This window comes from Calonectris borealis, chromosome 1 (assembly GCF_964195595.1).
Source record: "Calonectris borealis chromosome 1, bCalBor7.hap1.2, whole genome shotgun sequence".
Classification (NCBI taxonomy): domain Eukaryota; kingdom Metazoa; phylum Chordata; class Aves; order Procellariiformes; family Procellariidae; genus Calonectris; species Calonectris borealis.
This window is the reverse complement of record NC_134312.1, coordinates 20,787,881-21,076,238: the sequence shown is the minus strand read 5'-3', so window position 1 is coordinate 21,076,238 and position 288,358 is coordinate 20,787,881. Positions and strand designations below refer to the sequence as shown.

Sequence of the window (288,358 nt, the reverse complement as noted above, 5' to 3'; positions counted from 1 at the left end):
AACCCGAACCTGTTGTGAGGCAAAGATTTGAATTTACAGGGAAGCCTCTCCTCCCCTGCAAGGGAGCGTAATTCTTCTCTTACTCTTCAGCATCCCAACACATAGGAGCACTTAGCTCTGCTGCCTCATGTTGTTTCTCTTGCTAGAAGAAATAAACACCTTTAGTTAGAATGTCATAACAATTTTGCAACATAAAAAAAATACAAACCCCAAACCAAAATGATACACTAGACTGCCAGTAAAATTTGTAATCTTCCTAAGAAAAAAATATTAAATCTCCTAAAGGGAAATGTGTTTAAATAAAAGGTCTGACTTCCATGTTTTTGAAAACTGCTAAAGTAGAGGTGATGGGAAGAGGTTGTAATAGCTGTTAGGAGACTGAACTACACTAAAGACCCCCAGAGTGTATGAATTAGCAACAGACGCAGTCATAGCAAAGCTGACAGATACACGACACAAGCAATTTACTGATTATCCTGGAAAGATAAGAAAACACCTGCTGCTTGTTGAAGTCCACTATGTATCAGCTTTACAGAAAAAAATATGTAAAAATACTCTCCTCATCTGCCTGTATTTCTTTTATTTTATGATGCACATCCCCATCATTTTCACATAAGAAGCTCATAGCTTCTTCATAGAAGCACAAGGCAATTTGATACATACTTTTTTTGCATACAGAATAATACATTTAAAGATTACTTAAATTTACTATTCTGAAAAAAGGAGGCTTTTCAAATTCTGGTTTGAATAAGCTCCTCTATATGGAACCATTTTAACTCTCCCATCTCCCTGTTTTGGAGATAGCATGCTACTTTTAGCATAACTTGAATAAACAATGTGCTTATGGGTTGTTCTCTGAAATGGCAAAATTAGAAGAGAACAAAAAAAAAGAGGTTAAGGACAGTTGCAGGCTGGATTTTGATACCCACATTTATCTCAAGTCATGCTTTTGTTCATGCATCCCAGTACTGCTGGGAACTCTTTTAGAACATAGGTCTGTATCTCATGGGTAAATAAGGATATCGGCATCTGGTCAGTGTTCAACAAGTGTGAAAATATTTCACTTTAATATGCTCAAAGCAGAAAAATGTAGTAAAAAAAGATAAACTTGCTTCCATGAGTACACACTGCAAACTCTTTTTGAGCTTGGATACTATTAGCTTCTTCTAAGTGTCATTTTTAGGAACCTGTCTAGCCCAACCCTATGGGGCTGATTTTATATTTTGATTTCATATTCCTTTTTCTTTAACCTGATTGATAGTATGTGTGAATCGTGAGGTCTTTTTCTATTCTGATTGAGCCTCCTGAAAGCCAGCCAGATAAAGGTTCAGTGTTTTAGAGCCGGAGGGCTGTATTCTGCTCTGTTTGGGGAAGAAGGTATTTTCTGATTGTGTGCACCTGTGATAGCACAAGTCAGTAATTTGTGGCTCTTCCTCTGAAAACCGTTGTGAATGTTTGTGAGTTAGCTGTCATGTCCAAAACAGAACCACTATTATTACTCAAAAGAATTGCAGTATATGAGGTTGGATTAAATGTTTCCTTAAGAATCTCTTTTCCTCTATAAAATCACTTTTTAAAGTCTGTTCATTAAAGTGTTTCATAAAAAAAAAAAAACTTTTTGGCTTAATACTATTCATTACAATATTGTTGTAAACATGAATTCATATATGCACTGAGTTTTAGCTGTGCTCTTCAATTTTAGTTTGTATCCATGAAATTTAAAATTACACTCATTTTAAGAAAGGTGAAAAATTATCACTTAACTAGCAAACAATCTTGATTCACAGTGGTATTTAATAGTATTCTTGGCTTTTACTGTGTGAGTACTATGATGAAACCAAGGACTCCCAGTAGGTAAATTTACATAGAGAAGTGTACTGTGTTTCGGTGCCCAGGTGCTGGCAACGGGGCTGTGGGGTGGCCTCTGTGAAGAAAGATCAGGGCTGCCCCATGCCAGACACAGATGGTTCCAGCCGGCTCCAAAACAGACCTGCCACTGGCCAAAGCTGAGCCCATCAGTGATGCTGGTGGCACTCTGTGATAACGTGTTTAAGACAGGGTAAAAACAGCTGTGCAGCAGCTCTGAGAGGGGTGAGAAAATGTGAAACAGTCATGGAGATATCAAGGTCAGAAAAGGAAGGAGAGGAAGCGCTCCAGGCTCTAGAGTGGAGACTCCCCTGCAGCTGGTGGAGAGACCATGGTGGAGTAGGTTTATCCTGAAGAACTGCAGCTCGTGGAAGGACCCCATGCTGGAGTAGGGAAAAAGTGTGAGAGGGAAGAAGCAGCAAAGAAGAGCTGTTATGGACTGACCACAATCCCCCATCACCCATCCCTCTGCACCACTCAGGAGGGGAAGAGTTGAAGAGTCAGGAATGGAGGCGTGAAGTTGAGTTGGGATGGGGGAGAGAATCGGAAGGCTAAAAGTTTAATAGGTGAAGCAAAAGCGATGCATGCAAGCAAAGCAAAACAAGGAATTCATTCACTACTTCTCATCGGCAGGCAGGTGTCCAGCCATCTCCAGGAAAGCAGGGCTCCATCACACGTAACAGTTGCTTGGAAAGACAAACGCCATCACTCGAAACATCCACCCCTTCATTATTCTTCCCCCAGCTTTATATGCTGAGCATGACGTCATATGGTTTGGCATATCCCTTTGGTCAGTTGAGGTCAGCTGTCCCAGCTGTGTCCCTTCCCAACCCCTTGTGCACCCCCAGCCTACTCGTTGGTGGGGTGGTGTGAGAAGCAGAAACGATCTTGACTGTGTAAGCACTGCTCAGCAATAGCTAAAACATTGGTGTGTTGTCAACAGTGTTCTGCTCACAAATCCAAAACATAGCCCCATACTAGCTACTATAAAGAAAATTAACTCTATCTTCATCAAAATCAGTACGAGTGGGAATTCTTGCTTTGAAAATAGGTTCTGGCCAAAAAAAAAAATCTTTTTCTCCATAATTCAGTATATGATGAATTTGCTTTGTTTCAAGTAAGTTCAAAGTAACTTTTTTTAAACATTGTAAGAGGATAATGTTCTTCTAGTGAGCTCATCTTTAGAGAGTGTCAGAGTAAGACACACATGAAGACTTATCAGTATAATGCAAAGAATTGTAGGAACCCTGCAGTTTACTGGAAAGCAGGTTTTTGCATTGGATTCACCATGAATCAAAGTTTGGTGCCTAAAAATACACAGTACAACATAGCTAACCATTGTGAAATCCTGGGGAATGGCTGTGTGGTGTAAACGTCATCCCTCAGATATTTAGAAGCCTATCATCTTTGCTTTTTAATGACAAGCTCTTACCTGGAGGTACCCAATCTGATCTGCCCTTCCACAGAAAATGTACCTGACTCTTAAGTTCAGTCAACAGCATGGAGCACAGTCTTCTCACATTTGGAAGACCGAGGTTCAAATCACATTTATAAGTAGAGTGACTGAAGCCAGGTCTCTTTCTTCTGGCAGAGAAGTATACAAAGTGCCTTAATCATTCACCTATCATTACGGCTAGGCTTCCTTCACTGCTTGCTTGACTGTCATGGCAACTTTAGATGCATCAAGAATAGACGATTACCCTTAATTTACAATGAAAATAATACTCCTTTTTTTTTCATATGTGTTAATGGGATTTAATATATCTTCAGCTACAGTTGTAAGCAGAATCCCTTATAATGATTGACTCTGCAGCTGGGTTTCACATGCCCTGGATAGGTTAGTTCTTACAGAGTTACAATTAGTTTCTTTAAAGGTGACCATGCTTTTGGGCATACAGTTATGGTAAATGCAAGCTGGTTTTTAGGTGCCACTGTGGTTATGAGTAAATAGCTACTGTTGAATGCTTTTATATGCTGGCACAAAGTGCTTGCTGTAGTGCTATTGTACTTGATTATGTGTTATTCCTGCCTTGGTAGTGCCCCTGTTCCATCTGTTGTGGTTAAATCTTAGCCAGCACCTAAACACCACACAGCCGCTCGCTCACTCCCCCTGCTCCGGTGGGATGGGGGAGAGAATCGGGAGGGTAAAAGTGAGAAAACTCATGGGTTGAGATAAAGATAGTTTAATAATTGAAATAAAATAAAGTAAAATAGTAGTAATAATAATTATATTAGAATATACAAAGCAAGTGATGCACGATGCAATTGCTCACCACCAGCCAGGTCCTGAGCAGCGATTGTTGCTCCCCAGCCCCCTCCTCCAGTTTATATTCTGAGTATGTCGTCATATGATATGGAATACCCCATTGGTTGGGTTAGCTGTCCTGGCTATGCTCCCTCCCAGCTTCTGCACCTGGCAGAGCATGGGAAGCTGAAAAGTCCTTGACTACTAAGCACTACTTAGCAACAACTAAAACATCTGTGTGTTATTGACATTATTCTCATACTAAATCCAGAACACAGCACTATACCAGCTACTAGGAATAAAATTAACTCTATCCAGCCAAAACCAGGATACTGTCAAAACAGGCATACATTACACAATGCATTTTTTTTTCAATCAGATTTGTTCATTGACTTCAGTGAAAAGATTGGTTTAGATGATGTGGTCCTTATCTGACTTCCACAGGCACTAAATGCCTCTCCAGCACAGCTGATACCTAATTTGTAATATATTATTGCTATTATTTATGTTACAGTAATGCCTAGGAGCCAACAGAGAAGAGGCTTCTTTGTTCCAGTTGTTATACACAGAATAGCAGACATTCACTTGAGGAGCTTGTAGTAGGGATTGCAGAGGCCTAAGATATCATATAAAAGGTATGACAAACTATCTGAATCTGAGATGTACCAAGAGTCAACCCAATTATACGTCTCCTTATTTACAGTAAGTCCCCCGTTATACCATCTGACATTGGTGTAAATATTCAGAACAATTCCACAGCTGAGGTCAGGAAAAGACATAACACACAAACATGGTGGTGGCATTAGTAGATGATCTGTTCTGTACTCTTTATTGCTTTTTTCTTCTATTTTCATATAGAAATGAATACATATGTATAGATAGACACTTTAAACTGGGAATATGTTTAAAGCTCTTGAATTTCATTCTGTGTTCTGTTTTCTAGGGCACTGTAATCAACAGGAGTTCTGCCATTCATTGATTAATATTAGAGCACTATGAAGTCTATGATGATGTATTTCTGACGTGTTAGAATTAGAAATGACACAATATAACTTATAATTTTATCTTTGTCTTTGCCTCTTTAAGTAATAACAAGAACAGTTATTAATGTTCTGGAAAAATACACCTGTTCAAAGTTGGGCAAATATATAAAAGGGATTTAAAAGGCAAGAATTATTATCATCAATAAACAAATCCTTCATCAGTGTTACCTGACTACCTATAAATCTGGTTAATAATTTTAAAAAAGTGCTTTTCAAATAAACCAGCTAAATTTATAGGTGAATTCATTTTCACAGTGGAGATCGTTCACAACTTTACACAACTTTAATGATTATTTAATGGAGACTGCATGAGATTTGAAGCTTTTTTCTGCATTCTCTTGGACATATTGATAAATCACCCAAGCAGTTTTATTTCCTGTAATTTCCCACAATGCATGTAGAATGAGCCTCAGTTTAGACTTTTTTGGCAATTGAAAATTACACTTGTCCTCAAAGTATTTCTTTCTCCTTCCCCATGAGGTTATTGGAAGTAATGGTTAAATCTAAGAATAGGAGTCATCCATTCTAAGTTGAGGAGTTACTCCTAACAATGGATATTTTACAGGAAACTTTATCTTAATTTTCTTATTCATGCCAGCAAGCAGAATAATGAGAATAACAGAATCTTTTACTATAGACGTTATAAAAGCTGCTAGCTGTTAAATTAATCAAGGAGAAGATAGAGAACAATTCTAAACTACAAATGGTCCAAGTGCATGGAAAATGTGAAATATAGCTTTTTATCAATTTGGAAAACATATATTTACAAATGAAAGGTGGGGGATACAACACTTACAAGATTTCTCTGGAGTAGCTACCTGAAATGTTAATGGGTTGTTTTGTTTTTTTTTTTTTTTTTTCCAAAATAATGGTCTTCTGTATTTTTACTGTTTGTTACAAAAATATTTGATTGATTTATTCTTTTACATTTGTGAATCTCAGTAAGTGCCATTAAAGATTTTTTATGCATTTGATATCTCTGTTGATAGGCAATGCAATTCTTAAAGCAGTGACAGGTATCAATGCCCTAATAAGTTTAAATTAAAGCATTTAAGTGATGTTCTGCTTTTTATGTCTGTGTTGAACATGAGAGTAAAGGAACTATTCTCATTCCCTTCTTTCTTGTTTACAGGTTGGTTCAACTCTTACTGTATAAGAGGGGCAAATATTTTAGGATAAACCAGAAGTAAATGTCAGATAATGTGTTTGTGTCATGTAATGCTTCTCTATCAAGCTGTAGTTTTCTATAAGATTAAGGAGGATTCATGTATCACTGCTTCCTTACCTGCTAATTCACTGATATTGGTTAAAGAACACTATTTTATCTTTTCCATCACATAACTCATTGTTGAACAGTGATATGTTTTGTAAGCCATGGATTGTATTTGAATCAAAGCGCAAGGCACATTTTATATTTCCATGAGATATAAGCCAAGGCCCTGGGAGATCTCATTCTACATAAAGTCTGTCTGGTGCAACAAAAGTTTCCCTAATAATTAAATGCCAAAGATTTGTCTCTGAGTAAAAGTAGTTGGATTTTTCAGGCAATAGTGGTAAACCCCCAGGTTGAATAATGTTATGGTAGCAACAAAATGCTTATCTTTTACGGAGGTATTGAAACTTAATTAGATAAAAAGAAATCAAGGAACTCACTATCATTATAACATAAACATAAATGTTTTTTGATCATTTTGGGAAGGTTTTATTTTGTCTTTATCCGATCTGTTGCTGTAGGATGCTGAGGATAAAGAACTAACTCAGTATATGATATGCAGCATGCAAAAGCCTCATAAGCAGAACTTCATTGACCCTACCTGGAACTTTGTGAGAGTTTTCCGGTTTGTTTGTTTTAGGGAGCATGAAACCCAAATGCCTAGTTTGCTTGGGCTAATTTATTGGATTTTTTACTGAGGTCAGATGAAATTCATAATTTATCATCGTTTCAGGTTTAAGCAGGTAAAATTTAATGGATTTAGCTGAGTTTCTGTTTGAGGTTTGGCATTCTTTTCATTCAGAAGCTCCAACTTAAACTAGGAGATAGGAAAATATAAAATTATAGAAGCAAAGAACAACATGCAACCATACAGTCTTGGGGAGAAAAATCTAAATTGAAGACCACTTTCTTTAACAAGTTGGGTAAAACCCTGTAAGTGGTAGGCAATATCACGTGAAAGAATATGAATATTTTTATTAAAGCCAACCTTCAATACCTGTTTTATAATGGCATGATTAATTTGGATTTCTCTTTCTTCCAAAAAATGATATCTCAATGTCCATCTAGATGACACCAAGAAAGATAATTTAGCTCTCAATTTATCAAATATATGCCATTTTATTCAGTGATGATATATATATGTTTAAAATTAAGCCTGTACATTAACGCACTGCTTAAACCATCTATTAAACTGGATTTTTTTTTTACCAAACAACTGCATCTATCTCTGCTTCAGCTCCACATCTGTAAAAAAAGAACAATAGATCCTTTCCAGCAACGCTTTTCAGATACCAAATGGTTACAGTTAACTAATGAAGTATATGGAGTACATGAAGTATATTTTTGTGTGTTTTCAGTGTGTCTTGGTTTGCATTGAAGCTGTGCTAGTCATGTTTTGACTCCCACTGCAAACACACAATGGGCGGCATCTAGTCTATCTAAACCCCGACAAAATTTGATTGTAAGCAAATAAAAATTCTTTTAAGTGTAGGCAGCTCTCCAGTCTACTTGTCTGGCTCAGGAGGCATCGAACTCATCAGACATTAGCCATTTGTGATTGCTCCAGAGTGTCTCTTCTAAGGACATGAGTGTTTCTCTTTTACCACGAGGTCTGTTGCCAAGGAAGTTTAGAAGAATCCACCCCAGCGACTAAGAAGGGGCACTGTGGGGCCCTGAATGTACATTACGGAAAGCAAAAAGAACCGATGAACAAAAACTAGACTCTAGCCTAGTGATTAGGACACTGAAGAAGAAATAGTGCATGTATTGTGGGGTGACACACCAAATACTGATTTGATTTAAAAAAAATGACACAACGGTCACAACTGTTGATCCTCACATTTGAAACGTGGAGGAATTTCAGCTTCATTTAATTTTGGAGAATGTGGACTGTCACTGATGAACCATGTAGTCATGGTTGTTTTGTATTTGGATAGTGATGGAAAACCTTTTGAAAGTTATTTTGGATTATTTTAAAATAAAATATCACTGGGTATGTAATTTCTTAAAAATTAAGATACTGCATGTCTTAGGCTGGTGTCTGGTTTGTTTGAGGTGACTGATTTCTTTATTATGTAATATCTCAATATATGTCATCTTTGAAAAGCTAAATCAAATCTAACATCCCATTGGTAGTAAGCTTCAATATACTTGAAATTTCAGCTTCAGTCACTGACTATTGAACAATTCCTTACCTAATTACACTTTTTTCCAAAGAGGCGCCTTCCCCACACCTAAGAATATTTTGGATTTTTTCTACCCAGTCTTTTGATAATAATAAAATCATTATTCATGAGTTTATTTCTTTAGTAGTACCAAAGACAATTTTTCTGTGAACTAGCCAGGGATCCATGCTTTTATATGAATTGGAACAATTATAAGGGAAATTGGTGTATACAGAAATAATATATTAGGTGAGGTCTCTCCATTTCATCTGCAGATTAAGATTCAAGATGGCTTTCTGGTTCAGGCATGCTACAATGGCATGGAGGAGACTGGTATTTCTCATGAACTCCTTCAATCTTAGTGAAAGTCTGGCTTGCTGGTAATTAACTTGTGCCCCATCTTCTCATCTTCAACATAATATTCTCTTTTCCCATCTTCTACCTCTTTTTTGTTTATTGAATTTGTAAATGTTTTGCCTTAAGAATTAACATACTTATATACGGCAAAGCACAGTAAGGTCTTCAAGGAACTATTGTAATAATACTGACAGTGAGAGGGAAATGAGTCTTCAGTAGGCTACCTATATCATCTATGGTGGGTACTACTTTCTTCATCTCAGAAAGGAAGTTAGGACAGTGGAGAATCCTAGGAAATGGAACAAAATTAGGAATATACACACCTTTACTATAAAGTGTACTCCTTAAGGAGCATGGCTTTTTCTAACTTTCTGCTAAAAGAAATTGAGAAAATCCAGTGATACTGGTGTTCAACATTGTTTCTGTAACTTTCTAATATACAGGGAATTCCCATTCCAGTGGGTACAGAGGGCTGCTTGGAAATGTTATTCAAGTATAGTCTAAAGACTCAGAAACTATAATAAAACACACAGACTTAGAGAAAAAAATCCCTTGAATATAGTAAATAATGAAAAATTCTGCTTTCTTGGAATGCTCTAGTACTGGCATTGCTACAGCAGTGGTAGCAAGGATATTGGCACTGGTAAACTTGCAAAGAGAAAACGAGGAGTTGTGAAATTTTTTATAGGAAGGCCAAGAGAAAGTAAAACGCCTCTGTATAAGAGAAAATGGTTTCCTCTGCTTTTTTAAGGCAGTTGAAGAATGGTTGAAGAGCACATGGAGAAATCCAGTGGCAGTCAAAGTTTGGCTTCCCTGCACTCTCCAGCACTCTGTGCTCAACTATACTCAGGAATGAAGCACACTGCCCAGAAGAGAGAAATAAAAGCAACAATCACGTTTTACGCCACTTTGAAGCATGAATGTGTACTACTTAGATGTACAAAGAGTCTTTAAGGACTCTTTACTTGTTTGCCCAAAATGCAGAAGTTGAAGGAAAGGAGCATAGAGTACTAGCTTCCTTGAAGGAAAGAGTATGTCTATATTTTAGCCTGTGCAAGATGCCGACTAAAATTAGTGCAATGAAGAGGTCATTCTTTCAGCACGTCTTGCTTTCCTGGATGCTAAGAACACTGACTGATGAGGAGCCTGTTATCTTTGTGCTAAAGATGTACTGTCAAAGACATGGTTTCTCTCTTTATATACGCCTAGGAAATACATTATTAACATAATACATCTATAAGCTAACGTATTAATAAACTAATGAATACTTACAATACATGCCTCTCCTTCTGGAGTTTAGTTTCAACAGATGGTCACAATGGGCTTCAGAATATGTATTTAAAATAATATAGTGGCAGACTGCCCGAGTCTGTATCAAAGCGAAAAAAAGAAAGAATAATATTTTGTGCCAGTACATAACGTACTTCTAATAGTTGGCCAAGTATGTATATATCAGTAGAGTCCACATAATCCAACTTCTGCCTGTGTTCAGGCTAATTTTAGTACATTGGCGCATAGTTCTCCTAGTAGGGCATGAAAATGTTGTAAAGAATCCCTCTTTTTGGTGTACTTTTTGGAGGGGATTGCAAAAAGCACAGATTTTCTTCCAGTGCAATGTAAGATCCACACTTTTACTTTGTAAACCCTCTATCAGATCAAGTTTATAACAACATAAAGAGATTACAGAGTTTCTTTTCAATAGTTCAAAGCTTCAGACAGTTGGCTTTTCTAATAGGCTAAAGCTTCACTTCAAAAAAGGGTTTAAGCACATGAGAAATCCCAGCAAAGTCAGAGAGTTTATATATACAGCTGCAACTGCACCTTGTCAAAGATTTTAACCATGTAGGTCTGAAGTTGCAATCCAGTGATAAGTTGAAGATGCATAGTCAGAATTTAAATATATAAGCCTTGCAAATTTGAAACCAAACACCTATGAAAGTCTTATTTCCACAATTAACAATGTACACTAGGATAATTTTAACACAGCCTAATGACAGACAATGCCTGAGGTAAGTATTATTACCCCACTGGGTAAGAAGCTACAAATCACTGCTTTAACCAGGAACAGTACGTCCCTGCACAATGCTACTGCAAAGTCTCCAGCCAGGAGGAATTAAGATGTATTAGTTCTCACATAAACAAGATGTTGCTTAATCAGCCAGTTCCAACTTCTGCTGGAAATTTCTGTTGAGCTGCACGTGTTTTTTTTCTGTACAAGATGAATCCCAAGCTAGCCTGCTCCACCAAATCTGCTGGAAACTATGGAAGTAGGAGTCACCACCTTAGAAGACACAGCAGAATACCTGTATCACCTTGCGTTTGTGTCTAGCTGCAGCTTCCCCTGAGTTCCCAGTAGTGTTTGGGGTATGGATGTTTGTTGAACCATTCTGTTCAGAGCACCCGCATTAAGTTAACTGAGACAAGTTTGGAAATGAAGAGCTTAATCTTCTCCACTGGCTGCTGTTAAATTTCTTCCCCCCAAAATAGCTGCTGTATAAGGGTATAGTCCAAAGAGCATGGAGCCATAAATGAAGAGGCTATTGTCATTCAGGATGGAGATCCTGAATTAGCCAAACATGGAAGTTATTAGGAATAAGATGATTTCACCTGGAAAAGCCTGGAGCTGTTTCTATACTCTTTCTAAAGGAAAAAACTGGGAACTTTTGTAGGAAAAAGAAGTGATTAGTATTGGTCTTTGGGTTGGATGAAAGACAAAGGATGTGTGTGCAACCTACTGAGGCCTCAGTGTAAACACTGTTGCTTCAAGGCATGGGGACTGATGTCCTAAGTATATAAATGGAAATGGAAAATAGAAGAACTGTGTTCTAACAGGGTATGTACTGAAGACTGGGAGCCTAAGAAATGGCTTAGCTAAGAGGTATTATGAAGTTGTGGCTTCAACCTCGTCTAAGAATACTAAAAATAACCACCCCTAGTCAATCTAGTTTTCAATTTGCTATTACCAGTTTAATATCTGATAGTCCTTGGTTTGGGAACTTTATATTAGATTCTTGGGGCTGGGACTGGAAGCTAGCTCTGTATACTCTGTGTATTAGCTGGTATTGATTGCAGTGCTTCCAGAAATGGGGAAAAAAAAGTAGTAGCAACAAGACAAGCTATTTAGGAAGAGCACCAGCCTCACCAGTTTCTGTAGTCTGTTCTCCATGTAGGCATTTTGGCACCCAAAATGGATTTGCTGCCCATGAATTTTTTTAATCCATTTGTTTATGGATTTTCTGCCCATTAATTTTTTTAATCCCTTTCCTAACCTGCCGATGCTGTCTGCTTTCACAACCTCCTCTGGCAGCAGCAATTTACTACATTCTGTAAAGAAATATGACTTACATTCTTTGTAAAGAAATATTCTTTTATCTGTTTGAAATTGAACTCCTACTATTTTTGTCAAGCACCATCTATTCTTGTACTGAGGAATTTAGTGAATTTGGTTTGGTATTTGTCTTAGCCACTGTCACCTTGAGTTCTGTAAACTTGATCATATCTCTTATCCCTCTCCTCTCCAAACTGAAGACTCCCAGCCTTTTTAGTCTCTCCTTGTAAGGCAGTTGCTTTATTGCTTTTAACATTTCAGCTGATCTCTAACATTGCTGTGCCCTCCTTGACATGCAGACACTAGAGCAACACACACTGTTCAGTATATGGGCACTTCGCAGTTTTATATGACACTAAAATGATACATTTGTCTTGTTCTCAGTATTTTTCCCAATATCTTGTTGAATTTTTTGGCTGTTATTGCATGCAGAACTGATGATTTCAGTGAACTGTTCATGAACACATCTCTTTCGTGAATTACAACTGTTACTTCTGAGATCAGCACTGTGTATGTGTAGTTTAGATTTTTTTTCCCTCGATGTATTATTACTTTATATTCAACTACAGTGAAGATCATCTGATGTTACCTTTTGCTGCTCACTTTTATGATTTCCTTCTGGAGTGCCTTGTTACTGCCATCTGACAAAAATGAGCTTAGTATCATCTGCAAACTTGGAGATTTTGTTAAATCCTGCCTCAAGGAGCATGCAGCCCTATTCTGTGGTTACATTGTGCTTAACACAACAGGGAGTCTGATTCTTGGCTGGACTGCAGGCACTGTTTTAATGGTAATAAGTATTTAAGATGATGTCTTGAAGCATGAAAGTAAGGCCATAATTCTCAGGCTAGATGATCTCTTTGTTCACTTACAGCACAACTTTAATGTGTTTGTGTTTCAGTCTAGTGGCTTGACTGCACCACGTGTAAACATGCCAACTCTTTTAAAACGAGCTTGCCTGGGGACAGACAGCAATTTAGCCATGATAATTGGGGCTTTCTATGCTCAGCTGGCACCTTATATTTGCCTTTCATAACTGTTGCAGTTGAATTCTTTAGTACCTGATCTTATCTAGAGCAAAACTAGTCAGAAAAAATCTAGACAAAGTTGCAGAATATACAGAACCCCTGAAGAAATAAAATCTGGGTTTACAAGAATATGTTTTTGTCTGTTCTTTAACTCTGTGGAGGCTATTTCCATTCCTCAATTACATCTTGATAGGGCTTTTAAGATATGCTTGATACATACTGATAACACTAAAGGCAATGGCTGCAATGCATATAATAGATAATCTGGTATTATGTGTTACATGGGGCATTACTGTGCAAGAATATCTGGCAGTAACAGTTACAGAAGGCAAGTAGTCTGACTTTGTTTTAGATAAAAATTGCAGTAAAAGAATATAAGGGAAATGTTCCTGAAATAAAAGTTTTAATAGTTTTACCAACACTCCACATTTAAATACTGTAAGTGATAAATTTTAAAAAGAGCTAATGTTTTTCTATTAAACTGTCTGACTCCCCTCATCTTTTCACAATGTAACAGTTTGTGAACAGAATACTATAGACAACTGTGGATCATTGCTAATTCTGTTAACTGGGTGATTAAAATGACAAGAACATCTGCAAACAACTGTTGCTAGTATTACTGCTGTGCCTAGAAGCTCTGCTATAGTTAAGGATCTGACAGTGTTTCCATTATTAAATCTCATTTTAATCCTCATTGGGTTTAAACCTGGCATTCATATTCTCAGTCCAGAAGTCTGGTTTTGGACAACATTTTGAATTAGCTATGTTTTAGTTACAGAAAAGTGAGAGACCCACCAACATTTGCATTTTTTAAGGTGCATTTTATATTCTAAAGGATTTTTAACACTCCCCCTGAAATTATTCATATCATAAATTTATAATGATTACTATATATTCTTGGTTAATCTGACTAGCAGGAAAATGTGATGTGACCATTTGAAATGGCAGAATATGTGAAGCATGTGGACACAGATTCTGCAAATATTCACACCTGTACTTAACTTCACAAACGTGAGTACACCCTGCCCTCAGGTTTGGTGGAGCTGTTCAAGTGCAGAAAATTAAATGAACATGCAAATATTTTTTGGGTGGCCAATAAATTGTGCTGGTGCTCCAGCAGAACTTCATTCTGATCCCCCTGGAGGCCACACTGTCTGCTAATACGGCATCGTACTTAACTGAGGTTGATTGCACACATTGATTAACTTCAGTAAGACCCTGATTTCACTATCTAGATAAAACAAACAATATCACTAGTTTTACTTTCACAACCTGTGCACATAAGATGCAGAATTTCACTAGTCATTTGTCACCCAGCAAGGTGGAATGGAAGTGACACAGGGAAGACAGTCCCTGGTGGTCCCTCTGGGGTTTCCTCCATAAGTCGCATCAGTAGGGCTACAAGGAAGGTTCAGCAGTGAGAAATATGCACTGGGGCTACATGTAGGTTCAAATTCTCCCAAAGATAAATGTAAATCTTATACCTTCCTTCCTTTTCTAATTAGTACTTATTAGATGCTTATTAGCTATCTTGGATTCCTGATATTCCAGCTGGTAACTGTAGAATTGTGTAAGCACAGTAATTTCTTCACAGGAAAATGCAACTGAACATTTTGTAAGCTGTATCGTTGTAGAAGTTCAGAAGGAACATGTTTTATCAAATCATGGAATCTATTTAAAAATACATTTGTGAAGTGCAATTAGCTTTGAATGTCTCCATTTGTGAAAAGTGATCTTGCTGAGAAGAGATTTAGTTTATGATACTGCGTATGTCCTACAGAAAACCAGTGTCGAAGCCTGTAAACAAACTGGTGTACTTTTTTGAATTACAGATTTGTATTTAATGGACTTTTGAGCATAAAATCATATGAATCTTCTTTTGATACATGTCAAAACTGCCAGTTTCCCAAAGACATTTTTTTTGATATATATTGAAATATTAGGCTTCCTTTTTTCTTTGGAAAAAACAGGCCAAGAACATTCTCATCAGTTTTACTAAGCATAGTTGTGAAAATGTAGGTCATCTAAATAAAAAGACCATATTTTCAGAGATTCTTAGCACATGAGCCAAAATAAGGCTGGAAAAGAGAAAAAAACTAATAAATTTTCCATTTCATTATTGACACTGTGCAATAAAACATAGTTTTTCTTAATTGTTTTCAACTAAATTTTCACATTCTAATATAAAGTTTATCCTAATAAGTGACTTTTCTGACCCCAATATAAATGTATGAATTATACTATAAAGCACTTTGTATTAATAATAGGAGATATGAATCTCTGAACAGTTCAGATTTGTGTGCAATTCTGCTGCAGATTTATTTTAAAAGTGAGGATTCAAGTGGAGGATAATTTGCATCCATTTCAAAAGAAAACTGAGTACAGCTGATATGTACAGAATATATTTGAAAACTATTATTCTAGTCTCATCAACACAGTGACTTAATTCATAAGGGAGTGAAAAAAATGGATAATACGTGGTTTTGACTTGCTAATTAATTTTTTGCCATAGTTGCATTATTCAGACAAATGATCCTCACCCTTTTCTTAAATATAAGCAGCCACGAATGTTTTCTCATAGTGGGCTGTAGAGCTAATCCCTCTGCTTGCTGATATCATCTAATCCTGATTTTCCTCAAGCCTAGTATATTCTTCCTAGGAAGAGGCTGAGTTTAAGCCTTTCTGCCTTGAAGTATTAGCATGGCATCCAGCAACATCACATACTGAGGAATCTTGTCAAAATTGAAAATCATATCTTGTAATAGGCAGATTATTCAAATCAAGTTTATTCCAGATGTAATTAGAAAAAGTGTTCTTTGCAGCTCTAGATTTTTTGTCCCTCTACCTCTCTCCAACCACATGAATTTAGAGTCACACTTTACAGTGGTTGAACTGGATCAAATTTCTTGTATTTTATATTTCAATCAGTTTACCTCTTTTCCTTCATGGGATTAAGTTGTATTATAATTGTGGGATCATGAATACTTTTCTGTGCAATTTCTTGATCAAATGTTGATAATGAATATTTTTAAAGTTTCATTTTGGCTTACTTTTATTTCTTCAGCTGACATGGTTTTAGTCTAATTTAGTGAGGAAACATTCTAGAAGGAGAACCAATTTTTGACTCTTTTTAGTCACCACTGTTTTCTTTACTCTTTCCAAACTTGGCTTGCATTCCAATGTACTTCCCTATACATTGGTTGTAAAGCTTTGACCTTGGCTTCAGACTCTCCCACCAGACTTTGTGTAACTTGAAACAGGGATTACAAGCCTGTTACTAAAACTTGCATGGGAAAGCAGAAACACATTGATGATTTTGAAATCTAAGCACATAAATTTTAGGAATAATCTTCTGTACAATGACAGAGGTTCCAGAACTTTCTTTCTAATCTCTTTTCTTATTACTGGGACACATAGTAAGTAATGTTGTGCAAACAGAATGAAGGTACTTGAAGAAATATAGATTTAAATGATCTTATTTCATGTAAGTGGGTCACTAAGCTGCTTGGCCTTCATTTAGCTATCAGTCAGTAGTAACGAGATGACTGCACAGCAGCTTTCTCATTTAATGCAGGAATAGTTTTCTTCTTATTGTTCATATCACTGACTTTGCTCTTACAGGTGAAGAGCTCGGTGTGTATCTTGGCACAATCCAGATTTTCGTGTTGGTGGTTGTTCCTGAGTGGAGCAGGAGTAAATGACTCCTATACTTCCTGGTGCAAAGGAGAGGGTCGATGGGCTAGAAACAGGTAAAATCACTTTGAAGAATACTTTGAAGGATCCAGGATAAACCTGCTGTGTGACAATCTATACAGTCTGTGTACAATACTGAATTACTGTCAATAAAGTATATACAGAGAAGCATCTCAATTCTGTTTCAAGTAGTAATTTTCAAGCAAATGAATTTTTTCAGACATCTGTTTCCAAGTCACGACCTGGAAAACAGAGCTTTTATGAGCAGATTTTGTCTATGACAACTATACGAGAAGGATGCACTATACCTTGAATATCTAGCTTGATAACTCACTTCAGTTAACTAATCTCTTACTCTAGGTTTCAGTCCATTTTAGGAAAGTCTTGTTTTATTTGTATGCAATTTAATGAGTAGGAAACCTGCAAGGATAAAGTTTCCAACATGTACTTGGATTTGTCAAAAACAATTTGAGACAACTTTATTACAACTTTACTGCAACTTTACTACATTTTGAATATAGGCATGCTAGAAACTGTGCTTGATATCAAATAGCTTCTATGTGTTTTGTTGTTGTTGTTTGTTTGTTTGTTTTTTAAATCTGAAATATCCTAGTGGAAAAAATCTTAGATAAAGGTGCACATTCTTTCAGTCTGTGATCAGGATATATTTACCAGTGTCAAATACCGCTTTTAGGATTCTGGAGGGAAAAGTGCTTAAAACTTTTAACTTTAAAAAGTCTTTGTTTTCTTTGTAACTACTTTCCTCCACTGTGTAATTTTCTATAGTTTTTTTGTGAATCTGTGTGTTAGTGCCTCCTATAAATGAAAGTTTGTAGTTCAAGTCTGAGATCTAAACTATCAATACTCATATTGATAACAATATCATCTATATATAACATATAGTTATTACATATCTATAACAATATAATCAGATATTGTTATAGATACATACTGAAAGTTCACGCAATTGATAGTTGAAATTTTAAACATACAATCCTCAAGTGGAAAAAAAAGCAAATTTCAAGCACAGTATAAACATGTTAAATGTTTTATATATAACCTAACACACACAAAATGTTTTCAGTTTTAAACACATACAGAATTCTTTTTTGAAAAACAAATAGAAAATTATTTAATACATTGCATTACAGTGTAACTGGATGAACATACTGCCTCCCAATCTCAGCTAAGCAATGTTTCGCTGTCTTTGAATATGACGCTTGAAATAAGTGAAGGATGAAACCAACAAAGAAATTTAAGCTTAAACTCACACTGATCTATACAGAGAGTTAGGAGCCTGTATGCCTTTGATCTTACTGTAATCCACTTTTCTTTGGTTGTCAGGTATTAAACATCATGGGGCACATCATCAGCTCGTGTAATTTGTTGTAGTGCTATTGAAAGTTAATGGAGCTGAAATGCCAGCTGAAGGTCTGCCCCTGTAACACTTCAGCTAATGTACACAAATCTGTAGAGCTGAGGTATTACAAGTTTCTTCCTCAGGAATGCCTTTCTCAGACACTTTTCTGCTTGCATTTACTTTTGATATATTGCATCAGAATTGAGGAAAGAGGGCAGCATCTTCCTCTAATTGTAGCTACCATACAACCAAATCAAAACTGAGTTACAATGCATAAAAAGTGAACTTCTCCTATTCCTAATCCAACATTCATATTGCTCCTATTAATCTCATTTAGCAAACAGGAAGAAGCCAGTTTTAATTTACAGTGAAATTCTATAGTCTTAGCAAAGGGAGTTGGGCAGTACGTTGTAGTGAATCAGTACCTAATGCCTTACTACTGCCTTTTCATGAGCTGGTGATCACATCACTAGCCCCAGGATTTCGAAGGCAGCAGGAATACAAAACCCATTTTAAACCGGAATCATAAAGAGTCATATATGAGTTGACTTTCTGGAGGAAGCTGGTTTTGTATCTGATCATGTAACTAGGAGTCTTGTCTTTTTTCTAAAAATATACTTGCTGTACTACAAGAAAGCATCATTTTCTTGTATATCTTCATTATATATTTTATACTCATGAAAGTTAGATTAAAAATATGTCTGAATGGAAAAAATCCGTAGGCATATTATTTGCACCCCTTCCCTCCTGCTTTTCAGAATATTTAAGTAAACCACAAGCCAGAAGTATAGAATCATAGAATCATAGAATCATAGAATCATACAGGTTGGAAAAGACCTCTAAGATCATCGTGTCCAACCGTCAACCCAACACACCATGCCCACTAAACCATGTCCCTAAGGGCCTCATCTACAGGTCTTTTAAATACTTCCAGGGATGGAGACTCAACCACTTCCCTGGGCAGCCTGTTCCAAGGCCTGACCACTCTTTCAGTAAAGAAATTTCTCCTAATGTTCAATCTAAACCTCCCTTGGTGCAACTTGAGGCCATTTCCTCTTGTCCTATCGCTAGTTACTTGGCAGAAGAGACCAACACCCACCTCGCTACAACCTCCTTTCAGGTAGTTGTAGAGCGTGATGAGGTCTCCCCTCAGCCTCCTCTTCTCCAGGCTAAACAACCCCAGTTCCCTCAGCCGCTCCTCATAAGGCTTGTGCTCCAGGCCCTTCACCAGCTTCGTTGCCCTTCGCTGGACACGCTCCAGCACCTCCATGTCCTTCTAGTAGTGTGGTTTATGATGTCATCTTTAAAGTCCAGCTTCATCAATGTAAATACGTGTTTTCACTTTGACAGGAGCATCGTTCCTGAACTTCATATGTGGTCTTTAATGAAAAGGAATGTTTCCATTGAGATTATAACTTGATTTGGAAATAAATTTTTGATGAGATTATAACTAGTGAAAAAAAAAACAGGATTTTTTTTCTATAATATATCTGAAGACCATTAAAACTTTAATTACATAAATCTAACACGATTGAACAGAGATAGTAGCAAAGGGTTGAGTAAGCTTGTTTGGTTTGTGTCCCGTGTTCATTATCTTTAAATGCATGTGATGTTTATGAAGATGAAATAGGAAGGAAAGAACCAACCTCAAGTGTTGTGTCTGTCTTGCTTCTCAGCAACTCTCAATTTTTTACGGAGAGAATAACATCTTGATAATTAAATTGGTTCCATATCTGTGCAGTGGTGTCAGCAGGATGCTGCCATATTGCATATGTTTAACAAATCACACGTAATTTGTCTTTGTATTTTCATTATGGAAATTGCATTCATATTATTCAATAAGAAGTACCACTATGTAAGAATGAGACCAGAAAATGGAATAAAAAAACTGATTTTGAATATTTGCAAGGTAAATGCATTTTAACAAAGACAATAAAAATCCTGTTTTGGCAAGTTACAAGAGAAATAAACAAACCTAGTTGATATTCAGAGGAAACTGGTTAATGAACAAATTATTTACTTCTGTAGTGTTGGAAGTGTTTATAGAAAGATAGATACAAAAATGCAGTCCAAGGGGAATGCAAAACTCCAAAGTTTGATGAGGAATGAGACTTGATGGAGCAGCAGAGAACATGCCACAGAGCTTTGAGGCATAATTTGAGTTACTTCAAACTGCAGGTTAAATTTAATTGTGATTGTTATCAACTGTTTAGCGAAAACTGTTTTTTGATAAGTAAACCTCCATGGGTTTTTTGGATGGAGAAAAGAAGTAAACAAACTGTCTCAAGAATAATTTTAAACACTGGTTGGTTAAAAAAAAAATATGGAAAATAGGCTCTTCTCCTCTGAGTGTGGTGTAATAAAACTATTTTTCTTCCAGGCAGCTTTAGTCAATACCCTTTGTCTGTAACAAAGGGACAGATTTTTTTTTCTGTTGCTCAGACTTAACAAAGTACATAGAGCTGATATTTAGAGGTAAGAACTACAACACCTGAGAATAGAGTTCCTTATAGATTAAGGCAGGTTGCTCTGTTTAAATATTTGCATGACTGCATCCTCTTAATTCTTATTCTATCAATTTGCATCCAATTTAGAGTGGTGCCTCAGGTGCTCATTGATTTCTGTTCTCTGTTACCAGGCCCCTTCCTTTCTGGCACTAAATACAAACAGAACATTAAAAATGGAGTGTTCCCTGCAGCTTTTCCTGGTAAATAATTTTATTACTTGGCATTAATTTAGGCTTTTAATTAGTGAAGAAGTATACTGATGAAGGCATCTCTCTCTTGCTGAGGCAAAAGACAGGTAGATGCCATGGTGAGCACAAGCTAAATTTGGTGGAGAGAGAGGAATGTCTCTGATTTCTATGGATATTCACATTGCTATGCTGACAGGCTCAAGGCAGCAACACAGTTTGACAGGAAGTGAGGACAGGTTCTGGTCTGAACAAGGGCACCTGCTTAATGGTCAGTGGTAGCACTTAGTAAGGGAACATAATTGCAGGGCTCTTTGGAGAACTTAGGTTGGCATAAGATGGTATCTTAAGGAGTCATAATCTTTCGGAGCACGGTGTTTTGTGTCTTCTCAGGCACAGACAGTGATGTCATTGACACGAGCACTGAATAAAAAGAATAAGTAACATACGTTCCCACTCTTGCCATGTTATACTTGCACTTCATGCAACTGAAACGAATTCCTCCTTTCTCCTTGCTTTCACTCAAATAGGCAGAGCGAAATCTCTCCATTCAGTTAATCAACCTTTCCTTGAAATGCCATACATTCTGCACAGGGGAATTTGGAAGATTCCTAAAATCATAAACAAATTTTAATGATCTGTTTTAGAAAAGTTGTATGTTTGAAAATCTTCTCCTGGACCTTTAGTACTGACAGATGTTCCGAGGTATCTTCCTTGGGTGTATCTCCCAGCAGTTCGTCTGCCCCCATTGAGCCCCACACACCAATTTTATCACCATCAAGCCCTCGTGACACTTAGTGTCCTCTCAGTAATGCCTCTGCGCTTAGTCTCTTGCATTTGTCTCAAAGACATCCTTGCTCTCTCTTTTTTTAGCTCTTGCACCCCCTACATTTTTTTTCATATTGTCCTGGTTTCGGCTGGGATAGAATTAATTTTCTTCCCAGTATAGTGCTATGTTTTGGATTTAGTATGAGAATAATGATAACACACTGATGTTTTAGTTGTTGTTAAGTAGTGTTTACATAGTCAAGGACTTTTCAGCTTCCCATGCTCTGCCAGCTGCACAAGAAGCTGGGAGGGAGCATAGCCAGGACAGCTGACCCAACTGGCCAATGGGGTATTCCATACCATATGACGTCATGCTCAGTATATAAAGCTGGGGGAAAAAGTAGGAAGGGGTGGGACATTTGGAGTGATGGCATTTGTCTTCCCAAGTAACCGTTACACGTGATGGAGCCCTGTTTTCCTGGAGGTGGCTGAACACCTGCCTTTCGATGGGAAGGAGTGAATGAATTCCCTGTTTTGTTTTGCTTGTGTGCACGGCTTTTGCTTCACCTATTAAACTGTGTTTACCTCAACCCACAAGTTTTCTCACTTTTACCCTTCTGATTCTCTCCCCCATCCCACTGGTGGGGAGTGAGCAAGTGGCTGTGTGGTGCTTAGTTGCCAGCTGGGGTTAAACCACAACACATATGAACCCCAAATCCAGGACCCAAGCTTTAGCAGAACTGCATAATATATCCTGCCATGAATTTTGAGTAATAGAGGAGGTGATTATGAGTTTTATTAAAAAAAATGTTTTCTGTAGAAAATTATCTTTTTTTTTTCTTCATTGTATGAAATTTATTGATTTTTGGAAACCCCCAGGTAATTAACCTTTCTTAAATTTCGCATTTAGAAAAATTGTCCATGAACCACAAACGCGGTAGTCCGGTCTTAGCTGAGGGTGATGTCTTTTCCTGTTTTATGGCCCTGGGCCTAAACGTTGGGGAAGATCCTCCTTGATTTTGTTCTCCTTTGCTAATGCAAAGTTGCCATATCGCTGTTCTCTTTCATGAACATTGTTTTTTGCAACTTTCTGAGGGGAAAAAGTGCACATCCAGGTCATCCTACTCCAATGTGGAGTTAGTATGTCAGCGAGACAGGTAGTCAAAGCCTATACAGAATGATCGCTCATTTATTCAGCACTGGTGAGACCACATCTGGGGTGCTGTGTCCAGTTCTGGGCTCCCCCATACAAGATTGACATTGAAGCAGTTCCAATAGAGGGCCACCAAGATGCTTAGGTGACCATGTTATGCACAAAGAGAGCTTGAGAGGACTGATTCTTTTTAGTCTGAAAAAGACAAGGCTAAGGGAAGACCTGACTGCTGTCTTTAACTCTTGAAGGAGAGGTTATAGAGAAGATGGAGGCAGCCTTGACTCAGAGGTGTACAGTAAAGGGACAAGAGGCAGTGAGCACAAGCTGTAGCAAGACAAAATCCGACTCAAGGAAGGAAAAAAAAAATTCATTCAGAGAATGGTTAAGCTGTGGAAGAGGTTGCCCAAGGCTGTGGAGTTTCCATCTTTAAATATATCCAGAGATTAACCTGACAAAGTCCTTAGCAACCTGACTGAACTTTGAAGTAGACCCTGCTTTGAGCAGGGATTTGGTTGAGGTGACCTCCAGAGTTCCTCTCCAGCCTAAATTATTCTGCTGTGGTGTGACCGCTTTACCTCTTTCTTAGCTGTGTAAGGACAGAATAGGGGCCTTGGTGCCTACCTCAGAGTGAATTCTTCCTCTCCCCAAAGACTGATTAGTATCCCGCATAAAATTCCCAGTGGTACTTTGCCAAAAGTTGAATGACAGAGATATATGAAAGGTGATAAAGACCTAATTTTCAACAGATAGTCCTCGTTATTAATAAGCACAACCCAGGGAGGTGAAAAAAGAAAATTTAAATTCAAAGTAAAGTATAAAAACATTTTCATTGACTTTATTCTTTTTTCTTTTTTTGGAAAAAATGTGAAAAACATTACTATAGCTGTTTGTCCCTGCATATTTTATCCATCATTAGCTGCATATGAACTGTGCACAAATAGAGAAATATGGGACATGCAGCATGATTGTTAACATTTCAAAAAAGATTCTTCATCACTATGGGAAGCATCAATCATATTCTGCTCCTCCAAATCCTTGAGAGTGAAGATCTGCAGCTCAAAATTCAGCCAGTGGCTTTCAGCTTTTGACACAGACCGCCTTTATGAAGCAGAATTGAAGGAGTTTAAGTGCTTGTAATGGATCCCTCTGAGAAATGGTATAATTGGTATGGCACTGGTCTGGTCTCTTCCCTCTGCCTGTAGGGTAACTACTACATTCTCAGATTTCCCTCAAGATGAAAGGACTTTGGCTGACAGATGCCCTATACATGGAATGCATTGCTATAACCCAAACCTGTATGAAGAGGAAAATTTTTGATTCAAGAGTTTCAAGAACTGTGAATGGCATATCTGAAGAGAAACAAGAATACCTTTCTAGCTACTACTCTAACTTATTTCCTCTTTCCTTCAATTCACTACTGTTGAATCAGTCACAAAGCTGGTGAAAGGTCTGGAGAACAAGTCTTATGAGGAGTGGCTGAAGGAACTGGGACTGTTTAGTCTGGAAAGAGGAGGCTCAGGGGAGACCTGGAAGGAGATTGTAGCAAGGTGGGTGTTGGTCTCTTCTGCCAAGTAACTAGCGATAGGACAAGAGGAAATGGCCTCAAGTTGCGCCAAAGGAGGTTTAGATTGGACATAGGAAAAATTTCTTTACTGAAAGAGTGGTCAGGCCTTGGAACAGGCTGCCCAGGGAAGTGGTTGAGTCACCATCCCTGGAAATATTTAAAATATGTGTAGATATGGCGCTTAGGGACATGTTTTAGAGGGTATGGTGTGTTGGGTTGACGGTTGGACTCGATGATCTTAGAGGTCTTTTCCAACCTTAATGATTCTGAGATTCTATGATTCTATGAACAGCTGACAGAGGAGGAAATTGCCAAGTGCTACATTCCTCAGATGGATATTCATGTTCAGCACCTTTTGTTTCAATGGTTATTGGATGTTTAGCCCTAATTGTCTCCCACTTTAACAGAAAATACTGTTGCCTGAATATTGCTGCATTAGGTAGTAACAGTAGCTGGACAGCACATGGAATATTTAGCATCCCCTCACTTTGGTAAAAAGTATTTTCTTCTTTCCCATCCTTCTCTGTCTTTTTCTTAAGATCTATTTTTTTATCTAACTGTCCCATAAAACATATTATTCTTACTAGTTCTTATTTGGCCATTATTTTCTTTGTATCACTTCTATCTCCCAGTGAGCTTTTTGTCCTTGACCTTTGCATGTTGCAGTCTGATCTTCTCTATTTATTCATTCCTTCTTATTTAGTCCTTTGTTTCCAGTTTCCTCTTTTTATCTCAATCCATCTCTTTTCCCACCTCCTCTCTTTGCTGGTACTCTAATTATATTTTCCCTTGTTATTTCTAACCTCTCATCCTATGTGAAAAATTTCTATTTGGTATTTCTGTTTGGTGTACCAAGTGTATTTCATACTCTGCCGCCATTTCTGTTAGTTCACAGATCCTTTCTAGGGGGAATGAAACTATGTCAGTTTACTGCTTTCAGTTATATGTGCTCCATATGCATCTATTCATTTTCCATTTTCCTATTCCTTTACTATTGTTCTCTCAGTTTGTGTTCTACCCTGTGATTAGTGAAATTCCAAGGTACAGATCAGCTATCAATAGGAATAATATCCTGATGTTATCATCTTCTGTCTGATTTGATTCTATTATATGTGTACTTAAGTCAAAAAGGTCAGGTAGAAATGCTGAGACACTGCTCACAGATGAGCAGAATGCAGTACTCTGTTCTGTGCAGCAGTACAGACTGCATACTGGAATTATAGTATGGACAGGGTTTGAATGATGCAAAAAAGCAAGTTGTCCAACTAACTCAGCATCATTAGAAAGAAGCCTGAGAAATGCAAAAGGAAAACCAACTAAAGCAAAGAGGTGTACAAAGTTTGCCTTTTTGAAGATAATGTTTCCTTCCCTGAAACTTTGTTTTATGCAGTCAAGGTCTATGCTGGCTTATCTAAATGAAATAAGGTTTTGTCTGAATCTAGCTCAGATTAGATCACTCTGATACAGATGAGAAGGGTTTTTTTTTCACAAGTTCTAAAATGTACAGAGTATCAGAGTAGAAATAACAGTGATCTCTTTGTATCCTGGTATTTAATAGTGTTAAACAGCAGATCTAATGTTAGAAAACCAAATTCTAAATCCAGTCAAAAATATGTTTTAGCTGCACTTCATTGCTAATGATCGGATAATTACAGTGGAGATCAGAATGAATGTCAGAGAAAAAGAAAAATTTGTAGTGACAGTTCTTTAGTGGAAAAGAAAGAAAATAACATAGAGTGCATTTCTGTATCTTGGCAAGATTGTTCTTACTTTGCTGATTTGTTTTTCCTGAGATAGAAGTCATCTGTTTGTGATCTGAGTTTCTTTATTTTATCAGCAGCTTCCTGGAATGCGGAAAATGCCTTTTTTTTTTTGCCTGAAATACAGTGTACTTTAAGGAATGCCTTTCAGGGAAGATGGTGCAAGTCCATTACTAAAGCATTAGCTAGGACAAGTAACAAAGACGTGGCAGTGATGAAAGTTGCATCACTAGAGTAAAAGTTTCTTCTATCTGCTAAAATGTATAAGCTGCAGATTTTCTGCAAAAAGCTTCCTTCTCATAGTTTTATTGTTAATTATAAGGCAGGCATTGTTTTGATCTTCCATCCAACTACTGTGAACAGAGAATGAGAACACAAGTACACTCTTCTGTCTCTGTAGACGAAATGATGCCTGACATTAGGGCCTGAACTCCAGAAGGCCTATAATTCATTTTGTCTTAAAAGTTTCAAGGGTTTCTTCATAGCAGCTTGTATGGTGCTATGTTTTGGATTTGTGACCAAAGCATTGTTGGTAAGACACCAATGTTTTAACTATTGCTGAACAGTGCTTACACAGGCACAAGGCAAGGCCTTTTCTGCTTCTCACACCACCCCACCAGCGAGTAGGCTGGGAGTGCACAAGAAGTGGGAAGGGGACAGAGCTGGGACAGCTGACCTCAACTGACCAAAGGGATATTCCACACCATATGACGTCATGCTCAGCAATAAAAGTTGGAGGAAGAAGGAGGAAGGGGGGGTTGTTCGGAGTGATGGCATTTGTCTTCCCAAATTACGTGTGATGGAACCCTGCTTTCCTGGAGATGGCTGAACACCTGCCTGCTGATGGGAATTAGTGAATGAATTCCTTGGTTTGCTTTGCTTGTGCACAAAACATTGCTTTAAACGGTCTTTATCTCAACCCACGAGTTTTCTCACTTTTACTCTTCTGATTCTGTCCTCCATCCCACTGGGGGAGAGTGAGCGAATGGCTGTGTGGGGCTTAGCTGCCCACCAGGTTAAACCACAATAAGTACTTTAATCACAATGCACTTCAACTTAAAAATGTGGTTTCTTTATTGAGTGCAAGAGCTTGAAAAACAAAAATACGTGATCCTTTCACAATTTAATTATAGCAGCCTCTGTTAATTGTGGTAAATGGTTTCAATTACAACGAACAGTCAAGAGACAAAGGCAGATAAACAACACAGTAGAAAAAGAGAAAAGAAAAAAAATGATGAAATACCTCAGAAGATATTTCATTCTCCTTTCTCTTGTGCATTTGTTTTTCACTCCTTTCATTGTCTTTGGTCATTTGTCTAGATCATGGTTCTTAGAGGTGTTCAGAGAACTGGCAGGTCCAGTAGTTCCTTGAGTCCATTGATCCCCATTCTTTCTTTAAGGCCACTGTCAGGAAGGTATAAAAGATGGTAAGACTCTTTGGCTCCTGAAGTGCTGGTTTAATACATTCTTTCAGAAGACGTCCAATTAGATGCTTTAAATCTGCAGCTACAATACGATAGAAGAAATGTTTTAAACCTTGAGCTGGCTTTTTTACTTCTTCCTCCTTGAGTGGTAAACAAAAATAACTCTGCGAGAACTGAGAAAAGTACAGGCATATTGTGAAGAACAATACCACTGAAAACTCTCTCTTTGTGGAGTTTCAAAGGCCTGAGAGAGATTATTAGCATTTTTCCTCATTAGGAACAGCAGTAAATGTCTTTTCCATTTATTAATTTGTCAGGGGGTATAATCCTTGAAACCTCTATCCCATTGGTTAGATTTGAGCAATAAATTTCAAAGTTATTAAGAAAATAATAGCTACAGGACATTAATATGCAACCATGTGGTATGATCACTTAAAAAACTTGGAAAGCCAGTCTAAAGTAGACAACATTGCAAAGCTCACAGAAAGTATTTCAGACCTATCCAGCTATTTATTACAGGAATGCTTCATATTTGTTTTGGTACTTTATTCTAACAAGGTCAAGAGTGTGCTGTCCTTCCCGTATCACCCGGCTCAGTGGTGTTCACTCAAGGTCAGGAAACCAGCACAGTTTGTGCTTTCTAAAATGCAGGGAAAGGGATGGGGGGAAGGAAGAGGAATAGGGAGACAGACTTCCAAATTCAGTTTTAGATGGAGGTTCCTGTTACTAGGATGATTTTTGCCACAAATGTCCAGGCTTTGGGGAGAGAGAGAAGCAGCCCCTGGGAGGCGTGTAATTGGAGATAAGAAGTTGGTCAAATATGAACAGCCCCAGGCTCAGTCCTGTGGCAATTTGTTTGAAGATAACTTTTAATGTATACTTCATGTCAGTAAATTTCTGGAAAAAGATTTCTGTTTTTCTCTTTGTCAAATATTCAGTGTGCTTAGCAAGGTCTAATCTAGTCCTGATTCTTAAGCATGGGACCCTTCAATCATGTCCCAAAGCATTTTGTTGCACTTTTGATTCATCATATTGTATGCTTTTGAGATTGCATACAAAATATACAAATGTGAAAATGTTAGGGAAAGGACAGTTGTGTAGTTTAGGACTCTAATGATAGAATATTGCTGCCTCGTCTTCCATTTAAAACTAAAGTTACAAATGTCTTAGTTACAATGAAGTTTGCATTCAAGTGTCTAAAAAATTAATCCTAAAATAAAGAGCTAATCTAATAATTGATTACATGAGCACATGATCTGCTCCAGCACACTAGGAGAACAATATTTAATACACCCCTGATAAGTTTATGTAAAGTCTAGTCACACCCTTCATTAAGATATGTTGGCAGAGAAGTTCATTTACTTGGACAGCTACCAGGACTCAAAATCTAACTGTTAAAAATGTTGTATTATATGTGGTGAGTTAACAGTGAATAAGACTGTGGACAAATTGATTAACTGGAATTAAAATACTTGTGCATCTGTAAGACTATCCTACTTTTTGTCTGAAAATGAATACTGCTTTGATGTGCAGCAAAGCATTTACCTGTTAGGTAACTGTGTACACTGCACACTGTAATTAGCAAGATTCATGTTTTGTTTTAATTGCTTCAAACACTAGATCAAACTGAAAATAAAACTACCTGAATGATTGTAACAGGTTTACTTTTCTTGTCATAAGTTTTGGGTTGGAAAATAATATCTCATTGAAGAAACTGAAGACTGGAAAAGAAAACAAGGGCCACTTTCTCACTGTACACACTCACCTGAGATAATACCACAGAAAATATCATGACAGCAGCAGTTTTATTCTTAAGTTCTTATGCAAATGGTAATTTCCACAAAATGAAGTATTATTAAGCATGTCAAGTATATAAGTGAATTTTTTTTTAAAACATCTTCTAATTACACAGATTTATTTTCCTTTGGTAGTAAATAAACATTTGTATGACTGAAAACTGTAGTAAGTGTTTGGGGAGAGCTCAAGCGTTGCATGTGTGTATATATGTACGTGTGTGTCTCTGTGTGTGTGTGTGTACATGTACACTTTAGAAAAAACCCTCAGTAGTGCAGAAATGAGGCACTAACTGCAGCTTCACAATTCAAATAAATAACAGCTATTACTGTGTCTAACTCTTTTGGTAATGGCCATCAATTCCTTAGAAAAATTGGATATGACCAAAGTGAGTTAAAAGACTGCAATATAATTAAATGAAATTTACATAAGAGCATCATTCCTCTCATTTAACCTGCATGAAAATTAAAGAACAAGGAGGCAGACGAAAGCTCTAGGAATTTCCTCAGAAGACTTGTAGATACTCAGTTTTTCCAGACCTATGCATTTAAAATGAGGTGAATGGATAAAATCCCCTGACTAATACAAATTCACCCTGTCTGCTTGGGAGGGAGAAGCATCAGAGGCTTGCCATATCTATTGTGCATTCAGTGAAATATTTCATGTCTCATTTCTGGGTAATCAAAATAGCTTTACCCTAGTGTAACTTTGCTTCATTTATACTCTATCACTTTTATTCAAAGCAGTTCTTCTTTATCTTATTATCCTCTGTAATAGGAATAATACAAGAAAACATAATTTATGCAGGACTGTAACATTTACCAAACTTTTTAGATCAATAAATTTAGCTTTCATGACGCAATCTAAAAAGTATTTGCTATGTTGCATGCCTGAAAAATGCCTTGTTTAGTAATCATTCTGATATTACGTTGTTCCAAATGCAAAGCTTGATGTAACTGTGCTATTAAAATCTATTGCAAAGAATATCCCAGGGGTCTCTCTTTTCATTTTGACTCAAGCATGTGCATAAATTTCCAGCTGTAGAGAAATATTCTAAGTAGCCGTTGTCATGAAGCAGCTGAATGGTCCTCATAAGTCCTTCCACGATTTATAAAGATACAGTTTCAGAAAGAACTTTTCCTAGCAAGATGTGTATTATATGATTTCAAACACATAATTCTACCTATGGTTTAGTGAAGCTGTACTCACAAGTCCCAGACCCTATAGTATTTCAATGTAGACCTCATGGATCAGGAAGGAATCCTGAAAACACTAGAAATAGAACTGAATTAATTAATTCTGTTTGAATTTTTATTGTAATTCAAGTCGTATTCAACCTAATTAAATATCCCAAAGGAGATCCCTTTTTATGTACAAAACTGGACTTAGTCTAGCAAGACACACATCCTTATGAAGTCAAACAAGATCTCAACTGGCATAAATTTGGAATGCAAGTTCTGTCTTAGTATAGTTTTACACAGTTGAAACTGCCAAGAATTAACTGTTTATAATTACTTTGCTGCATTTTGTCTATAGGATGACACAAATAAGAAAAGTATGGTCATGTTAGGAGTCCTTCATCACCAGTGAAAAGCATCAAGCATCCATGTATTTTCACACACTTTTGACATCACGATGGTGAACAAGGAAACTGATACCAATTTATTTCACCAAATATCAGAGTGATTCTCTGGACCAATAGGCTTGGGGTTTGTCTGAAAGTGAGGACTGATCCTCTTCTCTGGAATTCTTCCTAGAGCAGAAAAATGGATGTGCATCTCTCCCTAGAAACAGGACATTTGGGCCAAATCTGCATAGTCTTAGTAAAGACTGAATATATTGGTTTCCTCAGATCCACAACTATTCTACGAATGCCTAGTTCAAGGAATAGGTGAGCCATTAGGAGTGACAGCTTATTAGTACTCCTTTTTTTCCCCCCTTTAAAAAAATCTTTTTTTATTATAGCACTGTTGTTTTCCCTTCCTGTTACAACCTTTCATTCATCTCATTTCCTTTTTCTCCACCTTCCCTCCTAGGCACACATATGCTACTTTCCTTCAATTCTCTCATTCACTCCCAGTGTCATTTTCCTCCCAGCTCTCACTCTAGCATGTATTATTTCCTTTTTCTTTAATCCTCACAGGCTGAGATGCAGTGCTTAGCAGTCTCAGTCAAGTTTGCATGGAAAGCCTCTGGTTAGCTGATGTGGATCACATGGCTGCCAGGCTAGTCTGACAGAAGCCATGCATGTTCGGTTTACTTATGTATATGGATGCACACTATATATCATGTTGCAGGGAAAAAACTGCTCAGTTCACATAGTCAAATCAAATGAGGATTAAAGCCATTTGATTTATTAATGACATAATTATGTGAGACTCAGAACTATACATTCAGGATCAACAAAAATATCCCCAGATAAATGGCAATACTAGACACACACAAAATATTAGTAAGCACCCACAAATTTCTGAACACCCTTCTATAGTTAATCCACCAAAGTTATAACTCCCCCCAGCTCACACCCACACAGTCACACGTGCCCCGCTCTCCCCATCCCTTCCACAGCACGCGGATGCCCCCTCGCACCCCTTGGGCAGACGTGGTCGCTCCGGCCCCAGGGGCGCACCCGCCGCCCCCAGACCCGCTGTCCCGGTGAGGCAGCCAGGGGACTGGCTTTTTCCCAGAAGTCCCTTGATAATCCCCTGGTAACTGCTTAATCCAGTTGATGGTCATCTCCCTCTTCAACATGACCAGTTTAGGGCAGATGCTGCCCCAGGCAGTTTGGTGTATTTGATTCACCCATAGTCTCTGCACCCATATTCTTAACAAATGTTATACAGGCCATCTGCTAACGGTAAGCCATGCAAGCACCCCCACAGGACATTATACAAGCCATGTTTTGTGTAAGGCTTGTCTTCAAGTGTAACTTTTAAATCTTTGACCATAATCTCCAGTGACAGTTTTCTCAGAGCCTGCAGGCTTTGCTGAACTCTTGCATACAAGCCTGGCCTCCCAGTGCTTACTCCCTAACCTTCCCACTCCAGAGTGCCTGGAGACTACAGACATAAAGAGTAGTCTTCAAGCACAAGAAATTGGTTAGCACAGATTTTTGTATGTTTTGAGTTACATTGCTTTGTGCCTCACTTTTTCTTTCTACTGCCTATGAACAGAAACAAATCTGGAGGATCATACAGACAAGTATTTTGTAGATTAATACCTGGAAAGCTCTGCAGGGAAACTTGAGACAGAACTCAGTCAGGCTCAAGAAATAAGAAGTCCATTTGGAGTGGATAAGGATGATAAGGTCAGTAAGGAAGTTGGTTTCAGTGGCTCAGGCTAGTTGACCACCTGAAGACTGAGCCTAAATATCACACGTCTACGTATATTTAGTTATAGAAAGATGGAGACATGATCTGTCTCAATACCACTGCTTAGACAAAGGTAATTCACAGTGACAATAATGTCTTAAACTGATTATAAATCAAAGAACCAGAAATCATTAAAAAAAGAAATCTATTAAAATGTTAAAAAGAAACACTTTAAGAAGGGGAAAAAATGACCATTTTAATGGAAAGAAAATTTGCACTACTCTTTGAGGGGATTTAGAAGTCATAACTGTCCATGCATGATTTTAATCAAAGGCATGTTTAATTTTCGTTAAAAATAGACAGTAGAAATTGAGTGATTTAATGATCATAAAAAGACTTAAAAGAACATAAAAAGAAGATAAAAAGAAATAGCCATACAGAAGTAAGGGGTAACAAAATGTGTTGTATGCAAACTGATTTAGAATTGGTAAATCTAACTTAAGTTTTTGAAGTTGTCAGCATTCTTTTAACACAATTTTAAAGAGATTTGGGGCTAAGCAATTCATTATGTTATCGTTTAAAACTGAATATAACTTTATTACATCTTTGCCCACTTTACATGGACTGCTCTTTGCACATATATGTAGTAGTTCTTTTTGAATTACTTCCTCTTCTTGAAAATTATGTTGGAAAATACCTATTGAGTTTGTGTTTTTGATCTACCTTCTGTGCACTTAGGGATATACAGTACATCTGTATTTAGAGAACAGTTGTATTTAGCTGAAAACAATTTGAAAAGGAACTGTGAAGCAACTTCAGGAGGAACTTTTTAAGATGAGAATAATATCCTAGAAGATGTATTGAATGGAGTCAGCATAAAATAACACTTGGCTAAGAAATGACATTGGAAAGCTTGTTAAGGCAAACCTATGTTTTAGAGCTTGGTTTGAAAAATGGTGAAAGCAAGAAGATTCAGACAAATGATATACTTTTGACTAGGCAAAAGATCAAGTCTGACCAGCCGGGACATGGATAGATGATGTTGTTGATCTCATGAAAGCAAGAAAAACTATTCCAAGTAAATCACAGAGATTGGTTTATCTTTCATACCTTAGCAACCCACAGCACAAAACTTATAAAATACAGTAGCAGAAGACTAACAGTATCTCTGGATTCTTTACATCAGGAATATTTTACTTTCATGGGACAGTCCCAAACTTCCGCATATTATAAAGCTCTCTTTTTTAAAAACAGCAGATTATTGTTCTAACAAAAAATTTCTTGGATAGAGCTGAAATGATATGTTTTAATAAACATGTTTTAAACCTTCATTTTTTTCTTTTGCTTCTCTTCGTATTTCAGTTTGTCTTTAAAAATGAATGGACTATCATATTATGTAGATTATTTCCTCCAATCTTTTTAAAAAAATCATTGAATACAAAGATACTGAAGATTAAAAAATTATTGCTGTGTTTGTTGTATTTTAAGAATTCACATAAAGAGAATAAACCAGTTAAGTGTAGCACCAAAGGCCAAATCCTCTGTGCATCAATTGCTGTCCACAGTGCACAGGATTTTCTATGGCACAAAGAATAGTTCATAGGGAAATTTACCATGTTAGTCCTAGCCTAACACAGGAATCTCTGCATTATATAACAAAACTCTTCCAAAGGTTAGTGCCTGAGAATGATGAAGTCGAGTCTTGCTAAGGATACCTAAGAATGTTCTTTGCTTTAGGTGACTCAATATCTCTCAGTACTCATATAGCCAATAAACAAGATATTTTCAACTGATGTCTGCATGTGAACAGTATGTGAACAGAGATCTAAAGTCCCAAAATTCCAGTGTTGATCATCTCCTGATGGTGGTTGCAATAGAATCAACGGAATGTAATAGAAAGTTTGGTGTTCCAGTTCAGAAATTAAGAAACAAACTGTTTATTTTCCATGCTACGCACACATAAGTTTAATACCAGTTATAGTCTGGGAATGAATCTTCAGTAATAAGTAAACAAGAATTTTCTACAAAAACTGTAAACTTGTTGAAACTGAAGTTATTCATAGAATCTGTTTCCCAGTTTTGACAGGTTGCTTTCTCAGCTGTAAATCTTAGTGAGAGACATCTGTTCCATATTACTCAGAAGTACAATAGCTTAATAGTGTCATCAATAATGAGTAACGTATGCAACGTTTGTGAGGAATTATAACCCTACTTTTCCTTATTCAATAGTCCATTGAATTTATTACCTGTGATTTGGAAAAGTCATACTCAGGCTTATGGCAGGGACTTGAGCTAAGCCTTGTATGGTCCAGTTGACTGTAATAATCACCAATGGGGAGTGATGGCTGTAACATCTGCATTTAATATGCATTTTACTTTGTATTTAGTGCGATAAGAGTCCATTTTTTTTTTAGAACAATGGAAAATATGTTTGGAAAAATCCCATTTCTTCCAGATATTAATTCTAAAGTACACAAGAGACAAAAGGTAGCAAAACAGGTAATTAATCCCACCAGTCACCCTAACATAATAAATTTCCAAGAAGGAAGATAGCTCTGAAGTTGTTGCTATGCAACCTCTTCCAAGTGTATATAAAGCTGATAGTTGCTGCTGTTTGTTTAATTTTGGAGACACCTTTCTCCAAAGGAAAAAGTGAAAAATGTAGGCCTGGAATGGGTAAGTCTAACCCACTGCTACCATTTGACATACATATCAATTTGACATTTGATACTGTGTAGGTGCTCTTTGAAGCTTAGCAAGCTCTGTGTTGAAATTATTTCTCTGGTCAGAAACTGCAGTCCCGTTCCAAGTTGTGGCATTGACTTATATGACCTTTGAGTGCAAAGCACAGTGATTTGAATTAATTTCACCACAGTTACCCTTTTCCAAAGTGTATATAGGCAAGCCAACTCAGTGTCCCCAAACGATTCATTCAAATGCCCTTTATCACTGAAAGGAAACACCTTAGGTTTTGTTTCCTTACTTAAAGGACTCCTCTGTGTCAACCTGACCTGCCTAGTCGAGTATAATAATACCCTTGAACTGTTGCTCACCCTCTTTCAACCCATGTCTTTTTCTCATTTCTGCAGCACGGTTGTATGGCTTGTGAATTCCCGTTGCTGTTCTTGGCTGAGACCTGCAGTTTCTCAGACACTGCAGAGGCAGGCATTCGGGAGCATCATACCAGAGTTAGTGGCACTTCGCTACTGGGAAAATGAAAGTATAGCTTTATTATTTGTTTTAATACTAATCCAGGGTGCACCAGGAGACCTCCCTTCCCTCATAGATGGGGGTTTTTGGCTGCTGGGACTTGGGGCCAGCTCGGAGCTGGTGCTGCTGAGGGCGGCCCCTTCCGTGCTGTGACCCTGGGGGAGACTCCTAGACGCCATGAGGTGGCCATGGTCAGGGCTGACCCCCAGCCCAGGGGAGCCGCTTTCAGCTGACTCTTGCCTGGGCCCTGCCTGAGCTACAGCTCCCACTGCCCCACAGCCATGGGCCCTGCTGAGCTATGGCCACCCCCAGGCTGACATCCCAGCATGGTCTCGGCCTGTCCCCCTCCCCAGGGAGGTGCCCAATGCCTGGAGCTGTGGCTTGGGCTGCCCCCTGCTGTCCCCGACTGCCCTGCCAGGGTGGGATGGGCCCTGTCTGCCAGGCCCTGCCCTGCCGCCCCCGGGAGCTCCATCGCTCCCAGCTCCCTGGCCTGGCGCTCACTATGCCGTAACAACAGGCATTATCTGAGATCACAGGATCACAGAATGGCTGATGTTGGCAGGGACCTCTGGAGGTCATCATGTCCAACCCTCCTGCTCAAGCAGGACAGCCTAAAGCAGGTTGCCCAGGGCTCTGTCCAGTGAGGTTTTCAATACCTCCAAGGACGGAGATGCCAGATGGTTTGACTACCCTTACTGTGGAACAATTGTGGTTTATACCTGGGGGTATTCAAACACCTCATAGTCCCAATGTATATCTGGATGCCGAATATGAAGATTAAACTTCTATCAGAATCAAGCTGAGGATTTGATTGTAAGAAGTGCCCCCTGGGTTATTTTTTTCCTGAAGATTTATCTGTATTTTTCTTAAAGAACAGTAGTAACAGTGTGGTCGTTTGGGTTTTTTTTTAAATTTCTTTTTAATTTCTGTTAATCTTCATAGTTCCTGATTGACCTTTGAAAGGGTCTTTCCATTGCCTCAGAGGCTTCTGAGTCTGTTCCTCTTTGCAGTCTCCTCAGATTTTCTTACGTTTCAGGCTTCTACTTGCTGTGACTTCTACTGCTTCACCTGCCTCCCTGATATTCCTTGTGGTCTAGAACCTTTTTCTTGCTTGGGAACAAAGAATCACTTTTCCCAAAGGGATCTTTTTGACCCTGATCTTAAAAGGACAATCTGCGAACAACAAAACAAAGCAGTTTCACCTTCATGGGATGATGACACCAACACAGCTTTTTGAACAAAAATTACCATTGTGGGTTTTTTTTAAGAATTTGGTGTTGTGGGCAAGAAACAGACATCTTTAAAGCACGTTTGCTGGATTGATCATTTCAGAATATACAGTGAAAAAGCAAACCTTAAAAACCCTAGCATGGATTAGGGCGTGAAATAGGTGTTAAGTTGCTGCAGAGCTACAAAACTACTTCTGTATATTTAGTGCACTTAAATAAATACTAAAATATCCAAAATCTGTATCCTACAGACTGTACAGATACAGATCCTGTATCTTTCAGACTTAAATTCTTTAATTCCACTTTAAAACTCGTGTCCCCTTGTGGATCTCTTCCCCTTCTCAAATATAATGCATTAATAATAATTCTGTGATTATATATATATTTTTTTTTCCTTGTTATTTCTAATTATACTGTAAACTTTTCAGGGCAAGTCTTAAGTATCCCTGAGATAGTAACATTACTTAGCAAGCACAGAAGTTTGGCAGAAACACTTCTTGTATGCTAGGAGGAGGTAGCTGTGAAAGTTAATCAAATGGAAAGGACTTTCCTAGTCTATCTTGGTTCTTAGGCTGTTGATGTCTTGGTGGTGTCTGTGAGTACCTTAAAATAGTAAATTAAATAACATCACTAGTTCCTATCATGTAAGATTTAATCTTTTCTTCTTTATTTCTCCATAAAAAAGAATTATGACTATGGGACAATATTTTGGTATTTGTTTTGATTTATATGTTCATGGAGAATTTGTTATGGATGAGACATCGAGTGTTTTTTATTAAAAGAAGCAAAATCACAGAAATTCACCTGATACTTGTCAGAGAATGTTGATGCTCACGTGGGCCTTTGAGCCTACTCTTAGCTCCACCTGAAAGATCCTGAGAGAATTGTCTTCTGTAGCAAAGGACTTTAATTTTTGTCCTTTGTTCATCATTAGAAAGATTACTGATCACAGATCTCATGCCAGAGCATTAGTGATCATCTAATCTTTTAGATTACTGAGTCCAGGCCAATGGGCACTTTGTAAAACAGACCTTTTCCATGGGAAACCAGTGAATAGAGTGGTAAGACACATATTTTTGCTGTAGTTTTGATAACTACAAGATACATTGTACTTCTGAAAAACATGCTGAATGATCCTAGTCATGGTCTGTCTTGATAAGTGTATCATGGATGTTGCTTGTTGCTATATAAGAACTTAATGTTGGTAGGAAACCCATTGAACAGACTAACTGTGGAGTAAACCCTCAGACCAAAGGACTGCATCCTGGCTAGGAGAATCTGCAAAGTTTTTTTATCAGTTAAGTAGTTAAACTTACAGATGTGCAAGGCAGTTAGCAATAAGCAAGAGTGAAGCTGTGAGATGTCTGGTCCCTCCTTGTTCTTAAGTCCACATTGTCTTCCCACTTTGCCAGCTTTGTTATCTAAACAAAACTACAAAAAAAACCCCACAAAACCCCACAGTGAGAAATGGAATAGCAGGAAATTTATATCTTAACACTAGTCCTTGCACCCCTCCAGAAAAGTTCTGGTTATTGAAGCCATAAGACCATAACACTTCTTTCTTACCTTTATTTTCAGATTTTATAAATATTGATTTCATATGAAGCTACAGTTTTGTAATAAACAAGTTACAATGAATCTTTTCTAGGTATTTCAAAAAGTAGCTCTTAGCAAAAAGAAGAGGCTGTGGACCCTGAACAAGTTCCATGTAGCCTGAAGCACCAAACATTGCTCTCTGATCTTCAGGGCTCTGGGAAAGGGGAAAGTATGCTTTTAGGTTACAGAGAAGCTGCTTCTTGTTTCTTCCTTACCCTCTCAATCCTCACCCAAAAGCCTCAAACAGCCCAAAACCTCAAGTGTATATCTTAAGCTCTACCTTATTCTTATCATGTGTGCTGCAGCCACAGGAAAGGAAGAGACTTTATCACTAAAGAGCCCTTGAAGATATCACTTATGTTTTTGATGTGCTTCCAGTAAAGTCAATGAGAAAGGTTTCCTCTACCTACGGGAAGAGTATTTCTTTGAATACTCTCATGGGGTTTCAACATGCGAACAGGTAGGTGAACAAGGTTTTTCACATGATTAACTTATGCCCTGTCTGTTCTTCCTGTGGAATTAATTTGTACAAGAAAAAAATATTTTTGTGTATTACTAAACTTTTGACTGTTTCTTATAATTAGCAAAACATGTAAAGAAAAATTCTTGTTTGTTATTTTAGCAGCTTCAAATAACACCATATAGAAAGTTTTCTTCAGATTACTGGATAATGGCTCATCCTGGAAGAGATCCAAGACGTTGTCTTTCAGGCTTTCTATTATTTCTTAAAAAGATGCTATCAAGATCTTAATTTTCTTACCAATGTCAAGATATTAATAATTCAACAGATTACAGGACCTTATTAGATTTTCAAATTATGCTCTTAAAATTGCCATTCTTTTCTTGCTGTGCAACTACTTCAGGTGTTTTTTGTATCTTTGCCATTAAGGATTATATTTAGGAAAATGTTTGGATCATATGATAGTAGGTTACTATTCACTGAGCCAGGAGGTTTCTCCATATCCTGTATTTCTCTGATTCTAATACTCTGGTCCAACAAGACATTTCTCTATCTGAATAGAGGTTTGGAATCTGTTCCTCAACCAGGGCCTGCAAGAAGCCCCATTTCTTAAACAAGCAAATCCTGAGATATTGCATAAGTCTATATAAAGTCATATAGCACTAAAGGCTGTGAATGTTCTCTTCTTTCTCTAAGGATACTAGGGCTTGTAAAAAATAGGTTTATATGTAACACCTTTGGAGTATTATACTATGCAGAGCATAACTGCATCAGTTTTGCCTGTGAGTGAAACTGGTGATAAAGAGCCTCAGACAAGAGGTAAATTGCTTCCTCCGTCCTACATAAGCTCCTCCCTTTGATGTTTTCTCTGAACTTCTTACATAGACTTCAATTGCAAATCTAGCTTATCGTGTGTTTTGAGCTATTCGTTTCAACAGAGCCTTTTCATTAACCAGTATCTAAGAATGTCACTCTCTCTAATTCATGGTAAGCATTAAGAATAATGTCACTGCTGTAAATGACAGAGGATCAGACAAAGCTTTTATATACATCACTTACCTACTATTGCAGGCCTTGTTTGAAATGCCTAGTGCTTAACAAAATTCTACCATGCAGGCCTGTGTCACACTGTAAAGGGAGTATCAGGATGGCTGCACAGATGTTACTGCAACCCCTACAAAACCCAGGCCTTTACCACTGAGACAAATCCTCCTTAATGGATTCTGTGCATAATAAATACAGATGTAATGATGAATATCTAAAATCACTTGGGGTGTTAAGGTTATTTTTCATCATCTGCATGTTATAAAGAGAGAAAATTGGGAGACACATGCCTTTAAACTACAGAGGGAAAACTGTTAAATTCCTGTGTGAGTAGAATATATCCATGGTTTGTTTGCTTTTATAAATATTTTTCAGCACCTAAACATGTTTGAAGGGTTGGACATTGGCAATTATTCTAAATAGCTAAGCCTATTTATGACACAAACAAGGACATAGTGAATGCCATTTGATTTTTCTGTCTTACTGTGTTACACTTACCATTGAAGTATTTAGTCATCTAAGCATTATAAAAATTAAGTGTGAGAAAAGTTTGAAAATTTGAAAATTCTATTCTGCTGGAAATGCTGAAATTTTTATTGTGACTGTAAGCAATTGATTAAATAGTTATATTCACAATTGGATTAGAAATTGCAATATTTCTATTGTGATAGAACAATTAAAATATTACTTCAAATTTATTTTATTTTAGGAATGTGATGCCAATAATAGAATATGTCAAAGCATGCCAGGAAATATTATGTTATGACAGAAAGTGTCATATTCTATTTCATTATATTACTTTGACTTGACATAATGCACTAATTGACATGGTTTAACTATTACAGTACATCAAATTAACATAAAAGTTGACATGTTTTGACTTCATTGAACTAAAAATGTTTCATAAGGTCAAAATAAAATATATTAACACTAGCAGAACATGCTACTTCTGTTATTTTTCATACCTTTAAAAAATTTAATTAATATACTCTGGTAAATACCTTCCATTTCATCAAATCATCATTTTCTACCAGACAGATCTTCCAGCAAAACTTTCTCTAGCAACAGTAATATACATGTGAGGACCCATAGGGATCCTCATCTCCTTTGGCTATATCCAAAAATACACTTATACAGCAGCCGAGTATCTATCCTAATGTTCCTCTTCATCTTTTGTCACTGGATGTTTTTCTTTTCATCATGATGTTGGGAAAGCTAGGTCAAACATCTGAGTTTTACATTTTGTTTGTGGTCGCTCGGATCTCTGTCACAGTGAATTTCTTAGTCACAAGCCAGCTGCTGAGAAAACTGTCTGCCACGCTCATGGGTCTTACTCTGATATTTGACATTTCCAGCTCCCCAGAGGAATGCAGTTGTCATGGGAGGTGGTCATCGGGGAGACTGAGACCTTCCTTTAGGTTGCCAAGCCCAGTCACATGCTGGCCTTTCAAGATCAGGACTGAAACACTGATCTTCAAATCATATTCAGCTGGGAGCCAGCACTGAAAGCAGAGATGGGAGTGATGCACTGTTGATAGTCAGGGCTGCCAAGCAGTTAGAGGTTGTTGCATTCTGGAAAACATGGAGATTTGGAAAGAGAAGATGAAGAAAGAATAAAGAAGGACCCGAAACTTTTGATTTTATTCTAGTGATCTAGTTGTACTGTCAGGATGCCCTGAGGGCTGGGGATGGGCACCAGGAACCACAGGGGTGGTGCATAGGGGCCAGTTGGTCAGGGGCTTCACCAGCCAGGGCCTGTCCCACCGCCAGTCAGGAGCAGGAAAGATGGGGGGCACTGGGGCAGCCCCAGCCCTGGGCATCAGAGATGGGCTGAAGTTGAGCTGGGGCATAAGCCCACGGGCGGGCCCAGCTCGGCGGGGCCCATGGGCTGGGCAGATCAGGGCAGGGCTGTGGGGAGTTGGAGACTAGCCCTGTTGCAGCATCTCTGGGGCAGGGACTGATGGCTCCAGAGGGCTGGAATGGGGTCCTGGGCCATGGCCAGGGTGGGGGGAGCCACAGGCAGAACTGAGCAGGGACAGCCAGGGCTGTTGGTGTTCTCAGAACCCTAACAGTACAGTATTGTGATATTCTGTTACTGCAGATATCTGTCTTATTAATTGTAAAGATGGAATCCCATCTTTATCAGCTGACTATTGGAGGAGAAACTGAAGCTTTCAGTCAATTGAAAATCTTTTTCTTTTCCTTGAAAACTGACCTGTGTGAGTGACTTTGACAAATAACAGTGATAAGGTAAAGAAGGCATTCATTAGTACCTTCTAGATGTCCTCAACTCACATACTCTGAGCAAAGCCCAAAGTTGGTCAAAAACCTCCATGCACCCACACATGCATTCTTCTCACAATTTTAATTGAAACACAATTTAAGACAGTGCATGAGAGAGCTACAAACTGTACCATCTGGCCCTGTGGATCACCTCTGGTTCAAAGATCACCCTCTGGAGCTCACTGCTTCAAAAGAGAAGGCGGTAGTCTAACTAAATAAGGGTTCCCAGGATGTGCGACAGACATAGATGAAGACATACAGAACTGGGTTTTTGTTCGGTTTTCTTTCTAATGAAATAGTTTGATTTAAATATAAGACATTATATCCAGAAGCATTTCATACAATCTATTAATTTCTTACAAAACAAAAGCCAGATTTCCAAGAAACCAGCCTAAAGTGTTTTCTAATTTCAATTGATGGTAGCTATATACAAATCATGTTCAGTGGAAATGAAGCTTTTTGTACTTATTTACAACAAGGGTAATTGGGCTTCATGCAAAATAAGACTAGGGAGGCTGGCAAGAACCTCTTCACAATGGTACTACACAAAAGACATACTTTTACATGTTGGATGCAGAATAGTTGTTACCTCTGTGGAAACAAATATGTGCTTTATTCTTGTAGGAGCTCTGGAGACTCATTTAAAGTTGTCCCTCTGTTTTAAAAAGGGAATATTTATCTATTTTAAACTTTCAAAATTAAGTTGACTTTAATGGCAGTGATTTTAGTGTCACATGGAAAAAAATTACTTTAAACAAGACTTGAATACCGTTTTGTTGTCAATAATTTATGGTTCATAACTGAAATTTGCTTCTATATTTAATGCTTAGAATAAATATGGAATCTTTAAAAAGAAAAAAGAACAAATTTGAGGAATGAATGGTGCACACTGTTAACATGATACAAAGAAACTTAGACCCTTGGGAACTATTTTTCAACCCTAAAAATAACAAAAAGGCGGTATGATCTAAAAGTTGTAAAAGCAAAATAAATCTAAGAGCTTGGAACTGACTTTCTAGTGTACAAGAATATAAATTGCTGCTCCTTCTTGAGTTGACATTTATTTACCATTTTGCAGTATGAGAAAGAGTCTCAAGATTAGAATGGAGAAAATTAAATTATGTTCCTGTTCCTTTGGTTACCGGGAGGATGGTGTTTTAGAGATTAAAGGTACTTTAAAGGTACATGGCCACTGATAAAGGCCAGTACCACAAGGTACTAAATGTACTTTAAAGGTACATGGCCACTGATAAAGGCCAGTACCCCACTAAATGTAGTTTATTTTTAAATGAACTGCCATGGAATCACTGAGCCATAACTAAAGAAATCAACCAATTTTGTTCTCTACTAATAATTACTTATTTTTAAGGAACATTTAGAAATGTAAATAGTATGTAGATAATGGCACTTTGGGGGCTGATAAGAAACTTCATATTAAAATCCAATGTCCAGCTGAGGATGCAGCTAAGAAATGCAGCAGTTCCATATCTGAAGCAACACTGTTTCAAATTAGGTGAGCTTTTCCACAAATAGTGCTTTAATGAAGCAAAGATAATTAACTGTGTTCTGGGCAGCCTGAGGTTCCTGACTACAAAGATTCATTGAAGCTATTTTTAGTGTTAATAGCTTTAAATGTTTTTTATTAATACTTCTTTAGGTAGATTTTCTATTTAATATTTAAGTAACTATTCTGACCAAGTAAATATCCTGGGTCTTTGTGAAAATAAGGGGATGAGACTGTAATAAAATGTATAAGGTTATTAAAAGGAGGGTTGCTGTATGGCTTTGATTTCATACTAAGCATTTGGGTATTGAAACACTTATACCCAGGTTTCTGTCAGACCTGTGAGAAATAACAATTTTCATAGTTGTTTAACTGACAGTGATTGACCCAAAATACACTTTTTACTTTTATCCCAATACAAAATATATTTTCCTTGTTACAAGTCTTGCTGAATTTATTAATAGCTTCTTTTTTTTTCTTTTCTGTCAAGTCCTTATAATCTAAATTGCCCTGACAGAAGACAGGGTGTGAGAGGAATATGTTAAAATTACCAAATAAAATGTGGAGGTGGAAAATATTAATTAAGTATAAGAGAACTGACATGTCATAGAATTAGCATGAAAAATGAATAATACAAAAAAGCTGTGCAATATATGAAGTAATTTGAATGTTTTGAACAGGGATCAGTGCCAGATAATTCTAATTTCTAATAATCTTATCAGGAAGATTTAGGAAAAAACGGTCACTGAAACTGGGAACTGCAGAAATTTCATCCATTATGCTACCACATGTTGAAAACTCTGGGAATTCTGGACTGGAAGACTGGTTTGATACTGAGATGTGGTGTCTTAATTTTGTAGCTGATTTTCCTGGGAAAGGCCAACCAGTCAGCAACTGCAACTCCTTCCTCCTCACTTGCACAAAGGGAAGTGCCTTTCTGTGCTGGCATGCAGGGACAGACACAGTTGCTGAGTCTCAGATGACTGACTGTGTAAGAAAAGCTTTTTTAGTGCCTCTCCTAGGCATCCTCTGGGAGAGTGCTTGCATTCACACTGAGACTCACTGAAATCACAGGAGCTTTCTACAAGTCCAAATCTGTTTCTGCTTAAAACAGTTTCCAGACCGTGTTTTATCTGAAGAGCACAACTTACACATATCTTTAGCACATCTTAGCGTAGTAGCTTTGCAATGAACTAGGAGAGAGCACAATTAGTTTTATTATCTGTGTATGAGAAAATATCTTGATTTTGTGCTTTACATTTCTGCCATACGTGGTGCTTATTTAATAGGAGATATAAAGCATAAGCAAAGACAAGTATAGGGCATTTTGGACAGATATCTTGTTTTGTTGATTGCTGAGGAGGGATTCTTGGATACAGTAGCTAAGTTAGTAGCTCTGGAAGAGCAATTTCCTTTGAGCTGCAGTCATTTAAATGGGTGTGTAGTGCTAGGTCACATAGGCAGTTTAGGAACAACAAGAAAAATTGCTATCTCTGGAACAGACTAAATGACCCTTCAACCCAGAATCATGTCTTTGATAGGAGCCATGTCTAGAAAAAGATGAAAATCCCCAGCTGGCAACTAAGCCCCACACAGCCGCTCACTCACTCTCCCTGGTGGGATGGGGGAGAGAATTGGAAGGGTAAAAGTGAGAAAACTCATGGGTTGAGATAAAGACAATTTAATAAGTAAAGCAAAAGCTGTGTGTGCAAGCAAAGCAAAACAAGGAATTCATTCACTACTTCCCACCGGCAGGCAGGTGTTCAGCCACCTCCAGGATAGCAGGATAGCAGCTCCATCATGCGTAACGGTTACTTGGGAAGACAAACGCCATCACTCCGAACATCCCTCCTTCCTTCTTCTTCCCCCAGCTTTATATACTGAGCATGATGTCATATGGTATGGAATATCCCTTTGGTCAGTTGGGGTCAGCTATCCTGGTTGTGTCCCCTCCCAACTTCCAATTTTTGTTTCAGGAAAAGAAATATTAAAGATAGTCGCTACAGTATTCCAAGAATACTATTGATAATAATTAACTGGAAGTGACACAAAACCCCAGTAATTAATCAACAAGTGAGTTTAAGTTTAATCTTAAACTCCTAAATTAAATGTAAATTCTTCAGTTGAAGAATAAAGCCCATGTTCTCTACTTCAGATTGTATAGCACTCTGGCATGACTTCTTTCAGTGTATGACCTGAGAGACTAACTAGTCTCACTTGACTAAATTGACTTCAATATAAATTTTATTTCTATGACTTAAGGGAAATGTGAATCATATGCAGTCATTTTCCCTTTGCAAGCTATCCTAATGGTTTAAAAGAGATCAAATATGGAGCAAAGTAGGCTTCTGAAACTTTATTTTTATAACAGCCATTTACAGTTGAGACTAGAGAAGGAGGTGACTTGCAGTTGAAGAGTAGTGTGGAGGCCTTGTTATTATTATTCCACGTTACACTTTATACCTGTCAGCTTCTCAGAAAACTAAGATTCCTATAGAATGTCTAAAAGCTTACTGTTGGGCAGAGAAACATTTGCCATCATTTTTTCACAACAAAAAAGGACATTTCCCAAGGCAGAAATTTGCCCCAGCTCCTTTGTCTTAGAAGGAGCTAATATATTGAATATATTCTTCATAGATTTATTAAATCCTAAATCCAATAAAACGGGCTCTATAATGGACTGATAGGGATTATGCTGCTGAATGGAGGAGGTAGGATAGGGGGTGGAGAGAAAAACAGGGTAGAAGAAACAGACACAGAAAAAGGGAGGGATGAAAAAATCCTAGTGTCTGAATTCTCTGAGAAAGAGGGATGGCTAAGGGGACATTTTTCCTGCTCATTAGAATTAGCCATGAGAGCACAGGTAGAAATGTCACATGATATAGATACAGTCACTCAACTTTGTACTCTTTCCCTATTCATTTCAGGTTAGCATCTGCCTCTGGTGTTGATACTTTCAAATTCTTTTAGCCCAGCACAGAATAAAGTTAGAAGGAGGAAAAAATAAAATAAAAGAAAAAAAAAAAGAAAGTAGGGAAAAAAAGAAAGAGTTTAGGGAGGAAAAAAAAAATCGGAAAAGGGAATTTAGACTGAGAAGAAGAGGGCCAGCTGGAAACATTAATGACTTTGCTGAGAAAGCTGAGGAAATAAAGAATCAGAGAAGAGGACTATGAAGAGGGGTTAGAAATACACAGGTAAGAAAAGAGGCAGAACGAAAAAAATCAGTTCTGGGAGGATTAAAAAGCAGGAGAATGTGAAAGTGGTGGTATATTCATGCTCAACTCAAGAGCGTCTCTGTATCTTCAGTGAAACTTCTGGGAAAGCTTGGATTTCTGAATTTCAGAAAAAAAATTGGATTTTCAATATGCTCCTGACAGGATACTTGCAACAGGAAACAAGTGGAAAAATGGGAAAAGGCAACCTATAAGTAGTTTTTTTGAGTCTGGTGTTGAATGTATGAAAGAATCATAGAATCATACAGGTTGGAAAAGACCTCTAAGATCATCGTGTCCAACCATCAACCCAACACACCATGTCCACTAAACCATGTCCCTAAGGGCCTCATCTACAGGTCTTTTAAATACTTCCAGGGATGGTGACTCCACCACTTCCCTGGGCAGCCTGTTCCAAGGCCTCACCACTCTTTCAGTAAAGAAATTTCTCCTAATGTCCAATCTAAACCTCCCTTGGTGCAACTTGAGGCCATTTCCTCTTGTCCTATCGCTAGTTACTTGGTAGAAGAGACCAACACCCACCTCGTTACAACCTCCTTTCAGGTAGTTGTAGAGCGCGATGAGGTCTCCCCTCAGCCTCCTCTTCTCCAGGCTAAACAACCCCAGTTCCCTCAGCCACTCCTCATAAGGCTTGTTCTCCAGGCCCTTCACCAGCTTCATTGCCCTCCTCTGGACACGCTCCAGCACCTCCATGTCCTTCTTGTAGTGAGGGGCCCAAAACTGAACACAGTAGTCGAGGTGCGGCCTCACCAGTGCCGAATACAGGGGCACGATCACCTCCCTGCTCCTGCTGGCCACACTATTTCTGATACAGGCCAGGATGCCGTTGCCCTTCTTGGCCACCTGAGCACACTGCCGGCTCATGTTCAGCCGGCTGTCAATCAGCACCCCCAGGTCCTTTTCCTCCGGGCAGCTTTCCAGCCACTCTTCCCCAAGCCTGTAGCGTTGCCTGGGGTTGTTGTGGCCGAAGTGCAGGACCCGGCACTTGGCCTTGTTGAATCTCATACAGTTGGCCTCGGCCCATCGATCCAGCCTGTCCAGGTCCCTCTGCAGAGCCTTCTTACCCTCGAGCAGGTCAACACTCCCGCCCAGCTTGGTGTCGTCTGCAAACTTACTGAGGGAGCACTCGATCCCCTAGGAATGAATTATTATGTCCTAAATGGTTGTGTACTGCAAGGTTTTAAAACATCTTCAGGCTTCCCTTGTGCATGTTTTAAGTCACTTGAACACCATTTGCTTTTGCTGGATTTAAAGATATTTATAAATAATGCTGTTTCTTTATGGAGCAGGTAGAAAGAGTAGGAGCACCACCCAAAATAACTAGCATATAGCAAGGCTTTAGCAGAGGTTGACCACAGGATTCCAGTAGGTTTTCCTGAGAACTGATAACAAGGGCAAGAGTGGAAAGACTAATTCAACTGGAATCATGTTTGTATAAGCCTTGCCCATTTCTGGGAAAGAAATGCACGCAAGACAAAAGAAGCTGAGAGAAGGTAGCAAGGAAGCACGAGAGGTGTGAATTTGTGTGAAGAGCTTAGCCTCCTCCCACTTTCCTGCTACTACATTTAAAGCAGAGTAGCTCTGTTATGAAGCTGAGTAGCTCTATACTATTGAGATTAGGGCAGTACCTGCTTCTGTATTAGCCTTCCTGTATTCAAGGAAACAGAATTTTCTGTGTTACTTGTAAATAAAGAGAATTTTATCAGAATAATTTTATCAAACGAAGTGGCAATATCACTACAGAAACAAAGAGAAGAGTTCCAAACTTCAGCTAATCATTTGAGTCAAAAGAAGACATAGTATTTCAAAACACCTGGACTTTCCTTCTTGGAGGTTTATTACGTTGTTTGCCCATTGTTATAGAAATAATTTTGTATTCATTTTTTTAAAAAGGGAAAGAGTGGAAGAAACTGTAACAATACTGGTGTGGAAGTGTGCTTTCATTCTCTTTGATAGCACAAATAAAGAGCAGTGCTAGCTACTTTCTGTTTAACTTGGCTTGAGTCAGTGCCATAACTCAGTAATAACAGCAGTCTTTTATATCCTAAGAGTAAGGATGTCTAGATTTAACTGCACACCATGAGGAATTTAAAGATAACATTGCATCCCATGGGTATGTCACATATATATTGAATAGCAAAGCTACAGTCCTGGGTTTTGAGGTGTCTGAACTGCTTTGTGATTATTCTGTATACTTTCAGCTCTACTATTTACCAGTTCAGATCTCTCAAGCATCTGTGCCATCTTAAACTTTATAGTCTTCAACTCCATTAAGCACCCAGTACTCTGGAACATTTTGGAAGAAATGTGAGCAGCTAAAACATGAAGTCTGAAAGTCAGAAATAAATATACAAGCATATCTACACCTGCTGCTAAAGAGTGGAGTGAGGTGAAGGGGTAAACTCCAGAAGTTGATTCCAGGCTATAAGGTGCTCTGCCGCTTTTGTCTGAAGTCCAGTGACTGATGGACTTTGTAGATCCACAGGCCAGCGCTTCCTCCAAAGTGAGGAGCATATGCCAATTGAGTCAGGGAGACAAAGTCATGTTCAGGAGTCTGCTCCTTAGTGTCTTGTTTCTTTTAGAGATTTTTCACACAGAAGTTGTTTACTTGAGCTGTGAGCCTGAGTTAATAGTTTGTTTCTATTGATATTTTGAGCACCAGCTTTTTGAAAGCTATTCAATGAACTCCATTAAAGTCAAGAAACTGCTCTTTCAGGAGCTTGACAGTATTACAATTCTTACACCTTAGGCCTAGGCTTTTAAATTTAAATGTTCTAGCTTTCTAATGGCACCAGTGATGAAGCAAATCTTGTGACAGAAGCACGAATTTATCCATTCCTTGGTGTGTGCTCACCGAGAATCTTCACATACATCAACTCACTGAGCTTCTTTGGGTTTGTATTTTCCAGGTGTTGGGGCAGTATAATGAAGAATCTTACCTGAACTGCATTAGTGAAGAATACATCAGTTACGTTTGTATTTTTATAGCAACTGTGGTGATTTTCAATGTGTAAAATATTTATAAAAATGTATATTTAAGTTACCAACTTTTTTCTATTAGGTCATTTCATTAATTTCCATAGGCACTTCAGGAAAAAACTGTGTAAGGAGGAGTAAAAAAGTGCTAGTTTTCAAATTTTAGTGAGGTTCTTACAAAGGCAAGTTATGGTTATGTCTCTAAAAGGAGAGGGACAGAAGGGAGAAAAGCTTAAAGGGAGTTTGCAAACACAAATTCTTCCCTTGTCTAAGCCTTTCCCTTTCTTTATCATATTTAATCTTAGTTTATTCCCTGAACACCTAGCGTGATACATCCTTTTTCCCTACGATGTACAATAAGGGTTATTATGCAAACAGATGCTACTTTAAGTGTAAATAACATTTATAAACTTAAACCCAAGGGGTTCTCACGTTTAAAGGTAGTGTGATTTTTCTGTCACATGCTAAGCACATCTAACATACTGTCTGTTAACATCTGAATTATCTGTATATACGGAGATTAGGAAAAAAGTTTCATTGCAATTATCAAAAGAATCTGACATCTTATTTGGTTTTGAATTTAAATATATTTTCTAATTTTTTTCAAATAAAATTCTGTGGAAAAAATATTGGTGCTGATGTTAACTAAAAAAAGAAAAAGAATATGACCGCCAAACACCTAAATCTCTTGTATGAACATGGTAATGAAAAGGTCTATTTTAATTATCCACTGCTACTACTAATTATCAATTGTAAAATAATTTTCATCTTCAAAACATACTATATTATGAGAGCCAATGTTTCGAAGCTTGTGTTAGTCAAATTCAGATTCCTTTTAATAATGAGGATCATTAACCAGCGGTAGAAATTACTTAGAGATATGGTGTATTCTCCATCACCTGCAATCTTTAAAACAACACTGGATAGCAGTTGAAGAGATGCATTGTGTCTTACGCAAAAATTATGAGCTTGGTGTAGAAATTAGTGCATGATTTGTCTTCTGTAGAGAAGGTTAGAATAGATTATCATAATATTTCCTTCTGGGTTTAAAATATATGATCTAAAAATAATTAGATGTATTTTAATCTTAATTTTTAATTAGGATACTCAGCAGGAGTTACTGAGCAGAAAGTCCAAGTCAGATTAGGTTTGAATAAAATTCAAGTTAGAGTACTGTTTTCAGATTTTAGGATTCTACCATATCATGGTTAAGGTCAATGCCTGAAAATATTTTGTTATAGTGAGTTTTTTTGTTCATTATGAAAGTATAATGCTTAATATGCTTGCCTATTATTTTGGAGTTATTTTATGTATTTCAAATTATTTTAGAAGTCTCCATCCCCACAACATATACATAGGAAAGACAATCTTTGTTGGTTCTAGTGAGTCTGATTGATAGCTTAATTTTAAGGACTTAATAAAACTGATCCAACAGATGGCCCAAATCCAGGAAATTTGCTTCTGACCTACCAGATGAAGGAAAATGGGAAACAATGGCACAAGGCTCCTAAATCCACAACACATGGTTCCAAATACAAGGCACACAGAAGCTGATCAGCTCTTTGCAAAAAATATTTTCTACTTTCAGAGAAAACAAGAGAATTCTGTTTATATAGTTGACACAATTAATATTCTTATCGTGATTTATGTTAAAAATGCCTTGTATTCTCATTTTTCAGAGACTATAAAAACACAGCTTTAGCAATTATTCATTCCAGAGACCTAAAAAATATTATTTCTAGCTGTATAGATCCCTTTTTACTTCTAAAAAGGAAAAAAAACCAATTATGCTCTACCTTGTCAGTGGTATCACACAAAAATTTATAGGTCAGGTCAGCTACCAGCTAAAACTAATTATACGTGACATTATTGGTATAATATTCAAAGTTATATAAATTACATTTCTATAGGAAAGCCAATGAGTCCCATAGGTATGAAAACAAACATTAAAATGTTTACAATGCCTATTGGAAAGAATGATGATAGGATAACATCCCTGCTCATGATATTGCAGTCATCTTTGCATAATCTCCAATATAAGACCTGTTTTTAAAGTTTTATCTTCTGACTGTTAAAACCAAGATAAAAGAGAGAAAGAAAGGCCTCAGACTAAAAAAATATTTTTTTGCTTTGGGCCTATGTGGAAAGAAGAAGGGAAGAAGAAACAAAATTATATGGGACAATTCTGAGTTATAAAAAAAGCACTTTACTTATTACGAAGCTGCTTCAAGTAGTTATCTGCTCCCTAATGGCAAGTGGAACTTTCTAAAATTACTCAAAAAATTATTTTTACTCTAAGATATTCTTCAAAGCAGTTACCTTCTTTCCCTTTGTACAAGTTTTAAAAGTTTTAAGAAATTACTTGTTAGAAATGATGACTTGCATTACTCCTAGCGTAGGTATATTTTTAAGGGTAGGTTAATTGTCTTTGCTTTACTTCACATAAATACGATGATAATGTCACCTGTATTCTCACTCCCATTTCTTAGTGGAGAGTCATACAGTAGCATATTGTGTTGGCTTAGGGAAAGTCATGATGATTTTAATTCAAATCCCTGCATAGTACAGACCAGAGAATTTTCTCATGTAAAGGTTCTTTGAAGTACAAGGGATTGAAAATTCACCACAACCAGTATTGAATTGTTCCCCTGCTTAATTACACTCAGTGATAAAAATTTACATTTTATTGCTACACTGAAATTTGTTTATCCTTGGATTTTATTATTCCTTTATGTGCTAGGCTAAAGAGCCCTCTATCATAAATTTTCTATTCCCTAAGTGAGTATTTATAAACTTTGATCAAGTCATGACTTAACTGTCTCTGTCAAGTGAAATATATTTAGATCTTATAATCTCTTGCTACATAGCTGGCATGTTTTCCAGTCTTCTGATCATTCATATGCAGTTGTTCAAAGAATATATTTCCTAGCTTATCAACATATTTCTAGAATTGGCGGTATTAGATCTGGACTTAAATTTTCAGAAAGCTCTAACTGGTATTTTTCTATTTATTCATCCAAGGGTTTTTTTGTCATTGATGAGTGTATAGAACACTGCAAAATTAGTTCCATTTCATCACTGGTGTCGTGGTTTAACCTGGCAGGTAGCAAAATACCACGCAGCCACTCACTCCCCCCACCCCCTCAGCGGGACGGGGAGAGAATCAGAAGGGTAAGAGTGAGAAAAACTCGTGGGTTGAGATAAAGACAGTTTAATAGAACAGAAAAGGGAGAATAATGATAATAAATAATGATAGAATATACAAAATGAGTGATGCACAATGCAATTGCTCACCACCCGCGCTGACCAATAACCAAGTAGCGATCGGCCCTTCCTGGATCACGCCTACCGTTCATATACTGAGCATGATGTCACATGGTATGGAATACCCCATTGGCCAGCTGGGCTGGCTGTCCTGATTATGTTCCCTCCCATCTTGTGTACCTAGCTCAGTCAGTAGGCACGGGAGCTGTCCTTGGACTAGGAGGGCACTTAGCAACAACTGAAAACATCACTGTGTTATCAACATTCTCCTCATACTAAATCCAAAACACAGCACTAGGAAGAAATTTAACCCTATCCCAGCCAAAACTAGGACAACTGGTTATGCTACACTACTCTTTACGACTACTTTTTTTACACCTACTAGTAAATTTTTACTCAGTGAAGTGTGCCAACTTTTTAATCAACTTATCACAATGTTTCAAATATGTTGTGTTGCATAGTTTTAAATAATTTACATTTAAAAAAATCCTTACTTTCAATCCAAATGTTCTTAAAATGTATTACAGTTTCATTAAAAACGTTCTTTGTTTAGGAGACTATTTTCTATACATATTGACTATTTAATTTCCTATTAAATTATTAATTGACTGTGGTTTTTTAAAAATGCATCTCCACCAAGTTTTTAGCAACTTCCTGTGCTACAAGACTTAAAGATATTAAATGTTAATGTGAAAGTGATTGTCCAGAGAACTTCTTGATCTCCTCTTTTGTGACTGTAGGATGAAGTTTATACTCCAGTCCCAGTAGCTGGAATTTAAGCTATATTTTGAATGATTGTTGTAATGGAAATTATCAGGGTAATAATCTGGTTTTTTTTACAAAAAAGTACAGAAATGTTTTTAAACATATCTTTTTTGATGTAATTACACACCTCCACTATTAAAGAAGTAAAGACTGAGGAAACACATGGTTAACTTTATTTTTTCTGTATAAATTATGTTAGACAAGGGTGACAAATGTAGATCAAGATGGAGAGTGTAAACACTTCTGGCTTGTTATAGTATTGACATCATCAGTGAAACCAGTGGACTGTTTGAAAATCCAGATCCTATTCACATAACCATATTGTAAGTAGCCAAGTCAGGGACATTTGGGGAAAATGTGGCAGAAACACTTTCCTTTTAGAGGGATCCATGCAAAGCCCAGGCATAGTTGAAAAGCTTGGACTCAAGAAAACGAGGCGACTTCATACCTTAAAGGAAACATGCTTTGATTGTACCATATTTGATTTGGTCAATGCCAGGACTGATATAAAGCCCAGTGTAACCTTAAGACTTGACTCTGGACATCCATGATGTCTGTGTAACAGGCAGCACCGGGAACCTTTTGAGAAGTATTTCCAAACCACTGCATTTACCTATTACAGCTCATGTCATAAGAGCAGATGGGATACATGGACACAATAGGTTGGACTTGGTTACACTGAAGGCAATATGTGTATGAAAGCTATTTAAAGCTGAATGGATTCTTGAGGTGTCCAGCTTTTGATCCCCTTTCAGGTGTTCTAGGTGATTTGCCCTATGTCCAGCTCTGAGTAGACTTGGAAAATCTGACATTGAGACTTCTCTTTATGACAATGTAGATGCAATTAGTGTGTCCTAAAGGAATAGATACAATAGAGAGATGACCACAATCTACTAGAAAGCTGGACTGTTGCACAGTAAAGCAAAAACAAGTGTGAGCATTGAAATGTACCACAGTGAATTAGCGAAATTCCATCAGTTTGAGTAGGTCCTGAAATAAAACTTCTCTTGGGATTTCTCCAGAGATAATGAGGTTCTGCACACCTTTTACATGACCTTGCACGGAAATAGTTAATTCCACCCTGATTCACTGTGGAGAAAGAACAATTCATTTACTGAATGTAAATTCTCTTTTTTGCTTGAAAAATATCTGTCGGTGTGTCACATTTTTGTGCTCTAGTTTAATATGTGTGCAAACTTATTTAGCCCCAAGCAATGTGAATGTAATTAAAATGAGTTTTCTATTAATATTTTCATCAGTCAGGCTTGATTAGTTCATGTTATTGGAAAGTGAATATGGATTAAGTCATTTAATAATCTGATCAATGAGTTGAGGGAAAGATTATTGATGTAAGTGGTATACAAATTTCCTTTTTAATACTAGGCAATATCCTTATGACTAAGGAACTCCATCGGAGCAAAGAAAGTAGGAGGAGGAGTTAGGTATGTTGCAAGCCAGGCAAACCAAAGCACCTTATCTGTTTGTTCATTTGTTAATCAGTGCCTGCCTCTGTTGCTTTACAAACACGCACACATAAATACGGGTATTTATAAAAAAGTGGGATAGAGATGCACTCCAGAGTGGGTTTATGGTCAAGACACTTTTGTTCTTGACTATTGCTTAGGAGAGAGACCCATAGACTACCCTTATATTCCTGAAAGACCAAGCAATAGAGAAAAAGACAGCCTGTAAAAAGCTTACCATCACAATTAATCCTAAAACTCTTCTTCCAAGTGTAAGTATATAAGTTTTGAATGACTTTTAAAGAATTATTTAATTTTTTTTTTATTTTCAAGGAAAAGAAAATTACCTTTTGCAATTCTTACCAATTTTTCTCAGCTAGACAAATTAACGTGCAAGGCGACTGTTTATTACATTTCAGGTAATAGTAAGTACTGCATGTAGTATAAGTGTGTAAAAAAAGTAGACAAATCAATGTCTTCAGTAGTATGTAAATATTTGGTTTGTATTATGTTAAACCTCTTATGTTTTTGATTAACTAACAAATCACAAAGTTTATATTTTGCAGTGTACTTCATGGGCTGCTTTAAAGAGATTGAATTCAGTTTTTCCAATAATTGCTATTTATATTTTACTATAGAAATATGAATCCAGTCTGTCATAAAGACCTTTAATTTTAAGGTCCCTGTCCTATGACTAGATTCATGCCAGCAAATTCATGTCCATCCCACCCAATTGCATGTATAGCATCAATGTCTAAATTAAGAAGCACCCAATACAGTAAGATCGCTAACTAGAAGGATGGAGGCAGAGAGATAAGGTGAGTTATGAGATCCAGTGGAATCAACAATAAAAATTCCAGTGCTGTTCTGTCATTCGGTATGACCATGCAATTCTTTTTGAAACGAAGTGTATGGTTTTGCTGAGCATTTTCAATGAAAGACTTCTTGTTTGCAAGCTTCAGTTAAGAAAGGAGAAATGATATAATATTTATTATGTTGATCAAAAACCTATTGTCATTAAAAGTATATTAATAAAAAAATGCATTATGTCACTTTTCTAATTATACACTTTAAGAAGGCAAGGATGCGATTTTTGTCAATTTAGCCCAAGGATACTTGAAAATTGCTACTGAATTCTCGTTCCTTTTTCTGAGCACTTTATGATGCTCCTTATTGCCAGCTAAATATGTAGTCCATACTAATAATAACAGTTTGTCTACCAGTTAGTTAAAATTCTACTGCTACTGGAACTTTCTCTAGGGAGCACACTGTTCAACAAAACCTGAAGCTAACTCATGTTAAAGAGATAACTCTACTCAATCTATTCACTTCAGTTCCCACAATAAAAAAGACAATATGCTAATAAGTATCACTTGAGAATAAAAATTGAAATAATCACTTACGAATTTATCCACAGCTGACAGCTTTATTAATCTCTGTAGCTGCTGTCATTTGATAAAGAACAACATATAATAAAAACTCTGCAAATTACCTAATTAGGCATTCTGCAGCAGAAGCTCTGCTATTATAACAACCAGTAATCAGGTAGAAAACCAAAACAATAACATTTGTCTTGGAAAGGAACAGCTCTTTGAGAATCTTCCTCATTTATGATGATCTAGCTACAAACCAATGAAAGAATAATGATTCATAGTTAACAGCAATATTCTGGCATGTAGCTATTATTACTAACAGATGAAGAAGAATCCTTATGCTTGACAGGAAGTCTCTCTTCCAAAAATACCCTGGTGCACATTTGTGACAGCATGCACAGAAATATATCCCAGAACCTGCAAGCACTCTTTATCAGGAGAGCAAGCAGGATTTGGAGGGGTTAGTTTATTTATAGATCTACATGGCTTTCTTCATTCCTTTGTCTTTCTAAGGAGACACCTAACTAATTTCAATAGAGCTGAATCTAGTGGAAAGCCTTCTGGTGCAATTCCTCCCACACAGTAATAACTCTTGAATCAGTCATGTATCTTGTATAATGGGGATGGTTTTTATTTGGTCATTGGTAGACATCTTAGTATGAGCGAGTCATGACAGGTTAGGACAAAATAGGACTTTGTTCACCTCATGCTGAAAAAAAATTAAAATCGATCTTGAGGAACTGTGACTGAAAATGTCTACTTCTTTCAGTTGACAATAAAGGGGGCCTAGGTTAAGTAGCTAACATTGCAAACACCTGAAGTCAAATGTGTTCTTCCATTGTGTTTACTGGTGGTATCTGTAGCTTTATCTCATCATCAGAGAGCCACAGATCCTATAGCCCTTCAGTTAATATATTAAATACTATGGGAATGAAATAAAGTAGCTACAAAGTTTTGAAACTTCAGTAAATCTGATTTTTCATACTGGCTCTTTAGTCTCGTCTCTTTTGCAGGTGGATCTCAAAACTCTTTTAATCTTTTTTGCTTCCTTTAAAAGACTTAAAAGGACATTAAAAGTGGCAAAAGAATCCCTGTACTGGGTCTGACTGGGATAGAGTTAACTTTCCTCACAGCAGCCCATATATTACTGTGCTTTGCATCTGTGGCTAGAAAAATGTTGATAAAGCACCAATACTTTGGCTGAGCAGTGCTTGCACAGCACCAAGACTGTCTTTCCAACCCTCACCCTGCAAAGGCCAGTAGGATGGAGGTGTGCAGGAGGTTGGGAGGGGACATAACCAGGACAGCTGACCCAAAATGACCCAAAGGGTTGTTCCATACTATATGACATCATGCTCAGCAATCAAAGGTGAGGGGAAGGGGGGCGGGGAGGACATTTGTGCTTACGGTGTTTGTTTTCCAAAGCAACAACTATGCATACTGAGGCTCTACATCCTAGAAAGTAGCTGGACATCTGCTTGCTGATGGAAACTAGTGAATAAATATCCTCTTTTTGTTTTGTTTCCATATATGGCCTTTGCTTTTCTTATTAAACTGCCTTTACCTCAACCCATGAGCTTTTTAATCTTATTTTCTCCTCTGTCGCAAATGAGTGGTTTTGAGGCCGCTTAAAGAATCATTGGCAAAGGTATCAGCAAAAAGTGATTTTAACAGAAATTTATAAAAGCACGACTTAACAGAATTTGATGGCAAGGTTCACTCTATTACCCTTTACATGGATTTAGTATACACAGGGAAAATCATGTCAGAATTGTGTTGGAATGATTTATAGAAAGACTGAGGAGAAAAAGGGTAAGGAAGTCCCTCCCGTTGAGTCACGAGGTTCAGAGTAGAGCCTCTTGCTTTCTAAACTCTTTCTCAGAGAGGAATCTAGGTGCGGCTGGATCTACCCCTAGTCTCAGACCTGGTCAACAGTTTATGCCTAAGGGATTATAAGTGTTTAGCAGCAATTTAAAGTTCATTTACAGTTCTAAGGTAGATTATAAGATTTTGACAGCACTTAATCATTGACTAATTTAACAGTTACAAAGTGAGCTAATCAAGTTTACTACAATTACTAAAGCGACTTGATTACAGATTATGTTTATTACTGGTTATCTAAATCAATACACACAAAAACACACACACACACACAAAAGATGTAGATCAATTCACTCATAAGGGCCCAAGGCTAGATAAATTTATAAAGGATAGATAAAGGTACCTGTTAAAAATTCTCCTCAGATCTGTGAAATACTCATGTTAAATGTCTTGGCATTTCTCAACGGGTGAAGGATTGAGCCCTAGGGAATGTCTTGGCCGAGGAGTGTTTCAGCCCAGGTCCCTGCAGTCCTCCGAATATCACAAACTTGAGAGTTTGCAAACTCTGAGAGGCGTCCCACTCAGAGGGAGATCCTGGGCACAGCCACTGTGGTCCAGGAGAGCTAAAAAAGGATCTCACTTGGGACTGCTCTTTATAGGTTTGCAAGGTGATTGGCTTTAGTCATCAGTAAATTTCCATCCTGGCCGCTATCCAGGGTGATCCGGGATAGTAAATATGGTATTGTTCCATCGTAACCATGGTATCGTTCCACTTGAGCTATGATCCAGGTAGAGAATGCTTCAGGGTGTCAGAGATGACAAATTATCCGCCGATCTTGTTCCTTACCTTGATCAGGTAGCTGGTGTTCCTGGTACGATCAGTGTCGCTCCCCACCTTAGCCATGCAAGAGTGCTTGGTACGGTCAAGCAACGCTCAACTGCCCTACTTGTTACACAATGGCTAAGGCCCAACAGGAGTTCCTGAGATTATAGAGTGGCCCAGGGGAAGGGGGGAAATGCACCACCACAATCCACCCCCTGACTAAAGTCAATCCATCTGTCTCTCGCAGAGTGGCAGTGTGGTCGCCTCTTGCCTCCATGCCTATAAACAGATCAATGCCATATTCCAATTGCAATTTGAGGGAAATTTTTTGGTTGGTTTACCTAATCATTATGTTTTTGTTAAATGTGATTAAGCAATGTTACATATGCGAGGAGGTTTTGGTAACAGTCCTACCTATCTAGCCATCCTCCACGCTCTGACATACAGAACAATGTTCAACAACAAGCATAATATAACAGAAATTAGTAAACTTACGATAGGGTGTAAAATTCGATTCAAAGTCCCTGTTGCTGTTGGTGACCATCCAAATAAGGTGTCCCACCAGTGATGTTCTCCATATTTCTTCAGTCTTTCTAGGACATGGTGTATCTTGATGGATGGTCATCAGAGTTCTTTGCCCGTTGTTTTGAATTCGTTATAGCACTTGACTGAGGTCATTATGTTGCAACAGTTTTCTTACCAATGTAAGGTTCATTCCAATGGGGGTAGGTAGTAAATCTTGATAGGATGTATAGTTCGATTGTAGCAATTGGTGGGTTGTGACAGGAGCTGAATAGTTAAAGTTGCATCCCATAATTTTGATGAAATTTCAAATACAGATCTTTGAATGATTATATGTCTCCACAGTGGCGTTGTCTGTAAGTATAGAATCACAAAGAGTTCTTATACAAACACACCCATTTCCAACATATATAAGTACAATTTCAGGAGTTTCATCAGGATGTATTTCAAAATGACAAATATTTTGTTTAGTGTCAAGACAAATGTCTTGGGCCTTGATGGTATTACTTTCACAAATAAATCCCCTTTGTTCCCATACAACACATGCATCCACATCAATAGTTTGCCATTTATCTCCATTTTGTTGGGCCCATACTCTATGTTCTAATGGATAGAGTACAGTTCCATTGTGATTTAATCCCAGCACAAGGATTGGGTATATGTTGTATACTGAAGCATGGTGTATTGTCAAGACAAAAGCTGTGACCTTGCTGTCAATGGGGTCGTAAGTAAAATTGACTAGACGTCACCGGGATTGGAATTACCTTTCAAATTTAGTTGCATTATCCCAAATTACCTTTCGAATTTCAGTGGGCAAGGTGCCCTCATCACCTTCCCTTATAATTGTTGTTATAGTAGATTGCACCCACAACTAAGAAGCATGTATGGTGCAGAATGTACTGTAGTTACCACATTGATTAACACGAACAAAGGAAGTGAGGGTCTCCACCCTGTGTGTTGGGTTTGTTGGTGTATAAGCCAAATTTGGTGTATGCTGACAATGATTGCTCCTGTGAAAAGGATAAGGAATCCTTCGATGGTTAACCCAATCTCCAGGGGAGGTGTGCTGGTATCATTCCTGGTGTCATTCCTGGAAAGGGAAAACAATACAAGTCTCAAAACCGCTCATTCGCAACATCTTCCTGTTCTGTTGAGGAGGGGGAGTGAGAAAGAGACAGAGTGGGGGATCTGGCAGCCAGCCAAGGTCAACCCACCACAAAATCAAAAACTGTACGAGGCAAGAGCAGTGGATATTGTCTATCTGGACTTCAGTAAGGCCTTTGACACTGTCATCCATAAGGTCTTCATAGAGAAGCTGTTGTGTGTACGGGCTGCATGAGCAGACAGTGAGGTGGATTGAAAACTGCTTGAATGGACAGGCCCAGAGGGTGGTGATCAGCAGCACAAAGTCTAGCTGGAGGCCAGTGACTAGCAGTGTACCCCAGGGATCAACACTGGGCCCAGTCCTGTTTAACGTCTTCATTAATGATCTGAATGATTAGGCAGAGTGTATCCTCAGCAAGTTTACTGATGACACCAAACTGGGAGGAGTGGCTGATATGCCAGAGGGTCATGCTGCTATGCAGAGGGACCTCAACAGGCTAGAGAAATGGGCTGACAGTAATACCTCATGAAGTTCAACAAGGAGAAGTACGAAGTCCTTCACCTGGGGAGGAACAACCCCATGCACCAATATATGTTGGGACGCCAGCAAACTGGAAAGCAGCTTGGCAGAGAAGGACCCTCAGGTCCTGGTGGACACATAGTTGAACATATGCCAGCAATGTGCCCTTGCTGCAAAGGCGGCTAACAGCATCCTGGGCTGCATGAGGAGGAGTGTTGCCAGTAGGTTGAGGGAGGTGTTCCTGCCCCTTTGTTCAGTACTGGCTAGGCCACACCTGGAGTACTGTGTCCAGTTCTGCACTCCCCAGTACAAGAGAGACACGGACATACTGGAGAGAGTCCAATGAAGGCCCACAAAGATGGTGAAAGGACTGGAGCATCTCTTCTTCTATAAAGAAAGGCTGAGAGAGGTAGGACTATTTCACCAAGAGAAGGCTCAGGGGGGATCTTGTTAATGCATATAAATTCCTGAATGGAGGGTGCAAAGAGGATGGAGCCAGGCTCTTCTCAGTGGTGCCTCGTGACAGGACCAGAGGCAATGGGCACAAACTATTCTATTCTATTCTATTCTATTCTATTCTATTCTATTCTATTCTATTCTATTCTATTCTATTCTATTCTAAACTGAAACACAGGAAATTCTGTCTGAACATCAGGAAACAGTTTTTCACTGTGAGGGTGACTGAGCACTGGAATAGATTGCCCAGGGAAGTTGTGTTACCTCCTTCCTTAGAGATTTTCAAAAACTGCCTAGACACTGTTCTGGGCAACTAGCTCTAGTTGGCCTTGCTTAAGCAGGGGGCTGGACCAGATGACCTTCAGAGATCCCTGCCAGCCTCAATCATTCTGTGATTCTGTGATTCCATGATTCTGTGAATCTCTGGATCCGTGAGTCTGTGATGAGAGTATTTTCTTTCTAGAGCTGCTTGTTTGTCTTCAAGGTGTGGTCAAATAATTTCTTTCCCTGTGGGTGTAATTAAAGAAGTTGCTAGAGAACTATGTAACAAGGGCTATTTATTTATTTATTTATTTTTGTCAATTTGAAATGCTCACATAAGAAAATATATACTCCCACCCTAATATCTTCAAGAAGTCTCAGCTCCATGTTTTATTTATTCTTTCTCTGCAGCATCTCCTGTAGCATAATATTGTGTAATTTTATCAGCTAACTGCTAGATATTATCATGGTGCTCCTCCCTGTCTTAAGGCTGATGGCAGCACTGAGTTTTTGTTGCATAGAGCATCCGGTGACTGATGAATGTATAAAATTTTCAAATTCAAAGTTGAGATGAAATTTAAGATTAATTTTTAAGGTAAGCAAGGAAAAGATAGAATGAATTTTAATTCAATACAAAGTTTTTAATATATGATTTATTCCCACTAATACAGTTTTTTTTGCTTCCAGTCTATATATTCAAGGCAGAGTTTAGCTTTTACTGTCAATAACATTCAAAGCACAAATGTGGATGCAGAATGAAATAGTTAATTATTCAAAAGGAAGCAAATTGTGTAACTTATTCTCCTCATAAAAACAAAACAAAAAACACTTCTTGGCAGTATACTAGTTAAGAAAATATTCTACAGATTTATGGCCCAACATACCTTATGGATTGGGCCATACCTCAAAAATATTTATTTTCATCTCCTGAGAGACTGACATGATTGATTCAAAAAACTAAGGGCAACTCTACCTACCTGATTTCTACTGAAATTACTGTCTGAAAAACATCTGTAACCATGTGAAAGACCTGCTATTTTTGGCCCAATCAGGTATCACTAAAGAGAAGTTGTCATTCAGAAGTGTATAATTTCCCATAGAAATGGCTTCTCAGTGGTACAGTTACTAGATATGCATATATTTATGCTTATTTCCAGGCACAAATCCAACCTTTTATTGCAGCACATACTTTTGTAATTGTGTGCATTGACAAAAAAAATTTGATATTTATTATCTGAGTCTGTTTGATATTTGGATACTCATTAGTCTTTCTGATGAGAAGTCTTTGGTTCTCCCTTTGTTCTCATTGATCTCATTAGATCTCTTTAAGCAGAAGACAAACAGAACTGCTTGAATATCTGGAATAATAGGATGGATTGGTTTTATGTTCTTTAACATCATTTTCAGATAATAAGGAATTTTTTCATTCTGCTTGAAATACTTTGTTCACTCTTGTTCATCTGACTAGAAAAGAACTTTCAGGACGTGAAGCTGAAATGACACAATTCAAAGACTCTTTTCTCCAACACACAAAAATGTTTTAACTTTTGTGTAGTATTCAGGACAAATTGTATGTGTTGATATCTTGGTATTGTATTTTGTCTCTAATTGTATTGATTTTTATTTATTTACTTATTTCCTTCTTAATTGTAATGCTGTGAATATTTCTATTTTGCTTTGTAATTTTGTTTAGAGTATATTGTGATCCTCTCTTTGTCTGAACTGTCTTTCTTCTCTGAAAGTGTCACTGAGACGCTTTGGTTTAAGTGCTACATCTGTCATCTGTGTATAATCTTAAAGCTTACTATAACAATCTACATTAAAGTTGTCCTTTTCCAGGACTTCCAGACTGTTCTCTGTTCATTCTATGAAAAACTAACAGATTTTATTCCAGATAGTAGATTATATTAATACCCCTATACAAGTATTGAAGAAGAGACAATTTATATTACTTATACAGTAATAACCTGGGAATTTTAATTTTTGCAGCTTAGGTTACTAAATACACGTACAGATATGAGTAATACCATGGAGTTAGGAATGAATACTAGAAAAAATGGGTATTTATTTACTTATAATGCATGTTGGTAAAAGAAGTGGGTGTGAAAATAATATGAATAACAGAAATTCAGGAAAAAAGCACAACATTTATTATCTTTATATTAGTAGAAGACACATTGCTCGATCCTTACAAGCAATTATCTCCGCCAAATGGTTTTCCACATTGTCCTTATTCCTGGAATGAATTCCTTTTTTTTCTTAAGGGTCTAGGGGATCAATGTAAATATAAGTAGAAATGGAGAGTTTAGTCAGTAAACTTCTCTGGGACTTTCAGATTCAAGTCCACCTGAACACTAGTGGAGGACAAAATATATTAAAAAAGAAGACAGATAATTCATAGAACAAAATATTCCAGAAGACATAATGTCTCTATAATGTCTGAAATATTAACATTTGAACATTTTTTACCAAAAATAAATAATTTTTACATTTTCAACTAATTCTTTTCATTTTATTGGTCAAGAAGAAAATCATTGCAATGGACATTTTTGGAAAATTTTTAATTTGGTGTATAAATTTCAATTTCAATGAAATCACATTTCCATAGAGGGTGGATTTAAAAAAAAAAAATCGCCTGGAACCAGTAAAATGTTTTCACTACCTTCCCTTCCACTGGTCCAGTCTTAAAAAGAACATTGTAATCTTTTACTGTCAGTTTATCCTCTTTTCTGCACTTTAGCTAAACTTTTGCTACACACGTGCCAGAATTCTGCCTTTACCAAGAACCTGTAATTGAATATTATATGTAGAACTTTAAGTGTGAGCACGGTGTTAACTAGCGTACCATCAGATTCTGCTTTTTCATGAACCCATGTACCTGACACAGGTATTGGGTTCCTCATGACTACCTCAATTCACACATGCTTAATGGAAAAGCAGAGACGATACTAAACTGCATTACAAATACGTAAGATTGCAGTTTTCCTTTGGGAGAAGCATCTGGAACCAAATTTTGGGGAATTTGGTACTGTTCAAAACTTTCAAAAGACATCCATTTCAGCACATTCAGAAGTATTTTATACCTTCTGAATTTCCCTGGATATAATTTCTCTGTCCTTGATTGCCCTGCTAGGTTTCTTTAGAACTGGAAAAAACCCCAGTGATTTCCTCTCATAATAGTCAAACTTCAATTTTCTGTTTCAGAAAAGATGAACTCTACTTTGAAGATCTTCTGTTAGCTGTTGACTTTCTTCATTTAGGGAATAAGTCAGAGAAGCAAACCCTATCATGACAATACATACCTACTGACAGTGTATTTTCATTCAGCTATGCAGTTGTGCAACATTCCTGGCAGTTTGAGAAATCCCTTTGCTGTTCTCTCTTTTTTTGGAGTCCAAAGTAATGAAATGGTATGAGTGGAAAGTATTTTTTTGTGAAAACAGCCTTTGTCAACAGTAAAAACAATACAAAACAGATGAGATCTAGGCCAAAAAAAATATCTTAAAATCTTTTTTCTTATTTTTCATATAGTAAAATGACTGAGTACCAATGACATTAGTAAAGCTTGCAAATGTGATATTTAGAAACAATAACTTTACATAACATTCAATGCAACACATAAGCATAATTTAAAAATAAACTAAAAGACCAAGATGGTATATAATTTTATTCTCTCTCATTATTCATATTTTTCCTTTTTGATAATTTCACCTGTCCAGAGTTCTATGTCTTCTCACACACTTAATCCAAGAAAATGTGTACCCAAAGCAGTTCTTATCCAATGTAATGCACAACATATGAGAAATATAAAATAAACTAAATATTCCTTTAGCAAGTGTTTGTTATTTAATATTTATGCAGTGAAAATGTATTTAAACCTGACTTTCCCAAAGGCTACTCTTACTGTAATAAATTGGTAACTTTTTGGAGCCAAAATGGGTGATCTTTTCTTTTTTTGTTTGTTTCCAAATCTGTTTCTACACTTGTTCACTCATTTATCTTTGATATAACTGTGGACCTCTATTTCAAGCTTAGTTTAGTTAAAATCTTAAATGCATTGGATGATTGATTGGCTTGCTGGATTTGAGTCTACCATGAAAATTGGCATGACCTGACTTTGTAATGTTCTATCTCTCTGCCCTGTCATAGCAATTTGAATGAGACCCATATTTTAATAGCCATTTATACTGTTCCCAAATGCCAAGCCCACTCAGCTTGGCTATGTCCTTTACAATTATGAGTTGAATCACTTCCTTCTGCTGAGGAATGGCTTTTACACTATGCTATAACCTGATACAGATTTTCCTGTATTTCCTTGTCTTTCAGAGTAAGAGTGAGCAAAACACATATCACATGAATTATAACTTTATTTTTCTCCTGTCCCTCCTCCTCCCAGTCTAATACTTTATGGTTTGATTTTTACACTGTTGGTGTCTGGGCTGGTAGAAAAGTTAAATGTTCTGGATTCTGCCTCTGCCTTTCTTGTGCACAGCACTAACACGGAGCTTCCATTTCTCCAGTGTCTTCCAGAAAGGTTTTATAACAAAATGAATAGCAAGCTGGGAAGCAAGCCACCCATTTCCTTTGCTTTTGAAAGTGTTGAGAGAAGGTATTGAATGCAATTTTTAATTCTGTTTCCCTCCTATCAAGAAATTCCATGTTATCCATAAGAAAGCTGAAAAAATAATACTGCCTATAACAATTATTTGTTCTATTAATATATCTGCTTTACAGTGCCTTTCTTCCTGATTGACCCATTTGGGCAGCCTCTGTGAGGAGAGGCTGGGGCTGCCCCGTGCCTGACACAGCCGGTTCCAGCCGGCTCCAACCGACCCCCCGCAGGGCATGGCTGAGCCCCTTGGCCAAGGTGGTGGCACCTCAGGGAAGAAGCATTGAAGAAAGGGCAGAAAACATCACACAGGCAGAGAAGAGAGAACAAAAATAGTGAGAAAGAACCTGAAGTATTTTAGTACCCACATATGTTGAATGAACAGATTGAAAAGCATGAGAGAGAACGGAAATTTTGTGGGATCTGAAAGGAACCCATATTATCGAAAGTGAGTAGTGCAAAGGCTGACAATTCCCAGTGCTCATAGCTACAAAAATGATGGAATGAAATGGTAGTTCCTGTTGTATGATACAATCATTATCAGCTCTATGTGGGTGCTGTGTAAAGCTCCAGGAAGCAGGATCCCTTCTGGAAACTCTATACATGCTGAGGCAGTGTCCACACAACAGGTCCTTTTTGTATGGGGTGAATTAGTTAATCAGCAGGAGATGTCTCATGCACAGAGTGAAAAAAGAGACTCAACTCTCAGTATTTCTGAAGAAAACTTATTCTTGAAAATGCTCTCACTATCAGTTTGTAATAATTATGTCTTCCTGTTACTGACCTTCTAGGTATCCAGATAATGTGTCCTCTGACTTGTGTTTGAGCTGACTCCTGGAAATAAGGCTGATTATTTGTACCGCTTCTGAGTTAGGATAATAAAACTTTGACCTCTACTGAAATAATACATACATTTGAGTATTCCCTGTTTCCCACTCTGCCACAGTACAACACTCTGTTTATTTCTCTCCAGGTCACATTAGAATGAAATGTGCTGTCATCAGAAGCTATGAAGTACATCATAAAATGCCACATGTTGACGCTAGCAGTAATGGATGCAACTCCAGGATTTCAGCAGAAGTGTCCTTGCTCAGACCACAGTTGGAATGTGGTGCCTTGAAGTATTAAGAAAAAATGTCTCATAAGCAATTAAATCAAAGGGGAAAAAAACAACTTAAAGATAAAATTCAAGTGTGAAAGTAAAATAAAAGACACAGTTCCAGTAAACCTCTCTGTAACATCTCTGAACAAAGATGTCAATTTCTTGAAAAATTAAAGAAATATGTCTAAGAGAAACCCAGTGTCGTGGTTTAACCTGGCAGGCAGCCAAAAACCACGCAGCCGCTCACTCACTTCCTCCGCCCCCTCAGCGGGACAGGGAGAGAATCGGAAGGGTAAGAGTGAGAAAAACTCGTGGGTTGAGATAAAGACAGTTTAATAGAACAAAAAAAGGGAAAATAATAGTAATGGAATATACAAAATGAGTGATGCACAATGCAATTGCTCACCACCTGCGCTGACCGATAACCAAGTAGCGATTGGTACTTCCTGGGTCACGCCTACCATTCATATACTGAGCATGACGTCACATGGTATGGAATACCCCATTGGCCAGCTGGGCTGGCTGTCCTGATTATGTTCCCTCCCATCTTGTGTACCTAGCTCAGTCAGTAGGCACGGGAGCTGTCCTTGGACTAGGAGGGCACTTAGCAACAACTGAAAACATCACTGTGTTATCAACATTCTCCTCATACTAAATCCAAAACACAGCACTAGGAAGAAATTTAACCCTATCCCAGCCGAAACCAGGACAGTATCCACCCCTTATTCCATACCATTTACGTCGTGCTTAGGTCTCACATCTTTTTTTAATACATTTCAATTAACCACCACTATCTTTCTTTATATATACACACATATATATATAAGCACGCACAGATATCATTCCCTTGGTCTATGGACTATCCCTCTAAAATGTCCACTGAGTTCATTTAGTCCATGACTTTGGGCTCCATCTGTTATAACCATCTTTCAGGGCCAAAGAGATGGTGTGCGGTGTTGGGCCGTTGCATCCTGAAGCCAGTTCTCATTTTGGTACTGCTGCGCTCGTCCAGTTCTATCATCGTTGCACTTCGCTCGGTTTCATCGGAGTTAGTTCATTCTTCACTAATCTGGGTGATTTTCACTGCTATACCACTGCTATATCATAGAAATAATGATATACAATATCGTGTAACAGTTGACATCAAAATTCAGTTCATTGGCTATTTTCACCCAAAATCAAATCCCCTTGAGGTACACACCGGACCTCCCCATCCTTTCGCATCACCCACTAAGTGCACCCAGGTCCTTGAGCAAAAGCAATCCCGTGGATGGGTTTTCCCTTGCCAGAGGCAGGAGTAACCCAGACTGTCTTCCCCAGCATATTCCTTATGTGCACGACAGGGACTTTATCTCCATCTACAGTACGTAAGAGTCTTGATTGGGCAGGGCCAGCTCGATTGGCAGATCCCCTGGTATTGACTAACCAGGTGGCTTTTGCTAAATGTGTGTCCCAATGCTTGAATGTCCCACCACCCATTGCTCTCAGCGTAGTCTTTAGCAGTCCATTGTATCGTTTGATTTTCCCAGAGGCTGGTGCATGGTAGGGGATGTGATAGACCCACTCAATGCCATGCTCTTTGGCCCAGGTGTCTATGAGGGTGTTTTGGAAATGAGTCCCGTTGTCTGACTCAATTCTTTCTGGGGTGCCATGTCGCCACAGGACTTGCTTTTCAAGGCCCAGGATGGTGTTCCGGGCAGTGACATGGGGCACAGGGTATGTTTCCAGCCATCCGGGCGTTGCATCCACCATGGTGAGCACATAGCGCTTACCGTGTCGGGTTTGTGGGAGTGTGATATAATCAATCTGCCAGGCCTCCCCATATTTGTATTTCAACCATCGTCCTCCATACCAAAGAGGTTTTACGCGCTTGGCTTGTTTGATTGTAGCGCACGTTTCACATTCGTGGATAACCTGTGCAATAGCGTCCATGGTTAATCCACCCCTCGATCACGAGCCCATCTATATGTTGCATCTCTTCCTTGATGGCCTGAGGCATCATGGGCCCACCGAGCTATAAATAATTCACCCTTATGTTGCCAGTTCCAGATCCACCTGGGCCACTTCAATCTTAGCAGCCTGGTCCACCTGCTGGTTGTTTTGATGTTCTTCAGTGGCCCGATTCTTGGGTACGTGAGCATCTACGTGACGTACTTTTACTGTCAGGTTCTCTACCTGGGCAGCAATATCTTGCCACAATGCGGCAGCCCAGATGGGTTTACCTCTGTGCTGCCAGTTGTTCTGCTTCCACTGCTGCAACCACCCCCACAGGGCATTTGCCACCATCCATGAGTCAGTATAGAGATAAAGTACTGGCCATTTTTCTCGTTCAGCAATGTCCAAGGCCAGCTGGATGGCTTTCACCTCTGCAAACTGGCTCGACTCACCTTCTCCTTCAGCAGTTTCTGCAACTTGGCGTATAGGACTCCATACAGCAGCTTTCCACCTCCGATGTTTTCCCACAAGGCGACAGGACCCATCAGTGAACAGGGCATATTGCTTCTCGTTTTCTGGTAGTTTATTATACAGTGGGGCTTCTTCAGCACGTGTCACCTCCTCCTCTGGGGATATTCCAAAATCTTTGCCTTCTGGCCAGTCCGTGATCACTTCCAAGATTCCTGGGCGACTGGGGTTTCCTATTCGTTGTGTGATCAGTGCGACCCACTTACTCCACATAGCATCGGTTGCATGATGTGTAGAGGGGACCCTCCCCTTGAACATCCAGCCCAGCACCAGCAGCTGGGGTGCCAGGAGGAGCGGTGCTTCAGTACCAACCACTTCTGAAGCAGCTCGAATCCCTTCATATGCTGCCAATATCTCCTTCTCAGTTGGAGTGTAGCGGGCCTCCGATCCTCTGTATCCCCGACTCCAGAACCCTAAGGGTCGACCTCGAGTCTCCCCTGGTGCTTTCTGCCAGAGGCTCCAGGTAGGACCATTCTCCCCGGCTGCGATGTAGAGTACATTCTTTACATCTTGTGCTGCCCGGACTGGCCCAAGGGCTACTGCCTGAACTATCTCCTGTTTAATTTGTTGAAAGGCTTGTCGCTGCTCAGGGCCCCATTTGAAGTCGTTCTTCTTCCTGGTGACGTGATAGAGAAGGCTTACAATCTGACTGTAATTTGGAATATGCATTCTCCAAAAACCCACCACGCCTAAGAAAGCTTGTGTTTCCTTTTTGCTAGTTGGTGGGGACATGGCTGTTATTTTGTTGATCACATCTATTGGGATCTGATGACGTCCATCTTGCCATTTTATTCCTAAAAACTGGATCTCCTGTGCAGGTCCCTTGACCTTACTTTGTTTTATGGCAAAACCAGATTTCAGAAGGATTTGAATTATTCTCTCCCCTTTCTCAAAACTTCTTCTGCTGTGTTGCCCCATACGATGATGTTATCAATGTACTGCAGGTGTTCCGGAGCTTCACCCTGTTCCAGTGCGATGTGGATCAGTCCATGGCAAATGGTAGGGCTGTGTTTCCACCCCTGGGCAGTCGGTTCCAGGTGTACTGGACGTCCCTCCAAGTGAAAGCAAACTGTGGCCTGCACTCTGCCGCCAAAGGGATTGAGAAGAATGCATTAGCGATGTCAGTTGTGGTGTACCACTTGGCTGCCTTTGATTCCAGTTCATATTGAAGTTCTAGCATGTCAGGCACGGCAGCACTCAGTGGCGGCGTGACTTCGTTCAGGCCACGGTAGTCTACTGTTAGTCTCCACTCTCCATTGGACTTTCGCACTGGCCATATGGGACTGTTAAAAGGTGAGCGAGTCTTGCTGATCACTCCTTGGCTCTCCAGTCGATGAATCAGCTCATGGATGGGGATCAGAGAGTCTTGGTTGGTGCAATATTGCCGCCGATGCACTGTTGTGGTAGCGATTGGTACCTGCTGTTCTTCAACCCTCAGCAACCCCACAACAGAAGGGTTCTCCAAGAGACCGGGCAAGGTAGACAGCTGTTTACTTTCCTCTATCTCCAGGGCAGCTATACCAAAAGCCCACCGGTACCCTTTTGGGTCCTTAAAATACACTCCCCTGAGGTAGTCTATGCCAAGGATGCACGGAGCCTCTGGGCCAGTCACAATGTGGTGCTTCTGCCACTTGTTCCCGGTTAGGCTCACTTCGGCCTCCAATACAGTTAACTCTTGGGATCCCCCTGTCACTCCAGAAATACAAATGGGTTCTGCCCCTTTATAGCCTGATGGCATCAGGGTACACTGTGCACCGGTGTCTACGAGAGCCTTATACTCCTGTGGCTCTGATGTGCCAGGCCATCGAATCCACACAGTCCAGTAAACCCGGTTGTCCCTTTCCTCCACCTGGCTGGAGGCAGGGCCCCTCTAGTCCTGGTCATAGTATCCATCTCTCACTTCTTGCAAACGTGAGTCAAGAATTTCTTCATTGCAATTACAATCCAAAGTAAGATCAGCCCTTCTACTCTGTCTGGGGAACTGTTCACTGGAAACTGGACCATCGTGAGACAGGTTTTTCCTGACATCTGGAGCAGCATTTTTCCTGGGAGAACCCCCTTGTGTGATTGTTTTTCCTTGCAACTCACGTACATGTGCTTCTAGGATGAAGGTAGGTTTTCCATCCCACTGCCTCATGTCCTCTCCATGGTCACGCAGGTAAAACCACAGGGTGCCCCGTGGTGTGTACTTCCTATATCCTCTCTCTTGAGGAGAAAAACGCTGACTTCTAATGGCTGAGATACTGGTCCATACAGGTGGAGAATAGGACATACCCTCTTCGAGTTGCTGGACCTTCCGGGACAGTTTCTCCACAGCCGAGACAAGGGAGGAGGAGATAGTTTCTTTGAAATCCTGAAGTCTGCTAACTAAGACATCCACCATTGGTGTTTCTTCCTCTGCCCAGGACAGTACTGCCAATGAACTGGCATATGATGCTGGTGTGCTCCGTACCAACTTCCGCCACATGGGTCGCATGCACTGGACGTCATCTGGATCTTTGGGTGTTCGGACATCATCGAGGTCACTATAAACCACCTCCAGCACGCCTAATTCTCTCAGGTACTGGATACCTCTCTCCATAGTGGTCCACTTGCCTAGGCGATATATAACATCTTCCTTGAAGGGATACCTTTCCTTCATGGTGACAGCAGTCGCCTCCAGAGGCTGAGGACCTGTGTCCCTTTTCCGATTGCTTTGTCAATACCCGCTTCCCTAGCAAGGGATCCCAGCTGTTTGGCCTCCTTCCCCTCTAATTCCAGGCTACTGGCCCCATTATCCCAGCATTGGAGCAGCCAGGTAACAATATGCTCGCCTGGACAACAGCTGAAATCTTTCCACATATCTCGCAGGTCACTCAGGGATAAGGATCGGGTGGTTTCCGTCTTGTTTATGAGTTCTTCCTCTTCCTCCTCCCCTCCTCATGATGGCCCTGCTTTTCCATCATCCTTTTCTAAACGACCTGACTTCAGCTTCAAAGATTTCTTGTTCTGTACAGGGGCGACGGATACCAGCGATGGTTGGTCCTCTGGTTCAGCTGTAGTACCCGTCACGAGGGTTTGGGTAGCTGCAGTGCCTGTCGCGGGGGTTGGAGTACTTGTAGTGACTGTTGCCGGGGTTTGAGTGGCTGCAGTGCTTGTCGCACTGGTTGGAGTAACTCCAGTGACTGTTGACAGAGTTTGAGTAGCTGCAGTGCCTGTTGCGGGGGTTGGAGTAACTGTAGTGACTGTTGCCGGGGTCTGAGAAGTCATAGTGGTTGTCGTGGGGGTTGAAGTAGCCACAGTGCCTGTCGCAGGGGTTTGAGTAACCACTGTATCTGTTGCCGGGGTTGATCTCTGGACAGTATTCCTGAATAGTTGTTTACCTTTAAACAAGGCCTGAACCACATTCAGGAGACATAGCAATATGAACATGCTTGTTTGAACATCCCAAGGATATTCAAAGTTCTCAGGGAATATTGTGGACGTCTTCATGAAGAGGATAGAAGAAAAAGGAGTTTCTGAAGATATGGAAGGGAAGGTGAACAAGTGGGAGAAAGTGTCCCATCCTGTCTCCCCACTAAATTCATCCTCTGAGGTGAAGACGTAAAAAGTGGAATTATTAATAGTTTCCAAAAGATAGCTCCCGAAAAACAGGAATGATGGCAGTGCTGAGTACAGGCTCATGACCAATAATTTTATCATAACATAAAGCCAGGTCACACAGTATAGCAAAGCAATGACCTTAATCCATTTCCCAGAAGTGACCAACCCCACATACAAACTGATAATCAGCAGTATAGACAGCCAGTAAGGTGTTATATACCACAGCTCCAAAAACAGATCCAACAACTCTGAGAGCAAATAAACCAACATTGTGAACATCGAGTACTAAACTGATATAATGAATGCTTATAACAAATTTGTTTTAACCCGTTCGGGTCAGATGTGTCATTATCTCAACCCTTCGAGCCCCACGTTGGGCGCCAAAAAGGACTGTCGTGGTTTAACCTGGCAGGCAGCCAAAAACCACGCAGCCGCTCACTCACTCCCTGCGCTCCCTCAGTGGGACGGGGAGAGAATCGGAAGGGTAAGAGTGAGAAAAACTTGTGGGTTGAGATAAAGACAGTTTAATAGAACAGGGGAAAAAAAGGGAAAATAATAATGATAATGATAAAATATACAAAATGAGTGATGCACAATGCAATTGCTCACCACCCGTGCTGACCGATAACCGAGTAGCGATCGGTACTTCCTGGGTCACGCCTACCGTTCATATACTGAGCATGACGTCACATGGCATGGAATACCCCATTGGCCAGCTGGGCTGGCTGTCCTGATTATGTTCCCTCCCACCTTGTGTACCTAGCTCAGTCAGTAGGCACGGGAGCTGTCCTTGGACTAGGAGGGCACTTCGCAACAACTGAAAACATCAGTGTGTTATCAACATTCTTCTCATACTAAATCCAAAACACAGCACTAGGAAGAAATTTAACCCTATCCCAGCTGAAACCAGGGCACCCAGAAGACACTAAATTTTGTTTTCCTCAGTAAAACTGAATGCAGCTTAGGGGTATATATGTAAGCATAGATGTGAACATAAAGTTTAAGACTTCATAACAAAATAAGGCAGAAGGTGGGAGATATTTGAAAGTACAAGGCTTTTACTAAGTTGCAGGCTAAGACTATAGTCATGAATGTATGAATAAAAATGAGGCACTGATACAGAAAAAAAATCTAAATGTGCAATTTAATTAAAATAGTTGATTATCCACTGGAATTATATTAGCTAAAAACTTGGAAATTATTAAAAGAACTTATCTGTGCTTCCAAAACCTTTAAGAAAAATACTGAAGCTACAAAGATTTTTGCAGAATTTACTTCTGCAAAGATGTGATCCTTGTGGATAATGATGACAGAAGCCCTGTTTTCAAAAGTTGTGACTTTCATGTGCGCCAACACAAATTTAGATCAGTTATCATACATTAAATTAATGTAGAAAATAAACCATGTGTAGAAGTGGATCTTGATGACAGGGTGTGTTTGCTGGCTTAAAAACCAATGCTCAAAAGTTTATTATAACTGTAATTCTCTAGAAAGAATGGCCAGCTAACTGTTTAGGCTATTAATTTGCATGTATAAAGTGCAAATGTTTTCGTAGAAGTCTTCCACTAACACGTCAGGATTGTACGTAGGTGGCACAACTTTGCGGGATATAGAAAAGAGACTATTTTTGAGAATGTTAGCATGGGCTTTCTTGGCAAGCATTAGGGAGTGGGAGAGGATCTGAAATGTAGTCGTCACAATTCATTTTGTCATAGGACCACTTTCTGTTGTAACATAATCCAATAGAATGTGGTATAACTCCACTGCTGTCAATTAAGGAATTAGTGCAAAGGTTCCACAAGAACATGTGGAAATACTGTTTTTAATGAACTGAATTAAATCTGATAATGAGAATGGCTTCTCTAACAGTATGATTTGTTGATCCAGATCCAAGGACAAACTTTATAGAAACGTATATGATGGGATATCTACATTGAGTTGCTATGAGCAGTATTTTATGAAGCAGGATACTATCAGGGATCGTTTTATACTCTTACTTTATAAAAATGGACATTCTGGACAAGTTAATGAATGAATGATTAAAGGCACTAATTAATAAAGAATAGTCATATTTTTAACAGAACTTTCCTTGACCTCTTTATTACATGAACCTGGCAACAAACTTAGATATAGAAAAAAAAGTTTTATTTAATAGAAAAAGTGACTTTATTACCAGAAATGTTAATATTTTAGAGGGATAACATCCCTCTTGTTTTACAACCATCATCAAACATTTATGTCTTGAGGCTTATATAAATTGTTCTGTTAATGCAAAAGTTTACATTAGAAAAAATACAATTAAAGCAGAGTTTTTAAGTGTGTTATCTCATTAAGTCCATTATAAAAGTGACAAAACTGTCAGCACTGCACTGCAGTTTTTTATTGAATTCTACAATTAGTTGTCTAATTTGTTAAATTATAAGAGAGATATATGAGCAATGATCACAAATATCAAACTTGATTAAAGTAGGAAGTTCATCTTATGGTACCCAAACCTAGTAAGTTAAAAAATATGCACTTTAGGTGCCCAAGTTTCCATGGAATTATGTTATTTTTTCCTGGATATTCCTTATATTTTTGTTACTGTAGAGTTCAATACTTGTTCCTGGGAAAACTGAAACTGTATTATTTTTGTAGTGATTTATATCTACCTACAAGTGATGAGTGTTTTCACCTTTATGGCTTTAAATATGGAGAGATATGACAAAAAAAGCCACTCAGTTAACTGACTGACCAATCCTAAGGTGTTTTTTTAAATTTCTTTTAGTAAGGTAAACCATGTGTCGTGGTTTAATCTGGCAGGCAGCCAAATACCACGCAGCCGCTCACTCACTCCCCGTGCCCCTCCCAGTGGGACGGGGAGAGAATCGGAAGGGTAAGAGTGAGAAAAACTCGTGGGTTGAGATAAAGACAGTTTAATAGAACAGAAAAAGGGAAAATAATAATGATAATGATAGAATATACAAAATGAGTGATGCACAATGCAATTGCTCACCACCCGCGCTGACCGATAACCAAGTAGCGATCGGTACTTCCTGGATCACGCCTACCATTCATATACTGAGCATGATGTCACATGGTATGGAATACCCCATTGGCCAGCTGGGCTGGCTGTCCTGATTATGTTCCCTCCCATCTTGTGTACCTAGCTCAGTCAGTAGGCACGGGAGCTGCCCTTGGACTAGGAGGGCACTTAGCAACAACTGAAAACATCAGTATGTTATCAACATTCTTCTCATACTAAATCCAAAACACAGCACTAGGAAGAAATTTAACCCTATCCCAGCCGAAACCAGGACACCATGTTTTTCAGGAGAAAAATAACTTCTTTTCGATCACTGTTTGAGTTGGTGCCAGATCAAGAATCCCCATTTCGCACTGCAGATGCATTATACAAATCTTGTCAGTGAGATCACTGAGCCAGCAAGACTAAGGAGCCACAATATCACTTTTACAAATATAAGCAACATAATGAAATTATTTTGTTCTGTTCTTGTCCTACACAAATAAGATCATTCTCTACCAAAATCTCTGAAATTTGAAAAGAAAAACAGAAACAAAAACCTAAACCACTGATTTTTTATGTTTTCCAACATTCATAAAAGGGAGTCTGTTAAACTTTCTTACCACTCACGCAATACTTGCTTGATTCTTCTGAGTTATTCATAGCTGCTTCCTAATAAAATTTTTATACCTGAGGAGAGAGAAAAAATTCTATACTCTTCAAGTGAATAGAACTGTAGACATTCACTAAGTGTCATTCAATAAGTATACATGAGAAAGGTACTCTGTTTGTTTATAATACAGCTTATAAGCATCACTTTGTTCCTTAACATAACATGGTAAATAAACTCTTCCCTAAACACTGATTGAAATTAAGCACAGCCCATGATTTTGGCTTCCATTATATTCACCTTTATCCACTTGCTCCTCTTCCCCATGTGCTTGTCCCTTGTCAACCTTTTCTGTGCGGTGTCTAATTAGACTCAAAGTTCCTTGGGGTGGACACATGCTATTGTTAGTAAACATCCATGAGCTGTATCTCCCTATGGTCCTGGACAAACACAGCAAAGGTCCTGTAACATCAGCTCCTCCTAAACTGCATATAACATCTCCAACAGAAGTGGAGGTGCTCCCATTATATATTTGATGGAAATAGGCTTTTGCTATAGGTACAAGCAACAATTCAAACTGACTAAAAATTCAAGAACGGGAAAAAAATTAGTGTAATTATGCTCCTGTGTAAAAAATCGAACGGAAAGTATATATATCTATAAAAGAATAATAACCTATATATTAATCTCAGAGAGAAGAGGATTACAGAAAACCCTCTTCAGACTCTATATGCACTTCTACATATTCTATTCAAGGGACAGTTGACTTTCTGGCACTGGCATACTGGATTCCTCCCTGAAGGCAGACAGCTACCACCTTTCTCAAATGAATCACTCGGCACCTGCAGCACTGGGCTCACCCCCCCTTGCAGCACAGCCCTGCTGGCGCTGTTCCCTGGCAGTCAGCTTGGACAAGGGCTGGCGACCTTGTCCATAGGTGCCTGGTGGGGGGTTCCCAGGTGAAGCTGGTCAAGGCAGTTGTGGTCTGTTGGCATGCTCAGGGACCTGACACCTGGTAAACCAAGCTGTATTTTTTCTGTCCCACATCACAGGATAAGCTTACCAGTGGGAAAAATAGCAGATGCTAATTTTCCAAAAGGTGAAATACTGCTTCATTAGCAGTCAGTTGCTTAAATATATATGGTGGTAGCCAGAACAGGTGAACCTTGCTACAAGCATTTCTCTGAAGATACCCTTGCTCCTAAACCTGCCCTGGCTTAAGACTACTGACTTGGATACACGTGCCTTCTGTGTCTGAGCTGGGCATATACAGGAAATGGAAAAATGATTTGAATAACTCAGAGCAATTTCAAAAAAAAAATTTAAAACCCCCATCAATTTGGAGTCCAAACCACAGTTTCTGATGTCAATGGAAAGCCTGATATAGACATATATACACACACAAAGTCCTTTTGACTGCAGTCAGCTTTGAATGTGACCTGTAACCCACAGATAGCAATATTTCACAATGTATGAACTACAGCAAGTTGAAAATAAATAAAATATTTTCACAGAAAATACTTTCTATGAAATGTAATAATCAAAATGTTTCTTGTGACTTGTTATGTAATGAATTGTCCTATCTCAAAACAAAATTGAAATTTAACTGAAGCATTGGCTGTATTAAACACGGATGATTTATTTTTCCCCTCTTTGTTTGAAAGCAGGAACCCATATTCTAAGATTGCTTTTATACAGTATTACGACTTTACCTAGAATAGCTTAAAAATAGGAAATAAGTAAGTTCCCAGTAATGCTTTATATCAGCTACGTTATATAAACATAAGATTTTCTTGTTCTTTGTCAATAAATGTGTTTCTTTAAATGTTATTGTTCACGCTATATACATATATATTCCTGGCTAGCAATTATTGTCATATCACACTTATAATTATATTGGAAAATATCAAAGCTATATGCAAAGCTGACAGTTTCTTTCTCTTAAAATGTCTGCATTTCACAGCAACTTGTAAATTTTAGAGACACAGGCTTAACACTGAATTAGTTTTATTTTAACCCTATCTCCCCACCCCCCAATACTAATGAATTTGCTCTTTCAGGACGTATACTTCTAAAATGCTGTGCACCTTCAAATCCTAGAAAAGTCAATGCCAGCCTTTGCAAGTCATTTTAACTTCTCTCTGAATTACAGCATGTGGCTCTGCCAAAGTGAAGCCTTAAACAAAATAACAAACAGCAATAGTTGTATGTGTTTTATTAAATTTATTCGTCTCCTTTGTGTCCTTGCTATTCTGTAGAAGGGCCAGTTACCTATATGAGAAAGTGAATATTTCAGTATTGAAGCACAATATGAGATCCCCTTTCCAACGTTCAGCCATGGTGGAATACATATGTTACAGTTTTGGCTGCCAGAAATTGTAACCTCTTCAAAAAAAGCAAGTGGTTAATGTTGTTGTTGTTTTCAGGGATCTATAGTTTCCTTTGCGGATTAAGAAACTGCTCTAAAAATGGCAGTATTGCAGGGTTACTTTTCTATAAAGCCTAGTCCAGAGAGTTGCTGAGTGTCTTCAGTTGCTGCTGAATTCATTAGTAGGAATTCACTTAGGAGTGTTGAACAAGTCCCTGGCTGCACTTGCAGCCACGAATACTTGGGAAATATCTTTTTGAATGGCCAACAACTCTCCTTAATTTACCAGAACTTCTTGGACATCCTGTTAATTTTATTTAACACACAGTGGCAGAGCAAGGAAAGTTACTGACTTTTGTGGGTTGCTCAAGATTTCTCATTTTGTGTGTTATATCCAACCTGTGTTCATTTATCTTGTTGTCGTGGTTTAGTCCCAGCAGGCAACTAAGCACCACACAGCCGTTCGCTCACTCCCCCTCGGAGGGATGAGGGAGAGAATTGGAAGGGTAAAATGAGAAAACTCATAGGTTGAGATAAAGACAGCTTAACAGGTAAAGCAAAAGCCGTGCACGCAAGCAAAGCAAAACAAGGAATTCATTCACTACTTCCCATCGGCAGGCAGGTGTTCAGCCATCTTCAGGAAAGCAGGGCTCTATCATGCGTAACGGTTACTTGGGAAGACAAACACCATCACTCTGAACATCCCCCCCTTCCTTCTTCTTCGTCTAGCTTTATATGCTGAACATGATGTCCTATGGTATGGAATACCCCATTGGTCAGTTGGGGTCAGCTGTCCCAGCTGTGTCCCCTCTCAACTCCTTGTGCACCCCCAGCCTACTCACTGGTGGGGTGGTGTGAGAAGCAGAAAAGGCGTTGACGCTGTGTAAGCACTGCTCAGCAATAATGAAAACATCCCTGTGTTACCAACACTGTTTTCAGCACAAATCCAAAACATAGCCCCATACTAGCTACTGTGAAGAAAATTAACTCTATCCCAACCAAAACCAGCACACTTGTTTAACCACTACATTTCAATGAGCAAACTCCTTAGTTCTGAGGTCTTTATTCTTTCCTACATACTTCTCTTTCTTTCATTCTTCCTTTCCTGTTATCTTCCCCTGCCATTTTACATAGTCTATTTAATTATAAATTTTTTTCTATCTTTTTTTTTTTTATTCCTTGTTCCATGTCTTTACTCACCAAAAAAGGAATTTTTGTGTCCTGTTTCCAGTTTCTCAGTTTTCTATTTCCTCAGTCTCTTTCCTATTACCTTCAATATTTTTGTTCTTTCTTCTGCTTTATGCACTTAACACATCCTCTTTGCTGCTGACATATCCAGAGGCTGTCCTGCATTTTCTCATCTAGCCATGTTTTCATGCAGCTAATCTCTTTCTGCCGCTCTAAACCTAAAGACTCTTACTTTCCTGCTGTCTTCTTTTTTTGCACATACCCTGAGATTCAGTCCAGTAACTCCTTATGTGCAACGTAAGCTACAAAATTGTTGCTAAAGTATTAAAAAAAAAAAAAAAAAGCCCCAAAGAACTTAGCTTTTGAAGGTTTTGCACCGTGTCAGAGTCCTATCCTGTGCATTGTTACCATTAGGCTCCTTTTCTGAACAATAAGGACAATCTCGGAAACATTATAGAAACTTCAACAAACAGTGAAAAAAAGGACTAATTAGAGGCAAGTGAGAAATGTGAACCATCTTTATTAACTAACTGGATAGTTTTATGGGTCAAGCGAACTGACTAGATAAGGGAAATATGGCAAATCTCATCTATCTGGATCTCAGCAAAGTGATAGAAATTGTTACTTAAGGGAGTGACTGGCAAAAGTGGAGAGGACAAATAGAACAAAAAGGTGGGAAAAATTGGCTGAAGAGGGAACTGGCATAGTGGATTGCCTTGTTTATGGTAAGAAGTAGGATTAGGATATTATGCCAGTTATACTAACAACTATTATTTTTATAATAGTAATTAAAATAGTAATTTTTTGAATATAGTATTGTATTAAACAATCCGAATATGAAAAGAAATGCAGCAGTTTAATGCAGTTATCAAAAAAACCAAACACAGTCTTTGGGGTATTTCAAATATTCTAAGGAATATTTTCCAAGTATTTCTACTATATGTAAGAAAGAATTAATACACCAGGAGGTAGAGACACCTTACCAAACTGTTGTGCTCAAATCTGATCAGCCAAGTTGAAGAAAGATTAATTAAAAGATAGAAGCAATCTAGCTTGGCTGATGCAATGGATAGTATCTCTCTTGCTAGAACACCCTGAAAGGGCTTGGTCTGCTCAATCTTCAGTGAAGGCTGAAATAAAACATGATCCTTTTTTTTCCTATAAGAATTTTAAGGGCCATACATCTGGGCAATATGAAGAGAAAGAAATAAAAGAGCCATGTTTGCATGAAAACAAATGACACATACTAATCAAGAATAAATATATGGTAGAAGTATTAGAATGTTTTAATTACCACTATGAAAAGAAGTAGAAAGGCTTAGAAACAATTGGTTTTAAGATGAAATTTGCTATATTTGTGCTCAGGCTTTTGTTACATGATAGGGAACAGTATTTGCTGACTGGAGAGGTCCTGTCCAGTTCAATATTCTCATGGGTATCATGAATATACCATACAATATTATACTGATTCTTTTCCAAAGCTGTAGATTTATTTTTCTTCCTGCAGATTAGAGTCACAATAGATTAGTTTCAATTGCTCATCCAGTTTGTACCGCATCACGAGTTTTATAGAGGTAAAAACTGAAGTGTGAATTTAACTCTGAACATTGTCTCATGTTCAAGGTGCATTATACCTTAAATACAATGTCCACTGTGCCTTAGAATCAAAGTAGAATATTACCTCTGGCCTGTATAAGGCGCATATTTTGACATTTACTCAAACCTTGCCTTCTACAGAAAACTGTCAAAGGAGAAAAGTAACATGAAAACAACTTAGTCTCAGAGGCTGAGTTTTGGCTGATCTTTTTCTGTATCTACATAGACATCAAATCCAAATGATATCCTCAGGAAATCCAATGATGGAAGCATTACATACCTCTAAAATCCATTGCTTAGCTATCTTTTGTTATAGTTGCAGCTATATAAACAAAATGTTAATTCAATGCAATATAACAGTATATTAAAATATTAAAGGATAAACAATTAAAATACCCTTAATTCTTCTGTATAAATTCCTACATTCTGAGAACTTTGGGAAATCATGAAAGATCCTTAAAAAGTGCGAAAGAAAGATAAAGATGTAGAATATTTTCGCAGTGATTACAATATCATTTTGACAATTGGCAAATCCAAAATAGAAACTACTACTTAGCTTGCACAATATAAGAATGAGTTCTCAAGTCTAAGACGTGATGCTGGATAGAATGAATCTCTCCGGGAGTGAAAACAAAACCTCATAATCAGGGAAGAATTTTTCAGAGAAATGACTCTTTTTGACGAATTTTTAAATCAGTCATACTTTATTGGTTTTGAGTTCAAAATGTTTCTGTTTCTAGCTCCAAAAAAGGAAATTGCTGAATACAGTGATTTCTTACAACACTGCAAATAAGAATGAATACATTCTTTTTGTAAAAGAAGGGAAACAGCTTTCTCCTATATGTGCCAGTCAAAGGGGCATTTTCTTGCACTGGATCACATGTTATCCAGTTACGGACGGTGTGGAAGGACCCGTTTGGACTATTTGTCTTGCTACCTTGCTCTAGAGGTAAAACAATTAACACTCCATAAGTGAAGCGTGCTAGTCCTTTTTGTTTGAGATTTGGTGTCAGGGAGTCAGAAAGGATCTGCAATGCTCCTTTGGAAATACAAATGATGTCAATATAATGGGAGGGCAGGGTAAAATGTGGAATAATGAAGGATAGGAAGAGAGTTAAATTGCTTTTTGCCCCCTATTATACTCACACCAGAACAATAATTTCTTTGACCAATGCTTTATCTAAAACTACTGTCCTGGTTTTGGCTGGGATGGAGTTGATTTTCTTCCTATTAACTGGTACAGTGCTGTGTTTTGGATGTAGTGTGAGAATAATGTTGATGACACGCTGGTGTTTTGGTTGTTGCTAGGTATTATTTACACTAGTCAAGGACTTTTCATCTTCCCATGCCCTGCCAGATGTGCAGGGGGCTGGGAGGGAGTGTGGCCAGGGCGGCTGGCCCAGCTGGCCAATAGGCTATTCCATACCATATGACGTCATGCTCAGCATATAAGGCTGGGTGAAGAAGAAGGAGGGGGGGCGTTCGGAGTGATGGCGTGTGTCTTCCCAAGTAACCGTTACGCGTGATGGAGCCCTGCTTTCCTGGCGATGGCTGAACACCTGCCTGCCGATGGGAAGTGGTGAATGAATTCCTTGTTTTGCTTTGCTTGCGTGCGCGGCTTTTGCTTTCCCTATTAAACTGTCTTTATCTCAACCCACGAGTTTTTCTCACTTTTACCCTTCTGATTCTCTCCCCCATCCCACCCGGCAGGGGGGGTGAGCGAGCGGCTGCGTGGTATTTGACTGCTGCCAGGTTAAACCACGACAACTACTTACAAAAGGAAGAAACCTACTAAGCTGTCTTTACATACATCTCACATTAACCTCATCTCATTGACGTTCTGAGAAAGTATCTCCTTATTCAGTCTCAAGCCACAATAATGGTTCTAGATGGTTCATAATTCTCCTTGGGTTTTTTTAGCAGGAAAAATGAAAGGATGAGCACTTACAGCTATAGGATTTTCTACAGAGTCCCATGCACATGCAGAAAGAGAGCATGTTTACACAGGACATGCCAGTGGCATTTAAAAATACCTCTTATTATTCAAATGAGCTTCCTCAGAAATAAGAATCTTTGTAAACACATTAGATTACTGTGGAGCCCAAGCTAATGGGGACTCATTTCTGTTGCCTAGATCCTTTTCCGTAACTAACTCTCTGGTTACAGTATGATAATAACCACAGTTCTCTATTTGCAGAAGTGTTTCTGTAGCTCAATAAACTAGGGATTTTGAGGGTCTGCGTTATTTTCCTGATGAGGCCAGCTGAGTGCTAAGGAAAAATCAGATTAAGTTCTTTATTTATGTTGTGTGAAATCTTTCTAAAGATTTCAATGGCAGAAAAGTCCAATATATTGTGAACTGTATAAGCAGTTCATAGCAGATTAGAACACAGGCTATTTAGATCATATATTTGAGTGAAGAGAATTTGTTATGACTGTTTTGTGTACTGAGCTCTCTGTAATTCCTGCCTGGATATAGGATTTCCTTTGAAATCCTGTTTCTGGTTGTTTTATAAGCTCACTCACTGTTTCTGGTTGTTTTATAAGCTTGTAGGGATGTGTCTTTTACTAAGGTGACCCGATTTGCATCCTTCTATAAATTGCCGTTGAGCAGCATCACCTCGGAGGACAATAGGGAATGGCATTTTATCACCTCTAGAGCTGTGTATCATCAGGTCAAGGTTGAAGTGTGCCAGAGGGAAAATGTGTTTGACTGCTGCTTGCACTTTGTTTTCTTTGTGACTACATAAAAGGACTTCAGTCTCCAGAGATATAATTACAACAACTTTCACAGACACTAAATCTGTGCACACAGAGCTGGTATACTGAAGAAAAAGCTACAAAGAGAACAAGGCAAACCTTGGGATTTTGGTCTGATTTCCTGACCCTAGTGGGGAGACCTCCCATTCTCCAAAGCTGGGAGAGAAATTTGGGTTCTGTATACCTTTTAGTTTTGTCAACCATAATTGGCATTTGGAAGAATAGGCAGCACTGTAGTTAGAAACCATTTGTCAATAAGTGCGTTTATAACTGAAGCTTAAACCGTACAGGTCAATAGTTGATCTCTACCAAAAAGTGGCAAACTAGAATTCACAGCCTGGAGATGAAATGTCAGTCCTTACTGTTTAAATTTCCTTGGACTTCTCCACTCTGTGTAATATTTTAAACTAATATAAAAGTTTTAAAAATGAACACCATAATATTTTAGCAAGCTAAGAGCTTTTTTTCAACTTTCTAAAATATTAAATGAGGAAAACGTCATTGAAAGATGTGACTTCCACATCTGAAGACTTACTAAATCAAAAAAAGAAGCACCAGTGTACATTCACATCATTGTAATAAATGTACAACAAATTAAAAGAGAACACGGCTCATTTAAAAACATGCAGATGCCATTTTAAATGCTTTGAACAATAACAATATGATTCCTGGACTTTTAGCAACTTGAAGACAATGGGTAATCTACTGTGTAATAACAATGCTGAAATGCCGTATTCATTACTGTACATTTCACCGTAATAAAGCATTCAGAACAAAGACTTCCAGCTAAGAAAAAACAAATCCTCTCAATGTAGAGAAGATACGGTCTTTTATGTTAAGATTAGTATTATCTTTAAGAGGCAAACAATGTTACAAAGGATCTGCCTTTGATATATGATCCATCATACATTTTAAAGAATTAATATTCATTATTTAGGGGTTTTATTCTGCTGATGAGAAATATAATTATGCAAAAATATTGCATAATTAGTTACAACTATCTGTTTTTGTAATGTTCTCTATAATGGTAAAACATATATATTTGCGGAAAAAATTAGTTAACTGAAAAGTGTCCCACTGCTTGAAACTTCAACATTAACAAAACTGGCAATAAAAATTAGAACCATTCTAAACTTTTAAAAAGCTGGATAACCTGCTTTCTTTATAGGTGAGAGCTGTGACAGCTGTCTAGTGCTAAGATAATTTAAATAAATAAAAACTAGATAAGTTAAAATAGAGCCTAAGAATGTCATATTGAATACACTTTTTGGATCACTCAATTATAGTGTTCTGCCTTCATCAGCAGAGACTACTAGATACAAGAAATACTATAACCAGACAATTACAGAAAAATGTGCTTAGAAGGACATAATCTTCGTATCATATTTAATTAGTCATCGGTTTATGCCCTGAGGCATGAAGGCTTGAATTCCTATTATTTTATCTTATTTAATATTCACAGTTGTGAATATTCTCAGTCTTCATATCAAATCGGATCTTTCTAGTATTTTACTGAGCTAATGTGCATCTTTAGCCATCTGCCTTCTGTTGACTATTAACTTTTGACAATGAGTACCATTGCTGAATTATGCATACTGTAACAAAGCATTTTCATTTATTGCTTTTAGATATGGTTTTAGATTAACTGAATATCCCTTTTTCTTAAATTAGGCAAGGACATGGACAAAGCCAACCTTACTTTCATACCTTTATGAAGTTCCTTCTAGTTAATTTGCACCCATGTCTGAATGCAGTAGATATTAACTTTTCTCCTATTGGAGAAAATCCTCTTGGATTTTAACTTTTCTTCTATTTAAGCCTTTCCATCATATAGCCAGTTTCACTATATGTGTCTCACCTTTTCCATGTCTGTCACATTTTTTCTGAAATCCTAATATTAGAACAGAGTATTCTACAGGTGGATATTCTCTGATTATTCTATGGTGTTATAAAATTTAAAAGATTAGATGACATTGCAGTTCTGTATTTGCAATCTTTTTGTTTTTATCACTGGTAGGGGCTGATGAATCTTGCAAACTGAAAGAGGCAAGGTTGCTGCAGCTCCATTCCCCCAGGTCTAACCAGTAGTGAGGCTGAGCACGTATTCCCAATGGCACACACACATGCACACTGTACATAGTACACTTATACATGTACACTCTATTGGCCACACAGATCAACCCAGACAGAAAACACTCAGCACTCCCATAAACATCAAACAACACTAAAAGCCTCATCCTGGTCCCCTCTCTGGCTGATTAGAATGAAGGTTTGTTAGCACGAAATAGAAGTATATATATATACAATGTATATGTACAATATGCAAAGTGACTACTTTGTAGCTGGTCCCCGGATCCTTGCTCTCCTCTGTTGTCTCACTCCCAGAGAGAAACGTACATGTACAAATGGGTATCCCAGTTGATCCCCAAGCCCCAGTGTCCTCAGCAGTTTGCCTGGACAAACCCTGGTCCTGCCAGTACTGAACTCCTGCTGCCTCTCTCTGAGTGACACAGTTACCCTCCTGGCTCCCAGGTCACTTCCCCACTCTCTGGATAGCCCAGATTGATATTTGCTGGTGATCATGCTCTGGTGCACATACCCTTACCTGCTCCAGTTGCTGGCACCGCAGACACACAGGCCCTACGATGCATGATGTGACTCCAGCTGTGGGCACTCAAACCTCCATAGACACAAGCACCAGCAGAAAGAGCTCCTTCACTCAGGAAAACAGTTATAAACTGATTTTAATGAGATCTGATGGCCAGATGTGCACACTGATGAGTCACTGTTTACATGTGACTAGCCCATTTTATCCCTTTATCCTTCTATATTCCTGTGCTTGTTCATACCCAAACCACCTAGATCCCTCTCTTTCTCCACTTTTGGTTTGTCCTTCAAACATCCCATAATGTCTTATACAATCTCAAAATGCTCTTCCCTGCTACCCCATAATGTGGGAAAGCACCTTCCACTGGCTTATGGTGACAACTTGTGGACCATGGGGCTGAGGATCTCCTGGGACACCCCTGGAGGAAGGCAGAACAGGTTTCTCTAACTGGCATATTGGGATTCCTCCCTGCCCTTGTGCCACTGTGCTCTTCTAAGCTTGTGGAAATGGGCTTGTAGATGATGTAGGGTATTGTTTGTGTTTCCTTACCCACTGCTTTGTATGTGTGGAGATGAGCTTTATACTGCATAACCAATCAATCACTACTTCACATTGACCAGGTGCTTTCATGGAGCTGTCAGCGATGATACTCAAGTGTCTTTCTTAAGTTCTTTCCATTATTTACAACATGGCAGTCAGCATGAATAAAGTAATTAATTTCTGAAACTCTGCCAGTCAGAAATGGAGTTACTAATACATATAGATAAAGTTAGCCACAGATTCAAAACAGGTGCTAATAATCAAGACATCTGATAAGTCATCCACCAGATATATTTGATTCTGCAGTGTATATTTTAACTCAGTGTACTAAAACTTTAGTTTGTATTAATGTGTGTTAGACGTCTACGTTTTAGTTCTCCTGCAACACATAGACAATTTATGCCCAGATATTTAAAAAGAAGATACAGTTTCAGTAGGTCTCTCTAAATCAGATAACAGTACCAAACAAGTTTTCCACATTTTATCTTGTCTTAATATTACAATAATTGCATGATGCAATTTCTGCTGACAATTTTATATTTGTTTCAGGTAAATTTTACATTTGTCATTTAATATTTGTTTGGGGTTAGTAAATATTTTGAATGTGTAAAGCAGTAGTTGACCTTAATTCGCGAAACTGCAATGGTCCAGATCAGCTTCTCTAACTGACAATCATTATACCCTTCTGGTAACAAAAATTATGCTGGGAAGTTTGGAACATCTGTAAGTACACAAAAATGAATGAAAAAGGAAGTGGAATTTGTAAAAAAAAATCTTTTTTGTTTGTTTATACTTTAAGCACACGCTGAAAGACAGATCCTTGCTTGTTGCACTTAATCTGCTGCAGGTATCAGATATCACACAATAGCCACTGAGTAGCTTAGCTTTTTTGGGGTTGATGGTCAGTGGTGTCATAGCTGACTAGTTTTATAAAATAATGGGATTGTCAGACTCTAAATTTAATTTTCCATGACCTTGAGATGGAATAGCTGTAAGACTGTGAAAAGAAATAGAAAACCCTATTCATAGGCTGTGAAAGCTTCTCTTTGTGAAATTAGAGATAATTTTCTGGAAATTGTTAGCCTGGAACGTGACTTTTCCTACCGCATTTCTTTTAAGCAGCTTCCTGTAATTCATCAGTTAATACATTATGTTCCAATTTTACTCTTGATCATGGTTTGTGGTCATTTTGTAAAATCATCAGCCTGGGAGGATTCCACCTTGAGATGCAGTTATTGTTTAAAAGATTGAGATACCACTATGCGATAATATTATTAAATAACCATTTTTCCAGTCCCAGGACTTTCACTTGCGATCACTTGCGAACACAGTGTCCACAGTAGGCATTTTATTTCTTATTTCTATTTATTTGTTTCTAGTCAATAGTTAGCTCTTTTCCTGAGCACATGTAACTGTAGTAAAGTTGTAGTGCCAACAATCTTTATGTTGGATGTTCTTTAAAGACCATAGGGCATTCTCCTGGAAAACTCTTGGGTAGAAAATTGCAGTGAGCAGCATACGGAAGATTTTTCAGGATGGACAACAACAGACCATCCAATTTACACTTAAATGTATTTCTTGAAAATGTCTTTTTCCTAGATTCTATTTATTATTAGTAGAGAGATCTAGTACTTGCTTGATTTCAGAACACAGAAGTTTATCAACATTTATTATCAAGAGAAACTGTCATATGTTCTGCTAAATCTCCTCCCTATTGCATGACAAATTCAGTCCCCTTCAGGAAAATTGTCAGTCTTGTGTGCTTCAAAATGTAGCAAAACTGTGACTTTTGTCTTGTTCTCTTGTCTGTCATGAGTTTTAAACAGGTGGTTGTTTGCCTTTGCTCATCACTTGCTGTAGAAAATACCTCAGAATGATTCCGTAACTGATCGTTTCACTGAAGTATGTGACTTACTTTTCTAGCTACTGGTATATAAATTTTGAAGACGAGAGAGGGGTACCATACTGGAGTTTAAAATTCCTCAAACTGAAACCTTCAAATGTCATCCATGTATGAAAAATGGCTGAAACCAATAATATGAACAAGTTGATTAGCATACTCAGTGACACATTTTTGCATCTATATATTAATTTTCTTTGCCAAACATATTTTAAAAAAATAATATAACAAAACGGACAGCAAACTAGATAATCTCAGATGTTCCTTAGACTTCCTAACATTATCTGTTGTGGTTTTAAAAGAGGTTTGTTTGCTCAGGCTTAGAAGACATTATTTGTACAGTTAATGTCAAAGCAAATAAGCTGGAAGAAATACACTGTCTAAACAGTGCTTGAGTGTGTATCTCATCTTTTTCTTTTGGTTTGAAACAGTTGTACATACCAAGTGTGTTTATTTCCTGTGCTCTGATTTGTCAGATGATGTATTCATTTGTCAGGAATGCTGAAAGAAATGAAATAAAAACTAAAAAGGTATGCTAATAGATCAATGGAGATAATAAACAAGATGACAGCAGCAAAGAAAAAGGGTTATTCTGCTATATTATACTTTCATATTACTCTAGATTATTTTTTACTGAGGTCAATCTTATTACCAGTGAATTCCATGGAAAGTGTTCAGTTGATCTCACTGGGAGAATAGTGAGCCCTTTGCTGCTCAGAACAATGTCTTTGTGGTACAGATGTAGTGATATTTTTTAATGTTGCATTTTGGAATTTGGCTGTTAGAGTTTAAGGAACAAACAGAAAAGTGTTTTGTAGTACAAAATACAGTGACAAGGTGGGAAGAGGTGTTTGCAGCAGTTCAATAAAAGACATCTTGAGATGGAGTGAGGAGTCTGTCTGAGGTTTGCTTAGATTTCTTGTAGGAACACCTTTGTGTACCTATTTGGAAAGAGTGAGACAATTCAATAGGAGACTTATGAGAATAAGCAGAAGTGGAGTGTCTGAAGAACTAAGGATTGTTCTGAGAGTGATGTCACAGGTGGGAGGGTAAAATAGCAAAAGAACGAGAAAAGAAAGAGACGTGAGGGTATAGCTCTTAAAGGTTGAACAAGTATTAACTACAAAGGAAGCAAATGGAGAGACGTAGAAAACAGACAGAAAGCATGACAGAATGGAATAAAATGGAATAAAAATGCAAGTTAAAGAAAAAAAAATACAGGAGCACAACCATACTGAAGTATGTGACAGGTAGACATACTGAGATGTTTTGGAGGAGCATGGCTCATGGATGCAGTCTGCTTTGTGGCAGACTCTGCACTGCATAAAGGGGTTAGAGAATACCTTAGGTGCAATGCAGTGGCTTCTCTTGTGCCTCACATGCCAGATCATGACTGGCATATGGAATCTAGATCAGGAAGGCAGCTGCAGCCCTCCTATGGCAGTGTGTGAGACAGGAGCACCATGGCAGGAGAATGTGAAACACGGACCACAGGGTGAATTTCATGCTCTGGACCTGGGCAGGTGTGAACATTTATGTTGCTAAATACCTATCTGATAAAAGAAATTTTGCAGCATGTTTAAGCTGCTCATACTTAGAGTTTAAGATAACTGTCCAGTAGTACAAATTGAATGGCGATCATATACATCAGATCCTTTCATAAGTCAGAGTACCAGACAGTGTCTCCACTGCCTGACTTCTGGCACTGAACCAGATGAGAAGGGCTATGGTTATTCCATGGCTGCATTCTCCAGATAGGTGGCTAAAGCTAAACTGCCTGTTGGAAACGCTCTGGTGCCAGGAACTCTTGGGAGAGGGCTAGTTGGCACGAACAATGCAGAGCCTGTGTTAACATTTAAGATAATTGTAGCACCGTGCCCAGACTCTGGCACTGTTTTGTTTACTTGGACAGGTCTCTGATCCCAAGTTCGTTCCAAGCTAGAACAGGAACAATGGTTATTGCATCATGGTGCTACCTCGCATCAGATTCAGAAACCTGTCTAGCAATTCTGGCAGCAATATTAATGTACTGTTTGTTTAGAAGTTATTTATTTGTGATTTTTTTATCTTTGTTTTCAAGTACACTTGGCTTTATTTCACCCTGAATTGTAACTGCAAGGATTTTCAGGGAAGATAGACATTGTCAGGGAAGAAAATTATGTTGAGCCCCAAGGGAGCACAATGAAACTGAGACACAGTGAGGGAAGGATCTGACCAGATCAGAGGGAGCATTCAGTCCAAGAGAAAGTGCTCTGAGGGCCCAGGCTGGCATTTTATTAATACCTCAGAGAAACCCAGACCGACGTTTCATTTCTTAGCAGTTTTATTCCAACAACTCTTTTCTTGACTCGGAAAGATTGGTGGTACTGCAAATCGTTAACATTCAACTAAATCAGCTACTTTGCAGGTGTGCCTATGAAAAATACAGAGCATACTGAAATTTAAATGCATTTTTAAGACATATTCTTAGCTCTCATAAAAGCTGGGGAGTTCACCCAGTAATAAGTGTAAGGGGCCTGAGAGCATCCCTGCTCCTGGGGGTTTGGCCCAAGCGAGCACAACTGGTGAAGTGGGGAGAGGCTCCTAGGTGCTGCGAGGCGGCCGTGGTCAGGACCAACCCCCAGCCCAGGGGAGCCACTTTCAGCAGAGGTTCCTGCCTGAGCCCGCCTGAGCTACAGCTCCCGCCACTCCGCAGCCATGTGCCCGGCCATCGGCCCTGCCAAGCTGGGCCCACACATGGGCCGACATCCTGGCCTGGTCTTGGCCCATCCCCATCCCCAGGAGGTGCCCGATGCCCAAGGCTGGGGCTGCCCATGTGTCCCCGGCTGCCCTGCTCCTGGCTGGGGGTGGGATGGGCCCTGGCTGCTCGGCCCTGCCCGGCTGGCTCTCCTGGGGAGCCCCCAACGCCCCTGTCACCCCAACCCCAGGGAGCCGCTGGCCCTTGCGGCACCCTTACGGTAAGACTGACATTTCGCAAGCCTGTTGATGCGGGCAGTTGTTTTCACTGCCACATCTCTCCCCGTGCTATAGTGTGATGCCCTGAACAGCTTTGCAAACGGCCAGTTACGCACTTCAGGAAACCCCGTGGCAGAAGCTTTTGTGAGAGAAGGCCGCACGATCTACCTACCTTCACCAGGCCTCTCCTGGTTTGATTTGGTGAATAATTCTTTCTTTTTTAATTTCTGTGACCCAGAAAGGCACTTTTCAGAATTAAAATTTAAATTTTAAAAGTCCCCTGAGGGGAATCTTCTTTAATAACATCTGATCCAGAGTCCAGTGGGATTTTTTTTCTCTATCCAAATATTGCTGAAGTTTAAACTTCTTCAAACACAAGCAAAGGAGAGAGTTAGGGGGGCACTTCATGGGAGCGTGACCTGCGTATACATATGTAACCATTTCTGGTACCTGAAAGGTGAAAAGGTTTATAGATCTGTGATATTTTTATCACGATTCCAAAAATGTAACCTTTTCACTGTTTCTCAGTTTGGCTAATGTGATATTTTCCTTTTCATAATGAATAAATGTAAGAAATGACCTTTAGATTTAACTTGATTAACTTGATTATTCATCATCAAAATGTTGTCTGTCACCCTCCATATGGAAAGTATGTAAATTTACCCAGAGAGTGGGGATGTGCTGTTCATGTTGAAACAGATAACATTTATATTATTATTGTGTTATTTCCAAGTTTACCTCTACATTGGTTATACAAGAAATTTTCTTTAGGAATGATATTATAATAACATTTTGCAAATAAATAATTGAGGGTTTCATACTGAAATTTACCATTGCTGAAATTTTTTAGGAGGTTTTTGAACTCATTGAAAGCCAAGTGCATGCATAAATACAAGCTAAAATATAGCTTTATGTTTTACATTTGGTAAGTATTCATTATTTCTCATCCATGTCATACTTTGTTCTTAAAACATTTGACCTATGGATAGTTATTCCATTAAATTTTTACATAGCAGCTAATAAACTTCAGCAACTTATCTTTAGTCAGGAAAATTCTCATCAGCCGTATACTGTTCCTGACAACACTTCTAAGATTTTAAAGTTAATTTTTAATAATTCTAGAAATATAACCCTGGATTTTATTGTTTGGACTGCTTCATGGCATTTTGAAATTAGGAGATGTCCTTAATATGTTAGCAGACTAGTAATGGAGGAATATAGTTGCACTTTGAAGTTCAGTGGAAAAACAGTTAAATTTATGAGGAATAAGTTTGCTATCGTCAGAAATACAGGGATGTCAGCAAAAGATAGCCACCTGTTTTTCTGCTTCTGGAATGAAACCCAATAAAAGACAAAATCTTCCTTCAGGCCATAAAGTGACCATGTAATTAAAACTTGGTGGTAGTTTCTATACCCAGATACCTTTGGTGATGCTGTTATTCCTGCACAGCTTGGAAGGCCAAAGAACTAGAGAATTCATATTAATTTGAACGGCCACTTTGCTGCCCTTCCAGACTCTGCTCAGAGATGTGACCCTACAGGTTTCTCCCTACAGGGCCTGGCTCATCTCTCCTCAGAGAACACACATCTAACTTAACTGCCTGGAAGTTAGGGATACAGTAAGCTGTTCCCCACGTTTCAGGATGGAATGAATTGCTGTGTCTCTGTCTCAATCATAGAGGAAATCTGAATGTTGAGATGCCTAACTGTGTGCTTTGTCTGCTGATAATATTAGAAGCTGTAAAGGAAGGTATAGGAGTGTAACTAAGATTACTGGGTTTATATCTCCACTGCTTTTAAATCAGACAGACAATTTCTATTTTGTGGTAGCAATTGGTTTCAGTGGTCCTTTCTCTATGGTAATTCCTCTAAGATATCTTTTGGAAAATGGGTGTGGGTAATCAAAATAGTAGCAGACCTCAGTTTAATATGTTTATTTACCAATAGTTAATCTGTGATGGTTTTAGTGGTGTACATCCAGAAACATGATTGTATGTCTTTCACAAGGAACTGTAGACTGTTTCAGATTGGGTTAAAGTGATTATTAGTGATCTGATACATTTTGCTATCAGTAAGTGATTTATAAAATCTATTGCATGCTCTGATTAAATCAAGGGAGTCCTACCAAGCACAGCAGTTTAGAAAGAAAGACTCAGTCTAAGAGGACATATCATACTGCAGAAAAATCATTACCTAAATTTAAATGATAGGTGATGGGGAAATTTGTAAAATTGCTTTTAAAATAGTTCTAGCTGGCAGTATATTTGTATGACTTGGTAAAGCAAGCACACATATAGTTGAATGGTTCCCCTTCCCACTGAAAGAAGTGAATTCTCTAAAGCTGTTACTAGATGTCTCAGAGGAGATAAGCATACATATATAACTTGATGTAATCCAGTGTTTATAGGCTGGATATTTTTTTTTTTTTACTTTCTCTTCTCCTCCATTTTATTCCCTTCATCAGGTTTCATAAGCCTGAACTATTTAAATTCTATGTCTGATTAGTCTGTAGTGTCTCTGATGTTCAGACTGTGGTCCAATGAAACATGATACATCAGAACATGGTTTGTAAAATGACTGTCAATTTCTAGTGGTTCTTCATGTCTGCTGGCATCTATATTCAGATGACTCTGGCCTTAACCATTGTTTTAAATTAAAATGTTAGTAACTGTAATAACAAAATTATATTTTGTAAAGCAATAGCATATTGTTTATTTAAGTGTTAATTGCTTTATTTGTTTGTCTTCCCCTCTTCTTTCCAGATGGCTTTTTCATTGATATGAATGATGGACTATAGTTTTTTTAAGGTTCAAACAGACTTTCAAAAAATACTTTCAAAAAGAAATAAAGCAGGAACTCCAGTTATTCACCAGGCGGCACTTTTCTTTGAGACTTGGAGAAGAAAGACCAAATTCTTGCTCAACTCTCCCCTATAGCTGTATTGTTTTCAGACTACCTGTAAAACAAAGGAATCAATTCTTTGCAGGAGAAGATGCCTAAGGAAAAATAACTGGACAAACATATATGCTATTTCCCTGAAATGCTTCCCAACCTTCAGCTATGTTCAGGTCAGAGCAATTCATGAGCCTGATGTGATCTGTCTGTTTACTAACTTTTCAGCTGATCTTTCTTTCAAGTTCTTATTCAGTCTCTCCTTGAATCTATGTACATTTCTTGCACTTAGCATAGATTTTGGCACACTGTTCCACTGGTCTGATACGCATTCAGAGAACAACCATTTACTTTTGTTTGCTTTGAATTTGATTCCTGCTAACTTCCTATGATGGCCCATAATTCTTTTGCTAGAAGAGACAATGAATTGTTGATCCCTATCCACCTTCTCTACGACACTCCTGATTTTGTAGACCTCTATTACATCTGTGTAAACCACCTCTTGCCCAGGTTGAAGAATCTCAGCCTAACCCATTTTTCATATGGAATTGTCTGCTCATATGGGAGTTAAGCATACCTTTGATAATTTTTGCTGCCTTTCTCTGAATCTTTTCCAGTTCTAAAATAACATCTTTCAGTTCCTTACTTCCCTATGCATCGTTTCAGAGTTCTGTTGCCAATTGTTTAATACTATGCTCCATTAATGTTTTCACAGAATCATAGAATTATAGCATCATAGAATAGTTTGGATTGGAAGAGACCTTTAAAGGTCATCTAGTCCAACCCCCCTGCAGGGACCAGGGACATCTTCAACTAGATCAGGTTGCTCAGAACCCCATCCAACCTCACCTTGAATGTTTCCAGAGATGGGGCAGCTATCAACTCTCTGTTTCACTACCCTCACTGTAAAAAATTTCTTCCTTATACCTAGTCTGAATCTACCCTTTTTTAATTTAAAACCATTCCCCTTTGTCCTGTCGCAACAGGCCCGGCTAAAAAGTTTGTCCCCATCTTTCTTATAAGCCCCCTTTAAGTATTGAAAGGCTGCAATAAGGTCTCCCCAAAGCCTTCTCTTCTCCAGGCTGAATAACCCCAACTCTCTCAGCTTTTCCTCATAGGAGAGGTGTTCCATCCCCCTGATTATTTTTGTGGCCCTCTTCTGAACCTGCTCCAACAGGTCCATGTCTTTCTTGTGCTGAGGGCTCCAGAGTTGGACACAGTACTCCAGATGGGGTCTCACCAGAGCAGAGTAGCATGGCAGAGGGGCATGTTTCATTACATGGGTTTTGAATCCTTCAACCTTGGTTGATTTGATCAACCCTGATTTATGTGAGGAAGCAGGTGACAGCAATGAAAATATGACTGTTTACAAGGAGGCAGCAAGTATGTTCATACTGAAAGATTTCCATGGGGCATTTAGTCTCATAGTTGAAAGGGATGGTAACAGATAACAAAGCATATTTTCTCATAAGAATTAATGTATCCAAGGGGAGATGAATCCAGGAACTTGAATACAAGTGCAAATACATAGACAGTATATATGATGTGGAGGATGGTGTGGTAGCAGGAAGATCACAGCTGTAGAAGATAGCTGTTCGTTTTTTAGAAGTGGTTACTGTTCTAGAAGATCTCAGCCACTTCAGACAGAAAAATGCAGTGATAGTAAGCATTCAGTCTAATAGATGAAGAAGTTGGAAAAAAAGAGCATCTCCTTAACCTGATAATCCTGATTATTCTGCTCCTGTCTCTACATCCTACACATTGCATTTACAGACAGCATAATTAAATTGTGTACATTTCTTTAGTCCTTGAAAACATCCCCCACCTCCGCATGAAATCTTACTATAAAAAGTGATTTTCCATCTCTTGACTTAGTAACTTTCACTTTCTTCATGAACATGTAGGGTATGTCTATATATTTGTCTGAGAGAGGAGGTCAGAATGCACACAAAATTCAGTGTGTGAACCATACAATGGATTTGTGCAACAGCATAATGATATTTTGTATTTGTTCATAGAATTACAGAATCACAGAATGGTTGATGTTGGCGGGGACCTCTGGGGGTCATCTGGTCCAATCCTCCTGCTCAAGCAGAATCACTTAGATCTGGTAGCCCAGGACTATACCCAGACAGCTTCTGAATACCTTCAAAGGTGGAGACTCCACAACATCTCTGGGTAACCTGTGCCAGCGCTCAATCACCCCCATAGTGAAAAAGTGTTTCCTGATGTTCAGACAGCACCTCCTGTGTTTCAGTTTGTGCTCATTACCTCTGGTCCTGTCACTGGGCACCACTGACGAGAGCCTGGCTCTGCCTTCTTTGCACTCTCCCTTCAGGTATTTATATACATTGATAAGATCCCCTCTGAGCCTTCTCTTCTCTAGGCTAAACAGAGAAATGATGCTCCAGGCCCTTTGTTGGACTCTCTCCAGTATGTCCATGTCTCTTTTGTACTGGGGAGCCCAGAACTGGACACAATACTACAGGCGTGGCCTAACCAGCAGTGAATAAAGGGGCAGGATCACATCTCTCAGCCTACTGGCAACGCTCCTCCTCATGCAGCCCAGGATGCTGTTAGCTTTCTTTGCAGCCAGGGCACATTGCTGGCTCATGTTCAATATGTGTCCATAGAAGGACCCCCAGGTCCTTCTCTGCCAAGCTGCTTTCCAGTTTGCTGGCCCCCAATGCATGGGGTTGTTCCTCCCCTGTCATCGGAGTGACCTAAAGGGTCGGAGTGGGAGTGCATTCCCAGAGTAATGACGCATCCCAATATGGGCTTAGCCATTCTCCAAAATATAATACAGAGCTTAACACTTCTAATACAAATCTTAACTTACTAAACCTATTTTACAAAGCTTAACTTACTAAACTAAACCTATCTTACAAAGACTAAACCTATCTTAACACTACAGAGATACAAACTTAACATTACAGAGCAAAAAATACATTGAAACATTTCAGGTTGAAGCTTCTGTGACTGAGACACCAACTGTCCCATAACTGATGTATAAAGTTCATATAACTTCCCTGCAGCGGCTCACCTAGGTGGGTCTCAGAGTAATTCTGGAGCTACAGTGATGATACACATCAACTCTACATCAGATAATACATGCCAACACTCATCACTGACCCTCACATATAAAAGGACAGCAACACTGGAGCCTTTCCTCTTTCAGTCCCACCTGGGTCACCATTTGTGGTGTAAGATAGCACAGACCCTCTGGAGCCTCTATCATAGCAGAGCAGTCCCACAGTCTCTCTCACCATTGCCTCAGCCTTCTGTCTCACTCCATTCCTCTGTCTCTCTCCATAGCTTCTCATCTCTGTCACTCTCCGTTGCCTCCCTTAAATCTTCCTTCGGCAACAATCACATGTCTGCTCACAATTCCCTTCACCTGTTTTGGCTCTTGAATCAGCTGGTACTCATTGGCTCTTGAATCAGCTGGTACTCATTAGGCCACACCTCAGGGTAACCGCAAGCAGCATTCCTCACTGAGAGCTTTTTCATTTTGATGTTTACAGTTTCCTCACAGAAGGAACAACTAAGCCAGGTGTTCAGGTCTTATCTCTCCACACTCCCCAGGTGAAGGACTTTGCATTTCTCCTTGTTGAACTTCATGAGGTTCCTGTCAGCCCATTTCTCCAGCCTGTTCAGGTCCCTCTGTATGGCAGCATGACCCTCTGGTGTATCAGCCAGTCTTCCCAGTTTGGTGTCATCAGTAAACTTGCAGAGTGTACACTCTGCCCCATCATCCAGATCATTAATGAAGATGTTAAACAGAACTGGGCCTGGTATTAACCTCTGATAGTTATTGGCCTCCAACTAGACTTTATGCCACTGATCACCCCACTCTGGGTCTGGTGGAGTGACCAGTGGCCCATTCAGACAATTTTCAGTCCACCTCACTGTCTGCTCATTCAGCTCATTCTTCAACAGCTTCTCCTCTATGAGGATCTTATAGGAGACAGTGTCAAAAGCTGAAGTCAAGGTAGACAGTATCCATTACTCTCCTCTCATCTACCAAGTCAATCATTTTATCGTAGAAGTTTATCAAGTTGGTAAAGCATTACTTCCCATTGGTGAATCCATGCTGACTACTCATGATGACTTTTTTGTCCTTTATGTGCCTCAAATGTTCTTTATTTCTTTCCAAATTATAATATTTGGTTTGTGGTTTTGGCTGCTACCTACACTGAGATAATGTTTTCAAGGAGTCACTTAGAACATCATCCTTTGGTGAAGGACTGTTGAGAAACTATTGAAAACTCAAGAAGTTTAAATCAACTGGGTATACACAACTGGATGTGTTTGTAAGGGAGGACTTCCCCTCTTCCCCAGGAGACTATATTTATCTAAGTGTTCACTAATTCCATCTCAGCATTTATGAAGAGCTCCTCTCAATGGCATTGTTCTCAGTGAACTGACCCAGGCTGCCAATCATCCTCCTGGCCCTTTCACTTGCCCAAACCTGCCCTGTTCCCTGGCTGGGGAGTGTAGGACAGATGTGGCTGATGAGGTTCCTGCCCTGATGGATCCCCTGTGGCTCCAGATGCCTGGCCCCAGGGAGCTGCTGGCCCTTGCTGAGCCAGGACACAACACTTCTTGGTGATTCTACAGACTCTCTGGAGCGCCTTTTGCTCCTGTGGTTTTAGATGGAAGCTTTATTGTTAGTTTTCATTCTTTTTGTTATTTGCTCCTCAAACTCTTTCTTGGCCTGCATAGTTCTATTTTTTATATCTAAACTGTCAAAATTTATGAGGCTTTTCATTTTCTTTATTTGCGTACAACAACATTTTGAAAAATACTTTCTGGTTTCTAATACTATCTTTTCCTTTGCTGAATAGCCATGCTGGCTTTATTTTTTCCCTTTTTGAATCTTATTTAGTAGGTGATATGCACTGTTGCTGTGTTTGTTGTATGGTAAGCTCCAGAAATTTCCATGCCGCTGGGAAGGGTTTAATTCTCTTCTGGTTGCATTTTAAGACACTTCCTCATTTTTACATAGCTTTCTTCTCTTAAGTAGAGCACAATGCTAGTACATCTTTTGGCCTTTGTTGATGCTGTTGTGATGTTGAAACTAAATATATTCAGATCAGTTTTACAGAGTGGTACTTTTGCTATAAGATTTCGTAAGCATTGCCCTGTAAGATTTTGAACCACATTCTGCATATTACTCATTAATAAGAATATTACAGCTTTCAGTTCTTTCTGTAATTCTTTGGGGAAATAGCATACTAGTTTGAATCCCCTTAGGTTGAAGAGAAAACTGAACTTAACACTCCAGAGCATGGATGAACTTTCTAATAATCAAGCTGTTGTATGTAGCAATTCCCTCTCTGGATGTCTATAAAATGAAAAGAATGATCTTGTTGCATCCTTTTAAAAAAAAGAATGTGGGACATCCCTTTCAGGAAAACATTGTGGGTGGAGTGTACTGGGGAAAAAGATGCTTTTGTGAAGCCCTGACCTAGCATCTAAAGTGTGAAAGGTAACAGCGTTTCGTACACATCTGTGTGCTCATTGTTTCCTCTCGACTTGCTCTAAGTGGCTTCCTGCTCGTTGCACTAGCTACTTCAAATAGCCTTACAGATAGCTATTTAAATAGCCAATAGCTGCTTCAAATAACCATTCCTACCTTTCTCAGTACACTGAACAGAGATTTTATTATGGGCATTGATCTCTGGGTTCTGGGTTCTGGATTCTGTGAAGAGGCACAGACACCTAAAAATCAGGCATTTTTGCATATGAGTTTTAAACAGCTAAGTCTTATAGGGTTTAGCTGTTAAATTTAAACTCCAGTTTAGCTAAGAAGTAATTGAAGGATATTCTTGTTCCCCAGGCAAACATAACTCAGCTCCATTAAGAACATTTTAGACAAGTTTTCACACTCAGATGTTTTAATTTATGGAATGTGACTGCTATAACATTTGAATCAGAATGATGACAGTAAGTATTTTCTACCTTTACCTGCCTGAATGTTGTGATGTATTCGGCATTGCTAATGGCAACAGTTAAATAGAAAATAAGTTTCTAGGATCTCTGAAATTAATACTAGGATGTATAAACTGTCTTTCATTTCCTGTCAAAGATTCAGTCATAATATTTCAGGGAAATCTAGATCATCAACAACATAAAAATGCTGCTTCAGTGGTACGGTCATACTATGAAACAGTTTTATCAAGAAAGACCCTACTGTGGCAATCTGGTGATTTTGATTTGACTTACTGACCTCATGAGACACGGTGCAAAGTCAAGGCTGGTGAGTTTAAGTTTTAAATGTTAGTGGCCTTATGTAAAAATCCAAATCTAATTTTGCATGTACAAAGCTGTTACTGTAGCTTTACAACCAACTACAAACTTTCCTTAGTCCTGGACAACTGCATTTTTGAACCAAAATGTGAAGTATGGGATTTATTAGAAAAGGAGGCCGAGGGGCAACCTCATTGCTTTCTACAGGTTCCTGAGGAGGGGAAGTGGAGAGGGAGGTGCTGATCTCTCCTCCCTGGTATCCAGTGATAGGACGCATGGGAATGGTTCAAAGCTGCACCAGGGGAGGTTTAGACTGGACATTACGAAACATTTCTTTACTGAGAGGGTGGTCAAAAACTGGAACAGGCTTCCTAGAGAGGTGATCGATGCCCCAAGCCTGTCAGTGTTTAAGAGGCATTTGGACAATGCCCTTAATAACATGCTTTACCTTGGTCAGCTCTGATGTGGTCAGGCAGCTGGACTAGATGATCATTGTAGGTTCCTTCCAATTGAAATAGCCTATTCTCTTCTATTCTATTCTATTCTATAAACCTAAAAGCAATAAGACTCTTTTTCCTACACCCAGTATTCCTAATTGTGAAATACAGAATTAAAATATGAAAGAAAGAAATTCCTGGCATTAAGGAGTCTGACAGAAAGGGGATGTGATTTAAAAGCTTCTGAAACATGATTTCATTAATAGGTCCCCAAAGTTATTTACTGTAATTTAGTGTACACCAAATTTTTGGATAAGGCTATGGCTGAGGGTAGAATCTGCAAAAAAATGTTTAATGGCTTTTGGATTGTAGGGAGTGCAGCAGAGTAATATCTACTTACTCTCATACTGTGTTTTTCTTCAGTAGCTTCTTTCAGTCTGATCACCACCATAAAATTTCACACCTGTCACTATCTATTTGTGCCTTTGTTTATTGATATCTTTCTCTTTTCCAACCCTCTTGGTTTTATATTTTCATCTAAAGTTTTTTGGAAGCAGTTATTGGATATAGTGTTCTAAAGGGTGAAATAATATTTTATATTTCTTCATTTGGTTTATGCTGAAGTATTTGTTTCCTTAGAATTTTACAGCCTGTTTTGCAACATTCTAAAAATGCAATGTTTCATTTCATTCAAAATGTATTAATGTCTTTCATTTCAAAGATAGCACAGAAACTTTTGTAATGAACTGAATACAATTCTTTGCAACTGAAGTAATCCACACTCTGTCTAAACAACAACACCACCTCCACTATTAAATACTGCACTCTCAAATACTTTACAAAGAGTGAAGGACAGACTCCTCTGCTTTCTTTATGTTTAATAATCTGAAGTATTCTCAACCTGTAAATAAAGTAGTGCTTGAAATGGAGAGAAATAGAACATAATATTTAGTAAATATTATCCCTTTAGGAACAGTGAAAATGAAATGCAGAGAATTTAAAAGAACTGCTCCAAACCATGTGAAGTCAGCATCACAATTATGGCTGGAAAGCATACTGCTCTGCCTCTTCAGTGTTCAGTCCATTGGCTTTTTCTGTCAGGAGTGGTAAATCCCTGCTCTTGCCTTCTGGTTATGAAGAACTTCATAAGACATCAGAACCCTCTGAAATGACTACTCAGGGAAGAAGTTGCTCTGCTAATAGATTTTAGTTTTGGTTAAGCAAGGCTAGATTTGAATAAGCTCAGTCTATATTTGAATCATTATTTCTTGGCTTTATTATTATTATACTACCAAAAAGCACATTCTGTTTCAATGGTTGTCTCTTACAGTACTGTGCTGTTGCTTTTAATCCTCACCCTATGACTTGCTGTTAAAGTCCATTCTCCTTGCAGGGCGGAGAAGAAGTGCTTGGCACATGCACATGTGCACAGCACATGGTCTCGGATGCAGAGAGATCTGGGGAATCTGGGACCCCACATCAACAAGTCAATTAGCGGAGCGGCTCCACAGATATTACCAGACCACTGAGGCTATAGAATTTCTAACAAATTCAATGATCTTTATGCCCTTAGTTTGTTAATAACTAGAATATTCTGCTTCTTTCTGACTTCTCTCAAATGAACTGTCCTTCTGGTAGCTTGCTTTATTGTAACTTGAACCAGCAAAGTCCCCTTTCAACTGCCACAGTTGCTTGATAGCACCTATAGTTCTTTATCAAGAAGTGAACACATCAACACTAGAAAAACCCTAGAAGACAGCAAAAGTAACACTTGAGCCTTTCAAGGATTTTGGGCCATCCAAATGTATCTCTGAATATCAACTGAATGTCCATACTGCTCACCTCATTCTTGATGTTAAGAGATCACTTCTCTATCAATATAATGAATTCTTTCTCTGAGACTATAATCTTTCAAAATTGTTTATTGTGTTCAAGAGCAATGGATTATGAAAGGAAGAAGATGGAAGGCAGAATTTCTCAATAGTTGGCCCATGGCTGAAGTTTATTTGTCCAGGAGAAAGAAATGTCTGTGAATGTCCCCCTTTTTAGTGCTCTCTTGAATTCACTGAAGTACAGTCATACCACATACCCTTAGAAATCAACATAAAAATACAAAATAACTGTGCAGTATGCAAAGTAAAAGAGATTGGGCACACTTTTAAATATCAGTTAAGAACTGCAAACTATAACTATTCTGATTCAGTAATACTCATTTTATGATTATGCAAGGGTGAAATAGATGTTGCAAATTTGCCAAATATAGGAAACTGACATTAATGAAATTGCATGTTTATCAGTCAAATCTCTCAAATATATTCTCCTACCATTCTGGTATTTCCTTCACTGTAACAGTGTAAGGGGGTTACCAAGTTCTGTGACCAGTGTGTAATAAGCATTTACATTCTTATAAGCATAGATTAAAATTTAGCTGGAATTTAATAATCCAGCAATGGAAACCCTGCACAGCACAGGCAGAAAAAGTGGCTGACAAGAAAAAGAGGTTATTTTGCCTGCAGAAAAGAATGACACACGTAGCTGAGCTACTACCTTCAAGACAGCTTGGAGCACAGTGAAAAATACAAGAGAGGTATAATCAGAGAAAAGAACTATAATTTTCCAGAACAAGATGGGGAGATTGAGAAAGGACTATTTAACAAGACAAAGGAGCAATCCATTTCAGTGCCTGGCATACACGTTCATGCACAGACATTACTTCCTTGGGAGAGGGCTCCTTCTGGCATGTTGCTCCTGGCAGGTGGGGAAAGAAAGGAACCATCCTGTGACAGAGCAGACTTGCAGCCCCCGTGCCACCACATCACAGTTTCGGGCAATGCCTACACTCAGGGGAGCACATCCATTGCTTGTCTCCTCACTTCTTCCCGCATTCCCTTCCCTCTGAGGCAGGAAGATCCTCCCATCACGTCAGCACAAGGTCTCATTGTCTCCTTTGGCAGACCTTCTGATCCCTTCCTATGCTGCTAAGCTATAAGCAACCCTGCTAAGGCTTCTGGCCCCAGAAATATCATAGAATCATAGAATGATAGAATCATTAAGGTTGGAAAAGACCTCTAAGATCATCGAGTCCAACCGTCAACCCAACACACCATGCCCACTAACCATGTCCCTAAGGGCCTCATCTACATGTCTTTTAAATACTTCCAGGGATGGTGACTCCACCACTTCCCTGGGCAGCCTGTTCCAAGACCTGATCACTCTTTCAGTAAAGAAATTTCTCCTAATGTCCAATCTAAGCCTCCCTTGGCGCAACTTGAGGCCATTTCCTCTTGTCCTATCACTAGTTACTTGGGAGAAGAAACCAACACCCACATCATGCCTTACCCATCTTCCTACTGGCCACCTACTCACTCTCTTTTTCTCTTGGCATACTCCATGCTGCCTGAAGAGGTGGGCTGCTGCACCTTTTGCTTCCCGCAGTGTGAAAATATGTATAGATGGTGCTTTTAAGGAAGTCAGTGTGATTATGTAGAAGTTTCTTCCAGGTTCTCCTTCAGAGCCCTCTAAGTGTACCATTAAATTTACTAAGTGCCAGCCTGTGGTGAGATGGGTTTGTCACCTTCGTTCTGATGCTTTTCTCTTAACGGGACTAACAAGGGGATTAAGGTTGTCTTGTGTGTTTTAGTAGGTCATAAAGGAACAGAAATACACACATGATGACAGACCCTTTAGAACAGGTTGGAGCATAGATTAAATAAAATTTCCAACACTGACCCTGACTACCACAATAGTGATAGAATTATAGGGGAGTTAATGTTATGAAAAATATTACCGAACCAGAGCTCTTTGCCTTTACATGGTGGCTCCTAATGTATACAAGAACAGCAAAAGATGGGGATGGAAGATGAGACAAAAAGTGCTACATCAGAGGTGTTCTGTGAATGTTTTTAGATGGGCAAAATTCATTATTTTTTCATACTGGGTTAATTTTCAGCTAGCAAAATGCAGTGAATTTTCAGACAGTCAGTCAGTTATAGGGCTCTGAAAATGCACATTTGAAAAAGCAGATCCACATTTAATGGTATAGAGTGGTCCTGTACAAGATATTTTTCAACAGTCAAAGGGAAGGAATGCAGACTGAAGGGGATGGAAGCTTGAGTAAAGTCAATCATATTGTAACAGCTTATAAGCTTGTCCTGTACTACCTCGTTCTAGGAACATACGTTTCTCATCCTACTTAAAAAGTAGATCAAAACTGTGACTGTAAGCTAATGTTTTCTGTTTTGCAGTTTGGGTGAGCAAAAAATACTAAAGTGGTCTGTTAGTATGACTCTTGGAATGCAATGAATTTATTGAAATATCTTTCCTGTTTGTCGGTCTGTAACCAAGGATTTCCATGTTCAAATTGTGGCCTCTGTTTTACTTTGACAATATTATATCTTTCTTCCCTCAAGGTTTGTTACTGTCATTCTTTCTTAATCCTAGCTGGAATGATTGTTATATAATATTCCAGTTTCTCAGTCTAGTTGTGTGTCAGCACGGCTAGTACTTCTGTCTTCTTTTTTTCATGTTTGGCAGAAAGAAAAAAGATTCTTGATTAACTGTATTGCAAGTTCCTTATGAACACACATTTTTGCATTTTCCCCTATAGTAACACAAAAATATTTTCCTGTCAAACCACATACCAAGGAATATCTAAGTCTAGATTCTACAGATAAAATTCAGCACTTTTTCTTTGTAGTGTGACTGCATAATGCTGTCATTTTTCACTCCTTACTCTGGTATGAGAAGTAGATTGTTCCCCTTAAATATAGCTAGGTCTCAAAAAATATGTTGGAACAACTTGGCTAGTGACAATCCACTTCAATATTTATTTAATATTCTCTATGTTATAGTGAGTTTTACAAACACAAACTTTGGAAGGCCTAGATGAATCAGAATGGCAAAAAGCATATTGAATAGATCTGTTATAAAAGTGAAACATCCAGTACCATGTGTACAGTGCACCACAGATAGCGGGCTCCCAAAAATAACCATTAGGTCTTCAGTTAGCAGACTGTTCTTATGCACCCATTCCTGTCCTTTCATATCTCACTACTTTTGGTTGTTATGTGGATGACTGTGATTGAAAGGAGGAAGCAGGAAGGTAAGGGCAATATGAAAAGCTTGAGTGATATAATTTTGAAGAGAAAGGATATCAATACACTATTGTCTGCCATGATCTTCTTGTACAGAATTAAAACTGTCCTAGCACTTCAGGATGAAAGGCAGAGGTTAGTTTATGGCAGACCCAGCTCTCTGTTCTCCAGCTGCCCCTTTTAGTCCCCTAACTAGCAATCACCTCCAGAATCATTCCACCACTGTTCCACCTAGCCCTTACTCACCAGTTACCTGCAGTATCCTTGAACCATTAGATGTGCCAATAAACCACATTTTCCTTCAATGAAATTTTCTCTTATGTCCTGAATCTAATCCATGCCCACCTCAAGCCTGGACATATCCATTCTCATACCCAGCATTGAAAGATGTTTTATTCCTTCTGTGAAACCTTCCCTGCTGCACTACAATCACTCTGTGACCTGCCATCAGACGGCCATCTATCTGACTTCCCTAGAGGAGGCTGAAAATCTCTTCTCCCTTTCAGGTTACACTCTCTGCTTAACTCATTGACACTGTATTTATTGCAAGGTCAGAAAGAGCAGCAACAACCTGGAAAAGACAGCAACTTGCAGGGAACTCAATATTCAGCTTCTGTGGGATTAGTGAAAAGGAGTTCCACAGAAGCTACGTCCTTCTTGCCACAGTCTACATGTCTTGCAGAAATGTGTGGAGGCACTGAGATATTCTGAGACTGGTCTGGTAAAATCACACCAAATCCCTTGCTGGCACAAGGGGATTCTTCAGGTTATTGTACATCAGTCACATTGTCTTGTATTTGCAGTGCACCTGACACAGCAGGGTTATGAATAACACTAAGCCTCACTTACTCCTTGCATTGTGCTCAGTCCTTCCATTTAATTGCTGGTGACCATATCAAATGATCTAATTTTTTTTTTTTGTTAATCTGGTAAACTAAACAAGTGTCAGTTTTCTCCTGCTGGTGGCTAACAGTACATTTATACCTTTTCTTGCCTTGCATTCTCCCACATGGCACAATATCCAAAATCTGGGGCATGATGCAAAGCAAATATTCTGTTACTAAATTAAAAAATATGGATGAGCAATCAAAATGTGGACAAATGTAATTCAAATTCAAATGTAGCCTTTAGATTTCTGTTCTTTTCTTATCTAGAAAGTCAAGGAATTAATTTTATTCTTCAAGGTAGCTATTTTTTAAAAACTGGCCCAAAGGAATCTTTAAGGTAACATGAATTCTACTGAATTTAATCCTATAGGTTTTCCCATTTGGTTAGAAGGACATAGTCTCATGGTTAGAATTGTTTTAGGATGGTTATTATTCTTCCAGAACTACATGTTGTCTAATGTGTTATTGCACTGGTAAGATACTACTTTTTTCTTGGTACTCACATTTTCTTAGCTCTGACATGTCTCTGTTGCACAATACATATTCCAGTGTTAGCTTAAGACCTGACTATATTTACTATAATTTCTTGACTTGCCTTAAAATCTTGTTTCCAAATGCAATGTTTGCTTGCCTCACTGCTACTTCTGATCAAGTGTGAGGCTTGATTCCTCATTCACCTTGATGAACACTTATTCATGTGAGTAGCTTCACTGGCACCAGTGTAAGGTCACACAAATTGCAAAATACTGAATGTTTTCAGGGATTAATGTTCTAATAAAAAAATCTCTTTTCCTTCAAAACATGTTCTAGTTATGAAATTGATAATTAACTTTATCATGAATTGTAAATAATGCTATGAGTAGCTGAGGATGCAGTTCATACTTGTAAAAAGGCACTGTAGACATCAAGCAAGCCAAATATACTCACAATCACTATATATGGAGGAAAAGTAAGATACATCTATAATGTTTGTCATGTACATAGTTAAGAAATCCATGTATATTTTTATCATTTTCCATCGTCCATCCCCTCATAGCTTTTAATACTATATAGGAGAATGACTTTAAAATATTTTGAAAAGTAATGTCAACTTAAAAAAATTTTCCTTGAAAGATGCTGAAACAAATTTTAAGATTTTGTTTTTCAACAGTGTCAGAATATTTGTGGTCAGACTGATGTATCTAAATGTACATATCTAAATTATAAATGTCTACACAGACAGCTTTTGCTGTGGTTAATGGAGAGAAAGACAGCCTTTCACTGTAATGTAGCCATCTAATGTAGAGCAGATTCACTGTGTCCTAAACGTGCCTATTTCTCTCAGCTGATGATAAATGGTGCAGAGGGACCCAGTTGCTCAAACACAGGCACCTAGCACCATTTTAGATACCTAAGTGTGGCTGACCTCCAGCTGCTACTCCAAAGGGCATGGACCTCCTGCACCATATCTCCTAGCTCTGTGAGGGTGTCTTGGTTACCACACAGTGTCTAAAATGGCACAATATTTCTGTGCTTAGGTAGCTGAATATCTCTCAAAGTTTATTGCTTCACTTAATTTCATTTTCACTTTGAGCTTTTTTGCATTATCTCTTGATGCTTTCACAGTTCAAGTTTTCTTTCCATCATCTTGGTATATGCCAGAGGAACTTCTTAATTACTGGCCACTGGAAACCACTTCTTTCTCTACTATATTCTCTACTATAACTGCAAAAGCAGTTCTTAAGTTACTCTACGCTGCTTCTGTGGAAAAATAGCATCCTCAATGCCATGAAACAAGAATATGCTGGGACATTGGATATTCTAGTATGTAGTTTTTAAGGATCTCTAATAGGGATAGCCTGTCTGTTGCTTGCCAAATCAGTTAAAGCTTGCTTTATCACCAGTTTTAGGTATGAAATAATACATTTATTTAAAGCTAGAAACTGTACATTTGTAACAGTAGAACACAGCTGAAAAAAATATACACTCTGTTAATGTTATACTTAATGTTATACCTTTCTCAGTTACTTCAACATCTTATGTCTCTTCTACCTCTTTTTTATAGGTGAAACTGAAATCTTATATTGATTTTCTGTGACGATTATATTTCTGTTATATAAGATGACTGTAATGATCTCCTTCCCTATAGTGCTCAACAGAAGGTGAGTATCGCAGATCAAAAGCCTATATTATGTCAAGTTAGAATGCCCCCATCTTGCATAACTCCTTCTTATGAAAGCTTCCACCTGCATTTACTGTAGTTGGGTAATGAGACATCATATGGAGATGTGAAGGATGAACTTTTTATTCTTTTCTTAAGGTCTTTTCAGTAACATTTGGATTGTATATCGTACTGGAATATTCCTGTCTAAGCATCTCTTCATACCTTTTTCTCTGCTAAAGACATTTTTGGAGATATGTTGATAAAATGAGTTACATCTTGTTATGAAAAATGTGGAATATATGGTTTTCCTACTAGGGGCATAAGGAGTCTTTCCATTTGAACATAATGTAGAGATTGTATATGATTCCACATAGAATATAACTGAGAGAAAAGAGTTGAAAGTGAATAGCATTCTTCACTCATTGTACCCAAACCTGTGGTGCTCTCTCATTATTAAGTTTAACCATTTATATTATATTGTAGTACTTGGGCATTATTGAAATCACATTTCCACAGGAAGACAATTACTTTTTTGAAGTATCTCTGGGATGTGGGAGATACTTTGAGTTTGGTCTGGAATTAAACTGAAAAGTTATTAGTAGTAAATATTATTATTACCTATATTATCAAACTTGAAGTATTCCAGACTGAAGGTTGCAGATGGGAATTCATGCATACATTAAAAAAAAAACCAACCCTGTCTGACCTATTTGCTCTTTTAGAGGAAATTATATGGAGGGTACTTCCTATCACCAGGCTTTTCAGGGTTCATTTATAAAGTTCCACAAGAAAAGTTGGAAATTCTCCCTTGTCTAAATAGGAAATCAGTGGCTGCCACTTTTATCTTTCTGTCACTCTAGGTGTACATCAACAAATATCTCTCTTGCTTAGTGTTAATTTTCGGTACCAAGAAATAAGGGAACGGGTTTTCAATCAGTATGTTAGTACTTCTTAATCACAATTCATCCATGAATGTGAAGGGTGTTTTTTTTGATCATGTTCCAAAAATAAGGAGGATTCAGAGAAGTTATTCTGATTCTTTTTTCCTGACTTGATTCATCAATTTTAGTTCATATGTTTTCTCATTGATAGAGGCTCTGCTGTGATAGTTCTGGTTTTACTTTCCATTAGAGTATATCTTGTCATCTAGTAGAAAGTTTACTAAAAGCTTGACTTTGAGATTAGTTCAAATGTGGTATTCAATGAACACACTTAATCTTCTAAATTCTCTGATATTGATCTGCAGAAAGAGAAGCTTATGCCTTTTGGTGGAGATTTATTTCTTTAGTCCAAATTGATGATGATGACTCTCATCCTCCCATATTGTTGACCAATTTCCCCCCCTACTTTCAGGGACAGTACAGTATCTTGATAATTTTTGCATTATTAAGTTTCAAAATAAACTTTGCCCTTGCAAAGCACTGCTTCTTGCTAGTCTGGCAGCATCTGTAGCTTCCAGTTATAAAAAAATAACATCTAGATTAAAGTTTCTGTTCACAGACCAAGATTTAGTGCTGTTTTCAAAAGGTGCTAACATATCTTTTGATAAATATTTACCTACCATGAGCCTCTTCACTTTGCACACTGAAACAAAATGTTTGCTTCTAGTCAAAAACCACAAGGGGGCAGTTTAGGATAACAAACCAACAATAGTCTAGTGAAAGATACAAAAAAGTTCAGTTTTAGAAAAGTAGCTTTTCTGAATCTTCAAATTAGGGTTGCGTAGATGCAGAGATCACCCGTAGCACCCAGAGACTTCTGGTCCAGACTTACAGACAAGAAATATAATAACACAGAATGTATTTTAATATGGAACAGGCCTTTAATCAATGAATGGAAAAGAGGGAAGAAACAGCTCATACCAGCTGAGCGTATTGGAAGGATCTTTCTCAAATATGTTTTCCTTTTGTTCAAAAATTTACATGCATCAATTACCAGAACAGATTAGACAATGTTTCAGTTCGGTTTTAATGTGATAAGCATTAGTGCAGCCAGCTGCACCATAGCACAGAGATAAACTGGATTTGTTTATAATTTACCTTGTTTCCTGCAGAGAGTCTAAACCAAGCTTTTGCAACATAGACTAAACTGCTGTACTGAAGGAGTGACATGAATAAAAGCTGTGCAAAGAATATCTAGATGTGTCAGTTGAAACTTTTATCTTGCCTTGAATACAATGCAAACAACTTATCCTTTTTTATGGAAAGCTCTTAACATTTTTATTGTTGCATATTCTAACTACTTTACTGCAATACAATATCAATTTCCATAACACTGCTTAGCCAGGAGCAGCCCAGATTGAGTCACAATTCAGTTAAAGCTTGCAGATACCTTACAGTGTGCCTTTGCTTTGTGTTAATTTCAAGTGTACAGGAAAGGTAGACCTACAGGAAGGCAGGGGTTTTCTTCGTGATAGGATGACTCTTGGGAAATTGAGATAGGAGATGGGAAAGTTAACATATCAAAGTATGTCCCCAGGCCTGCCTTATGTCCCTCTCACCCTCCAGTGTGTTGGAAGAATTAAAGGAAGCAAGAATCCCCAGGAAGAGTTTGGACTGACTTGATCAGTATTCATTTTAGCATCTCCTGTTGCAGCACTTAAGGAGCAGGTGGCTATAGCACCACAGAAGAACCTACAGAACTTTTGTGCCCCCAGGCCAGGCTGGCTTCAGCTCTGTTGTCTCATTGTGAACGCTTCTACTGAACCATTCAGTACTGCCAGCCACTGGTCAGAAGTTGGAGCAGAGGCAGAGTCTGGAGCCTGAACTCTTTGGCTGCTTAATGGGTGGTTCTTGCATGGTGGGGCATAGGGGAGGAGAAATCCTTAACTAACTTCAGGCATAACCATGCACTATCAAGCTAGATGATTGGCTAAAGGTGAAAAACTGGAATATTACACTCTTTCTAATGATCTGAAAAATGTTTGCTGTGGTTGGATTACCCTTCTGTAGCAGGAAGCTTCTCCACCTTTCTGAGGAGGGTAGCCTAAATACATTGGATTCTGCATGAGGTAATGAAGCTGATGGTACAGAAAGGTAGCTCTCTGCTTGAAATAATCATAGCGTGACTGAGTCATTTGGAACATTTTCTGAGGTTGTCTGCTAGCTTTTAGAACTATTTAGAAGAGAAAACACTTTTGTAACATAACCATGGGATTTTTACTGACTAGATTTTTTCCTGTAGAAAGTGCAGAGCACTGTGCACATATGCACAGAGGACCACTCCCATTCTTAAACCCTTTATTGAATCAGAGATGGCAGATAGAGTCAAACCCTGATTCTTTCCTCACAGTTCTGCAGTCTAGGTTGCTGCCTGATGTTTTAGCGAAGGATTTATTTAGTAGGAATCCATGAAGCAGTGTCACTATTATGCAATAAAAGCTCTTAAAATGAACATTCAGATTGGCATTAGATTCAGATTAGATTAGAATATTCAGCAGCAATATATAGGGATATGATTTCCATACACTGTGAACTTCTGTCAATTTAATGGTCATAGGGTCCTCAATCTTTCATATTTATTTCCTGAAGAGAATTTATTCTAATCAGCTTTTCCTTTCGGAAAGTTAAATTGTCTCTGTATGGTATCTTGCAAAACAGGATAAGTATCTGTCAAATGAATGAACAAAACAAAAATAAAAAAACCACAATATCCAGGAGCAGCTGGTAATTGTTGTTAATGACAGGGTACTTTCACTGTACTTGGATTATTTTATTTTATACCTAAGAATGGGAGGAATATTAAAAAAGTTCAGTTTGGCAGTTTCTGCATTTCTTCCAAAGCATAAAGTCCTCTTCAGATTTGCTACTGCCTACTCATGGTTTATTCCCTATCTGACACTTGAGTAATTGTTATAAACCATTTCCATCTGTGATTTACTTTGTGTTTCCTATTGCAGGTGACAGTTAATGTATCTTGTCTGCTGTTATGAAATTAAAAAAAATGATCTGAAAATGCTAAGAACAAACACTTGCAAAGATAGGGGCAGGAAAAAAAAAGCTTTTATATTTTCAAAATTCATGTGCTTTGAAAATCTCTCAGTCCACAGTGTAATCAGTGTTAGGATGCCTAAAGTATCTTCTTTCCAAAAAAATGCAAGTGAAGATAGGATAACACTACTTAAGAAGTTATATTTCCATAGTAAATTCCTTCAGCTACAAAAGTGATATAGAGTAGACAGTAAGCAAAGATTTGGTGTTACAAATATCCACAGACTTTCTAAGCTTACTCTGCATTTTGCTCCAGACTTCTTCCAGCCGAAATCTACTGACATCAGAAGAGTTATATCATAAGTAAGTTGCTTCACCTAAGGTGAACAACAGAACCTTAAAGTAATAAAACTTGATCACCAGTAGAAGGACAAAGATATAACAAGCAAGGCTAGGGTAGGCAGCGTTATTTCTGAAGACATCTGTTGACTAGAACTTTGCATCTGGAAGTGGTACAGATCAGGAGGTCATACACCTAGCTCAGAGAGAGGAGAAAACAGTGAGCAACCATGCTATCTTTGAGAAAATCACATGCTCTTGCTAAGTTTTATGCCTACCATAAAATACCTAAGTGTCATCTTCATTTCTAAATGTGCTGTCTTTGAAAAAGGATGAAATATCTATGCAACTGTTTCACTTTCCAAATGCTGACAGTTTGGTAATATTAAAAAAGAATTTTACCTGTCCCTCAGCTAGTTAATTAGATGCATTTTCCAGTGCAAAGGACATTTTTAATTTTACCATGACAGCTTCAAATGCACAGAAAAAAGGTACAGCTCACTCATAGCTAGGTACATTGGACTGTAGTCCAAATCAGTGATCAGCAAACCATAGGCTACAACAGAAAAAATACAGTGGCTGCAGTTTTGACAGATAATATCAAAATGAAACTGTGTAGTAAGAACGTAGTTTCAGATGGTGATGACACAGGGAGTGTCCAGTGTACATGCAGATGCCAGGAGTGTACATGGGAATTGCTAGTCTAAACTGATCCATAGTACAGTATTTATTATATTGATATCAAGCTTTTAGGTGCTTTCATGCTTAAGAACCTAGCTTAATCAAAATCTTATGAAAAGTATTTTTTTTGGAAAGTCCTTAGCTCTGTACACCTTGAAATGGCTTTTTAATGCACTTGAAGACTCTGCAGCTTGCGGTAAATTATCTTCTCTTTAGGAACAAATATATCATTTGCAGCCTTGTCAAACTGATGCTGTCCTTCTTAAGTCACTTTTTTTTCTTTCTTTCTTTATCTGTTTATATATATTATAGATAATTTTAGATTAGTATGCAGATTATTGTAGATAACTTTAACAAATGAGAAATTGTGGTTTAGTTCTGTTTTTGTGAGGGAGACTGATCAAGCACTTTGTCAAGTTAAACGTCAGTGGAAAATCTGTGAAAAGGCTGGTGAAGAAATAAAAAAGACTATGCACATAACTCACTAGGTATAAAGTATCTTTGTGTCCTAGGACTTAATCCTACTAGATACTGTTGGACAGTTCCCATAGGCATTGAGAGGAATTTAGGGTGTTCAACATGTCATAGTAAGTCTATAACATCTGTCTAGCTTCTGCCTTAACTTTCAGGTTTTGGCAACATGCTTAGTCTTAACATTTGCTCATCATTTCATCCCTTCCATCTCAGATTTTCAGCATTCCTCTAACTAAAGCCTCAGTCATATTGTGATAGTCCCTCAGTTTGATGAATAACTCCAATTCTGCCAACCTGAACATGCAATAATAAATAAAACTGCCCAAATTCCTTCATAGCAGTTCATGTCTGGAATGCAGAATGTTCTCCTGGTATTGTCCACATGTCCCCTTAACAAGATAAAATTTGCTGTGAAACCTTCCATGTCTTGGATATACCATTATGTCTTCAGCAGTTGGAGTTCTCCGTAGTTTTCTTTAATACATTTTGTTAACATCCATACGTGAGAAAATAAGAAACTCTTTCCAATATGACTGAAAACTGCTTCCTTATTTCTCATTTTATAAGATTTGGTAGATAAAATTAATTTTGGAAAGAATGCATTTAAAAGCTACATTTATCCCAGTTTCTGTTTCATTTCAGAACAATGTCAGAATAGGGCAAATATGCATTCTATAAATATAAATATTTCTTTGTCTTTTCCCCCTACCTTTGTTCAGTACTTCTGTGTTATTTATTTTGTAAGTAGCTTTAAAGAAGTGAGTTGCTTTCTTTGGAGGTTTGGCCTCATAAAGCACAGCAATTTTTCTTTAATTTTGGAGGTGTTTATGTAAGAAGTGGAGTAGGGCTGAGTTCTCTGAGTATTTCAACCATTACTTAAAAATTATAGTAGAGAGTATTACACCTTTGAGATATCCAAAACAAGTAGCTGCTCAGTCACTAGAATGACAAAGCGATGGTGCTCTAGCTGAGATGCTTTCCAGTCTGCAACTAAAGAGCCATAAAACACTGTAAAAAAGGGCTGTTTCAAGTACCACATTCATACACAGTTCTGACAGAATGAAAGGAGCTTACAGGACTGGTTGAAAAACAGAAGCAAAATCAGGACACAGCATTGGTTATTTACTACTTGCCATTAAAAAAGATCCTTCATTTATTCAGTGTTATGGAAATTAAAGCATACACTGCACTTTGATAACTTTGTCTCATTTAAGTAAGCCCCCTCACTGTGCTGCAGCATGCCTATTTGCAACATATTGTAAGACATTAGTTGTAAAGAGGTAACTTTCAGTTAAGTGGTAACAAATGGTTGAGATTTCTTAGTCCCAGTTAGATCTGCATATCAGTCTACATCACATTCTGTCATTATTTCCATTTTGCAGAAGCTTAGTATAAGTTAGAAGATTCAGTGATTTGCACATGGCAGCAGACACCACTCTTGTAAATAAGAGGTTTGAATGACTGAAGTACTTTATTCAAATCACTAGAAAATTATCTCCTATCTTTATCAATGCCTTAAAACTACAACTACAAACTATTAACCACACATCTCTTTCTTACCTAATTGTTAATTCATGGACAAAACAAAGTGTAGCTGAAACTGAAATATAAAACATAAAAATTACCATAGTTTAACAGCCCAGTGTTCCACATAATTTGGTGCCCTGTTTCCAGAAACTACCTGGTGTTTAGAGGAAGTGGTAAGTGTAACCAACTCCATACGTTGATTACTGTGAAGTAACATGCCCTAGGATTTTTTCGTAAAGTCCAGTAAGCCAAGATTGGTTTACAACCTGAAGCACTGGACTTGATATCTATATTTTTCAGACCTATGTGTAATTCAACTGAAAGGGGTGCCTTAGTGAATTTGAAAAGATCCATTTAATCTGTTTCCACTGATATCTGTTCCCAGCTAAGAAAGCTTCAATTCTGCAAAGCTATTTAGTTCAGTAGCTCTCACTGGTGTGAGCTAGGGGTCTAAAAACCCCAAGGACAGGAGTCTTTGCCTTCTAAACAACATTGGCTCCGGTCTCCCTGGCAGACTGTCCACCACAGAAAACCTGAACACACTTTTCTTAGTTTAGACAAAGCTAAATGCAGCCATGATGTGGAGAGGAGGAGTCTTGAAGCCATAAGGCCATGACTGTGTCTTGTAAGGGAAAATGCAACTCTGCCTATATTGTACTTAGGAGAGACTGCAATAGCCTGAAGTCATGTTGGCAGAAATCCATTCCTGGTACAAATTTCCAGTTTGGAAGGTCCAGTTTTACTTTTCTGAGCTATCAAAATGCCTGTAAAAAACCCACTTTAGAAGAATTTCTTCAGGAATCTCCAGTTTTAAGCATTAGATTTTATTTTTCAGTGTAAGATGTAATTCAACATACTGCTTGATATTAATCATACATAGAACTGTATTTACACATATTAGATAAATTCAGTAATATAATAAATATTTATCCTGATTTTATTTCTCTGACTTTCCCAGTTGTGGAGAAATTAATTGCTCCCTAGATTCTTATGACATTTAGTTAGGTGTTTTAAGTCACAGGAAACAGGTATAAGGAAAGACCAAAAGACCTCTGAAAACATCAGTTAATGTGTTTAGCACATCAAACTTTGGTGCACAGTCTTGGAATTTTCTATTTAATTTTAGAAATGTATCTGAAATGACTAGGAGTCCTCAGAGTTAGGAGTTGGATTATTCTAGGTTCCCTACAGTTGAGAGAGAGAAGGAAAAGAGAGGTGTTTTTAGAAGGTGAAACAGTACACCTGTGCTCTCTATATCTTCTTGTAAATGTGAATCTCTTTCCGTTGACTCAATGTCACTTCATTCCTAACTTAGATCCCTAAATCAAGCTACCTACCTACTTAAATCAAGCTATCCTACCTAAAAGTTAGGTAGGATATATCTTCTGCCCTATATGGCATGTGCCAAACACCTTCCCTGTTACATAAACAGATTTAATCTGGTCTTTGTCAAAGCAAATTCTTGCTGATGTTCCATTAAGTACCTAAAATTAGGAAACATGAATCCTTTGCAGAAGTGTAGTTGTTCTAATTATTCTTAAATAATACCCTTGGGGTAGTTTTCTTCATCCTGTTTATAGAACAAATCCCTCATTCATATATAGTGGTGAAGACACATTAATAACAGAATTTTCTTTCAAGTAAGGCTGAGAATGCACATCTTACAAACTATCTGAACACTACTTCTTAAAAACGAGGGAGTCCTCCCAAAATGCAAATCTGATGAAGCTGACCCTCCATCCCAGTTCTGAACCTGGCAGGATTTAGCTCTTAATAAAGTTTGCAATCTATTAATTGATCCTTAGTCAACAAAACAATGCGCATAAGCTATAATGAACAATATCCTCAGCACTGGGGTTAACTAGACATAATGTATTTCAAACTAAGTAAATATTTTGGCAGTGACTAGGATATATCAGGTCAGCAGTACCTCAAACCAACATCAGAAAAGAATAAAAAAGCAAATATACTATAAACACAGAACACAGGAAGAACATGCTCATTAAAGACTCCAACATTTTATAACAACATGGCATCTACAAAAAAAAAGTGAAGCTGAAGAAAAGGCAAAAAGTCAAAGGACCAAAGTGAATGGGAAACTGTTAATTGAGAATGATATCTGCAAAGTGTAAGCAGCACAATTAAAATATTTAGTGGTGATTAGGGCATAATTTCTGTAACAGTAGCAGATTATCAAAAATTAACACCGTATGGCTATGGAATAGAATAACACATTTGAAATGTCTCATTAGATGTAAACATTTTGCTTGAGATGAAAGGATATCTACTGGTTGATTTTTCATAGGACTTAGAAAAGAAAGAAATATATGTAGAGATTGTGTCTCTGCTTCTCTGTATCTTTTTTTTTTTAAATCATTGTGGTCCTGAAGGAAGGGGAAGACACTGAGAGGAAACAATCTTGAAACAGATAGACTTAAAGATAAAAAAGTGCAATTTTTTGGTTGCAGTGAAGTTCCACAAATAATACCTTAAGTTTTTCTGATTGTTTACTGAGGTTTTGCTAATCCGTTGTCAGCCCCAATAAAATGAAATGATATATCTCAATAGTTATGTGTAGCCTTAGTGAATTGCGGTATTTAACTACAGTTTATCTGTTTTCCTGTCATTCTGAGGCAAAGCTGAAAGACAAAGAGGAGGAGGAGGAAGGGAGAATGAAACTCTGATCCTTGTGAAGAGCTAAAACTCCTTATGGTGTAAGAAAAGTTAGGCTTTCACTCTGCATGTGTCATTTACAGGAGAAATTGTCTTATTCTGGGAGGAGCTGATTTTCCCAGGGACAGGCCTCAGTAGTGTCTGTGGAACAAGAATTTTTGCCTCAGAAACAGTCCTGTGGCATATTGCATTACAAATCCCTCTGGTTCTAGAGAACCGCTGTGAGAATTTCATTTTACCTTGTCTGCACTCAAGTGGTTCATGTCCTTCAAGTCTGTTGGTCAAGAAGGACTGTTTTTTTCAGTAAGCATTTAGTAATAGTTGTTAGCATTCTGGGACATTTTTGTTTCTTACTGCTCAGCAACCAAAGGAAAAATTTATTTCCCACAGGTTATCAGAGACGACAGTCTCTGGTGTCGGCTTCCCTTAATATGCCAGGTAACAAACTGTGGTAGTTCAGCAGGTGTTTCATGAGTCATGTTTGCAACAGGGTGCTTCTGAAACAGAAATGGGCTAGACTGGGAGCAGGAAACATGGTACCTAACTCAAGTAGGTCCACTCATCAGTCTTGCATAATAATGTCTTTGGGGTTTTTTTAGATTAACCTCTAAAATTTATGTGAAAGCAAGCAACTATATTTTCAGTTCAGACAATGTAATTTTATGTTACTTTGTGTCAGCAAATCACTTGGGTCTGCAACTATTCTGCATCATCACTTGCTGCTCAATTTACGTACACAGCTGTGTCAGCTGTATCTCTGTAGCCTTTAGCAAGTGGCTCTGGAACCACGTGGAGTGCCCCCCATGACGGATGGCTTCCTGCCCTGGGTGCCACATAGGTAGCCTCCTTGGGCTCCCATGATGCTGTACTAAGCCTTTTGCAGCCTTACAAAGCTGTGTAATCAAGTACAGAGGGGCCAGCAGGGTTTGGGTCAGCACTTCTGTCCTCTGCATGGAGTGTGAAACTGAGTTTGAGAGTAGCCTAAGAGAAACTGGACCACTTGAAAGATGAACTAGGAGATAAACAAGAGTGTGCTTATATTAGGACAGAACAAGCTATATATAATTTTTCTTTTGAGTCTTCCCATGCAGTCTTGGGATGGTTGTGTTTTATTTTTCCAATTCCTAGTCTTTGTCTGCCTGAAAATTTTTATTAGTTATGTTCTTCTTAGAAGAGTTAAGGGATTGTTGCTAAAGAGATGCTGCTTTCTTACCATTTCTATTTCTGCGTTTAGTCTCACTCCTAGCTATTTTGCAGGCTTTCCCTTCAGTCTACATCCAACTTTTTATAAGGGAAGTTGCTTTAGGAGCAAGTGAGTTTCTGGCTTCGTGATTGCCTCTCTTGGCTGTGGATTACCTCTCTGCCCTGCCGCCCTGCCTTTCCCTAGAAACCTGATGACAATAACGAGGAAAGAAAAAGTTCTTGACAGTGAGGGAAAAGAAAAAAACATAACCATTTTTTTTTTCTGAAAGTCATGAGCACTTTTTGTTCATTAGGGGGATGCAAATGAAGTATATTTCTGCCACTACTTGTACAGGTAAAAATACACTGAAATCAAATTTGTGTACCGTTTTGCAAATACAAAGGTTGAAATTTAAAATTCATTTCCTTTAAGTAAAATTCCTGTAGGTATTTATCTGTTCCACATAAATTTTCCAATTTTCCTATTATATTTATAGACCAGACTAAAACCTGTGGCTTATATGAGATAGCTGTGTGGCGTAAATTTTAGATAAATCATAATTTAAAGAAATATCTTGTTATTTGGTTTCAGTAATAATAGACAGTTGAATAGTGTGGTGCTAAAAGCAATGTTTTATGGAGAGCATTATGACTATCTTGCCAGAGTTTTATTCATCAAGTTTTGTCATGTATCATAAATTGTAAATCTCATCCTACATACAAGCTCAGTTCAGGATCTTCAGAGAATTAGGTAAGGAGGTGGAAAAAATAACGACAGACATGACAATGACTTAAAAAAAAAATCAGAAGTTAGGGATAAGTTTGTAAGACCAGATAATATGCTGAGTCTACTTCTGTGGAAAAGATTTAAGTTCCACTGGGGGCCAAGTCTCAGAGCTTTACATGAAGAGTAGAGTCGAATGGCTTCACCTTACAGATTTCATAGTCTCTACCTCACTCTTCAGTTCTTGCTGAGCTTCTTTCATATGTGTTTCTTAGCTTTGCAGGTTATAAATTTAGTAGTAACACAAGACTCATGCTGCACAAATGCTATGGAAATAGAACCTTAGTGCTTCCAAACTGACAAAGTTTAGACATTATATCAAATTAGACATTATATTCACACAATCAGTTTCTTTTCAAAGTTGTAACTCTTTGAAATATTTAAAAAACTGTAAAAAATATTTCAATTTTTGAAAAAAAAATTAGATTTTTTTAACCTTTTGAACCATAAAATACTTGAGAAGTTAAAAGCGAAAATTTCAAAAAGAAGACTCATTGTGTTTATAATTGGTTGTCTCAGGGAAGATGTGTTTTTCCTCCCCTCTGAGAGAGCAATAATCAGTTTTAACAACAATAGGTTCAGTGAGCCTGCATTTATGTGTACTCATGTAATTAATGTCCAGGAGGGTCAGGAATTACAAATCAAACTTTTTTCCTCCAATATTCTTCCTGACATTCTCAGTTCCTCACTTGCAATCTTTGTGGAGTAAAACAAAATGAAACCCAATTAAAAAAATAAAAAATTCAAATAATGACTTATTACAGCTAAACTGCCAATTTTGGCTCAAATCAGGATCTGGAAAAAAGATCACACACCTCTCACTGACATTTTTGTATGAAGGTTTGAATTATAGTTACATATTTCGATGTTTGTGGTGTATACTTGGAGAAGTTCTCTTGAACAGACTCAACAGTATTTTTTCAAGTGTCTTATCAATAGAGGGAGCTGAAAACTTAACAATATATTCAGCTATGACTTTTATCAGCCTTGGTTTTGTACTTTGATTTCCCAAAAGCTACAGCATTTAGCTTACTACATGACTGAAGCATCTAACAGCATGTCAGGCAGATGATACTTTTATGTCTCAGCAGTGGTGAAAGGAGTTAATTACGGTTTGGTTTGCTGTTTCTTAGATGGATCATAGTATCATGAGATGTAATTTTCATTGCTAATAAGGACTTGCAGCTCTGGTATCATAATGGCTCACATACTGTTTTCTCTCTTGACTGTGTGATGTCAACACTTTATGTCCAGGAGTGCTTAAAAGGTTATATGTAATGTATGTTTTGGGAATATGGTCTCATCCCATAGAGCAGGATATTGCACTCATAAATACCTACACATCACAACAATCATATCTTGCCCCAAATATTTTCCTGTACCCAGGCATTTGATACTTACTTGAATTCACAAGTGTAATAATGGTCTTGTCCCAGCTCCTCATGACCTACACTTAGCAATACCTAATCACTATGTCTATTGCATTGTTATTGAATATTACTGAGATGGCTATTTTAAAAGTCACAAACTTATGATTGGTTTCCCTATATCCTCTTGTTAGAAACTGTTAGTGAATGACATTTCTGCTTTTTCAGGTCATAGTTTATTTATGAGAACAATTGATTTAGCAATATATAGCAGCATCAAATTTTAAATAGATCACACGGTCCATGCTTCATAAATCATGTTGTTCACACATTCTTAACTTTTACAGAAAGCTCAACTGTTCTAATATTTTCCACTAACAACAGTGGATGCCCCTCTAATAATTACATTAAAAACCAATTACTTAGTTTTTGTAGATTATCTATAGACAGATTTAAAATGTGAATTTGTATTTAGAAAATCTTCTTTCCCTAAATGTTCTTGGAATGAAGTATATCAGCAGCATTTCACACTAGGAAACACTAAAATTTTTACAGCAGTATTGCTTTCACAACAGTACTATGTATTCTGCAAAGTGTTTGTGTTCTTCACATATTATCTGTTGTAGATGATGTACTGAAAGTGATACGTTATATATTTATTCACACTTCATTTTGGGGCTGACAATTGTAGCATATACTTCCCTTCTCATACTTCACCAATTACCTTAACCCTGACCTGCATGAATGTAATTTTCTGCATTAATGAGAAGTAGCTGTCTCTGTGAAGAGCCTGAACTGAGTAAACACTGTCAGCTGTGTCAAATGGTGGTGATAAACAGCTTTCACTATTTATTTATGGCTGCTGGTGCTGATAGAAGAATTCACAGCTATTCAAATGTCTCTTTATTTGTAAGCAAAGTACTATTGTGAAATCCTGAAGACTGAGGGAACATGCATTCTAAAACCCATTTCAGTTTGGGGTTATACTGTGGTGTAGTTACATGAATTTTGCATTGTAGGAAGCTTGCAGGTGTTATGCTGCAGTTTCTGGTTCTGAATGGACGCTGTAGAACAATAACAAATTTGGAAGTACAAATTTGAGCTTGACAAGCATCTGAAGTTGTACTTAATTCAGATATTAGAACTAGTCAATACTCAAAACTTCTGTACCAATGCTGTTTCCAAAATTGCTATTGAAAACCTAAAAATGTTTAGAACTCCTCACAGAACAGAAATTCTGATACTTTTTCCCATTTACAGGTGTTTAAATTTTGAGATGAATAGTCTCTGAAGGAAAAGGAGACATTGCCTGTGATAAGCCCCAAGGAGTTCTCCATGCTTCTGCAGACTCCCAAGAACCTGTACACTTCAGTGGGAACAATCTACCACCAAACGTGCACATAATCTGTGTGAGAACCAGAGAGATCAGTTTAAAACAGCAAAAAGAAAGTGCACAGTGGCTGGTGAATTTATGGTACATGATGTTACGGCAGATGGCATTAGATGCTTTAAAAAAGACAAATTCATGGGCAGTATACCATAAATGCATAGTGGGAAGAATCTAATATCAAGGATGTAATTTCTAACATCCCTAGCATGAAGAACATGGGGAATGAAGCACAGAAAGGGGTCAGGCTCACGTGCTGTCCCTGAATAGCTAGTCCTACTGTCACTTTCAAAAACAGAATACTAGTCTAGGTGGACCATCAGTATGCAACAGGGCATTTCTGGACACAATTATTAACAAAACTGAATTAATTCTACCAGTTCCTTATCCTGAGGACTGAGAGTTGTGTAAAATACTAAAACATTCCTATTCCTATTCAAGGAAGAAAAAAAATGCAGTAACAGAAAATGGTCATTAAAAATAATGTTTGAATGTTGCTTGAATGACCTGTAAAAGAAGATTCAACTCGATGGCGTATGCACCTAAAAACACCTGCAGAAAAATAACTGAGAACTGAAACACTGATTTGTGACATGGGTGCCAAATTGGGCAAAAGTTTTATTATATAATATTTATCTATTCATATTACTTTATGTTGAGCATTGTTCAACTCCAGAAGAACTCTATGTAAAAATTTCTTTGTTGTACTTACATATTAAAGTTGCTAGCCAGTGTAGGATTTGTCCAAAGTCTACAGAAGTACTTTGAAATTCTGCTACTGATCAGGCCTCATAGAGAAGAGTTAAATTGCTTGCTAGCAAAACAGGCCAAGTCAAACTTGGGCAGCATGTGTACTGAAGTATTGGAACAGTACTCTCATGCATGTTCCTATGCAAACAATTTCCAGGAAAACATTGACTAAAAAGAAGCTGTTCTGAGAAATCAACAAAAATGTGTCCAGCCTGACTAAACAGCTTGAATATTTCTGTCAATTTATTTCAAATACCTGGAGAAAATGTATAAAGGAAACAGCAATCGGAGATTGTAAGTTGAGTGTTTTTCCATTTGGCCTCTTGTTCCCACTACTTGATTAAAAATTGAACTTCAAAACTGCCCTATTACTCTTCTAATTTGGATGCAGACTCCCAGCTTCATTGGAAAAGGTGGGAGTTTCTCCCAGCCAGGCTACTTTGGTGATGGTCACCTCTGCTTGAAAACTGGGAGATGTCACTTTGAATTTCTCTAGTCCAAAATGGGAATTGACCTGAGAGGTTTTTGATTTCTTTGACATTCTATGGTAGGTCCAGACAACAGCAGCTCCATCTCAGTATCTACTGACACTGGCATTATCTTGAAAAGTACCTAAAATACGAAATTATCAGATTCCTGAAGATGGCAGAAGTACTTATGCACCAGGAAGGAGTAGAAGTTCAGATTTGTTTTGGTGCTGAGTGTTTTTGTTGGCTATCTCTTTGTGCCCTTTTCTTTGTGGTGGGAACTCTGACCTGCCTCTGGGAATCCTCCCACTCACCGTTGACTGGATGACATAGGGGGCTTATGCAGCCTCTCTGGGCTGTGTTAATGGAGGAAAGGTAGCTGAATGATGCTTGGAAAGAGGATTGTCTTTAAAAATCAGGCTTTTAAAATCTTCATTCTTTCTGACATCCTCATTAGTTAGTTAAGGGATCTGCCTTTACATGCCAGTTAGATATAGAGCTCCCACTGTAGCCAGTGGTGATTCTGTAACTGAAATGCTTATGACTCATAATGGTTGAAACTCTTGTGGGTTGCCTGTTTAGCTTGTATGTCTAAAGAAGGTGTATTATACTAGCATTCAAAACCCTTGGAAATGTTTTAAACAAATGTATAATTATTGTTAGCTTTGGCTCTAATCATTTTGCTCTGTTAAGCTTCTGAAATACCTTGACTTAGACTTGGTTACTTAACGAATCTACAGCAGCAGGCAGATGGCTTTTCATCTATTGTTAAATTTAAAGGGCTTACTAGTGCTAATTATTTTGAAATGGATTCCTACGGTATTTTGCATTATTTCAATGAATAATGCAGGACTGGCAATTTATTGGCAGAACATTCACAGGAGTGCCATAAATCTAGAAATAACATAAAAGCAGAGTGGATACATATTTTAAAAGCACAGCTTGGGGAATCACATTAGTGTAACTCTACAAACCTTCTTATAAGGGTGCATATTTTTAAATACGATCAAATCAAGAGATTTTTGGTGAGAGGCTGGGGTTTATTCTACATATTATTATGACAGCTAGAGACTTAGTTATTGAAATTGAAACTTGTACTAGATTCTGTGCAAACTCAGGAGGAAAAAAAGAAAATCTGTATTGTCAAGAACTTGCAAACCAAATATAAGCCCAAATGCAGCACCTGGATACAGTCACCCACAGGTGAGCAAGTGAGGAGTAACGAGAAGATATGCACAGCTAATGTCATAGGCTGTATTCTCTGGGCAGCAGCAGCCCATATTTTTTTGTAAGCATCTCTTCAAAGGAGGGTGTAAGGAGAAAAATGGAAACAGCTAATAAAATAGCTCTGCAATTGCTTAAAGTGAGCTCTTTCCAAGCTTGAAGAGCAGTTAGAAAACTGAACAACAGGGAAATCCCCTACTAAATACAAAGAGAGAGAGTAAAATGTAAAAGGTTTTTTTATTATTTTATTTAGAATAAAGTATGATTTTATAAAAGACATTTCAGTCTGGGGATGCTGACACTCATGAAAATACAGCTGCATAGTTTTTTGGGGTTTAAACCTCTCACAAATTAAAGCAGCATCAGCTCTACCTCATAAGCACTGCATTTGGTTGCATTGTAGGGCACAGGGATTTAGACAGTTATTTTTACAGTTGCAATAACACTTGAAGACATTTAAATTATCTGATAATGGCCACTACTGGAGACAGGGTACTAATCTGGGTAAACCTTTACTGTGCTGCAGCATGACTGCTTCTGTGTCCCTTCCATTAGACTTGCCTGTAGTATTGATATAAATCTCTTAGGGCTGATTCTTGACAACGTTTAGTGTCAGACAAATCCTAGAATACAACAGGAAATATATACAATGGTGTCCTGGTTTCATCTGGGATAGAGTTAAATTTCTTCCTAGTGCTGTATTTTGGATTTAGTATAAGAAGAACGTTGATAACACACTGATGGTTTAGTTGTTGCTAAGTACCTTGTCAAGGACAACGATCCTCTACTACCAAGCTAGACTGGGAGGAGGACAGCCAGGACAGCTAGCCCAGCTGGCCAACGGGGTATTCCATACCATGTGATGTCATGCTCAGTATATGAATGGTAGGCATGTTCCAGGAAGTAGCGATCGCTACTTGGTTATCGGTCAGCATGGGTGGTGAGCAATTGCATTGTGCATCACTCATTTTGTATATTCTATTATTATCATTATTATTTTCTCTTTTCTGTTCTATTAAACTATCTTTATCTCAACCCACGAGTTTTTCTCACTCTCACCCTTCCGATTCTCTCCCCACCCCACCGAGGGGATGGGAGGAGTGAGCGAGCAGCTGCGTGGGGTTTGGCTGCTTGCCAGGTTAAACCACGACAAATAGGAATTACTTCTTAAAATGGTGATGTTATAGAGCAAATAAATGATGTTATAGAGCAAATAAAAGATAACAAAGAAATCCTTGATTTGTATAACAAAGCAAAGGAATCGGGTTAGTTTTAGTTGTAGAAATGTATTGCATTGATCAATAAATTGAGTATCCTATAGCTAATTTAAGGAAATGAGCTACTACATTCTTTTGAGATTACTGGTTATTATTTTGTATACTTAAGAAATTCAGTGTAAGGTTCACAGTACCTTTCAGCGACATTTTTTTGAAATCAATACTAGCTGAAAAGTAAATAATGAGCATTTAAAATATACTGGCATACACAAGCTCAATATGTTAAAACACACAAGTTTAAGTTTCTGAGTAGTATATAGTAGATATAATATAAATCACAAGAAGTGCAAAATTAAGTATATGCAATTATTTGCTGTTATAGCTTTGTGAACACTGCTATATAATAGAGGTTTATATTCTTAGGCACAAAAATTTTATTTATTTTTTAATTATGTTACAAATGTACTGATAAGTCCAACTGAGAGGCAAGCCCAATCCGCACTTGCTTGCTGAAATAAATACATTTCTAGAAATGAAGTAAATATAAGAAATCATGTACCCAAAGTTACTTACTGGAAAGGTTGTTAAGTTAGTATTAAGAGACTCCTAAATTAACATTTGATAAAAAAGTACCCAATAGTATTTTATTTTTAATTGTCACTCTGATTTTTATTCAACTAATTCCTCCCCGAACCCTTTCTTTGCCAACATTCTGGTTTTAGCCCAGAGGTTTCTTACCTCTGGAAGTCTGTGAAGATGGAGATATAGTAGAAAGAGCCCTGTAAACTCTTGAACTGCAGTGTTTGCTTTCTTGAGAAATGTTAAGAATTGAGATTTTGCTTCTAATCAAGACATAATAAAAATATCAAACACCCAACGTTTCTCAGAGATGGTTCAAGGTAGTTCTACTAACAGATAGATGCTGTGGATCACCTGAAAAGTAACACAGTAAATTACACATTGCTAATCACAAAAGTATGAACACTGCAGCACTTCACATCCCATAAGATATTCTATTTATATAATATCCGTGATAGTTCTACGGCCCAAAAACTAGAGAGGCAAAAATTAACGACTCTCCTGAGCTGTCATCCGAGTGAACATTGTTCTAGTAGTAGCAAAGCAAAATAAACAGTTAGTAACAGGGGATATGAATGTTTTACAATCTGGAGAGTTAGCAATTCAAAAGGGAATAGGTTGAAAATAAGTAAGAAAAAAATTAGTTTTCCTGTAAGTGTTGCTGTAATTGTACAATATTTCATGCTGCTTTAAATTACATTGAAAGAATCACATATATCTACCAACAGATAGGGAAATGCATGTTAAAAACTGTCTAGTTCTCCTGAGTCACCTTAAAGGACTCTAATTTGCACAAGACAGATGCTCAGTATTTGAAATTCCATAAGGCACTGTGCAATGGGAAATACTTTTATTCTCTCTTACAGTCCCCCAGTCACTACCTGGCTTGCGGGAGTGTCAAAGTCAATATAGAGAATTCCACTTTTAGACAACAAATAGTTTAATGATATATTTATATGCTTCCTATTAGCATTCCATAAAGTGCAATTTTTAATAGGCATTCATTGCTAGGACCAAGTGTCCTACAGATTTCATCTAACTTAACTGAATTGTTCTGTATGAAGCCAGTATAATTTATGGCTGAAACAGAAGTTCTTTTGTAACCACAATTGTGAGAGGCTGTCGTGGTTTAACCTGACAGGCAGCCAAATACCACGCCGCCGCTCACTCACTCCCCCCCGCCCCCCCGGTGGGACAGGGAGAGAATCGGAAGGGTAAGAGTGAGAAAAACTCGTGGGTTGAGATAAAGACAGTTTAATAGAACAGAAAAGGGAGAATAATGATAATAAATAATGATAGAATATACAAAATGAGTGATGCACAATGCAATTGCTCACCACCCGCGCTGACCGATAACCAAGTAGCGATCGGTACTTCCTGGATCACGCCTACCGTTCATATACTGAGCATGACGTCACATGGTATGGAATACCCCATTGGCCAGCTGGGCTGGCTGTCCTGATTATGTTCCCTCCCATCTTGTGTACCTCAGTCAGTAGGCACGGGAGCTGTCCTTGGACTAGGAGGGCACTTAGCAACAACTGAAAACATCAGTGTGTTATCAACATTCTCCTCATACTAAATCCAAAACACAGCACTAGGAAGAAATTTAACCCTATCCCAGCCAAAACTAGGACAGTATCCACCCCTTATTCCATACCATTTACGTTATGCTTAGGTCTCACATTTTTCGATACCTTTCAATTAATCACCACTATCTTTTTTATATATATACATATGTAATACATATACATACATATATACATATAATACATATACACACATATATATACATAAATATATATAAATGTCCATTGAGTTCTTTTAGTCCACAACTTTGGGCTCCATCTGTCATAACAGTCTTTCAGGGCCAGAAAGATGGTGTGTGGTGTTGGGCTGAAGCCAGTTCTCATTTCGGCACTGCTGCGCTCGTCCAGTTCTATCATTGCTGCACTTTACTCGGTTTCATCGGAGTTAGTTCATTCTTCATTAATCTGGGTGATTTTCACTGCTATACCATTGATAGCAACCATAGAAATAATGATATACAATATCATATAACAATTGACATCATAAAATTCAGTTCATTGGCTATTTTCACCCAAAATCAAATCCCCTTGAGGTACACACCGGACTTGCCCATCCTTTTGCATCACCCACCAAGTGCACCCAGGTCCTTGAGCAAAAGCAATCCCGTGGATGGGTTTTCCCTTGCCAGAGGCAGGAGTAACCCAGACTGTCTTCCCCAGCATATTTCTTATGTGCACGACAGGGACTTTATCTCCATCTACAGTACGCAAAAGTCTTGATTGGGCAGGGCCAGCTCGATTAACAGACCCCCTAGTGTTGACTAACCAGGTGGCTTTTGCTAAATGAGTATCCCAATGCTTGAATGTCCCACCACCCATTGCCCTCAGTGTTGTCTTTAGCAGCCCGTTGTATCGTTCGATTTTCCCGGAGGCTGGTGCGTGGTAGGGGATGTGATAGACCCACTCAATGCCGTGCTCTTTGGCCCAGGTGTCTATGAGGGTGTTTCGGAAATGAGTCCCGTTGTCTGACTCAATTCTTTCTGGGGTGCCATGTCGCCATAGGACTTGCTTTTCAAGGCCCAGGATGGTGTTCCGGGCAGTGGCATGGGGCACAGGGTATGTTTCTAGCCAGCCGGTGGTTGCTTCCACCACGGTGAGCACATAGCGTTTGCCATGTCGGGTTTGTGGGAGTGTGATATAATCAATCTGCCAGGCCTCCCCATATTTGTATTTCAACCATCGTCCCCCATACCAAAGAGGCTTTACTCGCTTGGCTTGTTTGATTGTAGCGCACGTTTCACATTCGTGGATAACCTGTGCAATAGCGTCCATGGTTAAGTCCACCCCTCGATCACGAGCCCATCTATATGTTGCATCTCTTCCTTGATGGCCTGAGGCATCATGGGCCCACCGAGCTATAAATAATTCACCCTTATGTTGCCAGTCCAGATCCACCTGAGCCACTTCAATCTTAGCAGCCTGGTCCACCTGCTGGTTGTTTTGATGTTCTTCAGTGGCCCGACTCTTGGGTACGTGAGCATCTACGTGACATACTTTTACAACCAGGTTCTCTACCTGGGCAGCAATATCTTGCCACAATGCGGCAGCCCAGATGGGTTTACCTCTGTGCTGCCAGTTGTTCTGCTTCCACTGCTGCAACCACCCCCACAGGGCATTTGCCACCATCCATGAGTCAGTATAGAGATAAAGTACTGGCCATTTTTCTCGTTCAGCAATCTCCAAGGCCAGCTGGATGGCTTTCACCTCTGCAAACTGGCTCGATTCACCTTCTCCTTCAGCAGTTTCTGCAACTTGACGTATAGGACTCCATACAGCAGCTTTCCACCTCCGATGCTTTCCCACAAGGCGACAGGACCCATCAGTGAACAGGGCATATTGCTTCTCATTTTCTGGTAGTTTATTATACAGTGGGGCTTCTTCAGCACGTGTCACCTCCTCCTCTGGGGATATTCCAAAATCTTTGCCTTCTGGCCAGTTCGTGATCACCTCCAAGATCCGTGGGCGACTGGGGTTTCCTATTCAGGCCCGTTGTGTGATCAGTGCGACCCACTTACTCCACGTAGCATCGGTTGCATGATGTGTAGAGGGGATGCTCCCTTTGAACATCCAGCCCAGCACCGGCAGTCGGGGTGCCAGGAGGAGCTGTGCTTCAGTACCAACCACTTCCGAAGCAGCTCGAACCCCTTCATATGCTGCCAATATCTCCTTCTCAGTTGGAGTGTAGCGGGCCTCGGATCCTCTGTATCCCCGACTCCAGAACCCTAAGGGTCGACCTCGAGTCTCCCCTGGTGCTTTCTGCCAGAGGCTCCAGGTAGGGCCATTCTCCCCGGCTGCGACACATCTTGTCCTGCCCGGACTGGCCCAAAGGCTACTGCCTGAACTATCTCCTGTTTAATTTGTTTAAAGGCTTGTTGTTGCTCAGGGCCCCATCTGAAGTCATTCTTCTTCCTGGTCACTTGATAGAGAGGGCTTACGATCTGACTGTAATCTGGAATATGCATTCTCCAAAAGCCCACAACGCCTAAGAAAGCTTGTGTTTCCCTTTTGCTAGTTAGTGGGGACATGGCTGTTATTTTGTTGATCACATCCATTGGGATCTGACGACGTCCGTCTTGCCATTTGATTCCTAAAAACTGGATCTCCTGTGCAGGTCCCTTGACCTTACTTTGTTTTATGGCAAAACCGGCTTTCAGAAGGATTTGAAATATTCTCTCCCCTTTCTCAAAAACTTCTTCTGCTGTGTTGCCCCACACGATGATGTCATCAATGTATTGCAGGTGTTCTGGAGCCTCACCCTGTTCCAGTGCGGTGTGGATTAGTCCATGGCAAATGGTAGGGCTGTGTTTCCACCCCTGGGGCAGTCGGTTCCAGGTGTACTGGACGCCCCTCCAAGTGAAAGCAAACTGTGGCCTGCACTCTGCTGCCAAAGGGATGGAGAAGAAGGCATTAGCAATGTCAATTGTGGCGTACCACTTGGCTGCCTTTGACTCCAGTTCATATTGAAGTTCTAGCATGTCCGGCACGGCAGCACTCAGTGGCGGTGCGACTTCGTTCAGGCCACGGTAGTCTACTGTTAGTCTCCACTCTCCATTGGACTTTCGCACTGGCCATATGGGACTGTTGAAGGGTGAGCGAGTCTTGCTGATCACTCCTTGGCTCTCCAGTCGACGAATCAGCTCATGGATAGGGATCAGGGAATCTCGGTTGGTGCAGTATTGTCGCCGATGCACTGTTGTGGTAGCGATTGGTACTTGTTGTTCTTCAACCCTCAACAACCCCACAACAGAAGGGTCCTCTGAGAGACCGGGCAAGGTGGACAGCTGTTTAATTTCCTCCGTCTCCAGGGCAGCTATACCAAAAGCCCACCGATACCCTTTTGGGTCCTTAAAATACACTCTCCTGAGGTAGTCTATGCCAAGGATGCACGGAGCCTCTGGGCCAGTCACAATGGGGTGCTTCTGCCACTCGTTCCCGGTTAGGCTCACTTCGGCCTCCAATACAGTTAACTCTTGGGATCCCCCTGTCACTCCAGAAATACAGATGGTTCTGCCCCTTTATAGCTTGATGGCATTAGGGTGCACTGTGCACCAGTGTCTACGAGAGCCTTATACTCCTGTGGCTCTGATGTGCCAGGCCATCGAATCCACACAGTCCAGTAAACCCGGTTGTCCCTTTCCTCCACCTGGCCGGAGGCAGGGCCCCTCTAGTTCTGGTCATAGTATCCGCTTCTCACTTCTTGCAAACGTGAGTCAAGAATTCCTTCATTACAGTCCAAAGTAAGATCAACCCTTCTACTCTGTCTGGGGAACTGTTCACTGGAAACTGGACCGTTGTGAGACAGGTTTTTCCTGACAACTGGAGCAGCATTTTTCCTGAGAGAATCCCCTTGTGTGATTGTTTTTCCTTGCAACTCACGTACACGTGCCTCTAGGGTCAAGGTAGGTTTTCCATCCCACTGCCTCATGTCCTCTCCGTGGTCACGCAGGTAAAACCACAGGGTGCCCCATGGTGTGTACTTTCTATATCCTCTCTCTTGAGGAGAAAAACGCTGACTCCTAATGGCTGAGATACTGGTCCGTACAGGTGGAGAATAGGACATACCCTCTTCGAGTTGCTGGACCTCTCGGGATAATTTCTCTACAGCCGAGACAAGGGAGGAGGAGACAGTTTCTTCGAAATCCCGAAGTCTGCTAACCACCTCATCCACCGTTGGTGCTTCTTCCTCTTTCCAGCACAGTACTGCCAACGAACTGGCATACGATGCTGGTGTGCGCCGTACCAACTTCCGCCACATGGGTCGGGTGCACTGGACGTCATCTGGATCTTTGGGTGTTCGGGCGTCATCCAGGTCACTATAAACCACCTCCAGCACGCCTAGTTCTCTCAGGTACTGGATACCTCTCTCCATAGTGGTCCATTTGCCTAGGCGATATATAACATCTTCCTTGAAGGGATACCTTTCCTTTACGCCTGACAGCAGTCGCCTCCAGAGGCTGAGGACCTGTGTCCCTTTTCCGATTGCTTTGTCAATACCCGCTTCCCTAGCAAGGGATCCCAGCTGTTTGGCCTCCTTCCCCTCTAATTCCAGGCTACTGGCCCCATTATCCCAGCATCGGAGCAGCCAGGTAACAATATGCTCGCCTGGACGACAGCTGAAATCTTTCCGCATATCTCGTAGCTCACTCAGGGATAGGGATCGAGTGGTTTCCGTCTCGTTTATGAGTTCTTCCTCTTCCTCCTCCCCTCCTCATGATGTCCCTGCTCTTTCATCATCCCTTTCTAAACGACCTGATCTCCGCTTCCAAGATTTCCTCTTCTGTACAGGGGCAACGGATACCAGCAAGGGTTGGTCCTCTGGTTCAGCTGTAGTGCCTGTTGCTGGGGTTTGGGTAGCTGCAGTGCTTGTCATGGGGGTTGGAGTAACTGTAGTGCCTGTTGCCGGAGCTTGAGTGGCTGCAGTGCTTGTCGCAGGGGTTGGAGAAGCTACGGTGACTGTTGCCAGGGTTTGAGTAGCCACAGGGGTTGTCATGGGGGTTGGAGTAGCCGCAGTGCCTGTCGTGGGGTTTTGAGTAGTCACCGTGTCTGTACCCGCCCCCGAGACTCGCCGCTCCGCCCGCCCCGATGAGGCACCGCTGCTTGCCCTCCCTCTTTTCTTGTTCCTGAGGGTTGATCTCTGGACAGTATTCCTGAATAGTTGTTTAACCCTAAACAAGGCCTGAACTACATTCAGGAGACATAGCAATATGAACATGCTTGTTTGAACATCCCAAGGATATTCAAAATTCTCAGGGAATATTGTGGACATCTTTGTGAAGAAGATAGGAGAAAAAGGAGTTTCTGACGATATGGAAGGGAAGATGAACAAGTGGGAGAAAGTGTCCCATCCCATCTCCCCCTTAAATTCATTCTCCGAGGAGAAACAAGTGCAATTACCAATAATTTCTAAGAGGTGGTTCCCGAGGTACAGAAATGACGGCAGTGCCGAATACAGATACCAGATTAGACTTACGACCAACGATTTTATCACCTCATAAAACAGCAACAAAATGATAATCTTGGCCCAGTTCCGAATAATGATAAACAGCACAAACGGGAACATATACTGCAAGCAAGGTATTACATGACCCAACATTGAGAGCCAGCCCCACAACTTTGACAGCCAATACATCAACATTGTGACCAATCAATATAATGGATGCTTATAACAATTTTGCCTTAACACACTTTGGTCAGATCTATCGTTATCTCAACCCTTCGAGGCCCCACGTTGGGCGCCAAAAAGGACTGTCGTGGTTTAACCTGACAGGCAGCCAAATACCACGCCGCCGCTCACTCACTCTCCCCGCCCCCTCAGTGGGACAGGGAGAGAATCGGAAGGGTAAGAGTGAGAAAAACTCGTGGGTTGAGATAAAGACAGTTTAATAGAACAGAAAAGGGAGAATAATGATAATAAATAATGATAGAATATACAAAATGAGTGATGCACAATGCAATTGCTCACCACCCGCGCTGACCGATAACCAAGTAGCGATCGGTACTTCCTGGATCACGCCTACCGTTCATATACTGAGCATGATGTCACATGGTATGGAATACCCCATTGGCCAGCTGGGCTGGCTGTCCTGATTATGTTCCCTCCCATCTTGTGTACCTAGCTCAGTCAGTAGGCACGGGAGCTGTCCTTGGACTAGGAGGGCACTTCGCAACAACTGAAAACATCAGTGTGTTATCAACATTCTCCTCATACTAAATCCAAAACACAGCACTAGGAAGAAATTTAACCCTATCCCAGACGAAACTAGGACAGAGGCTTATTCATATCTTTTTTCCATTAGTTCTTGGATTTTTTTTCCTTTAATTCCTGCAATGTATCTGTATATCTAAAGTTTCTTCCATTTAAATTGAAACAAATCTGTTAGTTCATAGAACTAATAAAAAAATTGTTCATAGAAAATAAAGTTTTTATCAATTTCTTCAGCTTCCACCTCTGCCCCAAACTTTTCTTTATTAAGAAAAACAAACAAACAAAGAAACCTTACTACAGAAATGTCCTGAAAGGCATTTACTACCATTTTCTTTCTAACAAACAAATAGCTTTGGTATGTTTCTTTGTTTCTTAAATTTATTAAATTTTATTTTTCTTTATTCATGCAGATTCTGAGAAACTGTAATCAAAAGTGATTCTGCTGTAAAATTACCTTAATTTCAGCCTTGTGGATATTGCTAAAAAGTGTTAAAAATAAAACAAATTAGATGATTAGCACTGAATCTGAAGACAGGGAATATCTTCAATTAGAAAGAAATAGAAACAATTTTTCATTGTGTCTGATCATCTAACCCTGCAAATCCAGATACGACAAGCAAAAATAATCTTGAAAGCTCATAATTAACTCATCATGATCCTTTATTAATACATCTTATGTATTTCTTCTCAGCAATTTTATATAATGAACACTGGAAAAGTTTAGTGCCCATGAAGCATAGCATGCTAAGGGTTTGATCCTGCAGTGAGAGCAGGATCAGACCCTTTTATCTGCAAAGACTCAAAAATAAATATACAAATCCAGATACTTACAACAATGTTCCTGAATTCATATTTAGCTATAATATGAAGACCATATTTCTAAGAGTTCTTCCTTCCCATTTACAACAGAAATAACTACTAGTAGGTAAGTATTTACAGAAACAAGTAAAGTAATTTACAAAGCAGAGTGTTGCTAATTTGAGCAGGACTGCTACATGAAGCACGTTTCAGTGTATGATAAGCAACGTATCACTATCATTAACTAATTTTTGTTAACAAACACTTTATGCTGGCTAGTAACATTTGGTCTTAAGAAATGTGTATATTTTTGTCGTTTAGATCTGTAATGAGCTATATACAGTGGAATGGCATAATTATCCTCATTACATAGTTATTGAAGAAAATGTATGTCTGTTTTTGTTGCTGGGATTCAGACTCTGATCTTGCATTCATTAAAACTGATGGTAAAACTCCTAGTGATTCAGAAATGGAAGGATAGGCCCTCAGTGGAGTTGCATAAGTGGCTCATGGAAGCAGATGGTCCTGCATTTAAATGTTCTTTGGGTATTTTTTCTTTTCTTTTTTGTACTCTTCTGAATCTGTTATTTGATCATTTCAAAGAGAAAGAGGGAGAAAAAAATGCCACAAATCATATCTGGTTTCTCCTCAACATCTCCTCAGCATTTTTTATTGAAAATCCGAAATATGGATAATTTTGGGTTTTTTTTTTATTTTTTTTTTAACTTCCTGGAAATGAAAAAAAAAGAAAAGATGAAATAACATGCAAGTGTAGGACTGAATTTGGGACCTTTTTGGAGCCACAGGATGTACTTGTGTTCTTCTTAGTTTTGCTTCATTAACAAAGTTTAATCCTAAATTATGTTAAAGCTTCAGATGATCAAATTCAGAGTTGTGTCTGCAACCCGAATCATGCAACTCTCTATAGGACGAAAAAGCTGTGTTCATTATAATGAAGTTACTTGTTCAGATTAAATCCCAAAATAAATATACAGAGCCAAATTCATGTCTCTGCAAATGATAGTCTGACCATGTTGGCACAACTGCTGGCTACAGTGAAAATGTGTACTGTCTCGCCCTGTATTCTGCGATTACAAATGTGAAAGCACAACAGTGGACTTAAGCCTAAATGTTAATAGGCTGTTCCAGAGAATGCAAACCCTAAACCTCAACAAGGACATTGGGATGATAGTACTGTATGTTTGCCCAGTGCACATGATAAAATACTTGTCAGTAGACTTGACTCAATCCATTTTGATATCTTCTTTTCAGATAGTCCAATATCTTTCTTAGGGGACAGAAGAGAAGTAATTACAGTTAGTCTGTAGAATTATTTATGGAAAGCCAACATGTACATCAGCAATCAATATTCATTATTCTTTACCACTGTAGTGAGCCCTGTTCTGAAAATAGCATGTGAATTTAGCTATCAACTCATGTTGGTGTTCGGAGAAGCTGAAAGCTTATTGTCTGTGTAGGACTAAGTCCTTGAGTCCTTTCAAATGAATGTGTACAAGCTGTCATTTTTAAAAATCTTTTAGTATGTGCTGTACAATGTACTTATTTAGTAATACATTACGGATGTAATACAATATTTAATGTGTATATAAGGATTTCACTTGATCTCAGGTAAATCTCTTTGCCTATTTACTTCACATAAAAAGGCTAAATGCTGTGCTTCTATGTGAAGCAAGAGGGTGTGACTAATGGTTTATTTCTCATCTTTCCCAGGTAATTCAGCTTCCTCTAGAGTCACATGTGCATAGTAATGTAGAAAAAACCCACTAATCTTTATGTCTGTGTATTTCTGTGTGTGTTCTCCAAAGAAGGGATGTCAGGAACATGCTAATTTTTTAATTATTTTTTTTTTTTTTTTTTTTTAATGCTAAGAAGTCTGATTTTAATTTATTTAATGAACAACATTTCCATAATAGTAGCCACACAACGAAATAACTGTGCTCACATACACTTTAAATACAACTAATGTGAGTTACTCTGGTGCTAGTAATTCTGTCAGATCTCCACAAGTTCCAAATTTTAGATGTGGACTAAGTTCTTTTGAAATATTGATTATCATGAAAGAGAATTTTAAAAGAAAATGTTAGAGGAAAACGTGTTTAGAAACTGAAATACCGAAGATAAAAGTTCTCATTCTTTCTTGGTCAGAAATAGGCTGTATTTTCTTCTTTGTTGGACTTACATTTGTGATAGGAAGGATAGGAGTGAGGAACTATACTTATCTACAAAGCATTAAATGAATTTGGTGGCAAGTATCTCCGGGTCAACATATGAGCCTCATTACTTTGACAGAAGTGAAGGAGATTTCCTTGCCTACTCAGCTAAGTCACAATAACTTGTTTTTTTCAAGATAGTAAGTAAATATGTAGATAGTTATGGTGGCTCTGCTGATTGCTAACTTGTTCAATGGAGGCAACTTGATTGAAAAAAGGATCTATGTGCAATTCTTTGCTTTCTCCATTCCTTTTTTTCTATTTTTTAATTTCATTTTTTTTCTATATGCTCTTTTGATTAAGCTTTTTTTGCTTGATATTCAAAGACACATAATTTGTAAAGTGGATTTATTTCCTGCTGTCTGCATAGTCCTGGTGGGCATTCATGAATCAACTCCATTTCTTTTTTGTAATTATTTTGCATTCATAACAAGCTTAAAATCACACTATTATCAAAGCTTCAGGAAATAAATGAAGTCCATATCAATATTGTCTACATATACATCTGTATATTTCTATTTTTCAGTTTTAACTTTTTAGTTTTCCCTGAGGTTTATAACAAAATCATTTTTACCATTACATGCTATTTTAGAGTTCTGCCTTTGAAGAGTATATAAAATGTAGATAACTGTTAGTAAATATTTTAATAGTGTTCATGTGATCATTGGAAAAGATAGTTACTGACACTCATGGCTTACAGCCACTTATGGATGCTTAGTCTGTACTCAGGGGAGTAGCAGAAATGTACTGCACATCTGGTAATAATTTTTTCACTATTTATAAATTATATGTGAATTTAAATACGATAAACACTTCCTTTTCTATATTTAATCTTTAGAAGGGTTGTGCAGAATTGGGACTAGATATTTATGTTTGTCTCTTAAGATGCTGAACAACTTAAGGAAGAACGTTGCATTTAGTGGGTAGTTACAGGACCAGTGAGCTTGAATGGGTCCAATATCGAGTTCTCCAGTAGATTGCCTTCACCAAATTAATAAAATTTTCTTCTGATGATCTTTAATTTTTCACTTTTTTGCTCAGATGACCTTTCTACTTTCAATGGTACTTTTGCAGTCCTGGAAAGATGAGTTAGGCTAGAGGCCACTGTCATAGTCACTGCCAGGAATAGTCAGCATTGAGAAATTCCAGTGATGTGAAGCTATGTTTTCTGGGTCTTGTGTCATCACAAGGCATAAAAGCCTTACTGAATTTAGTTTTGTAGCTTAAGCTTGTTGACAGAGTTCAGTGTTCCATCTCCAAATTATATCCTCAAGTGTTAAAAATCCTTAGTGATTCCTTGTATATGGAACATGTCTTTGCACTGAGACAATGGCAGGAACAGGTAGGAAAAAGTATTTTAAGTTTTTTCTGCAAAAATGGACATGAAAGATTTGCTTATGATTGAATAAAGATTCTGATTGTTGTACAATCAGCTCTTACAGGAGCGGAACTTGTAAGTAAAATATAAAATATTATGAGATTCAAGACTAAGTCAGTGAGCTGTAAAGAAGGAAAAATTGGTAACGTGCAGATTTGTGGATAGATTACAAACAGATGGAAGAAAGCTTAAGGTTGATATATTAAAAAATGTATCTTATCAAAGAAGCTGGATAATCATCATGGACAAAATAACCATCAGTAAAAGGAAAGAGAGAAATTTATTTGGTCAACATGATGAAATGCAGTCTGCAAATAAATATACCATAAACTAGCATGGGTTATCACACATAACTGGGGTCCTTCAGTAATCATTAGGAAAAGAACAGTCGCTTATAAAAGAAATTAATCCTGCTTATCTTGGGCACCTCTCTTATGATGGACTGAACAACGCTGTGGAGGTATTCATCTCCCTCTGTTGAGGACAGAGGTACCCTTCACAACATACAAATGAGTTTTAGGTGTGTAAAATAAAGTAAAATAACAATCACTCAAATGCTTGCCTCACTTTAAAAATTATCTACTTTTTAGAAATTTCTAGTGCTCTAGTTCCTTGCTGAAGCATAATAAGTCAGTGCAGCTTTCCTGCACATTCATAAATTACAGAGCACAAGTCCAAAATATGGAATCTGAGACCTATCCTTGTTAGACCCACCTGTGGAGGGTAGATTTGGAAAAAGACAAGGACTGGCTTCCTATTTATAGTGATGGACAAGGTAATGAATTTCAAATCTCCATCAACTTTTATTGTCGAAAAAGATTGTAGAGTTGTTGCTGCTGCAGCTGTGGAGATGTTTAACAGCTGGTCCTATGTGATATCTGTAAGCAAGATAAAACTCCCCATAGGAAAAAAAAAATCCTGTAAATTAAATATTGAGCTATGAAACAATTTATAAATTTAGAAATTAATTATAATTTCAGGAAAGCACACAGGGTTCAATTATTTATAAACTCTAATTCCAGCCCATCAGTCTGTTTGCCTTTAAGTTCAGTACACACTGTACTGTAGCTAGTTCTAAATGTGCTACATTTTCTGTCAGAACAGGTACTGTACTTTATATACATATGCACAGTTTCAAAAAAGGTTTTCTTAAATAAGTGTGTTTTGATAACTACAGTTGAGGAAGTATTATGGGTAGGCAGTTGAAAATAATCTTAAAGTAAAATAAAATCACTCCTCAAACATCATATTCTCTCTTACAGCAGGAGTATCTCCTGCTCTGCATGGTGCAGATTGATCAAAAAGAGGAGAGAGTAATATTATTCCAAAGACCTGAAAACCATCAGGGAAATGTGAACGGAGCCAATAGTGTCATCCTGACTGTTCTGTACATTCAAATATGCTTTTTAGTCCATTTCATAGAGGTTATTTCTATGCTGGTGAAAAGATAGATGTCTTTGAAGGAAGGGCCATGCTTTAAGGTAGTATTTTAAATTGTATCCTTTTGCAGCCACTGTGTGCAGGTAAAAACATTTTGTGTTTATAATGAATTCTAGTGACAAGTCTTTAAGTCAGTGGGTTGCCCACTGGTCCCTTCCATTAGGTAACAAGATCTTGTTCTGCAGCCAGCAAGAAAAATGCATTCTCTTTTTGAAAACAATTTCTGCAGATGCTTTGTAAAAGTATAATCCTTCTCCTAATGGCCACATCTGTGCATCTGCAAATGGGCTTTTTGAAATGACATATTGTCTAGTTATCGCATATGCTTTCTGTCTGATCTTAGAAAATGTGGTTGTACCACTTGGTGCAATGGTTTTATCAAGTCTCAGGGGCAAGGCAAGTTGGACTGAAGCACTATGTAGATGACAGGTTGTCACTGTAAGGCTGGTATTTCATTATCTGGCATTCTTTCCTACAAGTCAGTACAAATATAAGCCCACATCTAGAGTTAGAGGGTAGAGAGTACTGGAACTTGTACTGCACTCTAGGTAAGAAATAATATAGATAGTGAACAGTGTATTGAACAGAGACCTGTGGAGATATGCGCTGTGTTCCCGCAACTGTTGGATGCCTTCAAGCTAGACACTGTGCTTCTGTTGGTTATCTGTAAAATAGAGGTGATGTTTTGATATCTTCGAGGGGAAAGTCCTACATAAAATAAATCTAATGCTCTAAAAAAATTAAAGATAAAATTATGAACCCATATACATTTTCATGCCAGTTTTTTAAGAAATGCTGAACACAACATCCTGGCCAATTTTCTAGTCTTTCGACCACTTTCTGCCTTCCAGAATTTTCCCTTCATTTTTCTTCAAATCATTTCACATTTCAATGTGCTGTTCAGTGTTGTTGTGTTGCTCAGTACTTCACTACAGGCAGCTGCTGTATTCATCCCTAAAGGTGGTTGCATTTCAGTTGCCATATATATTCTCAGTGTAATTCACAGGTGAGACATGAGACTTAAGAGTTCCTTAGTGCCCTTTTCAAGAACAAAAGACAATGCAAAGGATCTGTCCAGGATGTTATCATGTATATGCTCCCTCCTATTTTCTCCTAAATTAAATACCAGTCCTGTTAAATCTACCTTTTTTCACAAAAGATTTTAACTGATATTTAACAAATTCAACTCAAACAGTAACAAAAACCTCTCTGCTCCTCACTGAAAGCTAACCCTATTACATAGATATTAAACAGATAGGTCACATGCTTCCATATAATCTCTTTTTCTCTCTGTTGTATGTGTACATTTAATCTCATTTGCTGTGAGTGGATCCATTAACCTTAGCTTTACTTTACAATTAGAAAGCTTCCTTACATGTTTCTTGTGAGAGAATGTAAAGTCCTCTGTAAGGTAGGCACTCAGCTCTGCATCTCATCTCTCAAGAGTAGCTTTCTTTGTGCAGTATGAATCAGTGTCCCAGCACTCATACCATGACAACTACATTTACTGTACACCGATAGTGATGGCTGTCCTCAAATATGAATTTAAAATTTCAGTAACACAGTCACATAAAACCAATGATATTATGATATCAAGGTTCCTATTCATGAAAGTCATACTGAAGCACAAGCCTATGCATAAAATTCTGAATATGGTACCTGTGCTGATAGCTAAGGTCATTAGCTAATGTCCTTTCTGTATTATATATGCATTATCATTACTGTGTAGATTGCAGTAAAACACTGAATGGGCTGGACACATTCCAAATGAGGTAGAGGACAGCATCTTGGTCCCAAAGAAAGTCATCACAGACTTTCTTGGGAATTTCAAAGCAGAATCTAAAAACCAAGAGTTTCTATATAGAGGCCTGGCAGCTGTATATGCCTAGCTTCCATCTTTTTGGGTACCTACAGCCTGCTGCCCGTTTTAATCTCTATGTTTTTGTATGAATGTTTCAGTATGCAATGACCAGCTGTTGGGAAGAAAGAACTCCGATTATTTCTAAAATGTATTGCAGTGCAATATATGATTGATGCTGTGCAAACAGCAAACTTGATGCTTGGTGCTGTACAAACACAGCACGTGGTCCATTATACCTGCTGCTAGGTGTTGACATGACCAAGTTTATTAAGTAGTGGAAACCCTATTCTGCAACTCTTACTCACTCAGACATACTTCAGTTAATCAGTAAAAGTTACATCTCTGTTTTATTGTCTATAAGAGAACAGTTTGAATTTTAATTTTTTTCTAAAAAAACCAAAAAGAAAACCCCAGGATTTCCCTGGGGTAATATTATATGCAACTAATTTTCACATTTTACTCAACTAGACTTAAATCTGTTAGCTTGGGGCCCAAGTAAAGGATACTAATTATTATCTCTGAAGAAGGGCAAAGTTTCTCAATTTTGAAAAGTCTGTTCTGTTGACTGTTGATTAATTCACGGAGTGAGAATTCTTCAAATTACTTTCTGTGGGAACACAGCACATGAGAAAGCTTTTCTTATTCCCTTCCCCAGGCCACAAAATACGTATTTTTCTTCCTGTCTCAAATACAGAGATTGTGCAATTATATCAAGTCTACTGTCTTATTCAAAATCCATATTTATGATTATTATTCAGGCAAGTTTAAGTCCCTGTGTACCTTATATACTGAGCAACTGAGAATAAAATGTCATCTGTTTAGCTTAGAGTCATAATTCCCTTAATGGTTTATTGGTACACACATGACCAAATTGCAAAGTTTCATTCTGGAAAATGAACTAAACTGCTCTAGAACTCAGTATTCAGATTGGATGATCTGATATAAGCCACTGAAAGTCCTATGAGAAAGTTGGATAACAGAGATGCTGAAGATTCAGAAAAATCAGCAATTTTCTGCATAGTATCTCAATATAAACATATGCACACTTAGGTTATTAGATTTTAATTACATTGTTAATTTTAAATGTAAGTTAAACTGTTACCCAAAAATTTAAAAGGAAAGGTTGAAAAGGAAAGGCGCTTCTTAAGTGAGGTCTCCCAGTGTATTTGAATAAAATAGTCAAGTTCTGCTTATTAGACTTTGGTGTACTGTTTTGTTATTAAAATCTAAAAGGTCAGAATATGAATTTACTCACTATGTAGAAACACAGCTTTTGTTCCTAAGTTTATGCTATTCATTAACATAGTACAGTACAGTGCACAACCAGTACAAAACAAAAATGAAAATAAAAATATTATTCTGCTTTTGCATATTAAAAATAAGGTAAAAGATTGGTGCATAACTTGAAATGGTTAAAATTATAATAATTCACTAAACTTATCTTTTCAAAATTATATGTGTTTTCTATTAATTCTAAAATCTGGTTGTGGTAAACACATAAGATAAATGGAGAAAAGCTTCATTTAACAAAACCAAGACAAGGAGGTGGACGCAACCTTTCACTTTAATATCTTCACAAATAGAGATAGTGAGTTTATTGATGGCACAAACTGATTTTCATAAAAAAGGAATGGAGATGAATTACATTAACATAGAGTATTATTTTCTGATAATGTAAATTTTAGCAGTCTACCCCCTCTTGGAGAGCCCAAATGAGGGACTATGTTTCTGTAAAAGTTAATTACTTCACCAATTTTATACTTCTATATTAAAGTAAGAAACACACTAATTTCCCTGCTAAATGGGTACAATCAAGAAAATGGTTAGATGTATTTTGTGAAGGTCAGGATAATCCATAGGTACTATAGCTTATTGAAGACATGAATATGATTATCTCTAATAAACTGAGGTTAATGTCAGCTGAGGCACCCACAGGTAATAAATCTAGGGTAATTGATTCAAGCAAAAGAAATCATATCCATCAAAAGTACATTTTCAAAGAAGCTGAAAACTATGGGAAAATCTTACGTTCTTTCTTTCTGTAACAGCAGTCTTCATAGGAACAAGAGAGGGTAGTTGAGAAATCAGAGAAAACAGAAGTCTTCAAGGCACCAGTTTCTAAGCTCTCAGCAAGTTTAGTTGGACCCTGTTTTGGAGGTTGGTGTAAATTCATAAAAATATAACAGTTTTTATGCAGAGATGATTGGTAAACTGAGACAAAAATAGTTTAATCAAATAGTTTCCGATCAGCTCTAATCTTTTTGCTTTCTTAAAGCTACATAAACAGCTGAAAGTTCTTAGTGTTCACATCTTTATGGCATTTAATAGCTGCTAGAAAAAAAATTAATCATAGCTGTTTTTTTTTCTCCACAGTTATGGAATATTTTCCATTGGTGATTTTAGAGATGGGCATACTATCCAAGAATTTGAACTTGTAGATGCATACCCAAACAATCTGTATGCTTATATGAACCAGTTATGTCCAACCCAGTCTGTATTCTTTCCACTGACTTCAAACAGCTTAGCAACAGAAAAAGCATGTATGTGTGTTATATGAAGAACTGGTGAAACTGATCAGCTTACTAGTTCAGGTATGGCTAATGTGGCCAGGAGTAATGGAAAACTAGAACTAAATTGAAAGAGAAGGAAAAAAAAAACCTAGAAATAGTTTTCTAAATACTCTGTTCCTTTCCTTTCTTTTGGGTCTTTCAAAATCTGGGATTCCTTCTCTCCATGCCCACCCTAGAAGTTATGGAGGTTTTTCGGGATGTTATTTTGGTTAGGTTTTTTTTTGTTGTTTTTTTTTTTTTTTTTTAATTCCACTGTGCATCCGGTATTTTGACATATGTTTTTCTTCTTCAAAGCTCTTTTTTATTTTTAAACAACAGGTTCTAAAAGAGAAAAATAATTTGGAAAATTGAAGTATTTTGTTTCAGGACAGAATTAAGCCTATTCAGTCACAGTCACAGTACTTTGTGGAATTTTTGTTCCATTCTCCATTTCTCCACTTTCCTTTTTAAGCTTTGTACTCTTGGACTCAATTGATCAAGATGCATAATGCTGTCTCCCTATTATCAAACTTCTGGGTGCCCCATGGGTGGGAAAATGCAACTTACACCAGAATTGGTCTTTCCATAGAAAGTTTTGATTTTCATGAAACACTGTTTTCAGATTAGTAATATTTTGTTTGAAGTATGTAACAAACTTTAATGGCAGGCTTGCAAAACTATACTAAAAATGTCTCTAGTACTGCATTGTTATAGAATTATAAATACTTTCTCTTTTTAGGACAATTGCCATGGTCTCTCTAGTAGTATTTAAAACTTTGGAGCTTAGAAGAATGTAGAAATTATAAATTATCTAGATGATAATGTTTGGATTTTAAATTATATCTATTAGCATCTGATTTGAATTTTAGAACGATATCTGGGTGTATAGACATGCAATTCCTGCTAAAGTCAGTGGGATTTGTATTAATGCAATTGAAAATAGAAGTATGTTCTTAATGTCTTGATACACAGAATTGCACAGAAAGGTTGGAAAGGACCTCTGGAAGTCACCTGGTCCAACCTCCTTGCTCAAGCAGGGTCACCTACAGCCAGTCGTCCAACACTATGACCAGATAGCTTTTGATAGGAGATGTTTGAACCCAGTGCTGACACAACACTAGGATGCCTTGGGAATATTACATGTTGAAAAACTCCAGTGAATTTTTAGTGCTAACTGCTATATTTTAATGTTTACTTCTTATTTTGCACAGTCTAAGTGCAGCCTTTAATATAGATGACATAGAGGAATGTAGGGCTTCTGACACAGCTAACCAACACTCCTAAAGATACTGTTGTACTCGATTAATTTTATTCATATTAAACAGTTATGGGATTTCAGGAGGAAGGCCTGCATCTAGCAGTCTAAAGTCTCATTTCAAGTGGTCACATGGAGATTCAAAGATTAAATTATACAGAAAGAAAAAATTGAAAAAGAGAAACAAAGAAAGAAACTAATCTCCATTTGGTAAAATGTGTAAGAGAAATATTCAAGATTGTGAGGAGGGATTAGGATGGCAGGAAAGAAAAGAGAATTTTTTTAATACATCAAGGAATTGCATATGAAGCATGGAGGAAGAAAATGAGATGGTAAGTACTGAAAGGAATTGTTACAAGTAAGGCCAGAAAGAAGAATTAAAACCAAAAAGGAAAGTGATGTAAAGAAGTGTTTAAAGATGTGTGCTGGTTTTAGCTGGGGTAGAAGTTAATTTTCTTCATAGTAGCTTCTATGGGGTTATGTTTTGGATTTGTACTGAAAACAGTGTTGATAATACAGAGATGATTTTTTTTTTGCTGAGCAGTGCTTACACAGAGTCAAGATGCTTCTCACACCACCCCACCAGCGAGGAGGCTGGGGGTGCACAAGAAGTTGGGAGGGGACACAGCCCCCTGGGTCCCCAGGACCAGCTGTCAGGACAGCTGACCCAACTGACCAAAGAGATATTCCATACCATGTGACATCATGCTCAGCATATAAAGCTGGGGGAAAAAGAAGGAAGGGGAGGTGTTCGGAGTGATGGCGTTTGTCTTCCCAAGTAACCGTTATGCGTGATGGAGCCCTATTTTCCTGGAGATGGGTGAACACCTGCCTGCCGATGGGAAGTAGTGAATGAATTCCTTGTTTTGCTTTGCTTGCGTGCACGGCTTTTGCTTTACCTATTAAACTGTCTTATCTCAACCCATAAGTTTTCTCATTTTTACTCTTCTGATTCTCTCCCCCATCCCACTGAGGAGGAGTGAGCGAGAATCTGTGTGGTACTCAGTTGCCTGCTGGGGTTAAACACGACAAGATGAGAATAAGAAACTTCCATGGAATATGCAATGCAAGGGAAAATTAATGAACAGATTCGAATAGATGACTCCTATAATAAGAGCAGAGGGAAAGATGCCATTTTTGCTACAATCTTTTTGGGTGACTGGATGGAATGAATTAAATGATATGCTGGCACTCCATTTCAGCCTCTTGTAAGTATTTAATTTTCAGTAACTCATCTAAAATTATTCTTAAACACCTGTTGCCTGTGAAATTTCTGAAATGACCTTAAGTATATTATTGTATCAAATTCTTAAACACAGATCATTAAAAGCTGTTTTCTGGCAAACAAATTTTGAATTCCTTATCATTAAATTGTAATTAATATGAGTGCCATGATGGTTTTACTCTTCTTATTCTGTGTGATAAATAGAATAGGGCTGTGTTTATGTATATTGCAATCATATTTCTAATTGGTAGGTGTTCTGGTTTGATTTCAGCAAGACTTAAGATCCCAAAGTGGAAGACAGCCATATTGGCTTTTTCTTTTTTTTTTTTTTTTTTTTTCCTAATTTTTAATATAAACTGGTTACTTAAGCTATTCTCAGTTTAGTGAAGCTCTGCCTATAGTGGCTCTCTTTGTTGTTTCTAATCCCTGAACAAAATATACTTAGCTGTATCCATTCAAATTAAACCCTTCACAGTTTCAGAATGTTTCTGTGATAAAATAAGTAGATTGTTGATTATGCTCATTCCAATCTCCAGCTCCTCGGGTTAACTTCACCTAGGATTACAGGATGAAGGCACCTGTCCAGGAGCTATTATAATAAGGCTACCAATTTATAGGTCACTGGACAGTCATCAAGCAGCACACAATTTTATTTATGCTGACATAACCCACATTGGAGCCATGAACCTGAGGTGAATGACCTCTAAGTCTGTCAATTCTCTCAACCACCTTGTCATCATGTGTTGTCTCCTGCCTGCTTTCTATTAATTCCCCACAATGATAAGACTTCAGGAAGTCCTGTAATTTATTTCTAAATAATTTTCTTCATGCCTTGCAACGATGTGCTTATGCTTACATATCTCTATGGACGTCTTCACTTCCAATGTACCTACATTTTGAATGTTGATCCTTTAAAAGTGTCAGGTACTGTAGAGAAACTTACTTAGAGCTATTGCCAAAAGTAGGGATCTGTTGAATCTGAAGTTTTCCCTTACAGGGGAATCCTGTACATCCCATATAGGATTTTCCATTGCATTTATGATGCACTCCTGAGGAGAAACTGCCTGTCCAGACCAAGGAAACCCACTGAGCCCAGATAAGGACATTTTAGGTAGAGACTACTGTGAAGGACCTCCTTAGTCACTGAGACATTCAAGTGACTAACTTCCATGTTCTAATATCAGATTACAAGTTTAAATCAATCATCTAGGCTGTCTCTAAATCTGTTGGAGAGAAGTGGCCATAAAAGTTGGGGTAGATGAATTACCTACAGAATGTCTTCTCTCTCTTCATTAAAAACACACAAGTCTTTATAACTAATTTCTGTTTTCTTCAAAACTTCCAAACTTTAGACAGTTTAGAAGGTGCAATGATTCTAATCTTTCATGCAAAACCCTTTGACACTGTTGAGTTAACCTATAGGTTTCTATCCCAGCTTCTTTTTCTCTTTCATGTTGCAAAATTAAGATCAGTTCTCTGGCTTTGTACAGTCTTGTCTTTGTGAACTATCTCAGTCTTCTGGTATTAGAGACACCCATTGAAATTTAGAGAATAATCTCAGGACACTTTCACTTATGCCACAAGACAGCACTCATAGAATCACAGAATCATAATGGTTGAGATTGGAAGAGACCCTTGGAAGTCATCTGGTCCAAGCCCCCTGCTCAAATAGGGCCACTTAAAGCCAGTTGCCTAGGACTGTGTCCAGACAGCTTTTGAATATCTCCAAGAGTGGAGACTCCACAACCTCCCTCGGCAAGCTGTGCCAGTGATCAGTCACCCTCACAGTGAAAAACTGTTTCCTGATGTTCAAACAGAACCTCCTGTGTTTCAGTTTTGCCCATTGCCTCTGGTCCTGTCACTAGACACCACAAAAAAGAGCCTATCTCTGCCTTCTTTGCACTCTCCCTTCATATATATATACACATGGATAAGATCCCCCCATTAGTAAGAAGTGGCTCAGAACTGGAAGTTGAGTGAAAATGGCGTAAAGCCTTCTACATCAAGTTAGCTTTTGTGCAGCAGGCAGGAAGGTGTGTCTCTATGGTTGAAGACAAATATGTACAGTTAAAGGCAGAAGCCTCTTCAAACCAGTTTGAGATAAAGCCCTACTGGCAAATCAATTTTAGTGTTCATTTTTGCTCTCACATCCCTCTGCATAAAGTACAGACATATTTCTCTCTGCAGTCATAGAATGTTTCTTTAATATGCCTTATCCATGGCATTTCTAAGGAGCTTGTTTCCTTTCAAATGCTAAATATATAAAGAGACTAGAACAAAAGTGTAATAGAATTTACATTTCAAAAAATACTGTATTTTTTTTTTCTGTTTTGCTATGAAAAAGGTGTATATATGCAAAAATTTTGTTCTGATTCATGTATGGCTTCAGCCCAGTGTATTCTCAACTATTGTTATAAAATCCATTTTCCAAATATTGTATGGGTTTTACACATGCAGGAACTAGTATTCACCGTTATTTTTTAAAATTTGCAGTAGATTTCAAGTAAATATTTTTTTTTCTAGTAGCTATTGAAAATTATTGAAAATTACCTTACCTTAAAAATAGTATTTATTTTATATTTTACATTCCTTCTTTCCCCTCCGGATGAAATTCTGATCTTAGCTACTTTCAAAGAAATCAGTGAATATTTCCAGTTGCATAAGCGTATAAGAATAAATCAGATAAGAATTTTTCCCTCTCTCTTCCTAACTATTTATATAATATATGTATTTTCTTATATTGTTATTCTAGCACTGGTTGAAATGAAGAGAAATCAGACATAAGCAGTACATCAGATGCGTACTCCCCCAGAAACCTCTTCATGAGAATATTTAGCAATGGATTTTATTGTTTTGTGGTTTGAAAACATTAATTAAAATGCAGGTAGCCAAACATTAGGTATTTCTTAAAGAAAAATTAACATTTCATTTATGTACAACAGTTTTCAGAGATACTGTAATAGTTTTTGTGGTGGCAAGCATAGGTATGTTACATACATACATTACCTGGTCTTTTTACCCTGAAATTGAAATAAAACCACAAATTAACAGACTTATATTTCTCCAATATATAAAGTTTTCTCTAGTACTTGAAATAAAACTATAATAACACTGTCAAGGACTATAACCTCCAAAATAATTGCTGGATATAATTCCTTGTGTATCTCAAGATAAAAAGTGAACAGATACTTTCCACCCACTAAACTGCACTTCCTATCTGCAGTACCCCATTAAACTCTACCCAGTAGCATTTGCAGGGGAAAGTTTCTGTGGCTGTAGATGGTCAACATAATTTCAGTGAAAGTTTAAGGAACCCTTTGTGCCTGCCTTCTCTTATTTTCTTCTAGTCTTGAACTAAAGGTGAAAGAAATTACCTAAATTATTTAACCATGGAGACTAGAGATAGAGTTTTACACTGCTACAATCTGCAGTCATTTCTAAATTATTTCCATAATGAATGTCAAAGTCAGAGAAGAACTGAGAAATACAGGATGTATTTCTACCATCCATGTCACTTCAATGTCAGTGTTAAGTTCTGCTTTCAGAGGTATGAATGCAACTTCTATTGGAATTAATAGGACTATTTGCAGTGGTAAAACCATTACTCGTGCTGTGGAAAGAGAAGAAAATTAGCCATTATAGACGTTAAATCATGGTAAGTTTTACCTTGCTGTCCTAGTTTCGGCTGGGATAGCGTTAAATTTCTTCCTAGTACTGTGTTTTGGATTTAGTATGAGGAGAATGTTGATAACACACTGATGTTTTCAGTTGTTGCTAAGTGCCCTCCTAGTCCAAGGACAGCTCCCATGCCTACTGACTGAGCTAGGTACACAAGGTGGGAGGGAACATAATCAGGACAGCCAGCCCAGCTGGCTAATGGGGTATTCCATACCATGTGATGTCATGCTCAGTATATGAACGGTAGGTGTGATCCAGGAAGGGCCGATCGCTACTTGGTTATCGGTCAGCGCAGGTGGTGAGCAATTGCATTGTGCATCACTCATTTTGTATATTCTATCATTATCATTATTATTTTCTCTTTTCTGTTCTATTAAACTGTCTTTATCTCAACCCACAATTTTTTCTCACTCTTACCCTTCCGATTCTCTCCCCACCCCACTGAGGGGGCGGGGGGAGTGAGTGAGCGGCTGCGTGGGGTTTGGCTGCCTGCCAGGTTAAACCACGACAGTCCTTTCGGATAAAGACAGTTTAATCTTTATCCAACTGCTCACCATGCAATTGCTCACCACCCGCGCTGACCGATAACCAAGTAGCGATTGGTACTTCCTGGATCACACCTACCGTTCATATACTGAGCATGACATCACATGGTATGGAATACCCCGTTGGCCAGCTGGGCTGGCTGTCCTGATTATGTTCCCTCCCACCTTGTGTACCTAGCTCAGTCAGTAGGCACGGGAGCTGTCCTTGGACTAGGAGGGCACTTAGCAACAACTGAAAACATCAGTGTGTTATCAACATTCTCCTCATACTAAATCCAAAACACAGCACTAGGAAGAAATTTAACGCTATCCCAGCTGAAACTAGGACACTTGCCATCCATGTTTCATCATCCCCTTTATGTGTATGGAATTGCTGGCTTCTAGACTACTTGGTACTGTTTTATTATCCATTTTCAAGGTAAGATTTAAACTAAGATTGACTTTATGGGCACAGTCAAAAGTAAGGAAATTAAGGAAAACAATCCAGATTCTGAAAATAGTTCATCCCACTGAGGATTTTACTGTAAGTAGCCTCTCCAAAGAAAGAATATTTTACAATATGAAAAAGTTATTTAGCTAAAGCAATTTGTAGAGCCTTTCTTTAAAATCCTTTTTTGAACATTAATACTATTTATAAATAATATTTTACTATGCAATTTTTTTTACTATTATTTTAAATTTCTGGTTTAATAATTAGTCATTAAATATGAAGAATACCATTCTATACATAAATTGCAAGGCATTTTTTTTTTTACTACCATTACAGTTGCTTATCCTTTAATGCAACAGCAAATTTGTTTTAATTTGCACACAGCAGATGCTTCCATTTCTTGATGTGAGAACCGAATGACTTCTGTACTATTGTAAAATTAGAAGATTTTCTGTATATAAGAAATTAATATCAAACCATATAATTTTCAACCTCGTGGAAATCAATTGTAGAGTAAAAAATATTATTTTGAGGCTCAAGTTCCTGGTTGTATTTTTAAATGAGACTGAGGGAGTATGCAGAAAAAAAAAAAAAAAAAAAGAAGTTATAAATTCAGAAGGTACAAAGAGAATAGAGTTCTTCCCAGTTCATCTTTTAGGAGGGAGGCAACAAAATGATGTCTCATTCTGAAAACGCAAATGTTCAGCTAAAGCTATGAATGTCCTTTGTATCTGATTTCTTTTCCGTGTTGTTGCTTAACAGATGAATTGTATTGCAGTTTACCAAATGACCATGTTGACTTTACAAATTATTTGTGTGGTCTCCCAAAGCAAGGGAAAAAACCCCACAATCCTGTAGGCTCAGTATACAGTCATTTCTCATCTCATGATTGTTTTGTAAGGGTAACATTACTACTTGCCACTGCAGAAAAAAATTAATGGTTGGATCTTTGCCTTGCCTTTCTCCATCTCCAAGAACAATGCTTGATTCTTAGTGAAGATTTTTTAGAGAATAGCAGACCTTGGGAATAAAAATTACCTTTTCTTAGTGATTTTTGGTGGAAACTCCTCATAAATAATGACAACACACAAGAACATTCATTTAATTTCTTTATGGGTGCATTTTTAAGTAAGAACTTCTTAGCAAAGCAGTGTCAATTAAGTACTGTATTATTATATTAGACTTTATAAAAGGAAGCTTCTTCATATTCTGATAAGAAATACATTTATTATAGTGTTTTTCTCACCCAACTATAGACATCTATAGTGCAGGTGTCTCCATTTCAACTAGTCACTTGGGCATCCATTGTAGTAATAGAGAGATCTGTAGGACACAGTCCATTCAACCTGTTTTAGACATCCAATGAAATGAGCGATGCTGTAGAAGTACATTTTTCTTTCATTCTCAGAAAGTAGTTGATTGACCTCAATAAATTCCATCAGATAAACGCTCCCTATAATATGTGAAGTTTAAAGTAGGAAATTAAAGACAGGAACTAATTAGTGTAGAACACCTACTGATATATTCTTTGTGTCTTGGAAATAACATTAGAGGTTATTACAACCAATTTTGTCTGACCCTCTCAATCTCAAAAAAAAATCATTCTACACCCTGTTGCCAAAAAACACTTATTTGTATGTCAGGTTTAGGTAATTAGTATAATAATTACCTCAAAAACCTCCATGTTGATCAGAAGTCTCTCTGTCTTTGGAGAAACTGGTCCATTCCTTGTAGACTACTTCTAATCACAGTTCAAGTAAATGCAAAGTTCTTAATTCATATTTCCTTAATTGCAACATTTACTATATTGCTGGATGCATATCTTCGATTCTTCTTCAGCTAAGTGAGTATTTTGTTTCACTAATTTGCTAAATGCATGATAGCTGTAGCAATACAGCCATTAAACTGAAGCACATGAAAAAAGGAGCACTTATTCCATTCCTTACGTCACTTACTAATGGAAAAAAGCAACACCTGTACTTCTTTTTCATTCACATCTCCAAAATTTCTCTGCAAATTTTCCAAAATGACAAGTTCAGTGGAGAAGAGAAAAACACTTTTGTCATTAAGTCCAAGGTCTGGGATCTTGGTCTTAACAATCTTTACTTTACATGCTTACCTCTTATAAATTCACTTAAGAATATACTAAACTGTAGGCCCCATTTTGATGTCCAGTAAGTCCTTTTAATGTGAATCTTGTGAAGACTAATTAAAATAAGGATTATTAACCAAAATTAAATGTTTTCATGAAGTTTCTACAAATATTGCAACTTCTTGTTCTGTATAAGAAACAAAATTTACTAGACAGTGAAAGAAATACTATTTATATAGATTAAGCTGAGAGCTATAGAATTAAATAATCACATAAATAAATATGATGAAAAATGCATAAGGAAATAGAAAGACCTTATCTTAGACTAGTGTATTTGTGATTGAAAATTACAGCATTTCTGCAATTGAGGAGGAATCATGTGCGTTACCTCTACCAACATTAAGCAGGTAAAATTTAGTTCTTGGTCTACACTAGTTGTTTAAGTTTCTTCTGTTGGGAGGGATAAGAATCTCTAAGAGATGATTTATCCTAAAACATATGTCTAACACAAGTGGGAAGACACATTTCTCTTTCTCTTGGTTATACAGAGGGTCTATCTGATCAGCTTAAACCACCTGCCACCTTTTAGTCACATGTAGTTAGGTAAGATGAACTCCCATGAGAGATTATTATTAAGTGACATACAGTTAAGCAGCTGGGAAGGCTGTAGTGTATAGGAATATTTTTATTTGTGTTTCCTTAATTCTCCCTCTTCCTTATTTGCACATGTAAACTAATTTTTTTAATTACTTTTTATAAGTACATTTTAATTATATATATCTCCTATTTAAACTAAGATGTGTAGCCTTATCCAACACCAGCTAACGTTAATAAGAATCTTCCCACCAACCATTGAGAATTGATTTAAAAACAGCTTCTGCCATTCTGATGCTGAAAAACAATATAATATGGCAAAATGACAGAAGATTCCTTCTCTTGCTGTCCTCAAATTAAATGATGATAGAGTTATATCTTCTTTATTCTGGAATCTTTTGGATTGCTTTAACCACATGTAAAGTGTTTTTGTTTTTGGAAACAACTTCTTGAAATTCAATGGCACAAATAAAAACTAATAGTTCATAAAAAATTAATTAGGTAAAATGTTGACATAATAAACTGTATTCTTTCTAGAGCCACACATGAAGACACCAGCAAGTACATGCTTAGTATAATACATCATAATTGTCCTGAAAGAGTTATGACTATGTATTAGGTCAATCCATAATATGAAGCTATTAAAAAGTCAATACAGATAAATCCTCTAATCCAGGATACGCAGAGCTACGGCAGCTAATTTTTGAATGTTAACTCGAATATTATGCTCAGAAAAATTCATTAAAGAAATAAATAGGGCTAGACAGTGCAAGCATGTCAATGAACACTGTTGTTCGCTCATGTAAATAATCTATTTTTTTATCATAATGTCATAACCAGAGCAACAGCAAACAATTCTGGAGGAGAATTGTTGTGTAAAATACATAATAAAATAAATAGGTTTTGACTTGATTTTGAAATCAAGTTTCCACTACAGGAACACGGTCAGCAAAATGCTAATAGTAGGAGGGTTGCATTCATTTTTTGGGGCCTTCCACTTTATTTTTCTGTAAAAAAAAGCCTAATTCAGCATTTGTATACACACACAATGTGTTGGCACAGCAGGTAGATATCCAAGGGTTAGATAACTCACATTTTGGATAAAGTCTTTTTTGTGCAGTATTGACAATGGCATGGGTAAAAAATTAATTCTGTTTTGTATCAACATACTCATGAGGCATTTAAGGAAGGCTAGTTATCTAGCTCAGTCCCTTTTCAGTAAGTCCATTTTCTTACTTCCATCAGCAGTAAGACGTTCCTAGGTTTTAATTCCGTGGGATGTAGAATTTCTATCAGGGATTTCTGTTAGAGAGCAAGATTATTAAATAAAAATAAGTACATAATTCTTTCAAAGCAAAAGGGTCCCACAAAAATGTATGTAGTATAAGGGAATGATTGTAAGGAGTCAGCTAAGGGTTTAAGCACTTTTGTTATCCCTGAACTGAATAACATATCAAAGCCTTTCAAGATGGGAAATAATATTTAGTAATATAGATGATTGATTTTCCCTGAAACACAGGCTAGTATTTCCAAGGTCAGAAATAAGGACCCTTTGAAAACTAAAAATTCTGACATAGGAATACTTTATAAAAATTATTATTTATGTAGAATACTATAGTTGAATGAGTAGTATTGTAACAAAAAGGCAATCTAGCCCTCTGTTATTACTGTATTCTTGAATAATGTTCTAGTCATAAGCAAGTGTGAGAAATACTCCAGAAATACATAAGAGAAGAAATAATGCATCATGTTTAGTTCCTCTACTCATGGGTAGTTTATATACTTTAACGGGGTATTTTGTATATAACTAAATGTTTTACACTTAAAATCTCTTCCAGTCATTTTTCACAGGATCTATGTTCTTGAGGAAGGATACTGGGAAAAATTAATCTCAGCACATGATCCTGTGAAAATGTGTACAGATCTGAATATTCATTGATCCCATTGAAGTCAGTGGGAATATCACTGTAGCATAAAATACTTAATTGTAAGTGCAGCAAGACTCAGACTCAGAAAGGAATTAGAGAAATCTGTGTCCAGTATGCTGATCTTCAAAATCTCACACTGCACACAACAGTTAGTATGACTGGGCTGAGATGTGATAACTTGTCATTTGATACTTGCTAGTTTATAGCATCCTGTATTAGAGTAAGAAAAGAAGAAAATCATTCACTTCCTTGGATGACGAAGACAGATGGCAGGTGCCAGGAGACAAAGTATGTCAGTGGGCTATGAATAAGATGAGGGTGGCCCCAGAAAGATTCCTAAATCCAGGAGATGGTGAAGATTTAAAACACAACTTTCCCAATATACCCTGTAAATTCATTTCAAGCCCTGCTCAATATATTTGTTGATATAAACCCATTTTCAGGTGACTATGGTTTTCCATACTTCCTGTAGAAAACTGGATGCCTAAGTCAGATTTGCCGGGTGCAATAGGCAAACAGGTGCCTGGAACTTAAACTTTACTGTGGTGGCCCTAAAGCTTTTGAGCTGATGAGTGCCTTCCCCTCTGAACAAGGGCCACTGTGCAGGGGCAGAATATTCTGGTCCTGGTTTACACTTAATTTGCCAATATGTTATGGTGCTGGGTTTGTTGCACGCACAACGCCCCCATTCACACTTATTGAGAAGAAAATAACTTGGAAAATCATTACTTAGGTGACCCTTGGTAAAGCTGTGTCCTGGTTTTGGCTGGGATGGAGTTGATTTTCTTCCTATTAACTGGTATAGTGCTGTGTTTTGGATGTAGTATGAGAATAATGTTGATGACACACTGATGTTTTGGCTGTTGCTAGGTAATGTTTACGCTAGTCAAAGACTTTTCATCTTCCCATGCCCTGCCAGATGTGCAGGGAGCTGGGAGCAAGCGTGTCCAGGACGGCTGACCCAGCTGGCCAATGGGTTATTCCATACCATATGATGTCATGCTCAGCATATAAGGCTGGGTGAAGAAGAAGGAGGGGGAGACGTTCGGCGTGATGGCGTTTGTCTTCCCAAGTAACCGTTACGCGTGATGGAGCCCCGCTTTCCTGGAGATGGCTGAACACCTGCCTGCCGATGGGAAGTGGTAAATGAATTCCTTGGTTTGCTTTGCTTGCTGCGCAGCTTTTGCTTTCCCTATTAAACTGTCTTTATCTCAACCCACGAGTTTTCTCACTTTTACCCTTCTGATTCTCTCCCCCATCCCCCCCCGGGGGGAGTGAGCGAGCGGCTGTGTGGTGCTCAGTTGCCAGCTGGGGTTAAACCACGACAAGCTGTGATGGGAAAAGACTTCATTATCCCCCATGGAAGTCACCCCTGGCCACTAGAGTACTGTGCATGGTAGAACCTAGGGATTTCCATGGGTCTAGGTGTAAACAAACAGTCCTGGAGTTGTGCCACTTTGGAATACCTGCAGTGGTGATCATGTCAAACCAGATATGTTTGCAGAGTATTGTGTCTAGTAGGTTGCAATCTGTATCTCCTGGTGGTAGAAAATTAATCTTGCAAAAGTACGTTTCCTTTCACACGAGGATGCAGAATTGAAGTAATTTCCAGTTTTCTTTACTGTGATGTTGGTTTGGTACTAAAACAACAAAAATACTTTGAAAGAACAAAACATTTTGGGTTTCCTGACTTGTAATTGTAAACCATACCTGAATTATAACAATTATGTACTTAACAAATGCAATCAATATTGTTGTAATATAGGTATTCTTTACTCCACCTTCCTTTTCTCTTGTTCTCTCAGAGAAAATTATAAATTCTGCCTGGAAATGTATACCACAATGCTCTTAACTCTGCCATATCAAGTTCTAAAAGTACCTCATATGATTTCAGGCACCTGTAATAGCTACCTTATTTGCAGTGTTTGATTCCTATTTTGGAGATTCATTTGCTTTTACTGACTTAGAGACATGACCAAACCTGGAATGTGGTTAGAAAAGAAGAGAATTCAGCTGTTTTTCAGATGAGCATCATAATTCAGCCTAGGGTCTAGCTTCATATCTTGTTACTGTAGAATTAGGTTCCACACTAGGATATAGGAGAAACTAAATATGAGGTACAGCCTTATCAAACTGGCAAGGTTCTTCAGGATTGGAAATAACATGTTTCCCACTGGTTTAACAGGTCTGTATATTCTGAAAGTTCTTGTGTTCAGTTTAAATCTTCAGAAAAAAAGATTATGTGGAAAAGAAATGATCAATAGAACTCCATCAGAGAAAGGTGAGACTTCATCAGCAACAGACACACAGAGAACATCTTGAACAGAATGAACCTGTGGTGTGACAGATGCAGAATAAATACAGTGAATTTTTGTCTACATAATATGAAGGCGAAAGTCCCAAATCCACTTTTAAGACCAACAAATACATATCATCTAGCACACTCATGACAAACATCTATTCTCTGGTATTTGATTAGCATCAGAGACACTGTAAATAGGCAATGTCTTCAAGTTTTGTAAACTGAGGTGAAATGAAGGAGACATTCAAACAGACTCAGATTCTTTTAGTTAAGAAGAATTATCACGGGAAGCCAGATTTATGTCTGCTTCACTCACTTGAAGCTAGTGGATCATAGAACAAGGACAGAGGAATTTCATACTTTCTTCATCTCAGTTACATCTTCTGTAAAACAAAATTCCTATTGACTTTCCTGACGGAATAATCTGCACAGTGACTTCAGAAACACTGCATTTGTCAGTCTACGCTTGCATTATTTTGGTCTAAAAACATATTATGGGTTCCAAATTCCCTGGAAAGTGCTCACTGCTGAAAATATCTCTGTTCTGTTGAGACATTTTAGAATTTAGTTGTGCAATCTCAGATCATTTTGTGTGATTACTTGCCATTTTCAAATCAATTTTAGACAGTAAGAGAGAAGAGTGTTATTTCACCTAATTTCAGTAATAGAAAAAATAGTTCTCTGCTGGATGATACAAGTTTAATGGCTTAAAAGGTTCATTATTTTATTGTAGTGTGTGTGATTTTGTCAGATCAACAGTTATGGCAATAAGCAACAGTCACGCTTATGAAAGCCTATGAGCAGGATCAATAGAAAAATGCATTATCTTCTCTCGAGTATAGTACTACTTTGTATGAAGTTTTCTGTATAAAGCATTTTTGTGAGAGACAGAAGAACACTTAGAAGGGAAAAAATCAATGTGTTCTATAATATTTCTCCATTCAATGTATGACAAATAAGATGTAGAGAATGCAATAACGGAATGAACTTTATCAGCCTTAAAATCATGGACCACACATACCAGTTGTGTAAAATGTTCATAAATCCATGATCATAATGAGTTACACTGGTCTCATGGCAGCTTAATGTCAATGGTGCATACTGGTGAATCAATATGATCACATATCTTACTGTAATTATTTTACATACCTCTTTTGTTAACAGCTCACTTTCTTAAATTTGTCTTTCACTTCAGTTGTTGTGCTTGAAGCTGTGAAAATGGAAATAATATTTGACCTTTTTTGCCATTTTCATTTTACTTCTTGTTCAATTGAATGAGTCTAACATCAGTTTGTTCATGCAATGCTTGAAAGCCCATATGTCCTTACAGGTCTTCAAGGAGCAGAATCTGATATTGAGAAGTGCTTCTACTTCTTCATAGATATAGTGGGCATTATTAAAATTCAGTGTTTGCAAATTAAGTAGCAAAACAGGGAACTGAACCCCCTGCTCTGAGTGAACCAAATACACAAACCATATTGTCTCTCCATTAAAGAACAACATTTAAGCAGACACAAAAGATCTGTTTGTGTTTGGAAATCTACAACCACGTGTTAATTATTGACAAGTGTGGGACGGAAGGAATAGTAGGACTGGTATGGTTCTTCTCCTCTGACAAACACATTTTGAGGGCTGCAGATGTGATCCCTCAGTGTAATAGAAGATTAAATCCCTGAATGAATCCCTGTATCATGCATTATGCTTCATTTCACCCAGGGTCCTTGTGGTGGGTTGACCCTGCTGGATGCCAGGTGCCCACCAAAGCTGCTCTATCATTCCCCTTCCTAAGTTGGACAGGGGAGAGAAAATATAACGAAAGGCTCATTTGTTGAGATAAGGACAGGGAAATCACTAAGCAATTACCATCACAGGCAAAACAGACTCGGGAAAAAAAATTAATCTAATTTATTATCAATCAAATTAGAGTAGGGTAATAAGAAATAAAAATAAATCTTAAAAACACCTTCCCTCCACCCCTCCCTTCTTCCCAGGGTCAACTTCACTCCTGATTTTCTCTATCTCCTCCTTGCAAGCGGCGCAGGAGGATGGGGAATAGGGATTGCACTCAGCTCATCACACGTTGTCTCTGCCGCTTCTTCCTCCTCAGTGGGAGGACTCCTCACACTCTTCCCCTGCTCCAGCGTGGGATCCCTCCCATGGGAGACAGTCCTTCACGAACTTCTCCAGCGTGGGTCCTTCCCATGGGCTGCAGTTCTTCATGAACTGCTCCAGAGTGGGTCCTTTCCATGGGGTGCAGTCCTTCAGGAACAGACTGCTCTAGCATGGGTCCCCCACGGGGTCACAAGTCCTGCCAGCAAAGCTGCTCCAGTGTGGGTTCCTCTCTCCACGGGTCCACAGGTCCTGCCAGGAGCCTGCTCCAGCGTGGGCTTCCCACGGGGTCACAGCCTCCTTCGGGCATCCACCTGCTCTGGCGTGGGGTTGTTGGTAGGCTGCAGGTAGATATCTGCTCCACCATTAACCTCCATGGGCTGCAGGGGACAGCCTGCCTCACCATAGTCTTCACCATGGGCTGCAAGGGAATCTCTGCTGCAGCGCCTGGAGCACCTCCTCCCCCTCCTTCTTCACTGACCTTTGGGTCTGCAGAGTTGTTTCTCTCACATGTTCTCACTTCTCTCTCCCAGCTGCTGTTGCGTAGCAACTTTTTTCCCCCTTCTTAAATATATTATCACAGAGGTGCTACCACCCTCGTTGATGGGCTCGGCCTTGGCCAATGGCGGGTCCATCTTGGAGCCGGCTGGCACTGGCTCTGTTGGACATGGGGGTAGCTTGTAGCATCTTCTCACAGAATCCACCCCTGTAGCCCCCCTTCTACCAAAACCTTGCCATGCAAACCCAATACAGTCCCATAATATGAACTGCCAAAAATTAATTACATACCTGAATGCCGTATATCAGCAGAATCACCAAATCACAGAATGGCTGAAGTTGGAAAGCACATCTAGAAATCATCTAGTCCAACCCCCCAGCTCATAGCAGGGTCACCTAGAGTACATTTCCTTGGACCATGTCCAGCTGGGCCCTGAATATCTGCAAGGGTGGAGATTCCACAACCTCTCTGGACAGCCTGTTCTAGTGTTTGACCACTCTCACAGTAAAAAACCTTTTTCTTATCTTTAATTTTATGTATTTCAGCTTGTGTCCATCTTTCATCTCCTTTCACTGGTTAGCACTGAGAAAAGTCTAGCTTCATCTCCGTCTTTCCTCTCTCATGTCAGGTATTTATATGCAGACTTTATTCAGGAAGCAGATACTGTAAAAAAGCAAGGACTGAAAAGTACTTGCTTATACCCTTTCATTGTATTGCTTGAAAGAGCTATTATATTAATACTGCTGATGGATAGAAAACAAGATTGAATAATAACATCTTGAAGCTTTTGTTTTCTGTACTGCTCTTGTTCATACAGGTACCTCTCAATTCTTTCCAGCAATATCTGATGAAAATATTTCAAGAGACAGTATTATATTAGAATAACAGTCGGTTCTTTCACTTGAAGACAGATGACAAGACTTCCCTTTTTCTAGGCAAACTCCCCTTAATGTCAAAGTAAGTTTGTTTGAGAAATGATCAAGCCACAGCTCTAAGAATTAGACTCTTGCACGAACGTCCATTTAGTATTTTAAACAATGTAATTTTTTTAATTTCCTTTTTAGTGATTGAATTGACTTTTTACATCCAGCTTAAAAATGATTCAAGCAGGTCATTGTTGCAAACCCTTCGGAAGATAAGACTAAGTGCAGTCTTGTGATCTGGGCTGAAAGCAATAAAATGGGGTGCAATAAAGAAAGTAGTTCATATAAAGAGTTATTAATTCATCATAAGGTGAACTTGATAGGCAAATGTTTCAGAGGGAAGAATATGGAAATTGCAGTATTTGTGTAAATAAATACAACTCTGATATAGTATTAAACAATAGTAAAAGATAAATGCTTTATTGGCTTGTAATGAAAGAGAAATATCATATTTTAAACATCCATGATGTCTGGATTTTTGACAGTTGAAAGTGCTGGAACTATTTATAAAATCAGTATTTTGAGTTTATTAAGTCACTTTAACTTTGAATCCTTGGATTCTAACCAGATTATCTAATACCAAGTGGTTCACTGCATCATTTATGGGCTTCAGATGTCCCAACACTGCATCTGGATTTAGATATTTTTTGTTATTTCTCATCTACATTTCTCATGTAGTAAACTATGATATAATGATTGGAGTCAAAACTGGTCATGTATTCTACCACTTAGCCTGAAATAACCAGAACATCTTGTGAATCCTCAATAAAGACTGTGAATTAATTGAGGATTCATGTGAATTCAGTCTACAAAACTGAAAAGCTCTTCACTGACTTTCTTGACTAGATCTCCTCCGAGTATAACGGAGCTTAGTTCTCTAGCACACTTGGAGACACCTAGGGAAAAGGTGTGTTAAGCTGTGAGCTCAACACCTTTCACGGAGCGTAAAAGCTTTTATGTGAAATTAGAGCAAAGAATGAAAGAAAGTACCATCAGGGAAGGTGAGTGATGTACAAGTCCAACTAGCTATTAACCTCAGTTGTCCAAGAAAAGGGGGTATAGTGCTGATAGCTACACAGAGGTTCAGGTGACCGGAAAACATTTGAGCACAAAGTGATGAGAGGAGAACAGGGAAGAAGAAAGTTGATGGATGGGAATGTTTGACCTTTCTTTGAGGCCTTTTAGTAGAATTGTTTGTATAGTGATATTAGAACAAAATAATATCATTAACACTATCACATCATTAATGCTGTTTCAGCTTATGGTAGTCAGCATTTTTGTTAAAAAATGTTTTTTCTCACACCTTTTCCCCTTGTGCATCAAACTGATACTTCCCTCCTTCCATTCTTGCAAATCTGATTTCTCTTTGCCTGGGAGTCTGAAGTTTTCTCAGTGTTTTGGGACAGCAAGTATCCCCCAATATGTCTGCAGCCCAATTCTTCATGATGGTTGCATCAGATGATCATGCTTTCTTGTTATAGAAGAAAGCTGCTGAAATATGGTCTGAGCAACCATATTTCCATTAGTCATAATAACTTTCCTGTTGGAGAAGGAATTGTGTGGGCCAGCAGCTGACAGATAATCAGAGTTGATGACCACAACTGCTCTGTGAAGTTATCAGCCTTCAGGGAGGTGACAAACACCTATCCTCGGCAAGGGTAGTCTTTTGGAATACATCAAGATAGATTTAGTTAGGGTTACTTAAAAGCCCCTGAGACACATACTGAAGCAAACAGCTGTGGTATGTAAGGCATTGCAGCCTCTAGCTGCTCATTCTGCCCCTTTGCTGAAGGTTACTACCATCATAGAAAAAGCTGACAGAAGTGAATCTGCACTCATATTTCAACAGTTGCCGTTCACAGGTTGATTTATGAGGGCAAACTCTACAGCTGAGGTATGGATTGACAACTTGAGTGGCTGAGGTATTGACTGTTGTGATCAGCAACACCTTAAACCATTACAGCTAAATCCAGGAGTGACTTAACTTTATAAAGCTTAAAGCTATTATTTTGAAATTTATTACTATGCCCCTGAAATTGTCTTATGAAACTAAAATAATGTGAAACTAGGCATTCACACAATGTCAGGTTTCCAAGTTAAAAGGATTTCAACTTTTTAAATTCATCATCTTAACATTGTATTACTATAAAACGGTGCTTGTAAGAGAAATTGCAGAAAAGAACAAGAAGAATGAGCAAAGTTCTTGAAAACACGACCTCTGAAGAAAGGATAGGATTTGAAGAAAAAAAATGACTGGAAGGGATATAAAATAGCACTCTTTGATATGCAAAAGGTAGTTACAAAGAGGAAAGGAATAATCTGTTCTCTGTGTCAGCCTTGGATAGAACAAGAAGTAATGGTCTTAAATTAGAGCAAAGGAAATTTAGATTATGTATTAGGAAAAGATTTTCAACCATAAATCATGGAAAAGGACTGTCTAGGGAGACTGTGGAATTATCATTGCTGGAAGTTTTTGAGAACAGACTGGGCAGACAACTTTCAAGGCTAAATAAGGTGGAGGTGATCCTGTCCTGGAAAAGAATGATAAACTCTTGAAGTTCTTTTTGAGATATATTTTCCTTGATTCTGGAACATCTAATACGTCACACGAACTTAAGTACAATTTAATTGAAAAAAGCCAAACCAGTGGCCAAACAGTGTGAAGAATGAAGGACATAATGGTTTACTAAACAACAGATTATACTGGGACTGATTTACTACTATGCTGTGAAATTAATGACATATTAATAGCTTTAGCTTATCCAGTTGGGGAACACACTGAATGATTCAGAAATGACCAAAGTGCCTTCCCTTCTTCTCTTCTTTTACCTTTAAAGCTATTTTTAACTCTTTTCTGCATTGATTAGATTGTAATGGCTAATGAAAGAAAATGCTCTCTCCACCCCTCTTAGTTCTCAGGCCTTAAGTATCAGCAGTCTATATAGCTTATATATAAGAGCTTCCACCACTTTGGTTATCCCAGTAATTTTTGAATGGTATGCAACTACTACCTGAACTGCCCAACATGTTTGCTTATGCGTATGAACAATCTGGCATGGAGCTAGGATCTGATCTATCAGTACTGATGCTACTTAAGCAAACTAAGAATGGGAATTTCTGGTTTCAGTCACAAACCAGACCTAAGAATGTTTAAAAAATTCTGTTTACATTTTTCAGATCAGCTTTTTTGGAAGGGGGTGGTCATTAGCCTCATGAAAATTTAACCTGAAAGAGCTCTTTCTCTGTGTGGTTTTGTCAGTTTGTAACAACATTGTGTTGTATACCAGATCTGTCTGGTGAAGTGAAGTCTAAGATATATCTGTGGTCAGCAGTAAAAGCTGCCCTTCACAAGGTATTCCAGGAAAGGGTCTCACTGTGGTAATACTTAACACTGCACATTTTACTGTGAGGTTATAAAGATAACTGAAACACATTTACCGTAATTTAGCTCAAATATTTTAAAGGTTAATGGTTTATTACAATAATGAGCTCCGCAAAAGGTCATATCAGGTAAACTCATAAAAGCAAACATCTTGAAATAGAATTATAGAATCACAGAAGCATTGAGGTCAGAAGGATCCTCTGAAGAGCACCTGGTCCAGTCCCCTTGCTCAAAACAAGGTCAGCTAGGGCAGGTGGCTCAGGACTGTGCCCATTTGTGTTTTGAATACCTCTAAGGGTGGGGGCTCCACAGCTACTCTGGGCAACTATTCCCATACTCTGTACTCAGCCACACTATATAAAGAAGTTTTCTCTTATGATGTCTAAGTGGAATTTTCTGTATTTCAATTTGTGCTTGTTGCCTCTTGTCCTTTCACTGATTAACACTGAGAAGATTCTGAATCTATCTTCCTTATTCCCCCCTTCAGGTACATCATACATATTGATAAGATTCCCCCTGAACTTTCTCTTTTTCAGGCTGAACAGTCCCAGCTCTCTCAGCCTCTCCTTACATGTCAGATGCTACAATCCCTTTATCATCTTTATTGCCCTTTGCTGGAGCAGTATGTCCATACTGCTCTTGTACCTGGCGAGCCCAGCACTAGAAACAGCACTCCATGTGTCTCACCAGTGCTGAGTAGAGAAGGGTCACCTCCCTTGATCTCCTGGCAATGGTCTGTATAATAGAGACCAGCAAGCTGTTGGCCTTCTTTGCTCCAGGGATGCGCTGCTGATTCATCTTGAACTTGTCCACCAGGACTGCAACATGTCTTTTGTCAAAGCAGCTTCTGGTCAGCCCCCAACCTGTACTCGTGCATGGGGTTATTCTTCCCCAAGCGCAAGACTTGTCACTTCCCTTTGTAGGTCTTTATTAGGTTCCTATCTGCCCATTTCTCCAGGCTGGTGAGGTCCCTCTGAATAGCAGCACAACCATCTGGTGGGCAGGACTGGACAAACCTTGGCAGGCCTTCCACAAAGTCTCAGATCTGAGTCCCTGGCAAGCTGCAAACCTCCCTAAGCAGCAGGTCAGGTCAGCAGACGGAAGCCTTTGTCCCCTGGCAGCAAGGTGTCTCCCACTGTTATTGCTCACTGCTTCCCTGGGCTGCTACTAAAGGGCTCAAACTCAGCCAGGCTGGTTGCTCCAATAAAAGGGAAAGCTATCAATTCTCAGGCAGTAGGGAGTCATATTCCACCTGGAGTACCTCTTGCTGTATTATGCCTTTCCTGCTTACTTCCAGTATATTTTCTCTGTTTCAAGAGGTTTTCTTTTTTTCCCACCTTGCTATTTAAACTGAGTACATTTAAAAAGATAGCACTGGAGAAAAGACATAAGTGACATAAGATGTTGCACACTGTCATGGTTTAACCCCAGCGGGCAACTAAGCCCCACACAGCTGCTCACTCACTCCCCCCTCAGTGGGGTGGGGGAGAGAATCGGAAGGGTAAAAGGGAGAAAACTCATGGGTTGAGACAAAGACAGTTTAATAGGTAAAGCAAAAGCCGTGCATGCAAACAAAACAAAATAAAGAATTCATTCACTACTTCCCATCGGCAGGCAGATGTTCAGCCATCTCCAGGAAAGTAGGGCTCCATCATGCATAATGATTACTTGGGAAGACAAACGCCATCACTCCGAACATCCCCCCTTCCTTCTTCTTCCCCAGCTTTATATACTGAGCATGACGTCATATGGTATGGAATATCTCTTTGGTCAGTTGGAGTCAGCTGTCCCAGCTGTGACCCCTCCCAACTTCTTGCACACCCCTAGCCTACACACTGGTGGGGTGGGGTGAGAAACAGAAAAGGCATTGACGCTGTGTAAGCACTGCTCAGCAATAACAAAAATATCTCTGTATTATCAACACTGTTTCCAGCACAAATCCAAAACATAGCCGCATACTAACTGCTAAGAAGAAAATTAACTATAACCCAGACAAAACCAGCACATGCACTAATGTTTTTTTAAATAAAACAAAAAAGAAAAAGATATTTAGTGGTTTGAGATACTTTTGTACCAACATAAAAATAGCCTTTTATATGAGGTAAATCTACTTTCTCAGTTATTTTGCTATTATGGCTGATATTCTGGGAGTCCTGCATGGTCTTGCTTGGAAAAAAGTGAACAGAAGGGAGGAAGTATATGAGGGCCAAGCCAGGGAAAAGGTTATCCATCAATATCAAGGATATGGATACTCTGGCTATTTGGCAGAAAAGCAAAGGTCACGAATCATTTAAGGTAAAAAATGCAGGGAAATGAAACTAAAAATACGTTGTTCAGATACTCAAAGAAAAAAAAAAATCATTCAGTGTTGTCACATTGAAGTTCTTTGTGAATCTAGTTCTAACTCTGTTAAAAAGGTCAGTAGGAGTTATATGTCTTCAAAACCCTCCCTTGGCTTGTCGGAGCTAATCCACACAGAGATTTTCAATGTCACTATGATACTCGAAACCACCATGCAGATGCTGCAAATCTACCAAATAGATCTGCCAAAAATATGTCTATGTTTGGAAAGGTGGATTGAAAACTGGCTGAACAGCTAAGGCCAGAGGGTATTGATCAATGGCACAAAGTCTAGTTGGAGGCCAATAACTAGCAGTGTACACCAGGGGTCAATACTGGATCCAACACTTTTCAACATCTTCATTAATTATCTGGATGATGGGGCAGAGTGTGGCCTCATCAAGTTTCCTGATGACACAAAACTGTAAGGAGCGGCTAATACACCAGAGGGTCATGCTGCCATCCATAGGGACCTCAACAGGATGGAGAAATGTGCTGACAAGAACCTCAGGAAGTTCAACAAGAAGTGTGAAGTCCTTCACCTGGGGAGGAACAACCCCAGGCACCAGTATATACTGGGGCAGGCCAAGTGGCTTTGCAGAAATCCTGGAGGAAAGCAGCTTGGCAGAAAAGGACTCAGGGATCTTGGTGGACACCAAGTTGTACATGGGCTAGCAATGTGCCCTTGCTGCAAAGGCGGCAAATGGTATCCTGGTCTGCATGAGGAGGAGTGTTGCCAGCAGGTTGAGGGAGGTGATCCTTCCACTCTACACAGAGCTGGTGAGGCCACACCTGCAGGCCTGCGCTCCCCAGTACAGGAGAGATGTGGAGCTACTGGAGAAAGTCCAGTGAAGGGCCACAAATAAGATGAAGAGACTGGAGCATCTCTCTTTTGAGGAAAGATTGAGAGACCTAGGACTGTTTAACCTGAAGAAAGAAAGGCTCATGGGGGGTCTTATTAATGTATATAAGTATCTGAAGGAAGGTTGCAAAGAGGACAGAGCCAGGCTTTTTTCAGTGGTGTCAAGTGACAGGACTAGAGGCAATGGGCACAAGCTGAAACACAGGAGGGTCCCTCTGAACATCAGGAAACACCCTTTTCATTGTGAGGGTGACTGAGCACTGGCACAGGCTGCCCAGGGAGGTTGTGGGGTCTCCATCCTTGGAGATACTAAAAAACTGTCTGGACATGGTTCTGCGCAATTGCCTCTAGGTGGCCCTTGCTTGGGTGGGGGTGGCCTTCCAACCTCCATCATTCCGTGATACTGTGATTCTACAATTCTGTGATAAAGAAAAGTTTCCCTGGTAGCAGCTGCAAGCATATGCTTTGTCCTGATGCTGTATTAAGCTATAGCCCACTCCCATTATGTTTTATTGTAGTTTCCAGTATGAACTCTGTAAAGGAATCTCAGTCATGAACAGTGTGCTCAGGTTAACTAAATGACTGGATGTCACGGTCCATTTGGATCTCTCAAATTTATAGGACAACGTACTTTGTAAGTTAAACTTTATTTCATGAGCTCATTAGGTAAAGAAACAAATCAAACAAGGGTTCAATCCCTTTTTTACAGACTCATCTAACACATGAATTGTGTAATTAATTATTTCATTAGTTCACAAATTCACTACACGTTCTTGAATAACTCACAAGTTTTGCAGTAACTCACAAATTCTCTAACTCATGTGCCTATGAACAAAATACTTACCCAGCCAATTGTGAGAGTGCTCATCCTTTCTCCTCCATCATGTATCACACCAGAAAGCACAAAAGCCTCACCAGGCCAACTGCTGTTGGATCTGCATCAAAATCTTTTTGGGTAACCTGTCCCATTTATACCTTCCAGCCTTGAAATTTTGGTCTACACCATTTCCATAACTTAATGGATTCTGAAGAAACTGCCAAACAGTTAGTGTGCAAAAATCTGGGAGATGATGGAAACAGTAAGTTGCAGGTGATAATAGCTGCAGAACAGCCCTTATGTCTTCCAGTCCATTGTGTTCCTGTGTGGGTGTAATCCTCACTTTGACCTAATGGTGCTTTTCCCAGCATGCATCAGGCCTTAGCATGAGCTGACTGTTAGGCCAAATCCTGAAAAGGAATTGAGTGATGTGTGAGTCAGCACAAGCAGGACACAGGAACAACCACAAAACCTCGGATGAAATGCAAAGAGTAAATTTATTTTCGTTACCTTGCTAACCTGGGAATCCCCAAAGCAGCACCCAGACAGAGGTAAGCAAGTGGGGACACTGAGCTCAATCCGTGCTAGAGGATCACTGAACCTGCTGTTTTCACCTGTTTATCAGGGATTCACGCAGGCATAGTTTACCACTGTGCTTTGATCTTTCCCGTAGCAGGGCAGGAATCTCAAGCATGTTTGACAGGGTGCCTCTAAGTCTATCACAGGCCTATGTTATCTAAACACAGATGTTCTACTTGTCAAACACACAAGGATAAACAACAATTAGAATGATATATGTATTTTTCTACACCCCAGCTGCAAGTCACTTGAGCGTGTTTACAACCCTCCTCGCCAATCTTCCGTTATTATCCCACAAGTGAACAGTCACACTGGAGGACCAGCATCATGGAGAATGTCATGAAGGACCATCACCAGGTAGTAGACCAAGATCCTTACGTTCCTCAATTCAGTATTTAGGCTTTGCCTGTGCCTATCACAATGGTGTGAAGATTTCAGCCCAAAGACATCACTATATTAGGAAAAAACTAAAAATTGCTGCTAATGTCAGACTTGCTGAGAGCTCTTTCTCAGAGGTAATATTTGAGGATTTCCTCTGCTTCATGGCACATGTTTCACAGGATTTTAGTTTGCCATTTTTCTATCTGTCTTTTCATTATCACTTTTTTGTCTGTTTTCTGTAGAACATGTTATATAAAAGTTGCTACTGGAAACAAAACTGAAGCTTCATCGAACCAGTAAGTATAGATATGAAGTACTCTGTAGTCAACTGCACAGAAGACTGAAATAAACTTTGAAGGAAAACCAAATCTTTTTTCATGTCATGCAGCTCTTTAAGCTACTCAACAGGAACCAGATATTTTGTAGAAAATAGTGTGAATGCAGGAAGCCAACACAGAGAATATTAGGTTCAAGAAGAAACAAAGCTACTTTGAAATTCTATTCCACAAGAACATACATTTTGACAAGGTTGGGTCTACCTTCCTACAAAAACTGGTGAGCCACAGGAGCCCCCAACAACATGAGGCATTCCATTTTTTGGGCTGGTCTTTCAGCTATGGTGGACTCTGAAGGAAATGGAACAATTCCTCAAACTTCCAAAGTACCATTGAAAAATGATCATGTGTCATCAAATACTCCAGAGGTAGGTACTGTCGTGTATTGAAAAGTCTGACTTGGCTGGCTGTTGGCTCTGCTGCACCTCTAGAGCGAGCAGGTGGCAATTACCAATACATGATATCTTTATTCTTATGTCCTATTTATTTACATGCATTGAATGAACATGCAACCTGGAATGAGGTTTCAGTGGCCTACCGTAAAGAGTTTCTAAGATAATGACACTACAAGGGAAAAGCTGCGGACAGATGATAAGGATAATAAATAAGATGTCTGATGTTTCCTTTTATACACATAGTAATCGACAAGATTGCTAACAAGTGTAGTTAGACCATTGGACCAATCTGGCCTGCACACTTTAAAAAAAATCTCCAAAACACATACCTCTAAATAAACCTGATACAGGTAACATACCAAAGTTTCAGATGTGATCATGTAATGGGTCTGGAAAATGTACTTTGCCAGAATTTCAAATAAGAAATTTGAAATCTCTCTGCGAATAAGAGAGAGATTTTGAACATCAAATAGAGTTCCGGTTCTGGAATTTTGGCATTTAAAAAAGCTCACTTAACCTTTGTTATTTTACTAAATGCTGGAACAGCTTTCATTACCATTGCAATGCAGGCAGTGAAGCTTTAAAGGAAATGTAAAACATTAAGAACATGTCTGGTAGGTTCTGTATTTTTGGTAGCTCATTTTCTACCGGTGTTTAAAAATTTACTCATGTACAAATTCTTTGTGCTAAAGAAGAGGCAGATAATGGGTCAGCTTAGACTGTTGATGTAAATTATTTCCCTTTCTTCTTTTCTCTAGTATGAAAACAGTAGCCTTTTTCAAGTGATGCCTTTGAACAAATACAATTATTTTTTTCTCCATAGCAGGACTGTGAAGTGCCACTTAATTTGACATATCAGAAGTTGGAGTTCCTATTCTTTTAAAAAAAAAAATGCTCATAAAAGGAGAGAAAATGTGCTTTAAGATGATTAGAATATTATATGTTGGAACCTTAATGTGCCATTTACATCATCTGAGTTGATCTGTCTAAATTTTAGGCATCATGCTAGGCATCAGGCAATTTAGCAATTTAGGCACCTTTGCTAATCACTTGGGGGAGACAGATTCCCAAATATAAACTCTGAAGGCAGTTCAGCTGATCTAGTTTAGGCATTTAACTTAAGATAAATTCGTTTTTCTTGTGGAAGGGTGAAACTCTTTTCCTTTATAGCAGGCCAGATTAGGACAAGCTAAGTTTTTTGGCAGTTAAAGTTAAGTAAATAAATTCCATCCAAAGGGCTTATTCAGAAAAAGTACATGCTGCCCAACTCCCAGTTTAGTCAACTCTGATATGCCTTCAGTCTAGGGAGTGCTTCCAGGTGCCTACTTTCAGGTACTACCTAACTTCTAAAACCAGTCTTGTCCCCTGCTCTGTTCTCCAAGGATCCTGTTTATATAAAAACAATTTGACAAAATATTTACTAAGTACCAGGACCCAATAAACCTACCTCTGCAAAAAGTTACTTTCTTGCCAAAACAGAGAGGCCCTTTGAACTTATTTTTTCCCTCTTCAGTTCCTTGGGTTTTGGACCTGTGGTTTCAGAGTGATTCAGTTTTAGCAAAGAGAGTGGCAAGTGGCTCATTTCCAAAGTATTCTGTAACCTAGTGATGATGTTACACTCTCCTGGAAAGCAGGCAATGAAAGTTCAAATCTTCTCAAGGTACTCAGAGCTTTTTTTTTTAAAAAAAAAAAAACAAAACAAAACAAAACAGTGGCTTGTATTAACTTTAGAATCACAACAGAGGCATCTCATTAGAGAGCTCCATTTCAGAGGTGAGCTGAAAACACATGTAACAGCTATTGTCTGCTAGACCCTGCATCAGCCGGGCTGCTGCCAGCAGCAGGAATTGCTTCAGACACTGCTTGGGGAAATAAAGGGCAAAGAGGAGAGCTAGCTTTGGAATTTGGATGACTGATATGGGTAACTGGCTTGGCCTAAGGACATAATGCCAGCGGCTTTTTTAGCAGATGATTTTGAATTCAGGGAGGCAAGTCTCACTCTCCGATCTAAGCTCCCCTTTTTCTCTCACAGTCCGCGTAATTTCTGGATAATTTAAGCAGCTTCCCACTCAGATCCTCTATCAGCTAATGAAAAGTTTTCCCTCTACCATCTGCACTGTAGAGGAAGATGGAAATCTGATGGAAAATCCCCCTGAATGTCAAGCTGTGTTCAGAGTCTGCATTGCAATGCTGAGCGATGCACAGACATTTCTGAGGATACAGACCTTCAGGACTGTTGTATTTGCCACCTTTTGTATTCTTTTCACTTGCATGCACAAATATCCCACATGCAAAGATTTGTCTCTTCCCTTCCTCTCCCCTCATCTCCACTATGCATTTTAATGTCAGTATCAGCCACATATGCAGGTGACATAATTTTTTGTTTCTCATTAGTAGCAGTGGAACAACAAATGGGTTTCTGTCACCAGCACCTACAGCTGCTTATCCTGGAACATCTGTGGGCAGGTAAGGGCAAGTGTAAAGCTGCTCAAGGGCAGACAGGAGATGGGTTATGGAGTTCCAGCCCTGGGTAAGTTTTCTGCATAGCACATTCAGCCTTGGATCACCATTGGGTTTGTTGCAGTACAAACAATAAATAGATGAACAAAGAAAATAAAATTATATAAATGAAACAGATCTACATGACTTTGGTGTGAAATACAATGAAGAGTCTGTACAACTAATTTAATTACTATGGTAATATTTCATCGCTCCTAATAATATGTCTGTGTTAGCATTACCTGTCTTTTTTTGAGTGCCTGTAATTCAGACTCAGTCATGTTCTCTAAACATAAGGAAAAATGCTCATGTGAATTATTTTTACCTGAAAAGCAGCTATTATACGTAAGCAATCACCTAAAAAAAATCACAAGGAACTTAGTGTATGGATTCAGTGTGTCTATATGGCAGCACGATGACATGATAGATTGTAATGGTTATATGGTAAATAATACAGCTTAAAATTAGACTTTAAAAACAATGTAACTGTCTCAGTTCACTGAGCGTTTAAAATTACCTCATCTCTCATTTACTTCCATCAAATGTATTTTTCTTCTTTTGAATTCAACATTCAGAGGGATTCAGGCAAGGGAATCCAGAATTATTTCACAGTAAAATAACATTAAGACTCTTCATTAAAGTGACATATCAATCTATTTATATCTTGCTCATCAATATGATTTCTGAACCCTTAATTGTAATTACATAAATTCACCAAGAAGTCTAGCCTAAGGTTTGCTTTTGATGTTTTCCTTACTAATAGAAAGCAATCTTAAAGCACTAGGTGTTGCATTTCATCCACAAGGATGAAACTATTGTGGGTGCTTGTGATTTCACAGCTGAGACCAGTGGTAAAGAAGGATGCTTGGCTGTGTTTAAATTTTGGGGTGCTGCACCTTCAGTATCCTTACATACTTTTGTATGACCAAACACCTGCTGTGATTACTGAATTTCCTCCAGAATATACTATTTAAAAATGGTTCCCTTGTCAGTAAAAATAACAGGTATTTCAAAAAGGAGGCTTACTTCATGAATATTAGCATGTTAAACTGTGAAAATGTGGAAAAATTGTATAGGAATTTTCTATCCAAAAAAGAAATATTCTGAAAATCCAAACTTATCTCTGTTTAGCACCATATTGTGATTCCAATGAGACCATCTCTATCTATTGGGCAGACTTAAGCTACTTATGGACACCCCAAGAGAAGAACAGCATGGGAAGTCACAGCAGACATGGAAACTTTTGAAATTGTTCCATAAATAATTGTGGCACATTGACCTACTTCACTCCAAATGGTGAGGGATTATTTCTACATCTGTTCGTACAACTGATGGGACTGGTCCTGCTTATGTTGCTGCTAAGCGGGACATGTCAATATGTCCCGTAACACTGCAACATAGTACTTCTCGGGGTATCTAGCCCCCTGAGCTGGAAGACAGGGACAGGGAGCAGAATGAAGCCCCCATAATCCAAGGGGAAATGGTTAGCAACCTGCTACACCACTTAGACACACACAAGTCTATGGGGCTGGATGGGATCCACCCAAGGGTACTGAGGGACCTGGTGGAAGTGCTCACTGAACCACTTTCAATCATTTATCAGCAGTCCTGGCTAACCGGGAAGGTCCCAGTTGACTGGAGTTTAGGAAATGGGAGACCCATCTACAAGAAGAGCCAGAAGGAGGATCTGGGGAACTACAGGGCTGTCAGCCTGACCTCGGTGCCGGGGAAGATTATGGAACAGAGCATCTTGCGTGCCATCACGTGGCATGTACAGGACAACCAGGTGATCAGGCCCAGTCAGCATGGGTTTCTGAAAGGTAGGTTCCTGCTTGACTAACTTGATCTCCTTCTAGGACAAGGTGACCCGCTTAGTGGATGAGGGAAAGGCTGTGAATGTTGTCTACCTAGACTTCAGTAAAGCCTTTGACACCGTTTCCCACAGCATTCTCCTGGAGAGACTGGCTGCTCATGTCTTGGGTAAGTGTACTCTTCGCTGGGTAAAAAAGTGTCTCAATGGCCGGGCCCAGAGACTTGTGGTGGATGGAGTAAAATCCAGTTGGCAGCCAGTCACAAGCGGTGTTCCCCAGGGATCAGTATCAGGGCCAGTTCTGTTTAATATCTTTATCAATGATGTGGATGAGGGGATCAAGTGCTCCCTCAGTAAGTTTGCAGACGACACCAAGCTGGGTGGGAGTGTTGATCTGCTGGAGGGTAGGAAGGCTCTGCAGAGGGACCTGGACAGGCTGGATCGATGGGCCGAGGCCAACTGTATGAGGTTCAACAAGGCCAAGTGCCGTGTCCTGCACTTCGGCCACAACAACCCCATGCAACGCTACAGGCTTGGGCAAGAGTGGCTGGAAAGCTGCCCAGAGGAAAAAGACCTGGGGGTGCTGATTGACAGCTGGCTGAACATGTGCCCAGGGGGGCAAGAAGGCCAATGACATCCTGGCCTGTATCAGAAATAGTGTGGCCAGCAGGAGTAGGGAAGTGATTGTCCCCCTGTACTCGGCACTGGTGAGGCCGCACCTCAACTACTGTGTTCAGTTTTGGGCCCTTCACTACAGGAAGGACATTGAGGTGCTGGAGCGTGTCCAGAGAAGGGCAACGAAGCTGGTGAAGGGCCTGGAGCACAAGTCTTCTGAGGAGCGGCTGAGGGAAGTGGGACTGTTTAGTCTGGAGAAGAGGAGGCTGACGGGAGACTTTATCACTGTCTACAACTACCTGAAGGGAGGTTGTAGCGAGGTGGGTGTTGGTCTCTTCCGCCAAGTAACTAGCGATAGGACGAGAGGAAATGGCCTCAAGTTGCGCCAAGGGAGGTTTAGACTGGACATTAGGAGAAATTTCTTTAGTGAAAGAGTGGTCAGGCCTTGGAACAGGCTGCCCAGGGAAGTGGTGGAGTCACCATCCCTGGAAGTATTTAAAAGACGTGTAGATGTGGCACTTAGGGACATGGTTTAGTGGTGGACTCAACAGTGTTAGGTTTACAGTTGGAGTTGATGAACTTAAAGGTCTCTTCCAACCTAAATGATTCTATGATTCTATGATTCTATGAGATCTCCAGAAAGAACTTTTTTCTGTCAGGACTCCCTTCCAGATTTCGGATACTGTCAGTATTCCAGGCAGCAGAAGTGGAACACTTCCTGAGGATGAGTTATTATTTATTAAAACATACTCCTCCCAGAAGATCTTTTGTGATCTAGAGAAGCACTGATGTTCCTATAAGATGTAGAAAAGTAAAGCTTTAGCTTGTCTGTTGGAACTGGGACCCTACAGCATGCTGTCCTTTGGAAAGTCCTCTCTCAGGTTCCTGTTTTCTCTCAGTAAATGAACGCTCTTGATCACCACCTACTTTTGTGATATGGAGAAGTTCCTTATAGCAACCATATGAGGTTTTAATTGCAAATAGAATTATTTACAGAGTTCCGACATTGTGGAGTTTTTTTGTCTTGTTTTGTTTTCGTTTGTTTGGTGGTTTTTTTGCCATTTGCAAGACTTGCTAAGTAAAGAGCTTTCTTTGTGAATTATAAGCAATTTTGAGCTCAGACACGAAACGAGTATTTACTGGTTTGATTAGACTTTTTTGAAAAAGAATTCTAGTAAAGTTACCTTTTTGTGTTATATAGATAAAAGGCCAACTATGTAATTCTGCTCAAGGGTAAAATGTGAGGTAATTGTACAGGTTTTATTTTCTGACATTTTTTCATAGATATTTAACACTCTTGCTCATTAGAAGTTGTTTATGTTTTAAACCAACCACATTTCCATGAGACTAATTCAAGCAATAAAATCAGCTTGTACTTTTATGGTAAATCAATGCTTGCAGTAGTAAATAAAAGCAAATCACCTGCTATAATAACGCCTGTTCTTCCAGCAATCCATTCTACCTCTCCATCATGAATCTTTAGAATTGAACCTTTTCCTATTTATTAAATATTTACATTCAAAATCAATTAATTTTACTTTTACAGCCTTCCTTTTTAACATTTGTATTATGACCAAAGAGATGTACAATCCCAGCATATTTGCCAGCAAGAAAAACTTTGAGCTCAAAGTACACTAATAGAGTAAAACTGCTGAAATAAATTTATTTCGAAGTACTAAGATGTATTTATTATTGGTATACCCACAGGTGTAACTATACACCAGTCTCTGTGATAATTTCTGCAAACATAGTTTTTCAAGGTATTATAGCTCAGCTATAACACTCTGTTCTGGTCTAAAATTTGGCATAAAAATCATAGACTAATTCCACCTTATAAAAAAATCCATGTTAAAATCTTAGACCAATCCCATCTTAAAAAAAAAGTGCATGTTGGGGTGTGTGGTTTGAGGGGGTTTTGGTTTTGTTTGGAAAGCAAAATGGTGCAATCAGAAAAATCCCCATATTTGTCTTCTTTAAAGCATTAAAAGAAGATTAATATGAACAAATGAAACTTAATATCATTTAGGTTCCTATTAGAGACAAGGAATTGTAAATCATAGAATCATAGAATCATTAAGGTTGGAAGAGACCTCTAAGATCATCAAGTCCAACCATCAACCCAATACCACCACGCCCACTAAACCATGTCCCTAATCGCCTCATCTACACATCTTTTAAATACTTCCAGGGATGGTGACTCCACCACTTCCCTGGGCAGCCTGTTCCAAGGCCTGACCACTCTTTCACTAAAGAAATTTCTCCTAATGTCCAGTCTAAACCTCCCTTGGCGCAACTTGAGGCCATTTCCTCTCGTCCTATCGCTAGTTACTTGGCGGAAGAGACCAACACCCACCTCGCTACAACCTCCCTTCAGGTAGTTGTAGACAGTGATAAAGTCTCCCGTCAGCCTCCTCTTCTCCAGACTAAACAGTCCCACTTCCCTCAGCCGCTCCTCAGAAGACTTGTGCTCCAGGCCCTTCACCAGCTTCGTTGCCCTTCTCTGGACACGCTCCAGCACCTCAATGTCCTTCCTGTAGTGAAGGGCCCAAAACTGAACACAGTAGTTGAGGTGCGGCCTCACCAGTGCCGAGTACAGGGGGACAATCACTTCCCTACTCCTGCTGGCCACACGATTTCTGGTAGAGGCCAGGATGCCGTTGGCCTTCTTGTCCATCTGGGCATACTGCCGGCTCATATTCAGCTGGCTGTTGACCAACACCCCCAGGTCCTTTTCTACTGGGCAGCTTTCCAGCCACTGTTCCCCAAGCCTGTAGCCTTGCACGGAGTTGTTGTGGCTGAAGTGCAGGACCTGGCACTTGGCCTTGTTAAACCTCATACAATTGGCCTCAGCCCATCGATCCAGCCTGTCCAGGTCCCTCTGCAGAGCCTTCCTACCCTCCAGCAGATCAACACTCCCACCCAGCTTGGTGTCGTCTGCAAACTTACTGAGGGAGCACTCGATCCCCTCACCCAGATCATTGATAAAGACATTGAACAAGGCCGGCTCCAAAACTGATCCCTGGGGAACACCGCTCGTGACTGACCACCAACTGGATTTAACTCTGTTGACCACAACTCTCTGGGCTCGGTCGTCCAGCCAGGTTTTCACCCAGCGAAGAGTGCACCTGTCTAAGCCGTGAGCCGCCAGCTTCTCTAGGAGAATTCTGTGGGAGACAGTGTCAAAGGCTTTACTGAAGTCCAGGTAGACCACATTCACAGCCTTTCCCTCATCCACTAAGCGGGTCATCTGGTCATAGAAGGACATCAGGTTGGTCAAGCAGGACCTGCCTTTCATGAACCCGTGCTGGCTGGGCCTGATCCCCTGGTTGTCCTGGACATGGCTTGTGAGTGCCCTAAAGACGAACCACTCCATAATCTTCCCCGGCACCGAGGTCAGGCTGACCGGCCTGTAGTTCCCTGGATCCTCCTTCCGGCCCTTCTTGTAGATGGGCATCACATTTTCAAGCCTCCAGTCGTCCGGGACCTCCCCTGTTAACCAGGACTGCTGATAAATGATGGAGGGTGGCTTGGCAATCATCTCCCCCAGCTCCCTCAGTACCCTCGGGTGGATCCCATCCGGCCCTATAGACTTGTGAGCGTCCAGGTGGCGTAGCACATCGTTAACTTCTTCATCCTGGATTATGGGGGGTTTATCCCGCTCGCTGTCCCTGTCTTCCATCTCTGGGAGTTGAATACCCTGAGGATAACTGGTGTAGCTATTAAAGACTGAGGCAAAGAAGGCATTAAGTACCTCAACCTTTTCCTCGTCCTCGGGGGTTGGATGGTTTGTAATCTATAAGATAGTTTCTCAGCATTTTACTTAACAGTCTTTTTTCACATGCTCCCATTTATCAAATAGTATACAGAAGGCTAAAGACAAACTTTAGCTACAGCATCTTTCTTTTCTCTTAGCTATATTTGAACAACATTGTCATCCTCATGAGTCAATTTCTAATGCTATTACATTGCGTGTTATGGAACCTTTGTAATGGGATATCGCATAAAGCACAGTATACTCAGAGCAAGTAAGCTGCAAGTCTCTTCCAATATGGTACACTAACCAAGTTCTGGGGTATTATTTGCACTTTTGGGACAAATACTTAGAATCTGATTTGCTCTAAATTCCATGCTAGTAAAATCTAAACCTGTGATGCTCAAGTTGATTTGTTGTTGTTGTTGCTATTGTTTTGTTATGTTCCCTTTTTGAGAGATACACGAAGACTTTCAGACTTATTTCTGTATCTACTGTTTCCTTGGTCTTCGATTTAGTTTGCAATTGGATGTGATTTTTTTCTTTTCCTCTGGCCCAGGCCTCTTTGTTAACTAAATCTTTAAATACCTCTATTGACTCCTTAGAATCATAGAATCATTTGGGTTGGAAGAGACCTTTAAGTTCATCAACTCCAACTGTAAACCTAACACTGTCGAGTCCACCACTAAATCATGTCCCTAAGTGCCACATCTACATGTCTTTTAAATATCTGCAGGGGTGGTGACTAAACCACTTCCCTGGGCAGCCTGTTCCAATGCTTGATAACACTTTTTGTGAAGAAATTCTTCCTAATGTCCAATCTAAACGTCCCCTAGCGCAACTTGAGGCCATTTCCTCTTGTCCTATCTCTTGTCACTTGGGAGAAAAGAACAACACTCATCTCGCTACAACCTCCTTTCTGGTAGTTGTAGAGAGTGATAAGGTCTCCCGTCAGCCTCCTCAGTCACTTCCCTACTCCTGCTGGCCACACTGTTTCTTGTACAGGCCAGGATGCTGTTGGCCTTCTTGGCCATCTGGGCATACTGCCGGCTCATATTCAGCTGGCTGTTGACCAATACCCCCAGGTCCTTTTCTGCTGGGCAGCTTTCCAGCTGCTCTTCCCCAAGCCTGTAGCCTTGCATGGGGTTGTTGTAACCCAAATGCAGGACCCGGCACTTGGCCTTGTAGAATCTCATACAATTGGCCTCGGCCCATCGATCCAGCCTTTCTAAATCCCTCTGCAGAGCCTTCCTACCCTCGAGCAGATCAACACTCCCACCCAGCTTAGTGTCGTCTGCAAACTTACTGGGGGTGTACTCAATCCCCTTATCCCGATTGTTGATAAAGATATTAAACAGAACTGGCCCCAATACTGAGCCCTGGGGAACGCCACTTGTGACCAACCTCCAATTAGATTTAACTCCATTCACCACATAGGCCTGGCCATCGAGCCAGTTTTTTACCCAGCGAAGAGTACACTTATCCAAGCCATGAACAGCCAGTTTCTCCAGGAGAATCCTGTGGGAAATGGAGAAAGAGACAATCCTTGAGACAATCTGTTGTTCTCATGTTTGTTCATCTACTGTACTTCCTTATTCTTTGCAGAACTGCAGAGGTTAGAAAACCTGTCCTTCAAACACTATTATCTTCATGCTTTATCAGGATCTTTTTTTTTTTCCTGTTAACTTTCTCGGTTTTATACCTTGGCACATATCTCCACCTACTTTCTGCATATTTTTCAGACATCCTAATATTCTGGCATCAACCATCCTCTGTTGCTTTTGCTTAGCAAAGAGAATCTAGGTAACTTAAATTCCAGCCTAAAAGGTGTTGTAAACGGAAATGCTAGCTCTAAATCATGCATCTTCCATCTGCTTGACTACAAAAATATCTTTTTAAGGGGACATTTTACAAACTACATCCAATGATAATTTGGAATAAAGGCAGGGTTTGGTGGCTGGGCTTCTCTCTGTTTTAAAGCAGTTAGTATTTACATCATTTGCTTTTAGTGCTTACCTAGTACCTACTGCATTTAATAATCACCTAATATCACTGCAATCAGGGCCTGTTTCTCCAGATAAAAACCTGTTCTTTATCCACTGCTTCTTCATTCAGCCTCAGTGAGATGAGTTAATGTTGACTCACTGTTAGCTTCCACCGATTAATCAGACATAGTTACATTGCATCAAAGCACTGTAACACCATCTGATTATGAATAGAAAAAAAATAAATGTCTTGGTATAATTCCATGAAATGTTAATCATTGACAGCTTGACCCAACATCAAGATGTGAAAAAGCCCTATAGTACACTGATGTTATATTTTTTCAGATGCTGTTCATGTCCTTTCAAGAAACCATCCTGTAGGAACAACATTGATGTATAGAGAATGAATAGTACCTCTGTAGTATGTAGCCTCTATAGGATGTGTAGCATAAAGGTTTTGTTGCTATACAGGCTGAGGTAAATTTCATAGCTCCCCATTTGTTACTGAGGAAAGGTGAGTGAAACAAGCTCAAGGATGGGCTGAGTCACAGAAGAGCAGAGGGAGAGAAGTTTGAAAAGATGCAGCTCCCAACCGAAAAATGTGTCGGTGAGCCTGACTGGAGTGCAAATGCAGTTGCCCCTGAGAAGATGTAGCTTGGCCATGCCGAAACTCCCAACAGAGAGCCAGCAACACTGGAGCTACCAAGGGCAGAGGTGACCAGGGGATTTGTCTGGTTGCATGTGCTAAGACAAAGCTGCCAAGCACCATCAGCTTCAGGAGGCCCTGCCTCTGAGGATCCTTTGTAGTGTCCAACCAGGTACCTACGTTTGGCATGAGGGTAATTTCACATGTGTGTGTCTGTCTGAGTCAGTGTATTTCCTTGAATTCTGCTCTTTTTGATTCCTACTTCAATCAGCTGTTCTCAATAGAACTAAATTGACTGTGGCTTCTATTAGACTACTTACTTACATTAGGTGACAGATATATAGTGGAGATGAAGAACTCTCATGTGGGAATAGCTTCATTCTTCCAATATGCAATAATTTCTAGCACTCACTATGGTGCCACTGATATATATATTCATGTGTGTGTGCATATATGCATATATGAATGGATTTTTATTTATTTATCTATAAATACATAAATCATATGTGAACATAAAGACATCATGCATCTAAGAACTATATATGAACAGCACAAGCCAGGGGTTTAACATTTTCAAATAGTTTCCCTGTGGTAGAATTCAGGACAAATTTTCATGTGCTAAAATATAGCATGTGTACACTGCACTCTGAGCAACCTGATCTAGTTGAAGATGTCCCCGCTCATTGCAAGGGGAATTGGACTAGATGACCTTTAAAGGTCCCTTCCAACCCAAACTATTCTATGATTCTAGTCTATGATTCGATACAGAAAATTTGTCTTTTTAAAAGTAGAAAGTCAAAATCTTGCCTTAAGCACATCAGGGGCCATTTTTTTTTTCCTTTTTTATGGTTCTTCATATTTTGTGTTTTTTTTCAGTTTCTTCTAGGATTTGAAAAAGATAAAATCCACAACAAATAATTCTGTTTCCTGATTATGTAGTGATTATTATTCCTGTTATTCTATTCTTTATATCCATTTGCTTTTTTTTATTTTCCCAGTTCTTTGTGATTCATTGGATTTTCTATAGCACAGCTGACAGCAGACTAGTAAAAACTAGGACACAACTTTTGTTTAGGTTGGGATTTGCTGTCAGTTTGGCCTGTTCATTTATCCTTCAGACATGCTTCTCTCACACAGTCCCTTCTTTTGCGTTGACACTATTTCTTTGGAGCTCAGTTAACAAGTGATGGGCAGCTGCCTTTTTCTTTTTTGTATGAACTGGTGATGGTTCCCTTCCCCTCTGGACAGTGAGGTGATGTCTCTTGTTCAGAACTATCATGACAAAGACTGCAGCAAAATATGGTGGGCAGACAAGAAGTGCTCAGACTCAACTGCCAGAAAGCTCCTGTTCTTCCCACAGCTTCACTTCTCCCAGGAGATACATACACATCCTTAGCTTGAAGGTGGCTCCTCATCCTCATCCTGCTCCTGGGCCCACTGCCGTACTACTGCATCCTGCTTCTCATGTGGGTCATTGGTAGTCTAGTAAAACAATCCTCATCCACAACTACTCCAGGTAGAATGATCTCAGGAAACCTCCTGATGATGAAAGTATCTTCTTTTTCTTTCCCCGCGCCCTCCCCCTCCTCCCCCCCTCCCCCCCGAAAAAAAAAAAAAGCATAAAGCTTAAAAGCTCCTCCTTAAAAAAGTGGAATTTGGAAAAACCTAAAAATCATAGGACTTGAGAAGGGAAATATATACCTAGAGAGTTCAGATTCATAATATTCCGGAGTCTTTACATACATAATTTTATTTTAAATATATGTAAGAAAATTGTATGCATGTGTATATGTTTGCAAGGAAAATATCCTCCAAAATAAGTTGCAGAAGAGTGATTTTCTTTGTCTAGATTTTTTTTCTTATTTTATTTAATGCTGTTGAGAGACTTGTTGTATTGATGATCTTTCACACCAACAAAGCTTTATGGTTAAATAAGAAGAGCAGTATTAATTATTGTAAGATTGCACAAGAAAAGTTTGAATGGTGGACTCTGAACTTGTCAGATATTGCCAAGCTCTCACAATAATATCTGTTTGACAGGTTATCCATCAAATTAGGTTATATATGGAGGAGGGTTGAATGGAGGTTCTTCAGGATACACAACAGATTTTTTTCTATTCATAAAATGATGCAAAATAAAAGAGAAATTCCAGAGTAATTTTTGAGTAAATCGTAGTCTTTTTATTTTCAATAGGCTTTTATAAAATGAATCAACTTAGTATGTATATGAAAATAGTCTGTCTTTGGCATTTTTAATACCATGAAACTGCATGGGAAAATACATTAGACATTAGAGGTAACAGAGACTGAATAACCAAACTTGAAAATTTCTGAAGAAAACAGAACTAGGGGAGTGTAAATGAAAGAGAAGTTATTAATCAATGTCTAAAAGTCAGGCAACATTTTTTCCTGAGGACTATCAGTGAAATTTAAGGGCATGGATTCATACAGAAAAAGAACCATTAAAAAAGAATAAAAGTATTTTTTCTTATTTTCGCTCTTTGCTGAGAGAATTGCAGTGACAGTTTAGCAGGCCTCAGTAGTTATAGGACTGCTATTAGATTAGTTAATGATAAAAACAGATTTATGAAAATATATATCAGGGCTCAGATAACATCCAAAAATGTTAACCAGCACTTCACTGTGATTAGTTCCATCTGTAATGATCCATGCTGGGGATTTTTGCACCTTGCTCTGGGGACCAGTTGCTGACCAGAGTCAAAGGCAAGATTCTGGATGTCCTGGGGTCTGACTGGCTTGTGCCAAAATGACAATTTACTGGCTCTGAACACCGATGAGTGGGGAAGACCATGACTGTGATGTGTAGAGCATGGCTAGAATATAAGTACTTAAAGTACAATCCAGTGTGCAGAACTGATTCGCGCAGCAGCTATGTAGAGTATTCTCATTTGATCCTGCTACCAGCTAAAAGCAGTGGCTCATTCAAGTGTACTTGAGAAATGCATTTAGAAAAAATTGAGAGCAGAGGAATACATGAAGCCCAGCTACATACTGAACAGGTTTAGAAGGTTCCCATAAAATATTAACTCTCACATCCAACAGTTCAGCCTCACATGACACGTAATCAGCACACTTTTCTCTCTTGCGGAAGCTAGTCCGCTCACCTTTCTAGACCATGCTTAACAATGCATCCTCTTCAGTAGCCTGCTGTTGGCTCTGTTCTTTTCTCACTGCAGTTTTTCACACCCCTGCAAAACTGACCTATTAAAATAGCTTTTTCCAGTAGGAAAAGTCTTTTTGTGGGTCCTACTATCATAAATTTAATGAAATAATTTTCACTCCATTTTGTAAAGATCTGTCTCTTGGCCAAATACATTTCTGGTCTAACTAGCTTTCACCTTCTGGGTCATCCCTAAAAAATATTTAACATATACTTATGTGCTAAAATGAATAAACTGTTCTGCATAAAGGAAGTGACCATATTGACAGAGGTGAAGAGGTTGAAGAGGTAAGTAACTACACACTCTTTTGAGCACTGTTAATGCAGGACTCTCTTTGTATTTACATCAGTCGATTCACAAAGTTTAGTTAAAGGCTTGTGAACCCAATTAAAAATAGATGAATAAAACCTCTTCTCCAGATTTTTCACAGCTTTTACTCAGAGGCTAGCAATTCCCAAGGGGTGACCTTAATCACATGACAGTGATGTACTGTATCGTGTTCAGTTGTTTACTTATCTGTTTCTGAAACTGATGGATCAGATACAGGAGCTTATTTATCATGTTCAACTCCTGTCTGTTTGATTCAGTAAAAGTTTTATCAGATTTAACATGCTATGTATTTATCAGGTGATATGTGTGTTTAATGTGCAATGCAATAGATAACAATAGTGCTGTAAGGGCAGGGAATCTGTCAGTGTTTCTATTATAAACCTCATTTGCCAGGGTTTATCACCGAGCCACAGCTCACTGGTTGTCAGCTCAAACACACTTTTAAAAATAAAATCATATTTATATTGGCTTGACTATTTCGTATTGAGAAAACTGGTCTTAGGCGTGCCTATTGTTTTAGAGACTTTACACTTAACACAGAAAAAATGACTTCCAAAAGCAAGCAGAAGTGTTTTGTTCCACACTTTTATGCACAAAACTCACATTATCATTAATGGGTGTTACGTCTATTTCTCATTTGATAGATCTACATCTCTATATCTTCACTAATGGCCAACACAGCTTTTTTAGCTTAAACATAAATAAACAAAATGCTTTTGAGATATTTCATGCTTCTAGAGTAATCTGAGGCTCGAATAAAAAAAAAAAAATTATGCTGTGTTTAAATTAGGTGAATAGGTTATTTCCAGCAAAATTTCTGCTAATGTAATGACAGGGTCTTTCTGCTTGGGAGAGGGCTGTCAGGAAATTCTTACAGTGAAACAGAAGTGCTTGTGTCTGTTAGCCTGCATTCCTGCATGGCGAATGACTGCTTGTGGCTGCTTTCCTCAACTTCCTCAAGAAGTTCCCAGATATTTGAACCCTGCTTGAGTAGGAACATAGATTTTTGCAGAAGCTGTTCTCTAGAGCAACCTCTGGCTAGTAAGTGTCAAAGGAGACAAGAGCCTGCTGTGTGAGTCCATGTGAGACCGATCAATATACCTAGGCTCATGCAAAAGCAGGCAGCATCCTGGACTCACACCAGCATAGGACTCGATAAGCTGTATTGATGAAGGCAAAATTTTATCCATAAGTCAACAGTGTTTTTTATACGTATATATTTACATAAGGGGATTCAAAGGGATATATATGCATTGAAAGGATCCAAAGAACATATATAGATACATGAAATGTTACCAACTGCAAGATGATAGTTCAGAATGTTCATAAACAACATTTCAGTGAACAGTCAGAATAGCTAAAATATACCAGCAGCAGAATAAATGGGTTAGTTGATCACCATTTCCATGGCTGAAGGTGCGGAATGTCATCCCCAGCAGCAGCATACGAGCACTGGCACCAATGGGTGCATTTCCTGCCCATTGAAAAGGAGAGCATGACAGGTTTAATGTACACTGTTCCCAAGCCTTACTGCATGAAATGCCAGCCTAAACATAGCAATACCATTCACAGAATGGAAGGAAGAGTGGCGTTGCAGCCTAACTTTTACTTCTGAACTGCAGAGTGTTTTTCAGAATAGATAAATAAATAGTTAAAACCTCAGTTCAGGGACCTGGTTTTCAAGCTCGGAAATTGTAGCTGGCATTGTAGACCAGGTCTTTCCATAATTCAGGAGTGTTTAGAGTCTGGACTCCTTGCATCGGCCAGACCTTCTGTATTTCACTTTATCTCAATTTCTCAGATGTAAAAGTCATGTTGCCATCAATCTTCCATCTATGATAGGTAGAAATGAGGTTTTGAAGCTTGGCTAGGGTAATCCTGTAACCTTTGCAGTGCAGGCTTGCATCACCATACTCACAAATCTGTGCACATTAGGTTGGAAAGAGCCAACTGACTTAACTACAACTGCATTTTCTACCACCTGTGTAGTGCCTCAGTGCCATGCTAAGCTTAAATTTTATGCTTAGAAGAATATTGTGAGGAAGTAATTGTAGGGGGTTTGTTTGCTTTTCCCATTGCAAAAAGGAGATCTGTAAGTTCAAACAGATGACAACATACTGTCTTTACTGAAGTGAGAATAGATCCTCATCAAACTGCCTCTTTTATAGACTAAGTTAAAAGTGTACATGTTTCAACCTGCTTACTGACCTCTACAGTGCTACATTTGTAAAATGAGTTGTGCTTTTAAAGACCCATTTCTCTCCATCAGATATAAAGGGATGTTTTCCTTTCAACTTCAGTGAGACCAGGATTTAAGCCTAAGAGACTTGTCCATATTCAGAAACAAAGTAAGTGGTATCTAGTGCAAGTCTTGTTCTAACAACTTTATCACAAATGCATCCTTGAAAAATTTTTCTGTTTGGTTCTCCTTTGCCCTGTGTCATGTGACAGTTTATGTCTTTGTAAATCTTCCCATTGTAATACAATAGCCTTACTGGCATGACGTGAATTACTGTACAAAGTTCACAGCAGTGGAGAATCAGGCCATTTAAGTGAAAGCTATTGCTGCATTTTAATGTGCTTTCACTAAATGGAGGACTTTGCCACAACTTCAATGCTCTGATGAAAGTTCTTTTTTACAGTTAATGTCCGTGCCATTTCATACAATGTTATAAATATTTATTGTGAGCAAAACATCTCTTCAGCATTCTCAGCAAGTATTCACAAACAGCATCCATATGGTATTTTCAATATTTTATGTTAATATTTGAGTTAGTGTTATAATGTCAGCAGGAGCTCTGAGGCTGGTATGATGGAAATCGAAAACTGCTATCAACATTAACACTGCATTCCTGCTGTCTCTTCGATAGCTTATGACAAATGTCAATGCTAATCTTACCCTGCTGATATGAAAAATGCCCCCAGAACAAACTGTAATACAGAAGCCATTTGAAAACAAAAATAAAATGGTAGAAGTCTTGTGTATTTAAATTGGAAGCAGAAGCGCATACTCATGAATAATGCCATTTCAAAGAAAGGTAGAGTACCTTATGTCTGCATAGTCATCGGATGTCGGGAAAGAAAATAATAAATAAAAAATTCTGTTTCTGCTGCTGGTTTAATCAGTTATTAGTTGGAACATTGTGGAAATATTTTTCATGAAATGGAGAATGTGATGGGAATGGAAATCAGAGTCCCTGCTCTGGAAAAAAAATGCTTGATGTGAAATGTTAAGTAAGTGCAAAAACATTGCATTCTTGGTGATAGGAAATGTATTCTTTCAAAGAGGTATATAACGGGGATTTTTTGGCTATCTTCACAGGAACCTACTTACCAGATGGGAAACAGTGCTTTGATGAATTCAGTCTTCCTTGCTGAAAAATTTAAACTTACATTTTCCTAAAGCTGCCTGCATCTTTTCAGATATAAATAAGCCAGGCTAGATTCAATTCTCCATCATTGTGCTTGACTCTGAGAGCAGGTACGGCAGAGAAAAACCAAACAGAATACAAAAACTACAGAATAGCTTTAACGCAACTTTGTCACTTTGCTGAGTGGCACTATTACAGTATTTTGGATGGTTGGCCCATCTGCAAGTTAGACTACGTAATGATGAAAATTAAATCTCACAGCAGGAGGTAGCTGCTGTAGGTAATATATATGTCTGCATGAAGTTTGGATGATAAGTGATCCCAACCAATCTCTGGAGTCCAGAGTTGGCAAGACTGCTTTGTTGTTAAGCATGGCCAGGGGCCTTGTCTGTACTGGCACTGCAGCTTTTTCACAAGACTGCTTTGGACCCTGAAGTACATATTTGGTATAAATCAGACTGTGTCTGTGTTGGAAAACATTAAAACCAGGCAGGACTTAAAAAAGATATGTCTCTAGTGCTGACATCATCCATTTCAAAGAATAATTCCTGGTCCTGTGCTATATAATGCAAATGTATTTGTCCCTCACTCGTGAGGGCTAGCTCCCTCTGGAGCTGGCTGGCCACATCCACACAGCATAATTTGAATGCGGTGGGTCCTATGACATAATTCATGATTTTTTTGTGTAATTATTATCTTCAAATACCTGCAATAGTAAGAAGTCTATGTTGCAACTCACTGTAGTAGTGTACAGTATTTGTTGCATACCTTCTTATGTGGCATAATGGTCTATGTCAGAAGGAGGGTATTGATGAACTGCAGAGAACAGTGAGAGCTAAGCATGGTGTGATTTTGTCCATACTGCTTAATGTAAAGAGTATCTGGAATGACCTATATTCCCAGAACCACATCCAGATTTTGTCTTACAGGAGTGAATCCAGGAGACAAGTATCTTACATACAGTGTGGGCAAATAGTTAATTCGACCATGTAGACAAAACAACACACAAAACCAACATGATTCACATCTTTGGTTAGGCTGCCTGGACAAGATACCAGTAACTAATCCAAAACTAAATTTATGGAGTGGAAAATTTGATATATGTATGGTCATGTTTTCCTCTCTCTACACACTGACAAGTTCATCTGAGGGAGAAAATGAGTATCAGCCTTGTATGGATAAAGAGGAGAGCAATAAACCAGTTGCTTCTTGATAATTTCTTTCCAGGGTTATACCAAGGTTACCTAATTCCTCTTTAGAATGAGTACATACTACAACTCTGAATCTTATAATCTGAACTCTAGGAAAAATAGTTCCACATTTACACATTTCAGAGACACCATTTTCCAATGATGATGGTAACAATTTTGCTGTTCCTAGTGAAAGGCCATAGGCTTTCCACTTGACTATATATATGATATGTTCCCTTTTTCTCATAACAAGATTTTGAGTGTAACACAGCTTAGGAAAAAAGAGCTGAACAAGGGACTCTGAGTGACTTCTTCCTTCTCTGAGATACCCATCCTTCATGATAGCCAGATTAGTCTCAGTGAACCATGTACAAAAAACCACAAAGAAATAAAATTCACTATAGCTATCTTTTGAGTAGGTCTTTACTTCAGAGTTAGCCTGCATTCTTTTTTAGCAATTACTCCTAGTTGCTGTCTTGTTCGCAAGAGGCCGTTGTGACTCAAGTGCTACCTGACATGTCTAGGACTGGATTAGAGCCCATATGGTGTTTCAATGAGATGAAACCCACATTGCAATTAACCCGTACTACCCAGACTATCGTGAGGTCCCAGACTGAATTACTCAAGTGCAGATAGTTCTGCCATGATTTTTAGTACTAGATCAAGAAGAAAGATACATTCTCTTAAAATGAATGGAGAAAAATCATACAAGAATGGAGCTTGTTCAGTTTAAAAAAACCCAAGGGCTTTCAACAAGTATGAACTGAACAACACAGGTATATGACTATACCCCAGTGAAACAGTACCTATAGGAGAGGCCACATACACAGTATGTCTAGATCCTGCTGATTTTCTAACCCCATCATTTTCTTGTTGACTATCTGGAGGCAATCTGCATGAGTGTGCCTGGCATTTAACAAATACAGTGGGCACAGGAATGATAAAGTGTTCTGGCCATGCCTGTATCCATTCCTGCAGGCTCGTAAGGTAGCAAATTATTTGGAGTGGTCTTGAGTAAAGCCTGGGTCTACTCTTGATAAATACCCGTATCTATATCTAGGCACTGAGAGGGCTTTGTTGCATGCCTAACGGCATTTGGACAAGGTTTTCTAAATGACCGTAGTTGTTGCATTTTGTAGTGAATGCACATCTGGAGGTGTTATGGCCTAGTTACATTCCTTTAAAACACATTTGTTTCCCTCCTCTAATGATCTGGGCATGAAGGTATTCAGTGTACTAAGACTTACCTGCAATGGGTTGTTATATCCATGTAAAACTATTCACTTTATCTCTTGATTCCCCAGCTATATGCTTTGTGAAGGAAGATGAGGACTTCTGCCTAAACCCCATGATTAAACCTTTAGATTTTAATTCTGAGATAGACATTTCCATTTGTAAAGTTTGCAGGAACTCACTGTCAGCCACTGTGCCCTCTGAGGACCTGCAAGCACAGTGGAGAAGGCTGACTCCCAAGTTATTGTATCCACTTGCGGCAAGATGGAAACTTTTATCTTATTGTCTGCTTCTGGGACAAACAGAAGTTATTGGATGACAGATCCTACAAAGTTCTGAGCTCAGCAGAGGCTGGGCAGTTTTGCTCCTCAAAGAGGAAAGATCTTACTTACTGATCTTGCAATTTCACTGACCTCTGGCTGAGCTTAGAGTTTCCTTAGAGCTGCTGCAATGCGCTGGCACTACAGGACACGTTAGCTAGGGGCCGTACTCAGAGGCCATATAATACAGATAAATTGTCTGCAAGCTTGTGAGTTGGTTAGACCTCACCATTCTCTGTTAAATTCTCAGTTTCCCCTAAGTATTTGCTCCTGGCTGTCATCACAGTATTCCTCTCAAAGGCTCAAATTTCCTTGAATTCAGCCAGTAGGGCATGCTTTATCCCTTTTAAAAGAAATCTGTTACCTGTTAGCTTCTAGCTCCATTAGGAAGCCCATTCCTACTCTGCTTGGAACCACAGCCCCACATTTTCTTTCCATTTTGAGTCCTGTGCATGTGGGTAAGTATCATGTTTCTCTAGTTCCTTATAGGGTGGTTGAGTCATACTCTTTCATTTTGGTGTCATGATATAGCATTGTGACTAAAAAGTACATGAACCCCCCATAAAATCATGCAGGGTAGTGTCTCTGGCAATTGCTAAGCACTGATATATTTTTGTATTTTTGGGAGACAGGAGATTAATTTGTGTGCTACAGTTTCACCTCAATAAAATTTTTTGTACCCTTATCTCTTCTTGTCAAGAAACCAGTCTATACTTGTAGACACAACAATATATAGTTCATTTACTCTGTTTGATGTGGGTCATGGTATGAATAATGCTGAACTTCATAAAAGTGAGGCTGTAAGAGCTATTTGTTTGTGAGGATCAGCATGTAGAAAAAATAATGAATTATTTGTTAGGAACAACATTTGCTTGAGAGACATCCATTCAAAGTTCACATTTTTCCTGCAGGCTAAAAATTAAAAGGAAAGTCTTTCCTGACATTTTGCAGTTGAGAGTCACAGTTGTTTCACTCCAGTTAAATGAAAATATTGTAGAGAGCTTGAACTCATATAATGTATTGCATAGGAGCTAATCCATTAGTGATAATGGATAGAATATCCTGGAAACTAGATGTTTATCAGCTCTTTTATAAACAGTAATGAATTAAGCCTAATACCATCTCTGAGGTAGATAAGTATTATTAGCCCCTTTTTCTGGGTGGAGATTGAAAGGCTTGGAGAGGTGAAGTGATGTGCCCAAGGCCACACTTGAAATAACAGTAGAATCCAGCATTATTAACTCCAACAGCTTTTTTAACGGCTACTTATTGAAAAAGCAGTATAAATAAATGAATTTAGTTCTTGCATTTATGAAAAGTAGCTAAATTTTATTTGTACTTTGTAACTAACAGGGAACAGATGTGTTACATTTTCTTTTATTGAAATATAATAATAGTAATAGTGATATTAATAATAGAAAAGTAGTGGTTATATACAGTCATGATGAAAACTTTAGATAAAATCTCTCCAACTCAAGTATGGATTCACCTAAAATTCCCACCAGAAATGACACTACAGTCAAGTGCAAAGATTAACATTAATCTCACCTGATCCAGAATTAAAAAGTTTGAGTATTTTTTGAGCCAGCACAAATAATGTAACATTTTAACATAGGAATATTGATGTAGTTTAATGGAAAATGTTGAAAAGAACAGATCTGATTATTTTAATTCTTTTTTTGGGGGTGGGGTGGAAAGGAACAAAGAAGCTATCAGAATTCCCTTGTCATTGTGGTGTTTTTTCCTGCTGGGTAAGTGATAATTGCTCTGCAGAGGCAGAAGCAGTCATGAGCTGTAGAAAGAACACCATCCATTACAACAGTGTCCACTGTGCTGCAACTTGAATTAACACTGGAAGTATATTCAAGTGCTATTGTCTGGTACTTATTACCAATGTAAATACATTGTATGGAATAGTCTTGGCATTTTTGCCAAGTCTCCCCATTGGTGATTGGGGAGGCATTTTTTTAACATTTTAAGGATTTTAAGCATCCTTTTTCTGGCAAACTTACTGGTACTATTTTGATGGTAAACAACATCATGTTCAAGCTCAGGATTATCATTATCACAAAACAAGATTACCATGCAGTTGGATTTCTCAGGTTCGATCCTCTGTTTTGTTTTTTTTTTATTTTTTTTTTAATGTTAGCTTATGCAGGTGGAATATGAGCATGTTTTTCTATTTATCCAGATATCAGGGCATCAGACAGCCTATGTGGAGCTTCTGGGAGTCACTAGATGTCTCTCCTGTGTCCGTGTGAATTCCCAGCAGTCTCAGCTTTACCGCTCACACATTGTACAGTTAGTTCACACACACTAAATTTGACACAGGCCAAAGGCACTGGATTTCTTATGTATGCGATGCAGGCACATGTATTCTTTCGCCAGGGAATACTGGATGGATATAAGGTAGTTGTACAGTCACTGCTTCCATATCTGGAATTTGCAGCTGGCATTTAATTATTTAATAGATAATTCAAGGTTTTGAACTTCATTTGGTCATAACCTTGTAAGTGATTGTTCTCCTACAACAGTTGTCATAGAATAGTTCGTAGGACTTATCTGGCTGGGGAACAATAACTTTTCTGTTGCTATAAGCTCCCTTTGTAATCAGTCAGGGGAGGTAGGGCAGTTAATCCAGTACAAAACTAAATTAATCAACTTTGGATTTTGTGAACTTGCTTTTGCAGGTGGCTCATTATTATAAGGAGACTGGGAATGATTCCTTGCAGAGGAGATTTGGGCTGAACAATGTTGAAGAAGGTTGGAAAAAAACTGAGGTCCATAGAGAAGAATTGGGTTGAAATCTGTTTCTTGATTGTTATGAATTTGCCCCAATCGTTATTCTTAAAACTACTTCCATGGGCTCCTTGAAAGAGTTTCTCCTTAGGAGACAACCCAATTTCAAATGCACAGAATGTAATCCTCTATATATAACCTTTTTGCCTACACTGCCTTTATATGTTGTGGGATAAAATTGTCAGTGCATGGTTCTTCTTATATATTAAGTGGCTTTGGAAAGACATGAAATTTGCCAGAGATGTGCCTATTCCTCTCCACTGAGTTTAAAAATGTTTGTTAACTAAATCATCTGTAGAGTTCTACACTGGAGATGTCTATAGTTGAATGAGATGAATTTCAATTTTAGGGGGGGATGTTCCTTTTAAAGCTTTATGTTTTCATGTGTGACAAAACATGAACTAATAAAAAGGCTGAAAAGTGATGATTTTTTTTCTGTATGTTGCCATACATCTCAAAAAAGATAGAGCACAAGTTTATTTCTTTTACCTCCTATATATATTTTTTACTCAAATTACTAAAAGTTCATTATCTGCAGCAATAATTATCTTGATGGATGTACAACTCTTTTTTTTTGGAAGAACCTGAACATGCAAATTGAATATAACTAGAGATTATCTCTCCTTGTTATATGCTGTATAGCTGTACCAAGTACCTTCCACTGATGTTCTTTCTTTCACACTTAATCATTAGATAAACATAAGTTTAAATAAAATTTCAGATTTTTATCGTATCAGTGTTAAAAAAATCAGTTGAAATCTGAAGGCAGACAAGATGGTCATTGTACCACTATCTTTCTGAAAAGATAAATGTCCCTCCTAGGGCATGCCAAATTGTCAACGCATACAAGCATTTTCCAAGTAATATAAAAGCACATCAAATTGGGGAAGATAATGTTTTATTACTTGTAATGTGTGTGTATGCACAATTTGTAAACAAACAAAAAAAAAAGCAAACAACCTAAGCATGGCAGGCTTAATTATCTGAATTGATCTTTTAAGTCAATCTATCAAAACCATAGATTTCTATAGCTTTAGGAAGTCTTTAGAGTCTATGAGTTCTCTTAGGTACTGTATTTTAGTGTTATCATGTTAAAAAATGCTTCTTAAACTGTGGAGCATGCCTTCTTTTGCAAAAGCAAGAAGTGCTCAAAAGGGATACCAAAAAGAGCTATACAAACATTGACACTGGCTTTGTATGTCTGAGTTAGTATGTGATGTTGTGCTGGTCTTAATTGATTAGGGACCCAAATAGACTCTATATCATTTGGCCTGTGTTGCAAAAATAATTCTCTGAGGTCTCATCTGGACTGACACTTCTGAGAGAGATGGAAGGAATAATTTTTTTTTCCTTCAAAAGCTTCCATAAAACACCACAGTGTAATCATTTGCTTTAGAATATTTCTATAAGTAATAATAAGGAAACTCTGGAGGTTTGGGCATCATTCTGTGGTATCTGTGTTTAAAGATTAGACATATTAAATGTTAGTCATTATGCTTAGATTTTCTTAAATGCACATTGTTTAAATGTACATCCTCTTACTAACTGTATAATCAGCAGAAAATTAATGTTAATATACTGTCAGATAAAGGGTCCCAAACTAATTTTTATTTTGATAGTCAGTCATAGGTGAACTCTCCAACCATCCTATATGAAGATCAATAAAATCACATTACACTCTCATTAGCTCTGTGTCAGTTATGGAGAAACCAATGTATGAATTGATTGCGGATGATTTAATTTTAAATCTGTGAAGTTATGCAACCAGTTTTACTGATTACACAGTTAATCTAAATCCCAATCTTTATCTATTGTGTGTGTATACCAATACTGACCCAAAGGTTTTGCAACTCAAGACTGTCCATATCACACTGAAGAACTGGACATTTTGATATTCCAAAAATATGAACCTTATAATTTACAATATAAAAGGAAATAGATGATCCCCTGTCATCTTTATCCTATGCTGTTCCATTCTACAATTGTTACCACATGTCATCAGCCTTTACTGCTGGTAACCTCTTCAAATGTGAAGATTTGACCAAAAAAGGCATAACCTCTGCATGTTGTATTTTCTCCTTTTTAAATTTTCCTACTAAAATCTGCAATGTGTTAATGTAGCAACCTTTTCATCATAACCTGAAGATTCTGAAGAATGTTCTATTGGACCTTTCCAAAAGTTTGTTACTTAGCCAGGGCTGGAGCTGTTAGAGAAGAATCATCTGTCACAGAAGTTGCACAGTATCTTCTTATGACATTTGAGTTTCTAGCTCTTTTAGATTTTACATACTGGATAATGCATCCAATGGTCATGGAAGCTACAGAAATGTGGCAGAAAGTTTCTTGAGTGCCATCAGCAGTTGGTCTAGATATACTGGGATGCATTATTTCTCTTATGCTTTCCATTTTTTTGTATGGAGATAATAATGTTTGAGAGTCACATTAAATGGCCTTCCATCCTCTGCTCATCATGTGTACTGTTCCCTTCATAAGGAAGGTTCCCTTCATTGCTTAGATCAATATGCCATTGATAGATGGCCCTTTCCATGGTCCACTGCCGTGTGCCCTGTTCCTAGTAAATGTACACATCTAGAAAGAAGTATAATGTAGTATGTAGCCCTAAGCTGGCCTTATTTCTCCTATCTGGCACCAGGAATGTTCGGTGATTATGGGGATGATCCAAATGCTTTTTAGTATATTCTGTATGGAAATACGTTTGAGAAAAAGTCTTTGATCAGTGATCAGCAATCAATAAATCAATGCTATGGATCTTCTCCAAAGCCAGCAAATAAGTAGGACCAGAGCAAGATTTGCTTTGAAGTTCAGCTTTGGAAACACCCAGTCACACAAAGCTGAAAAATTACAGATCCAAGAGTGCCGAAGTATACTTTTTTATATTGAGGTTTCTCTTTTTGGAGTAGATTTTCCATGTTTCTTCCATATCAGCTGCTTTGGTCCCTGAGAGTTATTAATACTGACTTGAAAGCCAAATTTGGAGTTGTCCTTTCTTAAGTGGGTTGTAAAAACATCCTGCTTTGATGAGCTTCTCTGTAGGTGAGGTTTTCTTGACACCACTAATCTTTCTGCTTTCAGAGTTGTAGAAACATAAACTTGGTTACCTTTTATATTTCCTGATTTCTACCTAGAAAGCAAAAATTCCTCTGTCCTTGAATAACTCTTTTGGAGAATCTGGAAGTGCTATTTCCGTACGAACTGGCTGTAAGGGCTCATTCTTTGCCAAAGGTCTGTATATGTAAAATGAAAGCATGAATAAGAAGGAAAGCTGGTTCACCTTAGGCAGTAGTTTTCTCTAGAATTTTATTACACATGCATACACATGCATGCATAGACACAAACATTAAACATCCTTCTCCTACAGTCAATAGTTATGCACTTGTGCACTGTTGACTTGCTCCACTGACTCTGGGCTATACCTCTACCAAAGGAATGGAGTTTGGGCTCTCTGGCAAAGAGCCTCCAGGGCATGATGGTGTGCCCTGGACTCTAAAGTTTTGGAGGAAGAAGAGGATATCCTGCTCTATGCAGACATTCAGGTGCAACCATAAGAAGCCTTTGGGGAAAATGGGAAAAAAAAGCCACCACGCCCTTGGCTCCAAAGAGCCAAGATCTTCCACCTTCCTTACCCACCTCTTTCATTTGACAGGTCTGATGGATGGTATGAGAATATGGGTGTGTTCCATATATCTTCTCAATTTACAGGAAGTTTAAAGTTGGTTTGTATCTTTCACAATGTCACATTTCTCTAGGGGCTGGATAGAAAATTTAGACAAACTCCTTGAACAGAGAGCCTGTGCCTAAATGTATGCAACCCACACTTCTAGAGCAGTGGTGACCTTCAGCTCTTCAAACAGATTCTCTCTGGACTTCCCCCTATGACTCTGAGGTAGGCTTGACAGCTCTTTCGTGTCTTTCTGGCTCTGGAGTCCCTTCTGTCTCCTCAAGCAAACTCATCTGAAACTTCTTTTTCAGATTTGGCAATGAAAAATAATCCTTGCAACTCAGTAAGCAAATGTCTTTTTGCCTTTTGTCTTTTTTGCTGTCATTTTTCATTGCCTGCTGAGATCTTGATGACAATCTGGATATCTTTCCCTCCAGCTGCAGCCATCCTGTTGGTGCTTCCATTTCAATGACTCTCAAGTATACTGTGCCTGAGAGATATAGATAACTAGCCTTAGGCCATGCTGCTGCTTTTGGCAGCTGTGCCAGCTTATGCAGATACTGCTTCCTGAACCTGAATTTCTAGTTCCCATTGCTGCCTTTTCATCTGTGATAGTACAACTGTTTGTGTGGTTGTGGGGTGGGCAAGACTGTGTGCTGAACCAGCATTAATTATTACACAAAAAGTTTAGTTTTAAAGCAGTGATGTTTAAAATTGTCCATTTTTTGCATATTTTTGCAATCAGTTGTGTCTTGTGTTTGAGGAGTTGCAACGGAAGAACAAAAGACCAAGAGAAGTGAGGGGCAAGGCTGTTTATGAAGGGTCTACCACTGAAATATATGAAAATACTCTCCTAATGGCTACTAGCTTATTAAGTATCTTATATAATAGGAATACATTTACCAATGTAACTGATGCAGAAAACCAAACAAATCTCATAACTTCCATGTAGAAAAAGTATCTATCTTACCATTATATTCTTATGTGGGACTGAAAGGATACTGGAAAGGAAATGGGTAAGAGTGTTAGCAGTATGAAGTACTGGCATTAGGAGGCCTTATTTATTAACGGGTCCTTACAAGACCTGAAGAGTTTGCAAAGAATCCTGCTGCTGCTCATTCTTCTGAACCTCTACATTTCACTAGCACAAGTACTCTGAGCATCCAAAGCGAAAAAATTAACCTTTCTCTGTGTGCTTTATATAATGTAGGTTAGAATTTGCTGCAGTTGAACAGTAACATGAAAAGCATCTGATATCCTTAGCACTAAACTCTTCATATCACCAGGATGATCAGTATTTCTGAATAAGTTTGTTTATATTCACACAAATACAAAGTGAAAAAAAAGTGGTACCAACCCCTGTTGTTTCTCCTTGAATTAGTTAATGTGTTTTTAAAGTCAGTTATGAAATACTATCTGCTTTGCTTGTATACCTCCAAGTACAGGTATCTGAATCTCTGTCAAAATATTCAGTTTTACTTTATTAAGCTTTACCCTTTGCCTTCAAGCCAAATAAACTTTCCATAACCAACTTCCTTGCCATTAGACCCGAGTACATCATGCCAAGATAGACAAATTGTTAATTTTGGGAATACAGGACAGCCAGTTGTCACCTTGAATAGGTAATATAGAATCCACATTGGGTATTTCAGCATTTAAACAATCTTTTGAATTAGGAATCTTATTCTTAGGACTGAAGTCTAGGTCTAGGAAAGGTCTAATCGGTATCCATGTCCACTACTATCCCTTTGATAAAGGATCAGAAGGATCCTTCAGCTATTTCACTTTAATCTATGAAGGGACTTGCATGGAACACCTGCTAGCAAACTCTAAAACCTTAAGAACAATCTCCCCAGAAAAATGAGATGCTTCAGTCTTAGCAAAGAGCCTTGTGAATACGTGTCACACTGCAGCATGACATTAAAATGTTTCTAAGTGGGAGAATAATCAGATCTGAAATTCAGGGTTCAGACACATTTCTGATTTTACGATATGTTCAAGTCACACAGTATGCTGCTTTAGTTTTGTAAGCCTATTGCCTCACTTAGTCAACCTAATATACTTGCTTCTTGTTACAGTGGCAACACAAGAGGTATTCATTACTGTAATGAATATTAATACTGGTATTACAAGGTTTCCTAAAAAATTATCACATGTATTACTTAGGTAGAAAGTCCCAAATGGGACTAAAGTTATATAAGTAATATGTTTATTTGCATGTGAAAATCAAAAAAGAGGTGTTATTAATAGTATAAACTTCAGACTAAGTATTAGTCTGTTACTAATAGTATAGACTTCAGTGAACAGAAAAATTTTGCATGTGATTACATCTCTTTTAGCGTATCTCTACAACAGCCTAGTATCAGTAGTCAGTCAGTGGGTCTAGTTCTGCTTTGTGAGAGTCCACTCTCTAACAGCAGGAATTGCTCACATTTATCTGAGAGGAGTATGCTGCTTTAGCTTTTTAGTTCATAATAACAGAGAGAGGACCAACAAACAGTTAGGTCTAACTATTAAACAGTAGGGGAGAGGAAACCTCTCTTATGCATCAACCGGGTCAATTAATCTGTACCACTCTCCAGTTTCTGTCACATCAACACAAGTCTGTCTTTTACAGAAAGGATACCGAGGGATGAAAGAGAGCACAACTCTGTAACCAGTTAAATGGTTTCATTTAACAGGTGTTTATAACAACACCAAAAAGAGAAATATGGAGACAAAACGAAAAAGTAAAAATATAGTATATGAAAATATATTACGGTTTTCTATAAGTTTTCTATAACTGATTCTTTAAAATATTATTCCTGTTGTTTGATGAATGGATAAATTGGGAGTTTTTGTGACCTGCTCAGGTTGCCTGGAACTTCACAACTGGAAGGTGCTCTCCTTTGCTCTGGGTCCCTGCTTGCCAGGACACGACAGCTGTCTACATCCGCAAGCAGTGCTGTGCAACAACAGCAGATCCTCAGAGCAAACTGGTTCGTACTGCGGAACTGATAAACACATTATTTTCATCTCTGTGTGTGTGTGTGTTTGCTCCTGAATAACTCTAATCCAGTCCAACAGTCTTAACTCCTGTTAGTGTTTTAGATGCACTCCTGAAGTGCTTCTTCACATTCCAAGACTTCTCCACAAAGCAAATCAAAGTGTGCTAAGTGGGGTAATGAGGAGATTTGCTGCAAAAGCACACTCCAAACAGCATGTTAAATTTTATGAACTCGTTTAGCTAACTGCCAATACATCCAATGCCTTGCCTACAGCCAAACCTTCCAATATCTAGTTTTACTAATAACTAGTTTTACTAGTACCACATGAAATGTAGATCTTGCAGTTCCCTTCCCACTCCATGAAATCAACATAAGTTGTGATATTACTTAACAGGAACAAGATATTGACACCAGAGATCTCAGAGTTCTCTACTTTGGCAGTACATGTCAGTCTGTCCATCCACTGAAAGTGATTATTGTGTTAGTATCAAGTTATGAGAATCAGGCTACAGGACTCACATGCTCAGTTTGCTGCAGGGATTTACCAGGTATACTTTTCTCACTTACGTTTCTTAGGATCACTCGCTTGTCCTTGAACTACTGTTTCTGGGGTCATAAATGACTGGACCTTGGCATCTAACTCACCATTGTATACTAGAGATAAATATCTGCCATATCTTGATCTATTTGTCTGTCTTGTGGGTTCTTACTGAGGACTTCAAGGTTGTAATAAGCAGTGGGAAAACACAGCAGCATTTTGTAGCTTCTGAAATAAATGGATGTTTCCCAGTTCATGGCTTTGAGCATGGCTTGGAGCCAGGGTGCCTGTAATATATTACGAGCCAACAGCAACCAAATCTCTATGCTTTCAAAATAGCATTACTGGACTGAGAAACAGGATGGTTTCACATGTTCTTCAGTATGGCCAAAAATGTGCTATAGAAGGAACCTGTGATACTGGACATAATCCTGCTCTTATTAAATTCAGAGATATTTTTCACATCTACTTTGTTGCAAAAAGAAAAGACGTATCTTAAGTGTAATAGTAGTCTGTCCATTAAGCTATATTTAACAAGGACAATATCTGATTTTACAGCTGAGTCTTGGAATCAGCTAGATTTTTTAAGTAAGTGGATTTACTGTTTGTGTTGCTTGTCATTTTTTTTAGATAAGGAGGATAGACTATCTATAGTTCAATAACTTGAAAGCCTGAAAATGAATACCTGAAAATTTCATAATACTATTCTGACAGAAACACTGAAAAGGACCTTTAGGACAAAAATAATTTGAAAATACATAATCCAGAATGTTAATGGTTCCACTTGATGCTCACCTGAAAACACTTTAGTGGCTTTCCCCAAATAGTCCTGTTTCAGTTGTCTTCCATGCTTTTCTACTTCAGCTTTGTTCAGTACAGCTGCACAAGGCACAGCCCTGCCCAATACAGTGTTCGCGCCCTAAAGGAAAAGAGTGGCTGTCAAACATGCTAACAACTTCTACATCAAAAAAGCAGAAACTTCTTTAGTTATAAAAAGAAGTGTAGATTTTTCTATAATATGGGTTTAAAGTTAGACTTCTACATTCGTACTCATGGATTTCTATAAATCCTTGGGCCTTAGCCTGGCCATGAGTTTCCATCAGCACAGGGAACTGCTACATGCATGGCACTTCTGAAAAGCAGGTCACTTATCAGCAGCCTAAACAATTCAGAGTGGGTAAAGTTTAAGCATCTCTTTTTGAAAACCTTGCATATAATCAAAAAAACAATAATAGGTGACAGGTAAGTAGGTAGGTGCAAGTGATATTAATATTGACTTTTGGATTTTTCTACCAGAGGACTTTTCTACTATATTGCTCTCCAACAATATGAGGAAAACTCATGATTTCTGACAAGGAGAATTGGCAGGTTAGGTCACTTTACCGGATTTTAAACTTACATCTCATTATTTTGAAATAAAAATCCCTTAAAATAACAAATGTAAGGATCATAACATTCAAATACAAACAAAAACCAATCTAATTTCTTCAGTTAATTAGTTATCAATGATTGCAAAATTGAATTGACTGTGGAGATAGTTTTTTATGACCCAGATTTGGTTGTGATACTTTGTATTTCATTTCACTCTAATTTTGTCAGAATGTTTGAAAAGATCCCTTTATTTTTCACTGCTACCTTTGTTCCCTGTTCCTATTTTACTTTAAGAATAATAATTTTAAAAAGTAAAGCCAAAACCAAGTCTGCCTTCATATTCTAACATAATGTTATTGAAAATTATAAACTGTTAGTTTTCTCCCACATAACTGTCTTCTGTTTTTAGTTGACAATGACAAGAACAAAAGGTTGTGGTATGACACATTCTTAGCTCTGAACCCTCACTTTCTGTATGAAAAAGTCAATAGGAACAGATAGCACTTGGATTCTGAGTTGTCTGGAAGCTTCCTAATTAGTTCCAGGATTAATTTAAGATGTCAGTGATAAATTTTAAAGCCTTGCATAGTTTTCTTGCTAGAATCCAGCATGACATTTCAAGTTCACTGAGTCATCCTGTGAATCTAAAACTAGCCTGGCAAGGCAGGCACAATGGTTTTGGGTTCTGTGGCCATCTGTCCTTGACTGACTCTGTATGTTATCCATAACTTGAAATTAAAAACTCCTGTGATACTATAACTTTTTTATTTTCAGAGCATATTCATTACGATCCATTTATTTAGGGAAATAAATATAATTATTTACTTACAATGTTCCCTATGGGAAAGCATTTACGTACATGCACACACGTATGTTTGTTTTTATACGTATTCCAATATCCACTCACAGTATTGCAGAGAAAAGCAATGGTTTTGCTTTTCTTCACAATTTACAATTTTTCTCCCTCCAAATAAAAGTCATTCCTGTGCCAGTAAACAGCCTCTGTAATGAATGTATGACATTTATTTCAGCAAACAGGATCACACAAAAGTAGTCACATGAGTGGGTAGAGATAGCTGAAACCAGAATAAAAAGTAAATTGCTGGAAAAGGCTGAAAAGAACCATCACATCTGCAATTTCTTAGGTAATTTTCTAGCTGTGGTATTAGCAAGCTGGTGTCAGCATTCATAGTACAGATTTTTGCTTGTGCTGGACTATTAATTTATAACATATTACTCATAGTTTTGAAGTTTTTGTTGTCATAGTTTGCTGTGCTGTACATCAAAAGTAACAAAAAGATAAAATGTAAACAAAGCATGGGATATTCTATGATGCAGTCTTAAAATTTCATGCCATTAGCAATTTAACTTTTTTTTTCTCTTCCTGTAAAATACATAATAAATTAGGAAACCATTTGTTCTTTCTTATACTTTCCATGATTTGTCTTCAGTGCTTTTTAATCTGTGACTTTCCTAGGCTTTCCACATCAACAGCATGAGTGACACTTTCTTCCCAAAGCCACTTAACTTCCAGAGGGCAGTTTGACAGGAAAGCCATTGCTGAATTATTCCAGTTTTGCCCTTTATGAAAAGAGCTGGGGAGTGGAATGAAGCTTGTTAGAAAAGTAGTACCAGAAATCGTACTATCAAAGTGCTGTGCTTTGTAATTGGTTTATGATAACCAGTGGGGGAGAGAGAATTTTCATACATCTTTTAATTCTTTCATCTGCATGCAAAAAAAAATTCCTTTTTTCTTAAATACATCCACAATTACATTTTTATATTTATCTTCCCTCACATATTGACAGTTTCCAGCTTACTGAAGTGTTTGCTTCAGCTTGACAATTAATCTGATTGTTTCCTAAAACTTCTGGAACCAGTTCTTAAATTAATGAAAAAAATTGCATTTTAATTGTGAAGTTCCCCCCCTTTCTTTCTATCATTAAAAGAATTGATAAGAAGTTCTAGAAAGTGAAGAAAATATTTCTGATGGCTGACTTGGAAACCATATTTTCTGTTTCTGTATGTGTGATAAGTGTAGAGGACCAAATTTTAAAAGGAATAGACATTCCTGATGTGCTGAAATCAATACCATCAGTCTCACCCATAATTCTCACTTGAATGTTACATATTATGGTGTTTATCAATAATTCCTGACAGAAGAGTAAATTTAGGCCTAGGTGGAAGCCTACCCTTTACATTACCCTGGGCTTCCTTGCTAAGGATACATCAGTTTGGATTAAGTTAAGGAAAGTGGGGAGGACACAAAGCCAATGTCATCCCCATGAAACACATTAAAAAGTTAATCCTTTCTTAGAATTAAAGTTGGTGTGGATTCCTCTCCATAAAACAAGATGTTATGAAGACTTTCAGCAAGGCCAAACCATCATGCTCGACTCGCATGTCCACACAGTGCTGGTTAAGTGCTAGCTGTTCCTTTCTTTTTTCATATTGCGAACAGTTGGACTCAAATTCAGCCCATTTAATGTAAACTGAGGAACCTAAATTAGGACCTTAATCACCCTCAGTTTTCTTTATAGTCAAAGACAAACACTTTTAATGTGCAATTCAGTTCTAAGATGAACTAATTGCCTTCTGGATGCATCTTCTGTCCCTCCATTCCCTACAGGCAGCTGGAGAAACGTGTTCCTAATTAAGATACCTTCTGGAGATGGCTAAGATTAGGTAGGATGTACTGGTAAATGTGTCTTATCATTTCCTCTCTTCCTTTCCCTCCAGCTTCTTTGTTTATTTAAATTTCATCTTATAGTTTTCCAGGAATTGTTCTGGAGAGTGGTAATGCTACACAGAACAAATTTTTAATTACTTCAGTGATAAAAAATTTCAGATTCATGCCGTAGAAATCTTAGAACTAGATGAAAAATTTACTCAAAGTCACAAAATTGTACAGCCTATAGTTAAAATGCCTCATTTGAAGCATCTAAGACAGATCCTCAATTAAAATATATTAAAATAAATGTGTTGCAGTGATCTGCACATGCCAAATAAAGTTTTAGGAGGATTTCAAAAGAGAATGGAATTACAATAATGACCACAGTCCTGTTAATTCTTTTACTTATAAGTAATGTAAGTAGATATTGTATCTGGAAGCTCTGCCTTTGCCTGTTCTGAAAATAAATCCTATCAATCTTGTAAGATCTAAACTTAACATTTTAATAAGAATGTATATGGGGAAGTTCTTAGTCATCCATGTCTTTATTTTAAGCTGTAATTTTTATGCAAACTTGTTATTTAAAAATGTTATGAGCCACTGGATTCCCTTAAATAATTGTTAAAATCAACAAGTCTCCTGTGGAGCACGAATTTTATTACTTTTAAAGACAGTTTCTTTTTGTATAGTACTGTTTTGGTTTCAGGACTTGCATACATGAAGTATATAAAAATTGAAAACAACCATTTTTCTAGTGTCATTTCCCCCCTTTTATGGAAAACAACATAAAACCAAATCAAATGTATCATTAAGCAATAACATTAAAATGCCACCTACAACTAGAAGCATATGGATCGTAACTTGTTTCATCATAAATCTGTGCATTTGAACTTTGTCATTGGTTTCAAAATTTTGGGAGTTTTGTTTAAGTTTTATCATTGCTAATCTACCATAAATTAAAAATGTTCAATCTTGAATTTTTAATCACCCTCAGCTGTCCCAGAATCACAGAACCATTACGGTTGGAAAAGACCTCTAAGATCATCGTGTCCAACCATCAACCCAACACCACCATGCCCACTACACCACGTCCCAAGGGCCACATCTACACGTCTTTTATATACTTCCAGGGATGGTGACCCCACCACTTCCCTGGGCAGCCTGTTCCAAGGCCTGACCACTCTTTCACTAAAGAAATTTCTCCTAATGTCCAGTCTAAACCTCCCTTCGCCCAACTTGAGGCCATTTCCTCTCGTCCTATCACTAGTTACTTGGGAGAAGAGACCAACACCCACCTCACTACAACCTCCCTTCAGGTAGTTGTAGACAGTGATAAAGTCTCCCGTCAGCCTCCTCTTCTCCAGACTAAACAGTCCCACTTCCCTCAGCCGCTCCTCAGAAGACTTGTGCTCCAGGCCCTCCACCAGCTTCATTGCCCTTCTCTGGACACGCTCCAGCACCTCAATGTCCTTCTTGTAGTGAGGGGCCCAAAACTGAACACAGTAGTTGAGGTGCGGCCTCACCAGTGCTGAGTATAGGGGCACGATCACCTCCCTGCTCCTGCTGGCCACACTATTTCTGATAGAGGCCAGGATGCTGTTGGCCTTCTTGGCCACCTGGGTGCACTGATGGTTCATGTTCAGCCAGCTGTCAATCAGCACCCCCAGGTCTTTTTCCAACAGGCAGCTTTCCAGCTACTCTTGCCCAGGCCTGTAGCATTGCATGGGGTTGTTGTGGCCGAAGTGCAGGACACGGCACTTGGCCTTGTTGAATCTCATACAGGTGGCCTTGGCCTATTGATCCAGCCTGTCCAGGTCCCTCTGCAGAGCCTTCCTACCCTCCAGCAGATCAACACTCCCACCCAGCTTGGTGTCGTCTGCAAACTTACTGAGGGAGCACTCGATCCCCTCACCCAGATCATTGATAAAGATATTGAACAAGACTGACCCCAAAACTGATCCCTGGGGAACACCGCTTGTGACCATCCACCAAGTGGATTTAACTCCATTCACCACAACTCTCTGGGCTTGGCCGTCCAGCCAGTTTTTTACCCCGCGAAGAGTGCACCTGTCTAAGCCATGAGCCGACAGCTTTTCTAGGAGAATGCCATGGGAGGTAGTGTCAAAGGCTTTACTGAAACCTTTACTTATTGTGCTCTATAACTACCTGGAAGGAGGTTGTAGCGAGGTGGGTGTTGGTCTCTTCTCCCAAGTAACTAGCGATAAGACGAGAGGAAATGGCCTCAAGTTGCGCAAGGGAGGTTTAGATTGGGCATTAGGAAAAATTTCTTTAGTGAAAGAGTGGTCAGGCCTTGGAACAGGCTGCCCAGGGAAGTGGTGGAGTCACCATCCCTGGAAGTATTTAAAAGACGTGTAGATGAGGTGCTTCAGGGACATGGTGTAGTGGGCATGGTGGTGTTGGGTTGACGGTTGGACTCGATGATCTTAGAGGTCTTTTCCAACCTTAATGATTCTATGTTTCTATTCTAAATTTCTGCAAGCATTTCTGTGGACATTCAACAAATAAAATATAAAGCAAAGCATGTATACAGAAAATCAAATATAACTACAACATGAAGGGACCAAGCTGAAGTCCATATTCTAACTTTGCACTTACTTTACACATTGTTTTCCTTGTGTTTTTTTTTTTCTATCTTAAGTGACTTTTGCTGGTGAGATAAATACATAAGAGAAACTCTGCATCAGTACACAGAGCAGTTATGAAAAACACTCTATTTTCTGAACAGCTACCTCATGTCTTGCTTTAGTTTGTTTGACCTTCATTTTAATCATTTAAGCTTGGTTTCTTGTTACATTTAACTAGTGTAGAACACTCAAAATTTTTTCTACTTGTTGATACATAATGAATGGCTGAGATTTGATGCATATATTGAGATAATCTGTTAAAAATGCTTGTAAACCCCTCCACAGCTTGTAGTTTTGAGAGGCATAAAAATCATATCTTCATATATTTCCAGTCCATGTGTGATTCAAATAGATTTATTTATGTGTTCAAGGGCAGTATATTATAGACATTTTGTTGAACTTGAAGAGACCAAAAGACCAAGCAATCAATAAAGACTGATTAATAGAAGTGACAGCAATCTAGACAAAGATAATCCTCTGAAATCCTTTTAGGCTTTTAAGATATATGGAAACTGCTCTGCAAGCAAAATTGTGATCTTCACCTTTTTGTTCTTTCTCCTTCTGTAGAGTGGCATTGCATTAGTTCATAGTTTTAGGACCTGACTTGTTCAAATCCCTGATTTGAGTTTTAAATTTATCAATAACAATGGCAAGTTTAAGAAATTTATATATATTATGTATGATATATATACATATATAGTTCTGCTAACCTCTGCCTTTAAACTGTGCAATTTTTATTTTAACTTGCATTTTGAAAACTGAGCAGCAATGTGTTTCTGAGAACAGTGAAAGAGGGAAGAGGCATGCATTAACTGAAAATCAGGCATGGAGCTTAAAATGAGTGTTAGCTGTGGTTTTGTTGGATTTAGTTTTATGGTTTTTAAATTTTTTACACCCCAAATGAATGATATACAATAAGAAAAGAAAGTGAGAACATCGTACATTTCATCAATTTTCAGAAGACTTGAAATGTAAAGAATTTATTACAAAATGTAAAGTAGTAAGGTCTTGCATTTAACTTTCTACCTTGGTGGCACTGTCTGCTTGTCAGCTGCTGAAGTCTGACCTGATACTTTTTTCTTGCCAGACATACACACTGGTTTATTGTCACAGCAAGAAAGAGAAAGGACACAACTTATTTTACCTGGCTCCATGCTATCATCACATAGCTTAATTGGAATTTTATATCTAAAGACTGATTTTCCTGTAACTTAAAAAAATGCTTTTTGAACAATGCAGAGCATGTTGTTTCTTAATTATGCGCCCAGGGAGTGAAAAAATTCAAAAGAGGACTGAGGTTTTAAAGAAAGAGCATTTTTATTTTTGACCTCTAGCATGAAAAAAAGTTTTTTTTAAAAAAAGGTTGCGTTATTTACCAGAGCTGCAGGGCATCAGTAACTTATACATGAAGAAATTATTCAACATGTGATCATCTATTTCTTTTGCTTTGGCAGAACTTTTCATTTGCCTCTGCTGTATTAATGTCAGTGGTTTGAAATAGTGTATTTGCAATGGCTATTGCAGCCAGATGGAATCTGCTTGTTTTCCTCTTGTTTTTTGGTTCAACTTCAGTATTTTCAATGTACAGCAAGGCATTTTCTCAGAGCTAATGATATCTCACTGTAAATATGTCCATCTCTCTCTTCCTGGGAGCTGGAAATATTTTTTGACTGTAAGCATTTATCAGTAGGACAAACAGGGTAGCTAGCTTGTCACAGTGAGAGCTACATTGCCCGTTCTGTTATAATTAATATTTCAATTTTATAACGCAATAAAAAATGGCTTTTGCCTGCTTGAGGAGAGGATCATTTAGCTGGATTCATTAATGGTATACATTAAGGACATACAAATATTTTGCTCCTGGGTCTTGGACATGAACTTCTGCAGTGCGTTCTCAGAAAAGTCTGTTAGGCACAGCTCAGTTTTTGGAGCACTGGGATCTTCTGGAGTTGTGGACAAGACTCATGATGAAGCAGTTTGGCCTTCCTAGGAGGTTCCCAAAGTGAGCAACCAATGAGTCAGCCTCATCAGGGGTACAATCAAGGGATATCCCCATGTGTAACAGTCAGGGGAATTTAACCCATTCTGAAAGCAGGCACATATGAAGCTATTCAGATTGCTGAAATGTAGTTTTGTCTGTGGTATGTGTTTATTCAGCATTCAGATGTGAACTTCTTTGGGGATCTTAAGAAACTTTAAAGACACTCTCTTCTGCTGGTCTGTTACACAGGGGTACTACAAGTGCTTGCGCATGAAATAGAAGAAATATGGGCCATTTTAGTGGAAGGTAATTATCAGGCACATTTGAGCTTTCCATCAGAGACACAGACATTAAAATATTTTATACAGGCAAGTATACTTTTCCTTCTATTACAAGTGTACTCCTAGAGCTAGACGGCTATTATATTTTTAATAGATATTTTATCTATGGAAAAATGCAGCTTTGTAGAGACTGCATATATTTGCAAGTTGAGGTAACTTCTGGGAAAGTATTGTCAAACAAAAAAAAAGTTTTGGTTTTGCATTTTCAAATGGAAATTATCTTTTTCAGGGTGATGTTTTCACAGAATCACAGAATAGTTGAGGTTGGAAAGGATGTCTGGAGGTCATCTGGTCCAACCTCCCTGCTCAAGCAGGGTCATCTACAGCAGGTTTTCCAGGGCCATGTCCAGACAGCTTCTGAATATCTCCACGGATGGAGGTTCCACAACCTTCCTGGGCAACCTGTGCAAGTGCCCAGTCACCTTCACAGTAAAAGGGTGTTTCCTGATGTTCAGAGGGAACCTCCTGTGTTTCAGTTTGTGCCCATTGACCCTGCTCCTGTTACCAGGCACCACTAAAAAGAGCCTGGCTCCAGCTCCAGCTTCTTTGCACTGTCCTTTCGGGTATTGATGTACATTGATGAGATCCCCCTAAGCCTTCTCTTCTCCAGGTTGAACAGTCCTAGCTGCCTCAGCCTTTCCTCAAAGGAGAGATGCTTCAGTCCCTTCATCATCTTCCCGGCCCTTTACTGGCCTCTCTCCAGTAGCTCCATATGTCTCCTGTACTGGGGAGTGCAGAACTGGACACAGTACTCCAGGTGTATCCTCACCAGCACTGAGTAAAGGGGCAGGATCACCTCGCTCCTCCTGCTGGCAACATTCCTCCTCATGCAGCCCAAGATACTGTGTTAACCTTCTTTGTGGCAAGGGCACGTTGCTGGCTCATGTTCAGCCAGGTGTCCACCAGGATCTCCAGGTCCTTTTCTGCTGTTTTCCAGCTTGTCAGCCCAGAGCATGTACTGGTGATGGGGGTTGTTGCTTCCCAGGTGCAGGACTTTGCACTCCAGCTTGTTGAACTAAATTTTTTATTCTGAAAATTATAACTTTAAACCCAGGATTTAAAGCTCATAATGAAAGGGAAATTAAAGACCTAATTTGGCTTTATTTATCTCACATAGTTTTTGTCAGTTTATTTATTGTGCCAAAAAAATGAAAAAATATTTTGGGACTCATCTAGGGTATTTCTCTTTTTGCACCCTTCTTTCCTCTCTAATTTTTAGAGATTCCTATAGAAAATGATACAGCAATTTTAGACTATGAGACAGCAATTTTATTGACTTGCTAGTAGAGATCAAAGAGAAAAATTATTTGCTCTAGGTTTAAGCAGCCTAACCTCCCAGTAGCATATAATTTTCCGTAAACTTGATGAAGAGAACAGCTTATCCGATATGATTGTGCTTAACTGGAGAGCTGCCAGCCATTGTACCACCTGCAGCCTACACGTGATTGGCATATTTCATTTAGAAATATCCTCCATATGTTTTATTCTCACAACTTCATTTAGGAATGGATATCACACTGCTGGTATGAAGCTTGCATAGATGTTCCTCAGGTGGGAATTTAAGAGCAGGTGTAAAGCGAAATTATATTCAACAGGGAGATGTCTTCTTCCATATTTATACAATGGTGTTTGCCAAATCTGCTTCAGCAAAATTCCAACAAGAAGAATAATGATGGAGAGAATGGGGCAGAGTGTCTCAAATGAGGAAAGATAAACAAGAAGCTTAACAGTAAATACATCAATTAACAAAAAGAACTTCTAAGGACTGAAAGACTGTTAGGGCTTGTGCTAAAATTAGAAATTTTATCATCAAATAAAATATTGAATTTTTCTCCCAGTTATCTCATTAAACTTCTCTGTAAAATCAGGTTTTGAATAGCTAGCTTGTCCATAAAATTTGTTAATTCTAATAGTCTAGCAAATTTCCACATATGTATAGTAATAAAATGGTTATGATAAACTAAGACAAAAATGTTTAGAATTCTGAAGATTATTTAGCTCTTTATGAAATGTGACACTTTCTTTTTGAATATTTGGCATGTGAGAGGAGGAAATTACTTGAATCCCTGCCTGTATTGGGTTTATTTATTTCAGTGATATTACTATCACATTTTTTCTTTACAAGCAAGGAAAATTATTTGTCTAAAGAGCTTTTCACTTCTGAAAAAATCAAATATTGAATGACGATTGGGTTTGTGCTCTGAATTCACAATTATCAAATAAAACAAAGGGCTGAAAATGAGATCATTTCTCTGCATAGAAAGCGGACTACTATTTATTATATATAAGGCATTAATTTTAAGGACAAAGCTACTGCACTTTTGATCTCTGGAACACATTTATTCTTTCTTGCATTTTATAATGTTGTCTGCATAAAGAAGAACTCCTTTCTTGTTTGATGAAATTAGCTTTGCTTAATAAAGTAGCTATATGTGAGGACAGGAGTTGAGCTGGAACTCTAAAACAGTACTCATGCTTTCATTGAACAATGAATTAACCAGTATTGCACATGTATCAGTTTTGTAGTCTCAGGGATAGTTTCATGGTGATAGTTTCATGAGTGTCCTGTCTAATATAAATAAATATTGTTCGACCTTTCCTACTAATGATGCAGGAATATACAATGGATGGCACTATAAAACAGCCAGCATTTTAAAGCTACACAGGGACCTCTGTTCATGTTAAAAATGATGGGCTTTTTCCCTCTTCTTTGAAGATTATAAATTGGAAGTGGCTTAAAATAAGTCATTCAAGCTGCATTAACATAAAATGAATGCAAATCAACTGACCATAATGGAAGACCGTGTGAATAAGTCATTGGGTGTTACCAGTTCAAAATTATCATGACCTTCAAAAAGATTATGTCAGCTAAAACTCATGTTTGTCTTGGGGAACGACATGTCTCTGCAAATTGAAAATTTGGAATTAATGTTTGATTCAAATGTACCTTTTGACCTGGAAGGAAAAAAATGGTCCTGAGTCTTTGTAAAAGGAAAGGAAATGAAGTGTAGTTTTACCAATCTGTTAACAGAAAGCAAAGCCACAAGCTATTTTACATAATAGCTCAGGAATAGTGTTCTCACTGGAAATCTTGCTGCATTTATTTTTATGCATTATAATTTCCTTGATCATTGGCTCAACCTTAAATAACATGAAATGGCTCTAATAGAACCCAAAGGGCATTATACAGGGGGACAGAAGACCATTGTTACAGTTTCTCTTTCAGTTAATGTTTTATTTCTGATACCAAGAGGACAAACTAATTATACACAAAGAATGCAAACCCTTGCATGGCCTGCTGATATAAGTTTAGTTTTCTTGGATATTTATCCTGGACCTCTTAGTCTTTATGCCTTCAGAGGTCATTATACTTGAAGAAAGAATTTAAAACCAGTGCAATCAAGAAAGGAATTTAATTCAGGTATCCCATATTCTGAGTGAATAACCACAGTGTCGTTGACAAAATTGGAATATTACCTCCTTCCCAGGAACCATTTTTGCAATATTGACATAAAACTTAACTTTTCATCTAGAATACTCGGAAATTTTTGATTGAATTTAGAAATATATTTAGAACAAGAAAAATGTTACTGTTTATAGGATGTATTATTTCCCAAATAAATGTGTTTGACTTTAGTTTAATCTGTTCCAGCTGAGATTAAAATCAGGATCTATATTATAAATTTTTAATATTTTTAGCATAAATTTAGTTAATATTATTTTCTATCAGCCCAGTCATTCATTTTTCAGTCTTCTGTACTGTTAGATATGGAAGTGTTTGTTTGTTTTTCTTTTTTTAAAATAGGTTATATACTGGATCAATCTTTTAAGATTCTCTTCCTTCATTCATTCCAGTCTCAAAGTTATAGACAGACTTCTCTGGCTTTGTATTTCTCATCTTTAATGAGAGTAATTTAATGACTTAACCATCTTTATCTCCTTTCTCCCGTCATAGGACACATGCAGGTTTCCCTTCTGTATCTTTTACTCTTTCTGTTCCCAGGAGTTTGACATTTATTAATCTTCATATTCTGTATCACACAGTTGTCTTCGGAGCTCTGATCAGTATTTAGGATTTTACTTGCTTTATGATTCCTACAACTCAGATGTTGTCATTAGTATAACCTTGGAAATGTCATAACGCCTTTTGAAAACAACCTTCATAATATTTTTGTTGTTGTACTTTAAATATTTTTTAAATTTAATCATAAAAGTTATACTCTCAAGGTAACTTTAGAAATGCCACACAGAATTATAGAGAGAAAGTATATAAAATAAATGTCTCTTTATGATAACTCTGGCAATACAGGCTTTTTCTAAAGCATTACATTTTGGAAAAATAAATATACAAATGAAACAATAGTGACAGAAATTCCTCCACATTTTCATTTCCTATTATTTTTTACAGACTTAAGTGCATATTTTTACCCTATTTACAGCTGGAAACCACATAAAGATGTGGAGACTTTCTAGGTATTTAATCTCAGACTTTAAATTCTTTTTTGCAGAGAGTATTTGATCTAACAAGGAGATACTAATAGCTCTGCCTTTACCTTCATATAATGAGTGATTCTACTGGAAGCAAATGACTTCTAAATTGACATTGCGTGCAAACAGATTATGCTTCTGCTTTCTGTAGGTAATGGCTTCTATAAGAACAAGACTGATATGTTTAACGCTTAGGTATTCCCTGGAAACCACATAAAAATGTTGGAATAGAAGAGTTGTAGCACAAAGTCTTGTGTTTGATTCAGATTGTTAGAACTTCCTATAGACCCCCATCTCCTAGGTTAATAAAAACTGAAGCAAGTTATGGATGATTGCAATTACATTGTGGTACCATTTCGATATATATCATAATTTTGGTTCTGATATTTATTGATTAGCATGGATATATCAGTAATATCTAGGGTAAATAAGTACTATTGGAAACAAGAAAGGAACTGTAATTCCCCAACAAACAGTTCTGAGCATCTTAACGTTGAAGCTAAATATATTTCAATGTAGCTTTTTCTTTCTTTTAATAAGTATGTATAAGAATGCTATCTATTTGGAATATATATTTGTGTTTGTATGTACTTATACATATACAGCTATCAAAATAAGAATATGAACAGTGAAACAGGAATGGACAGAATAAATTTTTGAGAACTTTCTGGCCAACAGGAGTCCCACTAATATTGGAGCATTTTGTATCTCCCAAACCCACTTTTACTACTTCCACCTTTTGGGGAGGAAGATACTACTGTCATTCTCATTATTTATGCAGATTAAACTAGCTCCTAACTATCACTTTTGTACGAACATATCATGCAAATCATATGATCGTGGACTTAGAATGTGTTTACATGTTACCTTCTTTACCTTTTAACATTGTGGTAACTAAAATTCCTTGTGATTCAAAATCCCCTAGTTGCTAGTGTATCAGAAAGTATCTAAGAAGGAAGGCAGTGTAACCATAAACACAAATTATTTTCTTCATGCTCCTCAGCTGATATTTATTAAACTTTTGGTGGTTTCTGATTGAATAGAGGCAAAAATCCCACTAAACTCTTATCCATACTGTGGTAACTTAGCCACTATCAAAAATATGGAAGTCTACACAGTGTTAGTATGTTCTTCTCTCTAATATGTAATATCAGTAATTTAAGAATGAGAAGTTATGTTAATACTTCACTCTTTCTTCAACCCCGTAAAAGAAAGAGCTTTCTCACTATATACTCCACATATACTCCCGCAAGAGATTCAGTATTAACTTTTTTTAATTCAAAAATAGACTTGAAGAGAGATCAGTTCAGAAAAAATGTTTCCTTATCATTAAATAAAGGAATGTTTTTTTGTGGAAAAGCGTATTTGGCTGAAAAAATCTGACTGACTCTATGGTCGTTTCTGTGTTGCTATAGGCTCCCAAAGTCGTAAATGGAAATGGGCCTCTCTAGATGTGATTCAAAGCAAGAGCCAACTTAGCCATTCTGAATTGCCTTCTGGAGAAATCACTCTCACACACTGACTACAGATGGAGTTTAGGGAAATTAAAGTCTCCAAGATAAGTAAGCCTTCCTGAATATTCCCTAAGGCACTCTTGAAAATGTTACCTCATGACTTTAATGCAATTTATCTTTCTTTCTCACAGTACCTCAGTAATCTTTTGAAATTGTGTTGTGACAGGTAATTCTTTAGTAAGCATTTTCTGTGTCTTGTCTGGCCATAACAGTTTCTACACCTAAATTTATTTACTGCTTCTTCAGCCTGTTTTACTTTTTTCCCTTGTTCCAGAGAGATCATTACAAAGTCTGGAGACTTCTGATGCCTTTGAATGTTTTCTAAGCTATGTTCCCATGTATAATCTCTCTTTCTAGCATCTTGATTGTATAAGAATTAGCATTTTTTTCTTCTAGACTCTCTATAACAGCCTATTCAAAGACAATGTTCTTTGCAACTGGTGTTGTATGAAATTACAATTATGAACGAACTTTAATGATGAATATAATGTTTTCCTAACCCAGTGAAGATCTTCAAACTCCATTCAGGTGGCTGTTCTGTAAATGGCACTGGCAACTGCAATTACAGTCACTGAAAAAGGCACTTCAGTAGAGGAGTCATAATGACAAGGACAATCTCACACCTTATTCACAGGGAAGGCTTCTACTCTGAGACTTCTGTCTGTCTTAAGGCAGTGCTGGTAATTTTTTTCTTCTATAGTTAGAAGTTTATTACTCTATTTCACGTCTAAAACTTTTTTTTTCTTCAGTAGTAGTGCTATGCCTGTATATTACTGGTTTACAAAATTTAGTAAGTCTTAGGGGTGAGGATTTACTAATGTCCTGGTTTTGGCTGGGATAGAGTTAAATTTCTTCCTAGTGCTGTGTTTTGGATTTAGTATGAGAAAAATGTTGATAACACACTGATGTTTTCAGTTGTTGCTAAGTACCCTGTTAGTCAAGGCCATTCAGCTCAAGAAAAAAACAAAACAAAACAAAACAAAACAAAACAAACGTTGGGAGGGAGCACAGCCAGGACAGCTAGCCTAGCTTGACAACGGGGTATTCCATACCATGTGACGTCATACTCAGTATATGAAGGGTAGGCGTGATCTAGGAAGTCGCGATCGCTACTTGGTTATCGTTCAGCGCGGGTGGTGAGCAATTGCATTGTGCATCACTCATTTTGTATATTCTATCATTATCATTATTATTTTCCTTTTTCTGTTCTATTAAACTGTCTTTATGTCAACCCACGAGTTTTTCTCACTCTTACCCTTCCGATTCTCTCCCCGTCCCACTGGTGGGGGAGGAGTGAGTGAGCGGCTGCGTGGGGTTTGGCTGCCTGCCAGGTTAAACCATGACAACTAATTAGTGTTGGTAACGTGCTTTTGCAAAAGCATTTTTCTTTCATTCATTAGAACTAGCCAGGATCGATGGGTAGCTGGTAATTTTTAATTACTCTAAATAAAACCAGCTTCCTTTGTTTGGGACAAATTTCTGTTGCCCAGAAATGTTCCATTGCTACTCATTCTCAAGGCAGTTTCCTGTGCTGAGTCAACAGTTTCCCAGTGAACCTTCCTTAGCTTTTTGTTATACTCTGCCTTTGAAGACATGGCCTGTTAAAATGCTTGGACAACCATGCTTAAGAACACAGTTACTACAACTGCCAGAAAAAAATTAAAATCCTTTCTGCACCCTCTTTATGTTCTATTCTTCCTTCTACTTTTCTGATACAAAATGCAGATTAAAACTAAAAGACTTTTAGTTTTCTTTTTTCTTTTTTTTTTTTTTAACATTTGCTTTTTATGGGGACACTCACTTTTTTTCAAAAATAGCACATAAAAGTTAGAAGTTTTCAGCAGAAAACCTGGAAAACAATTATCAATTTATTGATTTGGATCTATAGTTTGTGATGTATTTTGTCAACAGTAACCCACTCATTGCAGGATTCTCAACCCGTTATATCTCCAAAGTATGCTTTGGCTAGAAATTTCTACAGTGCATCACAGTGGCTCATGGAGTGTGAAGACTATAGTTCATTACAGGAGATATAACTTGTTAATATGAGTACCGTGAAGAGATGAAATCTCCTAGGAAGTCAGAGTCATTGTATAGCTTGTTATTGCATAGCTTCTAGTGGATGTCATTGTGCCAAAATTTTCAAAAACTTTCTATTTTCCTGATTTCCTCAGTATCTGGTACATGTGAAGTTATCTGGGATGAGCTGGGAGAAGCTATTTTGGACAAACGAGTGGTGTTACCTTAATGTCTACTAATTTCCAATCTAGAGCTTTCTGTTTTGAAACAGAAAATGTTATTGATCCTTATTTTTAAGGATATAAAAATGGATAGCCATATTTATTAATATTGAAATGATTTGCAACACAGTCTGCTTAACAATTTGTGGTGCTTTCATAAAGTCTTTTTGAGTAAATTTAGCTCTTATGCTAACAGATGTGTAGTGGCATAATTAATTATGAGTACGATTCTTGGAGTGTTTAGGCTTTTGCTTCAGTGATATTGGAAGTTGTATACACTCTCTTTTGGGTGGAATTTAAGAAAAAATTAACAATGTTTTGTATTTCCTCCTGTATGTGCAACATTACCCATTTGTAATTGCATTCTTAACTTTCAGCCATTCAAAACACATAATTATGTATCTACAGGCTTAGAAATGTTAGTTTTAATTATATGGGAAAAGATTTGCTTGAATAAGATGGTTGTCTTCCACAGGCACTGTACAGACAGGTATTTTGGGTCAAATATAGTTGGTAGCTGTTAGCTTCATAGAGGACTCAGAGTGCTAAAAGAGTAATCTAAAATGGTGGCATTGAAAAACCCAGTTAATAGTGATAGATGTCTAAATCTTTCTAATGCAGTGCCAACAAAACTGAGAATTCACTGTTAACAGGGAAAATGAAAAATGTAAGTGATTCATTCTTTTGACTGCATTCTTTTTTATAGTCTCTCATAATTCATCTGTAGGTTTTTTGAAATGGTTAAATAACCACTTGAATGGTTATTTAAGTGGAGGCTGTTTCATATATTCCTGTCAATGATCATATTAGGTGACTATTCCTGTCAATGTTCGTGCTATATTTTAGAGTCAGTTGTCTGCATGTATTAGGTAAACACATTAACATTGATATATCTCATGATATATAGCTGGTTTTCATCCAAATGAAAAGTTATTAATGTTCACTCACATAGAGCTATATATGTGTAGGTATATGTGTAAATTTAGGGAACAAATATTTTGTTGAGTAATGATGTGGAGTTGCAAACAGCATGCAGATGTTGCTTGCACAAAAGGTCACATATGGCTCATGCATAGTACAGAAAATACAGTAAAACTGCAAAATATTTAGACTGCTAGAAAAGGCATATGACAGGGTGGGCCTGAGCACCCATTTAAACTTTTCCTAATGACTTGGACTACTTGTCAAAGCCATGGACATTTCTTGGACCCCAATATGACATTAATGTTAACATTCCTGATATGTCTGAATTTACATATTTAATAAAGCAATATTAATACCTGACATTTATCAAGCATACCTCCTCAGGCATCTCAAATTGGATCTCATTCCATATTACTTGTACTAATGAAAAAACAACATGCATGATAGCTTGATTTCAGATGGCACCTCCAGTTTCCAAACAGGTTGTTTTTGATGGAGCCAATTAACAAATCTATAATAAACCCACCACAAAGCACAAATCTTTGAAAGAATTGTTTATAATAATTCCATATTACAGAACAAACAGGATCTAGAAATGCATGAAGACCACCAGTGTTAGTGACACTAATACACAAAGGGAACTCATCTCCTTTTTTGATCTCTTATCCTTTCTACAATAGAATAGCTATAATGAAATTTATTTAGACTGTAGATAAAGAATAGCTTCATATATGGTAGATCAGATCATTAACTGGAGAAAATATTAATCTTTTAATTGCTCTCTGTGGCAATGTATCTGACCCAAAGCAGATGAACTTGTAACATATTCAAATATTCCCCCCTTATAAAAAAAATACGTAATAATGTTAAGTAGTTTCATCTCTTGTGATAAATAATTTCAAAATTATCAAACGTGAGAAACATTTCCAGAGATACAAGGAATCAGACTGTCTCATCAGAAGGTCCAGGGCTCAATGAGTAGCATTGATCTCCTTCAGTGACGGGATCTGACAGAAGCACAAATGTAGGTGATCAGCTGACACCTTCTGAGGCTGAGATGAGAAAAGACTAGTTCAGAGGTATGCTTTTGCCTTTGATCTGTCTTTGTTTTTCAAATGATGAGGTTAAACTCTGGTTGAAAATTTGCATTCTTTTAGGGTGAGAGGGCTTTAATGCACTTTGAGAATGGTAGGAGATTCTGTCAGCCTGAGAAAGGCTTTCCTGAATTTGGTGACTGAACAGTCAGCAAAGTGAATTGAACGGCCCTGGGAAATGTTTTAGATATTATCTAGTGTTTAGTGTAATTGATAAAATAATTGCATTTTTGCAATAGCATTAAACTTTCAAAAACTACCTTTTCTTATGTTCCCATTTTTGTAAATTTCTGAAGTAAAGTAAAACTAGAAATACTGAGTCAGTTACTTGAGCATGTCTTTCCTTTCTTCTTCTTCTATCAGTGGAAAATTGTGTCAGGTAAAATATGAACTTTGTTTAACAATCAATAAAATGAGCACTGCCTTGCATTTCCCAGTAGTGTAAGTGACCATAGGTTCCACCTGACACGAAGAACCTAAATAGACTGTGGACATTAACAGTAGCAGAGTGTATTGCACATATTGAAAAAGCAATCTCATTTTGTTCTAAGAGGTTTATTTATAGTGAATAATATATTTTGAATATGTATTTTTAATAAGCAGTAACAAATAAGTTGCATGTGTATTATACTATAATATGGATATTTTATAAATATCAAAAGATATTACCTTTTTTACAGCATATAATATGTTAAATAAGTTTGAAATATGAGCAAAATAGTTATTCTTTTTGTTGCGTAAAAGTTGGGTATACTCTTTCTACTGTGTGTCATGCATAGGTGGTGAACTCTAAACTTATTTAGGAAAATTATTATTCTTTTTAGTCATAAGTAGCATTAAGTAGAGCTTGACAAAAAAATATATTTAAATTGTACTAAATGTTGATTTTACTCAAATTATTTTATGTCACATTTTAAGCATAAAATACCTTTCTAGTTTTTACGTTTGGCAGAGAATGAGGCTTCGGTTTATGTGAAAACAATATATTTTAGGGACATTACATGACTTTATGAATCTCAGCTCAGTTTTGCATACCCGTGTTGCATTCCTGCCAGTTCAAAAAAAAGTTCAAATAAGAAGGCAAAAGAGATTGCTTACCCTGATCCTATTCTTGGATTGGTGCCTATGGTGGCATTAAAGAATAATTCTTCCCATCGATTCATATAGTCTCAAGGTGTATTTTTTAAAACTATCATAAAATGGCCTTAACTTGAAATCCAAGTTCACCTATAGAAAGTTAAGTTTTAACTCCCACATATTAAGGGTTTGACCTAAAGGATTTGGAGTTTTTGTGTTTGATTTTTTTTTATTTGTGTTTTGGTTTTTTTTTTTTTTTTTAACTGTGATGTATTTGAGTGCTGTAAGGGTGTTAGAAAAGTAAATGATGTTGTATAGCTTCTCACAGGATTCCTTGGTCTGCTTTCTGAAATGTCATTTACTGAAAGGTAAAGGACAAACTGTCATCAAAAGGAGAATAGACTATAGGTCTGAAGAAGGACTTGTGTGCCTAAAAGCTCATCTATGTCCTTCATTGATATCAGTTGGTCTAACAAACTACAATTGCTCTCTGCAAACCCTGTCAAGTGGGTTTAACCATGCCCAGGCAAATCAAGCTAGAATTTGAAATGCCAAGAATTTCTTAAGAAATTTGTTTTGTTTTCTTTCATTTAATTCCAGGGATCACGACTATTTTAAGGACAAACAGGAAAAGCTAATATGCAGCTTTAACATTTGAATTACCCAACTGGTTGTTTTGTAAATACATTTAATAGGTAAAAAATTGTGTTTTGCATGTCATATTCTGAATAAAAGTGAGTTTTTGGCAACAGCACTGTTTAATTCCCCAGTGAAGATGTCTGGAAGAGACCCTGCTTGGAAACTCTCCATCATAGGGACTGCAGAGTTTGGAATCAGAACCTGGCAGTGGAATTAGAAATTAAGCTTTGTTTGTTGAATGAGTATGTATCTTCTAAACCAAAAAAGACACCTTCATCTTCCAGCTAGCTCCAGGTTTTGTGCATGAAAATCCGCATTGTTAGCAATGGACACAATGATTCCGCTAACATGGGAAGACCACTGGAACCTTAGCTGGGGTAGACTCCAAACATGTGATTCTCTTTTGTGAAAATTAGTTGACAGGAATCATTTAAAATGACCCCCTTCACATGCTTACTCGCAATCTCTTTCACCATAAAATGACAGCATGACTTTGACAGCCTGTTAAACTTTATAGTGCTTGAAAACTTACAGTGTTGAACAAGAGACATTAGGTTACTGTGAGATGGAAACAGAGCAGAAGTCAATGAAGATTATATAGTTTGATTGTTTCATAAATGAAGATCTATGAGAACTGAAAATAATACAATTTTTATTGGCAGGCTAGTGTTACTTAAAAATGTGACATGAAGTGTGAAAAAGCATGGAAAAACATCTGTGTTATAACAAACAAGACTACAGCATGAACAATTCCACTGATTTAATTAGAATGGCCTTGTAAAATATAGATTGCTAATATTAACTTGTACTTTATGTGTCGTTTCCTTTCTTGACAACATGTGAAGGCTGGCAGATCAGTTCAAGACACAATTTGTTCTTGCACTCTTTTTAGTAAATGCTGGCATAGTTGGTTTTCCCCATATTCAAAAGTAGCTACAGTTGCACTATACTAAATGAAGAGAACAGTAATATTAGAAGAAAAAAATATAATGGACATAATTGTAATCTGAGAATTTCCTGGGAGAGTGAAGAAGCTGACAGCCAGACATTAACAGTGCTTTTTATTTTGTGAAATTATGGGGAAATTTTATGTTATGAACATTCAGTATATAAAAACTAGTTTGATATTAACTTAAAGTGTTTCATTATTGTATAAGGGAATATACATATTTAGTGGGCCATAACAAAAAAATACTCTCATCACCTTTGTAATATTACCATGAACAAACACTAGAAAAATAAACGTTTATTTCTTCTCAGAGTAAGTTCTCACCTTTGAGCTATATGTATTTATACTAGGAAGACATAAACTGGCATTCACATATACAGAGAGAGACTCAGCAAGATTTCTTTGTGTTAACAAAGGTTGATGATGATTGATGATATTGAGGTGCTGGAGCGTGTCCAGAGAAGGGCAATGAAGCTGGTGAAGGGTCTAGAGCACAAGTCTTATGAGGATCGGCTGAGGGAACTGGGGTTGTTTAGCCTGGAGAAGAGGAGGCTGAGGGGAGACCTCATCATGCTCTACAACTACCTGAAAGGAGGTTGTAGCGAGGTGGATGTTGGTCTCTTCTCCCAAGTAACTAGCGATAGGACGAGAGGAAATGGCCTCAAGTTGGGCCAAGGGACGTTTAGATTGGGCATTAGGAAAAATTTCTTTAGTGAAAGAGTGGTCAGGCCTTGGAACAGGCTGCCCAGGGAAGTGGTTGAGTCACCATCCCTGGAAGTATTTAAAAGACGTGTAGATGAGGCGCTTAGGGACATGGTTTAGTGGGCATGGTGGTGTTGGGTTGACCGTTGGACTCAATGATCTTAGCGGTCTTTTCCAACCTTAATGATTCTATGATTCTACAATTCTATGATGTTAATGGGCTTAGAAAAAGGAAGCTTACTTGGTTACACTGCTCAAGGGAGAAAGTGTGTACATCTGCATGTCAATATGTGACAGACATTTCTGAAAGTCTCTCCTCGTAGGCATAACGTAGTGTTTTGGTTTTGGTCCTATCCAGTTTTCCCCTTGAAACAGAGCTCAGTTTTACCACTTAAAGTGAATTGATTTGCTTTTATGAGTTACTATAGGGTCTGAGTTTTTAAAGCTGAATTAATAATTAATTAATAATTTATTAAGTAGTGATAAAATTCATAAACTTAATGAATATGATGCTATCATGCATAATATTCGTATCATACTTAATTTCAAAGAGAGAGATAGCTATTTTTGAAAAAAACCCTGCCAATATCTTTGCTTTTTGAAGATATAAACTGCTATATATGTAATTATTATTATTGCTATTCATATATACAGTAATGGGAACTTCTTAAGGTATACCTTATAAACACTGAATATCCTAAAACAGACTGAAAAGTAGCACAAAGTCTATTATTAGAGACATTCCAAGGCACTAGCTTTCTAGTTTGCTTGGCCTCACACTGTGCTTCTAACATATTTTACGTATCGTATAGCCTAAGCATGACATTAATTGACATTCAGCTTTCATAGTCCAGTTTATTAAAGCTCAAAGGTAGGCAAATGTTGATTTTCTATTAAAGATAGTCCTTCTGAAATTAAACAGGTCTTGATTCAGTATTTATGTATTTGCCTACATTGAAATGTGTTTAAATCTTTATTTGCTTAACTAAAACTACTTTTATTATTTCTTTAAAAAAAAAAAAAAACAAACCACAAGATTTCTAATAAGTAATAGATATGGAATCTTTTATCCTTAGGTTATTTGTTCAGATACATCTTGACTGATAATGACTGAATGTTGTTACAATGTGGTGGCAACTAAGTGAATTGGTCTCATTGCAGCTGTCAAGTATATGTTCATATCACAAAAATTCTTCTCAATGGCCATATAAACAAAAGGATCTGGTAGCTAAACACCTCTTTAGCTTGTTGAGTATATAAAATCAGATTTATGTATCCTTAGTCATGCTAATCTCTTGCTTTTTGGGTTTTTTCACTTTGTGAGAATATGGGATGCAGCTTTAAAGGAGGCCAACCATTAATTTTCATTCATCAAAACTGTTAATTTTTACTGTTGCCACTGTTTGCCTCTGCTTCTATAGGAGCACAAGCAGTGCAAAAGGGCTACTGGCCATCTTTCTAAAGGGCATTGATGTGTCCTGGAAGAACAACTTGTTCAGTATTGCCCAGTTTCCATATTTGCCTGTTATCTCTGATTATATGAATAAATAGCGTGATGTATCCCAAGCTCCTGGTATGATTTCTCAAAAGAATTGCAAGTCTGATGGAAGGGTAGGTTTAAATGCAAGGAGGGCTGTTTCTTAGGAAACCAGTCAGTAGAGACCGACCTATAGAAATACAGAATGACTTGGAGAAATGTTGTGTAAATACACTTGTTGCTAGGTCTGACCATAGCCTTTCAGTGTTTGGAATGATCCTATATGATACACATTGATTATTTTAGGGCAGAGAGATTTGCAGTAGTGTTTTGGAGTGTGACTGTGCAAAAAATGTAATTACTGCTTTGCACAACAATACAATATTTTAAAACTTGGTCTCATATTACTTTGAAATAACTTCTTCCTTTTTCATCCCAAAACTCAAACTCCTCTGGAGAAGCTAAAGCCCTAGTGTCTCTGAATGTAGAACTGTCAGAGTGGCTTGCTGCCTTTAAGTTGTAATCCTTGGAAAATTTATGGTTCAAAATTGACTGAAAGCAGCCAGTGTCAAAATATGTCTGACTGGCAGGATCCCATAGTAGTTCTTCCTCCAGCTTTCTATTTGTGCTGGTGGAGATTGAATTTCCTTTGTGATACATTTTGATTTTAAAGAATCAACATTCTTCAACATAAAAAAGACAAGCAAACAAATTCTATCAATAAATTTCTAAAACAAGTGGTCTGCAGTCATCCTGCTTTTCAGTTTAATGCAACTGCTGAGAAATAATGCTTTGATTAATGAATACAATATGCTTTATTTAGAACTTAAGATGGGTACTTCTATACACATCATCAGATGAGGTCCCTTTCATACATCTCAAATCTTTATTAACAGCTAACCAAAGTATCCATGGGATCATAGTAGACAGAGATGTGGATTGCCATATGGCTTGAGATGAGTTCCAAAAGACATTTTATACTGATTCAGAGACCCATCCTTAAGATAAATTTTGCTAAAAACATAGTGCAATGTAGAGTTTTACATACAAATTTCAAACGCTGATTTTTATCTGACAGTAAACTGGCAATTGTACAAAGAAGAGAGCTTAGGTACACTGAGTAAGTGTGTCTTGCTGTAAAAGCTGTTGGCTTTCAAAGGTAATATTGCAAAGAGACTAGTGTAATACTCTAGTTGAAAGGTAATAAAGATACTTGTGAGGAAAAGGCATGATTTCTTTGCCAGTAGTAAATGAAAGAAGAGAGTTTTGAGAAGACAATATCAGTGCTGAGTCTCATAAAACCTTGGCATTTCACACCATGTCCACAATGACCAGACATATATCCACATCTGCAAACTGTTCTAGACCCTATCAGATCTTTCAGCATCACTTTCATTTGTAAGCTAAATTTGATTATTTCTTTTTTCTATACTCTTTCTACCTGTCAAAACAGAAGTAGAGAATGAGAATCAATGGTTATTCTAATTGAAGACCCCTGAATTTGTCAAAAGTAATATCCAGCTCTGTCTTTACGATATGTGATGAGTTTATAAGCTTGTGTCTATGATGAAAATTGTAAGAACAGAAAACAGCAAGACATGAAACTGATCACTACATTCAGAACATATATAGGTTTGAGACATTCTTCAGAAAAGTCAACTTGAATTTCCTTCTGTAGTGAGTGTTATTTGCTTAGTTAGCCATGGAATGGCATGCCATAAGATGGGAGAGTGTCTGCTCCTCAGTATCAAATGTAATACTGGGCAGAACAAGTACTCTTTTGTATCGCTCCTGGAAACCACGTTCTTAGAATTGAATCCCTCACCTTAGCAGTTGCCTCATTAATTCCAACTGTTACACTGGGGATGGTATAACAGGTAATATTTGTCCTTGCAGATTTAACAGCTGAGTAAAGAATTACATATAGAGGGGCTAATGATGTGTTGAGACTACTGCTTACTGACAGCAAACATTATGTCCTTTGGTAAGGTGGAGTTCACAGGTCTTTATGTCTATAGCCACATCTCAATTATCAGTGCTCTGTAATCTGATCAATGGTCTGTTACCCCCATATTTTAGCAGTCAACACTGTGATTTTTAATTAAAGTTAGCCATTTGTGTGAAATGATTACTCTGTTCATTATCTTGACAATTTCATTACTGTATCAGGTAAAATAAAACATTTATAGCAAGGGGAAAATATATGAGCTATTGTAAGGTTCAAGGAGGTTCATCACGTCAGTTGGCTGAGGCTGTTATCATTAACATCAATGGAACAGGTCACAGTTCCTGGTATACCACATGCCAGTTATCTCCTTTCAAATGAATTATACATGTATTCATTAAAATTCCCCAAGTACTCTGGGAACATGAGCATTACATTTGTACCCTGCTTGCACATTCAAAGTTGTGATATGCATGTGCAGTGGAGGTTAGAAAGATTTGACTATGAAAACCTTTGCATGCGTGATAATACTTCTAGGACCTCTGCTGAATGTTCCATATACCATACGCAAAAGCTGTTTGTGTGACTTTGACCTCACACCAGCTGAGAATTCAAGAATCCAATTTTGCTCTTTTTTTTTTGGACGTGTACTTCTATGTACTTCTCATGAATCCCAGGGAGAAAAGAGGTGCGTGTCCTGAGGAGCAGCCAAAACTTTCATTCAGGTTTGGATTTGGGAGCTTGGGTAGGAGGAAAAACAAGAAGGAAGTACAGCAGAGGAGCACTAAACTCATAGACGAACATCTTGATGAAAAGTTATCTATATGCCATCATGGGCAACCCACCAAAAGAAGTTATCATCAGGCCCCTTTGGGCAGGAATGATTATTATTTTTCTGGTGCTGATATTTCAACAGCAGCTTAGTTTGCAAACACAGTCACAGAGATGTTGAGTAGAAGGGAACATTGGCACATGACCTCTCTGTCACTTTTGAATGCCTTCAGGCTGTTTCTGTTATGCATGCTGGTCTGAAGTCCGATTTTAAGATATCTAGACTGTTGACAGAGCCCATGCATTGGAGTTCAGTTGTCATTTTGCCTAAGGATGAGAGGGTAGAAAAAGAACAGGAACTGGGGAGAGAAGGGAAAGCATGTGGAGAGAGTGGGTTAGGTTTCTCAGTGTGAGGGAAATGCTATTCTTCCCATTTCAGCTTTAATTTTCTAAAGGACATACTAATAATTTCCTTAGCATTGGATAATATTTTTCTTTACAATTATCAATAAGCCAGTAAACCATAGATTTTTTTTTTTCCCCACAAGGAGAAGCTTCAAAATGATTCAGTGAGCAAATTTCTCAGGAGTGATGTTTAGTGATTAGGGCATTAGGAAGAGGTACACCTGTATTCCAGCTCATATTTTCCAGCTAATTTGCATTTCAAAGAGGTCCATCATCTTCACACTGAGTTCATTTCATCTCCAGCTCTTATGCTACAAAGTCTGGCTATAGCTTTGTTGTTTTGGTAGTTCAAGCACCTCAACGTTCTGACCTTCTGGGTAAGTGTTCTAGTTACCTGCTGGTTGCATAAAAGATAGAAACTTAATAGCATCCATTGACCTTGTAATAAAGTGTTGTACTATCAGTGCTAATTAGATATGATCAGACCACAGGTATTAGTTCTGAGTTTGTTCCAGCTCTGTGTTTCTTTATCCAGACCGTGAATCAAACTGTAGAAAACTGGTATCTGCATGTTCACACTCAGTCATTTGTCTGCAAGAAACAATTTGTTAGCTCTAGAGAATTCTTCAGACTGCATACAGAGGAGCTCTCCCAACTCCTCACACAGTTTGTTGATGTTCCAACAGACTTCCTGAATTGCAGGATTCTAGTTTTTCTCTAAGTGAAGTGACAAATTCCCAACTAAAGCAAAATTTGGGATGTGTGGAGCATAGCCTAGTCCAAGAAACCATGTACTTTAACGACTCTTCTGTGCAGTTTTGGCATAAAAGCTGCAAGGTGAAAGTGGGAACTGCATGAACTGCAGGAAACCTAATTTTTTGATGCTACTTTCCATGTTCTTGAGAAATTCTCTGTGATAGTCTTCCTCACATCTCCCTTTAAAACTCATCTATGTTTTAGTACACCTAAGTGCTTGACAGCTGTGATGCTGTGCCCATGTACTTCTGGTTTTGATTGTAATTATCTCACTGTTGTCCTGTGTTGTGTGCACATGTACCCATGGGATATTGCTTAAAATTTAATTCACTTTCCTACATACAGGTATTGACTGAAATTTGAGATTCCCTGTGCCTTTGTCAGTTTGCTTGCAATGGCCAGTGCAGGAGGCCATGTATCTTCAGCAAGTCTTTTGGGTCTGCCATCCCTTCATGGATATTTTAGGTACCCTGCAGCTTCACAAATGTAAGTGCCTATGTTTAGGAAATTGAATTAAGTCCTCTCTGACTATAAGATCTCCTTATCAAAAGTCTTGTTTCTGTGATTGTACGTGTATGTAGCACAGGTCAATGGAGTCCTAAACCTAGACAGGGACATCCAGATGCCACTTTTACTCAAATAATGGTTAAGCCTGTAACAACAGTGTCATGAAATTACAGGGTAGTCTGACTCAGGATTAAGAATCGATATATGTTTTCTTTGTAAGAATCTATGCAATACAAGCATCTAAGATCCCATCATAAACAATAAAAGCTCAATTGAATTGGCCACCCTAAACTGTCTGAAAAATTTGCATAGGTCTAGCAAACATGAAACAAGACCTATGACAGACTCAAGAGGCCTCGGCCTATTGATCCAGCCTGTCCAGGTCCCTCTGCAGAGCCTTCCTACCCTCGAGCAGATCAACACTCCCACCCAACTTGGTGTCATCTGCAAACTTACTGAGGGAGCACTCTATCCCCTCGTCCAGATCGTTGATAAAGATATTGAACAAGACCGGCCCCAGTACTGAGCCCTGGGGAACACCGCTCGTGACCGGCCGCCAACTGGATTTAACTCCGTTGACCACAACTCTCTGGGCTCAGGCATCCAGCCAGTTTTTTACCCCGCGAAGAGCGCACCTGTCTAAGCCGTGAGCCGCCAGCTTCTCTAGGAGAATGCCGTGGGAGACAGTGTCAAAGGCTTTACTGAAGTCCAAGTAGACCACATCCACTGTCTTTCCCTCATCCACTAGGTGGGTCACCTGGTCATAGAAGGAGATCAGGTTGGTCAAGCAGGACCTGCCTTCCATGAACCCATGCTGGCTGGGCCTGATCCCCTGGTTGTCCTGGACATGGCTTGTGAGCGCCCTAAAGACGAACCACTCCATAATCTTCCCCGGCACCGAGGTCAGGCTGACCGGCCTGTAATTCTCTGGATCTTCCTTCCAGCTCTTCTTGTAGATGGGCGTCACATTTTCAAGCCTCCAGTCGTCTGGGACCTCCCCTGTGAACCAGGACTGCTGGTTAATAATATCACCTTCTGATCCTGCTCTTAGTCTTCCATACATTTCTACATTGTTAGAGGACAGAATTACTTTATTAAAGCACAGCTGATGACTTAAACTCACATTTTTTTGCTTTGGACTATATGCATTTTTTGCCTTTCTCAAATATTTATGTTGAGGTTTGTTCTTCTGTTTGTATCTCAATTCCTACTTTATTCTAAGTTTAAAAGAATTGTTTGTGTACTAGGGAAGAATGGTAGACAATCTGATTTATTTTCTGGCTCAGGAAAAAGTTCTGGATAAATTAGTTTTTTCGCTGGATTTTCTTGGTAAGGTCAATGTGACAGGATTTTCACTATTCTTCCTTCTTTCATAAATGATAGTAACAGTTCAACATTGTATAGGAATCTATAAGCAAGAAAATCATAGAAAACAACAAAGCACAGTGTCACAAGACACCTCCTAAACAGGTTATTCTCTCTGATTTGTTTGCACTGTTGACAGCATGTGCAAAATGCACGAGGTGTGATCCAATGCTACTCTGTTACAGTTTGTAGAAAACTGCACTGGAAACATGTACAATACACATGCAGGATGTATCACCAAAAATAAAAAAAAAACTTCCTGCCACTAAAAAATACTTTTTTTTTAATCGAGGGGAGCTTTTGCCCATTGTAGCAATGACACTAGGAATGCCATTTAGATGTAGAAAATCTTGTAAGATAATAATAACTCCACAAATAGGTTTCCACAAAGAACATGTCACTGAGATTATGTCAAGAAGAAAATAAACAATTCATGAGGGAAAATTGTTTGCCAGAGGAAAATTAGAATGTGAAGCTCTCTATTCCATGTCTGTGTAATAGGGACTCAAAATTTGTAATGATCAGAAGGAAAATATTATGATGGTTTAACAACATTACAGAAATGTAAATGGGAAAGAAACTAACAAAGCAACCCAATCCGCAAAACCCAAAGAAAATGACAAGACACCAAGAAAAACAAGAAAAACAAACTGAAATGAAAACAAATGTGAACTTTCTCTTAGAAGCCTCTAAATGTAATTTACGGTTCAGAAACAGAGGAAAAGCAAAAAAATAACATAAAGCTGATTACTAGGAAATTACATATTGGTTATTTAGCATTCTTATTTTCCTATAACTAAAACACTGGGAGCATAGTAAATGCACAAACATATATTAAAACCTAATAAAACCTCCACTTTGCTTCTCCAGTGTTAAGTAATTTTCTGAGAAAAAAAAAGGTGTAATGATAAATAATATGACCCTTTTGGGGGAAGAAGTGATGGGAAGGAAAAATTACAAGAAAAAAAAAAAAGGAAACACATGGAGCCTAATCCTTACATTCCTTTTCTCATGTCTAGATTGTACTTACTTTCTGAGGACATGCACTGAATATTGAAAGAAGCTGCTACCACTTTGAATTGCATCTGTAGGAACCAGGAATAATTAAAGTGCCCAAGCCTTTCTGAACACTGAATCTACAGTCTTCCCCCCAAAAGAAGCTATTGAAATGTTGTAAATACAGATGGGGAAGAATCGGTACCAGAATTCTACCCAACCAAAATGCAGCTAAAGACTTTGACATAATTCAATGCATGGCCATGTTTTATGGCTGTATATTTTCACACCTTTACATAGAAGCTAGCAAAGGTGAGCTGCTGCTCTGTTCCTCATGATTGCCCTACTGCACAGCCAGAGGCTGGAAGAAGTTAGGACATTTCATGATTATCGATTATATCTTTAACTCTTTCAACAAACAGAAACCAGTAAGTCTGTGGAACTCTGCTACTGAGTATATCAAAGCACTGAGGGGCAGAAACAACCAGGTCAATGAAAAAGACTGTGAAGTTATTATAAGATATAGAAAAGAATTCTAGATGTCAGCTTTTAGATTTACTGAATGCATTCTCCACATATTCCTGATCTCACTGTTAAAAAGCAGGTTTTGAAATTGTTATAGAATTTATAAATTTATTTTGTAAATGTTATAGTCTCTAGACATTTTGTAATGGGAAATAGTTTCCATCATAAAGCTATCGAATCTAATCTGTCAGGCTGGTATTTTTTACACTCCTTAATGAGGTAAAGAGTGAATTAGCATGAAGTCTACATAGTACTTACTCACTGACCTTCATTTTTATAAACCTTTTGTCATCCTGAAGAAAACGTTGTGCTTCTGGAGGTTTATGTTGCATTTTTGAGAACACTGAACTTGTAAGGTAAAACATGCAAATAATATACTACTTTGATATCCTAGTGTGCTAAGACGTTAACGATTAAAGGTTATCAGAAACTACCTTATGTTAAGTGACTTGAGCAAGGTTTTGAGTAGTTGAAGATTCTGGGTGAAAAGACTTTTTTTTTTTGCATGTAGGTTGAAGGTCTCATATTGAATTATGCAAGCATGGATACAACACAAAGCAAACAAGCATCTCTTCAGGAAGAACACATCTCAAATGCAGAAGTGTTTTGTTTTGTTCTGTTGCTTTTTAAAACATAATACAGAAATAATAAGCAAAAGAAGAGAATCCCAACTTTCTAGCCATCAAGAGACACTATCTCTTGATGTCTCTTTATAGTGATGTACGCTGTAGAAATGGTGAATTTGATGGCAAAAAGTCAGTTGAAATTAAAAGTCAATATATTCTGAAATGTTATTGAAACGTGGGTCTCCAATGCACCTTAATGAGTTAGCTGGAAGTTTTGTCTGCTGAACTTTTGAATTTCAGTTTCCATCATGGGAACTTTAATTACTGTTAAAGATTCTAAACTGCATTTTATATCTCAATATTTTTTTGGATGCGGTCTCTGGCTATTTGACTTAGCTGGAATTCAAATGTTTGTGTACAAGTCCCCTTCTAGGAAAAAATTATCCATGAATTATATGGCTTATATGGCACCCAAAGTGGGATTTTATAAGCTGTGTACCATATTTGTTAAATGAAAAGACAAAATGTGATGGTAACAAAGGTTGCAGAGATGCACCAGATACATTTGGGATAACATGTTGGAAATTATATAAAATAATTAGCCAAATAGAAAAGAAGCAAGGGGAAATCTGCTAACATATTCAGAACTCTTTATCAATAACACCTGACATATTTAGAAACTGTAAGTGGTCAAATCTTTCAGGTAAAAGCAGACACTACTTTCATCTGTGTATATAACAGCACCATGCTCGGGCATTTTTGTAAAGCACTTCTACAACAGTGGATTATACATATGGACCGATTTCAATTTTGTCATTCCAGGTATCAGATAAAACCCAACTGAGCTTATAAAAGCTGACAGGATTGTAACCTGAATGATATATTACTCTTATAAAGATAGATAAATTATCACATTTCTTAAAGACTACATCTTTGCACAGAAGTAGTTTAAAGGAGTAAGCAAGAGACATGACTCTATTAAGACAGTATTGAAAGGAAGTTCCCTCTTTACATCCTGGATGAGTAAGCCATAAACAGGCATGTATGTGTAGCCTCGTATAAGGGAGATAAATGCCCTTGTGAAGGGGCACAGGTGCTTGCAAATGGGATTCACAGCAGCTGGCCTTCTGGGGCCTCCTGTAGGCAAAGGAAAGCTGGAGAAGCATGAGTCTGAAACTCTCAATCTAAGGATTTGCAGGGATATGCCTTTGTGAAACTGGGATTCAGATTTGGGATTTGTTATCAAAATGAATATTATTGGGTGTTTTATTTAGTTTTGTTTTCCCTGTGTGTGTGACAGACCTCTTAGAGTGGAATTCATCTCCTTCCACGGATGTTCAGGCTAGGTGCTCTCCGTGGCCTCCCTCCACTTTTAACAATGTGAGCCATGGGGGACAGTTTTCCTCTGAATTTATCATTGTCCATTAAGGAACTTGCCAGTGAAAATTCAACAAGACCAGCATTTTTGTCTTATTGTAAACAACCACTTTACATTTTAAATTTTCTAACCTTTGTGACATAAATATTACTGCATAAACTACGTAGTTTCCTGCAGGATGGTCTCTGAGGGTTTAATCCTGAATCCACTCTACCCATTATAGCCCAGAGCAGACTATGCTCTGCATTGTTGGGTTTGTTTATAAGTGTCAGGGCGCTGAAGGCATGAATAGGCCTCACTGCCCCTGTCCACTCCCCAGGGCTCCCCCCACCCTGCTCATGTCCCAGGACTCCATTTCAGCCCCCCAGGGCCATGGGTGACACCATAGCAGGGCTGGTCTCCAGCTCCCCACAGCTCTGACCAGCCATGGGCCCTGACGAGCCAGGCCCACCCACAGACCTACATCCCAGCCCAGCTGTGACCCATCCCCAGGGAGGTGCCCGATGCCTGGGGCTGTGAGGACGCAAACCTTCATCTATCAACATATACAAGCCTGTTAAGCACCATACATAACATATCTAAGAGTGGGTGGACAAGAGAGGCAAGGTTCTTGGATTATGGCTAACATTTAGATGCATAAACTACATGTAAAGTATGATGTAGGTATCTGAGTGAAAACTCACATCTGGAGATGGAAGCTTGAGGAACCTAGAAACCTTTCTTTTTTTAAATGGTGGCAAATGAGCTGACTAGGGCTCATATCTTCTTAAAATGCTAGCTGTATGTTCAGTGCTTAAGGAGACAGAATAACAAGGGCTATTTCACAGATTATCCAGTCAAAGAATTTTCCAGCAGCACCTTAACTTCAGCTCTAACAACAAATCTTCTGTGTTATTTTCACTATTCATACCAACGTACACATCTAAAGATCTTGCTACCACTGAATTGAATACATCTATGTTAAATAAGTACTGAACAGCTAATATAAAAATGCTCACTTTGGATGCTGGTCTGCTATCTAAAGCAAGTTGTTAAACTACTTCTCCAGTCTTAAAAAGAAGATTTTTTCTCTCTCTTCAGAGAGAAAAAGTGAAGGCATTGAATTTTTTCTCCCTGGATTCATTGACGCTGGATGTAAGTTAAAATACTTTGTATTGCTTTCTGTCAGTAAATGGCTTCATTTTCTTTCCTCCCAATTTCAGCTACGTAACTAAAATACTTTTATTAGGAAGTTTCCTGCCTTTGACTACCTTATAATCAGAGAAGAAAAATAAACATTTTAAAAGCAGCAGGAACTCAACCCACCCATGATATGAATCATCGGTGGGAAATGTCCATTTCTAGCTCTTATTAAATGAAGTTTTTTAAGGTGACTGTGGTATTTCAGTAGTTACCTCCGTTGAATGTTAATGTAACCAGTACTACTACCCATCAGCTGTCTTGCCTTCCTCTTAATCATATCAAAATGTGTTGTTCCATGAGTAACATAAACAGTAGCTAACACAGTGGAAGAAAAAAAGTAATTTTTAAAGAATTTTGTAGCTGGTTACCAAAACAGAATGAAAAGAGAAAAATAATTAATGTAGAAATTAATGAGAAAAACATTTCTGATGTAAGTAAAAGAATAAAACATAAATTAAAAAAATATTTCAGGACTGCATTTTTATAAGTAATATAAAATAGGCTTTAAGGTATAAAAATAATTTAATGAAGCTGATTAAAATATTCAGGGTAATAATATACTTTGCAATGCGTTAAAGATCTGCTTGAAATAATTTCTGAAGAATTTTATTAACTGGTTATTTCAGTTTACCTTTGTCTTAGAATTTAAAGTCAGAGGAAAAAGAAAGCAAGACATAGTATGTTGTAACTAATATTGGGAATGAAAGGGAGTCTTTTTTGATGGAAAAATAATGTGGATTCATTTTTTATCAGTAATCCTTTACTGAAAGTGAAAACAGGGCTGAAGAATATTGCTGAAGTTTCACTTTGACGGAAATTTTCTATGTCCACAATAGTCTAGGAGTATAACTATTTTTCTACATTACTAGAATTTCTCATTTTTTAATGATTCAAATCTGAATTCAGAGTGATGGAAATTTAGAAAATTATTTTATTTTTAAAGGATTCATGTAAATTCCTGTCTTTAGAGTTAAACAATTGTTGTTTTAATACCTTATAATTGTAGAATTTAAGTAATATGTCATCCACTGTTGGTCAGATTTTATCTTGTCCATTATCAGTCATTTAGAATTATCCTATTTGTTCACTGTAGTGAGTGATAGCTGTGCTAGGGGAACTGTTGATAAACATTTTTAACGACTGACCTTTCTAAAGCTTTTCTCTGTAAGGTAGTGTTAGAAATATATGCTCTTTATTTTTGCAGTTTTGACGACATTCATTTATAAAAGATTTGAAAAGAGAAAATAGTTGGTTTTTTTTTATTTTCCAAGCAATTTAACCAGACAGATACAGCACCATTATTTTTCAAGAATTGCTTTTGAATTAGACAGCTCCAAGTTATGTCTTAGCCTTTGCCGTATTCATCTTAACATGTAAATGTATAATCGTGTTCGTACGTCGTAACTTATTCCAGTAATAATAATTGGTCATGGCTTTTACCTGCTTATAGTGTTTGTCTTTTAAATGTCAATGACAGAAACTGAAAATAATACTTTTTTTACACAACATAGCAGGGATCTGTCTATTAGTGTAGAAATTGGCATGTTTCTATTGCTTAATCATAATCTTGGCTTCTGACTTAGGCCGTATTGTCCTTAGACATTTCAGCCAGCTCTGATATATAAGAGACTAGATAACAGTAGATCAAAATTTGAGAAAATAGGAATGATCAATGCATTTGTTAAGGCTACTGACTGTTAATGCAATCCCACTGCACTACAGACAAGACCAGTCTACAAGAAGGAGGAGAGAATCACAAATGGAAAGTTATTTGTATTTTTTACAAGCTGTTTGATAATAGCTTGAATACACCTGAAAATGCCCCTGCGAAGCCCCAGTTTTTTAATTATCTTTGACCAGCTGAATGGCTACAAAGGATGAATCTTTGTAATACCTGGAATCTATGAGTGTGGTTTATTATATTTTTGTGGACACCATGAAACCAAACATGTTTGACAGGATGCCAACACTGATGGTATAAGTCTACCAACCAGGTACCTGCAAGTGAGCTACCTTCTAGGTTTGGCAGCCAAAGCAAACCATGGCTTTAAATGGAACAGCTCAAAGCTGAGGGACAGCAAGTGGTCTAGTGAAATGTTTCTTTAGGAATAAGGGAGTCTTTCTTTCTTATCCTTAAATATTCCATCAATTTTTCTTCCAAGTAGAAATTGACATGCTAATAACACTATTCTCTTAAACATTTGAGCAATGCTTAAGATACTAATGCTATACTGATACTGACCGTTTGATACTTAGAGAGAGAAAGATGGCTAATGATCAGAGAGACGAGAAAATACAATGTGGAGAAGAAGTGGCTTAAAGGTAAAACTGTAGTGAACTGAGGAGATTAAAGAAGTAAAGGGAGGAGAAGAATATACCATGGGAGAAAAGAAGAAAGTGCAGAGCAAAAAAGTGATCTAAATCTGAAAGAGAAAGAATGAAAGAGAAAGTGGTAATTCTTTTTAAATGATGAAGTAAAGCATCTTTTTAGAAAAGATCAAGTTTTTTGTATTGTGTAGGTTCATCTCATTAAGACTTAACTTTTATAACAATATTCTGTTTAATTCAAACATGCCAGATGCTGTAACACTGTTCCTTAAAAAAGCTATCTGATGGGGCAGGTGGAGTGTCCGTGTGTGTGTGGTGTTTGATATCAATATAGCCCCTTCACCTCCTAGACAGTGAAAAATCACTGTGTTTATTGGGACTCTGGAAACATACCTAGAGTCAGCAAATTCATACCCAGTTCAAAATAAAGTAGAATTCTGTTAAAATTACGAAGAGTTTTAAGTGCACACTTGATAAAATCTTATTTAGGATGTGGTAAATTAAACTCTTTTTTGCTTTACTTCATAATATTTTACCTAAATCATATTTAGTGCTCAAATGAAAGAGACTGCATTTAAAGAGTTTGGTATACAGTGCCCTCCTTGCCAAGGTGACATATGCCTTAATATCCAGTAAGTGATCTTTTTCCAGAGCACATATGTTGGGTACATATGGATACCAGTAACCTGCAAGATGCCATTAAAAATATTTTTGAGGACTTTACCCTACATATTTATAAACGCTGAGGACTTCGAAGCTAAAAATTAACTGCAGCATTAAGTGTAATAATAATAATAATAATAATCATCATCATCATCATCATCATCACCTTTTCACATGTTTCCAAATCCCAATTTAATTTTCTTGTCTTAATCTTGTATGGCATTATGAAATCGCATTTTTTCATCATGTTTACACCTGCCATCCCTAATGCATTACCAGATGTGAGATTTATGACTGAAGCACATGAGACCTGCCACAGTTAATCACATTTGTAACCTTTCAGATACACTGAAGAATTTTTCTTGCTGTGAAACATGTTTTACCTTTTAATCTCTGCTGAGCATAGTTCTAACACAACACTGTAATTTTTTTTCTTATGTATTTCAAGTTCAGTCATCAAATAATATCTTAATTATTATTCTTATTTCGCATTTTTCTATCAAAGAACTATTTGTATTTCAAGGAAATACTGAAGTAGTCAGAGAGAGATAAATATATATTAAACTTCTCTGGAATGAAAGATACATGTAAATAGATGTGAATGAGGTGGTACTCTCGCTATCATGCATCATAATACTCACAGATAATTTATGTCATATTTTTAGAATAAGAAAGAATTAGTTCAGAAGTTTGGGCTTAGTGATTTGCAACTTTGGGTGAAATCTCAAAAGATCACTTGAGAGTATTCTACAAATGACAGAGTCAAGTTAACTCAATGGGATTGTACATATGATTGAAGCTATTCATGTGTTTGTATATGTCATTGAATCTAGGCAGAAAATATGTATGATTTTTGAAAATTCAGATTAAATATTTTTAGTTCTAGAACTCTGCTAAAGGTCTCTGTGGAATAGATATATCTATTTGATAATTTTTTTTTTAATTGCACATTTAAGAAAGTTGGTCTAAATTCTATTATTAATCATTCTTAGGCAAATTTGGAATATATTTAACAGTTTAAACAAAGCTTCTCTTAACTTATTTGCTGTTACAGGAAGAATTTAGATAAGAAATTCAAATCATGCAATTACTTCCACAGCCAGCCTATGGCTGGCTTTGCCATTACTAGCAAAAGGCCACAGCCTTTTCATTGACCCCACAACGCAGGCTTCCATGACTTGCCTGGGCTTGTTTTGGCCCAACCTAATTTTAGCTTGTTTTAGCTGTGATAACTGTGGTCTAAATTAGTTTTAGCTTTTGTTTAGCTTTGTGTAGTTGTATGGGGCAACGCCTCCTGCTAATTAATAGATTTTAATTATAAATAGTCATTCTGAGGAGAATGAAAATATGGGGTAGAAGAAGAGAGGTTCAGGATGGTACTGGCAGTCCTAGATAGTGAATACTAATCATGATATTCAATAACTGATGAATTATAACAGAGAAGTGTGTGAAAGGCAAGGTGCTAACTCAGTATGACCTGCTTAGAAGAACAAACACTACCTGGGACTATGAGCTTTTATCTTAGGGTAAACGTAACGTGAAGACCCAACCTAAGCTGGCTCCCACCGGCTGAGAACACCCCATAACAATGATAACATGATAGATTTGCCTTAAGAAACTAGGTATATAATCACGGCCAGAATGACAACTGACCAGAATCCAGTATAAAACTGCTTCTCCTGCATGGGACATAGGTTTAGAACAATGAAAATTAACACACCACTGACCATACGTCTACACCACCTGCACGGGACAAGCACATACTGATTATGCAAGCAATATAATTGATTAGCCCACTCCTTATCACAAGTAATTTGCTTGGTCTACACAACCATATTGTAACATCTATAAACCCTGCCTTCCTCTATATCGGTGTCCTGCATGCATTAGGCTGGAGCACTGCTATGCACATAGCTAATATAAGACAATACATTCCCTTGGTAATTCTATGCTAAGTGTCCTTGTCTCCCTCCTTGGCTGGCAAAGAACTGACTGTTACACATGAAACTTCGTAAATTGGTGAAATTGGTGCTAGTGATAAAAAATAGAAGAGAAAAAAACCCAAGTCTAACACAGAACTGGGAATGAATGAAGAAAGAACAAAGAAACAGACTGTTAGAAAATGAATAAAAATAACTCAAAATGGATTCTCAATAGGGGAGGAAGAAATTCTTCCGTTAACACCATGCTCCCTCTGGCAAAGGCCTTCAGTCTCTGACAGGTCCCACCTGGAGATGGTGCCACTGACCTTGGGACCCAGCTGAGCACAGTGGAATCACTGCACTCCTGGTAGTGGGAGCACACCACCACAAACAGGCAGTTGAGACTAGAGAGTTTGCACGCAACATTTTAATTGTATTATCAATGAAGGCTTTTCTTCTGTAATAATTAGAGTATTATTAGTCCCATTAATTTGGACTATAATTGTTGATATCATTGTAACTTGACTAATAATAATGTGTGTGTTGCTATTTTTTTAGATTGTAAAACATGAATTAGACTAACATTCAATTTCTTAGGTCAACACATAAAATGTATTCCCTTTGGCTCATAGCAAAGTTTTTTGAGTGTAACACTTCAATGATGTCTTTTTTAATCTACAGATTAATTCATTCTAATATCATACAAGTGATTCAGTGTATAGTTAGCCCTAATTTATACTTTTAAAATATAAAGAGTATATATATGATTGTGAATGCATCCATCACACTGCATACACATATCAAAATTTTGTTAAAAACTATTCACCTAACCTCTAGACAATTAGAATTATAATAACTGATAAACCACCTAAAGCAATTTTAAAGATCATTCATAAATTTAGCACCATAACAGCTGAGGGATTGGCTGAGGTCTGAAATGCTTAGCTTGGTTATCGTAGGAGAAAATATTTCTTCAGTGATTCCCTCCCTGATGATACATCATGGCATTATCAGTAAAGTATTGTAGTTTGCATTTTGATGCTATAGTATATTTTCAACAAAATATTATAAAGTATTTACATAGCAATAAGCTAGGTAAGACAATGGAATAAATTTTCACTACATCTTAAATATATCAAATAATTTAGACTGAACTTCTGTTTTCCATCAAATTTTTCTTAAGACCCACTTCTATCGCAGTATCTATGAGAAGTGAGCTAAGTAAGACATTTTCACTTCTGATGAAATATTGAATTTTAATGTACAGTCAAAATAGACAAATAACTCTGAATTCAACATTCTTAAAAAAACACCTTTCTGAAAAACATAATGATTTCAGCACTGTCTCTAGTGTAATATTTTACTTATGAAACTGAATATCAGATCTATGTGTTCTTTCTTTTCACAGCAGTATCTGTCTCACATTTGGCAATGTAGAATAAATAGAGAGTAATGAAAAGTTAAGCAAACAATCCAAAACTATGTCTATTCTACGGATTTTCACAGATTTAATTTTGGAAACTGAATAACACAAAGTGGCTGTAAAGTATTTATTGCCTATATTATATGTACATGAAGGACGTTTCTGTTGGTGTAACACAGGCCTGGAAAGTCTACATACACACAGAAAATTCATTCACTTAGAATTAATTGAACATAAAGTTATTAATTCTAAATAATTTTAAAAAATGAAAGTTGAGTGAATAGTTACTTTTGAAATATATCTGAAAGTGTTAGCCTTGTGTGTGTCCAGCAAAACTTCAATTACATGGCTAACTTCATTGTAAGAGCATCCCAAATAGTTAGAATTGGTGAGTGCAGCCCTAAACTGTCTATATTTTGGACAGAACCACTCAAGAATAGAGCAAAATAAAGCATACATTAAAAAACGTTCCAAAGAGCTTTAGGAAGCAACAGATTTAAAATACCTAATAAGTACTTAAGTCCAAAATGATCATACAGAAAATACCATTTCAGTTGCCCTGAGGAATTTTTAGTGATCATAATTTCCAACTTATTAATTTTTTTGGCTAATAAAATTAATTCCTTATACTAAATATAGGAAAGAATAAGGAACAACAACAAGAAGAAAAATAATTCAGAGCCAAGTGCTCTTGGGCAATTCATGGTCTGAGGAATTGGTATTAAGAAGTGATTAAAGGAATTATAACATTAGTTTCTAAAAAAAGATCAGCTGAATAACTCAGAGTATACATCTATAAATGTATGATAATTTGTATGTATGTTAGATAAATTTCTGCACTGTTATTTAAAAGGATTTGCATTTTTCATACATATTCTTACATGGCACTTTGTTATACTACTATGTATAATCTCAATGTGCTATCTGGTAACTTCAAGTATGATATAAATTGACATTATTTATAGCATATTGGTAAAATACAGTATAAAACATTAACCTTGTTACTGTAAAGTTTCTTCAATTCCACATGTTGGACAGCATTTGAAATCAGGCTTTTCTAAGTTCCATTTTCTTTAAGAAAAAGTCTCAAAAAATCAGATGTTCTCAAATCCAAATCTATGGCATTTAGGGGCAAGAAAGTATCTAGGATTTCAATTTTTTTTGTGTGTCTTATTTTTCAGTTAATTTCAGTAGAAAGTGAGCAGTCTTAGTAGGCACTAGAGGTGGGAGATCACAAGTGCTTAACTAATGACCTGACTTAAGTTTCCTACAAAGTCACTAGACAGATATAGTCAAGTCTGAAGTCTTCCAAAGATGAGCGCGAGTCTAGGAGTCAATCACCTTGGACAGGTTGTGAAAATTGGGCTAGTTCAGAATGTGACAGCAGCATGTTGGTTTTGTGTTGCGGTGTTAGAACAAACCACCAGGAAATAAGGGTCAGGTGTTTGAAATTCTCTTCAATCACGCACAGCTTGAACACGCATTCCCGCATCAAAGGAGAAGGCAGTAGTCATTGTACCATTGGTACGGGTAGGTACTCACTGTGCCTCCTGCAGTGGCTCCTGTGCAGTGGGAGTCATGGGACCCTAAGGAGAAAAGGAGCCTGAGTCTTGATATGGAGAAGTCTGAGATTCCAAACATAGTTCCCAGAATGTGCGTAGTTTTTAGAACAGATGTTAAGTTGGAGTAAATAGAAGGAAAAGAGAGAGAAAAAGAGAGAGCGAGCTCAGGCAAGGGAGCAAAATCCCAGGTCTTTATATCATCTGGCTGAATTCCCTAGTAAATACAGCAGAACAGTAAGGTTCCCTTTTGCAGTCTCTTTCTGTCGCTATGACTCCTGCCTTCCTGTCTGCACAAAGGTCCTGTGTGAGAATGTACTTAGGCATAGATGGGATATGTTTCTGGGACATGGAAGAAGTGGTTTCTAATCCACTCAGTCTCAGGAGCTCCCAGAGACTAAGCTGGTCCATGTCCTGAATGCATGCTTTAATTATCTGGAACCTTACTTCATGTGTCAGGGACCAGTCGGGCAGTGAAGAAGGACCCCAGAGGACTAGGTACCTAGACAATGAAGAAATGCTGGAAAACAAGTATTATGTCTACCACAAAATATCAAAATATGATGTCTGCCATTCCTAGTACAGGGCTCTGCAGAGCACATATCTGGGGCTGGCCTGGGCTCACCTTGGCCGGAGCTGGGCTGAGCTGGTTTCAGCTCCTGCCTCGGGGCCAAGTGCCTGTTGCCTCCCCTGCCTGAGCCTGAGCTCTGCCAGTGCCTTCGTGGGAAGGGTCTGGCAAACCCAGGGGTCTCTGCCCAACAAACAAGAGCCCCTGGGGGGCTGAACTGGGGAGGCTGTGGGGACACACTCACATTCAGCTGGGAGCAGCCAGAAAGCAGCAGTCCAGGGTGAGGAAACATGTAAAAATAAACCCTGCAAGATCCAAGACTGGGCAGTAAAAAAGCATCATCTCTTCCTCCCACCGAACAGAAGGAAGAAATCCCCATCATCATATTCCTTCTGGTGAAGGCTTTAGGATGCAGACACCTCATTGTAAACCTCTCCCACTCTTTCTGAGGAAAAATGAACTTTTGGTCTTATTACCCACAAGGACATAGGAAGGATGAAAATTACACCGAATAAAAGGGGCAAACATTGGAAAGTTTCTTCTTCTCCCCCCCCCCCCCCCCATCTAATAGTTTTGGTAGTGCCATCATAGCTTTTCTGTATTAGTTTGGACCATTAGGAGATTAAAACTTCAATTAGATGAGCAATGCATTCTTAGCTCCACACTTATGGTGTGTTCTCTTTTGCCTGCAACAAGATTTGGAGTGCAACGGGTGTTCCAAGAGTCAGGAAAGTGTTAGATACGGGAGTCCCAAACTAATAATTATTAAGTGAGCTTCCCTTGGCTCCCACAATCTTCTTTTGAGAGACATTCCTATTCATGCTTTTAATTCTAATTTCTAGATTGAAGTGCTCTCTTCACCCACTGATGTGCTGGATATCACAATGACTCTTTCTTTGGTGAGCATCAGTTTGAATGTCCAGAGCCAGGATCATGGAAATAAACACAAATCTGTATGCACTTAGGTTCTTCAAGGGTTAATTAGTAGTTTAAAAAAAACACCTTTTTTTCTTGAAAACAGGGTTGTGAAATTATTTTTAGCTTCTTTATCACGTGTCATTAAAAAATTTGGGCTTCATTTTCAGGCATAGTGCCCATTTTCTTTAAAAAAACATCACAAAAAGTATTCTAAATATAATGGGCAAATGCTATGTATTATTGACTGCAGATACTTTTTAATACTTCCAAACTTTCATTGGTTTGGAAAATCTACATTTTAACAAGGTCTGTCCAGAAACTTTCAGGCAACTCTAATGCTGCAGTACCATGCATGCACGTAATGGTAAAACTTTAACTTTATTCAGACTTGTAAATCTAATTTCAACACAAATTTCCTATATATAAATCCACAAGAAAAAAACAATGACGGAGAAAGTAGTGCTCAGTTTTCCAAAATATGTGAAATGCCTAGGAATACAAGGATCATAAGTTTAAAAAAATTACTGTTTCCTGTATTCTGTTTTTATCCAAGTCAAAGAAATTACTTTTCAAAAGACCAAATAACAAGAAAACCTGGCTTTAATTTAATGAATAACACAAGCTGAATTTTATGAACTGTGTTCTACCACATATGCACTACAGTAGTATTTGAAACCACCTTTATAGCTCTGAATAATACCACTATCAGCCTAAAACAGCATACATGCTTATCTTTATTGACCTACGTTCCCAACATTTGTCTTACACCATTGATCCAATGATACAAAACATAAATATGTTTTATAATAATCTTATTTAAAACTATATCTCATCTTGCATTTTTTTAATGTTGCATTCTTGTTCAAAGTTTGCTATTCACATACCTTCTATGAGTTATATTCTGGGTCCTTTATGCTTATCTATTGCATTTTATAAGGACTCCAGGGACTGAACATTCAGGTGTATCTAAAGTCCATAAGTACTTGACAAAATTTTCGTTATTAACATTCCTCATTTGCCTCAATTTCTAAGTCTGAATAGTCCTGAAACTTGTCTCATCTCATCAAAGCTGAGAAGCTTCAGAGTTGTATTATGTATAAGTCCTATCAAGATTCAGAAACTATGCATTCCTTCATCTAATTCCCCTGAGGGACCCCATGCATCTATCTGATCATACCTACCAGATGGTTTGGTCTTTATGAAACAAAGCAATGGCAACTGCTTTTAGTAAAAACACAGATGGGAAAAAATGAAAGCAGCATTCTTCCCTCTGCATAATAGCCTGCAAGTTAGAATTCTTACACAGTGTGGAAAAACTGGGTCCAGTGCCCTTCACAGCCACTCTTCTGTCTTGTGTGTCTTAACCATCAGGATATAGACTAATCTCCAAAGAAGCTGTTCCAGTGTGGAAAAGAATTTATATATCACTGCCAAGAAAAGAGGCAAAATGAACATAACTTTCAAGTTAATGTAAAGAACTCACCTTTGCAGGTGAATTAATTCTTTTCAGTCTGTGGAGCATATACCTCACTAGCAGTCATGGTTCATCGTGATGACTCCAGGAATTCCACCAGAGAGTTGCTCACTCGTTTCTTCTCTCTTATTTCATGTATCTTTGATTCCTTTCTGGATTGCATCAACTGAGGGATGATCTGTTACTTCTTGTTGACAGTAAGCATTACCTCCTTCTAAAGCAATCTAGAAGGAACTGTATTCCTATCCATACCCTAAGAATCTTTCCATTATTAATTTGCTATTGAAAAAAATAGGAATTTAGGAGTTGAAATACAATTGAGAATCTAAATGCACTTGTTGCATTTGGAAACATCTACATAGGCATTGAAATACATAGCCGGCCGCTATAAATTTGTAAGAGAACTCACAGCTTTCAGACTACCATTCAACACCTTGAAGAGTAGTATTTGTAAAACTCAGTGAGTGGAACAGGGAGCCACATTAACTAATCAGAAGAAAATGAGGAGGAGAGGAAGAAGTTGCAGGCATCCAAAGTCAGTTAGGTACAAAAAAATCTCAATCAGATTTTTTGCTTTGAGGATTTATTTTCAGATATGGTCAATTGATAGCACGGGGTTAAAAACACACAGAAATTGTAACATCCAGTTGTCCCATACTTCTGTCACAAGCGGATGAAAGCCCCCTTGCTTCTCACAGTTATTAAAGGAAATTAAACTATATCACCTTGTCTTGTTCAATCTAAGCAAATCTTACATTCTTACTCTCAGTTTATAGGTAAGAGTGCAACATTTCAATGTGTGAATAGACTATTAAGATCTGTACTTACAAGTACTTACAGTACCATATTACTCTCCACTTTCTGGTGCATACTCAGTCTTCCCAAATCAGCTCACTAGCTTCAGCCTCAATTATTTCCCATCTCAGACAAAGTCAAATTTCCCTAAATCTAAAGTTCTATGCTACGCTCTAAGATACGCTGCCTCGTTCCTCTCTGCCTTTTGTCCTCACCTGGAGGGTGGGCCCTGGCACTACCTCTGGTGCTGTGTAGCATGATCCAGTACCCTGCAGGAGCAGTGCTCATAGTAAAGTCTGCTCATAATATTAGCCATGGATCAGTGAAGCAGGTCAAGCAAGTGCCTTGCAGAGTAAGGGTTCCCGATGGACTGTGCGCTGTAGAGAGGGAAATGTCCTTGTCATTTATGTAAAATGTATGCAAGATGAAGAGATATCAACAAGTTAACAAACCTCATCGCAGAGTATTGATTATCCTGGTGATTGGTAGAAGATCTGCGTGATTGCTTCAAACCAGACTGAATAGGGTTTAGATAACAATCCCTAATACATTTCCTGAATGTGTGCCTTTAGCTACTAGAAGTAAAGGGACAGTAGCACCAGTCAGCCTCTAAAAGGTTTGTCAGTGACTGTCTTATGTGCAGTGCTTGATTTGGTGGTGTAAGCATGCTTTCAGATCACATACAGAGCTAAACCTTATTTGGAAAGAAATACACTGCCCGAAAGCCTTGCTGGAAGCTCAGTACGTGTAAGTTAGCACTCCTAGTGTCTTGGTAGCCACAGGCCTTTGCAACTTTTCACTCGTCTGCTGGTAGAAACGTAGAATCCCGTGGAGTTAATTGGCAGCTCAGCAGGGGTTTGGAGGAGCTAAGGTGACATATTGGAGTATAGATTTATAAACAGGGTAAGACATATTGTGAATTTACATTTTGTCAGCTGATGCGTGGTAAGTATGAGGTAATCTGAGATACTTGGGGAGAGAAGCTTCTACGCTTTACTATGGGATAATAGCAGGCATATGGGCAATTACTGCAAGCCCTAAGGTCATACAGGAAATCCCTTAGCAAAGATTTTAAATACAGATTGAAGTCCAGATGCATACAATCACCTCTCTTTGCTTCTCTTTTCATTTAAATGTGAATATTTCAGAAAGGTTATTCAGTCCTGCATTAATCAAGCAGCATGTTTTAGCAAGTCTTGTAGGAGTTGCATGAAGAGTGAGGTTACAACGATTATCAGTATTCCCTACACCTTATCTGCAAAGCAAGTCTTGATACACAGACTGTAGGAAACATGAGCTTGAAGTCAACTACTGTTGATTTCAGTGGGAATTGCTCAGCCCCCTGCTGCTCCATTTCAGTGGGAGACAGCATGGGCTAACTGCATAAGATATGAATGCTCTGTCAGCTTCGCAAATGGGTGACTTGTAAGAATAGAGTCAAAGCATTGCTTTGAGCTCCTGCAACTGTGTATTTCTCTCTCTTTTTTTCTTTTTTTCTTTTTTTACTTTTCTTTTAGTTTGCCAATATTTTCCCTTTATTTTTCTAATTAAACTGGCTGTGGATCAAGAGAAAAACATCCCAGTCCATATGTCACTGTGTTCATTGCAGGCAAATGTGGTAAAAATATACCAAACTCTTCTATGTTTTTTCAGTAGACTATAATAGCACTGTGTTTATTAGTTATGTGATTAAAGTAAAATACCGTTTTTGTTTTGTTTTAAAGCAAACTAAAACTCAGTCTCTTGAATACATAATCAGCCACCTTAAGTAACTAAAAAAATTTTTTTTGTATCATTTCCAAGTTTTTTTCCTCTATCTTTCACAAATGAGGCCACACACCTGAATTTCATTCAGACAGTCAATGAACTGTGAATTGATAAATGTCTGCTTCACTTCCATTCCCCACTGCATTTCTAATTAGATATATGCTACTTTTCCAATAGATACAAGTTATCTAGGAAAAAATGTACTACCAATATTATTATATTTCTGTCATCACTGGGATGATCGTAATGACATCTTAAAACTGGAATGAAGGGGGCTGGATTTAGATTTCCACAGCCAGACTACTGTGAAGTCCCAACAGTGAGCCAGGAGTGTTTCTATGTTGCACTCTCATTCCACAGTAGTAACAAATTCCCATGGATTTGTAGGAAGAAAAACATGACAATTTCACATCTTTTCTATTGGTAACAGTTCAACACTGGATTTTAAGTGCATTCAGATTAAAGGAATATTTGTGCCTGTGCATACTCAGATATTTCCTCCCATGGAGGGGCTTGGCAGAAGAGACCAACACCCACCTCACTATAACCTCCTTCCAGATAGTTGTAAAGCGTGATGAGGTCTCCCCTCAGCCTCCTCTTCTCCAGGCTAAACAACCCCAGTTCCCTCAGCCGCTCCTCGTAAGACTTGTGCTCCAGGCCCTTCACCAGCTTCGTTGCCCTTCTCTGGACACGCTCCAGCACCTCAATGTCCTCCTTGTAGTGAGGGGCCCAAAACTGAACACAGTAGTCGAGGTGTGGCCTCACCAGTGCCGAGTACAGGGGCATGATCACCTCCCTGCTCCTGCTGGCCACACTAGTTCTGATACAGGCCAGGATGCTGTTGGCCTTCTTGGCCACCTGAGCACACTGCCGGCTCACGTTCAGCTGGCTGTCAACCAGCACCCCCAGGTCCTTTTCCTCTGGGCAGCTTTCCAGCCACTCTTCCCCAAGCCTGTAGCGTTGCATGGGGTTGTTGTGGCCGAAGTGCAGGACCCGGCACTTGGCCTTGTTGAACCTCATACAGTTGGCCTCGGCCCATCGATCCAGCCTGTCCAGGTCCCTCTGCAGAGCCTTCCTACCCTCGAGCAGATCAACACTCCCACCCAGCTTGGTGTCGTCTGCAAACTTACTGAGGGAGCACTTGATCCCCTCATCCAGATCATTGATAAAGATATTGAACAGGACCGGCTCCAGTCCTGAGCCCTGGGGTATGGCAGCAACTGATTTAGAGACTCCAAAATAATAGATGCAATTTATAGTTACTAAGAATGTAAAAGTTTTATTTTGTCTGGACACAAATAAAGGTATAACTAGTATTTTGCTTACAGATTACCGTATTTTATTTTATATATTTTATAATATTAATTAAATTGGAACCGTTATTCTCTTAATTTCACCTTTTGATATAATCTTGGCAGAGTTTCCTCTTGCTCACTTTTTTCCAGAAAATCTTGGATGTAAATGTCTCCCTAAGAAATCTGTGATTGTTATTTTAATACGAATGCTATAAATAACTCATTAAACTTCCAGATTACCTCATCTGTTGCCAAAATGGAAGCAAGTGATATAAATTAACTGACAATTACCATGCAGAACTTCTGATATACTTCAAGTAGTAAGTGTTCATATGTTTTGCTATTTTACGCATTCTTGACCTGCAAACCTTCCTCTTTGTCCTTATGTCTTGAAATTGAATCTACCTTTGCACTCACAGGTTTCACTCCATACTTAACAACTCCCTATATTAATACTTTTATTCTTTTCAATCTCTACTGCACATAGATAAATTCTACATTCTCTACTTCTGTTTGAATATTCAGTGTAGAGATGTAATTAAAATTTATTGAAAAAAAATCTGGATGAGAGAGAATGAGCCTGTATACAACAACTGGACAGTCTCTGAAATGAAGAAAAGAAACAAAACTGAAATTAGGTTATTTTCCTCTGTCTTTCTTTGTTATTTACTTAATCCAGGTCATGTGGTAACAGTCCACATAACTCCTTTTATGACTGTAATTCTTCTTTTAATAGTTGGAATTTAGCCTACTGAAACTGCCAGAAGATTCTATCAGGAACAGGGATGTGTAGTGATGACATGGTTGTGCAGCAGCCCAGATATTTTATTTTGATTAAGTATCACACTGCCTATAAGATGCAATTGTCGCTGTGTTGAAATTAATGATTTTCTCATTAGTCTCTAATGGTGCAGGATATTATACACCTTGTTTTCACACAGTCTCCATACAGATAAATGGTCCCTTATAGACTGTGCTTTAGATGAAGTATAATAATGATGTTCTCAGCCATAAACAACCATGAGTTTCAGCAAATTTAGAGTCTTATAGAAATTTTCAACAGGCTTAACTGTGTTAGTTTCAAGATGCTTAATCCTGATTTGAAATGATTTTGAAGCAATGAGATCAGTCAAATCTGTTATGAGGATGTGAAATTGATGGTAAATATAAGCAGAAGTCTAAAGAGTGATTCCAGCAATAATTCACCTAAGGGTTACTTGTCAGTAAAGAATTTGACATTTTTTCCTTGATCATTAATGCTAGTGTGTGGGGGTCTGTTAGGATCTCAAGAATTGTTAGTTGCAAAACAACAAAGAATCTGGACAACAGTTAATAGAGCACAAACAGCAAGATTAATAGGTCTAGACTCACACAAGCAATTCTATTCCTGAAAAACACAGCTTTGTAAAATAATGTAAGAGAATTTAAAATGACAAATTAATGGACAATTTTTGGTAAAAATCTGCAAAGGGGATCGTGTGGGATCCATGATAGTTCAGAGGAGCAGCAATGTGCAGCCTCAGAACTTTTTTCTGTTCTACCACCTGCAATCACTTCCCAGGGACTGCTCCCTGCATTCAATAGCTCCAGACCTTTGTGGGATAGCAATATTCTTTCCTTCAGCACATCCCTGTTGTTTTGGGTATGAGTGATCTGAAGGGACAGGAAGGCACACATCATGCTCTAAGTAAGAATTGAGGAAGTGGAGTGGCTCATGTATCAGCAGGAGGCTTATTATATGCTGATTCTGACCTTCAGACAGAAACCTATTCCAGTATTATACATTTGTTTAACTCTTGCAAGCATTCAAAAAAGCACTCATTTTTATCTGATCAGAAACACAAGCTACTTTGTTTGAAAAAGATGCTGTCCTTTTTGCTTGAAATATATCTTTCCATTCTTGAGTATAGAAGTCAAGGAAACACTAAATATCAAGGACAAAGGATAAAAATCAGAATAGTTTCAGATAAGAGGTAAACTGTTACAAAGAAGCTGAAAAGTAGTTTCTATATTTAGGAGAATTTATAAACAAAGGACCTGATCCTGGAAGATTTAAATGCATAGAGTTGCTAGATTTTAAGGGTTGCTAGAGCATTCTCCAATAAATTTGAAGGTAAGTCCTTAAGAAATCAATCATATACATATGTACACATATGCACACACATGCAAGGCATACATACACATGCCTTTCTCACTGTAATATGCATACCTTCTGTCAAGAAAGTAGAACAAAAAGGATCTTTTTTATAGACACTTCAGGCTGAGTGAGTCTTGGTCTTGATGCAGCTCAGTGAAAGACAGAGGCATTCTTCTGTCTGTTTTGACTCATAAGTGTTATCTTTATGAATGCCATTTTTGGCACTGTGTGAGCAAGCCACTTTTCAATTAATGCTCCCTCTTTGGCAAGCCATGCCCAATCACAAAGGCATGTCATTATGAAATATGTGCAACTCACATTATGAAATACCAATGCAACTTGGCATTATTCACCATACCAGGGAAAAAAGCAGGCTGATAAAATTCAAAAGGCATCCACTTTGGCCTGTGTGAGTAACTTGGCACAGTAGACAGGAAAAGGATTAGAGGTTATTGTGGGTTTATTTAGTTTATTCTTCTTTAGTACTTTTTAAGACTCCTGGGAACATGATGAAAATAGTTTGGATACACTCCCACAAATAAAGTACTCCCCAAAGTTGCTCTTCCTAAAGTCATGTTTCATATCATTAAACAATGAGAATTCCTAGATGGTTGAAACTTGTCTCTGGTGAAAGCAAGCATCGACAGCACTGTTTTTAATTACTCATATTACTAGATTGTTTCTAACTTCTGATCATAGACCATAGATATGAAACAAGAAAAAAGACCTAACCTTTCTCAAAATCTCCTAGGATGATATGCAACAGTCAAGTTAAGCCCTATAATGTCATCTACATACATTCTTTCACGGAAGTCCGTACATCAAAAAAGAAAAAGAAGAAAGGAGAAAGAAGGAAAAAAAGAAAAAAAGTAAAAAAAAAAAAGTCATTGTGCAAAAATAATGATGTCCTCTACAGAGTTGTCCAAAGGAAACTACACGTCACTCATATCAGCTGGGCAGTAACGTACCTCAGTGTTTTGATCAAAGCTATGAGTTTTGACCAAAATTACAAATTATTTTCCTCAGGGGTAAATATTTGCATTAACATGGTTTAACATTTTCATCAATGATCTGGACTTTGGGAAACAATGCAGCCTTAGCAAGTTTGTGGTGACACCAAATTGCAGGGCGGAGCTGATTGCTGGAAGAGAGGTCTGCCTTCCAAAGGAATCTTGACAAGATGGAGGAATTGGCCCATTAGGAATTTCATGGAGTTTAACAAAGACAAAGTCCTGCACTTGGAGCAGAATGACCCCATGAAATTGTCCATGCTGAGCAATAGCTCTGCAGAGAGGGAACCTGGGTGTCCTGGTGAACAACAAATGGAACACGGGTCAGCAGTGTGTTCCTTTGAGAAGGTGAAGCCTAGACATATGCTGGGCCACATCAGCAAAAGCATTATTAGCAGGTTGAGGGAAGTGATTACTCCCCTTTATGCCTCTGCATCAAAAATGGTCCACTTCTGGAACAGAAATATCAGCAAATAGAGACAATTGTCAGAGTGTCACCAAGATGGCTGGGGAATAGAGCACAAGACATACAAGGAGTGACTGAAGGAATATGGTTTGTTCAGCTCAAGAAGAAATTAATCAGGGGTCAAATAATCTTCAGGTATCAAATGGTGGGAGGTTAAAAATTGGATGGAGGCAGACTATTCTTAAAAGTACACAGAAACAGCAAAAAAGACTGGTCACAACCTGCAACAGGGAAATTCCAACTGTGTATGGGAAAAAAAACATTTTCATGATGAGACTGTTTAAGCAGAAGAACAGAAAGACTGTACAGTTTTCATCCACAGAGGCTTTCCTAACTTGTCTGAACTTTTGAAGCTAGCCCTACATTGAGCAGGATGTCAGACTTGATGATCCCAGAGGTTCCTTCCAACCTTAGTTTTTTTGATGATGCTGTGATTTTTTCCCAAGATCTGGGACACATTTTGGTCTTAAGTCTGAAATTTTAGGTTTAACAGTAGTCATCAGGTTTGCTAGAAGATTCCTGAACCATTTTTCATGGCTGGTGATATACAGAAGATCATCCTGTAATTAATAATCTGCTCTGGCCTAATTTCTAAAACAGTGTGAAGGGGAGTGATTATATGACACCAACCAGTGGCCAGTATTATCATGCGAAAAAAAAGGCATAAAAAGAATCAGTTGGTTGCTTGTTTGCTTGCAATGGAAACTAAAAACTAAAAGCCAGAAGGCGTTACTCTGATTGCATTCACTACATAAAAAAATTAGATACAAAAGGTATGTGAGCTAAGGAGCTAGAGAAACTATATGCCTAACTTAGATATCTAAAATTAAATATAATAAACCCAAATCTTCATTTCCAGATAGAAGATCATATGAAAAGACAGTAATGAATAAGATAATATAATTATTTGTGTGTACACAGTGCATTCTCTTTGGAGGAACAGTTGACAGTTAATTACAGGCTGTGAACTCTTTATGTGCATCATGGAATGATCCATGAGGGCATTTGGGGAAAGATTTCATAGCAAGGGGCAGACATCAGATTCTCAGATGATATAAATCAGTCCTTTTCCTTTTACTTCTCTCATGATACACCACTGTACTCCATCAGAAAATCTAGTGAACAAATACCAAATATACAGCTTCATATAGTTAGAATGTCACATATGCGTACTTATCTTTTAAATATTGTAGTAAATTAAATTTAATTCTGCCAGTTAAACCAGTTCTATAGGTCTGCAGCATTACGTACAGGATCTGGATTTTGTTTCCTATTGGTTTTACCATTCTCCAAGTCTTTGCAAGTACAGCAACAACAACAACAAAAAAGGTAGCCTGAAGCTATTCCACAACAAACTGTGATCTTTCAGATCTTATCAGCTCAGAAAAGTTGGTCCTGGTCTGTAGCTGTGGAGACTTCAGTAGGAAAAAATGAGCTTAAAGGATGCCTGTATCTTTTGAGTTTCAGCCTGGTACTGCTACAGCAAATGGTTTCAACCTTGACTCCATGTATTCCAGCTGATTTTTTTCCTGATTTAAGTTGTTTCAGTTCATGTTCCTGCCTTCCTTGAGTTTAAGAAGACTGATTTCTAGCTTTCTCCATGGGTAAGAAGGCAGAAAGAAGGGCTTCATCCTCGGCTTGTCTGCTACACGTAGAGAACATATTAGCTTTACATGGTTCTATGGCTGCATGTTATTCCAATGCAAATAATTTAGCAGATTGTCTTTTTTTAATCTTTAGGAAGAACTTTTGGGTAACAATGATGGACATGAAAATAAAAAGAAGACTAGATGAGGGAAGATTGTATGTAGAGAAGAAATAGGGACAAAGTCAAAAAGGAAAATTCATGGAGAAATATATCTGTATCCTGTTAATCTGAATTCTTGTTTGTAAATTCATGAAGATGGGGTTAACTCTTCTTTGTGTATTCCTGGCTTCCTTACACACATGGTTTGTTGTGCAACGAAGGACCCAATATAATCGAGCATGCTGGGGATTAGAGGGAAAGAATGAAGAAACTTTACACATGGTTGATAATGTAGGAGGGAAGAAAAACACACAATGGATAGAAAGAAAAAAGAAGAAAATAAAAGTGATAGAAGAAAAATAAAGATGCCAAAGAAGGTGGAGTAAAAGGCAAAATAAAGAAGGAAATATTTAAAAAAGAATGAAACAAGACAACTGAATCTTGTATTAGATGTAACCATAATGTTAACTAAGACATTTAGCTCACATGTAGTCACATACAAACCAGCATCTAACCTCAAGTATCTTAACCTCAAACTGAATCCCAGCTTAAAAACATCAATAATGTGCATATGTTTTCTGTAGCTGGTTTCTACACATCTTTACAGTTTATCTGCTTACAAAGATTTCCTTACTTCTGGTCTTCCTCATGGCTCCTGTTTCTTCCATAAAAATAAAAAAGCCACTTAACAGAATCAGATTGAAGGTACATCTAGCCCACCTCTTGCCTTAGGTAGCACCCAGAAGCTGATAATTAAGGACTAGTATAAGAACTCTTGATATGGAAGTATTTATTGAATTCCAAAATAATATGTTCATCACTATACAGAATAGAGGAATGCCCGATTTTTGTTCCTGTTCTCATTCCCTCCTGAGGAGAGCTGGGGCAGTTTTATTTTTCGGGCAACTGAGCACTTCACTCTGTAGCTCAGAGGGAAAAGTCTGTATCCTCAGCACCCCTCTTTATTCCTTTCCACTGTTCCGAGGCAATGTGCTTCCTATGAAAGGGTGTGGGGACAGAAGCAATTTTTGTGATAGTGTTAGTTCTCTTCAGTGGCCAAGTCTGCAACTTTGTCTGGCCTTTACTGTATTGAAGATGTTTAGAATTCATTTATGTAAAGATGAGACATAATACACCCCTTTTCAGAATGCAGATAAGTCAAAAGAACATCTTCAGTTTATGTTTAATTTAGTAACTCAGCCTTGAAAAAAAATCTTATTCAGATCCATTATAGCAAAGAATAAGAGTAATGGCAGAAAGAGAGAGAGAGAGAGAGAGAGAGCTCTGTATAAGCTTCTTCACAATATGGGGGGCTCCATCAAGTACAGAAAATACACCACTCAGAAAAATGCATGTGTTTTCTGTAAGCAAATTTTTATAAAAATAAATTAAATTTCAGATAAATCTAATCTATCAATAGGGGTCTGCAAATCCTGGAAAAATAAACATTAAACTATATGAAAAAAATCTAGATTCTTTTGTCCAGGAGGTTCAAGAAGCAATGTTGTGAGGGCTGTTCCAGTCCCACTTATGTTATAAGCCAGGATCCAGAGTAAGCTTTGAGAACGGCTCCACAGAGAGAGGGAAGAGCATGCTATAGACTGCTCTTTCTGAGGCACACAGGACAGTTTCTTTTTCCAGTACAGTAGTGTTCTTTTAAGATGTATTTGTTGATAGAGCTCATGGATTTCTGTAGAGATTTCTATTGAATAGCACCTTGGTAAGTTTATAAGGAGATGCATGAGAGATACTGCCATTATTATTTCATGACCTGGAAGACCTTTCCCAGATCTAGAAAGTAATCTTAAGCAATCAGTGCTCAGTCTGCACTGTGATGCATATAAGCCCTTAAAAATGTTATAGGAGTGGCTTTGTAATTCTTGTAAGTATCTGTCATTAATGTTAGCGTATCTAATCGAATGGTGCTGCTCAATATTCTGACTTTTTCATTGTTTTGAATATTTGGCACATATATATCAAATCATAATAGCTGCCAAGAAGAAGTACTTTCCTTTGTGAAAGAAAAATGTATCATGGTTCCTTTAAGAGTTTGTCTCTGTGATTATGTCTTTAGTACAGCCATCATGAGGAATGAGAAAAAGGAATATCTCTTTTATTGTGTCAAAATTTAAGTTCCTTTGGTTTATTGCAACCACCTTCAAGTGTTACAATATTGATTATTTAAATATCTGTTGCTGCTCTGAGTATTTTCATGCTGACTGACAGATCCCATTACTTTATCTGCTGAGGAATTCAGATTTGTTAAAGTTATGAAAAACAGCACTGTGTACGAATCATCAATCTCGCTTGGTTGTTAGCGCTGAGATGTTATGGAGACAGCTGGCATTTCCTTGACATGTTGTACGATGTCCCCAAAATCTCTCATCTTTCCAGACTTGACAGAAAGAAAATTAATCGCGCAGACAGTGATTTGTCATTTTGAGGATTATCCAGGCAGCCCAGTAACACTGAAAGTACTAAATGTGCTGTTCGCCATAGTAATTTGTGCACAGATTCCGCAGTGACATAAGGACCAAAGCGGCATTTGGTGGGTTGCACAGCGAGGTTAATTGGCCTATTTAAGCAGTGGGCACTTACAGCGTCAGCGCCTACTGCACAGCCAGTGCATCCTCTTGCCTTAAGGTGGCAGCAGAGTACTTTGACTATGGGAGGTGCGTTGCAAGCTGTGCTTAAGAGTCGAGCTGGGGAAGGGAGAATGGGTTGTACGTAGGAACTTCTGTAACACAGTATGAAATTAAATAGGGACAAGAACTTTTAAATCTTAATTTTGTGTTTCATCTAACAATATCTTTTATTATTTAGAAGGAAATAGCTATTGTTAAGGAAGGACAACCTATTGAAAAGCTGAAATATCTGATGTGATAGAAAGAATGATACTGCAGAAAGGGGTTATAAATCACACCTTCAAAAGCGATCTTGTATTTCTTGTCTGGAATACTGGCTTCATTTGCTGTTTCATTTTGAAATAGGTACTCAAGGCTTAACACTAACCTTAATGTATTGGACACTTGATTTTAAATTGGTATTGTGGAATTAAAGTCAAATTAATGTAGGAAGACCTATACCTGTTTAAAGACATTCATAAAAGCAGATCAGATCTTCAACTTGGACAAAAAAAGAAATATTGAAAATATTAGAAATAGAGTGAGGCAACTAACTTCATTCTCCACAATTCACTAAAAAGCTGGTCATGTGTTTGTCAAGTGTGCAAACAGAGCCTGGCTGTCTGTCCAATAGTAGATATAAAATGTGCGGGGATCCCTTACACTGAAGATTCGTGAAATTTTATGAAGCCTTTTATAATGCCTGCTCTTTTCTGTGTTATGTTCTTCAGGGAGAACAATTTTGTGGTCCCAGTTCCATCACGGTCCCAACAGGTTGTGGCACATATGTGCTATATGGCTGCATTTCTGTTTATTTCAGAAGCAATCTGTGAACTAAGACAGTTGTCCGAAGGCTGCTCCTGCAGGAATGGAGAATTATTTCCTACTTTAAGTTGTTCAGTAAGTCACAATAGATCCCAGTGCATAATTCTAAAACAGGAACTAGAGCTGGTATTTTACCTCTATAAAACTGGAAACTTGATGGGTCTCTGGCTGTCATCTACCATTAAAAAGCAGAGTTCCACATGTTCATTTCTTCAGATCTGACTATCTAAGAACAGGCCGAAAATCAGATGTAAAACCTGGTGTTTGTTTTAATCCCAAATGCTTTGGGGGTGGATGAAAACATCTATTATCCCTTTAAAGTTATTTACTTGTTAATTTAATCCATGACATTCATCTCATTTGTGTCAACTCTGAATAATGAAGTCAGACTATTAGTTTAATGTTTCAATCAGTAATTTGCATACTAGGGATTCAATATGTTATTCTCCGATAATGAAATAGGAAGAGGCCTGAGCTACTCAGCACTGAACTAGAATACTCTATAGATTAAAAAAAATCATTTAAAATGACAAAAATATGCACCAGAGTATGGTTTTTGTGTGTTAATCAGCTGACAAAGGCAAAAGCAGGACTTTGGAGCTAAAACTGTAAATTATACCTCTGATTTTCTGTAGAACTGTGCAAAGTCTGTGTCCTGAAATCTGTGAATTTCTTATTGCTGCCCTCTCTTTCGTACAAACCCTAGCAGTCCACTGTTTAAAAGAACCCTATAGAAAACAGTGTGCTGTTAATTTCTTCCTTTACATTCCTCTCAAAGGAATATGTGTTAGTGCATCCAGTATGCACACATTTTCCTGCAAATGTAACGTATTCTTGATTTGAACAAAGAGCTGTCTCAGCCCCTCTTCAACATTGAGTGCTGAGCACTCACATCCTGTTCTGCCTGGTAGTTATGAAGATAGGGATGTGGAGAAAAGGCTAGAGCTAACCTGGCTTATGCTAAATCTAAGGTTACACTTGGCAGATCTGCTGCCCAGGATGGGATGGTGACACAAAGGATCACTATTCTGTTCCTACTTTTGGCATCCATTGCGCCTCAAACCAAATAACAGGGATGCTCAAAATATTTTTTTCTGGAGATCTTTCACTTTGTACAACTTAATTAATAAGCAGACTACTAAGTATTAGTGAAACTACAGGCTATTGTTGCTATTCAGGCACTCAGCTGAGAGATAACTTAGATAGAGGTCTAGTCCTGGCTGCAGCTCATTTTTAAACTACTTATTCAAAGTGAATGACCATCAAAAGATCTTTCTCAAAAACACAGTGTCATAAGCATTTTACCTGGAAGTGGGAGATATTAATTCAAACTCAATTGAGTAAGAGAGAATCCCAAATGAGGATTTCGCATATGTTGGAGAAGCTAGGGTTATGAGACACAAGGTAGATGGCAAATGGTTCTGTGAATCTACCTCTTTCTTTTCTTGCGAAAATCCCCAAATAAAACATATAACTCTGAGTCAGCTGAAAGGTGTTTTTAGATAAAGAGATATTTTTAATGTTGTTTTGCTTATTTTCAGTGAGAAAAAAAACCTGTTTTGGTTTCATTTATTTCCGTTTCAGTGTCTTTTTATTTCTTTATCTATTTGCTTGTATTTTGCTTTTAGTTAAGCTGTAAGGGCAGTACTCTCACCAGTTATTTTTAGAAATGGACTGCTTTTCCTACACCCAAAATGTACCCCGTACTTTTGGAACTGGAGATAGTCACTGACATCACACATATAAATCAGCAATGCAAAATGATGTCTATAGAGCTATGCTGATTTACCAGATTTTCATGATATTTGTAATATTCATTGGTGCACAGTTGTCAGTGATTCTTAATTTACAGCAACTATGTCAAGCTACTAGCATGCATCAACACTCACCTGTAGGGTAATTTCGGAATGCAAAAGTACTATAAGATGATGTTGTGGTTTAAACCCAGCCATCAACTAAACCCCACACAACCACTTGCTCACTCACCCCCGGTGGGACAGGGGAGAGAATCAGAAGAGCAAAAATGAGAAAACTTATGGGTTGAAACAAAGACAGTTTAATAGGTAAAGCAAAAGCCTCGCATGCAGGCAAAGCAAAGCAAGGAATTCATTTACCATTTCCCATCAGCAGGCAGATGTTCAGCCATCTCCAGGAAAACAGGGCTCCATCACATGTAAAGGTTACTTGGGAAGACAAACGCCATCACTCTGAATGTCTCCCCTTTCCTTCTTCTTCTTCCAGCTTTTTATGCTGAACATGACGTGATACTGTATGGAATATCTCTTTGGTCAGTTGGGTCAGCTGTCCCAGCTGTGTCCCCTCCCAACTTCTTGTGCATCCCCAGCCTACTCGCTGGTGGGGTGGTGTGAGAAGCAGAAAAGGCCTTGACTCTGTGTAAGCACTGCTCAGCAATAATGAAAACATCCCTGTGTTACCAACACTGGTAACAGCACAAATCCAAAACATAGCCCTACGCTAGATACTATGAAGAAAATTAACTCTATCCCAGCCAAAACCAGCACATATGAATATCAGACAGTTCTATTTTGGGCTAAACTTCATGGTTTTGTTTTACATTATTTTATCAAAATAGTATATTAAATATTTTGTAATATGAGATTTTTAAACTGAATATTTCTTTATATAAATGTTTGATAGCCTTAAAGGAGTCTGGTTATCTGCTGAGTTAGTCCTTGATTGTGATTCTGAAACTCAGAATGTTAAAGTACATTCTGTAAAACCAGTGCTTTATTTATATTGATGAAACGATTACAAGCCACAGCTAAATTTCCCAACTTGGCAGCGTATATGAAGGATGTTAAAAATGTTTACATTAAAATGTGAACCAAAGAATGCTGATCAAGCTTTCAAAAATGCCTTAAATATTGGGGAATAAATATGTGGTAGGCATGGAAATTGCATTTATAGTTAATGAGACTACCGTAGAATAATTCAGTTTGGTAATTGAATATGATTTTCTAAGGGATTGATTTAAATGAGTTGAAGCAAGAATACTCAGAATAAATACTGACCTGTTAATAAAATTTCGGGTACTTTCAGTCATTCTGCTATTTTGGCATTACAGTGACGCGTCTAAATTACAAACGAGCTCAAGGGCAGGGTTCTAGACCAAAGACTGCACGCAATTTATGTGGGTTAAGAAACACACCTTATATACAGAACTAAGGATTTATTGTTAGATTAATTAAAGTATTATCAGTCTAGTGAAGGAGATATTATTAACTCAGTCACAATGAATTACTATAACAGCTTATAAAGACAGAATTAAAACCGATAAAGACAAACGTTCTAGTATCAACCCTTTTCCCTGGTGCTAGGCTCACCCCTGCAATCTGCCCAGGGTGATAAGGTCAAAGGCACTAGTCTTCTTCAGGAAGAAGATATGCAAGTATGCTAAGTTATCAACATCCTGAATCATTTGGCAGGAAACATCTGATGTTGATTGGAGGGTTTCTTTCTTCCTGCTCTTCAGTTTACTTAAAGCTCTATTTATATGTTTGCTAAGTCTGCTTACTTCATCTTTATTCACTGATTCCCACTTCCATGCTGTATTCATGTTTTACTATATATGGGATGTTTTATGTACGCTACATACTTACTCTTTCCTTCTTTGTTTTCCTCAAAACTATTTTTTCCCAGTTCACAGGGCTGCATGCTTTTAGTGAGTGATAAGTGCACATTTGTGACACATTTTTGTGGCCCTGGGGTGACCAGTATCATGTGCATATATTTTCAAGGCCTACACCATGATCTTTACTCATACTGTCAGGGTCTCTGTTTCAAGCTCTTGATTTTCTTCTACAGCCTTCAAGCTGTGGTTTCCTGATAAAAACTAGTATTTTGTTAGCACAAACTAATCAGAGAAACAGCCTTTCTGGAGTGACATTGAATAGTTCAGTCTACAAAAAATAGTAATCCATTTCAGAAATATATCCATCCATCTATCTATAGATACATACAGGTACAGAAATGGTACTTTAGTTACTACTTGTTATTAATATCTAATAGTTACAGTGACATCATGGATATATTATCAAAATGTCTTTGCTCCAACATAGTGCTTACCTGATAACTGAAACCACTATTCTAAAATCTGCTACTCTGCTGTGATTTAATGTCAGCAGTTCTAAGTGTATCCTCAGGTACAACACCATTGTCCTTCCAGTTATCCATACATTCACCCATAAATTCCTGTACAGGCAATTAATCTTTGTATATGCATGTGTGGTAGTGTGTCCTTCCAGAAAATTCTTCCTCGAAATATGAATGAAAAATTGGAGGCAATACTCTTTGGAACAAGAATCCAAAAGTTCTTCTGGTTTGCCAGACTTGTGGAGTGAATCATAGCCAGTGAAAGTAGAAGGCATGGACAGATGTGTCGCTGTTTTTTTCCCAAGGCCTTCCCATGAGGTCCTCGCAGGCAGCACATAGTTGTGTTGTTTGTGTCACATCCCCACCTTTGTGAAGTGTTGCCTGTTGTTGAAAATATAAGCCATTGCCACATACACCGAGTAAGCAACACACCCTTTCTTGAGTGAAGTTCACTGTGAGTGAAACTACTGTCTTCATTCTATGTTTTACCCTGCTGCATGATAGGCTTTTATACTAACAGTTGCTGACGAAATTTTCAGCTTTATGTGTACTGTATGAAGTCAAATCTATCCCATCAATGTAGTTTGGGGAGCATTAAATGAGTTTCACATGATCACAGACAGGTATGTGTCTTACCCATCAGGGAAGGCAAATCTTTTGAATCTGTATCTCCTGGCCTAGTACCTCCAGGCTATAGGTAGATAAATATCTAACACAAGACGTCACATTGAGAATTGCTGTCACAGGATAAGGCATTTTATTTTGAATATCCTGATATCTTTATGAGAAAAAGAAGTGATGAAGTGATTACAACTAAAAGAAAGAGTTGCTTTGATTTGTAAAGTGAACAAGATTTACCAACAATCTTGTATAATCTTCATTTCATCTTGGAAGAAAATACCAGCTGGTGGCATGTTTTATAATGGAAGTTACACATTTGAAGTTCTACAATCTTAAGAATTTTGCTGTTTCCTTTAAGAATTCTGTTAAAAAATGGTTGTTTCTTTTTCTTTTCTTCAAAGATAGTCTAAATTGGAACTCTTTGTGACCTCCATGGGAGCTTCATACAAAAAAAGATCGTGGGATTAAATATTGTAATGACACAGCAAAAGGGCAGAGTTAAAATTGAAACAATCTGCTGTAAGGAACAGAGGGGAAAGCTTGCAGCCAGATTCTACTCCTGGTGCTATGGTACCTGTTGGCTAGCTTTGATCAAATAATTTCCATTCTTTGCCATTTTACCCATCTAGGTTAGAACATATGTCCCCAGTTCTCCTTGATAGGATGATATTTCATGACAAGTTTAATACACAAATAGTACTATTGTCTAGTGTGCATTATAAAAGTTTTCCAATCATATGCATATGTTCAAATATCATAGTACATGTTCCATACTCAGTTTTAAAAGGTTAGTTCTTGATATTTATATTTTTTTAAATATCAAATAACCACCCTGAAGACTTTTTTGTGAGAATCATAGCAAGAATAAAATGTTCTGCACAATCTGTTCTCTCTTTCAGAGTGTAAGTGGAAAACAATTATCTGAAGCTTGTAAATTTATTTTCTTTTCTTTTTTTTTTTAAGAATTTGTATCAAAAAAAGAAATCCTAGAAACAGTTAAATGGAATCTTGGGAGTAGGGATCTGAACAATGTAGAATAATTTTTACAGCTGAGATTAAATATGCCAAGTGTTTTACCTAACGATGATATTTTATAATTGATTTATGATTACTGAAAATAGGAGCTTATGAAGACAACTTCAAAGGACCTTTCAATCCAGTTGTTCTAATAGAATCTGCTGAAACAATTAATAATGCATATAGCACTTTACTATGTTATCATTTTTCTTTCCTAGTTAATGGGTACTGCTTTTAATTTTGTGTTCAATTACTCTGATTAATTAAGTTTTTTGTCCCTTATTTCTATTATCAGATTAAATGTTATAGATGTTTCACTTTGGGGTAATTAAGCATCCTTTTCATAAGAAAAACTGTTTTTTTTTTTCTTGTTTAGCTTTATAAATATCCTTCTAATCCTGTCAGTACTTTTTTCTCATGGAAAAAGCCAAGAGGGAGAAATAGTAATGCAAATGTTTCAGACTTTACGTCCTCATTTTTTCTCTGTATATGAACTAGAAAAGGAAGGAATTAGAACATGAGGGAAGGGATACAGGCATTGGATCTGCTAGGTAATCACAGTCTTACAGCCCTGGCTTCTTTTCTCTTTTACTGTTTGAAAAGCCCAAATAGGCACAGTCCCACTACGCTCCCTTTCCAAATAGTTTCCAGTTTGAAGGTCCGATTATCTAGATCCTTACTTAGCTGAGCGATGTTCAGATCTAATGGCAGATATGTAACAGACTCCTAAGACACCTCTAGCTGTCCAGATCTTAATAGAAGATCTTATAGAACTTAGTTTACATCTAAGTAACATTAATAAGAGCTAGAAGAGATGATAGGAATCAGGAAAAAAACCCAAAAAATAACAGGTATCAAATTGCCACAAGATTTCCTCACTTACTCTTTGAATATAATGTTTAATCCCACTAAGAGAAGCTCAGTATGTGACATTGTGACTGATTTTCTAGGAGATAACTTACCTTTAGCATGACACACCAGTCACATATACTTACAGTGTGGCTTCTCTGTAGGCAGATTAACCAGTGTGCCATAGCTGTGGCCCCTTAGTATCCTCATTAAGGAGAATCCTAACATGAGCTGAGTACATACTAATATATTGCTTTGTACAGATGTAAAGTGAAGATATAGATGCTATGTCTGAAACCTTCCTTGAGTTTATCTTAGGAAAATTATTTTATTATTTGCAAAAGAACCAAATGGGAGATGAGGTGAGATTCACAGCTAAAATGGCTAAATTTAGCCCTCTACTTCACACTAAATAGACAGATGGTATTCAATTTAGTTGCCTAAACACAAGCATCTAGTGCCATTTGACTTGCCCTAAGGTATTCTGCCTGTGCCCCAGCTGCTGCTCTGGAAGGGTTTGGATCTTTTGCAGGTCCTTTGCAATATGTGATGGCCTTCTGAGTATCTGTCAGATACCTTAAGATGCCTAAACTGGCAATAGATTACTGTATTTAGGCATCTGGATCCCTCTCGTTCTGGTTGGTCAGATGAATAGCTATATAGAATTCTTTGTGTTAGTCAGGTCTGCATCAGCTAAGGCGACTTAGACACCTAGCACACAAACAGACAGCTACAAGTTGACACCTAAATTTATTTATTTTTAATTATGATGTGATTTCTACCATGCCTCTGGTTTTGAATAATGAGATAATTAATTTCCCACTGTTTGCTTGTAGTAAAATATTAGCTAATGCCAAGATAAGGCTAAGTGCCGGGTCCTGCACTTCAGCCACAACAACCCCATGCAACGCTACAGGCTTGGGGAAGAGTGGCTGGAAAGCTGCCCAGAGGAAAAGGACCTGGGGGTATTGGTTGACAGCCAGCTGAACAGAGCCAGCAGTGAGCCCGAGTGGCCAAGAAGGCCAATGGCATCCTGGCCTGTATCAGAAAGGGTGGCCAGCAGGATGAGGGAAGTGATTGTGCTCCTGTACTCAGCACTGGTGAGGCCACACCTTGATTACTGTGTTCAGTTTTGGGCCCCTCACTACAAGAAGGACATTGAGGTGCTGGAGCAGGTCCAAAGAACGGCAATGAAGCTGGTGAAGAGTCTAGAGAACAAGTCGTATAAGGAGCGGCTGAGGGTTGTTTAGTCTGGAGAAAAGGAGGCTCAGGGGAGACCTTATCACTCTCAACAACTACCTGAAAGGAGGTTGTAGTGAGGTGGGTGTTCGTCTCTTCTCCCAAGTAACAAGTGATAGGACAAGAGGAAATGGCCTCAGGTTGCGCCAAGGGAGGTTTAGATTAGATATTAGGAAAAATTTCTTCACTGAAAGTGTCATCAAGCATTGGAACAGGTTGCCCAGGAAGTGGTTGAGTCACCATCCCTGGAGGTATTTAAAAGATGTGTAGACGAGGCGCTTAGGGACATGGTTTAGTGGTGGACTTGGCAGTGTTAGGTTTACGGTTGAACTCGATGAACTTAAGGGTCTCTTCCAACCTAAATGATTCTATGTTTCTATGATAAGAACAAGGGAATGTTTAGGATCCCAACAGAGCACTAGTAATTTCATCCTACTGCTGCAAGAAGAATCTACTTTTAAAACAATCTAATTGTGCCTTCTAAAGCCACAGTTATCTTCTCATTATCACATTTGAATAGCACGTAGTGAGTTTTAGAATATAACGACTCAGTAGAACATAAAACATAATAAAAAAACCATCACAAATCCATTGACCTTAGCCCTTGGTTATTTTAAAACAAAAAATGAGGAATAGAATAAATATGGGTTCACTCTGACTAGATTTTTCTTTTCAGGCCAAAGAAAAGGTAGAAGACACTGAGGTAAGTTCTACAATAAGACAAAGCAAGACAGTAAAATATTAAAAGGCAGAAAACAAATGCCTGTCTGGACAAATGAAGGCAGGTCCCATTCTGTTGAATGTCATCTGAGTTTTCTTACAATCATATCCACTTTATAGGCAGTTGGTGCAAAAAAACCCTAGAAATCTGTAACAACTTCAAGGTTATTCAATCCTATGGGCCAACATGCTTCTCTAGCTTCCTAAACAAGCTGTAAACAACAGAGCAGCTCTGCTGGAAGTCCTGCTGGAATGGACTTTTAGTAGTGCATTTGGTTACTGACAAAGCATAACACAATGAACTTATGCTGTTGTGCTCCACTTCAGAAGAATTGTTACAACAAGAGAGAACATACACTTCAACTTCATCCTTGATGTTATAAGCTAATACACTAGATAGAACAGAAGGCAGCCATGAAAACTATTCTGGTCTTAAACACAAATTTACAGACGAAAGTCATTACCACTTTTCTAAATCAACTCCTCTCCTACTCCCATCTTCAAAAATATCAGAATAAATCTATGTATGTTGACGTTCCATATCTCTACTCAGAGCACATAGTGTATCTATTTTAGTTGTTATTTATAGGCTCAACTTTTATGACACTGATATTCCTTTTTTTTTTAGCACTTTTAGAATACTGTTGTCATAGTAAGCACAGGAAACATTGTTGTATGACATTTCTGAATCACTGCTGATCTTGCCCATAACCAGAATAGTACAACAAAAACCTTTTCCACTTGAAATAGTAAACTGTCCTGGTTTCGGCTGGGATAGAGTTAAATTTCTTCCTAGTGCTGTGTTTTGGATTTAGTGTGAGAATAATGTTGATATCACACTGATGTTTTCAGTTGTTGCTAAGTACCCTGTTAGTCAAGAACTTTTCAGGTTCCCATGCTCTGCCAAGTTCACAAGAGGCTGGGAGGGAGCATAGCAGGGACAGCTGGCCCAACTGGCCAACAGCATATTCCATACCATATGATGTCATGCTCAGTATATAAATAAGAGGCGTGGTCCAGGAGGTAGTGATCACTGTTCGAGCATTGCTTGGCAAATGGTGAGCAATTGCATTGTCCATCACACATTTTGTATATTCTATTATTATTATTATTATTATTATTATTACTACTACTACTACTACTTCTACTACTACTGCTGCTGCTGCTGCTGCTGCTGCTGCTGCTGTTGCTACTACTACTACTACTATTATTATTTTGCCTTCCTTTTCTGTTCTATTAAACTGTCTTTATCTCAATCCACAAATTTTACTTTTTTTTTCCTGATTCTCTCCCCCATCCCACTGCAGGGGGAGAGGGGAAGTGAGCGAGCGGCTGTGTGGTGTTTGACTGCCTGCCAGGTTAAACAACAACATAAACATATTAGATGTTTTCCTGGAATCATCATAAGATCTTCAGAAGAGTTCACAAAACTTAGAGAATTCGAGCTGCATATAAGCTTCTCAACTCAATCTGATAGCAGGTGGGACCCATTTTTCATGGATGAAGATCTCAGAAAGAGTTCATAATTTTCATTTGTGCTTACCAACAATTTAAGAAGGCATATTGCGCTGCGAAAGTAAGTAAAACTACAAAATTGCATTCATTTTGCATTGATCATAAGGCACTTATTTTTGTTTATTTATATCATGGAAATTCTAGCACCATCTTATACTTCTGTTCACGTTGCAAATGCAATTTAGTCCTTCAGTCTGCCCCAGAAATCCCTTGTTTATTCAATTTATCTACCATTATTTTTATTCTTTAAACAAACATTAAAAGAAAAATTATGAAAGTTTCATAGATTGCAAATATTAAAGAAGACTTTTGTGATTCTTCTACATTGTATTTAATACATATATCAAATTTCCTATACTGAAGGAACATATAGAAATTCTATGCTGAATAAAATTATCTCTTTTAAAATTCTCTTTAAATGTAACTAGAAAAGAGTGGAAGTTCTGAGACTCTATATAGATTTTCTCTATGAGTCTAATACCATGTTCCCTTTGATTTAATCTTAATGATAGGTTCTAACCTTTCAGGACTCATGCAGCTACTGTTGCTCTAAAGTACATTTTAGGTGCTGTCAGTTTAATACTTGCTATATGTAATCCGTGATGTGTAATTTGTGACTGCAGCAGGCTAATAACTAACTGTATGATGCCCCCCCCCCCAAAAAAAAACCAAAACAAAACATGCTTTTGTGTATTCTAATGAGCCTCATGTTCCCTGTGAAAGAATTGTTACATGTATGTGGCACTATATGCTGAGAAATATATTTCATAAGCATATGTCATCTTGGTAGGTCTTACAGTATCATTTCTCTACCAAAATAAAGATTCATAAATAAACTCCTTGCCTGTATTCAAGCTTCAGAGAACAATGATTGCTATAAATTATCTTTGATTGCAGGAATGATGATATTGATCTTAACCTGTTCACAGTTCCTTTTAATGTTGTTGATAGATGACTATTAAGTGACCAATTCCTGACAGAAAATCTAGCAATGAGCTAATTTTGTAGGATTTCAGCATAGATCTTTTCAACATTGCTACTTGAAGATCCTAACCTTACTGTGATTAAAACAATAACTGCCTCAGAAATTCTCTTGAATATCCAGATTTTTCATTTTTCTGCTGAGAGAGGGAGAAGTGATGGCCTTCGCAGTGTGTAAAAAAGACCTTGTAAGATATTTAAAGGAAAATGGAGATGTTCATTGACTAGACCTAACTGGATCACACTGCATGGTACAAAGATTGGATTCAAACTTGAGTTGCTCAAAAAACTTGTAACTGAACAGGAGATAAAGTAACAGTAGGAATCAAGAGGAAGCCATCTCAGGAAAGCCAGTGCTCCAGAATCAGAAAGTTCTTGTCGAAAAGAAGGCAAAACATATACCATAAGGTAATAGAAGGCTTTGCCTGATCTCTGAAGCCAGCTAGAAAAAAGTGCTATACTGGGGAGCTGTCTGATTCTTAGAATTCAGGTCTGATTTTTACTTCAGACTGTCCACAAGACCAAGGAAGGATTTGTTCCACTCATCCATTCCCTGTGTTTTCTCGAATACCTTGCTTTTTCCTATTTTATATATATTCTTTCTTTTTTATCCTTCTCTTCATGCTCTGAATGTCTGCTTATATGCATGCACACGTGAATAAGAGCTCCATAAAGTCTTCCTAGGGAAACACAGAGAAAACCCTAAAAGTGTTAATCAGAGATTGCTACCTGTTTGGAAGTCTTGGGAGATTTACAACTGCTTTCAGTAATGTCTACTAAACTCTGTCTGGCAAACTTTTACTTATGAAAAATGTTTTGTTAAAGCTGGTATTACACTATTTCTCCTAAGGGTGACAAAAGGGAAGGAGAAGGATTAGCAATTATTAGCAATTATTGCAACCAATAGTATTTTAAGAAGGAAGATTCAGGGACTGCATTGATAATAATTTCTAATCCTGAGCCATAGTTTGACTGATGTTTGCATAGTTCTGCAGTGTTTCTAATCAGACCAACATCTTTTATCACCTTATTTCTTATTTTTTAACATCTTATTTCCAGTGTGCAAGGTGTTATTGTTTTGGTGTTAATGTATAATTTATTTTATTTTACATTTGACCTAAATTTCTCAGATTCATTGCTTCAGTCTTTGTTTAGTTCAATATTATCAATAATAGCTTAGCCTTTTCTAATATGCATCTCTTTATTTTTGCTTTTTCAAAAAAAAAAAAAAAAGAAATGCATGATGTTGGTACTCGGTTCTGTTTGTTTTATGTAGTAACCCTGGTTCAGGACATTTGAGGAACTTAGTGATTGTCAGATAGGAAATAAATAGCCTGGATGAAGTCTCCTTATATAGTTTTGTTTTCTGAAAAGATGGTACAGAGCAAGCTAATATAACTCACTGTCCAAATGACACAATATGCCTAAACTACAGCTTTTTTTTTTACATTATATAGTGTTTATTTAAAAGAAAAGTATTTTTGTCAAATTTTTTTGAAATTGCCAGTGTTCAGAGTCTTTCAGAGGAGAAGAAAATGGACTATGATTACAAACCCCTAAATATATAGAAAATGAGGTTGATAACAAACATAAAAAAAAAAAACCTGTTTTCTTCAGTACAGCTCTCAGAACAAGGCTGAAGGGAGCTGTTGAATTTTTGAAAGACATTTTTTAAAATGTTCTGAGTCAGTCAAGAGGAGGAAAATCATTAGAGATCAGACCAAGGCAGCAAGTTAGCTAACCCACTTGAACGCTAAACATATTTCCTAACCTAGATGAACTCTTGGAAGCTGATACTGTTGAGTTGAGAACTCCTACAGTGAAGACCTTTGGAAACAGTCCCTTTCAGTGGTGCTTTCTGAATGTGGAGATAAATGATGGTAGCAATATCTTCCTGTTTAATGTTATCTTTCCTTTTCTGTTACCCTATGTCTAACAATGCTTCACCAAGAAGGAAGGAAACATCGTCTCCTATTCAATGAGTTCCTCTAGCATTTAATGTCATTACCTTATTCTGTATTTTTTAACCAAAGTTAGAGCACTGACAGGGCTTGTCTGCTCTATTCATGCATTGCACTGGAATTGAGTATCTTCTGTACAATTTCACTGAAATCGGACAATGGGTGCTGTCGTAGTTTAACCCAGCAGGCAGCTAAGCGGCAGTTAGCCGCTCGTTAACTCCCCCCACCCAGAGGGATGGGGGAGAGAATCGGAAGAGTAAAAATGAGAACACTTATAGGTTGAAATAAGAACAGTTTAATACTTGAAATAAAATATTATAATAATAATAAAAATAATAATAATAATAATAATAATAATAATAAAAAAATAAAAATAAAAATAAAAATAAAAATAAAAGGAAGATAACAAAAAGAGAGAGAAATAAAACCCAAGAAAGACAAGTGATGTAAATGAAAAAAAAATCAAAAACAATTGCTCACCACCAACTGACCGATGTCCAGCCAGTCCCTGAGCTGCAGCCCCCCAGCCAGCTTTCCTCTAGTTTATATACTGAGTATGATGTCATATGGCATGGAATATCCCATTGGCCAGTTTGGGTCATTTGTCTTGGCTGTGCCCCATCCCAGCTTCTTGTGTATCTCCAGCCTTCTCAGCTGGTAGAGCATGAGAAGCTGAGAAGGCCTTGACTCTGTGTAAGCACTGCTCAGCCATAACAAAAACATCTCTGTATTATCAACACTGTTTTCAGCACAAATCCAAAACATAGCCCCATACTAGCTACTACGAACAAAACTAATTCTGTCCCACCCAAAACCAGCACATTCTATCCTGCAACCTTGGCGTTATCAGCATCAGCACAGATGTGCAGACCTACTTTTCATGAGAAGCCAAGGTGAAAACAAATTGCATGTTGCATTCTCAGAATACACAATGCATTATGAATTGTTTTAGAAATTCCTTACAGTCAATGGCTGAAAAAGGCATTATTTCTGGATCTTTCTGTGATTCCTAATGCTGTCTCTGTCAGCAGCATCCATCTGCTTGACAGCACTGAAACTACCCCTTCTTCCTAAGGAGGTGAAGATACAAAGCTTTAGTATACACTATTCGTAGTCACCTCTTGCTTACACTTTAAATTACTTTCTTAGGGTAAGACTATCCCCTGAACATGTTAGTGGTGGCATCAAGGTATTTTATAACTTCTTTTCTTTAAGTTGCTTGTAATAATCTTCTGTGAAATTACAGAAACATATGCCCATGAATGAAGGTCCATTTTAAATCTTAATCTTTCCACTTATAAATAAATCCAAATAACATTATGTTTATCTTCTTTTGTCATGGCAGGTCTCTCACAATGGAAATGGTTGTTGACTCAAAAACAGACCCTGCAGCAAGTAAAAGAAATTGAGTCAGTCTCTGAAAATGTGCAAATCAATTCAAAATCCAAAACAATATTTTCACATGGCCAATATTAGAAGATCTTACATATACCAGTATGCCTATGACAACATTTGGGAATATAATAGCTGGACATAGTTACTCTGCATAGGTATATAATAATCTGTGGGATTAGTGTCTGAATGCATTTTATATATATTAACATCCTATTATTTAAGCATATCAAAGGATAACTAATATTAGTTATATTGAGAATAACTAATATCAAACTTCTATGAATTATTTAAATATAAAATTGAGAAGTGGAATTGAATTTCACCACCATGATTTAAATGAAATTTATGTTTTGATATAATTTTAAAGTTACCATTTCCCTATGTGGTGGGTTGACTCCAGCCTGGTTGCTCAGTCACTTCCCCAGATGGTTGACAAAGAGAATCAGAAAGGCAAAAATGGGAAAAGCTCATGAGTCAAGATAAAGACAGTTTAATAATTGGGAAAAAAACTTAAAAACCAAAGTGATACAAAGGTAATCACTCACCACCTCCCACAATGCCCAGCCAGTCTCTGAGCAATGGCTACTTTGGAACATCTCTCCCTTGCCCCTCCCATTTTATGCTGAGCATGACTTTTATGGTATGGAAAATTTCTTTGCTCAGTTTGGGTCAGTTGTCTTGGCTGTGTCCCCTCCCAAACTTTTGCCCTCCCCTGGAACAATGACTCCAATGAATGGAGTCAGTTGGGGGAATTTCTTTAAAATTTCACTAATTGAAACATCACTGAAGATGCAGTCTGGATTTTAAAATGGGGGTAAATTTTGAAGAGTCTGTTTAAATACATTGATTATAGAAGGTACATCAGTGATTATTTTTTTCACTGCTAAAGTTAAGGGCGGGATGAGTTTCATCCTGACAAGTATTTTGTGTTAGTTCCTTAATCCCACAAAAATACTCATAATATGAACTTCCACAGGTTGCTCAGCGTCTGCATTACAGTCAGTGATTCTGTTATGGGAATATTCCACTGAAGAATATGAGCTGCACTACAGAGGCAAAACCATGCACTGTATTCCAAAACGTGACTGGATGGATTAATAAATTCAAGTTCTATTAATCTGTGATTTTTTAAAAATTAAACTGTTTCAGATTAAAATAAATGGAAACCACCATGGGTGTAATGAAAGTGCAGTTTTAAAAATTGTGGTTTTAATGCAGACAGGTGGATAGTCAGACAGAATTGTGGAACATGCTGTAGAAACACCTTTGTCTTTTGACACTGAAATCTTATACTTAAAATGAGCATTCCCTTGAAAGTTGACAGCTGGATCAGAGGATACTATGAAACAGATGTGAATCATTATGAAGGTCTAAGACTTTTTTTTTTTTTCAGTTTTCTTTCTGATAAATTAATAAAGAAATCCAAATATATAAATTAGGGAACAAATAAGGCACTCTTTGTAGTGTTGTAAACAGACTGTGACCTAAAACATTTGTTCAGCACTCTATTTTGTTAACAACATCAGATTCAGATCATTGACTCATATTACCTGGAGACAGAAAGAAAATTGGTTGAACTAATTAGGAAATTTGCAAGACAGGTAATTCATGTTTAAGACTCCAGAAAACATACACCATGTTTCATAATAGGAGCTGAATTGCTTAGCTGATATACAGACAATGTGCAGATATAACTTTTATTTATATAATAGAGGTACAAAACAAATCCAGATGGAAATGAGAAATCTCATCTATCAAATCAAAGACTATTCATAGGCAAAATTTCATTTGTCAGGGCTTAACATGCATGCAATTTACATAAATCACTTTTTTTTTTTTTTGCATAAAAATAAGAAAAGTTACAGGAGAAATATCTTGTGCAAACTAGGAATCAAGTAGATGCAAAATTTTTACTACATTGACTAAATTTGTCTCTAGATTTAACTTAATTTATTGAGGTAGAATTATGGCAAGGAAGAACTTGAAAATTCTGATTATAAAGCATGATGATGGACACTTTAGGTCAGTCTTCTAAAATGAAAACCTTTTAATTTGAAAGGAATTTTATATGCCCTTCATATGATTTCAGTGTAATATGAGATAAGGAATGACTATAATTTCTAATAGTTGTACCACTTCTTGAAACTAAAAAATTATGGAAATCATTCACAAACCTAACCAACTTTCAGTAAAACTATTATCTTCATTCATCTTAAAGGCAGTCTTTTCATTGACATAAGGGAAAGTTAAATAAAGTTCCAACAATCAACTGTGTTTAAACTGCATTCAGGAGCCCAGTGTGAATCACATTATTTTTAAAATATGCTATAAATATCAAATACATTTGAGCATTGGATAAAATCCATAGCGCTGCATTAATACATATTTTGGTCCACTATGGAAATAGTTTTGTGTTGATAGAGAAAAATCATTACTTTCAATTATTCTTCCTCAATGCCTCTGAATTACTTTCCTATTACCTATTGTCTTTCTCCTCTGAGGTAGTTTTTGTCTGCTTTTCTAAATTCTACGAGTCTACATTTGGTAATGGAAGAAGGAAAAACAACTAGTGATGGATCATTTATAGATATTTTAAGATAATACTGCTTTCCTTAGCCTTAAATTTTCTCACATATTTATTAATTTATTATTATACTATAATAAAAATGGCCAAATCTGCAGCAAGCTTACAGAGTAACTTACCGGCCTGAGATTTGACTGACGAATCATTGAAGAACCGCTTTATGCCATCACTGAAATTATTGTTTGCTACCTTTTCACTTTGAAAAATGTGGTCACTCGTACATCATATTTAATCAGGAAGATGGAAAAACATTTCAATATAGAAAACACTCTCAAAGGAAAACCATGAAGGTATGTAAAAACTGAAACTGCAGTACTTAAGATACATGGCCTAAAGTGTATACTAGTTCTACTAACATCTCCAGCAGAAGGGTTGATTGTGAGCTTTCTGTCCTTAAAAATTCTGCAGTTTTTCCATGATCTTAACTTTCCTTTACAAGATTTATTAATTTCTGATTGTGGTGGTGCATTCCCCGTCCCCCTTCCTGGGCCGCTCTATGATCTCAGGAACTCCCGTTAAGCCTTGACTTTTGTGTAATGAGTTGGGCAGTGAAGCGTCCCTTGACCGTACCCAGAACTCTTGCATAGCTGAGGTGGGGGAACGGCACTGACCGTACCAGGAACTCCTGCTGCCTGGCCCAGGTAGGGGAGAAGAGCGGGGATAATTCATCATCCCCTGACACCCTTATCTGAGTTGTAACTCGAGTGGAACAGTACCATTGTTACTGAAATCTTGAGAATTTTAGTAACTACCACCTTGGCCAGGATGGAAGCTTACGGATGACTAAAGCCAATCACCTTGCGAACCTATAAAAAGCAGTCCTAAGTAAGGCCCTTTGAGCTCTTCTGGACCACAGCAGGCTGCGCCCAGTATCTCTCTCTGAGTGCGACACCCCTCAGAACTCACTAACTCTCGAGTTTGTGATATTTGGAGGACCGTTGATGACTGATGATAGGACCTGGGCTGAAACATTTCACTCCTTGAGGCTCAACCCCTTGCCCATTGAGAAATGCTGAGACGTTTGATGTGAATATTTCACTGGGGGAATTTTTGAGGGGCATTTTTAACAGAAATATCTTTATATATTTATCTATCTTTGTGTCTGTGGGGGTGTGTGTGTGAATTGATGGGATAAATATCACCATCTCAAATCTGTAATTGTCACTGTTGTGATTGTAGTAGACTATATTAACTTACTTTGTAAATGTTAAATTTGTCAATGATTAAGTACTGCCAAAATCTTGTGATCCACCTTAAAATTGTGAAGGAACCTTAGGCTGCTGCTAGACACATATAATCCCTTAGACATAAACCGTTGACCAAGTCTGGGACTAGGAGTGGAGCCGCACCTAGACTCCATCAGGAGTTTAGAAAGCAAGGAGGTCTACTCTGAACCTCGTGACTCAATGAGAGGGACTCCCTTACTCTTTTTCATCTTTGGTCTCTGTATAAATCACTCCAGCTCAATTCTAACATGATTTTCCTTTATATACTTCATCCATGTAATAAGTGACAGAGTGAACCTTGCCATCAAACTCTGTTAAGTCGTGCTCTTATAAATTTCTATTAAAATCACTTTCTGCTAATACCTTGGATGGTGATTCTTTAAGAGGCCTCTAAACCACTCATTCATGACACTGATTCATAGGATTAGATGGATGGACAGACATTCCTGATAAAGTTAATACAGGTGCTTATGTAATAATCTTCTTTTATCTGGTATTTTCACAGAGCCATAATATCCTACACAATAGATCTGTTCATACATGTAAATAAAATAAGGATGTTCTGTTTCTCTGTACCTGACAGAAAAGTGCAGCTCACAAGACCATAAGTTTGTGATCTTATGCATCTGTGGCCTTGTTTAGTTTACTAAGATAGATGTAGCCAGTAGGATTATTTCCCAGTAGGACCCATTTTCCAAAATAAGGAAACAAATATATCTATATCCTTCCTACCAAAATACTAAAAACAGCAGTGGTGATCCCACAGCTGCCACAAACCTGTTTCAATGTTCAATTCCTTTTACCATAAGAAAGTTCTCCTTAGTATCTGTTAGATCTCCTCTGCTTAATTTTAAGCTTAGTGGTTGGGCATGAGGAATGCAGTATATTCTTTCTTTTTGTCACAGTATATATTTGAAGATATCCATGTTTGCATTAAGAAAATATCATGAAAAGTTCATCATCATAGCAAAGGAAGACTTCCTAGGTCAAGTTATCTGTATGATTTCTTCTGCATCTTCTTTATTCTTCCTCACTGTTGCTCATCTTAAAGCGAAATTAGATTGATATGACAGATATTCCCAGAAAATTGATGCCGACCATTATTTCTCTACATGTTTTCACAAGGTCCTAACCTTAGAAATAGTTTGATTAATGTGGCAAATTGAAATAGAACTGATTGGTCAATAATTTTCCACTTATTCTTTTAACGCAAAAATAGTTAAGCATTTGTCCTTACCTAGTGTTTTGAAATTTCATACATCCTTCATGGAAGATCTTGGGCAGTTCTTTGTGTATACTAGGACAAATTTGATTTATTTAAAACATTTCAAAAGCATATAGAAAGCTTGCTGTACCCTTTTACACATCCTTTTCTCGTTTTCTTTTTCCTGCTAAAACCTATCTCTTTCACCCATGAGTTTCTAATCATCACCAAATTGCATACTGTGACATCAATTTACCAATGTAAAATTTACAACACTAAATAAGTCATATCTGATTTTGTTGCGATGATAAAATTCTGGTTTATTAATTTAAGGAAGAGTAAGCTTTCCCGGTGAGTTCAGAGAGACCAAGATTTGGCATTCTCTCTCCATCCTTAATTTTTTAGGATGAAAGTATTTCTTAATGCTCTCTTTATCAACCAATTTGGGTACTCATTCATTCTCACTGTATTTCCAACAGCAATTTGTTCCAGCTTGAGTAGTTAACCTGTATAGCTTAATCTTCTACTGCTCAATCCATTAAACTTTTTTTGCATTAGGTATATTGCTTCTCAGAGTTTGCCACAATATAATTGAGTGAGCAGCTTTAGATATCGTGTATGAAAGGATAAGCATATTACACTAAAATTACAGAAATCCTTGGGTTGTTTTGGGATGGAGGGTGAAGTTTTTTGAAAAACAAACTTTATAGAAAAGCAGAAAGATTTGCTTCATGTAACTCAGATCTACAGTTTCATAGGGTTAAAATCCCAGGTACTAGGAAAGTGAAGAAAAATTTTAAAACTTTGTAAGTGTTCATTCTTATGAAGCTACGTTAATGTATTCTTACAGTAGGTCTGTATGTTGACAGCAGACATGAATCTTGGGTGAAAGAACTGTTTATTAACCTTGGAAACAGAAAAAAATGGCTTCAACCTGAATCCTCAAAAATATTCAGGTACTTGCCTACCTTCACTGATATCAAGGTAATTAGGGTCTAAATCTTTTGGAGGAATTAAGACTTACTGTGCACGCACTCTTGGGTTCATGTCCTCCAGCTTACATGTTAGAAGCATACTCTAATTTAGGTCTCTATGTTGTCTCTGTGGTCAATGAAAAAGAGGCACCTCCAGAGCGTATTTCTTTCTACCTATGTGACGTAATTCTATAATGAGAGGGTTAATCAGTCTTTCAAAGTGCTTATCTCTCTTCATTGACTACAGAGAAAAGGCTAGGTGATTAGCTGAAAAGAGGTGACAAATCTTCACCTTACCAAAGTTTGCTGAGGTTAATCTCAGCCTGTAGACTAAATCATGGGCCCACAAGACCACCATAGTCAAGGCAGAAAGGTGCTAGCGAAAAATGGCCAGTAGCTAAGTCCGACACAGCCACTCATTCATTCCCCCACCAGCGGGATGGGGGAGTGCAAAAGTGAGAAAAAATCATGGATCAAGATAAAGACAATGTAATAAGTGAAATAAAGCTGTGTGTGCAAGCAAAGCAAAATAAGGCCTTTACTCACCACTTCTTGTCAGCAGGCAGATATTTAGCCACTTTCTGGAAAGCAGGGCTTCAGCAAGTGTAGTGGTTACTTGGGAAGATGAACACCATAAACAAGAATGTCCCCCCTTTCCCCTCATTTCCCTGAGGTTTTATTGTTGAGCACAACATCATAGGATATAGAGTATCCCTTTGGTCTGTTCAGGTCAGCTGTCCCAGCTGTGTCCCCTCCCAACCTCTTGCCCACCTCCAGCCTACCCACTGAAGAGACAGAGTGAGAAACAGATACCACACCAAACACACAGGTGTGTTATCAACACTATTTTAGTCACAACTCAAAAACACAGCATCATACAGGCTGCTATGAAGAAAATTAACTTCATCCTAGCCACATCTAGTACAATCTCTACCCCTTATGCCATATCATTTGCATCATGCTCAAGTCCTGCACTATCCTACTGTCCTGGTTTCGGCTGGGATAGGGTTAAATTTCTTCCTAGTGCTGTGTTTTGGATTTAGTATGAGAAGAATGTTGATAACACACTGATGTTTTCAGTTGTTGCTAAGTGCCCTCCTAGTCCAAGGACAGCTCCCGTGCCTACTGACTGAGCTAGGTACACAAGATGGGAGGGAACATAATCAGGACAGCCAGCCCAGCTGGCTAATGGGGTATTCCATACCATGTGACATCATGCTCAGTATATGAACGGTAGGCGTGATCCAGGAAGTACCGATCGCTACTTGGTTATCGGTCAGCGCGGGTGGTGAGCAATTGCATTGTGCATCACTCATTTTGTATATTTTATCATTATCATTATCATTATTATTTTCCCTTCTTTTTCCCTGTTCTATTAAACTGTCTTTATCTCAACCCACGAGTTTTTCTCACCCTTACCCTTCCGATTCTCTCCCCGTCCCGCTGGGGGTGGGGGGAGTGAGTGAGCGGCTGCGTGGTATTTGGCTGCCTGCCAGGTTAAACCACGACACCAACATATCCTCATTAAGCACCACCCCACTTCCTGTCCTTTCATATATACACAGAGAACCACAGCAGCCCCATCTACCAGGCTAGGACTGTGGCCATCCTGGATGGAGACCCTTGCCTGGATCCCAAAGTCCACCAGTCCTTAACACTTAGGAACAGAATTTGCACAAAAAACAACTTTCCACTTCCATGGTTCATAAGTGGAATCTTTTTTTCGTGTGAGAAGTTGTAAGATCAGTGCATGGAGGTTTTAAAACCAAAAAGCTCTTTTCCTTTTTTTTCTTCATATGTAAAAATTGCTTACGTACTTGTACAACAAACTATATTCAATGTGTAAAATGGAAAAATATTCAGTGAACAGAATGAATAGATTATTAATTTCTCTCAATTTATGAGATACTCATTAGCTCAAACGAAAGCCACAAGTCTCAAATAGAACAGTACTGTAAATAGTTTCTTTGAGCTCTTTTTTAGCAATACATACAAAATTAATTTGAACTTTGAGTCATCTTATCTAAGTTTCAGCAACTGGCTTAGGTATCTGAGGTCTGAATTCCACTACAGAGATGTCCTTCTCTCTGCTTGAACTGTACCCTCCACAAGATAAACCTGAGTTGAAGTGGCCAATAAGCTACACTAGTTGAAACAATGAAAGCTCATTCTCAGAATTCTAAGTTATTCAAAAAGTGAGATGTTTTTACTTTTGTTTAAGTTTTTTTCATTCTTTTACACTCAAGAGAGTCAGAAAGGACATGTTCTTCATTTTATTTTTCTCCTTAGCCATCAGCTTACTGGTTTCAGTCCATCTCAAGGTCACAGTAAAGGTTACCACTATTTGACAGTGAATTACCCTAAATGAAATCAATTGGTGACCTCAATCTAACCCCTGCTGTGTGTGTCCTCATCACAATTTAACAGAGTGAAGAAACACTAAATGGACCCAGAATTTGAACTCAAGAGATGTTTCCTCCAAGCCTCAGTTAAGGCATACTGCACAGTAACACAAAGAAATTTCTTTCTGATTATTTTCTTTGCATAAAGAGTATTATTTTCCTGTCATCAACATGAAACATATTTTATATATTTTAATAGAGGAACAAATTTTTTAGATTAATGGTTCTTCATGAGTTTCCATATTTAGTTTTCTTTTTTTTTCATATTCTTCTTTGATAATAAGACCTTCAGGTGAAATATCAAATGCAATGAATACACAACTTTCTGAGGGATGGATTACTTTTCATTATTTAGATGGCATTATTTGGAATAAAGAATTTTTTTTTTATATTTATGTATTGTACTTAACACAGTGAAGTGCATTTCTTCACTGTGGTTAATAACTGCTACTACAATGCAAAGAAGAAAAGAAGTGAAGTAATTTTCATGCCATAGTGATATGGTCATCATATGACTATGGCAACTACACTTTGTAATGATTTGTGTCCTTGCTTTGTTGTGCTAATTCAAATCTTGTGTCCAAAGAATTTAATAACAAAGCAATTTCTGATAACAGCAGTTCCCCAGAGATTTAAAAATAATTAGGAATATTTACCAATTTATGAGACACATGAAAAATAACAATCATACCAGTAACTGTAATAGCACAGTCATAAAACTTGGAACTCACAAAGGTTTTCCTTTTACTACTCTATGTCCAGTTAAAGTTGTATATATGTCTAACTTCACAACAATTATTCACCAGAATAATTTAACACTAGGAGATGTTATTGATGAGACTACTGTGTGAAAATACAACATTTGTATAACTGAACATGCTCTAAAACTACAGCCTACAATTTCTGAGTGAAGAACATTATATCTAATGATATCACACTGAAGCATCCTCCTCCAGTGTTGGCAACAGAAGCTATTATACTCCACTGTTTCCTTGATGAGAACTTATTGACAATGATATTTTTTCCTCATTCTTACATAATCGTTTGATAAACAGTAATATATACCTCCTCCTTATAAATATATGTACGTGTATGAATACATACACAGCCCTATATATTTGACATGCATAAAATGTAAGCTGAGCAAGTGGAACGATTTTAAGTATTACGTTGACCTTCTTTGATGTACAGAAAATAGTTGATGATATTATAATGTCTATTTCATTGCTTATTTTATTTTAAATATGCTAGCCTCAGATTTATTCCTTTTCCCATTTTCTAAAAAATAAAAATGTGTATTAGTTATTCTTAAACACTTGTTAATGAATTTCACAGGCATGCTGGATGCAACTTGTATAAACAGGCCAGAAAATTTGAGGCCAGAGCCAAGGCAAACCCATGCCAAAACATTAGTCGATCCATTGAAACTGATTATACACATACAAAAGGGAGAATGCGTGAAGTGATATATAAGGTCACTGTGACAGCCAGAAGGTAATGCCAAAATATTCCTACTGGCTTGGCTCATTCACATGTATGGGCACAGAGCTGACTCAGGGCCAAACGCTCTGCATGAGCCAAACTTAACTTCCTTGGCTTGCCCACCTCCAAAGCACAGCTGTCGTGGCAA

General features: G+C 38.0%; 1 long non-coding RNA gene and 1 other non-coding gene across 2 annotated transcripts; one reads left to right on the top strand and one right to left on the bottom strand.

Annotated features, from left to right (window-relative positions):
- Window positions 1-99,896: 99,896 nt before the first annotated feature.
- LOC142078109 (small nucleolar RNA SNORD45) lies at window positions 99,897-99,981 on the bottom strand. The gene has a single exon (XR_012672120.1). It is a non-coding gene; the product is annotated as a small nucleolar RNA SNORD45 (small nucleolar RNA).
- A 55,220-nt stretch (window positions 99,982-155,201) lies between these two features.
- On the top strand, window positions 155,202-273,419 carry LOC142080554 (uncharacterized). The gene is made up of 3 exons (XR_012673028.1): window positions 155,202-155,412; window positions 157,870-157,933; window positions 273,403-273,419. It is a non-coding gene; the product is annotated as an uncharacterized LOC142080554 (long non-coding RNA).
- Window positions 273,420-288,358: the final 14,939 nt, after the last annotated feature.